The sequence below is a fragment of the Danio rerio genome, chromosome 13 (genome assembly GCF_049306965.1).
Source record: "Danio rerio strain Tuebingen ecotype United States chromosome 13, GRCz12tu, whole genome shotgun sequence".
Classification (NCBI taxonomy): Eukaryota; Metazoa; Chordata; class Actinopteri; order Cypriniformes; family Danionidae; genus Danio; species Danio rerio.
This window is the reverse complement of record NC_133188.1, coordinates 34744959-35033316: the sequence shown is the minus strand read 5'-3', so window position 1 is coordinate 35033316 and position 288358 is coordinate 34744959. Positions and strand designations below refer to the sequence as shown.

The 288358-nt window shown below is 35.8% G+C and overlaps 13 protein-coding genes across 57 annotated transcripts; 7 read left to right on the top strand and 6 right to left on the bottom strand.

Moving 5' to 3' along the window:
• The first annotated feature begins 3605 nt into the window (after positions 1-3605).
• On the top strand, positions 3606-5840 carry six1a (SIX homeobox 1a). Its single transcript, NM_001009904.1, is given in 2 exon segments — positions 3606-4401; positions 5064-5840. Coding segments are annotated over 2 exon segments (852 nt in total). The 5' UTR covers positions 3606-3841; the 3' UTR covers positions 5356-5840.
• A 13646-nt stretch (positions 5841-19486) lies between these two features.
• Positions 19487-42836, bottom strand: six6a (SIX homeobox 6a). 3 transcript variants are annotated; one of them, XM_073919455.1, is made up of 4 exons: positions 29305-30358; positions 29164-29205; positions 21118-21772; positions 19487-20112 (listed from the first exon to the last, which is right to left on the bottom strand). In XM_073919455.1, the coding sequence occupies exons 1-4, from the start codon at positions 29405-29407 to the stop codon at positions 19947-19949; spliced, it is 966 nt and encodes a 321-aa protein (XP_073775556.1). In that variant the 5' UTR covers positions 29408-30358; the 3' UTR covers positions 19487-19946.
• Positions 42837-45775: 2939 nt separating this feature from the next.
• ppm1aa (protein phosphatase, Mg2+/Mn2+ dependent, 1Aa) lies at positions 45776-80169 on the bottom strand. 4 transcript variants are annotated; one of them, NM_131429.1, is given in 6 exon segments: positions 45776-46205; positions 66779-66836; positions 73693-73804; positions 73883-74000; positions 75444-76315; positions 79840-80155. In NM_131429.1, coding segments are annotated over 5 exon segments (1155 nt in total). In that variant the 5' UTR covers positions 76299-76315; positions 79840-80155; the 3' UTR covers positions 45776-46193.
• Positions 80170-81586: 1417 nt separating this feature from the next.
• On the top strand, positions 81587-90478 carry dhrs7 (dehydrogenase/reductase (SDR family) member 7). 3 transcript variants are annotated; one of them, XR_012388693.1, is made up of 8 exons: positions 81587-81846; positions 85314-85466; positions 85665-85771; positions 86164-86403; positions 86514-86636; positions 88749-88964; positions 89044-89278; positions 89442-90478. XR_012388693.1 is itself a non-coding variant. In XM_073919972.1 (7 exons), exons 1-7 carry the CDS (start codon positions 81717-81719, stop codon positions 89466-89468), a joined length of 864 nt encoding a protein of 287 aa, XP_073776073.1. In that variant the 5' UTR covers positions 81587-81716; the 3' UTR covers positions 89469-90478.
• Positions 90447-105396, bottom strand: pcnx4 (pecanex 4). 2 transcript variants are annotated; one of them, NM_001081574.1, is made up of 11 exons: positions 105306-105396; positions 101463-102259; positions 98888-99070; positions 97405-97928; positions 95910-96010; positions 95679-95798; positions 95227-95587; positions 94160-94263; positions 92940-94081; positions 92654-92840; positions 90447-91205 (listed from the first exon to the last, which is right to left on the bottom strand). In NM_001081574.1, the coding sequence occupies exons 2-11, from the start codon at positions 102164-102166 to the stop codon at positions 90954-90956; spliced, it is 3678 nt and encodes a 1225-aa protein (NP_001075043.1). In that variant the 5' UTR covers positions 102167-102259; positions 105306-105396; the 3' UTR covers positions 90447-90953. The 2 variants fall into 2 exon arrangements, with proteins under 2 accessions (NP_001075043.1, XP_073775792.1); XM_073919691.1 differs by having other exon boundaries at positions 90453-91205; positions 104810-105338.
• Positions 105397-108104: 2708 nt separating this feature from the next.
• Positions 108105-179435, bottom strand: lrrc9 (leucine rich repeat containing 9). 19 transcript variants are annotated; one of them, XM_073919145.1, is made up of 35 exons: positions 154574-154652; positions 154436-154498; positions 152696-152758; positions 151917-152135; positions 151604-151744; positions 151462-151525; positions 151272-151342; positions 146267-146449; positions 146039-146194; positions 144751-144908; positions 144543-144674; positions 144274-144453; positions 140274-140391; positions 140039-140165; positions 137972-138121; positions 137747-137871; positions 137456-137659; positions 134456-134575; positions 133161-133352; positions 132372-132497; positions 131668-131808; positions 129207-129384; positions 128890-129110; positions 128641-128763; positions 126258-126388; positions 126045-126153; positions 123723-123859; positions 123063-123196; positions 121645-121862; positions 116544-116612; positions 116308-116433; positions 116030-116162; positions 112704-112860; positions 111865-111930; positions 108105-110064 (listed from the first exon to the last, which is right to left on the bottom strand). In XM_073919145.1, exons 3-34 carry the CDS (start codon positions 152750-152752, stop codon positions 111882-111884), a joined length of 4449 nt encoding a protein of 1482 aa, XP_073775246.1. In that variant the 5' UTR covers positions 152753-152758; positions 154436-154498; positions 154574-154652; the 3' UTR covers positions 108105-110064; positions 111865-111881. The 19 variants fall into 19 exon arrangements, with proteins under 19 accessions (XP_073775246.1, XP_073775245.1, XP_073775254.1 ...); XM_073919144.1 differs by lacking the exon at positions 154436-154498; XM_073919143.1 differs by lacking the exons at positions 108105-110064; positions 154574-154652 and adding an exon at positions 179283-179374 and having other exon boundaries at positions 111726-111930.
• On the top strand, positions 155488-201371 carry rtn1a (reticulon 1a). Of its 3 annotated transcripts, NM_001029967.3 has the most exons (9): positions 155488-155889; positions 169780-170586; positions 173181-174080; positions 196418-196625; positions 196702-196840; positions 198270-198339; positions 198967-199013; positions 200291-200349; positions 200461-201371. In NM_001029967.3, the coding sequence occupies exons 1-9, from the start codon at positions 155703-155705 to the stop codon at positions 200498-200500; spliced, it is 2457 nt and encodes an 818-aa protein (NP_001025138.2). In that variant the 5' UTR covers positions 155488-155702; the 3' UTR covers positions 200501-201371. The 3 variants fall into 3 exon arrangements, with proteins under 3 accessions (NP_001025138.2, NP_955946.1, NP_001306218.1); NM_199652.2 differs by lacking the exons at positions 155488-155889; positions 169780-170586; positions 173181-174080 and adding an exon at positions 184931-185278; NM_001319289.1 differs by lacking the exons at positions 155488-155889; positions 169780-170586; positions 173181-174080 and adding an exon at positions 190820-190914.
• A 1224-nt stretch (positions 201372-202595) lies between these two features.
• On the bottom strand, positions 202596-223960 carry tdrd9 (tudor domain containing 9). Of its 2 annotated transcripts, none has more exons than XM_068212846.2 (35): positions 223698-223960; positions 223152-223243; positions 220876-220949; positions 220524-220745; positions 220152-220274; positions 218367-218447; positions 218108-218278; positions 217909-218012; positions 217523-217648; positions 217161-217245; positions 217010-217067; positions 216819-216923; positions 216630-216727; positions 216415-216546; positions 215067-215226; positions 214908-214971; positions 214739-214802; positions 214599-214643; positions 213304-213357; positions 213101-213217; positions 212429-212536; positions 211876-211976; positions 211465-211638; positions 211286-211397; positions 209208-209423; positions 209000-209089; positions 206856-207113; positions 206233-206400; positions 205875-205945; positions 205682-205791; positions 205258-205354; positions 204583-204721; positions 203351-203469; positions 203202-203274; positions 202596-203106 (listed from the first exon to the last, which is right to left on the bottom strand). In XM_068212846.2, exons 1-35 carry the CDS (start codon positions 223820-223822, stop codon positions 203008-203010), a joined length of 4035 nt encoding a protein of 1344 aa, XP_068068947.1. In that variant the 5' UTR covers positions 223823-223960; the 3' UTR covers positions 202596-203007.
• Positions 223961-228480: 4520 nt separating this feature from the next.
• On the top strand, positions 228481-232892 carry pgam1a (phosphoglycerate mutase 1a). Its single transcript, NM_198804.1, is given in 4 exon segments — positions 228481-228680; positions 229226-229500; positions 231197-231377; positions 232386-232892. Coding segments are annotated over 4 exon segments (765 nt in total). The 5' UTR covers positions 228481-228541; the 3' UTR covers positions 232556-232892.
• Positions 232893-233217: 325 nt separating this feature from the next.
• On the bottom strand, positions 233218-235772 carry mettl18 (methyltransferase 18, RPL3 N3-histidine). Its single transcript, NM_001145617.1, has 2 exons — positions 235598-235772; positions 233218-235336 (listed from the first exon to the last, which is right to left on the bottom strand). The coding sequence occupies exons 1-2, from the start codon at positions 235697-235699 to the stop codon at positions 234473-234475; spliced, it is 966 nt and encodes a 321-aa protein (NP_001139089.1). The 5' UTR covers positions 235700-235772; the 3' UTR covers positions 233218-234472.
• A 646-nt stretch (positions 235773-236418) lies between these two features.
• zdhhc16a (zDHHC palmitoyltransferase 16a) lies at positions 236419-246301 on the top strand. Of its 15 annotated transcripts, XR_011005841.1 has the most exons (12): positions 236453-236572; positions 238019-238255; positions 240612-240806; positions 240894-240982; positions 241098-241126; positions 242107-242240; positions 242516-242629; positions 244072-244148; positions 244242-244365; positions 244459-244529; positions 244615-244839; positions 245983-246301. XR_011005841.1 is itself a non-coding variant. In XM_073919451.1 (11 exons), exons 4-11 carry the CDS (start codon positions 240894-240896, stop codon positions 244715-244717), a joined length of 741 nt encoding a protein of 246 aa, XP_073775552.1. In that variant the 5' UTR covers positions 236419-236469; positions 238019-238255; positions 240757-240806; the 3' UTR covers positions 244718-246301. The 15 variants fall into 15 exon arrangements, 10 of the variants coding, with proteins under 10 accessions (XP_073775552.1, XP_068068920.1, XP_017214210.1 ...); XR_012388518.1 differs by having other exon boundaries at positions 236419-236469; positions 242494-242620; positions 244615-246301; XR_012388517.1 differs by having other exon boundaries at positions 236419-236469; positions 242494-242629; positions 244615-246301.
• A 1122-nt stretch (positions 246302-247423) lies between these two features.
• ubtd1a (ubiquitin domain containing 1a) lies at positions 247424-254801 on the top strand. 2 transcript variants are annotated; one of them, XM_005156860.6, is made up of 3 exons: positions 247424-247699; positions 251855-252082; positions 253180-254801. In XM_005156860.6, exons 1-3 carry the CDS (start codon positions 247618-247620, stop codon positions 253560-253562), a joined length of 693 nt encoding a protein of 230 aa, XP_005156917.1. In that variant the 5' UTR covers positions 247424-247617; the 3' UTR covers positions 253563-254801.
• Positions 254802-256195: 1394 nt separating this feature from the next.
• Positions 256196-283047, top strand: rrp12 (ribosomal RNA processing 12 homolog). Its single transcript, NM_001030276.2, is given in 34 exon segments — positions 256196-256394; positions 258584-258801; positions 258888-258971; positions 259627-259703; positions 259826-259931; positions 260555-260671; positions 261628-261766; positions 265375-265502; positions 265591-265689; positions 265791-265882; positions 265962-266073; positions 268328-268428; positions 268532-268646; positions 270453-270595; positions 270688-270809; positions 270900-270964; positions 271869-272031; positions 272179-272333; positions 273803-273867; positions 274050-274143; positions 274223-274381; positions 274467-274547; positions 274637-274742; positions 274880-274987; positions 276518-276675; positions 277048-277136; positions 277219-277374; positions 279659-279828; positions 279924-280043; positions 281942-281985; positions 282073-282148; positions 282348-282415; positions 282509-282591; positions 282676-283047. Coding segments are annotated over 34 exon segments (3852 nt in total). The 5' UTR covers positions 256196-256255; the 3' UTR covers positions 282776-283047.
• The last annotated feature ends 5311 nt before the right edge of the window (positions 283048-288358 follow it).

The following is a 288358-nucleotide window of genomic DNA, read 5'->3' as shown; positions in this document are numbered from 1 at the left end:
TATTCTTTTTAAATCACACCTGCATTGGTGTAAAATGTGTTAATGACATTAAAGTATATAAAAAACTAAAACTATTTCAGACAAATAAAGAGTTGCATATTGATGTTTCTGTTTCTTACCTTGTTAAAATATTGTTGAGAACTATTGTGAGAAATCATTAACATGATCAGTGTCTTCACAGATAAATATCATTAATCATTAATAATGATAACATATAACTAATAGTAAATTGAGAAAAAATGTTATTTGAGGAGTGTGTATCAAACTGGTAGCCCTTCATAGTGATTACCAAGAAGTAGCCCTCAGTTTCAAAAATGTTGGTGACCCCTGGTCTAGAGTTTAACGTAGGACTACAACCTTTTGTTTCTTTGTTTAATTGAGAAGCTACAAAAAAGCCAATTAAAGTTAAATGTTGTAAATGAATTAGACTTTTAAAATGTAAATACTGCCACTTGACAGATAGAGGACAATATAAATCTAAGACAGGATTGTTTATGTTTTTACTATAAGATCACTAGAAAACGTAAAAAATGATACTGCACTATTAATTAATATGTTCTTAAGCAACATTTTCTAGTTTATTAGGAAATTATTCATGGCAAATATAATGTAACATACGGTTTCATCAACCCATAGCCCTCAATCAAGTTTGGTTTTTGACCCTTTGATAAGAAAAGGTTTGGCCACCCCTATATATAGACAATTTAATTAACAATTCTAAAACAATTCGCACAACAAGTTTGATGAATATATGTCTAGTTATTTTCTTTATAGTATTATACTATTTAGAAGTCAATCAAAACAGTGTGTATCTCGCATGTTCTCTCATATCCAGATTAAAGAACCCATTAAAACAAAAATTATTTTTACACAAAACAAGTAACAAAACTCATGAATGCATTATAAAAATGTTATAATCAATACAGCAATCACTGTCTCTGTTTCAATTAACGAAACCTAATATTTACTCTCTGTTTTCAAAGTTCTGACACTGGACCGTCCAGAATAACATTTAAAGGTCGATAAAGTGCATTTATTATTAGATACTGTAACTGATGCTGGTTTGCATTAAATATGGACTAACCCAACAGTTGGGACCAAAAACTGTTACCAAATTTAATGTACAAAATTAACACAATGTTTGGTTTGTCCATATTTGACCCATTTAACGTTGGGTTGATAACACATCTAAAGCCTTTTTTTTAATTGTAGGTACGTACAAAAATTTAATTAGAAAGTTAAGTTGTGCAATTTTATTGTGTCCGTATAGTGCATGAAAAAAATATTTTAATAAAATCGTATGACTGTATGTCATCTAATCGCATGGCCATTCGGTTTAAACTATAGCTACGCCCTTGCATCTAATTACAGGCCCGAAAAAACAAAACAAAACAAATAAAATATGCTATATCGAAGAATGCTTTGTGTCTTGATTGTTGTTGAAAAAAATCTGTTTAAAATTATTAAAACTTTAAAAAATAATAATCTCGCTGTTTAAAAAAATGGTATTATGTCTACTAATTGTTTTTCCCCTATATATATCCCAAAGCGACTGCAACAGCGCGTGACGTGTAATTAGCGGTGGATTCTCCTGCACTCAGTCTTTCATTTACACCTCACAGAAAACTCATAAACACACACTCAGTCAAAAGAAAACAGTTTACACCTTCACAGTGGTGGAGCACGGACTACTAAACATGAAATATGGTGACATTTATGTTGCACTTATTAGGATGTTTTGTGTGTGCGTGTGTGTGTCCGCACATTGTACCATCACTGTGCTTATTGAAAGAGTCGGGGCCGCGCCGCGTGTATGTGTGTGTGTAAACGCGCGCGCGCTTCTGTTGGACCATAACATCTTGAAATGATCATGATCTGAGAGCGGGCACGTCGCCGTTCGTGCTGGGGGCTGGTAAAGGATCTGCTGTGGGTTAGAGGGGGTGCATTTTGCTGGACGTTCTACCGTAACCCGAGCAGTATCGACCCACGTAGTGTTTAGGACAGTCTAAAAACGGTTTTAGGCAGAAATGTGTACAAACTTGTTAGAAAAGTTACATTGTAATTGTTACAATATGCCCTAATATGTACCCAGTTAGTATATTAGAAAGAATTAGCCCGCATGATAGGCTATGAGTGCAGGTAAGCCTTTTTTTTTTTTTTTTTTTACTAATGACTCATTGATAATTGATTAGTTATTATTGTAGGAGCTATCCAATGCAAACTGTGTTTATAGATGCAGTATGTGTAAATATGCAACATGAAGCTTATTTATAATTTCTGATATTTAATTTCTGATATTTATCTTATTTAGTCTATTATTCTGAATAACATCTGTTTGGTGCGTAAACTATGTCTGTCCAAAGGCATTAATAAACCATTACAAAGAAGAGAGGTGAGCAGAAAAACGCTCCCTGTTTGACTGAACATGACTGATTGTTTTCACAGGTGTTAGAGAGGACTATTAAAGATTACACTGAAACAAATTAGCATTAGGGAATTTTCATTTTATTGCAAATCCTCACACCATTCTAAAATATTCAGGGGAAAAAATATTCAAAATTAAAGAAAAAAAAAAAACTCAAGCGGGCCAGCTGGATTTCCCGGTGTCATGTTACGGATATCTTCAGAGATAAAGAGCTGTGACCGAGAGACTGAGAGCTCGTCAAGCTCACAAGTTATTCGCTAATGGATCGGTTTAGTGTTTCAGGCCCACCTTACAAAAGCACACGGGCCAAACGTTCCAGCGACAGGGATTATTGTGCTTTTTCAACCAAATGAAATAAATAAAAAAGTAAAAATATAGACACTCAAAGATTCTTAGATAGATGCAGCAAAATAATCTAAACAATAGCCATAGCAATAGCTTCTAGAGTTTCTTGAAAAGGTCTTGCTGTTTTATTAAACGTTTTTCAGTTCAAAATTTGGTTTCGGGTCGTTCAAGCAAAAGAATCATTAAATAAATAACTTGTTGCGGTAGGTTATTCTTTTTCCAGGTCAATGACTTCAAGTTCATATTAAAGTCCTCAAAGGTAATCCATACTGTATTTCTGACGCAAAGATCATAAAAATTATTTTGTTTTTGCTTTTAATTGACGCTTTCATTAAGAACTTTTAGCATCTAAACAAACATTTTATGTGTTTTTTAAATGTTCTTCACACAGAGTTTTTGAGAACGTATTTGTTATAAACTCATGTAAAAATATATTATAAAGAATTAATCCGTAAAACGTAGTCACGAATAATTTATTAGATAATGTTCACAATTTATGTGCAACTTGTTTTCCTCAAAATTAAATATTGGTTTTTATAGCATGGGCTAAGTTATAGAATTGTTATTTATTGAAATATAAAATTCTGAAAACAACTAACTGATGTCAAAAAAGAGCACTGGAGGTGCTTGTGGTAATTGAATAATTAATTAGCAGCCTATCAACGGTAGTGTGAGTGGGAATGTGCGTGTTTATGTGTCTATGTGTGTGTGCGTGTATTCAAGGTCTCCAGTTTCAGGCCTTGACGTCCGCCCTCCGGGGAGGAAACGGAACGGATCTGTAGATGCAGTTCTGCTCTGCTGGCCGGTTCCAGAACAGACCAGGGCGAGCTAATCACGGGATGACGCTGTGCCGGCTTTCTCTGTCAAATATCCATACAGAAAAACCACATTCGAATCTCACGTGTGCAAACCGGGAGGGTGACAGGGGGTGCCACACAACCGGTTATCAAAACTGGAGTGCGCCACAGATAAATCCGGCACGGGGACTTTTGTCCTGGGATAAATTTGAGAGGAATACCCAAAGAGCCAGGGATTAGCAGTACATTAAAGGGTGGATTGCATAGGGGAGCCATGTCAATCTTGCCCTCGTTCGGCTTTACGCAAGAGCAAGTCGCGTGCGTCTGCGAGGTGCTGCAGCAGGGTGGGAACCTGGAGAGGCTCGGACGGTTCCTTTGGTCCCTGCCAGCCTGCGACCACCTCCACAAGAACGAATCCGTGCTCAAAGCGAAGGCTGTGGTTGCCTTCCACCGGGGAAACTTCCGTGAGCTCTACAAGATCTTGGAGAGCTACCAGTTCTCCACGCACAACCACCCGAAGATGCAGCAGCTGTGGCTGAAGGCGCACTATGTTGAGGCGGAAAAGTTGCGGGGGCGCCCGCTAGGCGCTGTGGGCAAATATCGTGTGCGCAGGAAATTCCCTTTGCCCCGTACTATCTGGGACGGCGAGGAGACCAGTTATTGCTTTAAGGAAAAGTCTCGGAGCGTGCTGCGTGAATGGTACACGCACAACCCTTATCCATCTCCACGGGAGAAGCGAGAGCTGGCAGAGGCAACAGGACTGACCACTACACAGGTCAGCAACTGGTTTAAAAACAGGAGACAGAGAGACCGGGCAGCCGAGGCAAAAGAGAGGTGAGATCTTCGTTAATCATAGCAAGTAACAGTTCAATTAAAATGTTAAAATATAGCCCACTATTGTTGTTCAGTTTTACCAATTACAGTTTCAAAAATACCCTAGCCCGCAAATATATTAAGAAATCCTATGTTCACCCAAATCAACACTAGGCTACTTTAATACATTACATTTGTTTCGCTGTTTACTTTAATTTCTTGAAATATTGCTCGATTAAAAAAAAATAACTCGAATAAAAAAAGATTTATTTGTAATAAAAGGGCAGACTATTTATTTTATTGCAATGAGAATTTGTTTGTTAGGCCAAAGTAATTAAATATTTTTAAATATTGGATTAAAATAAATAGCCCATTATTTTACTTTGTAATTATATTCTCTAAAACCGTCTCAAGACTGAAAGAGGCCGGAGTTTGCCTGCAGTAAAATCTGTAGTGACATGACAGTTATCTTATGTTAAATACAAAGCACTGGAAATTTGTTCCTGCTAGAAAGATAATCAGATAATCTTTAATTGTGTAATAAAAAATAAGATTATCTATTATTTGGAACAACACTACATACGTTAAAGTTAATTATTCTATAATATGTCACTATATGTGGCCTAATTTAAGGCCTATAGCATTTCACAGACTAATATGTTACACATATTATCATCCAACAGAGAAAACGGCGAGAACAACGGCGTCGGCGGAAAGCAGAGCCAGCGGTCTCCGCTCGACGGAGTGAAGTCGCTGATGTCGAGCTCGGAGGATGAGTTTTCTCCGCCGCAGAGCCCCGAGCACAGCTCCGTGCTTCTTCTGCAAGGCACCATGAACAATCCCGCGGCTCCCGCATACCCAATGCCCGGCCTGGGTGCGCCGCACCCGCTACACGGCATGCAAGGGCATCCGCATCAGATCCAGGATTCACTGTTAGGATCTCTAACATCCAGCCTTGTGGATTTAGGATCGTAGGACGCCTTAAGCACGGTTAGACGAGAAGACTTAATACCCATTACAGCATATACTTCTGACGCAGAGGACGTTTACATCAAGAAAAAAGAAAAACGATTGTTGCAAATCATTAGAAAAGCGAGGAAAATCAAAAGAGCTTGTGGATTTTGGGAACTTTGGGTTTTCTGGACAAGTGCGTAAATTTTGTTAAACCATTAAGGCCACTATTTAAGAAAATTCACAGCATTGAAGTATGCATTTAAAACATTTTAATAATTTATAATGTTTTACACAAATATTAATTTATATAAACTGTTCTGTACTGAACGAGGAGTAGAGATTTTAATGAGAAAATCATTCAAACGTCAACTAAACACCAAAGTGGAATCTAAGGTTCTTTGTTTTTATTCAGTTTACATATATAATATGTTTACATTACGATTGTAGTTTTAAAAAATATCAGATGAAAAGAAAAGGAAAAACATCAATTAAAAGTATCTGTTGCATCATCCGCGTTCTGAGCATTTATCTTTAGCATGGAAGCTTAATCAAAATAATATTTTTTTTAAAATCTACAATAAATAAACACAAAACCTCAAAGATAATAAAATATCTCAATCCACGTGACATGTCCGAACCGGAAAGGGGCATGAGCGCGTGAAAAATGAGAACGCCTAAAACGTCAACAAGAAAAATTGGCCCTTATGCCAAGAGGCGCCAGGCTGAGCGCAGGGCCGAGCTTGGCTTTTGGACCGTTAAAATAGTATGAAAAAGCACCAACCGAGTCACTTTAAGCACTTTAAGTTTGATAAAGATTTAGGCTTTTAGTTCATCACACTGAGCGCCCGAGTTAAAGAGGGAGAAAAGGGGAGTTTTATACTGTTTGTTCTGTCAGTTCTGGGCCCCTGAAAACTGACACGACTTGCTCTAAATCCTCTTAGTCCACCCAAATCACAACAAAACACTATCAAAACAAATGTAAACTTTGTTTCTTTAACTAATCAACAAATGAAAAACTTCCACCGTAAATAATAAAATTCTACTTTGTCGAACGTTTGTTTTAACACAAAATATGAATTGTGACAGCACATTTTCGTCAAAAATAAAGTTTCTAGAACGTTCAGCTCTGTCTGTCTGTCTCCCTCTCACCTCGCTATGGTCTCGTGTCAGTGTAAACGGTTGTGAACAGAGAGCGCAGAGGGTTTCCGGGCCCTAATTAGAAACAGTCTCCGGGTGTAGAAGGGCTTGATTGCAGGAATGAGGGGGACACCCTACCAGCCTCTAGCCACAGGGGGCTGCATAACTCACATTTACCTCAGGATTCAATCAAATCTATCCATATCCATCCGTCCGTCCGTCTGTGTCTGTCTGTCTGTCTGTCTGTCTGGATTTAAGATTTGAATTCTTAGCATATCTTATAATCTTATCTTTTATGTCATTCTTAAAATTCAGTATCACTTTAAAAAACAAAACAAAGCAATTAAAAAAAAGATATATTTACAATTGGTAATAAATATGATCTACCTATAGTGCCTGACCAAAGTTCAGAAGCCCATGTGTTTTTTCAACCAAAAGGCCAGTGTTGGGCATGAACGGCAGCTGTAGTTTTAATCAGCAGTAGTTATATTGTACACATATAAACATTTCTTACTTCTGCTTTCTTTATAATAATACAAAAAAAGAGAGATTCAAGGTTTCTTTTGATTTTTGTGTTGGTAATGTACCAGTTGTGGCAGTGTAAAAGTTTAAACTAAAAGATTTGCTGCATGATGATCAACCAGTAACAGCACTGTCATCATTAAACATTTAAATCTTCACACTGAAGTGTCTTAATCCAATGAAAAAGTCACAGAAAACCAAAAGCAAAATACTGTGTTTATTAGGTGATTCAATTTAGGCAAGCAAGCTAAATTAAGAGTAATGCAGCCTTTATTTTTTAATATGCACATTAGATTAAAAGGCTTGGTTCTAGAGGCAAATGTGGACAGACTCAACAGCTGGGTTAAAAAATGTAAATAAATTAACTTATTATTTAGGTTTGCCCAATCCACTGTAAAAATGCTGGGTTACACACAACCGATTTGTATTGGAGAAACATTAAGGAATTATGTTAACTTATGCGTTTTTACGAATATTTTTAAGTGACTGAACATCAAACAATTAAGTTGTCCCCCAAACAAACCACAGAAATTGTTGTATCAGCTCATTTTAAATTAGTTTGAACAAAAAGCGAACCTCATTTTTTTAGTGCATGACCCAATATATATATATATATATATATATATATATATATATATATATATATATATATATATATATATATATTTTTTTTTTTTTTTTTTATGAGCAAAAAATTAGAAACAATAAGTGACATTTTAACATGATTAACAGAGAATTATGATGTCAAAAAAAGCTTGTCAGCCATGTTTAAAACAAGGTTTGTTTCATCATATATTGAAAGACTTAATTTAAGAATCACAGTGAAGCCCCAGATGCTTATGGTCATTTTAAATCTATACTTTGACACTATTTTTCTTTCATATAATTTGACCTACAGGTAACCTACCTGTACACTGCAAAAAATGCTGGGTTCCATAAAATTCCTTCATATTATCCCAACATAAATCAATTAAGTTAACTTAATAATTTTTTTAATAAAATTTAAGTGGAATAAACATAAAACTATTAAGTTGTTCCTCAAACAACCCTCAAATTGTGTTGTTTTAGATCATTTTAAATGAGTAGTTTGAACAAAGCAAACATCTTTTTTTAGTGTACGACCCATTATAATTTTTTTTTAAATTTTGTTTCTGAGCGAAAATTAAGTAACAATGTGTGACATTTTATCATGATTAACAGAAAAAGATGATTTCAAAAAAAGCTTGTCAGGCATATTTACAAGAATCGATACATACTACTGAAAGACTCTATTTAAGAATCACAACAGAGCCCCAAAATGCTATGGTCACTGTCAAAAAATATTATTAAATTAAATAAACTTTTCTTGTCATCTCAACTTACATTAATCAAACTGACTAAAAATATTAAGTTAAAACTTTGTCTAACTTTCCCGATTCACTTATTAAATGAAGTTAAATCAACATAATAACTTTTTGTCATAATTGTTTTAGAGTGTGAATACTTTCACACTATTTTTTAAACCACTAGTATGTTTTGAAAAGGCTACAAAATTTGTATTATGAGCATTCTTTCATATATTTTAGCCTACAGGTATCGTACACTGTAAAAAATGCTGGGTTCCATAATGAACATAAAACAATTAAGTTGTCCCAAAAAATGAAGTTTTGTGTTGTTTCAGATTATTTTACAGTTATTCTCAGTGGCTTTGGTGCATTTTTCACAACACTATTTACATTTGCACAACAGTTAATGCATTTCTCCAAACAATATGTACAACCTGCAAATTCTAGTTGATAACCTGCAAAAGCGCGTCACTTGCTCAAAATGGATAACTCATTCCTCTAAAGCAAGTAATGATGTCAATGAAAGTGTCAGTGTCATCAAGATGAAAAGTCCTAGCACCATTGTTTATGAACAAGATAGTCAAATGTTTTCATTACGACAGTTTACTCTGTACATTTTTTCAATGCAAAAAAAGTCAGGTTTTGTTGACACTTCCTGAAAATGTTCAAGACAGCACTATATACTATTTGCACAGCCATTTGAAAACTACAGTAAAGTTAGACATCACTGCATTTAGTGAGGAATCTGAGTACAAGACACTGAATATGTATGTTTCACATTTTTACTGCCGTTGCTCTTTGAAATTCTAATTTATTTACAGCATTGTTCAAAATAATAAACACACCCTTATTTACAAAAAACAAAAACTTCCTTTGGGTATAGCTGTGCACAACTGTAAACAATATTGCAGTGCATACACAGGTCTGTAAATCATTCATGAATTTGTTCAATTTAGAAGACATTTTCATGAAATAAAAAATATTTAAAATCTTTTATAAAATTAGCATGACAGATTTTGACAACTACTTCAACATTTTTGTATGTAATGACTCAAGTAATGAAATAAGGAATATTAGTTTTATATGGTATGACTATTCAGCATTCACAAGTTTAGTTAATTTTGAATGACATGACATAAGCAAATGATAATGTTTTAAAACAGCAGAGAGTTGTATAAAAGTAATTGATGCATGTCCAAAAGCATTTGCAATTTTTTGGAAGGAATGAGAATCTGCTATGATGTGCACAGATGATGAAAATAATTGTTTTGAGAAATGCATAACCTGTTGTGCTAATGTAAATAGTGTTGTGAGAAATGCACCAAAGCCACTGAGAAAACCTGTAAAGAAGTTTAAACAAGCAGCTAAAGATATTTTTTAAGCGTGGGTTAAAGCATCTGAAAAAATAATGCTAATACAAATTTTGATGCAAGATAAAATTGGATGGTAAGAATATTTTGATGTCAGGCAAAATATATGTTTAACTTTTAGCTCAATAGATCTCTTACACTGAATAACAATGGAACGTTTTCACACATATTTTGACATTTTATTTTCACAAAACATATACTTAGATTTAATAAGCTTTCTATGTAAAATCACTTTTGTAAATTTAATTTGATGCTGACACTAAAATGAGACATCTTATATTTATTCCAATTACAAAATTATTACCTAAACAACTGCTGGTGGATGAGGAGATTCCCCCCCAAAATTGTGTAAAGCACTTTGAGTGTCCAGAAAAGCGCTATATAAGGAACTAATAATAATCATAATTAATTATTAACAAGAACAAGCATGTTTTGAAATGGCATACCTCAATTTTAAATTATTATTTTTTACTTAAAGAGTGAATGAAGATAAAAAAGCATTCTCAAAATACACAGCTCATATCAAATGTCTGTTCGAGGTAAATATTACATAAAACGAGTTAAAAGTTGCATTTCTATGCTATCCTTGTGATAAATGTAATTGTCACTAGATATTATTATTTTTGATAAATTCAATTATCATTAGCCGGTTCATTCCACTGTGGTGACCCCTGTTGAATAAAGGCACTAAGCCGAAGGTAAATAAATGAATGAATTATCACTACATAATACTTGGTGCCACACTTGAAGCTAAAATATCAATATTTTTATCGATACCAAAATATTGATGTTAAAATTTGTGATAAATTCAATTATCACTACACCCTATTGCACTGTTCGCAGCTCTGGATGTAACTAAAGAGTTGACTTGTGTCATGTTTAAATAATTTATCCAAATGCAAACATTATTAATCAGTATTGATCCGATTATGATGACAGAATAGTTGCATTTTCTCTGGCACAGACAAAACGCCATCTAATACTTCTACTAGCAAACCTGCACCATGTCAAAGTCAATCTCACGCACTAGAGGATCTGTGGTCAGGTATCTTCACCTGTACAGGTAGTCACTCATCCAGAACTCTCTGGAAACTGACCCTTAAATGGGTTTTGGGGGAGGGAGAGGCACTGAAGGAGCTTTTAAAGGGAGTCTCAAGAGAGCCTGAAGAGGGGGATTTTGTTACCAATGATGCATAGAGCTGACAACACTCCAACCAGCCAGACCCCCGACAAAGACTAACATGTGTTTGTGGGAAAGGGATACGGGCGATACATCAGTTTTAAAATCCACTTTTTCTGAAGGTCACTGAAACTGAAGCAGCCGTTTCTCACTTGAAGCACTTTATCAGGGAACACATATTTTGTGGATAAGACAAGCCTCATACTGTATAAATGTATGGAATGAACACTACCGGTCAACACTTTGGGATCAGTAGGCTTTTTAAACGTTTTAAAATTAGCTTATCCTGCTCACCAAAGCTGCATTTATTTATCAAAACTACAGTACAAATTGTAAAATAGTAAAATGTTATTGCACTATAAAATAACTGTTCAAAAATGATTCATAATTTAATTAAATAATTTATACCAAAGATTTTAAGGATTCCTTTTCAGCTTCATTATTCCAGTCTTCAGTCACATGATCTTTCAGAAATCACTTAATATTATTGTTATTATTATTAATGGTAATAGTAATAAAAACCAATAATGACTGGAGTAATAATTGCATTTGAAACTACTTACAATATAGGAAAGCAAATATTGAGCAGAATAATCTTCTTTAAAAAAACAGGAAAAAAATTCAAACAAAACTGACTGGTAGTGTGTGAAGGAATGTATTTTGTTCTGTCTTACAATTTTACTTAACATGTTATTTTCTTCCGATTGCTAGCTAAATAAGTAAATGAACATACAGACATGACATAAAATATTACAAAATGATCACTTAATTTAGCCATTCGTGGAAATAATTCTGATCATTAAAAATAATAAATAAATAATATCAGTTTTTTTTATAGCAGCTTCACATCAAGAATATGCAAAGTTTTTTTTTTTAAATAAATAATATTTATTACAATGTATAACTATGATGGTCAATGATGACTATCATACTCATAACTAGGCCCACAAGGAATCTGCGAGTGCAGAAATCCGCAGATATTTAGCCCATCATTGAGTCTATCTATTAACTTGTGTAAATGTGTGTACATTTATGTTTGTTCAGTTTTAAATTAATTTCACTAATATTATTGTGAAACATTAATAATAATCATCATCATCATCATCATATTAAAATCTTCATATGATTTATTTACAATTCAGTTTGTAAATTAACATTTTCTGTCTATTGGTAGATCTGTTATATTAGAGACTTGAGACTTTACCAAATAAGTGGATCTAATTGGATTTGCATTGTAAACATTAAAGTTTAAAATGTATTTGTTTTTATTTCATAAATTAAGTTTTTAGTTATGATTTTCCTCCAATCACTGCACATAAATCCACAGATTTTCTACAAAATTATTAGCAGATTCTGTCTGGCTCTACTCATAACTAATACATTTAACACATAAATCAAATTAGAAAAGTAATTTAGGAAGGGCATCTGCTGTGTAAAACATACACCAGAATAGTTGCCAGTTCTTTCCTTTGCGGCGACCCCTGATAAATCAGGAACTAAGGAAAATGAATAAATGAGAAAAGTAATTTAAAGCTTAATTTAGATAACTATGGAAATAATTCTCTTTTAAAACTAATGTCTGTTTTATTACATCTTTGTGATTAAGCAAAGCATTGGAACAATTATTAATAATAATAATAATAATAATTAATAATAATAATTAATTAATTAAAATGTAAATGCTTAAATCCAAGCGCGTAGATTTGCATTGGATTTTGGTTGGGACCTACTTTGACACCAACCCCACCCCCCTCTCCTCCATTTTTAAATTTTAAATGTAAAACTTCTGTTTAATGAGGGTTTATTTGTGCATAATCACTTACCACCGTATCTGAACACATTTTTACAAGTATAATATTGCCATTTCTGCACTTTAAGCTAAAACATGACTTCACATGTCCAAATTCTTTTCCTACTCTGATCATGTAAACAGAACAGCACATCTTCTATTTCACACTTCAAAAAACTTTAATAAATAGAAAAGTCAAATACAATCAGTAATAAAATCAACATCAAATTAAGCATGTCTTATGGTGCAAAGGTAAATTTACATGATTTTACTTTGACAAGGAATGAATGCTAATTCTTTTCATTTAAAAGAAAAATCTTTAAAAAATGTCTGTCAAAAGAAAAAAAATATATTAATTTTGGCAGTTCTTTTAGGCTTGGAAGCATTAAGCCAAGTTTCACTCCCCAGAGAGGCAGACAGAGAACAGGATAAAACTCTAGATGGCTCCATTAAAGAAAAAACTCAGGAAATGAAAACAGAAATATGATAGTTTCCTGTTTTTCATTGGGACTTGGAGCATTCTGCTTTTGGGGTGTAATTATTACAATGAGATCAGTGTGATATAGTCCAAAACCTCTCTCTCTCTCTCTCTCTCACACACACACACACACACACACACACACACACACACACACACACACACACACACACACACACACACACACACACACACACACACACACACACACACCTTGTACACACACAGGTTTCTCTGGCTGAGATTACAGTGGCAGTTGCAGTTGCAGTTGTGTCTCTCTGGATCACACTGATCTAGATTCACATTGATTTTGAAATTCCAGTAAAGTCCAGATATCAGCAAGAGAGCTGGACTGACTACAGAAAATGTCCAGGTACGGGAATCATAAAAGAGCTATTTTGATCTTTTTCATCTCTTTAAACTATTTTTCTCCACCTTTGATATTGATCATTTGACAAGTAATTTAACTTTGATTTTTACTATAGTGCATTATATTAAGTATCGATAGCTTTACATACGTTATTTCAATGATCGTTTCAAAGTTGCATATTCTGTATATTTTGTTTTGCTAACACATTGACTTTGTGGTCTTGACTCATTTTCTTAGTAGTGTGTGTCATTAGGATTGCTGACATAAGTAGAATAATTAGTGTGGCTGCGGGTTTACTTACCACAGTGTCTCTTCTGCCCTCTGGTGGCAATGTTGAGCATCACATCAAGCTAAAAACAAAGTATGGATCTAAATCTTTAAACATTTTGCACATGGTATACCTACTAATGAAATCACCATTAAAAGACAATTAAACAACCCAATGTGTATTAATCAATAATAAATCCTGCTTATTTGTTGTCACTGTGGTAACATATGTGATGATTTACTAAATAATTATTTTAATTTGATATAAATTAGCTTTTTAATCTTAATGTACTTTTTAAACATACATTTGATGGGAGTCACAGTGGCGCAGTGGATAGCACATATGCCTCACAACAAGAAGGTTGCTGGTTTGAGTCCCGGCTGGGTCAGTTGGCATTTCTGTGTGGAGTTATTCTCCCCATGTTGCTGTGGGTTTTCTCCGGGTTTCGCCCACAAGTCAAAAGATAGGTGAATTGGCCATAGTGTATGTGTGTAAATGAGAGTGTATGGTTGTATGGGTGTTTGACAGGTTGCAGCTGGAAGGGCATCCGCTGCATAAAACATATGCTGGATAAGTTGGCGGTTCCTTCCGCTGTGGCAACCCCTGATTAATAAATTTAAAAAACTAAGCCAAAAATAAATTAACATACATGACGGTTTCAGTTTGAGTTAAACTTCACCATTTTTTATGCTTTATGAAAATTTACAGACGCCTATTTTTATCAGATATTGAAAACTGTAAAGATAGTAAGAACGATAATAAGAAAAAATACTATTTAAGGCCTTTATGTATAAAATTAATGAAATGCTACCAAAAGAAATGTTAGATGTAAAAATAGGTGATGTCAAAATGTCAAAGGGGTAAAAATGGGACGAGAATAAATGTTCATATATAGCAGGTTGTCTCCTCCTAGCGACTAAAGGGTGTATTGCATTCTAAAAACATTGCACGCACGCATGCACACAGAATAAAATCCATTGGTTTATTCCGCAAATCATCTATTAATAATGATAATATAAGCTATCTATTTGGGCATTTCAATGACTGATCTCATCTCAATGTGGTTATGTTGACTCAAAAAAAAGTTTTCTAGCAGAATCAATGTCAAGAACAGAGTTATCGTCGCCGTTTAAAATAATAATTCAGTGTCTGACCACTGTTTGTGGCAACTGCGCCGTCGACCACATAAGCTACAATCATACAATTTACGTTTTACACTAATCGTATGTAATATAGTCAAAATACATTTTAATTTTACTTTAAAAACATGCTAAAGTTTTTCTTTGCAAGTGAACCCTTAAAAGTGATACAGTGATAGAGCAAATACATCCTTACCGATGTTGTGTGGATCGAGTTGTGCACTACTTCCTGCCGCGTTCACGCGCTCTGAATTCGAGTGGATGCTTGTGGGTATTTTGATGGGCCCACGATCAGACACCAGGTAGTATGTTGGCAGGCTCACGTGAACTGTAAAATGCTGACGGTGATCTTGTCCCGGTAACTCTAGTATTGAGAGGCTGTCACAACTCAAAACGCTAAATGTTAATATTGATCACAATTACTGCACAATATCGCTTTTCAATAACACTCAGGCTAGTTTTTCTATTCTGACAGCTCTTATTTTACTTTTTTGTCTGCTTTATTTTTTCTTCAAGTGACGACAACCATTTGTCAAAATGATACGCACTTATCTCTAATAATTGTCTCGATCGTTTGCTGTTTTTTCTAGTTGAACTCCTTTTCTTTAAGGAGTTTCCGGTCCTTGTTAAAATAATAGTTCACCCAAAAGTGACAGTTCAAGTGTGTCAACCCTGTTGGAGTTTCTTTGTTCAGTTGAACACAAAAGAATATTGTGGAGAAAACTGGAAAGTTGTAGCGACAAATTATTTGTTTTTCCTACTATGGTAGGAAACAGTGGTAACATGTTTTCAGCTTTCTTCAAAATTGTGCTCGACAGAAGTAAGTCATACAGGTTTGGGACCACTTGAGGGAGAGTACAGAGTACATTTTCATTTTGGGTGAACTATCCATTTAAAGCTGACAGTTTTGTATTTTGACAAAATAGCAAACTCTGATTTTTGATTTCTCTGTTCACTCTCAGAAATAAAGGTTAAAGAGCTGTCACTGGGGGTGGTATCTTTTTAAAAGGTACACATTTGTACTTAAAGGGTCTGATAGCTCAAAAGTATATATTAGTACCTAAAACATTTAAGAGGTACAATTTTGTACTTTTGGGTATACTAATATGCATTTACGAGGTGCAATATGGACCTTTTATGTGTACCTTTTAAAAAGGTACCACCCCAGTGACAGCTCTTGTACCTTTATTTAAATATTACACCAACCCATATGAAAAAATTGCTATTATAGTAATTCATAGATAATATAGGTATAATGTTTTATATATATATATATATATATATATATATATATATATATATATATATATATATATATATATATATATATATATATATATATATAATTTAACTAATAGTAGTGCTGCAGTAAATAGTAATAAATAGTATTTTTTTTTAGCTAGGCTAATAAACAAATTACCCAAACCAAGTTTTCTAGAGCTCGCTCAATTCTCAGTGCTATACAATACACCACAGTTACTGTAGTAAAAAGTATAAGCCTAATGCATTACAATTTATCACTTCATTAAATTTAATAACCTAGAGTAGGCCTATGCTGTAAAAAGTTTTGAAAGCGAAATATTTGTTCACAAATGTTCTCAACATTTATTTTATCTTAGACTAGTGGTCCTCCTTTTCCTCCGGGTAACACTAAAATTGTCTAAAAAAAAGTCTCAATGTTTTTTCTTTATTTAGTGAATCTCAATAAGGCTATCTGCTGAAAAATACTGAAGAAATCCTCAAAATTCGCCGAGATAAGATCGTCATGCCAGTTTTTGTGAAAAACTTCCCTTTATGTTTAGTTAAAAACGTCAAGTAGGTTTGAAATATGACAACTTACTCTTTGGTTATAAAGTGATTTAAAAGACAAATAAATCCAATTCAACGCTTTAGATAAGTGTTAATTGCGGAGAGTAAAAGGGGCGATCTGTAGCTGTCCACGGTACTGAACAGAGCCTCTATCACTGAAAACTATTTTGTTACAGACTGAAAATCCGCGCATTTTAATGATTGTGGAATTCATAGACATCTACAATTTGTCTATGTACCTTCACAGCATTTATAGCCTGTGCACATTTTCTATATCTTAACTGGCGAATAATCCTATAAACTGAGCAGCAAAATGTATTAACTACTCCGTCAATTCTTCAACCCAATTTACACACTTGTCCAGGTTACCTTCCTAATAAAATTGGAAACGTTTTACTAAGACACTTTTCTCTTTAAAATTAACTTCATATTTGTATGTAGCTAGTTTTGGATGAAAGGGCCAGGTGAATAAATAATGACCTTTATTTTTTACATTTTTACAGTGCCAGTTTTGTTAATCGTGATTTCCAGGCTTTTTTCAAGGTTGTTGTAGGCAGTGAATCTGTCATGGAGTATACCACGCCGCATTTGACCACCAGAGGTCGCAACTAAAAGCTAGAGAGGCATATTAAGTTGTCAACCCTGATTAATTAACCGCATGTTTGTTTTACACTTTTATATTTATCTACGTATGTATGACCGTATTTATCTGCGCATATATGATGAGAAGTATTGCAGTAATTAAAGACCCGACGTTCAGATTTTATATTAAAAAAAACTAAGTAAAAAGCACACTAAGTTAAAAGCTTTTTTATTTATTATTTAGTAGTAAGCTAAAATGTTCAGCTAAAATTATGCCTGATTTTTTTCTTATTTAGCTTTGGTTATACAAACTGTTGCAGTGACTCTAAATTATATTTTGGACTTGAATAAAGACCTTCTAATTTAGATGTAGCCGTTTATTAGCCTTTGTCAGGATTATTAGAAATAAAATTACAGTTGTGTTGTTTTCCAGTGCACTTTCTCACTGAACAGGCAGCTTTATACTATATAAATACAAGTCGATTTTTAAACTAATTTTTGTACCAAACACATAAACAAACGCTACCCGAAAACAGTTTTGTTTCTTCGCAAAGAAACGTAAATGCTAATTGTTTTACCCCCTATCCGGTTAACTCATTTGTTTTGCTTCAAGCTTTAATGTTGCATCAACAATTATTTTAGGGATTATTATTTTCATTATTATATAAGGTTAACCCTAAACCTAACGTTAGCCTATATGTTATTACGCTTTTAGCATTTTGACCATAGTTCTAGTCAGCAAACGTCTGAAATGAACGTCCCAGAACGTCACACACTCTCTCACACAAATGAAAAAAAGTTAGGATTTCTGTACCTCTGGCAACCCCAGCAGAGAGTTTTCATGCTGAGGCTTTGGGGAGGGGAAGGCGGGGTGCTTCTTTGTTAGCTCGGCCCTCTCCAACTCGTCATTAGTGCTGATTACCGTTGACCAATTTGACAATCTTATTGACTGCTAAAAAGACTTTTTCATCGTCCCACCCTGCACTCCCCAGAGCTCAAAAGAAACGGAAATTTTCCACCATTCTGTATCCAGTGTTTAAATAAAGCCGTGCTCCCTTTCCCTCCCTTGCTTTGGCTCCTATTTTCTCCTTTTTCTCGGAAGGAACACTTGGTTTGGCCCCGCCGTTGTTCGGCTTGAATGAAGATTGAAAATACAGCTTGTGCTTTTTATTGGGAGCGTTAATGAATGGCGCGGGTTAAACCCAGGTGCGCACCGCGGACCCTTCAGGCAGTTTGGAAACAGAGGCTCTGTGTTTTTGCGCCTGCCCCTTCTCTTATTTGCGACATAAAAACCTTAAATAGTTTAGAGCAGTAAGTGTGACCTTGCTTTTAAAATATAATGAAATATTTACAAACATTTATTATTCAACTTAACAAAGAAAATTTCTGAAAGGATAGGACACAAAAATTAAAACGCTGCCCCTTTTTTTCTTTGTGTGTGTGTGTGTGGGTTAAGTTCTGGAATAAATATTTGTGGTTCGGAAAATGTGTCATTAGTCACATCATATATATATATATATATATATATATATATATATATATATATATGCAAATAATTTGACAAGGCGGATTAGATCAACTATTTTATAATAGAAAATGTTAATCTAACCAAAATAAAGATACATATATCTGAACGAGTATAAAATAGACGTATGCATTAAATACCTAAATAAATGTGGGAGTCACCAATTAAATGAATACACACAATCCTGCGGTACAATTAAAAACAGCCAAACATATTTTCAGAAATGCGTATCACAGCCAAAGCACCTTTAAGTTGTTTTTATGAAGCTTTTCATAAAATATGAAGTGTTTAAACAGCAGATCACAGCTCGGTTTGTGTTGACATCCGGGAGAGCGTCTCGGCCTTTCGCTGACCCTGTGCTGTCAGAGCGCATTACACCACGCGAAGCATTTTAGCCAATTACTGCTCGAGTGTGAGAGAGATTGAGCTCGCAGAGAGGCATTAAAACATGCAACATATTTTGATCCCCGTCTGTTCTAAATCTGTTCTGCAGCATATGACATTCACATTTTGAACTGCATATGTTTAATTTCTAGTTGGCACGTGGGCCACGGTAAAATAAACCTAAAATGTTGGATGGCACAGTTTGACTCAATTTGTCTGTGTGGTGAATAAAGTACCGTTGAAAATTTACGATCATTATTTAGTTCAACAGTGATTTTATTATTATTTTTTATTTGTATTAATCATGGTTATCTTCCCTCCCCCCAGAAATTCACGACGCGCAGCATTACGCACAACATAAATGATAATAAAAAGCACACAAATAAAAGGCCTAGGGGCCGGTGATATTATAAATAAGCAAATAAACATCATTTATATATTAAAAAAGACAAACATTAAAACATTATTCAGTCTTTTCGTGATAAAGTATGCACACATACAATAATAAGCTCGACCCTCAGATGCTTTTCCCCCAAATACTCCCTTTTTCTGTCTTCGTGAGAAGCACTGCCCATTTCGATCAAATCAACGAATGGGAAATGAAAGTGTGTAATGGTTTTCGTCCATCTTTCATTTTAGCCTATCTTTGGGCCGGTTGCAGGCACTAAAGTTTTTTTTTTTTTGTGAGATTGTCTCTTACAGTTCTTCGGTTTGCTCTTTTGAAGCCTGTCACGTTAGATGTCACATTCACTGTCGCTGGAGGTGATGGAGATGGCGGAGGTGGCGGCCTTGCTCGAGAGACTGACTTCTGGGCTTGAGGCGGGACCCAGGCGGTCTACTGTGGTGTCATCGTCCCCCAGCGATCGGACCGAGCCACCGGACAGAACTTGCTGCTGTAGCCTACGGGGTTGGAACGAGACAAAATGTCAATGAGCATATATCGCCATTCATAGCTTAAAATGGAGACGGGAAGTGATGATTTTACACTGATACACACATTACACACTGATGCTCTGTTTAAATTAATTAATTTCGGGTTAGGATAGATTTTTGGTAAAACACACACACCTTTTGGGTGTGGGGAAACAATAATTTGGCTTGTTTGACTATAGTATTCTTTTACACCAATAGAAAATATTAGTGGTTGTAAATGCATTTGTATTAAGTAAAATGACTTAAATAAAAAATCTGTTCTTTTAGCATGAATAGTCAACTTAACGTGATAACGAAAAAAGGATTGTGCACAAATAAGTGATAAAAATAGACGTTAAAGCATTGAAAAACAAACCACGAATTACAGATTTTTATTCAGAAATTTTGGAGGATGTGAGTGAAAAACGGGGCATCTAGTATACTGGGATATCAGCATGTATTTTTAGATTTTCTAATCCAGACATTTTTTGTTTATGATATCGATTAAGTAAGAATATGTTAGTGTCATAAATAATTCTGACAAAAAACATCATACATCAGAACAGATATCTAAATACCTTAATTTTTAAAAGGTGAATTCTAGCTTTGCCCACAACAAGCTTACACTTCTACAAATAGCCTAAATGTTCCAAACTACTTTTCGCCTTTTTAAGCCATACGTGGTTTTCAAAATAATGTTTCAGTGAATTATTTAAATAAATGTTTTTTTATACAGCATTTTCATAAATCTGAAGAACCCTTTTCCACTATGAAGAACATTTTTTTCAAATGGACAGGTTTCATGGATTTTAAGGATTCTCAGGCTGATCCACAGAAAATAAACGTCAATTTATGCGTGCAGTCGATTTGCACATTATCTTATGCTAAATTACGCCATGAACGAATTTGACTTTTTTATTATTAAACAGTTAATAAATAGTCTAATTACAAAAAAGACACTGTCTTTTTGCAGTTTGGTAGAGATGTGTGTACCTGTTCTTGGCCGCTGCCGCTCGGTCCCTTTGCCTCCGGTTTTTAAACCAGTTGCCCACTTGCGTGGGTGTGAGTCCAGTCGCCTGCGCCAGTTCTCTTTTTTTGCTGGGATTTGGGTAAGGGTCCTGCAGGTACCACTCTCTCAGCAGATGCCGCGTTCTTTCCTTAAAGCAGTGCGTTTTCTGTTCCCCGTCCCATATCGTCCTGGGCAGTGGAAACTTCTTTCGGACGCGGTACTTGTCCACGGGTCCTAACGGACGCCCACGGAGTTTCTCAGCCTCCTGGTAATGCGCCTCGAGCCAGAGCGCCTGCAGTTTTGCGTGTGAGTCTTTGGTGAATTTGTGGTTCTCTAGTATGTGGTAGAGCTCGCGGAAGTTGCCCGCGTGAAAGGCCACGACCGCGCGCGCGCGCAGGACAGACTCGTTCTTTCCGAGCACATCGCAGGCGGACGGCGCCACCGGGAGTGACCAGAGAAAGCGGCCGAGCCTCTCCACGTCTCCGCTCTCCTCGAGCGTCTCACAGACCCCCGCGACCTGCTGAGGGCTGAAATTCAAAATGGGCAGCTGGAACATGGAGACTGTAATGTCTCTCTCCTTTGGTCCTCCTGTCTGGTGCTGTTCCTCGTCTGTCTCGCCCCTCTTTTTGTTAAGCCTGTCTGTCAGAAAACGGCAAAAGTTAACAGCCGTGTCACAAAACGCGCCGAGGAGCGGTGCCGTGCGGCAGGCTCAAGCAGCCTGAACGGCAAAATCTCTTCTTTGATTTAGTGTGAGCATAAAAACTGGAAAGCAAGGTGTTTTCAGAAGAGCAAAATAAAAGAACATTTAGCCCCTGCTGCCGATATTCTATTGGACTTGTCAGATTGGCTGCCTGGTTGCCATGGACACACGTCAATCACTGTCAGGTTTGCCAATCACGCGTGAAGCTGCACTAGATTTCAGCACCACCCAGCGCGCAACAGCGCCTTTCAGTGAAAACGTCAAAGCGTCATTTTGACCTTTACGTTTGTGCTCAGAGACGCTGAATGCAATGTTGTCATTTGGCGGAAATCTGGAAGCAACCCCCTCCGAGTCGTCGATAAAACGATGGGAAGGAGTGTCTTTTAAAACAGAGTACACACTATAGGTTGAAAGACATAAGTATTTGACAGATAAAAAACTGAGTAGGGAGGAGACATAATTATTAATGACTGACTATTTAAAGTTAGACTTTTCAAAAGTTATTTTAAACTTAATTTGGCTTTAAATTACCCATGAGTATCTTAAAACGAATCGTATATCGACATAAACGAATATCGACATAATATGACTTTGTTTTCTCACCCTTTTTTGTGCGCGCTTGAGGAAATGGATAAAGCCTGAAGGGACCTGATATTATTTTCCCATACGTTCAAAGTTTCTTTTGCATGTTTCACATCAGGGATAAGCAAGGATTTATTCTTGCACTGAGGATGCGTTATAATGCTTCTCGGGCAAGATAATCAGAATTATAAAATTTTAAATACATCCATTAACAAAAATGTACATTATCTACATTCTTCACGGAACATAAAAGCCAATAAAACCTGTGTTTGTATGAGACAGATTAAACTTGTCAGTATATTGTGGTACTTTCTAAATAATTAACCTACATTATACTTTAACATCAGTTAACCTTAAATGTGTTTCGTTTTACTGATAATTTTTGTATTTTTCTTTCTTTCTTTCTTTCTTTCTTTTTTGTTGAACCTACCTTAAATTAATGCACAGAAAGCAATAGCCTTTAGGATGACATGTCAAAAACAGATCACACACAATATCCAGCCTAATAGTTCAGGGCGGAGGATCTTCGTGTGTTTGGCAACATTGATAATCAATTATCCATAGGCCCAAACAGGTTAACTACAAATAACGTGACAGTTGGTCATAAGAATGAGATGTAGACACAATAAGACGATTACAGCCAGGGTCCATTTAATCCTTTCCATTACATTTTAACGCCAACCAGGAAAATAGGGGGGTGAGAAGGATTTGCGAGTTCCATACATGGAGAAAACCAAACTAATAAAGGATACCCCAAATGCTGCAAAATATTCTACAAAGCAAGTTAAACGGTAAACTGGCGTTTTCTCTTAATAACATATGTTATCACCCGACGACAGTGCAGAACAGTTCATTAAAATAACTGTTAGTTCACAATCAGACAGTCAAACTATTTTTACCAGCTAGCAATTCGCCCTATACGCCAACTTCAAGTCTTTATGCACGGTAGTACTTTCGCAAATAAAACCAGGAGAGTCCGCCCTGAACGTTCACTTGTGCTCCTTTGAAAGCTTTAGTGGCGAAATGACAGTCCGCGGCATGCTCATGCGCGAGCACGGTATGGAGCGCGCACGAGCTGAATAATAAGGATTGCACGCATAATGTAATGCCTGACACCGCTATCCCTGGACGACTGGGAGGGAAAATAGAGAGAGTGAGTAAAGATAAGGAGTTACGCTCATAAAAAGAGCTCTGTACTCTGCTTGTTCCCTAATTCAAAACACAAACGCAAAACCGGCATGCTACAACTCCATTAAAAACTTTGTTAAAGCAGCGCATATGACGCATGAATTGCATTCATGTATAAAAAGTGAAACGTGTGTATTTACCAGATAATTTACCCAAGCAAGTAGGTTGCATAAGTTACAGCCAAAATTTAGATGTGTTTTCTGTGAATCAAACCCTGCTGATAACATCTTCTATTATGATTATAGTTATAGGAAAACTGAAAGCTCAAAATATAATAATAGTAGGCTAAATGACATAACAAATAAAATACACGTGTTAATGATACTTTACAGAAATGACAAAAGTGGTGCTGTTCATTAATTTTAAGTGGAGACGCTTATGTCAAAGCTCGCGTCAGAGGTCACAATGAATGGCAGCGAGTGGGGAAGGGGGGTTTGGGGTCTAGTTGAAGCCCAAGGCCTATAACCGCCATATTTGGTCCAAGTATTAGGAATGAAAAAACAGTCTCCAGTATTTAAATTATTGCATGGTTTGTTGCACTACATTTCACGGCGCTGTTATTTTTGAAAGGAAAAATGTTTTTTTTTTTTTTTTTTTTTTTTTTTTTTTTTTTACCGGTCTGCCATGTCATTTTCTGCCACAGTGCTTGTTAATGTCAAGATGATTGAGATTTAAAAAAAAAGGTTTTTGTTTTTTACTTAGCAATTCCGAGTCCAAGGCGGTTTTTTCTAGACAGGCTAATTGCTTAGCTGCTTCTAACAACTGTTTTACGACAGAATGATAATTTTATGCAAACTACTCGACTTTTTCCCTAAAATGTAGTGTTTCTCAAAGTACAAATGACATTCTTTACATGATTCCCGTAATTCCTGAATGTGAAAGCTTCAGTTGTTTCGACATACATAAAAACAGGAGTCAGAATGTTATGTTAACACCCTAATGCAGTAAGCTGCAACACGATTGTACTCGTGTGCTGTTTTGTGTACTTAATTGTATTGTGTTTGACACAAAAAAATGAAAAAATTCTATACAAAAAAACTAAAAACTTTTTTTAAACTAAATTATTAGCTAATATTTATCAACTAATAACATCAACTTAATTCCTTAATGTCCCAACACAAATCGATTGTATGGAACCAAACCTTTTTATATACAGTTTAAAGAATTTCATTAATCATTTGATTTTTTTAAATAGAAAAAAAACGTATATCCAACACAAAAGTTTGACAAATTGCTGTTTTTAGTCCAAAACAGTTAAAATATTTATGAAAAAAACTTTAAAGACTCTGACTGTTTGATCACTAGTGAGACTTTTTAGCTTCTTTTCATTTTTGTTAAGTCATTAGGTCTCCACAAGTTGCAGTATTTTTAATACCATTGCTGTCATGGATATTCATTTATAAACTGAACCAATATCAAGATAATTTTGGGTTTTATAAATGTACCTGAAACAGGAAAGTGTTGTTTCAGTAAAAAGCAAAAACTGTTCCATATAAAAGATGCAAGGGGAACTTCAACACAGCACATTTAAAGACACAGAGTATAATACTTTTCAAAGGTATGGGACAGGCAAGGTTTTATCAAGAGAAATAATTTCATTCAGCCAGGATGCAATAAGTTTAGAAGTGAATTTCAAACATGTGCTTTTACAGCCTTCTTAACACACGATCCTGTAAAATGTCTTGTTAAAATATTATGCAGCACAAAACCAGTATATCAGATTCATTTCTGGACATGACAGAAGACTGAAGTAATATGGAGTGATGCTGAAAATTCAGCTCTGGCATTACAGGAATAAATTACTGAACCAATTAATATAAAACACATTATTTTAAAATGCAAATAATTCACAACAGTAGTGTTCTTGCTGTATTTTGATCTAATAAGTTCAGCCTTTAGTAGGCATAAGAAATGCCTTTAAAAACATAAAAAAATAAGTTTTTGTTTTTAATAATATATACCATTATTGACTCCATGCTGCATGCCAGCAGCCGTTTGAAACCACATTCTTTCTGTCAAACAGTGGTTTCCTTTAGGCAGAGCTCACTCACACACGCACACACACACACAAAGAGGAGAAATGCCATTCGCTTTGTTGTCCTCTCAGCTGGTTGAAGCCGAACGCTGGATGACTCCTATAGGCCGGGGATTTACGTTCTAATTAAGATATCATGTCTGGCAGAGCTGGAGTGGCTTGCTAATACTCCACTGGCCCAGATAATAGCAAAAGAATGAGGGATTCAATTAAATAAAGTCTTTGCTTGCTTTCGTACATACACAAACCAGATGAGTTACAGAACTCTGTGAGCGTGTGGGAGTGTCCTCATGACAGATCGGTGTCCAGCCATGGCATTGTCCCATTCGGATGTAATCTGGGATTTGTGGTAACAGAGAAGACCTCTTATCCTATGACCCTTCTGGCTTATCCTGCTCTCTCTCTCTCTCTCTCTCTCTCTCTCTCTCTCTCTCTCTCTCTCTTTCTCTCTCTCTTTCTCTCTCTCTCTCTCTCTCTCTCTCTCTCTCTCTCTCTCTCTCTCTCTCTCTCTCTCTCTCTCTCTCTCTCTCTCTCTCTCTCTCTCTCTCTCTCTCTCTCTCCCCCCCCCCTCTCTCAGATATATACCAGCAAAATAGGGATAAAAGACATCCATTTCCCAACACAAGAGAATCCATCAGACATTCGGTTTCTGTCTTTAGCATTCAGTTTGTTGAATACTGTCAGATTATTAAAGCCAATACACACCAAGAACACCAAAAACTATAAATTATAAAAACATAAACACAACTTTGGGTAAAAAATGGACAAACCCAGCTGTTGGGTTAAAATGTAATTTAAATTCAAATGTTTTTAACTTTTTTTTAGTGAACAAGGTTATTAACAATGGTAATAGCAGAATTCCTCAACATCGACTTGCTTTAATGGGTATAGCATGGTTGATCACTATATAAAACTTAGTAAAAACATTACTAATGTTATACACTCTAAAAAATGTTAAGTTATATATTTAACCCAATGGCTGAGTGCTTGGGTTATTTTTAACCTTTATTGGGTTATTTATTAATAACTCAACCAGTTGGGTTAAATATTTGGTGCTTTGTTGGGTTATTTTTAACCTTTATTGGGTTATTTATTAATAACTCAACCAGTTGGGTTAAATATTTGGTGCTTTGTTGGGTTATTTTTAACCTTTATTGGGTTATTTATTAATAACTCAACCAGTTGGGTTAAATATTTGGTGCTTTGTTGGGTTATTTTTAATCTTTATTGGGTTATTCATTAATAACTCAACCAGATGGGTTAAAAATTTGGTGCTTTAATGTTTTTTTTTAACCTTTATTGGGTTATTTATTTAATACCTCAACCAGTTGGGCAAAATATTTGGTGCTTTGTTGGGTTATTTTTAACCTTTATTGGGTTATTTATTAATAAAAAAAACAGTTAGATTAAATATTTAGTGCTTTGTTGGGTTGTTTTTAAGCTTTATTGGGTCATTTTTAATAACTCAACCAGTTGGGTTAAAAAATCTGTGCTTTGTTGGGTTACTTTTAACCTTTATTTGGTTATTTATTTAATAACTTAACCAGAAAAGTTATAAGTTTTGAATTTCAACAGTCAACTGATTTAACTGACATAAAACAGCAGTATTATTATGCATAGGTAATGTTGTTTTTGCATTATAAAGTTTATTTAAGCTCTAACGCAATTTTTAAAAATCAAATTATTTCTCTGTGTCGTGCTTTTTATATCCATTTCACCAGCACTCTTAATTATTGATGATTCAAACATGCACTTAGCTGAATGGATAAAAACGCTTCAGTGTCTGGAACTTAATGGGAATAAAGCATTTTCAATATTTTTGAAAACTGTATGATATTTATTTACACAGCCATACTTATAACAGTACTAGTAATAGTAGCAACAGTAATACTAGAATAGGAAAAATGTACATTTAATCAAAATAACCCAATGCAGTTTAATACAATTAAATTAAGTTAGTTAATTTAGTTTAGTTTTTAGCTTAGTTTAGTTATCCTATTGTAGTTTTTGTGTGAATGGGCCTATATGATGTGAGATAAATAATGAAAAAGATGTAAAAATACAACAAAAAGATCTGCATACTGTTCATTTTAATTAGGAAATAAATAAAAAAATAGGAGATTCATTTTTATTAGGAGATAAAACACCAATGTTTTGGTCAGAGACCTTCATCAGACTCTAAGCAATATTTGAAAAACATCTATTGTCTGCATTGTCAGGGCCACAGCACAGTTGCAGCCGATAAGTAGTAAGGAGTGTGTCTATGAATATGTCTGTTTAGGATTATATGGGTGTATTTGTTTTGGTGCATTTAAATTTCAACATAGTTTGGCAGAATTCACTTAAACTTGTTTAAAAGAAAGCCATGGAACAGACCAATCATCAATGAGTTAACAAAATTACAAACTCTGAATGGAAGCAAAAAGCAGTGCTGAGCAGATTACATACAATTTGTTATTTCTGTTATTAATTATTATTTTGTTTTTTTACAAATCACATGACTGTGTTTAGCAATGTACATTAGATTACTCATATTAGATTATGTTTTCTGAAAACTTCAGGATAACTTTTATGTTAATCACCATTTTAATAGGATAATTACTATAAAAATAAACACAATTAATATGAGTTGAATTAATGACTTAATAAACAATAATAATTTAATTAAACAATGAAAATGCAGGAGTAAAAGAAATACACAATAAAACACTTTAGGACACAAATCTTAAATAATGGATTTTTCCTCCATCTCAATGTAACTAATAAATTACATCAGTGAACTGTGAATATAAAAAATGTGCTTTTAAATTATTGAGATAATAACTCGTCTCAGTATTTAAATTTTAAGGTCAATGCGGTTTGACTGACAAAAAAGATTGGGAATCCCTGCATCACACAAGCAACCATAATTGACAGTGAAAACAGTGATGTTAAAGCTCTGCAGGTTTAAAATATTTGTATCTGTTACACGCCATTAGTGTTTAGTAATTTGAGTAAGTACTTTTAATTTATACATGGTCTGACAGAGAATTGTCCCAAAAACTGTACCATTTAGCGTGGGTCTGAAAATTAAAGAAATGTAAAAATGGGGGAAATGTAAAAGGGAGGAATAAAATTCAATATAATTTAGAGTTAAATTAAATCGTAAGCCAAAGGTTGGGTTTGCCTGTTTAGATTTAATGTTGAGCGGAATCAATGCAGCATTTTGAGTGCATATACTGTACACCCAATATGCAGACATGATGACAGACCTCTTTATGTGCACAAATCCCATTGCAAAAAAACTGTCACAAACATCCACCAACGGCACACCAATGGCCAATGTTACCAATTAACACTGGAATCCCCCATTAGCATTTTGATTTGCATTACAGAAATTAAATCAACAAAACAACAACCCTTGGCTTTTAAACCCTGCAATGCAATATCTAGTCCATCACAAACACAAATGAGACAGCCATTTTTGGTCTACATTAACTGTTACCTAGCAACCAAACAAACCAGCACTGGAGAAGCTCCACTTACCCCTGATCTGAAAACCACTGCTCGGTAACAATGCTTGAAGACCTATGGTGACATATGGAGTCTCATATTTATTTTCCTTCTATCTTTAAAAATATAAGGGACTTATAATGAATTTAAACAAGATATGAAGAAATAGCTTACAATGACGCAGAGAAGGCGCCATGGAAAAGGTTGCTGGTTCAAGTCCCGACTGGGCCAGGAGGCATTTCTGTATGGAGTTTGCATGTTTTTCCTGTGTTTGCATGGGTGCACTGGTTTACCCCCACAGTCCAAAAAATGCGCTATAGGTGAATTGAATAAACTAAATTGGCCGTAGTGAATGAGTGTGTGTGAATGAGAGAGTGTGTGTGTGTGTGTGTGTTTCCCAGTGCCAGGCCATGGCTAGAAGGGCATTTGCTGCATAAAATAAATGCAGAGTGACCACCAGAGTAATTGGCGGTTCATTCAGCTGTGGTGATCCCTGATAATTCGGGAACGAAGCCAAACTAAGTCAAAAGTAAGTGAGTGACAAAGAATTGCTTGAAAAAAAAGAAGAACTCTTCTTCTTCTACTACAACATTACAAGAATAACAATAATGACACAATGGGGAAATATCCCTGAAATAATTTCTAGAACTATTTATTTTCAGCTAATAAATTGTAAATAAACTGGCAGCCAATCTGTGATTTCTAGATCATTGTATCTTTCGATGTCACCAGTTCATTCAAGTCACCTAGAAAGGCTGATTTTTGAAGCTGAACATTGAAATAATGAAATGGTCAGTTCAGAGTCCTGGCCTAAACCTAAATGAAAATCTTTGGTCACAAAGCTATGGCAGTGAACTAAGGGAGAGACTGAAGAAGAGCTGAACATTAATACACTGAACATACATAATCTGGGGTCGCTACCGCGGAATAAACCACCAACTTATCCAGTATATGTTTTACGCAGTGGATGCCCTTCCAGCTGTAAGCCATCACTGGGAAACATCCATACACACCCATTCACACACAAACAGTACAGACAATTTAGCTTGCCCAAATAACCTATAGAGCATGTCTTTAGACTTGTGGGGAAACCGGAGCACCCGGAGGAAACCCACGCAAACATGCAAACTCCACACAGAAATGCCAACTGACCCAGCAGAGGCTCGAACCATCCACCTTCCTGGAGTAAGCCGACCGTGCTACCCACTGCCAACGTGCAGTCCAAGACCTGAACAAGAGTGGAAAAATGTGAGACTTAAGTGATTTCTGGTAATGTCCAATGAGACACAAGTGTTGTCCTGTGAGTGTAAGATTAATGTCTTATGAGAGACTTCTGATGTCTTGTGAATGTAAGACTAGCCATATCTTGTGAGAGACTAGTAATGTCCTGTGAGAGACTGGATGTCCTATGAGAGACTGGTGATGTCCTGTGAGAGACTAGTGCTGCCCTGTGAGTTGCACTAGTGATTTCCTGTGAGTTTAAGACTAGTAATGTCCTGTGAGAGACTAGTAATGTCCTGTAAGTGTAAGACTAGTGATGAGAGACTAGTGATGTCCTGTGAGAGACTAGAGATGACCTGTGAGAGACTAGTGCTGTCCTGTGAGAAACTAGAGACGTCCTGTGAATGGAAGACTATAGCTATGTCTTGTGTGAGACTAGTGATGTGCTGTGAGAGACTGGTGATGTCCTGTGAGAGATTAGAGATGTACTGTTAGAGCCTGGTGATGTCAGATGTGCTGCTTCCAGAGGTGAACTGAAGTTATTTAAAGCCAGGTCTCCTACACTTTGAACTTTGTAGTTGGCGTAACCTTCAGAAATGTTAGCTGTAATATTTCTTCATGCTGCACTCATTGCTGTTCTCTAATTTTGCTTACTGTATTTTCTGTATAAAGGCTTTTTTTTTCGTTTGAAGTGGGTTGGTTAGTTTAACACAGTTCTACAAGCATGCTAATGCTACATCTGAAATTCCTTCTAAGTAAACAATGCCAGAACACCAGTTCACCAGCTAACCTTTGAAATGGAAACTATGATAGTAATAATTTCAAATGAGAATCTACCAAGAGTCATTCAGGTAAGCCATTGCACTACATATTCTCTAAAATAAAGAATTTAATTAAACAGGGCAACATACCATTCAGACATATGGACAGTTTTTTATTTTCAGATAAATAAATAATCTCTGCTTCCAAATGGCGTACAATCAGAATTCTCGGCTTTCAGGTAGTGGATAAACAGACTTTACCGCTGCTGAATAAGCTCAGCCACAGAGCTTACAGACAGACAACAACACTATGTGTATGTGTGTGTGTCGATGACAAGGTCAGACACGTGTGTGTGCGTGCATATGTGTGTGTCAGTAGGTTGTTTACGGCTGGGCTTGATCTCTGTTCTCTGGGCGTATGTCAAATGCCAATCTGACACTTTTGATTTTCATGCAATACATCCAGAAACTCTCAGCGTCAAAAGATTTGTTGTCTTGAGGCAGATCGATCAATGGTCACTAGTGACAAGTATGCATCCAAGCTGTGTAGGTTACTGAGCTAAAGATGAAGAAACAATGAGAAACAGGTCATCTCTCCAGGAAAGCATTGTTATTTATGTATTGGGGGGATTGATGCAGTGATTTTGACAGGTAGTGACAGCAGAGACTCGTCTCACTTTGAATCCCAGCAGGCACACACATGCACAGCAGTGAGTAAATGCGCTGTTCTGATGGTCTGCTCTCTGTGCTTGATACTCGTACAGTGAGTGACTCATAAATCTCAGATCAAGCCTTAAGCCTTGCAGCAAGACAACGTTGTACTAGATTTAGCTTTTCTCTGTCTCGCTCTCAGTGTCTTACACAGAAGTGGTCTGTAGTTGACTGAGTTAAATGGGAGACAATCTATCCTGCTAAACATATACTGTACAAGGTAATCCTTTTTAGACAATCCGCTACAAAGACAAAGCCATCTGGTAGGGTTGTTTTAAAGTTCAGCTATCAATATTGCCATTGCCTCCCTTTGGTAAGCATGTTGTTGCCATTTTTTGACATGGCATCAACTTCTCATTGACTTTTGAGAATTGATTTAAAGGGGTAAGGTCTAGATCGGATATGCGGCTGGCCGGAAGTTCGATATGCACATTAATAAAGCAGCATTTTTTTATAACACTGTATAACAATAATTAATATTTTTACAGTTATGTGAGGGTTGGGTTTAGGGTTGGGTTGGGGGTAGGCGTTCAAAAATAAAATGTATTGGGTTATTTAATAGATAACATAACTAATACTCGGTACAACAACTGTTTTTACATTACTGTGACGGTTGGGTTTAGGGTTGGGGTGGGGGTAGACGTTAATAAAATAAAACAAATGAGAAATTTAATAAGTAATAGAAATAATTCTCGTTAACTTCCGGTCGCAAACGTATCCGCTCTAGCAACAACCATTTAAAGGTGCAGTATGTAAGATTGACACCCAGTGGTTGAACTAGGTATTGCACTCCTGGTTCAAAACACGCAAGTGCAGGTTGCCAGATTGAGGACTAACAGAAGCATGTCTGGCAATCGAGCCTAAAGGCTGATTTAAACCATGTTTTAATTAAAAGCACGACACGCAAAAGAAGGAATATTTTCCATATTAAAAGCAATTTTTGTTTTAACCAATACCTAAAATTTATATTTTAAAAACAGCTTCTATTTCTTGCAGCTGAACAACAGTAAACACTGATAACCTCAGTTACACCTCATCTGCTTTATTCAGTGTTAAATGCTAATAATGGGAGTTTGAATGCACATTAACATGCCATTTATTGCCGTAATACTGAAAGCAGCAGCAGACCTCAGATCTTGAAAATATAATAAACCAGCCTGATCTCACGAGAAAACGTAAGTATTTTACGTTTTGCCAGTTTAGTGGCTAATTCGTACGAATTTGTACGAGTTCAGTCGTACGAAATGGTACGATTTTAAAAAGGAGGCGTGGCACCTGACCCCACCCCTAACCCCAACCGTCATTGGGGGATAAGCAAATCGTACTAAATTGTACGAATTAGATCGTACGAATTCATACGAATTAGCCACTAAATGAAAAAGTTACGAATTGCCGTGAGATTGTGTTGAATAAACCGATTGAAATGGAACTTTAGAACTGTGACTCAATGCAAGCCAACACATATCAGTGATTCAGCATCTACGATTAATAATTAAAGAGGCTTTTTATGTATTGATTTGATTGTAAACCTTACCATTTTGTTGGAGTGCAGTGAGTGCACTTTTCTGTGCTTCTGAATGGCTGTATTTAAATTTCTGTTGTGTTTCGTCTGGTGCAAACAGCCATATTGCTTATCACTGCAAATCTCATTAACTTACAATGTAACCTGCTCACCCAAATGTTTTATGTGCATAATATTTACATTATTGGCTAATTAATAACCTCATGTGGAACTCTGAATTGCGGAGTCTGCTACTGTCCACTGAAAATCACATTTCTGTCACGGACGCACACTTTGTGAGCCTTCTTGACTGAATAAATCAAATGGGCTGTTTTCCAACAAGTCAGCCTGTGGTGCTGAAATATAATTGGTTAAATTGGCATTGGGCAGGTTAAAAGAACCAAGATCTAAGATGTTCTTTCACAGAAAGCACAATTTTTTAGTAGCAGAATATCTGACTTCAGCATTGTTTTTCAGATAAACAAGAATGTTCACTTAGCATCATTCTTAAATATCTGCAAACATATTATGGTGTTTTTATGCTTAAGAGTCAAAAATGTACTTAAAGCACCTTTAAATTCAAAGATATAATTGACACAACAGAGAGTTTCATAGTGGGGCAGTAACGCTAAATGATCTACTCCCTATCGGAGGAAAGAGATACCAAAGAATACTGAGAAGACCAGGATTATTCTTTTCGATTTAGTCCCTTTATTAATCTGGGGTCGCCACAGCGGAATGAACTGTCAACTTATCCAGCATATGTTTTACGCAGCGGATGTCCAACCCAAACCTGGGAAACATCCATACCCATTACCCAATTCACCTATAGCACATGTCTTTGGACTTGGGGGGAAAACCGAAGCACTAGGAGCAAACCCACGCAAACACGGGGAGAACATGCAAACTCCACATAGAAATGCCAACTAAATGAAACTATTTAAAAGTGAGCAGGAAACTTGGTTCCCACTTTGTCAAATATATCACTCAGTGAAAAGCTGAATTTCAATGACATCCAATTAACAGAAAAAGGCCACTATTGTGTTTATGTATAATAACATTAGATTAAAATAATGTTTGATATTACGTTTAACATAATATTCAAATGGTTTTAACTAGATTATAATTTTGCAAGACACTGTAATAGTTGCTATAAGAAGAACAATGAATCATTTACCTCATTTTGATAAAAGTCTGAGGTACTTACTGTTTGTGTGGTTATGAAATGTTTTCACTGCCATATTTGAAAGCTTTTTGCAAACTTTTAGCTTGTTCCCTGTCTATTTTAAGACTTAGTCTTTGAAGTGGTCATTTAGAAGCCAAAGCTCTTTTAAATTTTATTAAAATGTTAGCCTTAGTTAACAGATGAAAGATGGAAATAAAAACATGAAACAGCACAATAAAAAATACAGTATAGAAAAATTAAAACTAGATCGCTGGTACCTGATATTCCATTTCTTGGACAAAAAATATCTACGTTTTCATAAATTCCATTGTCTAGAACAGACCTTTTAAATTATTTTCCATAATATTCAAGAAATTCTATGACCAATTCAAACTTAAATTTAAATAAATTTAGAATTTAAAAATCTGTTTTTAAATAACATGAATCCTTTTTCCTACAAATATACAAAAAAATTAAATAGAAATCAATTTAAGAAAAGAAAATATTCTTATTTGTGTCTTGCTGTGTCATAATTATATTTTCAATGAATTTATACCTTTAATTCAGCGAGGGTGCAATAAAGACATTTATGATTTACATGGTTGCAATTTTAATAATGTTCCTATTCTCAAATATTCCACATTTAACATATCAGCATATTAAGTAGCACAACTGTTTTCATTATTTCCGTTGACAGGAAATGTCTCGTAATGTCAACGACTCACATAAGAGACACACATTATGATTATAGCATATGAGAAAAAGAAGGATTTCTGAAAGATCCAGTGACACTGATGTGATGCTGCTAAAAGTTCAGCTTTGCCATCACAGGAATAAATTACAAACTGCAATAATATTTCATGAATAACTTGTTGAGTACTTGCTTTTACTCCAGTCTTGATCAAATAAATGCAACCTTGGTGAACACAAGAGAAAAAAATGTTCAAAAGAAAAATCCACAAAACGTCTGGAGACAGGAAACCATTACATCTGTAGAAATAATCCAAGAAAGCAAGTCTTTTTTTGTACAGCTTATCTTATTAGGGGTCAAAAATATAAATCAAAATGATGTAATTTTTCTTGCTTTTTTTCTTGGAAAAATTGGGAAAAAAATTTTATTGGAAAATTCGAAGAAGATGGTATAACGTAAGGATGCTGACAATGTAGGTGATGATCTGCATGGACTTCTTTAATAATAAGAGTAGTCAGACAGGCAATGGTCACAACAGCAGCAAACAGAAGCATAAAGGTAATTCAAAACATGTGGTCAGATGTCAGAGTACAGGCAACAAGTCAGGCTAGACGGCAAATAATCAAAACGGTTAAACAAAGCAAGGCTTGAAACATGGCAACACAACTAAGGAAGATTGCTTTGTAAAGTTACACGGGGTAACACAAGACTCAGCAATGGGTGTTGCGAAGAGAAGTGTTTTTATACTCCAGTTAATGATTCACTGATGAGCCTCAGCTATGTGTCTGTGTGTCATCATCAGTGATCCGGAACAGGTGTTTGTGAACAGGTAAAATGGGATTTGTAGTTGCTTTGGGGCAGATTTCAGGCCTGTAGCCAGGGAGAGGGTTTGGGTGGTTTGAAAGATCTACCCCTCACTTTCAAAGGTCCAAAATTTGTCTCATGCACAACTTTTACTCTAAATCTTGGAACAAAAAATGACCAATGAAAAGGTGTGAAGCACCAAAAGCGGCTTTCTAATAATGTAATATGATGTTTTTTTATTTTAAAAATGTTTTTATTAATATTTATTTATTCTAAATCTTTAGGAAATGATTTTGGTACACCACCCGCCAAGTTAATACAGCTAAAAGTAGCGCTTAAAATGTCACAAAAAGTATTTAAATCTTATAGTTAAATATAAAATTAGGCGAATAACCCCAAAAAGGTCCACTTTTTGAGAAAAAAAGAACCACTTCTTTCACCAGGCTGGCTACAGGCTTGGATTTGTAGTTCTCCAGCGATCTGTATGGACTAGATCGCTGGTGATTGTGACAGATGGTTATTTTTTCTAAAGTTTTTCTCATTACAAAGAAAAAAAATCCTTTCCAAAGTGTCCAATCAAAGTCAAGCTTTTCAAAAAAATAAAAAATAGATAAAAGTATAGTGGCTCCATGATGACGCAGTAGGCCGCACGATCGTCTCACAGTAAGAAGGTCGCTGGTTCAAGCCTCAGCTGACTCAGTTGGCGTTGGAGGTCAATTCTGTGAGGAGCTTGCATGTTCTCCCCGTGTTGGCGTGGGTTTTCTCCGGGTGCACCGGTTTCCCCCACAAGTCCAAAAGCATGCGTAAAACATATGATGGATAAGTTGGTGGTTCATTCTGCTGTGGCGGCCCCAGACTAATAATGGGACTAAGCTGAAAAGAATATGAATGAATGAATGAATGAATGAATGAATGAATGAATGAATGAAATAAAAGTATGCAGTATAATTTAGTGTCTCCCCAACACAATATTGTAGTTTACTGTTTTCTTGTGAATCTATCGAGTCAGTCAATCATTTCAGGAAGACATGTTGGTTTTAGCTTTAAAATCAGTCCCTGACTTAAGCACTTGTCTATCAGTCACCTAGCAACAAGTCTTCCCCATAAATGCGCCATCCTGCCCAATCTCTCTTTTTCTCTCTCAGCTCTCTGGCCTGCTGAGAACCCTCTCTCTATCTCTCTGTATGTGTGTGTGTGTGGAGTGTATTTGGGGGCTGTCGAGTTCACAGTACTCTACTCCCTATTGACCAGGAAGTCCTTTCTCTGAGCAACGTACAATACCAACAGAGACAAAGCAGCCAGGAAAGAGGACAGTCTCTGAAAAACACTCACACACACACACAGAGTCTCCCACAATCATACGCAAGAGGCATATCCCAAGGAAACACACATACACAGGAACAAACACAACAGACCTCCCCAAAAACATGGGGGCCTCTGCCTTTGTCTGGCAGCCTAATGAAAATGATGTTCTTTTTCTATTTGGAGCTTGTTAAGGCTCACAGACTCTTTCACTTTGCTCCCGCTCTCACTCCCCCCACCTGCCCTCCGTAGACTAAGGTGAAGGCAAATACTGACAAACAGATGAGGACTCTTGCTTACCGTGCGCTTTTTTAAAATACAGCAACAAAATGGACAAATTTACACACTTCCAGATCACAGCAACTTAGACGAGTCTGTCGCATATGATATAAAATATGATACATAAAGATACTCAAACAGTGTTGGAGAGTAATGAAGTATTTTAACTTCATTACTTAAAAACATTTTCCAAGTATCTGCAGTTATCAGAGTATTTTTATTTTGGTAAATTTAGCTTCAGTACATATAAAAGCATAGCATTGTATTTAAATCCAAATATGAAATTAAGCACTTCATAAAAAGACAGCTATTGTTATATCACTCAAAGATGCAGGAGCAATGTCTGATTATTTTCAGCTATCCTGTTAAATCTTTTCACAAATCACAGTGTATGAATCATTTGTAAACTGAACTGATCTGATTGTCAACAACTGACTTAAACATACACTCACTGGCCACTTTATAGGTACATCTGTCTCACTACTCGTTAACGCAAATTTCTAATCAGCCAATCACATGGCAGCAACTCAATGCATTTAGGCATGTAGACATGGTCAATACCATCTGCTCCAGTTCAAACCTGAATGGCCAGACTGGTTCAAACAGATAGAAAGGCAACAGTAACTCAAATAGCCACTCGTTACAACCGAGGTATGCAGAACAGCATCTCTGTACACACAACAAGTCGAACCTGGAGGTGGATGGGCTACAGCAGCAGAAGACCACACCTGGTTACACTTCTGTCAGCTAAGAACCGGAAACTAAAGCTACAATTCCCACAGGCTTATCAAAATTGGATAATAGAAGCTTGGAAAACGCTGCCTGGTCTGATGAGTCTCAATTTCTGCTGTGACATTTGGATGGTAGGGTCAGAACTTGGCATCAGCAACATGAAAGCATGGATCCATTCTGCCTTGTATCAATGGTTCAGCCTGTTGGTGGTGGTGTGATGGTGTGGGGGATATTTTCTTGGCACACTTTGGGCCCATTAGTACCAATTGAGCATCATGTCAACGCCACAGTCTACCTGAGTATTGTTGCTGACCATGTTCATCTCTTTATGACCACAGTGTACCCATCTTCTGATGACCTCCAGCAGGATAATGCTCCATGTCATAAAGCGCGAGTCATCTCAGACTGGTTTCTTGAACATGACAGTGAGTTCACTGTACTCAAATGGCCTCTAGAGTCACCAGATCTCAATCCAATAGAGCACATTTGGGATGTGGTTGAATGTGAGATTCACATCATGGATGTGCAGCAGTCAAATCTGCAGCAACTGTGATTCTATCATGTCAATGTGAACCAAAATCTCTGAGAAATATTACCAGTACCTTGTTCGTTGAGTGTATAATAGTCCATTATTTGGGATACAACAACTAATTCAATTATCAGGTTAGAGGAAGCCTCCATTAAAGATTCACTGATTCAAATGAGCTTTAAAAGTGAGTCTCCAGTTAACAACTTATTGATTCAAATGATCCAGTCAGAGCGAGTCTCCAATAATGACTCACAGATTCAAGTGATCTAGTCAGAGTAGTTAACGATTCATTGATTCAAATGATTCAGTCAAAATGAGTTTCCAGTTAATGTTACAATAACTCGGTATAATCTGATCAGACTGAATGTCCAGGTAATAAACCATTAAATCAGATGATCCAATCTAAGGAATTTAAAGGTACCAACATACTGGTTCTCCATATAGTCTTCAGTCAGATATTTGCAGATTCAAATGGTCTGTTCAGAGTGAATATCAAGAAAAATCATTTGCTGATTCAAACGATCTTGTTGATTCAGGTGATCCAGTCAGAGCGAGTCTCCATTAACGACGCACAGATTCAAGTGATCTGATCACAGAAGTTAATAATTCATTAATTCAAATGATTCAGTCAAAATGAGTTTTCTGTTATTGTGACACCAACCTAAATAGTTTAATCATACTAAATTTTCAGTTAACAACATACTGTTTTTCCATAATCTCCAGTAAGAAATTCACTGATTAAAATGGTCTGTTCAAAGTGAATATCAAGTAAATCATTTGCTGATTCAAGTGATCTGTCTTCATTAATGACTTGCTGATCCAGATGATCAAGTCAGAGGGGGTCTCTATTAATGATTCATTGATTCCAATGATCCAATCAGAGTGAGTCTGACTCCAAATGAGTCAAAAACTAGAAATTATCTCAGCATTTATTAATGTAGCACTTTCATTGGCAATGAAAATCATATTTAGATCACAACAGTCAGCTGTTTGTAAACTAAATATGCCGTGATATAAAATGTTTGAATGTGAACATTGTATGCTTAACATTGGATTGATTTTATTTAAAAACTAAACTAAATACTCTTCTTCCTCACTAATTAGTGTGCGTAGCATTTCTTAAAATGTTAACACATTCAGACCCATCTGTTTTATATGTTTTTAGATTTGAAAAGACATTTTTATAAAGGCAGCTGCTACACAGCAAATTTCTCAGTGTCAAATTCTCTGCGTTAAAGCATTTCAGATTAAATGTTGACATTGTAGAGTTTGATAAATGAACACAATCAGAGTTCTAAACTCATTTGATCCAGTGTGAAATCAAGGAGTTACTTGTTACAACACTTCTAACATCCGGGAATTCGTTTGACCAAATATCTTAATGCAATATAAAGGTAATGCCTTTTTTAATTGTTTAAAGTCTTAAAAAGTGGTTATTTGTAAAAAGTGTAAGTTGTAGTGCAGGCTGTCAAGTGATACAAATTATTAATAGCATAATTGTAATTGTGTTTTTTTCTATCATTCTAGAATTGTCCTATGTAATTTATTTCAACAATCAGTCATGAGTATTACAAAGTTTACTAGGTAAACTAGTGTTAAATCTTTACATTTTCACTCTTTACACTAGAAACAATCAACTCCCAGTAGTTATTATTAACTTAATACAGTGTAAATATAACTCGTTTATAGTGTCGTACAAGTAACTCTCTTAGGACTCTTTTTTTACTTTTAAAAATATTGGGAAAATATGTTTACTCATTTGGAGTAGATTTTAATTCTCATAGAGTTGGAATTACACCGCTATTTTTGCAGTGTTTATATTTTATTTTCACTTAATTGCAGACTTGAATGATCATTAATATCCAAAGTACGATGTTCTGATAATGAAATAAAATGCTTTCTTGCAATTGCACCTTCACCAATAAGCAGTGTTTACTTTCCATATCAAGCACTTTTGTACGTGGACTCTAGTAAAACTGAAAAGAAGTAGCCTACAATTCATTCAGCACTTTTACTCAAGTAGCCTACTTTTCAGCACTGCACTTGAAGTGTCAACAATGCTTTTAGTTTCAGACTTAAAGCTCGGCGTATTCTGAGTAGGCTATATGATTTCAATTCACATTTATCTCATAAAAGTACAACAGCTCTCTTTATTTTCTTGAAGATGCGTCCCCTTCCGTTCTGGTGAAAGTGTAGCTATATTATTAGTGCTCAGAGATGATGCCATCTTTCAGTCAATATCTTTGCATAGGAATGTCAGTGGCCTGCAGCAAAACCGCGTTTCGTGAAAGAAATGTCCATCTGGACTGTTGGAAACAAGTAAACCGAGAAGAATGGCAGACTTTATGTTTCTCCTAACCTCTTTGACTGTCGTATTCACGCCGTTCGCCGCGGCTGCTAACCTTGACTGTTCGCACCAGAAAACGGTTTCATTTTAGATTTGCTGTCATTTTGAGCACTGACCCACGCAGATACATACCAGGGAAATACATAAGAAACTTCATACAGGGCAATGAAAGGAATGTTTCTGAGGTGAAGGCCACTCGGTGTGGAAGAAAAAGCTATAAATGACAGCTTGGTCAGTTATGGGCCTGTAATAACGGATGGCTTTGGATACATAACAAATAGGCCTATTTATTACATATATTTCTAATGTTTCTAAATGCTCACAGAGGAGAACATTTCTTGTGTTTGCCTTTGCGGTGGTATAATAAGATGATTTTTACTCTTTAAATGGGTAGTGAATGGTTACGTTGCTTCTTTAACGGGTATTGCAGAAAGAGATTTAATCCTCTTCAGGAGTCTAGCATTCCCGTCATGTTTATGTTTTCAAAGCTCACTGGCTTTACAACCAAGACGGCTTAATTAGAGATTAGATCTGAACCTTCGACCTGCTTTCACAATGCCAACAACGACAGTGTCACAACCTCGTGTAGAGCATATGCATCGCGTCAGGATCAAGTAAACTTTAATTACCTCAGCTAATTATCTATAATATTCCCTTTTATCTTTTCATTCGTTCCCTTTATTTGGCTTATTGTCCGCTGAACAGCATATACGTCTGTTTGTATGTTTTTGTTAAGCATTTTGAAATTGGAATAATAATTAAGTTATTTAAGGATAAATTTCAGATTATTCTATCCTGAAATTATTTCTAGCTGAATCCCGACTATTAGGACCAAACAGAAGTTGTTTAATTTGACACAATACTCTTTTTTGTTGTAATTTTTGTTGTTGTTGGTATTGTTGGTATTTTAAGTAATATTTAAAAGGAAAATATTGACCCTACCTGTATTAATTGGCTGCTTCAAAATTGTATAAAACGTAGGCCTATGTAAATTGTCTAAAAAATTAAAAACACAAAAAACAAAGTTACCCAGCAGTTATCTTTAAATTATTGATCCACATCAGAGAAAACCACAATAAAACAAAATAAGTAGCCTTAATAAAATAGATTTTTGACAAATAAATAATAACGAGAAAAGGGGTAAATCATCCGATAAGCAAAATAACAAGGGGCAAATATCCTATAAAAATTACTAGCTAACCTACTAATTAAATCATTCTATATAGCCTATTATTAGGACATGATATGAATCATCATCAAACAAAATTTAACAAATTCCTTTGGAATAAACTTAACATTTGTGCGTTTTAGACAGATCGCAATCAAACAAGATTGCTATATCATCATTTTCATAAAAAACCATCATATCATTTTATTTTATCAGCACTTGATTCCAATGTAAAGTCAGGTCAAGTGTGATAGATCTGAAATAAAAGTGTTCAGCAAAGAAACTTATTCATAACTGCAAGTTAATAGGCCTTCAGAATGTTAATCCTCATATTAAATAATAAAAATAGAAACGATTTAATCGACAACTAAAATTAATATGCAACAAAACATGATTTCTTACCGTAATAATAGACTGCTCTTTCACTCCTCATAGGCTACATTAATACAGAAAGTGTTCTGAATGTGCATGGCTGTTTCTCTCAGGATGATAATTGGAGGTGGTTGAACTGCGAGCCGTAAATCAACAACCTTCAAGTAGAAAAACGTCCTCATCGTAATTGGGCCGCGCACTATTGTGGGCCGCGGGGGTCTGCAAGACCACCCAAAAAAACTTCCTCCATTCGGCCTATACAGCGGGACAATAGCGGGCCACTCGAGCCGGCCACGCACCGGGACTCTGGAATGAAGCCTGACAAGAAACAAGTCTCAAGTCCGAGACTTATTGAAATGTCGTGCTGTTAGAGTAGAGCAAGATTTGTAAAGCTCCTGAATATTCCTGAAATGCATGTTTTTGGACAATTTAATGATTGCTTGGATTAAAATTACACTATAGCCTATAAAAGTTTGCTGTTTTTCCAATTTGGTATCTCCAGCTATAGAAAAGTGTTAATTTTTTCCCCCTGAAAGATCAATAAAAGGTCAGAACTTAGGCCAAAGTATTTCACTAATCACAGCAAACTTTGCTTTTTGATGAAGACACACAAGCAGGTAAGCTAAAATGTTGTAATTTAAAATACACCTGTCTTAAATATTACTTATTATTCTTAATGAAAAATCAGTCTGCTTGTTCATGAATAAACCAGAATTATTAAAAACATTCTGAAAAGATGTGAGGTGAATTTTTTCAGTAATCATACCTGACTAAACATTCCCAAATGAAAAGCAGAAGCGTTGCCGTCAATTATTTCCAGCATGCAAATTAAATCACCTTTGACTATGAGAACATTGTCTAAAAATTCGCTTTCAAAGTTGCTGAATTGAAGGTGAAGGTGTGTTCACCTCCTCTTATCTGGCAGTCTATGCTGGATCCATTAAAGTCACAGGCTGTAATAACTGCTGCCCTGTTCTATTCAATTCGAATGTTATAATATTTGCCTGCCAATTACATCAAAACAACAGATCTCCATGTTACGCGAGTGTATGGTTAATCAGGAATCTATGTGAACAATAAAAGGGCAAGGCACGCAGTGTGTCTTTAGGGGACTTTAATGAATGTCTGTCCTTCACCTCCACTGGAAACAGAGGTGAAGCAAAAAGAAAAAAACACTAAGCTTTCCGACTTCATTTCTGCCATGCGAACTGCTTTGAACTGCAATTAGCAATGATTGAAGATTGCATTAACTTGAGAATGAGATTTTACTAACATGTTGGGGACAGCTGGACACTAAACTTTTCTAAAACTGGTAGAGTGAAAACTTGCCGATTGATTTACACTGCAAATAAAACTAGAAGTATTCATTAATTAATTAATTTTATTTTCGGCTTAGTCTCTTTATTAATCAGGGGTCGCCACAGCGGATGCCCTTTCCAGGCGCAACCCATCACTGGGAAACACCCACACTCTCATTCACACGCACAGGCTTATGGACAATTTAGCGTACTAAACTCACCACCTGTATGAATTGTGGGAAAACCAGAACACAGGCGGAAATGCACGCGAACACGGGGAGAACATGAAACTCTACACAGAAATGCCAACTGACCCAGCCGAGGCTCGAACCAACAACCTTCTTGCTGTGAGGCGATTGTGATAACCGCTGCCATAGAAGCAAGATGTATAATATTATTAATTAATAATAAATATATAATTAAATGTAAACAAAATATAGTACTAAACAAAAAGTAATCCTTTTTAAAGTATAGTGGAAAAAAAGATTTGTGATGCACTTATGACATTTTCTGCCCCTTGAGCAAGTCACATTTAAAGATAACATTTTTAAAATTAAAAATGTTTATGTTTTACCAATTTTAGTCAATTTGGTTGATATAAGTTAAGATGAAAATATATTTTTATTCAACTGAAAAATTAAAGCAGCAATAATTGTGAAGCAAATCATACAAGTTATATCTTGAAATTCAAGCATAGGCTAATATGATTGCATTTGACTAGCTCACTTATTTATTTGTTTATTTACTAGTAAAAGGTATTCTCAACTAATACAAATTCTATCTTGAACTCCAAATATAAGTGCACTGTAAAAAATACATGATCAATTAGTAGTAACAGCATATATTTTTAGATCATTGTAATTTATTTAAAAAGTTAATCATGTTTAACTTAATTTTATGATTTAAGCAAGATGTTTTTAGTAGGTTTAGGATATAAGTTCAATGGGCTCATAAGGTTAATTTGATTCAGCTTAAATATTTAAGGCAACCAGAAATTTTTTACAGTGTAAAAATGTAATGACAAAAAGTCAATACAACAAACATGTTGATTCAACTTATTTTATAAATAAATCAGGTTTCAACAATTTGTTTAAGTTATAAAAAGTGTAACCTAATATTTTTAGTCAGCTTGATTGAAGTTCCGATGACTAGATAAGTTAATTTGATTCAACTAAAAGATTTAAAGCATCAATAACTGTAGCAAATCTTACAAGTTATATCTTGAACTCCGAACCTAATAGGATAGCAATTTACTAGCTCACTCACTAATTTGTTTATGTACTATAAGCTTTTTTCTACAGTATTCCCAACTAATACACATTTTACCATGAACTCCAAATATAAGTGCACTGTAAAAAAAATTAATAATATATATATATATATATATATATATATATATATATATATATATATATATATATATATATTTATATATATATATATATATATATATATATATATATATATATATATATATATATATATATACTGTATATACATATGATTAATAGTCTTGACAACATATGTTATTAGTTCATTGTAACTTATTAAACTAAGTTAATCATGTTCTAACTTAATTGTATGATTTAAGCATGCTGTTTTAAGTTAGTATACCATATAAGTTTAACGGACTTAAAAGGTTAATTTGGTTCAGTTTAAAAAAATTAAGGCAACCGGGACTTTATTTACAGTGTGGGATTTTAAATATCACTGCAGAATCATTTGCCTTGTTTAAATATAGCCGCTTTCATTTCATGCGCATAATCAGATACTGATTTTTTATTATAGTTCAACCATTTAATAATATATAATATAAAGCTCGAATTATATATGTGTGATTTTGCCAGCGTGCAAGATCAACAATACAGCAAAGCTCAAATTCAAACGCCAACAGTGTAGCTATTTTTTACCTCCTCGTCCAGTTATTTTCTGAACTCTGTCTTTGTTTGGCTGAAGATTCATGCCAGTCAGAATGTCTTTACAGTGCACCATTTACATATTTACCAACAAGCCCCTCCACTCTCTTGCATAAGGCCAAATCAACAAGGATGATGTGCCAAATAATCTCTTTTTTTCTTTTCCTCTGCCTCGTTCTGTCTTCCAAATGGCAAACGGAAGCAGAAAAACATCCCACAGTGCAGCTGAAAGGCTTAAACTTAAAGCACTATTTGTTGCTGCATGGTCAAAGTAGCACCTGTTCAGCAAAGGGAAAAAAGTGGCAGAGAGAGGGAAGGAAAAAGTGAGTCTCTGCAATGTGTATGTATCAAAAAGTATTAGTGTTTGACAATAAAATCTATTCAAATGAGCTGTGCTTCTGGTTAGGGGAGCGTCCATTCAAAAGAACTGAAACATTTGGATCATTTTGGATAATAAGGTTGTGCTACAAATAATGCCACAGTCATATCAATCTGCAGGCCAAGACCGATACTCACTAAAGCTAAGCAGAGCTGAGCCTAGTCAGTACCTGCATGGGAGACCACATGGGAAAACTATAGGTGCTGTTAGAAGTGGCGTTAGTGAAGCCAGCAAGGGAGCGCTTAACCTGCGGTCTGTGTGAGTCCTAACGCCCCAGTAAAGTGAAGGGGACACTATACTGTCAGTGAGCGCCATCTTTTAGATGAGATGTTAAACTAAGGTCCTGACTCTCTGTGGTCATTAGAAATCCCATGGCACTTCTCGTAAAGAGTAGGGGTGTAACCCCTGTGTCCAGGTCAAATTCCCTTCATCTGCCCTTACCTATCATGGCCTCCCAGTCATCTACATCCACCAAATTGGCTTTATCTCTGTCTCTCCACTCCACCAATAGCTTGTGTGGTGAGCGGACTGGCGCTGTAGTCCTGACTGTCATTGCATCATCCAAGTGGATGCTGCACATTGATGGTGGCACTTCACAATCATGGGTGGTCTGGGATGTATGGCCTTGCAAAATAAATGCGCTATATAACGCATACACATAGTGAAAACAGAGTTAGAGGCAAGGTTTTTTAAATATATTTTTAAATATATATAATTAATATATTAAGTGGCCTTAACTACTCTTTACATGCATCAAAAATAAATACAACATACTGTGTTCATAATACAGAATACTTCTGTTATTCTTTGAGGTGGGATATGGGTAGGGTTAGGGACAGGCTTGGTGGTATGGGTAGGTTTAAGGGTAATTTAAGGTGCATAAGGGATGGTTAAAATTGTAATTGCAAATGTAATTGCAGGTATTTAATCAATCTTAGGTACAATGTAAGAACATGTATTTACACAGAAAGTACACATTGTACTTACAAATGATTCATTTCAGTGTAAGTACATAATCATTGAGACCCAAATGGGATTTCAGTTTAGTTTTAGTTAGCTTCATGATTGATTTGGGTAGTTTTTGTGAACAATTCTATTTAGATTTTATATGTTTTGCTTCAGTTTTAGTAGTTATACACTATTAACAGAACACTTCCAGAGTCTAAAGTTTAGTGTTGGCGCAGATTACATCAACTCTTCTGCAAACCTCTTAGAAAAAAATCAATAAAACAACTGTTTGAACAAAACACTGAATCCAAAATCCCAAATGCAACTAAAATTAGTTAGAATTATGAAGAATTCACACAAACTGCAAGTCCCATTTTTTATGTTTATATGTTTTAGTTTAGTTTAGTTTATTTGTTTACAGGGTCAATGCACATTAATAAACATTACTGTAAAATGTGCCAGAATTAGCCAAGAATGGCTATTTTTCATCCGTAGACCCTTTACAGAATGTTAAAAAGTCACACCTAAAATAGAAGCACAACATTAAACATTAAATACACTTTCATAAGAAATACAGTTAAAAAAGTAAAGAAAAGAAAAAAAAGAAAAGAAAAAAAGAACAGACTGATGGGAGCAGAGGACAAAAAGCCAAAGACAACAGTACAAATGTGTCAAGAATACAGTACTAATGCTGACAATGCTGATTTGTCAATAACCAATTTCTAACGTGAGACTGAAAAGAACGAAAAGTGCATGATCTTCTAATTGTTGGTGGGATGGAGTTCCATTCCCTAGCAGCTCTCACTGAAAATACAGATTGACTGAATTTTGCTAATTTGAATATGTAGTTAAATGTGCTTAGTTGTTTTAGTTGTTTTTTTGTTTTTTTTTTGACAGATGAAGAAAAGATGTTTCTTTTTTATCACAAATTTTGTCAAACAGCCACCAGTCAGATTTTCTGTCGTAAAATGTGTACATGGTGAGAATAGTTATAGTAACTGTTGTTCGTGTCGATCAGTTTTTCATTTATTGGAAATTGTTTGTTTGTTTTTTGACCAATAGTTTGTCTTAGTTTTCATTTGCTAAAATAAGTGAGAATTCCATTTGGCTTTGTGCTTAGTTTTCATCCATGAGCATAATTGTATGCCTGGCATTTAACTGTGATATTAGCATCACAAGCATATCTGTGGCCAAAGCACTTATGAGTTCACCGTGTTTTGTTCCTCACGTTATTTTCCATTTACCAACTATACTGTAGTACTCAATACAACAGTAATACTGCTGTGGAAACACTCCATGTTGATATTCATGGTCTGCTGAAAGAAATATGTTGATTCTAATGAGGAGATTAATGACACCTTACTGTAGCCAGTATTTTTAACACTTCACTGGTTGTTTACAGTGTAACAGAAGTTACTCATAACTCACGCAAAGCATCATGGGGTGTAGGAGAAAGGTTGATACGGGTTGATTTAATAACACAGGGTCTGCTCTTAAGGCACCAGACGTCACTCTGATCTCAAGCTGAGAGCTGATATTGGTGTCTGTGTGTGTTGGACATGAAATGCCACGATAGGGAAACTTCACACCTAAGGGTGTCAGTAACACACAACACTGACCTTTACCGAGTACCACATTCCCCTCTGAGAAAGAGAGTGAGAGAGAGAGAAGAGAACATGCTGCTGTAACCTGAAGCATCTCTTTCTACCTGATAGGACTCGTAGAGAGACTTTTGTTGATGTAATCCAATACAGTCGAGTGTATTTTATCAAAAAATATATAATGAGAGGATGCAGTTTTTTTTAAAAGCTTTATTAAGTTTTTTTGTAGCACCATACAGAGAACAATAATTTGCAGCCCGGTTTGTCATTTTTTTTTGGTTCCCCGACACATTTTCATTGTGGTCTGTCCTATCTCTAATGTGTTTCTGCTTTTGCATGAGTTGTTATCAAATGTTTTTAAAATTAATGATTTTTTTTGTGTTTTATTTGTGCTCTATCTGCACTGTTTGTCCATAATTATAAGTGCTATATGTTTCATTAGGATGCAACATTATTTCATCCATATTTTGACATTTTATTTTCACAAAAGTTATTTGAAACATTAAAACACACACTTCACTTGCATGTAATATGCCTTTTATGTATACCAAATAACTATTGTACATTTCATTTGATGCGGACATCTAAATAGGACATCTTGCCTTTGCATGTTGCTTTTTAAACATTTTAAAAAGTAAAGCATGTTTTCTTACATGTCCTAAACCTTATGGGAATATGTCTTTAATGATCAACTACATTTGTAAATTTAAACAGACAGTTAAAGTCAGAATTATTAGCTCCCCTAAATTATTAGCCCCCATTTATTTTTTTCCCTAATTTCTGTTTAACTGAGAGAAGATTTTGTCAACAAATTTCTAAACATAATAGTTTTAATAACTCTTTTCTAATAATTGATTTATTTTATCTTTGCCATGATGACAATAAATAATATTTTACTAGATATTTTTCAAGACACTTCTATACACTGTAGCTTAAAGTGACATTTAAAGGCTTAATTAGGTTGATTAAGTTAACTAGGCAGGTTAGGGAAATTTGGCCGGTTATTGTATAAGGATGGTTTGTTCTGTAGACTATCGAAAAAATTTATAGCTTAAAGGGGTTAATAATTTTCACCTTAAAATGTTTTAAAACAATTAAAAACTGCCTTTATTCTTGCTGAAATAAAACAAATAAGACTTTCTTTAGTAGAAAGAATATTATCAGACATGCTGTGAACATTTCATTGCTCTGTTAAACATAATTTTGGAAATATTTAAGAAAGAAACAAAAACTCAAAGGGGGGCTAATAATTCTGACATTAACTGTACATTTACAGAAATCATCTGCAAATGTTTACAGAAGTTACCAATAATACTGGTAAATCAACAGTTTTACTTTTGTTATAAGTACTATATTGTTAAAGTAAAATTAAAGTCATTTTTGTTTGTGACGGAATTATTTCATTGTTTATACAGTACTGTACTGTTTAAAATACTTTCATAATGCAGTAAAATTACAAACAATAACTGTATTTAAAATTGTATTTAAGACTGGTATTATATGTATTGTTTGCAGGGATGGGCAGTATTTATTTATCATGTATTTCATGTAGTGCTCAGCATATACAAGTACACCCCTCACAAATCTCTCTTTTAAATTCCTATTTTTAATAGGAAGCTCTACAATATTATATTTGTGCACATACATTAGATTAGTCATTAATGAAGCCAAATCTGGAGCTTATCTAACAAAATAACTTACGATAACGGTCCAAAAACCAGCATACAAAAAATTAAATGTTAAGGAAAAATATTAAATAAAAATTTTAAAAAGAAAAAAAATCAAAAGAAGCAAAAAAAAATTTAGTTGAAATTTTGTAGGTTGTAATTTTTTTTGCAATATTTAGCTTGTATTTAAATATACAATTAAAAATATAATTAAATATGTTTGTCGACTAAAATATTATTTATATATATATATATATATATATATATATATATATATATATATATATATATATATATATATATATATATATATATGTTTAATAAATATATATATATATATATGTTTAATAAATCTGTTTTGTTTAAATGCAACAAAATAATGCAAATGTTAAATGCAACAAAATACATTTTGTAATTTGTATTTGATAGGGTTGATGAAAATGGCTTAATATTTTGTATCAAATTACTTTAGTGTGTTGTACTTTTGTAATTTTAAAATCCTGTAAAATACTTTGCGAGAAGTCTACAGTACATGATGACTTGATCTTAAAAACGATTAAGCACCTCTGATTGGTGTTTTCTCCATTGTTTACCTAAACTTGGGATCAGAATAGAAACTTGATTTATTTTTAAAAAGGTGGTCAATGATGGATGGAAATTAAGCTAAAAGATAGAAACAGACGAAGGATGAGGGTAGATTCAGGAGCAAGTCAACAACTACTTAAAATAGCTACCGAGCAAGACCAGAAGAATAAAATGGCTAAAGGTGTACAATTCAGCATCTTTGCTTAAGGAGATGGAATAAAATATCAGTATAGCCTTCAGAACATCATCAGTCTCAGTGCCGCAGGTGGAAAAGCAGAGGAATTTTAGAAATAAAACACACCTAAAGATGGTGTACTGATGTTTTTTAAGAGGGTAAACCAATAATCTTCCATTTAAAGAACTGAAAGAATATTGGGAGAATGAGTATATTGTAAAAATTATAGAAGGACTGTAATTTGTAACTTAAAGTGAAACACAAGTTGGATTAAAAAGTCCAACTCACTAACCATTAGGACACAACTTCCCCCTATAGGTGAATGAAGTGGCAGTTGTTGCTGCTGTCAAACATTGTGTCAATTTAATGGTGGAGGGGTTGATCCAATAGGTCTATAGATGGAAGATTTGCAAAGAAATTTCATTCTCCATTTTAAAAGTATTTTGCAGTATTTGTAAAACACAAACATACAGTATTTTATTGTGCTTCATGTGTGGCTGCTGTATTTTGTTTTTTTTTTTGATACCCTTAAAATTGATGTTTTTGTTATTTTATTTAAAAAAACATTTCAATGTATTTTTGCCCATCCCTAATTGTATGATTAATGAATTCTTTATTGAATTGATTTATACAGTATTTTTCCTGTTGTCTAAAAGTACACTGTAAGTTATGTAAAATAACATTAATATTTATATTATTATGTTAAGGTTTATAACCATATTAACATATTTTTGTCTTGAAATTTGAAAGTAAATCTTATAAGTTTAACTTTGACATTTAATTTTAAATTTAAACTTTAATCTGGATACCAATTTTGGATACTTTCAAACTTTAAACTACTATCCCTACATTAAACTGCATTTGCAGCTCTGCTCTCCATGGAACAGTGTGAACAAGTGTAACACTTTCAGTTCAGAAAGGAACAAAAAACCCAGAATCAACATGAGGTGCTGTGCACTGCTCTGAAAGAGTTATAGAAGCACACAGCTGGACCCGTCTCAGGCCGATCTGCCTCTCTGTGGAGAAAGCGAATCCTCTGAGGTAATCAGTACATCAGCAGCAGTCAAAGGCTCTCTGTGGACTGCTCTCTTCCCTGATAGAAACTGCACTGTGGTTCACTCTCATTACAACAACAGAGAGCAGACAAAAAAACACCAACCGGCTGCTATCAAACACTGTTCTAAAGCTGGTTCCCTTGTATGATAAATGCAGTTATAGGGCTGTTCCACATTTCATAGTGAAAGCATGTCATTATAAAGAAGATTTCCTTTTGTTTTGATGACACATCATACATCAAATAATGCCTTTAGAGTTTATAGCTAAAATATTTACTACTATATAATTCACTAGTAGACGAAGACCCAGTCACCTTTGGTGGAGAATAATAGATACACTATTGGTCAAATGTTTGTTAGTTTGTTTTTTAGAAAAGTATTAATTGTTTTATTCAGCAAAGATGTATTCAACTGATTAAAAATGAAATAAATAAATAAAAAAAAAAAAAAAAAAAATAATGATAATAATAATAATAATAATTCTAAATAAACACTTGAACATTGAAAAGTGCTGGAACAAGTCTTAGCAGCTTCCACTGAAATTTTAAGCACCCTTTCAACAGTTTTAATAACAGATGATATTTGAGCACCAGATCATCATAATATAATAAAACAACAACAACAATAAATACGTTACTTGAGCACCAAATCATCCTACAAGAATGATTTTTGGAGAGTCATGTGATACTGAAGCCTGGTGTAACTACGCTGACAATTCAGCTTTATTGGCACAGGAATAAACGCTATTTTAATAATAATATTAATGATAATAATAATGATAAACATAATAATAATAATGATAAAAATAAGAATAAATGTTACTTGAGCCCCAAATCAACATAATAAAATAGTACAACAATAAATTTTACTTGAGCACCAGATCGTTAAAATAAAATGATTTCTGAAGGATCATGTGAAATTGAAGACAAATTAAAAGAGTAATAGTTTTTTTTGAAGGGGACCTATATGCCCCTTTTAGCAAAATGTAAGAGTGTGTATGTGAGGTTTTACCACACAAATAGTTTTTTTATAATTGTTTGTAACTGCCTCTTTTAGGCTTTGATGGTGTTTTTGATGTCTGTCGCTTTAAAATCAAATGAGATTGTCTCCTCAGCCCTCTTTTCAAAAGGGAGCGGGGCTATAAACGCTTCTGTGTCAGCATATTAGAGGATGGCTGCTTCTCATTCAGGGTTGTTTATGCTAATGAGGGTGAGATTTTCACTAGTGGGCGGGATTTTTCCCCCTCTGATGTGCCAAGGGGGAGAACATCAATTAAAGTGCTTTTGAAGACTTTTTTTTTTATATAAAAATTGAATGAATGGATTGTTACCATTAGAGGCCGGCTGTTTTCACACACTGTTGCCACACAAAACTGTTTAAAAAGCCTTATAAAAGTTATTTTTGCACAATAGATCCCCTTAATATAGAAATTAGTCTTTAAATATGAACATCTTTAAGTAATATTTGATCAAATATATACAGCCTTGCTGAAAACAAGAGACTTCGTTCAATAACATTTCAATTTTTACCAATCCCAAACATTTGAACAATATTGTACGTATTATTTGTATGCCTTACTAAAAAGATGGTCAGTTTATCGTAATATATTGGTCAGATGAACTACACAGAGAGACTGACTGGGTAAAACCATAAAGCAAAAGAAAAACAATGAGATGCCAGAAGCAACTAGAATGTGCAAATGCTAAACAATACAACACTCACTGGAGATCCTCTAACATTATCATCCCTAAAAAGCCGAAATCTAAAAGGCATAAACAGACAAACTAAACCTGCCACGAGAAAAGGAGAAAGGGGGGCGAATAACAGACTTGTGCAGTGTTTAGCTGAAACCTCTGAAGAAAAGGATGTCTGGATCCTGGAGGAGAAGAATAGAGAGAATTGACTACACAGAAAGAAAGAGATGCGCACAGAATGTTTAAAAGTGTGCTAAGAGTTAAACCATACAAGACCTTGTCAAAGCAAACACACACAGAATCCTATAGAAGAAACAGTGCCGATAGGTTCTGCTGAATATGTTAGCAAACATGCACAAGAGCTTTTAATTAAGAGCTAAATGAAAATAGCTCATTTGGCAACACTGCATCACACAGAAGTGCTCTCATTGGCAGATAGACACACAAACAACCGCATGCTGTTGCAGAAGAGTGATAACTGTTGAAAGAAGTATGGGAGAATATGAGAGAGCAGACACAAAAGTGTAATAGCGCAGTCAATATCATCTGTCTGCTGTCGTCTGGCTGAGCGGCTTTATGACTGTGAATGACTCTTTATAAAACACATGCGTGTCTATAATATTGGCAGCCTGGGTAAATATGAGCAAAAAAGTCTGGATTTTTTTTTTTTTACCTTTTGATCTTTTGCTAAATTGTGAACAAACCAGCCCGATCTCATGAGCAAAAGTAAAAAAAATTAGTATTTTCTGAAGTGGCTAGTTCGTATTGAAACGTGATTTTTAAAAGGAGACATGTCCTTAAACCTAAACCTTATTGGGGAATGAGCAAACCATTCCAAAATGTACACTGTAAAACCCAAAGAGTTAAGGTAACTCAATCTATTTGAGAAAACCAATTGCAACAAGCTATTTAAGTTCAAAAACTATAACTAGGCTATAACTAAAATCCTAATGAGTACTGTGAACTCAATCTATTTGAGTAAATGAAGCAATTTGATTACAGTAAACGCTTGAGGTAAAAATTTAATCTATAGTACTGTGAACTGACTCCATTTAGGTTGAAGTAATAAGGTATTTAGTTAACTCATGACCTTCAACACTGAGTTCAAAACTATTCTCAAATGAGTAGAATTAACTTCAGTAGATTCTGAGTTAACTACACTCATTTCATTTAAAAAGTTGATTGTTTTACAGTGTATAAATACAAATTCATATGAACTAACAATTTAAAGTTGTCTTGAAATCAAAATATACTTTTCATATTGTAATTTGTATATAGTTCTTGTTATAAACAAAGTACCTGTGCACTTTATTAATTTGAAAAAATCATTTTCCCACATAAACTTTAATTAAATACCATAACCTCCCTCCTTCTTTCTTCACTTCCTGGTCACATGGAATTGATGAGGGCGGGGATAGTGTATCGTTTCTGCTCTGAATTTGTCCATTCGTCAATCTTCCTCAAATTTGCTAACAACGCCCGTTTTTCAACAATCCAATTGGTTCTCAAAGCAGTTGAGTCAACTCATAAAAGCTCTGTGTGTGTACATGCTCTTTAATTAAAAAATGCTAAAAAATTGTAAAATAAATAAAATTTTATTATAACCCCCAACCCCCCCCCCCCCCCCCCCCAAGATTTATTATTAATATTTTTTTTTTTTTTAAATCAAAATACCATCTTTTATTCCACAGAAACAGGTTTTAAGTGTCTTGAGTAAATGAATGATGACAGAATTTTCTTTGTTTGGGTGAACTAGGTAAATCTCTTAAGTAATTTAGTGTGTCAGATAATAATTTAATTTTTGCAAATGCAATTGAACACCTGAGCAACATTCATTGTTACTCAAAGTCACCGCTATATGGCAAAGTGTGCACCTGCATATAAAAACCCTTAAGAAATTATATTATTATTATATCTTGATTTTTCTGTATGACATTCAGATTGCTGTTATTTTAACAGTGATCTGTTCTAAACGAACTAACTTTAGTTTTGACAGTGGCATCACTCAAATCTTCTTCATTCTGTCCAACACACACTGCCCCCAACTGGTGACTAAAACACAGACAGTTCAAGGACTGAAACGTTTAACCTTTAATCTCTAAATGATCAGAGAATTGGCATAAAAGATCACCCAGATACATCAGGAACACCATATGTGATAAGAATTTTGCAATTAAAAGTTTGGCTGAAAAGTAAAACTCTGCATACCATCTACACACGCCTGTTTCTTTGTCTCATAAAGATAAAATGATAATCTATAGGACATCTCTCAGGTATCTAAAATCCTTTTACTGTTACTCTGCATTTTAATTGACCACTTCTGTAATGTCCAAAAATATGTTGCACAAAAGATGTACATTTGCTTTTCTATTCAATGCCAAAATGAAACATCAATAATCACTTTACAAATTCATCACCATATGAAAGGTAAATGAAAGAAAATCTGTTAGAGCAGCAATTCAGCTCTAAAATTAAAGTGTTTAATTACTTCTCAAGGACACTGTAGTCAGACTATAACAAATCACTCATAAAATGTTGCTGGTTCTCAAGTATTGAGGTCAAATCTCTAAATGACTCATATTTAGGATTTCTGCTACTTCGTAATAACACCAGACAGTATAATATGAATATGAATGCATAAAAGCACTTTTTACCAACATGTAAATCTCTTACATCAACTATGATGCCAATTATGTTTTTTTAATTGTTTATTAGACCATCCCATAAGAAGCCACACCCCCACTAAAACAAAGACACAAAAGATTTTTTTTAAATATATTTTATTAAACTTAGAGGTCTGAAAGATCTAGTAATAAAGGTCTGAAGTAACCTTAGCTCTTTTTGCAGGTCTTTGAGTTATATTAGTGGGGATATTTGCAAGATCTTTAGGGCATGAGTATCTACATTGAGTTTGGAGAGTTTCAGAAACGCATCTATCTGAATTCAATTCCATTTACTGAAAAGCAATAAAAAGACTTGGTAAAGAGAACTTTCAAGGGCTGACTATGTGTCCACAAAGAGGAGTAACAGATACAGCGAAAAAAGTACTGACACAAAGTACTGAACACGTCATCATTTTTCCAGGGAATAATAATTCTAAAGGAGCTGTTGACATACTTAAACCAGATTTTGATTAAAACCCAAATAATAAATAAACTACAAAAAAATTCTGAAACATTAGTTACGTGTAATAAGAATGGAATGACACATGGAAAGTGTTAAATACTTGATAGAAAAGGATTTTTTAATGATGCCTGCTTAAAGTGCCTCTCATACGGAGAATGATGTCACATGAATTACTCAGGTGATTTTTTCACAGACTTCAACTTGTAAAACTCTTGATGGTTCTTCGGGTCTCAACAGCCAAAATCTGATCTTTAATTTATATTTTATGTTGGATTTAAGTCAGGTGATTGGCTGGGCCATTCTACAGCTTGATTTTCTTTCTCTGAAAGCATTTGACTTTCCTTGGCTGTGTTTTGGATCTTGCTGAAATGTCCACCCTGGGTTCATCTTCATCACCCTGAATGTGAATATTGGACTGAAGCAGCTAATATTAATTTACAATGACGAAGGGAAGAGGGTTGCAGAAGAACGACTGAGAGATTTCACCTCCCTTTCGTGACATTGCATTTTATTATACATAACCTAATTTGTAAACTAATTAATATTGTTTTCTTTGCATATATGGATACATTTGGTTGTTAAAAACATCTGGTAAAAAATTTCAAGTCAGTGGCACCTTTAGAATGTGTATCTTTGAAATATGAAATATGTTTTTTTGTAAAAAATAATGTCAAGTAAATCTAACATTGTGAGAAATGATTTATAAAAATCTGTATCTGACACTCAATGATTTAAGGTAACCAAAGGGTTTGAAATTAAGTTTAAATCAACAATATTGCCAAACATTCAATAATCTTTACAGTGGAAATAATTATTTGTTTCTTGATAATGAATCATTTCTGTAATGGTTGATTTTGCTTTTATATATTTATTGTTAACTTTACAGTTGTAAAGGGATGTGCTTTATTTATTTATGACTTTAAAAAAGTCATAAGTCAAAAGAAAGTTTACACAACAATCTCAGTATTAAAATACTAATAAAAAAGTGTTATACCCATTTCTGTCATTGATCATGAGCTGTAATTTCATATATTTAATCATCAATCTGATATAAAACAAGCCTTTTGTGAAAGAAAAAGAAACTACACAGATGATCTCAAATAAAATAGGTTTATTTCCAGTCTGAAAAGATTAAAACAACAACAAAAAAAAAATGGACAGTGGAACAGTTAGAGGATGACCAGTGGGTCACAGTGGGTTACAGGGAGGAGAGATTATCCTTGATTACTCACTTCATTTTGTGTACATATTTATAAATGAATACAAATATACATATCAATTATTTAACAAAAATAGCTTAGCTTATGAGGACAGCAGATGACTGAAATCAGCAAAAATAATAATCATAATCCTGTTGGGGTGTAGGAGGTGGGATTTCACCAGAGTAAAATACCATATGCGTGCATGTGTGAGGCTGAACCACTAGATTTACACACCGTGCTAGAAAATTAGTTCCCTTTAGCACACAAAAAAACAAACAAACTGCGGTGTGTTTTGTACAGGCTCTGTAGTATCGGAGTAAAGCCCGAGGGGTTTGGGGGGTTGGGTTTTGCAGGAGGCATTAAGGCTGCATTAATCACTTGGTTTTTACATTAAAAGGCAGGTCTGGATAAATCAGCTGAAATGAACTACCAACACTACAAAGCTAGCGACCACGAAAATAGGATTTCAGAGCATAAACCCAAAATACGGGGCATCAAATGGCTTGTGACGCATATTTAGTCAAAAAAAAAAAAATCTAACAAATGCAATGGTTCATGCGTCACTGAAATTCCTTGCGAAATAAACTTGTCAGTTTGGGTGACAAGAAACAACATAGTAAAAACACATTCATAAACATCTCTATCAGCTAGAAGTGGGTTTGAATGTTTCACTTTAAGCCATTACATAACGTTTCCTCACTTAAACCCTTGCTTTTGACCACCATTAAGTTAATTTTGATTTCCCTCTCCATTTAAAAATCAATGAGCAATCTAACAGATCTAAAAATTGCATTCAACAAAATGCAGTCACATAATTCGTCAACGTTCTTTTCAAATACAAACAAATGGAGGGTTATAAGCAAACCACCAGCATCCTATTAAAAGTCATCGTTCCTCATGTCTACATTCCTAAAGTGATTCCACACAGCGTTGCGGACAGAAAAAAGCTTTTTAAAAAGACACATGAAGCATTTCCTGGCCTCTAAGGCCAACCTAAAACGTCCTGTTAATTTTAGATTCATTTTGTAAATCCTCCTATTACACAATATTTCAGCTTCCACCGGGGAAAATGCACAGCTCACCATTCCACACACAAACACAACAATCTCTAAGCCCGTGTTATAACACAAGCCGTAAGCATAGAGAAGACAGGAAGATTTTCTTTTACGTTTACATTAGATATACACTGTTAGATTGTCATTTTGTTACAATATTAGTTTTAAACTTTACCGAATCACCCTGTGAGTAAGACTTATTTTACCTATCCTTTTTTAAAAATGCAAATATACAGGATTAGATAAAAAAAAATGCTAAATTGTATTGATCAGACGCAAAAGGAATTTCTTTTTATATTATCTATTCCGTACATAAAATTCAGTCTGGGGGAGTAAGGACGCAAGGTGTGATTTACCATGTCACATTTCTAAGGACAAATGAACAAGTGACAATCTCTCTGAAAAATACGATTATTAATTCATCGGGAACTATGTTACATACAGCATTTGGGGGAAGGGGGTGAAAAGGTGCAGGAGAATATAAACGAAGAGCATTCAAATGAATGAATAAATGATTCAATCACACACACTTTAGCAGCAACCGGTACTGTTGCGCTCCCTATTGGTCAAAGGAACACATGCAGGATTCGGCTTCTATCAGACCAGCTCACTGCATCACACTGGATTTGTTCTTTGAAGAAAAAAAAAATAAAAATCACCACATCCAAAAAAAACAATAATCCAATAAGGATAATCAGTTACCATACAAGTCAATGCAAGATGAAGCAAATGGTTTAAGCAGAAGAAGAAAAAAGTTTGTGAAGTGTTGATTTGAGAATGCATTCATTCACCAGTCAGTCTCTCAGCAGTGCAGATGGGTGAGCGAGCGCTATAGCTAAAGCCTTATATATTTGTGTCAAAAGCCTAAATATCCCCTTTAAAACCCACACTGTTTTAAGTACAATAAACATGCATCTTGCACATCCATTCATACAATAATCACAGACAAACATACATACATACACACACTTAAGAGGGCCTCAGCTGAGTGCTTCTTAATTCCTTTTTTTTCCAGCAAGCACAAGAGATCCTTTAAGATCCTCCCAGGCCAATACAACTAAAAATCAAGAGCTGCAGTAGTGCAGAACACTGTAGAGTCCTAGTGTTGATGATGATGATAATAAAAGAGAAAATCAGGGTTATCTCAAAACACAAACACACACACACACACACATACATACATACATACATACACATACATGCATACATACATACATACATATAAACTTAAAATAATTTGGTGTTTCAAACATACAGGTACAGCGGAAAAAAATTAAGAGACCACTTGAAATGTTTCTTTGGATGTACAGCCATGTTTTCAAGGAAACATTAATGCCTGTAAAGGTCTAAAAACATTTCTTCCAAACTCATCATTCATTCATTCATTTTAATTTCGGCTTAGTCCCTATATTAATCCAGGGTCGCCACAGCGGAATGAACCGCCAACTTATCCAGCATATGTTTTACGCAGCGGACGCCCTTCCAGCTGCAACCCATCTCTGGGAAACATCCATACACACTCATACAGACAATTTAGCCTACCCAATTCACCTGTACCGCATGTCTTTGGACTGTGGGGGAAACCGGAGCATCCGGAGGAAACCCATGCAAACGCAGGGAGAACATGCAAACTCCACACAGAAATGCCAACTGACCCAGCTGAGGCTCAAACCAGCGACCTTCTTGCTGTGAGGCGACAGCACTACCTACTACGCCACTGCGTCACCCTTCCTCCAAACTTTAAATGAATATTCTGTCAATTAAGAGCATTCTTTGGCAGAAAATGACAGATGATCAAAATACCTAATGTTTAATCAGTTGTGTTCGGTTATTCGCCTGAATTATTGGTATTTTGTGGTCGAAAAAAATATAAGCATGTGTGAAAACATGGCATTGTTTTTTATATTATTATTATTCTGACTAATTGTCATTTAATACAGTACATGACAACATTTTTATTTTTAATTTAGGAAAAATGTATTATTTTTTTGCAGAATATTTTTTTTCCATATTGTAAATACGCCCACACTCGAGTCCAAAATGATTCATATGCCAGGGGTATGATTTATTTTCGGGCTTGGCTGCATTTATGTGTATATGTACATTTGTGTATGTATGTATGTATGTATGTATGTATATATAGTAGTCAACATCTGAAGTGGATCAAAACCTTTTATCAAAATGGTCCCAAAACTAATCAACAACACATTCTTGCCTTTTTGAAAAACCTTGAGCCAATTCAATTGTTGACTACTGTACATTGTGTATACAGACATACATATACACTACTGGTCAAAGATCAGGGTTTTTTTTTTTATTACTCTGTTCATCAAGGTGGCATTTGTTATATGTAAAAAAAAAATTGTTAAATACTTTTTAAATACTTATTAGTTTTTGTATGTATTTTCAAATGACATTATTACAAGTCATTATTACTTTTAATATTACAGTGATTTCTGAAGAATCATGTTACTCTGATGACCGGAGTAATGAAGCTGTTTAAAGTTTATCTTTAAAATCACTGGAATAAATTATTAAATTAAATTATAAACTACTTTTGAACAGTTATTTTATAGTGGAATAACATTTCACAATTTGTACTGTATAAAATAAATGCAGCCTTGGTCAGCAAGATAAGCTTATTTAAAAACCTTTAAAAATCCTACTGACCCCAAACTTTTGACCGGTAGTGCATATATATATATATATATATATATATATATATATATATATATATATATACACACACACACAGTCAATTTACATATGAATTGTAAATCCAATGAAACTAAGAATTTTCACATGATCTCAATTTTTTCTATAGCTGTACACACAAACACACACAACCATTCATTTCTTATCTCTAGTTCTCTCACCCACACAAACATGCACACAATTTCAGCTTAGTTTCAGTAAGTTAAAGCGGTTTCCTCAACAAAAAAGTGACAAAACAAAAAGACCCACCCCACCAGAAAAAAAGCAGTAGTACTGAATGAACATGATTACTGTCATCTGTGCTGTGAGATTTACAAAAAAGCTTACTTTACTGTGCTGTGAGCCCATATCATTTACCCGTTTCACTTAACAAGTAACAATACAAAAAGTTATATTTTGATAAAAAAAAACAAAAAAGAAAAGAAAGGTAAGAAAATGGGGAGGCAGATGAGAGGAAGATGTGTTGGGCTTCAGCGTTTGGAGAGGAAACGAAAAGCAGGCAGGGCATCATTTTTCTTTTTCTTTTTTTTAAACTTAAAACTCAAGCTGCATTTGATACAGGCTTTTCTTTGTACAAGACAATTGCACTTCACAGAAATAAAAGCTGAAATATACAAACACACAAGGAAATGTGAATCAAATTAATTACACCAACAAAAATAAATGTAATGAATTAAAAAAAAATAATGTGTTGGATTTTTTTGTTTGTTTTCGTTTTGTTTTTTTAAGATGGTTGTGTTAAGGATAAAAGGTTTCAGGAAGAGAGTGATGACAAGAGTATGCAGAAAATTTCCAGAAGGTACCATTGCCTTGCATTGAGAGGGAACATTATGTGAACAAAGAGGGAGCCCTCGTTCCCTTCCTCCTCCTCTTCCTCCTCCTCTTTTTTCCAAACAGTCCAGAGCAGCGGAGCCGGGCTGCAGTAGGGGTTCTTGTGCAGGTCCTGTAGTAGTTGAGGGTTTTTGTGCAGGGTTCTGGTGCCGGGTCCTGGAGGAAAGGTTGTTGTGCAGGGTTCTGGAGGGTTGTAAACTCTGTGCAGTGTTTAAAGGTGCAGGGCTACCACATGTCATCCGTGGATGCAGAGTCCTTGAATGGAGAGAGGAGGAGAGCAGCTTGTGAGATGCCACCAAGCTCCAACTGTTAGCCACTCAGGAAAACACATATGTATGCGTGTGTGTCACAGTATGAAACACAGATGAAACAGACAAATCACCAATGATTTTAGGCAATGCTGATGAAAATGATGGAAGAATCCAAATCTTGGGTTTAAACGGCCAAACTGATATGCTGATTGCAACTGACAGAAATTACGGCACTTGATGTTGTTTGTGTGCCAACAGGCTACTTTGGAATTTTAGAAGGTGGGGGTGTCTGAATAAGGTGTATGTCTGAATATTACCATTCAAATATGTTATCAGTAGGGCCAGACAGAATTTGTGGACATTTTTTACTATTTCAGCAAAAATTAAAAAATTAATTTTAAAAATGTAAAAAACATTTGCGGATTGATGTAACATGATTTTTGAATTATTTTAACTAAAGAATATAAAATAAAAATAATACCTTTTAACTGTTAATGTTTACAATGCAAATCCAATACACTTAGATACACTAAATAAATACACTTATCTATTTAAAGCAAGTCTCTAACATAACACATCTAAAAGACAGAAAATATTACTTTACAAACTGTATCGTAAATAAATCATATGAACATTTTCATATTAGTCAACAACATTACTGAAATTAATAAAAAATCTGAAAAAAATAAAAATTTACACAAGTAAAAAAAAAACTATGGGCTAAAAATCTGGGGAAATCTGTGGATTTCTACAAGTGCAGACTATGCGTGGACCTAGCTATCAGTATTTATTAAGAAAAAATAATTTTATTTTGAACAATTACAACTTAACTTTAATTAACCTTCAAAATGCATTCTAGTCATGGCAGTGTAGTGTATTATTTCAGCATCGTTACTCTAGTAGTCAGTATCACTTGACCCTTCAGAAATCAGTCTAGATCAGGGGTGCCCAAACTCAGTCCAGGAGGGATGGTGTCCTGCAAAAGTTTAGTTCCAAGTTCCTTTAACACACCAGCCTAGAAGTTTCCAGTATACCTAGGAAGATCTTCATTAGCTGGTTCAGGTGTTTTTAAATGGGCTTGGAGCTAAAATATGCAGGTCACCAGCCCTTCAGGACCGACAACCCTGGAGGCTACCCTGGTCTAGACTGTGCTCAGGAACATTTTTGATTATTATTAATATTACAAACAGTTATTCTTATGAAACCATGACACAGGACAGGTGTTTGGGACTTACATGAACAAATTCAAAAGGTGGCATTGGCTGATAGACAGATTGATTGAACAAAAGTTTAAGCCAGCTTTGCTGAATAAAAGCACACATTTCATAAATGAAAATCTTACTGGTGACAAACTTTTGAATGGTAGGGTATATGCTGGTAAATAGAGAAGTTTATTACAATTACTTGAACAGACAGAAGATTGAGAGAAAAGCATTAAGACTAAATATTGACAATAGGATGAAATATTCATTAGCTCCAAACATTATTTATTAATTATAATATTTCCAGAAAGAAAAAAAAAATGTAAATAAAATTTAATTGTGGCTCTATTGATAGTTTTCCAAATTTAGATGTGCTAAAGTCTTGGACAAATGACTTCATTTTCCTAATTAAAATCAGTATTTGGAAAACAAGCATTAGAGTCACAGCAATCTCTCTGGGATTGATGGGTAGCTGTTAAAGTGTACCCAACCCCAGCAATCTAAGGCTGCACTTAAAAGCAAAACACCGCCCATAAAGACAAACATACAACCAACAGATAAACACTTTAGCATAATAACATAAAAACCAACCCACCAGAGTTCACACTTAACAGGCTGAACTGGCCCTTATAAATGCGAAAATAACATGAATGTGATTTAAATAAAATATTGAAGGAGTGAAACATGGCAAAACTGAAAGGAATATTTCTATTGTTATTTTAAGAAGGCCTGAACTGGTTTTTGAAACGGTTGTGACACTGACTGGAAGAGCAGCCTGAGGTGTGGCAGGTCAAGGCTGGTAGTCATGAAAAACATCACAATCAAGAGCTGAGTGCTGTAGTAAAGAGCACCAGAGGTACCGGATTTTCAGTCAGTTCTTACACACTATCAGTCAAGTCTATATGAAAAAAAAAACACATTTCAGGATTACTAACTGAACAATGTTAGGATTTATTAAATACAGATTGTGCCTCTAGGGATGCCAAACGTATTATTTAAAAATAAAAAATAAAGTAAAATACCGGTTAACACCAATCTTTTTAGTGTGCTCACTTTTAGAAATGGATGCTTTAAAATGCCAGATCTATAAAAGAGTGATGCAGTAAATTACAATTATGTGTACGCCTATAAATATTCTAAAGCATTTCTTGGTCAAAATGCATTTCTAGTTTTATTTGTTTTATTGCTTAAATTTGTTTTTTAGATTGACTAATTACATTAAAAAGCTGTGAAGACTACATGAATTAGCTTTCATTGTATTAATATTTATATTGCATAATATTTGTTTTGTTACAGGTGCAATGTTGAAACTGACAGTATTGTGGAGCTATACAATTTCACAGATGTTAAGTGTATTCAGTTTGTTAACGTGGTTACTCTAAACATTACATCATAATTTATTGACCTTTTTGTCAGAACTGTGCTGAATTCAAGAGACATAATCCATTAAAACTATTATTGTAATACTCTATATTAGTGCTGCACAATATATCGTTTCAGCATTGATATCGCAGCGTGCGCATCTGCAGTAGTCACACTGCAAGATATGCAATGTTGATTCTGAAATATAGTTAACCAGGAGCCACAGAACACGATTTGTAGTTTCCATGTGAATGAGCGTTTAAAAAGAGTTTAGAACATTTGAGCACAAAAATAATGATGTTTGGAGGTGTAACAAAGATTTATTTTATTAAATTATTTATACAAAATTGATATTTTCTTACTCTGATTTTCTTACTCTGAATTTTTTGTCTTGTTTCTAGTCCAAATATCAACATTCCAAAGCGAAAACAAGATTTTACATACCACATTGGCAGATAATTTTGCTTGTTTAAAGAAAAAAAAACTAAATTTCTTCTGAAGGTAAAAACAAAACAATATTTTCACTTGACCTAAGAATGTGTAGATATTTGGACTAGAAACAGAACAAAGCAAGAAGAAAAGCATTATTTTTTGCATTGTGGTTATTCCATTTTTTACCCAATTACTCCCCAAAAAAACATCAAACAGAGCTATTCAAATTGCAATATTTAAATCGCAGAAAAATAAACTATCGCAATATCCAATTTTTCCAATATCGTGCAGCCCCACTCCATATTGTTTTTATTTAATCAATTTGTTTAAAGATTTTGTATTTGGAGGGCTCCATCATGCACTCAACCAAACCCTTTCCAAAGCACAGCTCGGCCTATCCAGCGCCACCAAAACAGAGCAGATAAATATAATGGAATAGGATGACAACATGCAAAAAAAAAAACAAAGGGCTTAAAACAGGTGACAAAAAACCTAATCGTGCAACGTAACTGAATTGTGCAGCAAAACAAAAACCATGCAAGCAAACGCCACAACAGGCTGATGTACTCACTGTATCCTCGTTCCTGTATGGGTTGAGTTTGTTGTATACTGCTTCAATTACACTCCGCCTAGAGGACAAAGACAGACATGTATTAGATTATGGAAAGAAACATAGACTCTGCTGCAAAACCAAAAATATCTAATCCAAACTGAAATAAATCTTAAAATGTGTGATCTGGTGAAGATCCGAGCTTGTTAACAACAATTCTGCTACAAATTAGTATCATGTCAAATGAATGCAGAATTTTTAAAATTTCCCCCAAAAAATCTGCTGTTTCCACAAAAATCTGCTTAACAGTAATACAGTAAAAATGCTAAAATAGTTCTTCATCAGCAAATCAAAACTACTGTATTAGGATGACATTCACTACAGACATAAATGTTTGAAATGTTTCTTAGGGGTGCACTGATATGAATTTTTTGGCCGATATCGATAACTCTTCAGATTTGGAGGCTGATAGCAGAAATAAATAGGCTGATAAATATAAATATTTCAAAATGATATATTTTCATACAGTGAAAAACTGATTTTACTTTAAAAACTTAATAAAAGATTGAACCGCTCTTATGAACTGAATAGTCTTTACTCAAAGCAATTTTTTTAAATAAATTTGTTTATTTGCTATAATTTCAAAATTGCAAGGTGATTATATAGACCAATATTCATGGTTTCACATAAATCAGCATACAAAAATTTATTATTTATTTTCTTTGCATAGCTAATTAACATGCTACTTGACTGTTGCATAAAAATAATGTTAAATAACAACATGGGATTTTATTAACAAGCAAGTTAATATATTTTAAATAAAATGAAAATGAAAGAGCTAAAACCAGCTCAAATATTCTTGAATATGTGTTTCAGCAATGTACATATGAACAAATATGTCCAAAAAAGCATTTTTAAGGTGTTTTGACAGTTCAGAGCCACGGCTGCCAAGGCCAAGGCTGTCTGATCAGAAATATTTTCCCAGACACATTTAGCTGCTAGAAGTTAGTCAGATAACGATTATATGTTATATGTTATACAACTTAATGCCAACTGTGTAAATAATTATCGATTAGATGCTTATGATAAGCCGTTGTTTGTTTACCTTGAAGCTTTGCGTGTGCCCGTGAAACAGCCCATGAGCGCCAGCACACAGACACATATCATCTACATCTCGACATGCAAAAGTGTTTCTCTATACGTTTTCATCGGAGTTGTTCACAATACTCATCCATCCACAGAGTTTGTAATGTAGTCAAATTTTTAAAAATACAAGCGCAGCCATTTAGAGCTCATTTCTGGTTAATGATGTCAGAATTTACAGGTATTTTGGAATGGATGTGTGAATGGTCTTATCCGGGAAAATTCCGTAACGTCCTTGCCTGTGTGAACAGCGCTTTTTTTAATTTATCGGTAAAGACGTTCTGGAAAATTTCCGGATATTTACCGGTATCACTGTGTGAAAGGGGCTTATGTCTGTACTAGGGGTGTCACGATTCTCCAAATTCTCGATTCGATTACATTTTCGATTCTTAAGTCACGATTCGATTCGATTTTCGATTATGAATAATTAATTAATTAATAACAAATTAATTATTTGTAGCCTACAGTTTAAACTACCTGACCTGTATGGTCTTTGTTTTACCCATAAACAAATCATACATTAAATGAATAAAGGCAAGTTAAACACATAAATACCACCTGTCAATCACTTTTTTCTTGTCAATAGGCAGTGATCTGTGTCGTTATTATGGCGTCGGTAAAAAAAGGTGCACAACCAACAAGAACCAGCCAACAGTATCTGAGGTGTTTGCTAAAATGACTAAGTACTAGTGTGAAAGTAAAAGATTGAAGCAGTCTTAACTAGGTTAATTAGGTTAACCAGGCAGGCTTGGGTAATTAGGCAAGTTATTGTATAACGATGGTTTGTTCTGGAGACAGTCTGAAAAACAATTAGCTTAAGGGGCTAATAAATTTGACCTTAAAATGGTTCATAAAAAATTAAGAACTGCTTTTATTCTAACCAAAATAAAACAAATAAGACTTTGTTCAGAGGAAAAAATATTATCAGACATACTATCAACATTTCCTTGCTCTGTTAAACATCATTTAGGAAATATTTTAAAAAGAAAAAAACAACAAGGGGGGGGCTAATAATTCTGACTTCCACTGTGTGTATATATATATATATATATATATATATATATATATATATATATATATATATATATATATATATATATATATATTTACAGTAATTTTTTAAATGTTTTTAAGAAAACATTTTCATCAAGGCTACATTTATTAAATGTAAAAGATGTTAAATTGTTAAATATTTATCAAAATTTTAAATAACTACTTTGTTATTGTATGTAGTTTAAAAGAAAATTATTGCTCCAGACATTATTGCTTTTGTTACTATTACCATTAATAAATATAATAATAATTAATATTAGTGATTTCTGAAGGATCATGTGACTGGAGTAATAAAGCTGAAATTTCATCTTTATAATCACTGGAATAAATGAATAAATTAAATGATAAACTACTTTTGAACAGTTATTTTATAGTGCAACATTTCATAATTTGTATTTATGATGAAATAATTGCAGCCTTGGTGAGCAGAAGAAGCTTAGTTTAACATATTTAACAATCATACTGACCCCAAACTTTAGAGCACTTGTGTATAGAATATTTTTGAAGCAAAAATGTGCACTTTAATTTTAACAACCCACAAGCATCGTCACCGAATATAAAGCAGAGGTCAGACTTTCTCATATATACAAAGCCTCATTTCAATTTTCAGGTTTTGTAAAAATCGACCTATTGAATTAATCAATCTATTAAAGAACCGTTGGCTAGAGTTCTGCATTATAGGCTTAAATTATAGAGAGACATAGCAGATGAACCGAGACTGCATCAGATCAATGTAACTCTTTCTTTCAAGCTGTTAGTGCGGAAATGAACAAAACAACAGGCCTAATACAATATATTATACAATTAAAATATGGAAAAATTAACAGATTGTAATTTCGGTCAATTTTCCTGACGGATAAACCGAGATCAGGCTGGATAAACAGCTCTCGGTAATATTTCAGCATGCTTTCACTTTCGCATTTACCGGTAAGAATGACATCTCGCCCTGCTCATCATTCTCTCTTCATATAGCCGTATATATGGCTATTACACGATCATAATACACTGTGATATAGCCTGGGTTGTTAGTTTGTTGCATTGTTTTGTTTTCTCACTACAATCGATCCGCTCAGTAGGGCAGAGACCGTCTCATTCAGGTGATCTTGGACTGATTGATTTGGCGCGGATGCGAGCACAACTGCTGGATTTATGCCAAACAAACTAACGGGGGAACGAGACAGATTCCGAAACAAACATCTATGTGTGAAAGCACCGTAAGATTGTATTTGCACTAGAGACGCGCGGATGGGCTATTATTTCATCCGCAACCGCCTGACAAAATTCATCATCCGTCCGCCATCCATCCGCAGTAACATTTTTGACCAATTTTTAAAACCGCACCCGCCCGCCATCTGCTGATTGGGCTCTTTATTTGAATGGCTTATTCCTTTTTATTATTAAATGAATGTTTCTTTATTGATCATTATATAATAATGACTTTAATGTAGACATGCAGTTAATCCAAACGTGCAAGTCATTAATTGACGACGCTTTGAAGTGACGGTAAAGATACAAGGACGTGTCTTTTCACTTGATTCGATTCCTCGGTCCTTGAGTCTTTTCCTTAAGTCTTCCCTCATAACGTTATCCCGGTGGGGTGGAAACACGAGGAAAGAAAGCAAGGAAAGGAAACGAGGATGCACAAATAAGAAATGAGAAGCACCCGAGCTCTCAGAATATCAGCAGTGAACTCCGTCTCCAATCGGCGCACAGGGAAAAAAATAAATAAATAGCCTAAATTAAACGCACTGTACTATACAACTTTTTTTATTGTAGCCTAATAGAAAACGCATTGACACATTTCAACATGCTGCTATTTAGCCAACTACTAAATGCCTATTTCACTTTATTTTTTAGTAAATAGATAGAATAATAAGTCATTTACATTATAGCCTAATAATGTTTACATTTGTAGTTGTCCATAGCAACCCCAAAAACGTACCTGCTTGCCTTGCACATCTAATTAATGGGCACAGTTTTTCGACTATTTTTTATTTTTTATTTTTTGCTGTGGATGTTATTGAGCTTGTAGAAATCGGAAACAACACAGTTCTGTGACACAGATGAACCTTTATTGATATCTCTATCAGATAATACCTATTTTATATGCCAAAAGAAACAACAGGCAGTAAAAAAATATTAACATAAATATCTTAATGTAGGCATAGGCTACAGTCGCATGCTTTGGCAAACAGTTGAAATTTTTTTTAATAAAAACGTCATATCGTGCCTAAGCCTTGTAGGCTCAGTCACCCCCACAATTAGAAATTAAATTAGAAAAATAGATATGCCATCCCTCTTTGAGCGAACATAAAGTCTGACCAGGCTAAAGTGCATGTATGACAAGTGCCCCAATAACCCATGGACTTAGGATCATCCCCATTCCCCTCAAACTTGAAGCATAATGAAATACTACGCCATTAAAGTTGCTACAAAGAAATTCTGGCAAAATAACCTTATAGCCTCGGAACGTAAAAGCGAGGCCAACATGTCTGGAATAGAATAGGCTAAACCAATATGAACGTAAAATTATCAGCTGACAACTCAAAAGTTTATATTGAACATATGTGTAGCCTAAATAACATAGACTAATTGGTTTAATATGCCTGACCTTAGGTCTAGTTTGATTTTTTCTTGGCACAATGCAGGAATAAAATAGCATCTGTGTCAGGATTCAGACGGGAGCGCCTGCATAGCCACTATAATGCGCCCTGCTGCACTGAAGGAGCGCTCGCTCGCAGCACTTGTTGCTGAAATGCATAGAATTCTCTTGGAAAGGTGCTGTAGTCGTGGGAATGACTGGCCTAATTTCTCCAAAAAGGAAAGTAGATTTTCCTCTATACGGAATCAGTCTATACGGAAGTTTGTAGAGGAACACTTCTGTACACTTCATCCAGAATTAGTGTATTCGATTCCTCCTCCCATTCTGTGAAGTCAGTCCTAGGCTTTTTCGTTGGTGCGCCAGCTATGCCTATATAAACAGTTCAACCGCCCGCCACCCGCCCGAATTTAATTAAAATATTATTTTTTCGTAACGGCATCCGCCCGATCCGCGGTTTATCCGCAAAGTCCGCGGCTATAACCGCAAACCGCGCATCTCTAATTTGCACACAATTGACATACAGTCGCAGCACGCAGCTCTGGCTCAATCTGTCAGTCAACAAGGCAGCCATGTACTCTGGCCTGAGCGTCTCGCACGCTGGCTCCGGGCTATCGGGCAGTCCTTATTATTATTATTAAGCTGACGTGACATGGGGGCGTGGCAGCATCGACGATTCTATTTTTTGATTCGATAATCGAAATAGAGCATAAATTTCGATCGATTTTCGATTAAAATTGAAATCGTGACACCCTTAGTCTGTACACAGACAGCTGAAGGATTACATGCAGTTGTTCACTGAATTCTTCTTTAATTTTAGGGTGCTTTCACATCTAGACTTTTGTTTCGGAACCGGTCTCTTTTGCCCAGTTAGCGCGGTTTGTTTGGCATATGTGAATCCAGCAAAAAAAGAGCTATGTATAAGAAAGTCTTACATCTGATTTAAACTTGGTGACGATGTCTGTGGGTGTCACCATTCAAATTTAAAGCTCAGCTTATAATGTCTTCTTGCTCATTGCCATAAGTTAAAATAAGGACGTTGCTTAAGGCTTGCGTTTCCATTACCAAGGGTACCCTTTTGTAGGGCGTGGTGTAGGACAGAAAATTTCAGTCGCATCATTCTCGCTCGAGGAAATTTCTACAATAAAGCTGCACCGGTCGCTCAAATATCATATGAAAAGCACTTCTCACAAAACAGATGCTTTACACACAAATACTTGTGTATTAAAACAAGGCAGTTTGTTCATGTTTGCTGAAGAAATAACGTGCTCCCTTTTTTACCTGCTTTTTTTTCTGCGCTTCACTCTCGCGTTTGTCCTTTTCTTTCTGAATGTGTCAATCTCGCGTTTGTCAGCTTCTCACAGGATTGGGTTTCCAAAGCTTGTCAATAATCAAGCGTACGTTATTATTATCAGCTCAAGAAGTCTGTTATTTCATATTTAGAAGCGCGGCGAGCACAAGCAAGAAAGCGAAACTGCTAGCGCTACAGACTGGCTTGTTAAAAACTACGAGGCACAGGGTAGATTCTGCTCTACTCCATGGCTGTGTGGCTGTTCATCAAGACAACGACAAGGTTTGTTTGAGCCCAAATCGACCATGGCTCGATATTATATGAGAATATAATTCCGATGTAATCTCTCGCTGTGTATTTCAAACATGGTGGGCCCTTTGTTTACATTCTGGCTTGTTGCGTAAGCGAATGACGTATCTCTGTAAACCAATAGCATTTAGCTGCGCGTCTAGCTCCTCCTTTTGGTACCCTTTCGTATTTGGGACCCTTTTGAAAGGGTGCCAAAAAAGTGGTACGGTACGGTTTGATTAGGTACGTGTTTTGACAATGGAAAAGGCCATAAAAGCGTACCGAACCGTACCGTACCGTACCACTCAGTGGAAATGGGCCATTAGTGTTTCTTGGAAACAATAGGTGTGCGTATATGCAAAACTTGCAGAATCAGCAAATTAAAAAAAAAACATGTTTGTAACTGTATGAACATCACATCTCAATACCAAATGTAACCGGAACTTATTGATCTAAAACTTGTGAATTGACATGAGAATCACTCCTGAGAATTACTCACTAATGGTTTGCTAAAGTCTTGCATGGACAGATCGCCGGGGTTTGGGTAAGTATGGTACTCACTTGCTGGCCAGTTCTCCTCCAGGGGGTAGGTTTGGGATGCTCTCAGATGCTAACGTGCGCATCACATGTACCAGGTCGGGCACACCTTCGTCTCCCTGCCTCTTCAGGATCTCTGTTATAACAACAACTTTGATCAAGCATGATCCAGATGAACAGCTGATTAATTAATGACAGTAGATTGAGCTCAAACCTTCTACTCGGCTCTCTAGGTATTTATCAAGCTCAGCTTCCCTTTTAACAGCTTCAGGGGAAACCTTCGGTGCACTGACGAAACACACCAGCACAACACTCATGTTGTCACGACTTCCCTGTTAATACACAGAAGAAGGGAGAGGTTCAATAAAATTTCAATTGAGTCAATAATTTAAACCAATTGGAAACACTGAGGAAAGATAGAAGCTAAAATTTAACTTGAAGACTAAGTTGTTATGAAGATAAGATATTCTTTACTATAGAATTAGGTTTCACTATTCTTGTAATTAGGGATGCACAATATATCTGCGGCCATATAGATATCAGCCAATATATGCTACTGTTATTAGCCCAATATTAAAATTAGGCCGATATCTTTAAGCCAATAGATTACATAATTGTACTGCCTTTGTCATGCAATGCGTGGGTCAAACTTGTTTAGACTTGTCCGGTTCACTATAAGCTTTTCTCACATTGTTTATTCCATCAAAGTCTGTGGTATTGCTGTTCGTTATTAACTCAGTAAGTAACCATATTCCTTATCCTTGTAGATATGTTTGATAGAGAGTCGTTGTGTATTTTAGTTTAAATAGCTTCAGAAAAAATATTACATTTGTATAAATGAAAGATAACTTTGTGTACGCACGAGAAAATCTTGCAGGTGTGTGGTAATAAAAATGTCAAATGACCCAGCGACTAACAATTGTGCATTACTGTACACATTTTTACAAGAACATTTGAGCTGGTTTTAATTCTAAGTTCTTTTATTTTCATTTTCATTTTATTTACAACATATTTATTTTTCTTGTTTGTTAATTAAATCACATTTTGTTATTCAACTTATTATTTTTATGCAACAATTAATTTGCATGTTAATTTGCTATGAACAAAAGAAAATAATTTATTTTTGGCATGCTGATTTATGTGAAATTGTGAATATAGATCTATAGAATCACCATGCCATTTTAAATATTGTTTTTTTTTTTTGCTTTGAGTAGGTTGTTCTAAGATCAGTTCAAACTTTTAGGAAGTTTTAAATGAAATCAGTTTTTCATTGTAAAAAAATATAAAATTTTGAAATATTTATCAGCCTATATATCGGTTATCCGCCTCCAAATCTAAAACGTTATCGGTTATCGATATCTTCCCAAAAATCGGTGCATCCCTACTTGAAAACACTTCAAAATGCTGGCATAGTTCAATAAATGTTTTTTTAAAAAAAACACAAACGCTTGGGTTAATGTGGTTTCAAACAAACAGGAGACATTTATCTGATCAAAAAAATATTAAATAATCAGAAATATGGTCAAAACTGATCACTTTTAATATTAAAAATGTCACAAATAAATTCTGTCCCATGATTGGAAAGACTCAAAAAATGTGTACATTGATTTTAATATGCTTATTGCATGGCCAATTTATTATTATTTTAATTAATGTTGTGGAAAACTTGATTATTTTCATACATTCTTGCTAAAAACCTATTTATTCTATATTTAACCTTGTTTTCTAATAATAATAATAATAATAATAACAATAATAATAAAAAGCGTACTCACCTTGTACAAGCAGGTATCTACAATCTCATTGCAGACCCTCTCCAGATCGTCTGTCACCTCAAGTCGTGAACGAACAAAATCACACAACTCCTCGTTGGCCATCACATCCCAGATCCCATCACAAGCAAGAACAATAAACTCGTCCTCCGCCTCTGACCGCTCGATAGCACAGACCTCGGGCTCTGGTGACACCAGCTGCTCCGTGGGACCCTTACCATGCACACACTTATAGTCAAAGTCCCCCAGAGCCCTGGACACCGCCAGAGACCCATTGACACGTTGGATCATCACAGACCCTCCAGCGTTCTGGATCCTTTCCTTCTCGAGAGGGTTGCTGGGTTTGTGGTCCTGTGTGAAGAAGTGCACCGCCCCTCCGCGACTCAGCAACCCGCGCGAATCTCCGCAGTTGATAAAGTAGATATGGCGAGGTGAAATCATCACTCCGACAGCTGTCGAGCCGCTGCGGTCAGCTCCACCATGCTTCTTTTCCGAAATCTGTCGCATGTGATCGTCGATCTGAAGGAAACCAGTGCGAATTCCCGACTTCACGCTGTCCACACTGGGCTCCACAGCTGGTCCCCCTCCTCCGCCTCCACCCTGGAAGTCAGGGTTGCTGGTGATGTGCTCCAGAAGGTGCTCGCAGCAGTAACGTGCCACCTGTGATCCCGCGTGACCATCATAAACGGCAAAGAACGACCAGAGGTCCAGACTGTTGGGCAGGCCGATGACAGCGGTGTGCGCATCTTCCATCTCAACACGCCAGCCCTGCATGCTGCTCAGGCCGTAGCGAAGACTGTTCCCATCCCCATGAGCGTTATGTTTCTCCATCTTTGGCTTATCCAGAAATGCACCCATGTCTGCTGCTTAAAAATCTAGAACAGAAAAGTTCAAGAAATATGAGTAACAGCAGAACAATGTCAACTCTTTATAGGGCTATGCAGCAGTCTGACATCAATATACACGTTCTTGGTTAAAAATAATGACATAAATAAACTGACATTTTGCTGAATGTGTTTTTGTGCTGATACCAAGGCTGGTTTGGAGAAGTTGTGCATAAATATCACTAAAAACCACCAGTCAGTGGCAATAAGTTCTTGTCTTAATGGATACTTTTAATTATGCATTCAAGTGATTCATTCAAACATGCAGATTTATTCACAATGAAACAAGTTGAGCGTTTTTATCAATGGATGATTGAATCAGTGACTGACTCTCTTGATTTATTTAAGAAACAAAACACCAATGTGATTCATTTAGAAACAAAACACCACTGTTTCTCTGAAATACATAAAAGCTCTGCTCTCGATTTGTTTGGAACCATCTCTATTCCCACAAAAAAAGAGAATGTTTCCAACTGCAATTGTGCTCACTCTGTGATACTTAGCAAAGCTAAACTATTGCTTGTGTGATACTACTTAAGTAGATCATATATTTCTTGTGAATATTAAAAAACTAATACAGAGATTTTTTGCTTTGAGAAATATTCTAACTGCATTCCATTGAGGTCCAGCATGCTGTGAGTGCTTTTAAAAGTCAGTAGCATAACCAGAGTCAGCTTGCACATTGTTAAAACAATAAATACAATATAACTGTAGATAGTAAGCATCACCATTTGTGTACCAAGAGGACAGAATTAAAAGACTGCGTGATTCGCCCAAATAAAAACAACTCTGTGTACAATATCTAGTTGTCCAGTGATAATGCTGGATGGTGCTTATCTTTAAAAATAAAAAATATACCTCTACTAAAATAAACTGATATTTTTACTCATCATAACCTTTCAAGTTACATAATCTTTCATGCAATAACTGTTAAACATCAAACAACCTTGTTATTATTCCAGCAATACAGTTGTACAGAGTAGTTAACTTGCATATAAATGCACATAATAGAACAGGCCAATTTAAATGACAGTTTACTCTGAATTTATTTTATGTACTCACTCTCCGCTTGTTCCAAACCTTTATGATTTTTGTTACTGAATTAATACAAAACACAATATAATTTAGTTTTCTGTGATATGAGCACATCTTTCCCAGACGGCTTTGATAGCTCTGTTTGGAAAGAATATACCATTTTAGATTGATTGGGATAGTTCTGTATGGAATGCATCTCCATAAAATATAATAAACAATCTACAAGTGTACTTGGATGCAATAAAAAATGATACAAATGAAATAAACAGTGTTTTATCATTTTCTGAGGAGTCTAAGAATATTGTGGTGCAGTAATTGAAAAATAAAATGTCAAATAATACAGCACAGTCTTCCAAATGGTACAATTTCTTATGCCTGGATGCTTTAAAAAACCTCATAGTCACAGGCCTCAAAAACAAATGAAAATTTATAATTCAGACTCAACATTGCATCCTGCGATGTGTCTATTGCAAATTATCATATTGCGAAATCCATGCTGAAACAAAGTATGCAGCCCTAATATGTACAATAATATCAACTATAGATTTTGAAGTATACTGGTTTAAAAAAAATCAAGTATATTCTTTACATGCAACCACATGATGGTAAATATTTTTTAAAGTTGTTATAAAATGGAAAAGTAATAGATTTTCTAATATAGAGTGGAAGAGATAAAAATAAAAAATAAACCAGAATGGGAATTTGCTTGTAGATTGGATGGAGGAATCCGATTCTGAATCCAAGCATGCAGTTTATTGGAAGAAAGATGTAGGGTTTTGGTGGACTAAATCAGTGGTTTTCTTATTAAGTGGTTGTCGGGACCTTGGTGACTTTCTAAAAATCTCATATATTTTATTAAACTATTAAAATTATCATATTTTATCAATTATTATATTTTATTTGTGACCCCTAGGGTTATTGTGCTAGATTACCATCAGAGCAATATCGTTAGTTGCAGCAGATTGATTTTGCGGTACAATACTAAACTAACAATTTAATGGCACTCACATACATTACAAATAAAGGCCACGACTGAACAAGGAGGATGATCTCCTAGTGGTTCCAAGTCTCCAAATATAAACTAAGTCTTTTGCTATAAACATTGTGCTCACCATTCGCATTAAATGAGGTTAATATTAAATTAAACAAATGAATAATGATAATAAATATATATATATATATATATATCGTTGTAATACTGTTGCACTTTTTTGTGTTGCCAATATGCTTGTGTTCATATAGTTCCCACTGGTGTGTGCACCATTGTGTGCAATATTTGTATGCGTATAACCACCTCCAAACATAGTGGGGTCGGTGAGTCACTGGAGTTGTTATTTTAGGGGGTCATGGGCTGAAAAGTTTGAGAACCTCTGAACTAAATAGATAGAGAAATCAGACATACATCACTAGACAAAAGTTTATCATTACACAAGAAAGCCGAGTTAGAGCCGAGATTTCTATGTAAAAAGGGCATTTTTGTTTTTTCCTGATTTTAACAACTGGTTACATTAAATTTGAATGTAAATTGTAAATATTTTTTACTTTAAACACACACACGAAAGGTAACACACCCAGCACAATCCCTCTATTTATAATTCATGACGACTGAAACTACAAAAGTCTTGTCATGCCAGTGGCCACTTTAGAAATAAACCATGGCATGCCACCAGGAACAAGAAACAAGTGTAAACACACACACACCATCACAAAGGCAGGCGGACACACATTAAGCGGTTTTCCAGCCATGTATGGCTGTCAGCAAACACACCGCTAAGCACACTACACACTCGCATACTAAAAATAGATAAGTACAGATGCATTCTGACCATTGTTCACCGCTCACATCAATTACGACTTAGTCTAAACACAAAACCAGTGCCATTTACAAAACCCCAGCCTTGAACTATGTACGCGTTTGACTGATACACACTGTAAATATGATCTAGACTCAGATTAGGTTTACTACTAAAGTAAATTCATGGTTTACTGCGAGATATGATCAATCAATGTTCTTTGCCCTTAGCGTTGAACAGCAGTGAACTGAAATTCTGCCCGTGCAGACCTGCTGCACGTTCACGCGCCTGTATTCCGCATTACGTCATGGTGTCGCGAGCCTGTTAGCATGCTAGCTTCACGCTAACGTTGACGTTTGGGACCAATCGATTCGACCGAAATATTTAAACAACATGAAATATGTCAGCGCATGTAATCAGCACATATAATTGGCTATGTGCCCAACAAAAATAATTTTCAATATCTGAGCCAGGACAAAATAGCACGCTAAATGCTAATTGGAGGATCGTGTGAATCCGCGGGCTTGAGTTGCCAAACCTGCGGCCCTCAGCGCACCATGCGCAGGCCACACACGGCAGGTCAGACCGCTGAGCTCACACAACGCCAGCCTACTCCCTTAGCAAACATGCTAACAGGCTAGCTCTGTCATTCACACACAGGTATATTACAAGAGCACAAACACTTACCCCCTAAAAATCAGTCCTGGAGAGTTCGGTGGTGAAGGAGGTAAAAAAACAGATCAGAGAGAAGGACGAAAAGAAAGAGAGAGATATAAAGCGAGCGCGGCGGTGGTGAGAGAGAGACAGGCTGGCGGATTGTTTTGCTCTGCATTCAGTCAGTGAAACAGCGGATCACCCATATCTGTTTAAACCAGGGATGCATCATTCCCATTTATTCTACGTCCTGAATGTTGGTGGAAAATGAAAAGTGTTCGGGTTTGACCGCTGTTTTGGTCCGCTATGGTCGGGACCGAATCTCTGCACACCAGCAACAGCGCAGGACCCGGATGTGGATTCAGCAGGGCTGCGCACTTAAAAGAATGACATCATCATCATCATCCCTCCATCAACCTCATCCCTCCATCTGTACATCATTCTGTCTCGCACCTTCCTTCATGTACATAATTCTTTCACCACTGTCTCTAAATCATCTGTCCTGCGTTTTTTATTTGTCTATCACTGGTCATTTTTGAAAAACCCTAACATGTGTGAGGCTGAAAACAAGCTCTCAGTGCCAGGTAATAACAGAAACACTGTTATAAATGCATGATAATATGTTAGGTGAAAAGATGAACATATATTTCATGTGCTCTTGATAAGGTTTGAGCCCTAAATTAATAGTTTATTGCATTGCTTATATCATGTATCATTTTTCTTTTTTCTGTGGATGTCAATGGCTACTGGTGGTTTCCAACAGGTAACAGGTAAGGTGAGTACCGACATGGAACAACCTATATAAGGATATATGTGCATATATGAAACCTATATGCAGTATATATGCACATATATGATATATACAATGCATGCATATATATGCCACATAAAGGCAAAATTGAGGTACATATATATACACAGGTCATATAGGTCTCATCTATCGCTTCTTTATATCCACATATAAGCCCTGCATATAAAAGACATGTCTTATATAGCTCATATTTCACTTTGGCAACTGTCATACATGATGCCTAGCTCATATTTTCAAGGCATTAACTAAGAACTAACAAAAAATGCAAAAAAAATAATAATAATTATGTAAGTGTGAACACTTGAAATTTATATCACATGTAATTGTCATGTTATGAAATTTAACTATGGCAAATAAGTGAGAGCTCACACAGAAATAACCTATATAAACATATGTTTTAATATAGGTTTTAAATATATGTGACATATAAAATTATCTGTTTCCCTATATATGCACATATAATATAGGAAAATGGCAAATTTTATATATGTCACATATATTAAAAATCTAAATTATAACATATATGTTTATATAGATTATTTGAGGGTAAAAATATTTGTAAAAAATTTAAATGTTTCATTACTGCAATAAAACAACAAAGAATACATTTTTCTTTTTTGATAACATAAATATATTAAAATAAAGACAAAACATAACATGAATAAAACCTACCCATCTGTCTCTGTCTGTCTATCTATCTATCTATCTATCTATCTATCTATCTATCTATCTATCTATCTATCTATCTATCTATCTATCTATCTATCTATCTATCTATCTATCTATCTATCTATCTATCTATCTATAAACTGTCTGTCTGTCTGATAGATAGCCAACCACAGACAATATTATAATTTCTTATGTCTATGTAGCCAACAGAGCAATAATCGATGTTCAGCTGCTCCAGTGAGTACCAGAAACAGGGATGTGACCCGGAAGACTTCGAATCACACACAGACGCTACCGGGTAGTTGTTGTTTCGGAAGAAGCCGTTAAGCATGTCATAAGTTGTAGCGCAGGGATTTGTCAGCGCTCCGGTTGCGCAAGTTTCACCAGTGCTTCCGTCACTCTGTGAAGGCATAACAAGTGAAGTGTCTCGATGGATATATGCTGGCTGTGTGTTGGTCTTGCTGGGACCGCAGTTTATTTACTAGTGCAGTTCATACGCTTCATTTTCGCCGACGCTGATCTGACTTTGTTATGGGCGGCCAGGTTCGGCAAAACACCAGGTAAAACCGCAGATTTCACCTAGAATTGTGTAGTATGAGCACATTTCTTTTTATACTGTAATACGTTTGTAGTTTACAGTGTATAAAAATGTGCTGCTGTATAAATCTATTAACCTCTGGGCTATTTATTATGCAACAAAGTCAAGTGCTGACGCATTTCTGCAAGATGTGGAATTTGCACTCTCTAACACGAACTATCAGTGCCCTAACTAGTGTATATGTATAGAGGTCATTATTGTAATGTGTAAAAAATACAGTTTATGGATATGTAGTAGTTGAATTAAAAGATATTTGTATGTGTGTGGTTTTGTGTGTTATTTACGTACTATATGTAGAAAAATGTCAATAGTGGGATTATCATGCATGTTTTTGGCATGAATAGCCTACACCTACAAAACATGTAATTAAAAATGTAAAAATAGTTTATAGAGCAATCTACAACAAATCTGATTAGGCAAAGTTAGAACAAGAACCACTGACATTAAAATTGATCACAATGCAGCAATTTATTATTTAAGAAATTTGGTGTTACATTGTAAATATTTGTTTATATAAATTGTATGATATAAAATGTAGAATTATATCTTATCCTCTTATGTTTTGGTAAATACAGGACAGAATAAGTTCACTTTTGCATAAATATACAATATATTTTACACCGAAGGACCATGGATTTAAGCCATATTTTGACATTTTATTGTCAACAAAGTTATTAGTCATTAGACATTACTTAATTTTATTTGTATTTTAAAGTCTTTTTTTTGTTTTTGTCCCACAATGTCATTATATCATTATTATATGATAACGATTACGTTATAATAATGTTATATAATTTATTAAATGGCTGTACAATATATCATTTTAGCATCGATATCGTAATGTGATCATTTGCAATAGTCTTATCACAGGATATGCAATGTTTATTTTTTATTATAATTAATTAATCATTTGCATGCGTTTTTGATGCCTTTGATTGTTTAATGATTTTAAAACATTCAGGTATAAGAAATTGTAGCATTTGTGACCTTAAGGGGTAGTCCACTACGATATTATATTTTAAACTTTAGTTGATGTGTAATGTAGCTGTGTGAACATAAACAACATCTCTGAATGTAAGACTCTCAAAGTTTAATGCTAAGGAAGACATTAGCTTTACAGAGTTAGCTTAGCAAAGCCTACAGGGAATGAATTTGAGGACTACAAAAAATACATCTGGGCTCGTGAGATCACAAGGATTTCCAGTTATGTGCATTCACCCCGTGAACATACCTTGTGCAGCGAAGAAGCGTGACCAGAGGCACTTGAATGTTAAAGCAGAGAAAGCTAAAATGCTATCCACACGCTGGTCTTTTCACAGAGCTTCTTCAGTTTCTGTATTTGGGCTTCCAAAGGACACAACACAAAGAGAGAAGTTCTTACAATTTAATTTTAATTATGTTCCAGAAAAATATAAAATATATAGCTAGCATTTGACAAAGGATAGCTTCCAGAATCTCTCCCAGTTCAGTGCTGGATTCAGTTAAAACTCCTTCAACAGATGAGGCTGTGAACTGTGAGCCGTCACGTAAACTAGGATGTAAACAACAGGAAATGCTGTTTGGCACCGCTAACAATTTAGCTACAAATTTATATTTATCTCTCAAACCACTGTAAACACGCATAATCTTCAGCAGCGCTACAGTGTCTCTCTATGCAGCTACTTTCCGTGCATTCTATCTCAAATAACAAATTCACAAATAATATGTGAACATTTCATGTTGTTCATATTACTTACACATACTTATCCAAATATATGTGAAAGACACTTGGCAGATTTAATTTTAGAGAGCAGGCAAGAGCTGTTTGCTCTTCATTTCTGTCTGATTCAGGCAGCTAATGCAGCTCTGACTGACTGTTTACACAACGCAAAAGAGCATGCTTGTAGGGGAGTTGCGTGGAGCCAATCCGCCAATCACAGCACATTATATTAGCTAAACAATCAGAGCCTCTTGAGGGCAGGCCTTTCGGAGAAACTGTATAGCAGTATATAATCAAAGAAAGATATATGAAAAAATAACGTGATTTTCTACAAGTGAAGCATGAACACACATTGCTTTGCATGTTGTGAACACAACCAAGCTTTAAAATACACTGTGGACCATCACTTTAAGTACAGTTAACTTTATTGAACTGTTTTTATTTTTATCATTCAGTTATTTTATTGAAAACTGTTAGACTCGGGGAAATGATAAAACACTTCATTTCAGTTGCATCTTTTTCTTAATTGTATTTATAGACAGTTATGCATGAATATATTAAGAATGTTTTTTTTAGATTTTATGGAGATGCAAATAGTAAACATTAATTCATCAATCTCTGACTAAACCTGTGCATGAAAATACTCACAGCACATGCAAATACAGAAATGCACTGCAAATAGCAGAAGCAGACAGCAACAAAAATGTGTCTGGGACCCCCAACATTTTATAGATTGTTTATTAGATTTTATGGAGATGCACTTCCACTCTACAATCATCCCAATCAATCTAGCATTATAAATTCTTTCCAAATAGAGATAATAAGTCATATAGTAAAACTGTATTCATATTGCAATATATATCACAAAATAAAATACTGCAATGTTAGATTTTCAATATCGTGCAGCCCTAATAATATACAGTACATTTATTAACTTAATAATATATTAATTACGCTTTAGTACAATCCTGCTGTTTTTGCATTTTTTAACCCATTAAAAAAAACACTTTTAAAAACCTATTAAATTCCTACCATTTCCCCTACATGCGACCGATGTAAGTCTGCTGAAGGCTCCCTGACCCACCTCTTTTGGACGTGCCCAAAACTTTATGATTTCTTGTGTGACATATTTAAATGGTTTTTCGATATGTATGGTTTTACCTTGACACCCGAGCCAGAAATTGCTTTATTTGGGTGCTCTAGTTCTTTGCTGGATTATAATGTGTATATACAAAGCACCATCATTTATCAAATGATTATTGCTAAGAGTGTCATCCTAAAACTGTGGAAATCAGATTCTGTTCCTCAATTTAAGACATGGTTAACTTTTCTTACTCAAATATTGCACATGGAAAGAGTCCCATATGGAGTTTTATAATATATGGCAACCATTTCTTGATCACCTGGACCAATATAATGCGGATTCTGAGCAGCAGTGCAATGCTTAATATGCTCATAACCCCTATTGACTGTATTTTTGTATTTTGATAGAAACAGTTTTTTATTTTTTTTTTTAAATATATTTTTTTATTTTATTTTCATCTATTTTTCTTTATTTTAATTATAATTACCATTATTTTCTTTGTATTATCAAGCTTATTCCTTGTAGTTTTTATTATTGTGTTTGGTAATTATTGGAAAACTTAAAACTAATAAAAACACTTGTTAAAAAAAACGTATTAAAAACACATTGTGTGAATTTTTGGTTCTCTTCTTATTTTTTTTCACAGAGTCAACGTTTAGAGGTAAAGTGGTGTGGATTACCGGAGCCTCCAGTGGCATCGGGGAAGAGTTGTCTCTCCAGCTGGCTGCGATCGGCGCTCGCCTGGTTTTGTCTGCCCGCAGGGAGAATGAGCTGGAGAGGGTGAAGCGCCTTTGTTTAGGTATGAACAGTACTGAAAAACATTTCACAGACAAGAGCAAACACACTTAAATCCCCCAGGGGTCAATTAACCGTACTGTAATTCATGTGCCTTTACCAAAGAGCTCAGAATGTGTACACAAGTATCTTTGCTGCAGATTAAAAACCTGCACATTGTGACCTACTGACCCAAAATATACTCTTTCCCTCCTTTTATTAGAGCGCTCCTCTCTAAAGGCTGAGGATATTCTTGTTTTGCCACTGGATTTAATGGACCGCGCATCACATCCAGAAAAAACCACAGCAGCTCTGGAGCACTTTGGTGAAGTAAATGGCCCCTGTATTTCAGGATTCAGTATCTTCAGAAGTGTTTGTTTCTTCTTAAGTACAGTCCAGTTTCTTCTGTTGAACAATGAAGATATTTTGAAGAAAGCTGAAAACAGGAAAAACAAATATTATGGATGTCAATGGTTTTCAGCTTTCCTCAAAATATCTTATTTTGTGTTAAATAGTAGAAAGTAACTTTCATTTTATGCACAAAAAACTGAACATTATTTATTCCAACATTATTTCAAACCCTTGATGAACATTCCCAACTGCATTTATGACATTAAAAGAAATAAACAGTGCTTTTTATATTTGTTTAAATTATGCCTTTACATAGGAGTATTCTTCCTAACAAACCCCTTACTTTTTTGCCTCTGTTTGTGCATTTTCAGATCGATGTGTTGATAAACAATGGTGGCCGGAGCCAGCGTGCTCTGTGCGTTGATGCGGATGTCGATGTGTACCAGGCTCTTATGGAGCTCAACTATCTTGGCACCGTGTCCATTACCAAGCAGGTGTTGCCCCACATGATCCGGCGTGGCACTGGTATCATAGCAACTGTCAGCAGTGTTGCTGGCTTTGTAGGGGCACCCTTGGCAACAGGGTATGCGGCGAGCAAGCATGCACTGCAGGTGAGAAAAAATACCTAAAAGAATGACCTGAATATGCCAGCACTTATAAAAGATAAAGGAAAATTGTCATACACAGCTGAAAATGCTCCTCATTTGTTGTGTTTCTGCAGGGCTTCTTTAATTCTCTGAGAACTGAACTTTCTGATTGTCCAAACATCCTGATCAGTAACATCTGTCCCGGACCTGTAATATCAAGCATCGTTCAAAACGCCTTCACTGAGGAGCTGGGCAAGGTATCGGCATCACTGCTGTTTACAATGAGCTCAAAATTAAATTATATCAGTGCTTCCCACACTTAGACTTTACTTGGACAGGCCGCTCAGGTATATTACCGCCCGCCCAAGTATATTTAGTGACGCATTGTTTTTTTTTTACTATTATTAACATCCTTTTACACTTCTTGTATCTGCCCAATATAACCAAACATCCGCGATCGATTAAGTAGTGGAAAATCTTGTCTCGTTTACCCGTTTCGTTCTGTGCGCGTGAGACGTGTCAACACTCCCACAGACAGTCTCTGCAGACCTACAGAGACGCACCTTTTTGTGACCTAAGTCTAAATCTCCTAAAGCGTCCAAGATTCAACTTTTGCTTTTGCTTTCTAATGCCGTGTCACGGATGTTTTCACACTGCATGACTATCTGGGTGAGCAATCTGTCGATGCTGAGATCACACTGCAAGATAGGTCTGTGCATGACTTAACAATAGGAAGAATCACCGACATCTTTGTAAAAACTACGTCTCACAACCAAACACGAGCAAGAAGTGACATAAAAACAACACAAGGTCACGTAGTATATATTTTGTTATTAACTACATAATGAGAAATAAGCCTTTTGTGGGGTAGAAAATGCACTTATTTTGAAGGGAAGTGCATTTTAGAAAATGCATTTTATTTTGAAGAAAATTAGTGATTTTTCCTCAGATTTTTTCTTTTTCGATCCGGTTGTGTTTTTGCTCAGATGACATGTCAAACAGACACAGGTGCTCCTGCCAAATTTACACTACTTTTTCCTACATTTCTTGGGTCCAAATAAACTGAAAATGAGCGCTTTTAACTTTCCACCAACCTCCCGCAGGCCTGCAGACACCCACAGTTAAATGCTGCTCTCTCATTGGCTGTAGGAAATCGGCGATGTTATTTTCTATCAGAACACATTTCACATGGCATGACTTAAAATGCCGACAGGTAAATATTTAGCATGCCAAATATCTGGTTGGTGTCAGTGACTCAGACGATTCTCTCTGATCACCTCTTTGATAGTTCACTGTGTGATTGTTACTCTCGTGAACAAGCACTGATTTGACTGTGAGTTCAGGCATTTGTCTGCGATTTCTCAAAACTTGTCGGCGAGTCAAAATCGAGCCTAAAATTATGCAGTCTAAACTCGGCATAAAGCTTGTATGAATTACTTTTTCACTTAAGCCTACTTTCGCTCGTGCACAGTCACAAGAGAGAAACATTAAATAATGTATTTTTTTATCTAAACGACTTTAAAACTTCACTGTATACTCAAAAAGGATGAAATGAGTGGAAATTAACTGGCTGCAAAACATATGTACACCATTAGTAATGGTTAATCAATACATTTGCTTAATTTAACTAATCTAAACAATTTAATCTGGTAATTATGATCATTTCAATAGAGATAGTAAGAATGTAAGTAATATCATAGTAACACAGAACTTAAGCAAAAATAAATTATCATTAAAAAAAACATGTAAATAATAAATCCTCAAATAAAAAATGTTAGGATAATTTAAGTTCTCAAAATAATAAGAATAATACAATAAAAATAAATAAAACCCTTTAACCATATAAAACAATGTGAAAAAAAACTAAAGACTTAATTCATTGAAAATTACAAGAATAAAAACATTCATTTATTCATTCATTCATTTTCTTTTCGGCTTGGTCTCTTTGTTAATCAGGGGTCGCCACAGCGGAATGAACCGCCAACTTATTCAGCATGTTTTATGCAGTGGATGCCCTTCCAGCTGCAACCTATCACTGGGAAACACCCATACACCCCCATTCATACACATACACTACAGACAATTTAGCTTACCCAATTCACCTATATCACATGTTTTTGGAATTGTGGGGGAGACCAAAGCAACCGGAGGACACCCACACGAACACGGGGAGAACATGCAAACTCCACACAGAAATGATAGAGTCGAGGCTTGAACCAGCGATCTTCTTGCTCTGAGGCGACAGTGCTACCCACTGCGTTGCCCTAGAATACAAACGATTAAAAATATTGATAACTATAAATACAAAAATGATATTGTTATTATAGGGTTATTGTATTAGGTTTAAGTATCCTTGTTTTTCTCTTAAGCCAGTGGCCACAGCTGGTGATCAGACGCATAAGATGTCTACAGAGCGCTGCGTTCACCTCACTCTAGTGGGTCTGGCCAACCGTGTGAAGGAGATGTGGATCGCTGAGCAGCCCTTTTTGCTCTTCTGCTATGTGTGGCAGTACACTCCAACACTGGCCTGGTACCTGACTAATGTTCTGGGCAAAAAACGTGTGCAGAACTTCAAAGCTGGAGTGGTGAGTTGTGCACACTACTATAGGTTAAATAATGCTATGTCTTTTCTGAATTAATGTCTTTTCTTCTCTGTTTTTCTAGGATGCAGACGCAGCATACTTCAGCAAGCCAAAGGCCAAGACATCTTGAAAATTTCCTCAAGAATCAGCAATGAGGTCGGCACTCATAGCTTCAAGGGCAAATTTCAGATGTTAGTTTTAGCCCGATAGATTTATGGATATCTAAAAGCTTGTGTGCTCCAAAATTCACATTTACAAAATATAAAATTCATATAAACATTCAAAGCTTGCAGTTTGTCACTTCTGCCTAAATCATAGTACTCAAAATTCCTGGATGGCCGCAGCTCTGCACAGTTTTGCTCCAATCCTATCAAACACAGCTGATCCAAATAATTGAGGAGTTATGAACAGCTTCATTAGTTGGATCAGCTGTTTTTGATCGGGGTTGGAGCAAAACTGTGCAGAGCTGCGGCCATCCAGGAACTGAGTTTGAGACCTATGGCCTAAATGGATCATCGATTTTTTTTTTCACAGCACCTCATACATTAGATTCTCATCAAATCTTGAACGATCAAAAATTCTTTAGTAAACACTCGGCTGTTTTTTTTTTAATGGTCTGGAGCTACTCAATGTCCTACCCACTCTTCATTTTTCAGATGAGATTGTCAAACATTGAACTTTACAGGACCTTTAACACAAGGATGCCCAAACTCGGTCCTGGAGGGCTGGTGTCCTGCAGATTTTAGCTCCAACTTGCCTCAACACACCTGCACGGATGTTTCTAGAAAGCCTAGGAAAGCTGAGGTCACACTAGAGTTTGTGCAAGTGAAATTCTGTTGTACGGCGCTGCGAAAAGGGGCGGGATTAAACAAGATGATTAGACATTAAAAATTGAGAGATTGGTCCATGTTTTAAATTTCTGTTTAGAGAGGTCATGTTTTGATTCTTGATTGGTCTTACATAGTCAAGTGATGCGATTTCACAGATCAGAGTTCACCAAGCTATAACTTTGCAATGCAGTGAACTGCGAAACCTGTTGCACAAGCTTGCGTTTCTGGGCCGACGCATTCACCTGTGTATGAATGGAAGTCCATGGGGAGAAAAGTGCAGTGCAACCGCAGCATTTGAGCTTCATAAGCCAGCCCAGGTGCATCTAATTGGGCTGGAACTAAACTTTGGAGGACACCGGACCTCCAGGACTGAGTTTGGACACCCCTGCTTTAACGCGTCCCAAATTTGAGTCTCATCTTGGGCACTTCCCGATTGCGTCCACACTTTCTTTCCAACTTAGCTTTTGCATACTGTCCTATCATAAAAGGCAAAAGAAATCTTAATTAAATTTAAATAAAATCAGCAATGTCTTCAATCCTTTGCAAAATAAACTGGCAGGTCTAACAGTCATTTCATTAACCAAAAATGAAAACACCTCATGATTTGTCGAAGATCAACAGCACTTTCTCAAAAATAAATGTGCATTCTGTGTTCTCAGTATTAAAATGTACTGTTTTTATACGAAACGTCTGTATTTCTTCTGTACAAACAATTACACAACCATACAATGACAAGAGTCCAAATAGGATGAACAAAGGAGGAAGAGCCAGTTGATATTTATAACACAAGGTGGTCACCTAAAACTGTTCATAACCACTAAAAGTAGTAAACAAGGCACGTCCTTGAGATTTGACAAACAGGCTCTTTAAATTGGCAACATATTTCCTGCCTGACACGACGAGGAAATAAAATTTTAAATAAAAATGTGGAAAGGAAGCTCAGTGTGAATTCAAAGTCAGTCAAGATTCATCTAGAGGTCCAATAAATCTGGGATCTGCTGATGTTCAGATATTCATGCATTTCTTTCAGAAGCCAGATGTTGCTACCATTGTAGCCTTTGTAAATGCTTTTTCCTTTAAAAATGTATTTCTGTACCCTAAACACAAAGAGCTAATTGAATGCACAACCATGTGACTGTGTGAAATGGGTTAGCTGGTAGCATCACAAGCAGCGGAGGTGAATTGGAGGGGATGAGTATATGGGATATCCCAGAGGCGGATCTGCTGCTTGAATAGTGAGGTTCCTCAGCATCACTGGATGGGCCTGAATGCTGTAGCGCTCCTCATCGTCATTAGTGGCATACAATAGTTCCCATGACAGGTTGGCCCACTGGCCCCTCACCCCCTCCTCATTTAGAGCTCCCACTTGGACCAGATTCTCCTGCAGGGACAACACACGGCTGGTGTACGTCCCCTATTTAAAAAAAAAACAGATAAAACATGTACCACAAGTGTAAGTTATCATATTGCAATGTTTTAATAGATTTGTAAACTCCAAGAAACATTCACCCAAATCATAAGCTGGATGATGACAACGTGAGTAAAAACCATAAACTGTAAAAGATATGAACATAATATTCATGAAGTCACCCATAGGTTTCTGAAGAACGCAAAAGACGCTACCAGTAGGCGTGGACAAACATAGCCAATTTGTTTGCATGTCATCGCACTGACCGGGGGATACCAAACAAGGGCAAAGAGACAGAGCGTGAGTGAAGCTTCAGATGCCAGCTAGCATTTTGCTTAGACAATCTTTTCTTTGGAAGAAGCGCTTAATACTTTATTACCTGTGACTTGTTTGTTTTCTGACCACATGTGCTTGGTTATATACTATATCAATAAAGTGTTTAGACTTTTAAAAACACTGTTGTAATACATTGAGCCACTAAACATTGTTCTTATAACGTTTTTATACAGGAGAAAAACACAAATTGCTTCCAAACACTTAAAATATAGTCTGTGTTAGTAAATGCAAAGCTATTTATGAAATCCAGGCATAAAACTGCATGACAACTGTTCAGATGACTGTTCTAGAGCTTACAGCTAACCAGTCTGTCAGATTCTGGAGTGCATTAAAGGTCTAAAGAAAATGATAAATTATAAATGAGCTTAAATGAAACAAATACATTTATAGAGACGGTTTAAGTATATAATTTCACTCACCTGGGAAATGGAGGATATGTGAATTGTTTGTGAGCACAATTAGGTGCACACAGTATGCCGAATCATTTGATAATTGTAAGAAATAATTCCAAAAAGCAACTGACTGTGTAAAGCCACATAAAACAAAACAAAATATATGATGTATATGCCGAGCTCAGCGGCTAATCAGCCGGAATCAGCTTAGGTGACGAGACAATGAGCAGCGAGACCTAGCTGTCACTCAAGTGGCCACACCCTAATTATGCAGACTTAATATAACTATATATACGAAAAGGATGAGTTCTAAAAAAAAATTCACCCCCCTCACAGTTGTCAAGAAGGGTAATATTAGCTATATGAACCAAAATGATAATTGACCAGGCTGTAAACGCCTTTTTTCTGTTGTAAAGTTGGTCATTTTAACAATGGGCTTAATAGAAATCTACTCTATTACGGAGCCAGGACTAGCGGAATTTGATGAATTGCAGTTTCAGTTACAGAGTGAGAGGTTGGCGCTTGGTAAAAACGTGTTTTTGCGACAATGGAGATAAAATGTAAGTTATGCAATTGAAATGTCATCAAGGCTGAGAACAACACTTAATCCTGATCCCTACAACTAAATATGTTTCCAAACACACAAAAAATAGGTAGATTCACAAATAGTTATAGGAACTATGAAATAGTTCTTCTGGTGTGAAATCACTCTAATGCTGTGCTTACCATGGTGAGGTCATGTCCAAGAGAGAACAGGAAGGGCTTCTCCTGTACAACACTATCTTGCCAACTGCGATCTGATACCAGGCCGATGAACCAGTTTTTATGGTAATCCTGCAAAGTAGTGTAGAGCTCATCCAGACTCTCTACTGGACCAAGAGATGCCTGGTCTACCAATAGTTTTACGCTGTACCTGCAAACACACACAGAGACAAAGAACAGATGTCATATTTTAGGAAATGTATCTGATATTAGGATTAAAAACGTGAAGAGAATGTTGCTTGTCCATTACCTGAAAGCTCTGAGTGTGAGCTGATGCAGCTCTTTATTGGCTCGGAGCCACTCAAGCCCCTCAGTCCAGGGGCCGTCCCCACAGTACAGCCTGAACAGCAGATTTGGGCTGAAGACCTGAGCATCTGCCCCTAGCGCCACACAGCATGATAGCACCACCTGGGTATAAAGCTCTTGCAAGGCACGGTCCTCCTGTAAACCCTGCGTCACCTGCTCAAAGTCTCCTTCTCCCAAACTCTCTAGCACCAGCTGGGATAAACAGAAGCAGAACCAGGCCTCTGGGAAGCAGGGTCGCAAAACCTGGAGTTTAGAGGAAGCCAAGTTGGCGGTTCGCCAGTCTGCGGGCAGAGAGAAGAGCTCTGAGTGAGGGCTGGTAAAGAGAAGAGGCTGGGAGTTGGTCCGGACAGTTGTCGAAGTAGGTGCAGGGATGTTTTCTTTCCCTTTATCTATAATGGGCAGGCCAAGTCCCAAACCCAGACCCAGAGGTCTAAGGGTCGGTAGAGAAGACAGAGCCATGCTCTCATACAAGCTGTGGATTTCGACAGAACCTGGAAGAGACACACCCAGCCCTAACTCTGTCTGCGCTTCATCTGTCCGCACCATCATTCTCATCGGTCGTCGCACAGGGACTGGACCAAACAGATCATCCTCGTCTGACCAATCAGCAAAGGACGACAGGCTGGAGCTGTCCAGACCCCTCAAGTGAGAGGACGAGGAGGATTCAGGGCGTACTTGAGTCTCCACTTTGATCACAGCTGGACCTGCCTCTGAGGGCACAGGATGCTGGGAGCTTTGTGACTTACGTCCAGAGGTCTGTAAAGTCTGACCTTTAGTTCGCTGAGCACCGCATGTGAATTCCTGTACACAGTAACGCAATAGAATCCAGACAAGTGTTTTGAGGAAGTCAGAGTTTAGCTGACGCAGGTGATCGGGTGAGTCAATAATTCCCGTTAGAACGCTCTGGGCATCAGAGTAAACCCTGACGGGCAACAGAGAGCAGGGGATAAGAGCGTTACCCCAGTTAGGGTTCAATAGTCTGAAACACTGGCCTGGCCGCTCCACGTGATCAAACGCTCCTTCGAAAACCTCGTCCACACGCCGAGCTTCCACTGTGTGGCATGATGTCTCCTGTAGTTCCAGACCCTGTGGTGAAACATGCCAACCAGTGAGATATTTAAAGGATTTTATTTATTTCAGAGCAAAGGTATAAAACAAGTATACCTTAATGTTGACTGTGCAATAGCCATAGCCCTTTTCTAGAATCGAGATCCACAGAAGACGACCCTGAAAGCGGCCTAGGTAATGAGACCCTGGAGTGCAGGATCCTGCAACCAGTTACAAAAACTTTAATCAGTTAATAATAAAGCATAAAAGTGTTGTATGAATATTACCGAAGATTACAGAATACACAAGACATGTTACTCGTTTATTTTTGAATGTGGATAAGTGTAACGGTCAACATGGTGAATAAAGCCCCGTCTACTAGTACAGGAGCCAATCATCGATCGCCATTTGGTAAAAAAATCCTGCCTTCTAGTACTGAAGCCAATCAATAATCGATTGCTATAGATTGACGATACTTCGGAGGAGGGGCTCGGATCAGAATTGAGTTTCTGCAGATTTTGTGTGATTTGCAAGTTTAGAAATAAAACTAAAGACACAGTTGTTTTTTAATTTTATTGTTGATTCCTAATATGAAATTCAATAGTAAGCTTGGCAAGCAGTTTTGGAGAATTTCATGTTTCCCCATTCAGGCAGAATGCCCAAGCATACTGCCCAAAAGGTGTTTCAAGGATGGCCGCAGAGTGAAATGACTTGCCTTAAAGGGACTTTAATATTACCATGGCTATACTTTTATAACAGCAATTTAGTATGAAGATTCTAAACTAAGGTGCTGGCTACACTAGTGCATTTTTGTTTTTAAAAGCATTTTTTTTTTACTTTTTTGTTATGCCTGGCATTTAGACCCCATTTTAGTTCAGAAAAAAATGGTTTCAGTACAGACAAACTGAAATTAACTTTTAAAAATGGAGGCGCAGCTTCTCACAATAGCTCTCTGACGGGTCTTCTGGAATATTGCATATCAATTCCTGATTTATCAAGCCCCTCTCATATGACAATTATACAACCGATAGACTGCAAATATGGATGTCGGAAAAATATAAGCAGGCACAATTAGTCTGAATGGTCACGTGTCATATGTTTAAGGCTGTGTAGTGTGGACGGAATTTTCTTTTAGCAGCAATAAAATGGCAGTTCACATACACTTTTTATTAGGCCTCACTCACCAAATGCACCATTAGCAAGTGCAGGTCTTATAGCTGATGCCAGCCTTTTGCAGAGCTGCTGGTAATACACAGAATCTGGGCAAGGGCAGGCGGTGCCAGGAGTGCCTGGCCATGAGCGCAGCGGCCTGGGAAATCCCACCAGGAACACCGGTAGTGTGAATAGTGGAAGGAGAGGGGCAGAGAGAAGAGCAGATAGAGCCACGACGGCCAGTAGAAGTGGGCACAAAGCAGCATTGAGTGCCAGCAGAGTTCCTGCTGACTGTCGACGCTGTTTACTCTCAGTCCAGGATGTGATCAACACCGTAAGAGCAAAACTCAGCTTACATACAAACTGTGAGACACGATTCACAACCAGAGAGACCTGCCCCAAAAGTGGATTGACAAAAAACACGATTACACAAACATCCCTGCAAAGTATTAAAGTAAATGAATTAGGTTACATTGCCTCTCACCAGTATTAACTGTACTGTAGTGCCCAAGTCATGCCAGTGTGCAACTCTGTGTCCCCCTGCAAGTTTGATGATCACCACCAACACCATCTGCAGTAGAGCCGCCTCAGAGCTCTGCCACACCTGTCGCACAAAGGCCAAGGGTAAAAAAAAAAAAAAAAAAAATCCATAAAATGTTTTTGTGAAACCTGCTAATAATGCTTTAGGATAATCTTAAGACATAAAATCTCATACCATCCTGAATGCCCGAGTGAAGCCAATGGCAAGAGAGGCTGTGTGTATCTTCCCTAAAGATTCATCCACGGACAAGAACGCAATCATCGTCAACGGACTTACTGTGAAATCAAATATGAACGTTCACATTAAATGGCACTTATAAAATCAATATTAACAGTATTTAAATATTAGGTGACTGTAAATGATGTCAAAGTACACATATTACATCAGGACAAAATGTGCATGCATTCAATTACATTTTCGAAATTCAAAACTCATCTCAAAAATAGCATTTTTAAATACACTACCTGACAAAAGTCTTATCGCCTATTTAGTTTTAAGAACAACAAATAGTAACTTGACTTCTGGTTGATCATTTGGTATCAGAAGTGACTTATATGAAAGGCAAAGACCTCTAGATTACGCTTAGTTTACCAAAACAAAATATGATTATGTCTTGGTTTATAATTATTTAATTAGGACAGTAATTAGGACAAAAGTATTGTCACTTATCGCAAATAATGTACAGTATAGAATATAAAGTCATGGTGTAGTGGAAAAATAATTCATATTGTGTTCGACTCCCATGAGCTTGGAGGACTGTATCCATACATCTCTGCAATGACTCAAATAATTTATTAATAAAATCATCTGGAATGCCAAAGAAAGCGTTCTTGCAGGACTCATAGACTTCATCAAAATTCTTTTTATTCATCTTCAATGCCTCCTCCATCTTACCCAAGACATGCTCAATAATGTTTATTCTGGTGACTGGGCTGGCCAATCCTTGAGCACCTTGAACGTCTTTGCTTTCAGGAACTTTGATGTGGTGGCTGAAGTATGACAAGGAGCACTATCCTGCTGAAGAATTTGCCCTCTCCTGTGGTTTGTAATGTAATGTGAAGCACAAATGTCTTGACACCTCCGGCTGTTGATGTTGCCTTCCACTCTGCATCACACACCCTCATACTGAATGTAACCCCAATCTTTGATTTTCCCTTCACCAAACTTGACTGATTTCTGTGAGAATTTTCGGTCCATACTGGTCACAATTGGTCTTCTGTAGTATTTGTGATGATCATAATGCAGTTTAACGGATGATTCATCTGAAAAATCTACCTTCTGCCACTTTTCCAAATGATCAACTAGACGTCAAGGTATTATTTATTGCTCTTACAACTGCGACCAACGACAAGACTTTTGTCAGGTAGTGTACCAATAACCGATAACAAATTTCAATGATTTGAGTAAGGGCAACATGAAGGAATTAAGTTAACTTATTGGTTTTTACAAATTTAAGTGGATTAAAAAATTAACAATTAAGTTGTCCCAAAAAACTCAAGAATTGTGTTGTTTCAGCTAACTTGAACAAAAAGAAAACATACTTTTTTTCAGTGTATGTATTATTCCCTGTCAACATCTTACTCCAACAGAACATACTGACAAGCTGAGCAAATCTCTGACAGACAAAAATGATTGTTTGTTTGGTTGGTACAGTGCCGCGTCTTCTTACCAAGGTTCAATAGGATCCTCCGAATGATTCCTGCAACACGCAGGCCACGGGTTTTCCTCCTGAAAGCCTGTGCAGTTGTGACCCGTTTGGGGTAGAGTGGGTTGAGCATGGCTCCTCCAATAATGCAAGCCCCCTGAAGCTCTCTCAGCAGACGAGTGATGAAAAACAGAGCAATTAGAAGCCAGCCAAGCACCTCCTGTGGGTTTGGAGGAACCACACCGGAAGACTCCCAGTTCTCTACAGAGTTCGTATTCAATGTTAGATTCCCTGAGTTGACAAGGTTCAGCTGATGAAGAAGTCCAGCCTCGGTCAAGGCTCCTATTATGAAGAGCAGGGAAAGAGGAAGCCCCCACCAGCCCAGTCCCAGGGTCGGAGAGACCCCTTTTACCAGCACCAGCAGCTGGGTCAGGTCCTGGCTGAAGAGGAAACCCATGGCCACGGTGAACAGAACCACACCGAGTGAAGTGGGAATGAAGTAGGTGCAGATTGCAACACACACTGATGACAAAAACATCACTAAGAGCCTGATGGAGGAAAAATAAAGCACAGGATCATCACTATAGGGGTCACACTCGAAATTAGAAAAGTATCAATTTGTGCTGTTTTTAAAGAAAATGTCTCTTGTGTGGGATTGCTTTTAACTGGAAGACAGGAAAACTACAGTAAGTATTTGTGGTGAGTGAATATAAGACAAATTAATTGTTACTTAAATCTTCATAATTTTGTTAAGAACATTAATTTGAGTTTGTTTTCTATTTATGCAGTTTCTCTGAAACAACTTGGTTAAATGGACTAAAAGTTTTTATTTGAATTTATTTTAAAATTGTGTAATTAACCCTTTAATTTGCACGCTAAGGAGAAAATATCTCACCGTTTCTCTGGCTAGACTCTGTTCCAGACACACTCTAAGCAAATGTGGAGTTTTTTGTTGTAATGGTAACCTGTGGATATAAGGTCAACCGGGCAGTTACTAAACTATTAATATCACTAATAATAATAATTCCTTACATTTATATAGCGCTTTTTCTAGACACTCATATCGCTTCACACAATGGGGGGAATGTCCTCGTCCACCACCAGTGTGCAGCATCCAACAGCGCCAGGCCCCACACCACACACCAGCAGGTTGGTGGAGAGGAGACAAAGTGATGAAGCCAATTGTCATATGGGGTTGCCGTGGTTAAACCCCTACTCTTTTTCAAAGGACATCCTGGACATACTATTTAAAACAAAGCATTGGCGCATCTCTAATAATTACATATTCATCTAAAAGTTGCTCTAAGCAGCATGGGCAGAATCTGGATTTTCATTATTAGTATATTAATATAATATACTAATATATTATATTAGTTTTTTTAAATATATTATTTTTTTATTTTCCTTTTTACTTATAAGCGTAGATCAACATTCTATGACTGCGGAGTTGACCTAACATCTGATTTTAAAAATCGAATAACCAGTGAGAGAAGTGCTCAAGACCTACCTGATGTTGGTGGACATGGCCGATCCACCCAGACCATACACCAAGATCTGCTCCATGGCCCACAGTAGAAGAGCGTCCAGCGGAGAGAGCATTCCCAAAGCCCAGAGTACTGGCAGAACTACAAACAGCACATGAAGAACCTGAGATGCAACCTGCAGTTCCACCACACCAGAATCTGAAAACCTGAGAGGAGAGAGATTGAGATCCACCGGATGAGAAGACATTTATACTCAGAAATTACATATGTCAATAAGTTTAGGTACAATAACAAAACTCTCAAATTGATGTCACAAGATTTAAATTAATTAAAAACTAAAGCCATTTACTGAAGAACATCACAATCTTTATAATGAAACTTATTAAATATGCACAATGTCAGATTTCAATTGTAAGCTCACTACATTTAGCAAACAAGTCACTTGCTTTGATGCTTTTTTGCCTTGGAAACTATTAATAAAATTAACAATATTATATAACTATAATTACAAATATAATTAATACATATTAAAACATGAATAGATTTCTATGATCAACTGTGACACTCACTGACTGGTATAATGGCTGCTGAAATTTCAGCTTTTCATGCAAGTAATATTAATAATAAATAACACTAATGTAGTAATAGTATAATAGTACTATTTTAACATATTTTAAATCAACCAGTGATTTGAAGGACGAGAGGCTGAAACCAGTTACTTTAAATAGTAGGGCTGGGCGATTCATTGAAAAGTCATCGAAATTGACATTTAGAACTGATAATCTATCTATCTAACTTTCCCTACCGTGTGTGGAGTCCTGTGACCCCGCTCTGTTACTTTATACTTCTTTATACTACGGTTATGGTCTGGCGTAGCCTTCATGCGCATGCCCATGTACCCCTCAGAAAAAAATGTAACTACACGTGGCAAGTTTGCACTTCATTGATAATGATTGGAAGCTGTGCCAGAGATGGCATATTTTCCATTACAATAAAATTATTATTTACATTAAAAATATTTGTTTGCAGAAGATTCCAGAAATGCACTGTTTAAAATATTATTTACAGGAAATACAAGAGTTATTGTATTTAGAAGAGAAACTTATTATTTCAATATTTCACATTAAAAATTTAACATAAAAAATTATTGATTTTCCAAAAATGCAAGTTATTCATTTTCACTTATTTATAAGAAAAAAGTGACTGTTTGTTTTAGGCAACATGTTTTCATTTCAGCTGTTCAACGTTGATGTTCAATAAATAATCATAGATCGTACATAGTGTGTGTTTCCTTCAATTATTTTAAAATCAAGTAATGGACCCTTCATTCAAAAACCAAAAACTTGTAATATGCGAGCATATTTACTTTACAAAACTTGTTAAATAAATCAATAAAATAATCGTTCATTAATCAAAATACAGTTAAAATTTTCAATTAACCAAAATTTTGATTTTAGGCCAAATAGCCCAGGCCTATAAAATAAGATTCATTTACTCATTTTAGTATAAATTTCCAAATGAATGTAGCCTTCGTGAGTAAAAACAATAAACAAAAAAATCTCTAAAATAATCATTTATGTATATGTACTATTTAAGTAAAGTATAAAAAAGTACAATTATTTAAAACAGTAATCTACATTTACAAACATTTTCAACAACAGTTTTACTTTAATTTACTTTAATTTTGTAGGCATGTGACGATAACCGTTTTCAAGGTATTGGAAAAGTCAAGGTTTTAAAACCCCCATTTTTTTCTGTTATACCATTCCTATGGTATATGTAATATTTATTTATTATTATTTTTTATTTAGTTTTTTAGGACAACAGTATCTCCAGGGGAAAGGATATCCAAAGATGTCATTTTGTATTTTTGAAACTAATGAAGACAATTATTCATTTTGATTATTTTATACATGTTTACTGCTCCAAAACATTTTAAATGTTTCTCAAAATAAAATACTCAGTAGGTACTGCATTTGAAATTTATTACTTGAACGACAGAAAAGTACGTTCTATACAGTATGAATGTGAGTAGTATGAATAGAGCTCAGACGTACTATGGGTGCCATTTTGTCATCATCAAGTGACATACCCGCTTCACTCCCATTCATGAATTCTCTTGCGATTGATCTTGGGATAGCATAGCATCCATTGGATGCACACTTCAGAATCTCATTAGAAGTAGAAGGTCATCTGGGTACTTCTTGCATACCGTTTTTCGAATTCGGACATACTACTCAGCTGGCATATTGTCTTGAGCGCACTATACAGTATGTAAGTATGTGATTTGGGATGCAGCCATTGTGTTCAAAGCAAAAAAAGTTCTTGTTTTTTATCCAGAAATTTATAAAGAATATATAGTCGTAATCCTGGTACTGTGATTGTGATGTTTTTATTCAAGGCTATCATACCGTTAGAATCTTATGCCAGCCCATGCCTAACATCCATGTTATTATTTTTTTTTTAATTGTAAAAAATAAATGTATAAAACCACAAATATAAAATACTTGGTTGTTTCATTTTGTTTTATGTGAACCAGCTTATTTATCATTGCCCTTGCCACTATCCTACATCATTGGTGAATTTTGGGATTTGTACCTTAGAGCCAGATCCACGGCGATGAAGGCAAGTATGTACATGGGCCTGTTGAGCGGCGTGATCTCATAAGTGTCCTGTGGCTGAAATGTGGCCGTTTCGGTAGCCGTGTTCACGATGAGAGAATACTCCCCAATACAGACCGTCACCCAGCTCAGAGCAAACAAAGACACAACGGCACCCAATCCTGCACCCGTGTGCCCATACAAACCGCTCAGTCTGTGCGGCAGCAGGTACCATGTTGACAACCCACAGAGAGCTCCAGCGAGACACGTGTGCAAAACTACATTACCCATAAATCTCTTCCCAGGTACCACGAATCGTACTGTCTCAGGGGCCACACAGTGAGTAAACTCCACCTCTTCCTCGTCTGCCAGGATGTTATTGGCAGCAGGCAGTCTTTGTACAACTCCGGTCCTACGTGCCATGCACCGTGCCATTCCCTGAACGATGGCACCAACTCCCAGCATGAGCGCACCGGAAACAATGCCCGCAAATGCTTCGTCCAGCACCCTCAGCTGGTAAAGGAGGGTCCCGATGCCTCCCAATAGCCATGGTGTCAGGAATAACACCAGCTGGTGCACATAGACATATGGCGGGGCACAGTAGCCGAGTTTCAGCCTAGGTCCCCCCAGGACAGTCTGAGGAAAGCGCTTCCAAAAGAACTCCTGTTTGTAGTCATTGAGCAGGGGCACATCAGGCCCCATGATGATGAACGCAGCAGCGCAGGAGGAACAGACTCAGTCATCTCCTCCCAGAGGCTCCACAACACATACACATGCCACGCTGACGCTGCGTCACTGGAAACACACACAAATAAAACACTATATTATAATGTACAAGTGGTCATTTTTTTTACAAATCATTTTTGTCCAATCATGTTTTTTTGCAATAAGAAATAGGATCATTTTAAATAAAAATCTAAAATATATTATGTAATATTAAATAAATATTTTTTGAGATGAGATTTGTTCAGAGCTAATCCCTTCAATCGCAGCAAAAAAAAAGATCTGGGACATACACTCACCGGCCACTTTATTAGGTACAGCAGTCCAACTGCTTGTTAACGCAAATTTCTAATCAGCCAATCACATGGCAGCAACTCAATGCATTTAGGCATGTACACATGATGAAGATGATCTGCTGCAGTTCAAACTGAGCATCAGAATGGGGAAGAAAGGTGATTTAAGTGACTTTGAATGTGACATGGTTGTTGGTGCAAGGGGGCTGGTCTGACTCTGAGTATTTCAGAAACTGCTGATCTACCGGGATTTTCATGCACAACCACATCTAGGGTTTACAGAGAATGGTCCGAAAAGGAACAAAATATCCAGTGATTCTCGATTTCTGCTGCAAGATTCGAATGGTAGCATCAGAATTTGGCATTAACAACTTGAAAGCATGTCCATCCCTTTATGACCACAGTGTACCCGTCTTCTAATGGCTACTTCAAGCAGGATAACGCACTATTTCATAAAGCGTGAATTATCTCAGACTGATTTATTAAACATGACAATGAGTTCACTGTACTCAAATGGACTCCACAGTCACCAGATCCCAATCCAATAGAGCACCTTTGGGATTTGGTGGAATGAGAGATTTGCATCATGGATGTGCAGCTGACAAATCTGCAACAACTGCGTGATGCTATCATGTCAATATGGACCAAAGTCTTTGAGGAATATTTCCAGTACTTTGTTGAATCTATGCCAAGATGGATTAAGGCAGTTCTGAAGGCAAAAGTAGGTCCAACCCAGTGCAAGCAAGGTGTACCTAATAAAGTGGCCGGTTAGTGTAAGTTATTAAATACAGTCGGTTATGTGTATCAGTACACTGGATCCGTGCCATAGGGCTTAAAGTGAGAACAGCCGCAACTTTTTAATATTAATCAAACAATAAAAGACAAAAAATCTCTGCTCTTGAATGAATCACGTTAGTAGCGTTAGTAAAATAAACTGTTGTATTAAAAGAAATAAATGTCTGCTTGTAAGAATGAATGCAACTAAGGTAGAGCTGGGCGATATTGCAAAAATGCAATATCAATAATTATTTTCCATATAGAACAACAACAAAATATTTTTCGATATATGTAGTTAATGCTTCCCGATTTACCCCAACAATTACTGAAGCCACAAAAAAATGGAGGCTCCATAAAATAGCATAATAATTTTCAGTGGCCAATAATATTTGGCGGCCGATAATTCAGTACATCTCTAATATCAACACACTTCTAGATTCCCATTGATGCACATTTCTACTGTGATCAATATAAAGTAAAAAAAGTCCAGAGCTTCTCATTGTTATTGACATACATTTTATCGTGATTCAATACAATATTGTTTATCGGCCCAACCCTAATCTGAGGTAATCGTTCTCTGAGTTATATAATCACAATTCACAAAGAATTTCTTTCAAAAAAATGGGCAGGTTTGGTCACAATATTAACACATTAAAAACTTTAACCCTCCTGTTGTCTCACCAGTCAAAAATGACCTGGGCACTATTTTAACAGCAGAAAAAAACTAAACAATGTTTTTTTTTAATCTTGAAGTTTTGGTGACTTTTTTTTTTTATTACCCCGACATTAGACAGGAAATGAATTCTTTTCTATTTCTATTTTTTTATGAAGGTTTTACACATTTAAGGTACAACAGTTGTCATTTGGTTGAATTTTGACCCACCAAAACTATAAAACCATTTTTACACCACAAAAAACTGGCGCACACACACCCCAAACACAGAAACACACAATAAGAATCTGCTGCTTTCACATTTATGAATCCTGTTTTGCTAAAACATTTTACACTTATGCGGGTTCTTTAAGCATTAGAAAATGTGCCTTTTGCTTAAGTCAAAAGCGAGTGTTACCCTCTGATTAAACATTGATGAAAAACTCCACACAGATGAGAGAAAACTGAACATTCACTTTGTGATGAAGATGAGTTTTTTTCTTTATGAAAAATAGATTTGAGGATTGAAATTAAAAATAACCATGAAGTACCTATACTGACAAGTTAACTATAGAAAATTCATATCTTTACAGTAAATCATTTCCAATACATTTTCACCAAAATATGCATTAGAAATAGATTTTTCCAATATTACTTAGAGCACAACGTTTACAACAAATGGTGAATTTCACAACATCATATAAATAATGTACACATTTGTAAAAAGGCAAAAAATAAATCACACCATGAATGAATAGAAACACTCTATCATCTAGGGAAATAGACTAGCAATATATTAGTTAATAATATAGCATATTCATGTTTAGTGTTGTCTCAACAATAACCTGAAACCATCTGGGTATTTTTACACTTGTTTCATAGTTTAAGTTAGCGTGTTACCTGTTTGTTGACGTTTCCAGAGCAAAATGACAAGCGGAAACACTATTACAGCCAAAATAAACACTAGAGTCAATCAGCACCAAACCAGCGACTTCACGGGTTTATTCTGTGAATTATGTGCTCTTAGCCTTTGATTTCTAGATGTAATCCTCAGATTTATGTTTTAATGCAGGCATGCATGTTGATGATTTGTATCCTCGGATCTGTTCATGCTAACACTGAAGCAGCTATGACAACAAGAGACAAACATGAACATGACAACCGGTTTACAGTTCATTACAGTAACCAAGCACATATCTATTGTATCCTAATTCAATATATCATCGTCTTAGTTTCCTCCTAACACAACAGATCAAGAACAGAGGCAATGAAGAGGCTATAAAGGTTAGCGCGGCTAGCTTTAGCAGCTCGTGTTTGGGTTTAGAAAGCGGGTTATTAATCCACAGGGCAAGACAATGAACTAAAACAGATTCTCTTGTTTTTTAACACCACATACCTCTAAATTAGAAGGTCTGGAAAGGTGCTGTCGGGCGAGTAGAGGGTTTGTGTGGGGATAAAGAGGACCCGTTATCCATCGTCGCTCCTGCTTATGTTGCAGTTGAATAATGCGGCCTGAAGGGCGGCGCTAGACTGCATAACCGGTTACATGTGCACAATCCATTGTTCCTCACAAAAAGATGGCAAAATTGTAAACAGCATTCACTTAGAAAATCAGCAAGATGTTTCTTGTCATGTGGCAGCATTTTTACATTTCTATTGTAACTTAAAGAGGCCTTTTTATGCAATAACCTATAAACAAATTCTTGTCAAGCAAGTTTAGGCTCTGATATATGATTTTATTTAATGTTTTCTGCTGGTCCTAATAGTCGCCTTTCATTTGAAAGTCACTTAGGAAGAAGACCTAAGGATTTTAATCTCCGACACTAATTGGGATCAATGCCTTTTATCTGTTTATGTTCAATAAATTCTAGATAACCCTATTCCGTACAAAGTATAACACAGACTTCACTGTACTAAAACAAAGCTTAGTGGTTTCTATCCCTCTGTTTCATCCACATGCGACTAATGTAAATCTGCTGAGGGTACTTTAGCACATCTTTTTTGGTCCTGTGTATAAATTCAGAGTTTTTGGTTCAAAACATTTAAGTTCTTTGGTAAGGTTTACGATTACAGTTTTTGGTTGGTCAGATTTTCTGGAGACTCTGAACTCTGAAGAAAAATGTTAGGCCCCATTTTTCTGACTGGATCCTTGTTATTGAAAAAATGTGTGATCCAAGCTTTTTTTCTTCCTAACACAAGATTCATTTATTTTATTTTCAGCTTAGTCCATTTATTAGTCAGGGGTCGCCACAGCGGAATGAACCTCCAACTTATCCAGCAAATATTTTTACGCAGCGGATGCCCTTCCAGCCACAACCCAACACTGGCAAGCACCCATACACTCTTCCATTCATACACATACAGAGACAATTTAGCTTATTCACTTCACCTATAGCGCATGTCTTAGGACTGTGGTGGAAACCGGAGCGCCCAGAGGAAACCTATACGCGAATTCGGGGAGAACATGCAAACTTCACACAGAAACACCAACTGTCACAGCCTGGGGTCGAACCAGCGACCTTCTTCCTGTGAGGGGATCGGGCTACCCACCGCACCCCCGTGACACCCCTAACACGTCATAAAGACTAATAATGTTTAATTTCTGAAGATTTGCAATTTATTTTCTTTACAGTCATTGCTGTGTCTTTTTGTAGATCATATATGTCTTGTATGTCACACTTTTCCCTTGTTTCATGCTTTATTTAACATTTTGCACAGATCATTGTTACATGATGGGTTTGTCTGTCTGTTCATTGGCTGCAAAAACTACAATAAAAAAAATACATAAATCTGAAAACTTGTAACCACTGACTTCCATATTTTATATTCCTGCTACTGAAGTCAATGGTTATAGCTTTTCAGCTTTCTTCATTTTGTGTGTGTGTGTGTGTGTGTGTGTGTGTGTGTGTGTGTGTGTGTGTGTGTGTGTGTGTGTGTTCGCGCTTGTTCAACAGAGGAAAGAAATGCCCAAAGGCTTGAAATAATCTGAGGAAGTCAATTTTCATTTAAGGGTAAATCATTTGATGTGCAAAATGGAGACGTTTTTTCCCTGTTCTCTCAAGTATTTACATAATAAAATAAGTTTTAAACATTTATATAAACAAAAAAATAAATGTATTTTTAGGTAGTTTTATGATGTTTTGTGAGCCAAAGTGAAAATTCTGTCATCATTCACCCTTTGTTTAAAACCTTTATGAGTTTCTTTTTTCTGTTAAACACAAAAGAAGATTTTTGAAGAAAGCATTTACACGTCTCCACTGTCGTGTATTTGTTTTTGTTTTAATAATAAAACCTGCTTATTTTGATCAGTTTCTTTTTAAACAAGATTTATTAATGACATTTTGCTTCTCCAGAATCACACACACACACACACACACACACACACACACACACACACACACACACACACACACACACACACACACACACACGTTTTTCCAGTGTGATCAGATTGTATACAGTAAAAGCTATTTCCATATTCTGATGTTTGGGAGCAGAGTTACTCAAACCTTATTGATGTAGTTATGTGTTGTTTCAAGCTCTTAAATGTTGCTAGTACAATTTATTGTCTGCTCCCTAGAAATGTACATTTAGAGAACATATTGAGTTGCTCCATTCAAATTATTAAATTAAATGTTATTTTCTACTTGGTCTTAAAATGTTCTTAAACCATCATAATACCTGCAGAAACCCTGCATTTATACGACGTCAAGAAAATTAAGAACTAAATTAGCAATTACATTCAAACTAAAAACAAAGAAACACTTCTTAATCATTATTTATGTCTAAAAATTCTTCCTATGTTCTTGTCATTGTAAGATAAAAGAAACTAATAATTTCTATCTTTGATATGCAGATTACATCATTTATTTACACATGCAAACATGAAAAAATATTGTATTAATATTCCGCAATATGATTCTAATAATATAGAAACATTATGGAAACATAATCAGACAAAATGTCAAGAAATGAGGTAATCTGAAACCTGATTTTCAAATGAACCATTTTGTAAAACATTTATGGTTATGGTGGTTTGAGAAAGCCGATAAACTGTTACACTACATAAACTTAGTATGCTTCCATCTTCTTTTTAGACTAATTTAAGAACACATCTTCTCCTAGACTGTCCATACTACAACCACTAAACTGACTCCAAACTATACTGAATTTAGTTGCTATTTCTTTTCCAATTGATTCGACTTACGTTTTTTTCCAAAACTGATGCGGAAAATTCTGAAAAGTCCCATTGACTTGACATTGGAACAAACTTTCTGACCTTATAACTTTGCGCCAGACTGTCATACAGACTTAAGGTTGGGCTCATTTAACTCAGACTACCAATCTCTGCCAATCACTGATGACCTTTCAACTTACTAGCCACACCCTAGCAACCACTTACGGCACCCTAGCAACTGTCCAATAAAATACTAGTGTAAAAAAAACATCATTGACTTAACATTGGACATACATCATACCAATCCATACTAACAATAGACTGATCATACTAGAAACATACTAACGACATACTAATCATACTAGCAACATGCTAAATCACACTAAATTCATGCTAACAACATGCTACTTTATACTAGAAACATGCTAGCAACATGCTAATTCAAACTAGAACCGTGCTAATTTATGTTAGCAACTGCCTAGCAACTACTAAGGACACCCAGACAACCCCTAAGCAACCACCTAGCAATGCCTTCGCAAATGCCTAGCAACCACTCAGTACACCCTCGCAACCAGTTAGAATACCTTAGCAATTACCTAGCAATGCCTTAGCAACCACCAAGCAACACCTTAGTAACCACCTAGGGCACCATAGCAATGCCTTAGTAACCGCCTACAACACTCTTGCAACCACTCAGTACATCTTAGCAATCGCCTAATATGCCATACCAACCACCTAGGACACCCTAGCAACCGTATAGCAACACCTTAGTAACCACTCAGAACACCATAGCAACATCCAAGAAACCACTCAGAACACCCTAGCAATGCCTTAGCAACAACTCAGAACACCTTAGCAACTGCCTTAGCAATGCCTTAGCAACCACTCAGAACACCCTAGCACCCGCCAAGCAATACCTTAGCAACCACCTAGAACACCCTAGCAACCACCTAGCAATGCCTTAGCAAACCCTCAAAACAGCCAAGCAACATCCTAGCAACACCATAGCAACCACTCAGAACACCCTAGAAACTACCTAGAAACACCTTAGCAACCGCCTAGCAATGCCTTAGCAACCAATCAGAACAGCCTAGCAACCACATAAAACACCCTAGCAACGCCTTGAAAACTACAATTACCTGGAACACCCTAGCAACACCTTAGAACTGCCTATCAACCAACCAGAACATTTTAACAACCACCCAAAACACCCTAGCAACTACCTAGCAATACCTTAGCAACCACTCAGAACACCCTAGCAAAGCCTTAGCAACCATTCAGAGCACCCTAGCAACACCTTAGCAATTACTCAGAGCCCCCTCTCAACTGCCTTGCACTAAACATGCCAATCCATACTAGAAACATGCTGACATATTTGTAGTGATCTCTCTATGCCGACAGTTTCAAACATCTTAAAAACTACTTCAATAATTTAAACTTTAAAACTACTTCAGGCTTTCAGACTAGGCTGTCTCAAGACACCATAAAGTTTGTCTACGAACTTTACTTTTCTAGTTCTTTTTAATATTATAACAGTTAAACAATCTATAATGTTTAGAATTGTAAAAAATGTTTAATCTTTAATTTCCTTATAATTACTGGCAAATCTGAGAGCATAAAGAAGCATTCCTACTGCGACATGCTCAGGTGTATCTCTGTCCTCCTTCACAATAGACTACGTTCTGTTATTTCCACAGCAGGTCCGACATTAAATTCAACAGCATTCAGTCTGGCCTTCCTTTATCGTTCTCTACACATTTTAATATATCTTCTTTTATTCTGTCGGTTTTGGTTCTCTCTCTCCCCTTTTTTTGTCCCGACCCCCCACCATTACACTGCAGAGGAAAACAGGAAGAGAATTACCTTGAGCTGTGATAACAGGTTTTTACTGAACACATTATGTGTGTGATTGCCTTTGAATTTCTCCAGCCATTGGATTTTCAGCTGCGCCGTTAAACTGCCCTCATAATACAGCCGACTGAAAATAAACACATCAGACTAAAACCTCTGCTCTCTTTTCAGTGTCACAGTCTGACACAAATCACTGTTTACTAGAGCTGTAACGAGAACTATTTCACCCCAGAGTGGGCTTTTATGTCTTAGAGAAAAGCTGATGGCAAAACTCTGAACTGTGTGTATGTGTGTGTGAGATGTGTTTGTCCTAAAAAGAAAAATCCACACAAAAGCTTGAATCCACCAGTAGTTTAGTGTATAAAATATCAGGATGTTTTTATCCTCAGTGCTCATGTACAGTCATGCAGACCGAGTTATTTTATACTATTATATTTTAGATTTATGTAATTAGATTATACAGTATTTGTTTTTTTGTGTAACACTTACAGAATACTAACCAAACCTTAATACAACAACAAAAAAATTTAGTATGTACAGTAATGCAGATTGTATTATACTGTAAAAAACAGTAACCTATTATTATAAGAATAGTAATATTGATAAAAAAAAAAACATGGTGACGCAGTGGCACAGTAGGTAGTGCTGTCGCCTCATAGTAAGAAGGTCGCTGGTTTAAGCCCTGGCTGGGTCAGTTGGCGTTTCTGTGTTGAGTTTGCATGGTGTCCCCGTGTTCGCTTGGGTTTCCTCCGGGTGCTCCGGTTTCCCCCACAGTCCAAAGACATGCGGTACAGGTGAATTGGGTAGGCTAAATTGTCTGTATGAGTGTGTATGAGTGTGTATGGATGTTTCCCAGAGATGAGTTGCAGCTGGAAGGGCATCCGCTGCATAAATCATATGCTGGATAAGTTGGCGGTTCATTCCGCTGTGGCAACCCCAGATTAATAAAGGGACTAAGCCAAAAAGAAAATGAATGAATAAATAAAAAATCATGACTTCTGTCTGTTTATTATTGATTAATTTTCTAGCATACTTAAAACAAGGAACATTAAAAAAAGGCATTTGTGTCCACAGAACTGCCGCTCATGGGATATTTTCTCTTTTTCAGAGCATTTTCTGTAAACCCTAGAGATGGTTGTGCGTGAAAATCCCAGTAGATCACCATCTGGCACCAACAACAACTTGAACTTGTTACATTCAAAGTCACTTAAATCAACTTTCTTCCCCATTCTGATGCTCAGTTTGAACTGCAGCAGATCCTCTTGACCATGTCTACATGCCTAAATGCATTGAGTTGCTGCCATGTGATTGGCTGATTAAAAATTTGCGTTAAGAAGCACTTGGACAGGTGTACCTAATAAAGTGGCCAGTCAGTGTGTGTGTGTGTGTGTGTGTGTGTGTGTGTGTATATATATATATATATATATATATATATATATATATATATATATATATATATATATATATATGTGTGTGTGTGTGTGTGTGTGTGTGTGTGTGTGTGTGTGTGTGTGTRTATATATATATATATATATATATATATATATATATATATATATATATATATAGTATTATAATATTTTAAATTTGCTACAAATTTTCACAGGCTTGTCAGATAAATTTGCATAAATCAGTCCTCTGGCACCTCTTAAGGGCCAAGTTTTGCAACTACAGTTAAATATTTTTTAACAAATGTCTTGTATGAACTCTAATATACAGTATACAGTATATGCCTTATACTGTTCATTAAATCATTGATTTATTAAAAGAATGGTCCCACTCAGAGACTTAAATACAAAATACACATTTAATATATTTTATACTGTCATTTCAAATAAATACATATTAAGATCCAAAGTTTAAGAATGTGAGAATCTCAGTAAACAACAATGCACAAGATCAGAACTGAAACTCATGGCACACATACTTTTAATAGCCCTGATGTTACAGAGGAGGAGGAGGAGGTGGTCTGGGTCCACTGTGACACTGATACCTGTGGAGAACATCGAGAATAATAACCCCATCATGGTCCATTCAATCAAAAATCAATAAATAAATAAATAAATGTATATATATATATATATATATATACATATATATATATATATATATATATATATATATATATATATATATATATATATATATATATATATAATCCATTCAAATGTATGATAATGCACAAATAATTCAGTGTGATAAAACCTGTAAGAACGCAATTATGAAACATTTACTGCAAAAAATATAATTGTATGAGTTTGTTTCATATAAATATTTGGGAGATTTTATAGTAAGTAATATCACACAAACAAAAATGTTACAGTTTTCTTTGTATATCAGCATGTAAACAAACTAAGATTGACATTCATGTTATACCACAAATCAACAGAAAAGTTCATAAAGAGCGATTTACATTTTAGACATAATATGTTCTGTAATACTGTTTCTGAATGAATCTGATTTTGATCAAATCAATTAGCCACCGATCCATTTATGAACACATTTAGCATAAATTGTTTCAACGAATTACTCATTAGTGACTTGTTTCCACCTACTGAGAGTTTTGGTGTGATAATAAACTGGTAAACAGTAATTAAGTCAAGCTACCAACAGAAAAACACACAAAAGTATTTTTTTTGTCCATCTTATATAATACACACATATTTTATTGTTATTGTATACAGTAGTTATCATACTTAGTATGAACCGGGCTTCACACTTCAACTTTACATAAAGGCTTATTTGACTGTGTGCGTGTTTACAGACCTGGTCTCAGGATCAGTGTTAGGGAAAGTGGACAGAACTCTGTATCCGCTTTGCTGCAGTGCTGTCATGTAGTGACTGGAAGATCCTCTAAACTGCCTGAAGTTAATGTCACTGTGAACCCCACGTAATAGAGAGGCAACTGCTCTCTGCTTCTTATCTAAAAACAACAAAATCCATTTGTGTTTAAGGCGAGACACTGCAGGAAAAACACTTTTTTCAGGGACTTCTCAATTTAAGTGTTTGGTGTATTTTGCCTTTTCATAGTTTTTTTTTTATTCAGTGTAATGTAAAATAAATAAATAAATAAATACAGGTTTAGGTATCCTAATTGTATCTTTGTGCCTGTAGATTTCAATTAACATACACAAAATATTACTGTAGGCCATTTATTAATTCATTTTCTTGTCAGCTTAGTGCCTTTATTAATCCGGGGTCACCACAGTGGAATGAACCGCCAACTTATCCAGCAAGTTTTTACGCAGCGGATGCCCTTCCAGCCATAACCCATCTCAGGGAAATACTGTAGGCCAGGGATGCCCAAATATTTTCGTATAAGGGTCAAAAACCAAATATCATTGATAGCCCTGGGTCAAAGATAAATATACCAAACTATTTTACATTAAAACTGCCATGGGTAATTTCCAAATTAATTTCATAATATAAAAAAAAAATAGAAAACATTAATCATATTAACTAACGTGGTATCCCTTTTTTAATGATAACTTATTGCAATAAAAACATAAACAATCACATTTATAACACAGTAGAGTTCAATGCTGAATACACTAGTCAAGCAGAATCTGCCTATGTCTTGATTTGCTCACCAAAGTCTCTGCATTGTCCTCTATCCATCATATGTACATTTTAAACTAAATCTGATTACTTTACAGCAATTACACTGAAACATTTAATTTCAGATAGCTTTTTGTAGCTCAACAATAAAACAAAAAATATATAAGATTACATCGGCATGGCGGGCTAAATCAAAGGTTACCATGGACCAACCTTAGCCAGCGGGCCCTCGTTTTTTAAGGCTATTTTTAAAAGATTTTTTTTCCTCTGCATAAATCTTCACTTCAGCTGCACTTACACATACAGTACAGCAAACTTCACAGTTTAATTCATATCTGTATCCTGAAGTTTTTTTTACAGGGGCATTTGTTAATACCCAATTTGCCTGATTAGTTAAAGCATTTTGTTCAACAAAAAATTTCATTCATTCATTTTCTTTTCAGCTTAGTCCCTTTATTAATCTGGGGTCGCCACAGCGGAATGAACCACCAACTTATCCAGCATATGATTTACACAGCGGATGCCCTTCCAGCTGCAACCCATCTCTGGGAAACATCCATACACACTCATTCACACTCATACACTACGGACAATTTAGCCTACCCAATTTACTTGTACAGCATGTCATTGGACTGTGGGGGAAACCGGAGCATCCGAAGGAAACCCACGCGAACACGGGGAGAACATGCAAACTCCACACAGAAATACCAACTGACCCAGCAGAGGCTCAAACCAGCGACCTTCTTGCTGTGAGGCGACAGCACTACCTACTGCGGCACTGCATCGCCTCAACAAAAAAATATGAAAATTAATTTTTCTTTCTGTCTGTTTGCAGTATTTTCTGAACTGTGGAGTGAGAAAAAAACTGCACCTGACTTCATGCAGTGCCCAAATTTGTGTGTAAGAAATGTGTGCAAATTTACCCTTTGCTAAGCCACACCAGAAAACCACCACACACCAATCGTGGCTTAGCAACCGTAGCTACGCGCAGGAGGTCTGTCAAGCTTTCGAGCGAGGGAAACAAGCCAAAGCGTTGTGCATATGGATTGTGCAAATCTGATACCCGGTATCCTAAAAGTTTGGACGGGGGGTGGAATTTTTTTCCCTTTCCAAACCCTAAAATCCAATGGGAGAAATCCCAGTGTGGATCACTCTGTGTGAGGGGCGCTAAAAGAGCGGAGTTAAGTTTGTTTTGATATTCCTGACACATGCAGTGATAGAGCGACGCCAATAACTCACACACCACTCATCCTAAAAAGATCTAAATTGTGTTTCCTACAAAAATACAAAGCAGGTTATGTTTCCCAGCAGTCTTTTCTTTTTTTCGCTTCATATTATTATTATACTATCATTATCATTATACTATATTATTATATCATTATTATAACACTGCTCTGTTTAAGCCCTCACAATAGTAGTGATACTAATAGCTAGCATATTTTCATCTGTTTTAAGCTACAAATATTTGAAATTTCATATCAACTGAACAAAACAGAGATATGATCACAATCTGAGCACTTGCGATCAATTAATGTACTTCACCCGCAGCTGTTTTTCAGTCATTCGTAAGCCTCATGTCCATGACAGAGCTACAATTCACCAATGTCTTTTGGAGATTTAGTCATTGGTGATTGTGTTATAGCGGGTTAGTTTCTGCTTTTAAATTTGGTGTCTGATTAGTATTTGCTGGTAGGGAAAAATCTATTTGTTCGCTTCAGCTATTTGTACTTTGATTTGCATTGTAATTAATTAATTTTTTCCACTTAACTGCAAATTAGAATAGAAACTATAAAAATCACACAAACATGTTGACAGTTACAGGTACTGTACATTGTTGTGGGTCAATGATGCTAATATTTGGCACAAATCCATCTATTTCCCCTCAATTTCTGACTGTCCTTTCTATTAATGAATTATGTAGAAGCACTGTCCATGCGTGTTTCCTCGTCGGTTAGTAACGCTATGTTTTATTGAACAGCAATTAATCTATCAGGCTTTTTTTGGCTAAAAAAAAGAGAAATCGTGGTTTAATTAGTTATTATTAAATTATTTAAAAATTTCACCTCTTTTGCTGTGCATGAACTAAGCTGTTGAATGGTCAGTGTATGAGGAAGCCAGGCTAACAATTTTGATTAAATTACTTACTAATCGGTTGCGTATTATGTGTTGATTATACCCCTGTAATGCATACTGCAGTCCTTTTTTGTCTGGCTTTCTTAGATATCTCACCTGTTCACCAAAAAATACTTATTATATCCCTGGGAATGTCTGACACCGGCGCATACTGTAATAGATGTGTCAGGCATGAAAGCTTGACAGGTGTAACAACAGTAACTAAGGAGGGCGGGGCTTAGCGAAGGGTCAATTAGCATATATAATTAGCATGTAGAAAACTTGTAATACAAAAAGTTTGCAATTTGTAGTGTAATAAATCAACTGAAGAAGTACAGAGAGAACATTTGTCAATATCTCTTTTTTACCTACAGTATTTTTCACATACTGTGTGTGTCTGTATGAATTGTATGTATACGTACATCTGCTGGTATCGTGTGTGTCATCCTGCTGGTCAGGTACAAGTGTGTGCATTCCTGTACTTCTTAAAGGAGTCGGTCGTGTCACCATCGGTACTAAACCGGGTAACGTCATTTCACCACCTGAACTAGAACTCTTTACACACAAACACACAAACACACACACACACACACACACACACACACACACACACATACACACACACACGGTAAATGTTTCAATTTACTCTGTAAGTTTTATATGATCAGTTCAGTTGATCTGAAGAGTAAGTGTGAGTTACCTGTGCTTCATTATTTAAAAGCTCTGCCCTGGTTCTTTCCTCCAAGCTGACGGTTACTCCATCCAGGACCTGCAGTGTGGACAGATGCAGTATCACTGGCGGCCTGTGCAGAGATCGCCGTGTCACCTGCAACATAGTAGTAATTATGATTGGTTTGTTGTTTGGTCAGGAGCTCAGTGTGAGGTCTCTTCATGTAGAGTGTTGATTGTGTGTGTTTGCGTGTGTGGGGGACTCACTGGGTTGCCCATTACAGAAAGTTCTAGGAGAGAAGGCAGTGTCTCCAGTTTCTCCAGCTCTGAAATATCCTAGAACACAAGATAAATGCACTTTGTATGTATAACTGTGGGAAAAATTAGAGAACACTCAAATTTCTGTTTCTCTGGACTTAGTATTTATGGTTGTGTGTTTGAGTAAAACTTTTTTGTGTGTAAATACTGTTTAAATACTGATAATATTTCTTGCCAATTTAAAATAATATAATGTAAATTATTAAAAAATGTAATTTAGAGCATTTAATTTTTATAATAGAATACATTCATTGATTCATTCATTCATTTTCTTTTCGGCTTAGTCCTTTTATTAATCTGGGGTCGCCACAGCGGAATGAACCGCCAACTTATCCAGCATATGTTTTACTCAGCAGACGCCCTTCCAGCCACAACCCATTAATAGGGAAAATTAAAACAAATGAAAACCAAAATCCTTTCAGTTACTAAAACAGGGATTTAATAGACCAAATAATGACTTTTACAAATTTTTGCAACTACAACATTTTTTTAGTATCATCCCTAAAGGATGTTTTTGACATGGAAAAACAATTGCACTCTTCATTTTCTCTCAAAGGGAAGACATCTTCCTTAATGTTATCCAATGTAAGGTTTTCTTCCCTTACCTATTTGAAAGTTTTGTGGGAGAAAGATTGTGAAACAAATTTTAATCAAGAAATCAGTCTGCTCTGGCATATTTTTATTTATTTATTTTTTTGTTGTTGTTGTTGTTTTAAAAGTTTTTTATTGAGATATTCATTGACGAATTACAGCAAATTTTAAAACATTTCTTTTTTTTTTGCAAAAAAGAATTCAACAAATTAAATATTACACACACACAAAAAATAAAATAAATAAAAAGTATAAGTAATGAGGATAGACCCAGAATACACTTTTCAAAAAAATACAAAACGTCTAACTCCTAACACCCACCCCACCCCTGGGACAAAAACTTACTGAATAATGCAGTACTGTTGGTGTGATCTCCACCATCTGGGTATTCAACCTACGCTTTCAAGATAAAGGAGGAGACCAAATCTCTTTGCCATTAGAAATCTGATCCTTTTCAAATGTGCTAATTCAGTTAATTCTTCCAGCCAAGATCTATCTGGCATTTCAAAAATTTCAAAAGTGCTACAATATCAAACATACACCATATAGCAAAATGTAATTTTTTTACAAAACTTTTTTGAAACCAGTTCATCTCAATTTCCTAATGTTTCCTTATTTTTCTTTAAGTGCAAATTCAATGTTGGTACTGTGATGCATTTATTCAGGGACATGATTAAGACATACTGGAAAGAAATCCACAAATTAGTTCAGAAGATTGTTGGTAAACCTTTTGCTCTATCTCCAGTATTTTATCTTCTGAATTGTAAAACTGGTGTACATCTTAGTCATGGACTAGAATCTGTGCTAGACCTTAATACTTAACTAGCAAGAAAATGCATTCTTTGTTGTGGTCATTTCCAAACAATTTGTGGATGAATCAGACATTTTCTTACCCATAGACGTATGATTTATGACTGATGATTTCTGGCATATCTGGAATCCTCTATGGGAGTTTTTGGAGAATGTACAGTTCAAGTCAGAATTATTAGCCCCCTTACATTTTTTTTCTTCTTTTTAAAATATTTTCCAAATGATGTTTAACAGAGCAAGGAAATTTTCAAAGTATGTCTGATAATATTTTTTCTTCTCGAAGAAGTCTTATTTCTTTTATTTCAGCTAGAATAAAAGTAGTTTTTATTTTTTTAAACACAATTTTAGGGACAAAATTATTAGCCCCTTTATGCAATTTTTTTTTTCGATAGTCTACAGAACAAACCACTGTTTTACAATTACTTGCCTAATTACCCTAACCTGCTAGTTAACCCAGTTAACCTAGTTAAGCCTTTAAATGTCACTTTAAGCTGTATAGAAGTGTCTTGAAAAATATCTAGTAAAATATTGTTTAGTGTCATCATGGCAAAGATAAAATAAATCCAATTTTAGAAATGAGTTACTAAAACTATTATGTTTAGAAATTAGTTGAAATCTGTTAAACAGAAATTGGGGGGAAAATATACAGAGGGGCTAATAATTGAGGGGGGCTAATAATTCTGACTTCAACTGTATATTCGAAAGATTATTTTTATTTATTTTTTGTAAATTTTACCCTTCACAAATGACTTGAATTACTAGCCGATAGATGATTGTATAAAATATGGCTATATTATTGTATGTGACAACATGAGAAACCTAATCCACTGTTATGTTATTGTTATTGCAAATCTTAATTTTTTAAAAAAAAACTAATAAAATAAAACAAATAACATTTTTTTAAAATAAATAAATAAACTTATGTAAATTTAGAATACCCACGGTAAACTTCAGAACATTTTTTAAATTAATGTTCAGTGGAAAAACCCTGATTTGTAATTACAAGTAATAAAACATTTACAACTAATAAATTACAAACTAAAAGAAACTATAACGAATTGTAATTTTCTGAAAAATAAATACATTGGTGCCCTAAACTCTTGAAAATGTTTTTGTTACCAATAAATGCTGTTCACTGAATTTTCTGTTCATCAAAAGCCCCAAATCAGAATATTACAAGTATTTCTGAGGATTCATGTGATGCTGATGACTGGAGTAATGATGTCATCACTGGAATAAATCATATTTTAGGTACACTAAAAAGAAACTAGTTATAGTTATAGTTAGTTTTAAGTAAAATGTTTGCCTTTTGTGTTTATTTTACATATATAACAAATTTGATATATTGCTATTTTACACAAGTAGCAGGTGAATTTTACTAAATGTCAACATCAAGAAACTATCATGATATTTGTAATATTTAAAATAAAACAGAGATTCCCATTTTTAAATTGATGAAACAATTTAAATTCACCCCATTTTGAGTATTATTATCCATTTCTCAGTGAATATGGGTAATATACTTTGGTGCATTAAAAAAAAGATTTATTAAACATTTATATTTATTAAAATAATAATATTTAACTCTATGAACATCTTTAAAAACAGAAAAATTGAATTTTTCTTTTCTTGAATTTTAATCTTTTTAAGAACATTTTTTAAAATATTTTTGCCAAACAGATAAAATTGTTGGGTATATATCAGTGCTTTGCTATGTATTTTACTAGTTCTTGTCATGTTGACTGCTTTGTTTACAGCACTATCCACATATTTCAAATACAAAAGACAGAAGAAGATGGGACAATAACTCTTTCAGTCACTATGCTCCAAAAATTTGGAATTGTCTCCCAAATGAAGTGTAAGAATCCCCCAGCATTTATGTTTTTAAAAAGCATGTTAAGATGCACATTTTTAAAATTGCATATGAATATAACAGTATGTGAAGTGTATGCATTTTATGTATACATGTAAATTGTGTAGGTATGTATGCATGTACTACGGTGTATGCATATGTTAGGACTATTGTGTGTGTGATTGTGTAGATATATGCATACATGCGTGTACATGTATGCTTTTATCTGAGTATATATTTGTTGTTTAGTTTACTTTATTTGTCTATACATTTTTTTTTTTGGTTTATTTTACAATGCATGTTTGTTGTTTGTAAAGCGCTTTGACTTGCATGTAGGAAAAGTGCTATACAAATAAAATATATTATTATTATTATTATTATTATTACAATAAAATACATTTTCAATACTTTAAAAATGTCTAGAATCCAAGAAAGGTCAAATTGAAGATTTTGGTTAACGTGAGATAAAGTAATGGGTAAGTGAAAGAAAGATCACTGAGTGTCAAGAACACACACACACAAACATTCACACACCTCTGACCTTCAATCAATGTAAATACTGCTTAATTGTGCCCTTGGGCTGCTGTGCGGCTGCAGTAATGGCTGTCTGTAATTACTCTATATTCAGAGGCAGGCAAAAGCCAGAGCTCTCACAGAGCCTAACAACACTAATACAAACACACTAAGTGACTGAATTACTGTAATTTAGTAATTACAGTGAAACTGCAGCCACACACACATACGGATAGAGAGGAATGGAGAGGTGAATAATAAAAGCAAACTCACACACACACTCGTATTGGGGTTGAGAATAACATTGTTTCTGTGTATATACTATATATACTAATGAAATCATGTGAAACTGTGACCTACAACACCTTAATATATTCTGCTGTTATAAGAATAAATGATAGCTATGAGAAAATGAACTATATCTGACAGACAATATGTGTATTTTATCTAAAACATGATTCAACATTATTAGTAATAAATGAGAGTGATGGAATAATAACATCATTTTGTCCTTTGTGGATATCTGGCGAGACGCAGACCAAAACACTGTTTTAGCATGCACCAGTTTGAAGACTTAAGGGTGTTTGATTTTTTTATATAGTGTTTTCGTCAGTCTAATGTAATGAAAACATGCAAATACACTTTTAAGGGTTTCCTTTATAGCACAGTATTGATTTGTATTTGTAGATTTCACTTACAATACATTGTAAAGGCCCTTCCCCCCTAAATTAATATTTTAATCATGTCTAATTTTTAAATATAAATATTAAACAAAATATTTTAAAAATATATTTTCGAAATATTTATATTCAGATGGTTTTTACTGGAACATGTTTAATTCCTTTGATTTTTTTTTTTTTTTTTTTTAACTGTGAAAATTTCTTCTGCCTGTTTTTTTTAATAATGGAGTGAAAAAAGCTTTCCTGGAGCTCAAGCAGCAGATCATGGCATTAACAAAGCCAAGGCAGGATTGATTTACAGTTTAAAAAAAAAGAACTGATAAAATGTGCAACATAAATATCTGCTAAATGCATAAATGTCTATGTAAAAATAGAAAGATTCTCAAAATCTCCTCTGTTAAGACCTGTGAATCTAATGTAAAAAAATAACATTTTAAACATGTAATGTTCATATTTTTGTTCTAGAAATTTATGCAAATTAGCACACATTTAATGAAATACTACATCTTTGCATATTTAAGTGTGGTGAGAACTATTAGCTTTCACCTGATTGACTTAATGCTGTAGCCCTGTGTATGTGTTTAGTGTAGGTGTCAAAGTGTACCTGTATTTTGTTCATGTCTAAGAAAAGCCTGCGGAGCCCTGTGAGCGGCTGCAGGTGGTTCAGTTCCCGGATGCGATTCTCTCTCAGGTGTAAATCCAGCAGAACTGCCTGCCCACAGAATGAGTTTTCACTTAAAGATTTAATCCGATTTCGATCCAGAACCAGCTCACGCAGCTTTTGTAAACCATCCAATCCATCCACCTGACTGATGTCATTACCTTAGAGAAAGAGAGAAGACAATACCATACATATAGTTGAAGTCAGAATTATTAGCCCCCTTCGATTTTTTTGTTTTTTAAATATTTCTCAAATGATGATTAACAGAGCAAGGAAAGCTTCACGGTATGTCTGATAATATTTTTTCTTCTAGAGAAAGTCTAATTTGTCTTATTTCGGCAAGAGTAAAAGCAGTTTTTAATTTTTTAAACACCATTTTAAGGTCAATATTATTAGCACCTTTAAGCTATATATTTTTTCGATGGTCTAAAGAACATAACTATCGTTATACAATTACTTGCCTTACTTCTGTAATTTTTTTACTGAAGAAAGTATTTTTTATACTTGTTTTTCTTATGTTTACTGAGACTGCATTTATTTGAATTAATATTGAGTATTATTATTATTTTCATAAATAACTTCTTGTATTATGCTGAATTGCCCGCATTGTTACTCCAGTCCTCAGTGTCACATGATCCCTGTAAAGTTCTAATAAACCGATTTTGTTCGTAATAAATATTCTATATTATTATCAATGTTTATCAATAAAACATATAATGAGTGATAACTTTTGACACTAAATACACTGCAAAAAATGTTCTTCAGAATTTTTTTTTCAAGTCATATAAATTTTTTTTTAAATTCTTAAATTAAGAAGAATTTTGTAGACAAGAAAAAATATTGTTTTGTTTTAAAAAAATAAATTATGCCAGAATTAAGTGAGTTTTTCCTTAAATTAAGCAAAATAATCTCCCAATGTGTTAAGCAAAATAATTTTATGTCAAAATAAAAAAATGTCAACAAAATGTCAACGTTTATTATTAGGTAAGTGCAGTTTATTTTTGTTGAAACTGCAGTGAATGTTTTGCATGACTATTTGCATTTTTATGATTCATATCAATAATTACATTTCATTAAACAAACATTACCTGACCCAAATATATTTATTTTATCAAAACAAACTCAAAGCAGAAATCTTTTGATTCATCCTTTTTTGCTGAATAAAATTATTTAAAAATGATACTGAAAAAAAATACTTAACCCCAATATTACATATTATCATAGCCAATTGACCCTTCGATATATATATATATATATATATATATATATATATATATATATATATATATTATTTATTTATTTCATTGCTCATATTTTTAAAGACACTGATGAATAAGCTGTACAGGAAAAGCTGTGCATACCTTGTAGAAACAGAGCCCTGAGATTTGTCAGTCGGCTGATTTGTAGATTGATTAGATTAGATATGCCATTATGACCTAAATGCAAAACCTCCAAACTGGACATCAGAGGCTCCAGATTATCAGTTAATCCCTCCCTACAAACAATAACAATGAAGCAAGTCAGACAAGGCAAATATGTTAATATGGAAAAGACCAGCCATGTACACAGTGCATCAATATATTGTATACTTTACAAGCAGTCTTTAAATAAATGTGTCTGTCACTTCCAAAACATAGCAGCATAAGAAACTGTGACTTTATACATACATTCTCTGATGTCAGAAAATGTCTGTTATATGCAATTATGATGCTCCCTAGTGGTTAGACAAGAAACTACAGTATATTATCCCAATGGATTACGAAGATGAAATGAAGTTTGTGTATGTATGTTTGTATTACTGGCTTAGGTGGCTTATAAAAACAAAGATTTGACATGGGTATGACCTATGTTGGGGGTGGGTGTTTTTTTTAGGACATGGCTTGTGTTGCTTGTAATTCTAGACAATTTGAGAGTTTGGTTTGGAACATGTTTTTACAGTATAAAATACATTACACCTTTGCAGAGTCCTCATAAATAACTTATTCAGGAGTGTGCGTGCATACATGTGTGTATGTGTGTACCTGCTGGGTCTGCTGTTCTGCTGCCCGTATCCACTGGAACTAACTTTATGATAGAGAATCTGCTTGTTGCTCATGTGACTCTGAACTTTTTGACGTGGGAGAATTGACTCAACGTGGTTATAGTTTAAAGACAAAACCTGCAGAAACAACATAAAACATGTGTAAATATACGCTCATCAGCTACATTATTACGCACACCTGTTCATCTGTTCATTAACACAAGTATCAGCCAATCACATGGCAGCAGCTTAATGCATTTAACAATATCACAATGTCACAAAAACGGCTTTCTTTCATTTCAGAAATATCGGCAAGTTACAAAGTATGCTCTCCATCTCAGATGCAGAAGAGCTAGTCCATGCTTTTATGACTACTAGGCTGGATTACTGTAATGCTCTGCTGGGTGCCCAGCATCCTCTATTAACAAACTTCAGCCAGTACAAAATGCAGCTGCCAGAGTTCTTATCAGGTCTAGAAAATATGATCATATTACACTGGCTGCCAGTTAAGTTTCGTATTGATTACAAAATATTGCTTCTTACCTATAAAGCTTTAAATAATCTAGCTCCTGTTTATCTAACCAACCTCCTGTTTCGCTACAATCCAACCCACTTTTTAAGATCTCAAAACTCAGGGCTTCTGGTACCGAGATTAGCAAAGTGGAGTAACAGAGGTCAAGCCTTCTCATTTATGGCTCTTAACTCTGGAATAGCCTTCCTGATAAGACACACTCTCGCAGTTCAAAATTAGATTACAGACCTATCTTTTTAGTAGGCAAAGCATACACTCAATGCATTACATAGCAGTATGATGCATGAACGTGCTCCACGCATCTCGTTTATATACACTATGAAGAGCAGCTACGCTAATTATTCTATTTATTCTCTATTTCCACCTAGGGATACTCATCCCGAGGCCCTCAAAGATTATGCATGGCCACTTATGCGACCCAAGACCTGTGAAGAGACTCAAAGGTTTCCACAATCCCGGACCAGGCCGTATCCTGAGCAGCTGCTGTGGTGGCCATGGAGGAGTAGAGAGTATGCGTCTAATTCCTGTGAGACTCCAGGGACAGATGAGTCTTCACTGACGTCCAGCGTTCTCCAGCCTCAGGCACCTAGGCTGCAGATCTGCACAAGACGTTTGGCCATGGGAGAAATGGTCGTGCCCAACTTAGCCTGGTTCTATCAAGGCTTTTTATCCTTCACTTTCGCCAATTGATGAAGTTTCTTTCTCACCCCTGTCGCCACTGGCTTGCATAGTTAAAGAGAGCTGCGCATCGCTCTTCAGTGTTTGGACACTCAGCAGTAAATATTAACCTACACTGAACTGAACTGAACTGAACTAATCTAAACTGAACTGAACTTAAACTCTGAAAACTGAACTGACACTGTTTTAATTCACTATAATCTTCTATGTAAAGCTGCTTTGACACAATCTACATTGTAAAAGCGCTATACAAATAAAGATGCATTGAATTGAATTTAGGCATGTAGACGTGGTTAAGATGATCTGCTCAAGGTCAATGCAAGTATCAAAATGGTGACATAAACGGTGATTTAAGAAACTATGAACAGGGTACGGTTGTTGGTGCCAGACAGCCTGGTCTGAGTATTTCAGAAATACAGAATAGCACCAAAGAGAAGATATTCAGAGTGTGGCACTACAGGCTTGACTTGTTGGTGGTGACATGGTGACGCACCATGTCTACTGACTTCTTGAACACAATATTAAGTTCAATACACTCAAATGGCCTCCATACCGACTAGATTTGAATAGAGCACTTTTGGGATATGGTTAAAGTGGAGATTCAAGCCATGGATGTAAAAAAAAAAAAAAAAGTAAAATCTGCAGTAAATAAGTGATGTTGGACCAATTTGGTCAATGTGGAATGTTTTCAGTACCTTTTTGAATTAACACCTTAAAGAATAAGGTATAATACAGTTCCGATGGCAATAGGTGGCCTTAATGTAGTTAGTTATAGGGATGTTTATACCCAAAATGAAAATTTACTCACTATTCACTCAACCTCAAGTAGTTCTTTTTTCTTTTAAACACAAAAGAAGATATTTGGCAAAATGTTGGAAACCGATGATCATTGACATCCGTAGCAGAAAAAACAAATACTATAGAAGTCAATGGTTACAGGTTTACAACATTTTTTTAAATATCTTCTTTTGTGTTCAACAAAAAAAATTTGTAACAAGTGAAGGGTGAGTAAACTTTAAATAATGGGTAAATGATGACAGCAGTTTTTGGTTTTGAGTGATCTAGCACTTTAATTTGTCAGTAGACAGTAAATTAATTACATACTCAACATACCTTAATATTGGGAAGAAAGATGAGACCGCTGAAGGAGGTGAGGTTATTGTGTTCCAGATTAATACTGCGTAAATTACCAAACAAATCAGCAGGAGTGAGATCCACCATCCTAAAAAAGAAAATTAAAAAGTGCAAAGACTGAATTGTCATGTACAGTTTTGTTGTGCTTGTAAAAATTTGGATGGTGGTATTTTAATGAGAGATGAAGTAAACCTGATGGAGCTGGAGTGCAGGTTGAGTTCTGACAGGTCTCTGTAGTTGGTATGGCCCAGTTTCTCAGCCACCATATCTGCATTGAGTCGTCCTCCAAATACATCTTTAGCAGTTTCTGATTCACTCATTTCCTACATACAGTTGAAGTCAGAATTATTAGTCCCTTCTTTTATTTATTTATTTTTTTTAAATATTTCCAAAATTATATTTAACAGAGCAAGGAAATTTTTACAGTATGTCGGATAATATTTTTTCTTCTGGATAAAGTCTTATTTGTTTATTTGGGCTAGAATATAAGCCGTTTTAAATTTTTTGAAAACCATTTTATGGTCAAAATGATTAGCCCTTTTAAGCTATATTTGTTTTCAATAAGCCTTTACATGTCACTTTAAGATGTTTAGAAGTGTATCTAGACAATATCTAGTAAAATATTATTTACTGTCATCATGGCAAAGTTAAAATAAATCAGTTACCAGAAATGACTTATTAAAACTATTATGTTTAGAAATGTGTTGAAGAAATCTTTTCTCTGTTAAACAGAAATGGGGGAAAAAATAAAAAGCGGCTAATAATTCAGGGGGGCTAAAAATTAAGACTTCAACTGTATATATAAAGGCACAGATATGTTTGCACTTGTGAAATGTAGACTATTCATCATATGGCACAATTAATTAACTGTAAAGATATTTATAACAAAACAATAGAAGCTTGAGGCCAAAGGGGTTGGCAAGTGAGCAGAACCTCATGGAACCATCAACAAAAATTTTCATTCATCAGTCCTTACTAGTGGAATAATAACAACAATAACAATAATAATAATAATAGTAATAATAATAATAATAACATAACAATAAAATTATTTATTAAAGGTCAAGTGACACTGAAGACTAAAGACTGCAGAAAATTAATCTTTGACATCCAAGGAAAATGGTCTTAATAATGTAGTTAGTCATAGGGATAGTTAAACCTAAAATGAAAATGTATTCAGTATTTACTCACCCTCAAATAGTTTCAAACTTTTATGAGTTTCTTTTTTTAAGATATTTAGAAAAATGGAAACCGGTGGAAAAAAATCTTTGGAAGTCAATGGTTACAGGTTTTCAACATTGTTTAAAATATCTTCTTTTGGATTCATCAAAAAAAGAAAAAAATAATTTGGGACGAGTGAACGGTGAGTAAATGATAACCCTTTAAATGAGGGGTAAATGATGACATAATTTAAGTGAACTACCCCATAATAAAAAAATCTATTCTTTCATTTTCCTTTGGTTTAGTCACTTTATTCATCAGGGGTTGCCACAGCGGAATGAACTGCCAACTTATCCAGCTGTGTTTTACACAGCGGATGCCCTTCCAGCTGCAACCCAGTCCTCACACATACATACTGTACACCAGTGGTTCTCAAAGTGGGGGTCGGGACCCCCCGAGGGGTCGCGGGGCAATTAAGGGAGGTCGCCTGGTGATTTCCAAAAGTCGATTTATTTTTATTAAACCATAAGAATTAACATATTTTATCCATAACTATACTGAAAATAAAAATAGTCGTTTATAGTTACTTTATACTATATAGTTAATAAAGTAGCTTATAGTTACTAGTTCTATTGGATTGCAACCCCTGGAGTAATTACATTATATTAAAGGCAGTAATAGCGTCATACCTACCACAACATCAGGTTATACTTTCTGGCACATTTAAAGCACTGACACAAATTTAATTGGTGTGTCTGTGTCATTGCATGCAAGGTTTCTGTATTTATAACCACCTCAGAAGATATTGGGGGTCGCGAGTCACTGGCATTGTTATTTGGGGGTCGCGGGCTGAAAAGTTTGGGAACCCTTGCTGTACACTACAGCCAATTTAGTTTATTCAAATCACCTATACCGCATGGCTTTGAACTGTGGGAAAACACCCAGAAGAAATCTACGCGAACACTGGGAAAACATGCAAACTACACACAGAAATGTCAACTGACAAAGACTGGACTTAAACCAGCGAACTTCTTGCTGTGAGGCGACAGTGCTGAGCCACCGAGTCGCCACAAAAAAAAAAAAAAAAACCATTAATAAAAAATTTTTCTTAAGGATTATGTGACACTTAATAGAACAATTAAATATGTAATAATATTTCAAAACATTTTTGTAATAATTATTCTTTTTATTGTATTATCTAAATCCCAGAAGAAAAAGAAAGAAATTGTTCACTCAAAAGGTGAAAATGCCCTTAGCCTCATGTCCTTACTCAAAAAATAAAGCAGCTTAGACATTCTAATGACAGAATACCTGATGACAGAATGCTCATTTTTGGTAAACTTTTCCTTTAGGACACTACATACAGTACATATGAAAACAAACATTGGTATATGAAAACATCAGATATATTTACCACAGCCGCTCCGTCCAGTGCTTTAAGAGATGGCAGGTGGAAAACCATGTAGATCCTGTAGTTCTCCAGTTTGTTCACTAAGGGATTCCCATATAGATCCAGAATAACTAAACTAGACAGTGCCTGAGAGAAAAAAACACATTACATCATGACCACACTTTCAATTCCTACAGAACATTACATTCTTAGCATCATGAATTTTGAACGAATGCTTTATAAGTTGTGCAGAACCATTCAAAATCTCCTGACCTTTAAATGGTAAATGTCTCTTGTCGTGCTGATGTCATTGTTGCCGACGTACAGCTCAAATAAGGAGCGTGACCTCTGAAGTCCATGCAAAGAGGAGATAATGTTGTTTTCGACAGAGAGGAAGTGAAGGTTTGGTAGCTGGTCTAAAATGTCTCCATCTAAACATTGCAGGTGGTTGTTGTTAATGCTCAGACGTGTCAAGCGAGGCATCGAACACAAGCCTGCAACACACCAAACAAATAAGTGCAGTTTTAAACAGACATATTAAAAACTGAACAATACAAGACACCTGTAAAAGGAAAAAGAAAAAGCAGTACCTTCCAGTCTGCTGACACTGTTGTAGTTAAGGGAAAGTTCCTCCAGTAGGTGGCAGTGCTCCAGACCTTCAATTCTGGTTAATTCGTTATGGTCAAAAGAAGCCCAGCGTAGATTGACCAGCCGGTCTAGATTACTGATCCGGGTCAACCGCTGACCATCTAGATTCAGTGCTGTGATCTGATACCACAAGTATATCAGTTAAAGGAACGGTTCAACTTAAAATAAAATAAAATAAAATCTGTCTTAATTTATTCAACTTTTTATCATTCATGAATCCATTTTACATTTACATATAAGCATTTCTTAAATAATTGTAATAAATAGGAAATTGTGTTGTTGAGCTCCAAAAAAATATCAGAAAGCAGAATAAAAATTTGTGATTTCTCAGATTCCATTATAACAATGAACATGTACAACTCTAAAAAAAAATTCTTTGTGTTTTGCAGAGCAAACAAAAAAATCAAACAGATTTGAAACAGTCCCCTGATGATGTGCATTAAAAACAAAGTAAATCTGTAAACAGTTACTTAGTGATCAAAGAAGAGAACACTTGACATAACTGGTTTAACTGGATTTATTACGTATGAATTTAAGTAAAATTTTACTATTTATTTAATTCTATAAAGGTCTACAAATACTACTTCTAGCTTTAAGTTAAAATATTGTCACATTTTGTTTCAGAAATTTCCAATTGGACTGAATAACAAACGCTTTCATTTGGCTGAAAATCACATTTCCCCAAATATTCACTCTTTTTCCTTCGGCTTAGCCCATTTATTTATGAGGGGTCGCCACAGCAGAATGAACTGCCAACTTATCCAGCATATGTTTTACACAGTGGGTGCCTTTCCAGCCGCAACACAGCACTGGGAAACACCCATACACTCTTGCATTCACAAACATACATTACGGACAATTTAGCTTATTCAATTCACCTATACTGCATGCCTTTGGACTGTAGGGGAAACCAGAGCACCCGGAGGAAACCCATGCAAACACGGGGAGAACATGCAAACTCCACACAGAAATGCTAACTGACCCAGCCAGAGCTTGAACCAGCGATATTCTTGCTGTGAGGCGATAGTGCTAACCAGTGAGCCACTACACCACGCCATCCCTCCCCTAAATATTAATTTTGAAATCATTGGTAATGCGTTGTCTAAAATGAATAAATCATGTCTGAAAACAAGTCACATTTTTGTTATTTTATGCAAAATAAAAGCTTTAAATGATACAATTTTTATTGCAAGTTTGAAGAAATATCATTAGCAGTTTCTAAAATAAAACTTCATCTTCATTTTACTCAAACACTTAATTATATATCTTAAACCCGCAGAAAATTGAGAATTGTCGAGTGAGTTCTTTTATTTTTTTTTTCACACCCGTTTATGCTATATAATGTTTATAATATTTATGAACGCAACAAAGAGCTGTGGTATTTGGATAGTATAAACAAACTCTGCATCCAAAACCTGTGCTGCTTTGTATGCTTCACCCTGTTTTACCCTTTGATAAACTAGCATACATCTGGGACAATAAGTATTGAACACAACACCATTTTTCTCAGAAAACATATTTCTGAAGGTGCTGTTGACTTGAAATTTCCCCCAGATGTTGGTAACAACCAAAGAAACCCATATATGCAAAGAAAGCAATATTAATCAGTTTACAAATTAAGTTTAATTTCTTTATTTTCTTTATTTTTAATTTCTTTATTTTTGTTTTATTTTTATGTTTGTAATGTTTGAGTTTTGGCTGCAAAGTGGCGCAATGGGTAGCACGTTCCCCTCACAGCAAGAAGGTTGCTTGTTTGAGCCTTGGCTGGGTCAGTTGCCGTTTCTGTGTGGAGTTTGCATGTTCTCCCCGTGTTCGCGTGGGTTTCCTCCGGGTGCTTCGGTTTCCCTGACAAGTCCAAAGACATGTGGTATAGTTAAATTGGGTAGGCTAAATTGTCCATAGTGTATGTGTGTGTATGGGAGTATATGAATTGTTCCCAGTGATGGGCTGCAGCTGGAAGTGCATTCGCTGTGTAAAACATATGCTGGATAAGTTGGCGGTTCATTCCACTGTGGCAACCCTAGATTAATAAAGGGACTAAGCTGAAAAGAAAATGAATGAATAAATGTTTGTGTTTTTATCTAGTTCAATTCCATCTCAATAGCTCCTTAAGAAATATTATTCCCAGGAAAAAAACATGACGTGTTCAATACTTATTTTCCCCACTGTTTATGAAATCATGATAATGAACACTCATGCTTTCCACGTCCCCTAAATTGAACTGTCATTATGTAAAAATGGTCCTGCCGGCCCAATTCATATGCAGCCTACAGGCATTTCTTGACCCACCCTGGTTTGGACAGACACGAGGGTGAGTAAGTGATGACAGAACTCCTATTTCTGGTTGACTTAACCTTTTAAATTGTGCATATGTGTGGGAGATTGTAATTTTATGTGTCATACTTTGCTGGTCCAGCCTGACTCAAGCTCCTGCGAGTGTTTCCATGGGGATGAGCTGATCTGTGTGAGCAGGTGAGCGGAGGAGAGCAGACTCAGACTGCGGGGACGTTCGCTGTCAGTCCGAGAGTGGCTCATCAGAGATGCCTGCACACACACAAACACGCAGGTTTCAGGACAAATGTGGACAGGATACGTATGTGAATATTAGCTATAATCAGTGATGGGCAATATTTATGATACATGTATCTCAAATACAAAATAGCACTTTGTAATTTGTATGTAATGAATGGATCACTGATGTAGATTGCAAAAAAAAACGACAAACAACATTAAAATAAGTCCTAAACTGATGATACCTACAATTGATTGGTTTCAGTTGGTTTTTACAGTGAGTATAGAAGAGTTTAATTGCAAATTCTGTGAACAAAAAAATGTATTGAACTCTTTATATAGGTCTGTCAGCCTTTAAATGATGGGATGATGGGAATTTGGGTGAAAACTTAATCAACATATAGTACTATGTTCTGACTCATTATCTGCATTAAGTAGTATTTTTAAAATACAAAACTACAGTATTTTATTTTGATACATTTGTGGCTGCTGTATTTTGTAGTTTATTTTGATACACTTAAAATTAATCTATTGGGTATTTTATTTTAAAATCCAGTACATTCCATCCCTGGGTATAATGGCCAGCAGAGTCGTACCTGATTGATTCGAGACCGAGTGGCTACTTGAACCGCAGCAGCTGCTTCCTCCTCCATTACTAAAACATCATCTAAATGAGTGAGAGTCTTTAGCCGACTAAGAACCACCATACGCACACTCTCATTCTGAAACACACAGAATAATACACTTTTGTGTATTTCACTTTTGTACATTTTATGTCTTTAAACAAAATAATAAAAAATACAGAAGGAACGTAAATATTGTGTTTTATTTTTTATGTTTATTTATGTTTAACAGAACAAGGAATTCTTCACAGTATTTCCTATAATATTTTTTCTTCTAAAGAAAGTCTTATTTGTTTTCTTTCGGCTAGTATAAAATCAGGGTTTTTTAAACCATTCTAAGGTCAATATTATTAGCCCCCTTAAGCATTTTTGATATTCTACACAAACCACTGTCATGCAATGACTTGCCTTATTACCCTAACTTGCCTAATTACCATAGTTAAGTCTTTAAATTTCACTTTAAGCTGAATACTAGTATCTTGAAAAATATTTAGTAAAATATTACTTACTGTCATCATGACAAATATAAAATAAATTAGTTATAATAAATGAGTTATTAAAGCTATTATGTTTAGAAAAAATCTTCTTTCCATTAAACAGAAATGTATAATTATACAGGGGGGCTAATAATTCAGGAGGGCTAATAATTCAGATTTCAACTGTATCTTGATGTGAAGGAAGATGTAATCCATCTTCAGTGTCACATGATTTTTTTGAAAGCATTCTAATACACGGATTTGGTGTAAAGTGATAATCGTGTACCCTTTGCCAAGGATTGTGCCGTGTGTCCAGTCGAAGCAGGGCTGGTGTGTGTTTACGCAAAATATTCATGTCATCCCTGACTCGGGTCAACTGATTCCAGCAAAGGTCTAGTTCTATCAGACGACCGAGCCCACGCAGACCCTCCAGAGAGGAAATGTGGTTAAAACTAACATCCAGAGACTCCAGATTGGGCTGAGACATTGAGAGAAAGAAGGAGGATTGTCAGTGAGAGGTACAGTAAATAAATATATTTATAAATCAGCTGTGAAATTGTCTGGTGAATTTTGTCTTTGACTTTATTACAGACTTTAAAAAGGAGGACAGGAGTTCATTTAAAGAGATAGTTCACCTAAAAGTGAAAAATCTCAGCCTTTTCTCATTTCTCATTTATTCACCCTTGACTTGTTCCAAACTAGTTTGAGTTTTCTTTGTTTTGTTGTTGTTTTGTTGAATATAAAACAAGATATAGCCTACAGTAGAAAACCATTGCCTTCCATACTATTTGTATGGAATTCAAATTGAATCAATTAGAATTGGACGAATTGGAATTTACGATGAATATCAATGGTTACCCATTTACAACTGTCACAGACACCAGCGATCTAGCCCATGCAGCTTGCTGGAGAACTCCAAATCTGCTGGTATATGAACTACAAGATCCAGTCATGCAACACACACACACAGACACACACCTGCTCCAAGTCTCCATTGATTACACTCCTACTGCTGATGCTGCTCATAGACTGATTACACCACACATATATACGGCTTACTTTGAGACTCTCATGGCTGAGTCTTGTTATGTTGAACAGTACGATGCGTTTTCCTTGCCTTGCTTTGTTTTGTTTGTTTTACCCTGTCTGCTTCCTGTCTTTTGACAATCTCCCTGTTATATGACTATGACTCTGGAATTGCCTGTATACATCTGTTTGCTCCAGTGTTGACTGTTGCTTGCCTGACCAGCCTGCCAATAAACCCTGCATTTGGATCCGCACCCCTTTTGTCAGCGTCACTTCACATTACAATAACTTTTTTTATGGAACAAGTCAAGGGTAAATAAATGATGATAGGTTTTTTATTTTTGGGTGAACTATCCCTTAAATTGTTTATATCATTAAAATACATTTTTAATATAGGTTGCTTCAAATAAAGAGGCCCTCATGTGCCATTACCGAGCAAATTAAGACCAAGAATTAGTTTTACAACACTAATGTAATTCTCACTGCCTATATAGATTTTTGATGATGCCATACATCATATTTAGAAGAAGCTTATAAATAGGACAATCTCCTCACCATGTGTGAAATATCATCCAGATGAGTTAACTCGTTGAAGCTAAGGGTCAGATTCTTCAGAGCTGTGAGTCGGGAAATCTCAGGCAGTTTATTTAGGCTGTTTCCATGTAGATTCAGCACCTGTATCACAAAAAAATATGCCAATAAAATTACTACATTGCCTGACCTTAGAATGAAGTCCTATTAATCCAGCAAAACAAAAAACACCCGCCGTTTAGGTCTGGTCCATAATTGCATATTTGCCAATCCAATCACATATACACACCACTAAATACAGGAGCTAACTGGGGTCTAAAATCAGTTGAGTTTGTCCAATGTCAAACAGTTTAGTCAAAAACAAATTTGATTTGATTGCTTTTGTAGCTTAAACTCTCCTGTGATTGAATGTGTTTAAACATCTACAAAAGCATTATGAAATTTGTTTGTGAAGACTGAAATATGATATTAATACTTCTTGACCAAATGCAAATTGTAGAAGCCACTGACATCCATTCACTTGCTTTCCCATCAACTTGTAAGTATAACATGGGATTGTTCATTCAACAGTAGGCCTACCCATGCATCGCACTGAGCATTTGTGCAAAAGTAATGTATATAGAGACTAAATTCACAAGTTCACACTTACAAATATTGAATAAATGGAATATGCATATTTGGTGTGCTGTCCGAGGACATGCTTGGTTATTTATAGAGGTTTGGTTTTAAGCTGATTGGATACAAGAATGATTGTCAACAATGAACTAGATATTAAAGTTTAAGGAGAAAATTTATGGTGGCTTGAAAAAGCTAAGTCTGAAAATTTGAAGTCGTTTTAAGGTGTAAATAACTGAAGTAGTTTTTATGAAGTTTGAAACAGTCGGCATAGATAAGTACATATATGTTATCATGTTTCTTGGTAGGAAGTTGCTAGGGTGTTCTGAGTACTTGCTAAGTTGCTGCAAGGTTGTTTCTAAGGTGTTGCTTGGTGGTTGCTAAGGTGTTGCAAGGTGGTTGCTAGGATGTTCTGAGTGGTTGCTAAGGGATTGCTAGGTGGTTGCTAAGGTGTTGCTAGGCGTTGCTATGGTATTCTAGGTCATTGCTAAGGTATTGCTAGGTGGTTGCTAAGGCGTTGCTAGGTCGTTGCCAAAGTTTTGTTAAAGTGTTGATAGGGGGTTGCTAAAGTATTCTGAGTGGTTGCTAGGCAGATGCTAACATTAAGCATAATTCTAGCATAAATTAGCATGATTATAGCATGAATTAGCATGTTACTAGCATGTTTCTAGCATGAATTGGCATACTACTAGCATGATTATAGTATGAATCAGCATGTTACTACCATGTTTCTAACATGGATTAACATGTTACTAGCATGATTCTAGCATGTATTAGCATGTTACTAGCATGAATCTAGCATGAATTAGCATGTTGTTATCATGATTCTAGCATGAATTAGCATGCAACTAGCATGATTCTAGCATGAATTAACATGTTACTAGTATGATTATAGCATGAATTAGGATGTTACTAGCATGTTTCTAACATGATTTAACATGTTACTAGCATGAATTAACATGTTGTTAGCATGATTATAGCATGAATTAGCATGTTGTTAGCATATTTCTAGCATGATTTAACATGTTGTTAGCATGATTCTAGCATGAATTAGCATGTTACTAGCATGTTTCTAACATGAATTAGCATGTTACTAGCATGATTATAGCATGAATTAACATGTTACTGTTATGTTTCTAGCATGAATTAGCATGTTGTTAGCATGATTCCAGCCCAGGGGTGGGCAAACTCGGTCCTGGAGGGCCGGTGTGCTGCATAGTCTAGCTCCAACTCTAATTAAAAACACCTGAACATGCCAATCAGTGTCTTCAAGATCACTAGAAATCTATAAGCATGTGTGTTTGATTAGAGTTGGAGTTAAACTGTGCAGGACACCGGCCCTCCAGGACCAAGTTTGCCCATCCCTGTTCTAGCCTGTTACTATCATGATTCTAGCACGAATGAGCTTGTTTCCAGCATGAATTAGCATGTTGTTAGCATGACTTAGCATGTGCTAGCATTACTAGCATGTCACTAGGGTGTTGCTAGCATGTTTCTAGCACAATTAGCATTCCAGCATGAATTAGCATGTTGTTAGGATGTGCTGGCATGACTAGCATGTCACTAGGGTGTTGCTAGCATGTTTCTAGCCAAATTAGCATGTCAGTAGGATGTTAAGACAATTAGCATGTATTTAGAATAGCTGGTCACAGTCTATTGGACAGTTGCTAGGGTGCTGAAAATGGTTGCTAGGAAGTGGCTAGTAAGTTTAATGGTCATCAGTGATTGGCTGCAGGCTAGACTGAAGCGAATGAGGCCAGACTCTAGTCTGTATGACAGTCTGATGTAGAGTTATGAGCTCACAAAGGTTGATCCAATGTTAAGTCAATGACAGTCTTTTACAATGGAAGTCTATGGACAGTTGCTAGGGTGCTGTAAGTTAAAAAATCATCAGTTATGGGCTGCTGGCTAGACTGAGTTAAATGAGCACAGTTAAAAGTCTGTAGGACAGTCTGATGCAGAGTTATGAACACACAAAGTTGACCCAATGTTAAGTCAATGGGACTTATGGGAATTTTCGGAAAGTCAGATCAGTTAGAAAAGATATTAAACCTGAGTCAGACCAGTTTGAAGGTTTGACGAAAGTTTGAAGTATGTAGCTTAAAAGGCTTAGGAGGAGAGACACTTTACAAATAGTCTAAAAAGACGAAGTAGAAGAAGAAGAAGAAGAGGAAGAAGAAGAAGAAGAAGAAGAAGAAAAAGAAGAAGTTTAAGATAGAACATCTGTGCATGCTTCTCCTGAAATATGTTTATAAAATATCACTATGTTTGACATCATAAGAAATGGTCTTGTGTGATCATTTGTCATCGAACAACCACTTCAGGTCAATACAATGTAGAAACAGAGCCTGACTGACCTACATACTACAAATGCATGAGTTTATGTGTTTGGGGTATTGTAAGTCTCACTGTGATCTGACTGAGAATGTTCGCTCTGGCCGCTGTCAGTATGGCTTTCTCATCTAGGCTGAGCATCTTGGGGTGGGACTTCAGGATGGGCTCCATGTTTAATGCCTCCTCATCCAGTTCCAGCGCAGTATAGGACACAGATGGGGCATCAGCAGGAGACATATGATAACTGGATGGGGAATCTGGAGAAGCCTGGACTGTGTCCTAGAGAGAAATAAACGTAATTTAATTACTGACTAATACATTCTAGTGTGGATGTATAAGTGTAAATATAATAACATATACCAATACCTGGGTTACATATTCAAAGTCCACAAGGTATTCTGGAAGTACCATTTCGTGGTCAAACATATACCACAGTCTCTGCTGCTGTTTACAGTCACAGCTGTTCGGCAGGCTGGAGGAACACAGCATGTCTGATAAACACACACACACACACACACACATATTGCTACTTTGATCGCTATTACCCTGAATACATGTTGTTTTTCTTATGGGTCACGTGCTTAAACTCACCAGGGGTTGTTTGAGCTGTGTGACTTTGTTGTTTAGAGCTGGTACTGAGGTAGACTGAGTTTGCCTTGGGATAATGATCGCAGTCTATGGGAAGACCATCCTTTACTGCAACACTACGACCCAGGAACACTTTAGATATTATTAACTGACCTAAAAATGCAAACAAATGCATGAAAACAAACACAATCAAATGTCAGACCGTCCAGATATTACAGATATTCATATTGTATGCATTCCACAGTTCCAAAGTTTAAAGTCAGTAAGATTTTGTTAGGAAAATGGATCATTTTAATGAGCAAGGATGCATTGAATTGATTAAAAGTGTCAACATTGGCACTTCATAAAACATTTAGAAGGATTTTAATATATTGGTTGCAAATTTGTTACTTTGAGCTTCCTCCTTCATCAAAGATTCCTGAAAACTGCATCATGCTTTTTACAAAAACATATTAGAGAGCACAAACTATTTTAATCACTGATAAAAATAAATGTTTCTTGAGCACAAAAATCAGTGTTTGATTTGTGGAATGTAATGCCAATTAAAATGAAAAGGCCAGCGCAGACATCACAGGAATAAATTACATTTAAAAACAGAAAACAGTTTAAAAACAACTGTAGGAACCTTTGCTCAAAATTCAAATGTGTCATCACAGGAATGAATGTCATTTTAAAAGAGGAAAATAGACCACACTTTAAAAAACAACTGTAATAAGTTCTTCTTAAAATGCAGCTTTGTTATCACGGGAATATGTTATAATTTAAAAAGATATGAAAATAGAAATGTTTTTTTTTAAATATCTCACAATATTTCTGTGACACTTACTCAAAATGGCTTTTTAAAAATATAAAATGTATGTAAATGCTTTAAATTTTCATATTTATTTATAAATAATCCATCAAATTAATAGAAAGGCTCATACATCTAATCTTATATATCAGCTAACATGAAAACATTTGTCATATTTTCTAGTTCCTCTGGAAGGCCCGGCCTCAAGAGGCTGTGATTGGCCAGCTAACATAATGTGCTGTGAAATTGCGGATTGGCTCCATGTCATGCCCCTACAAGCACATGCTGTGTAAACAGTTAGTCAAAGCAGCTGTTAGCAGTGTTAGCTGCCTAAATCTGAACCTCACGCCTGCTCTCTAAAATAAAATCTGACAAGTGTCTTTGACATATATCCGGAAAAAGCATTGTAAGTTATCTGAAAAGTTCACATATCTTTTGCGGCTGCATAGAGACACTGCAGCGGTCCTAAAGATTGTGGGTGTTTACAGCGGTTTGACTGATAAATATGAATTTGTAGCTAAATTGTTAATAGTGTCAAGCAGCATTTCCTGTTGTTTACATCCTTGTTTACATCCTCACTGCAACACACTGTTAACACTAGGTACTGTACGTGTAGTTAATCAATTTTAACAAATTAAACTACTTACAGGTTGTGGCTCACGATCCACAAATTCGTCTGTTGAAGGAAATTTAACTGAATTCAGCACTAAACTGGGAGAGATTCTGGAAGCTGTCCTTTGTCAAATGTTAGCTATATGTTTTTTATAATTCTCTGTAACATAATTAAAATTGAAAGTTAAGCACTTCTCTCTTTGTGTCGTTTCCTTTGGAAGCCCAAATACAAAAACAGAAGAAGCTCTGTGGAAATAGCAGTGTTTGGACGACATTTTAGCTTTCTCTGCTATAACATTACATCACCTCTGGTCACACCCCTTCGCTGCACAGGGTGTGTGCGTAGTGAATACATGTAACCGCAAACCCTTGTGATCTCACTAGCCCAGATGATTTTTTTTTGTAGTCCCAAACGTTGTTCGCTGTAGGCTTTGCTATGCCAACTCCAAAGCCAATGTCTCCTTTGCATTGAACTGAGATATGTTGTTTATGTATGTACATTGTGATGTATAACTGCAATCTTGTGTATCTTTGGTCTTACTGGGTTGCTTTTGCACAAGTTACCTGTTTATTTAAATAAATGGAACTGTTAAAAAGTTTTCTGTTATAGTTTGGTGCCACTAGTAATGTTTATTTTATTTATTTAGGTGTTCTGAGGGAATCCAGACCGTATCTGAAGGGTAGAAGCTCTCGGTTTGATGTTGAGCAGCTCATCCTTTGCATGAAAGTCATTCTCAGTCGATCAGACACACTCATGCTGTTAGAAAAAGGGACGGCTCTCTCTCTGCCTAATGCCTGAAGGCAACACACAAACAAACACACATTTATCTTTAAGATAATGGGTTGATTTTGAAACAACATAAATGCACACTCACTCCTACCTGTGCTTTTTAGCATTTGTACCTTATAAGCATCAGCACTTTTAAAACCATTTTCTGGGATTTGTAGCATCTCATCATTTTCACAGGAATGTTCTGGATCAGGCACATAGAACAGATACTCCATATTGCGTTTATAGTTCCTGTTACACACACACAAAAACACACACACACACACACACACACACACACACACACACACACACACACACACACACACACACACACACACACACACACACACACACACACACATTTGATTAATTCATTTGGAATGACTAATACTAATTAAAGCAAAAGCATTCAAATAATCATAAAGAGCTCATTATGTTTTACAGTGCAAGCAGTAAATATATTCACTAAATTTCTTTTGCGTGACAATATTTAAACACTAAATCAATTCTGTACAAAATAGTAAATAAATGGAATAAGTATAGAGATTGCATCGTCTTCTCCACACATGTAAACTGCCTATTATAACAGACACAGAACAGTATTTAGCAATTTGTTTAGAGTCTGTCTTACTGAGTCTGGCGATTTGTAATCCTCTCACACAGTTTATGAACATTTCCAAGTCTACCGTAGATTAAATCAACTAACTTTATGTTGTAGCCACACCATTCAGAGCATTTACTAACGGTTGATATTTTAGCATGTTTTTCTAAATCGCAAAAATCCATGCATGCGTCAAAACAGCAGCCTGCTTCCATAATCAGAGTGTTTTTCAATACTTCATCCGCTACAACATCAGAAGTGTTTGAAAAATCTCTAATGACTGGACTCAAAGCATGTGCATTACTGTTCACACACACACAATCTCACAATCTCACACACACACACACACACACACACACACACATAATGTTGAAACTACTGATACAGATGTTCAATGTCAATTTGCTTATTGAATAGCATTTCATCCAAATAAATGTATATGAACTATAAACATAGATTATCAGAATGTTGAGATAAGAAAATGATTATCTCTAATGCATGTTCTAATGATGAGACTAATGCATGCTCCATTTGCTGAAAAGTGTTTTGTCAAATCATCAGTGCAGTGGTGTAAAGAAAATTACAAATACTCAAATTACTGTATTTGAATAGTATTTCTCAGAAATTGTACTTTTACCATCACTTGAGTACATTTTTAGTGTGGTATTGGTACTTTTACTCCACTATTTTCCTTCAACCTGCAGTCACTACTTTATTTTTTACTTATATATTTGATTAGCTAAGTAGAATAATCTTGCCATTCAATCAAATTGCATGTAGAAAAATCATATCATACAGAACAACCTTAAGTCACGGGTGCTTTAGAAATGCAGCAAACATGTACAGTGCTGAAGCATTAAAAGTGTCACAAAATCATCACACGCAATGACCGAGAGACTTTAGATGATGATGAAGATGTCTACTGTATGAGGATTAAAATCACCTAATTGCCTTGAACAATCACTAAATGTACTACAGAATGTTACGTTTTCACACACACCTGCACAAATAGCATGTTAACACATCAACCTTTCACAATGTTAATACTCACTACTCTAAAATACTTTTACAAGGGCAAGTTTTTACAAACACGTTGAGTAATATTTACAATGGATAATTTTACTCTAATACTTGCTGTATATTTTTGGCCAAGAAATGGTATATTTACTTGAGTATAATTTGTCAGTACTCATTCCGCAACATAGGCTCATTCCGTATATACGTTTCTAGAGATCGTAAAATATGTAACCAGAAGTACTTATGGCTGCATTTTGTTTTAAAATGAATGATATGGGGCGCCATTCTTTATGAACAGCTGTTACCAGTTTGTCTAGTTAGTTCACCATGTATGTCGATGGACTTGAGATGCAGAGAGGATATGACCACGACAATGGGGTTTGAGTTCGGTGAAGAACAGTTCCAGAAAGCAGGTAAGACAAAAACAGCAGCCATAAAAAAATGCGAGTGAAATGAACAGGGTGAGAATGTGGTAAAAATCAGGTGAGGCCTTTTCTTTTTCTGAATTGCTTTTTTTTAGCAAAGTGGGTGGGCGGGTCAATCTGTACTTTTTAAAATACTATTGGTTGGGTTTAGGAAAGAAGGAGGGTGGGTCAGTCATTCTGTCAGTCCAAAGCAGCCTCTGGTGGATTTACACGAGAACAAAAATTGCAACAAAAAAAAGTAGTTCCTGGGATGTATTTGGCGCTCTCCAGAAATTTATAAAGAGGTACATTTTCAGAATGAGCCTGAGTTGTCTTTCCACCATTTCAAATGATCTAAAAGGCTTAAACACAAACAATAAGTCCAAAAAGCACTAACAAACTGTAAACAAAACCAGGGTAATATTGGAGGTTGTATGTGCATGATTAGTGTATGATGATTAAAGTAAACCAGCATCAAGTTTTGATTAATTAAGTAATTAAGATAAAGAAGATTTTAGTGTCATGCAGGAGTCATACAGTAAGCATGCAAGGGTCTGTTTTATTGATGCACAAACAGACTATCTATGTGCACTCTGACATGCTAATCACACTTTGGACTCTATTTTGACAGCCTAGGTGCAAAATCTGATGAGCAAGGTGCAAAAGCATTAAGGGCGTATTCAAATCCACTTTTGCTATTTTAAGGACGGAAAAATATGCTCTGTGCCACAGTGCATGGTCTAACTGGGTTGAGCTTATTCTCTTAATGGGTTATGGGTATGTTTTGAGAATAAACCAATCACAGTCTCCATTCTCTTTAAGAGTCAGTTGCGTCGCACCATGGCACATTTTCTATTTACATGACATCTTTGTAAGTGGAAAATTGAACACTTCACTGGCAAGAAAACCATTAAACAGAACATCTTCAGAACGAGAATGAGTCTCCTCCAATCGGCCTTTACTTTCACTTTCACTTTCACTGTTGTAGATAGGGAAACGTCTTGGATGCACAGACATCGATTAGCCTACATAAGTAATTTTGTTTGTTAAGCGCAAAGATTTGTTTCAAAACTATTTCTAAATTCAGTTCTAATTTCCAGCAAACGAATTTATGAACAATAATAACGAAGTGTGTTAAAAAAAACTGAGTTATTTCCAAAGACACATGCTATGCAATGCTATGGTCCAAAACCTGACAGGTGGGCAAATCTAAGCTTGTTTTTAATAAAACAAATATAAATATGCATTCAATAAATAATACTAACAATAATAATAACAATATACAAAAGCAAGATGTCATAAATAAACTAAAAAAGGCCCCGAGATGAAGAAGGCTGGAAGGCATTGGTTTTTATATTTATGTAGAAAGCATTTATTTTTAACATATTTTGATCCTTTATTTCTTTTTCATTTGTAAAGATATTTGCGTATTGCTGTACATCCTCTGTGTTTTAAGCAATGTGTAAGGAGGCACACAACTTACGCACTCTGCGTTGAACTTTAGACCTGCTTTCAGCTGGTCTACTGATCAGTCTATTTTAGTTCCTCAAAATAGCAACATTGCGCCTTAACACACCTCTTTTCTAGACCGAACACCCATGAGTCCACAAAGTGGCACAAATGGATTTGCTATTTAAACAACGTGGCAGAAAATGGGGAAAATTAGTTTTGCGTTGGTCTGAAAATAGCAACACGTCATGGAAACACGTCTTGCGCCTTATTGCGTCAGGTGGATGATAGGGCCCTTTGTGTTACACACAAACAATTGGGTGCATTGGCCTTGTTTCAATCAAAACTACAAGCTTTAATCTGACTCTAGCTAGCAGACATGAAACTTCTCTGAATTTACAGAATATCAATCTCCCAGAAACAAAGTCCTACTTAAAATAATCAGTATTTATCTGTAATAATCTGCATTTATAATCTGTGTGTTCTGTTTTAGATCTGCTCATAAACAACAAAATGAAACTGACCATATGGTTTGCATTTAAGCCAGACCGCATCTTCCTACCCAAGCTAAAAGCACTAGGCCACAATTAGATGCAAATTGGACTAAACTTCCTGTCAGTGTAGTAAAACTTCAGTGGAACAAGTGTCTGACAGACTCACTGTGCGAAGGGTGAAGACTCTTGTCTGCAGAGAAGAGTGTGCACTTTGTCCTGGAAGCGTTGCCTCAGGGCTCGATTATGGATCCGGATGATCCGATTGATCTTTAAGCCTGAGATGTGGTACAGTTTATAATCCCATGCGCAGAAACGAGACAGTAAGAGATCATAACAGGATGTGAACCTTAGAGAGGATGCAGAAAAAAGTACATACAGATCATTGATTTTCCATGTGCTTTTGTAAAACAGATTTCACATAAATAAATGTAATACCAAAGGTCGCCTGTGTTTCCCTCCTCAAAGCGAATGTTCCCCACTGTTTCCAGCTCCAATAGCAGGAAATGCACCATCATCTCCTTTCTATTTGAAGCCAAAGTCACATTATGCTGGTGACATGACTCTACCCTGAGATGAAGAAAAACATGGATAACGTGAACCTGATAATAATCACAGGTTTACTTGTATAAATATGCAAACTCACTCATCTAAATGCTGTTTCCAGTACTTGAGTCGGATTTTAAGAGCGTTCAGTTTGTTCTGTAGACTTTTCTCATAGCCATGAGTATGACAAAGGTCAGAGTCTTCAGGCTCTTCTGACTTCGTACCAGCACAATTTACATGGGAAAGCTCACACTCCAGCTGCGCAAAAAGATGAGTGTGCAAAAGTTTGATGTTTGAAAGAATGTAGCCTTGTATAATATATAATTTTATATACTCAAAACGTAAATGTGATATACAGTGCTCAGCATAAATGAGTACACCCTATTTTGAATTTATTAAACAGATATATTTAGTAAAATATTTTAGTCACAGAACATATATAGAAACATCAAAATAACATATTTCAATTCACGTGTAAATCTGCAATTTGCAAACTACAAAATAAAAAAATGATATATTTTTGGTTTCTTTTAATTTTTCCTCTTTTTTAAATTTTTATTCATTATTTTTTCTAACATATAAATTTGAGCAACTACTTTTTGTTAGATTAGCTCCAGAATTGGCTTCAGTACTGACTGATCTACATTTACAAATGTAATATTGTAAAATTTGCTATAGAAAATAATACATTTTAAATATTGTTAAAAAATTATAATACTAAAAGATAAATAAATATTAAACGCTGTCCAAAGGCCCTGGGTGAAGGGCGCTACCGTTGACAGCGTGAGTTTTGGAGGATTGGCTTTGTGAAAGCTGAGGAAGAACCATTCCAACTGCAAAGGACAAGGTCGGGCCTCCTCCAACCAGCCCCTGGCAGTTGAAAGTCAACCTGGGGAAGCAGCTGAAGTTCCCACAGCACATAATTACAACACCACTCTGACCAGACATAATTATCATTTCTGAAGCAACAAGACAGTTGATTATGCTTGAACTCACAGTGCCCTGGGAAGAGCGGAGAGAGGGGTCTGGACGCAGACCTGGTGCAGTGCAACCCTAACCTGCCTAATTAACCTGATTAACCTAGTTAAGCCTTCAAATGTCACTTTAGCTACATAGAAGTATCTTAAAAATATCTAGTAAAGTATTATTTTCTGTCATCATGGCAAAGATTAATTCTAAATCAGTTATTAGAAATAAGTTATTAAAACTATTTTGTTTAGAAATGTGCTGAAAAAATATTTTCTCTGTTAAACAGAAATTGGGGAAAAAATAAACAGGGGGCTAATAATTCAGGGGGGCTAATAATTCTTACTTCAACTGTATAAACATTTACAGTTTTTACATTTAAACTTATACAAGTGACGTACATCGAGGTATTCTATACTCACATGTCTAAGCGTGTGTGTTAGCACTCGTATCTTCTCCTCCGGTAACTGTATCTGCTCTCTTCTCTGCTGCCTGAGCTTGGCTCTGAGTTCATCAAACTGTCTTTGCACACCACGTACCCGCATGGTGTAATACATCATTTTCTTCAACACTGTAGACTGATGCACAATTCTTATCACTTTAACCATACACACAATACACTCAGATGCATAAAATAATTATTCCCCTACCTCTGCCGTGTCTTTGAGCTGTCTGCTTGACATGTCATATGTGTCCAGGAGCTGCAGGTTTGGCATGTGGTACAAGACATGGATGTAGTAATTATAGAGCAGACACACTGGGTTTGGGATGCACTGAGGGTCCTTTAGACTTAGGTATCTCAGTCTAGGAAGCCGAGCCAGATGAGTCAGCTCCTATGTAAACAAAAGTTGCTCAAATTTTACATCCTGTGTGTTTTTCTGTAGGGACTAGGAGTGTTCGTATGATTTCATTTAGCAAAAGCACAAAAATACTGGCATTGTACGTTGGATATTTTTAGAATGGTGGTTTATCATCACTATTACTTTGGTCATTCATACAGTATATTTGTTTAGATGTGAATATATGAACATAAATGATATCTTATGGTGGCTTTGTTACTCATGTTCTGTTTACATACTATTTTACTTACTATTACTACTAAAACTAAAATGTGCATAATTTGATATCCCCAACACTAAATTAACCACCTTTCTCACTAAGTTACATTTTAAAGAGGAAAATAATAATAGTATTCTTTTGTGATCCAACTTGCCTGGTGAATAATAAGTTAAAGTAGATTAAATAAATCCCATGTGTCTTTGCTAAAGAAGAAAGATATGCTGTGTTTAAGGATCAGGATGCTATGTAGTCATTCTTGTTTTTTGACCTGTAAGAAATTAATCAGCAACCATACAGCAGTGCACTAAAAATCTCTCTGAAACAGCACATTGGTCCGCACAACATTTTTTATCTGTATTCTTTCTGAAAGTATTTTTCCCATTGGTTTTCCCAATAGGGATTTTAAGTAGGCTTTGTTGAAGCACAGTAATAAATGAAGCAAACCATCCTGCTACAAGGGCAATTACAACATTACACATATTGCTTTATACCAAAGCAGTAAATGGAAACTTGACAAAAAGGCAAATCTACAAGACTTGTACTTTTCAGTTTATTTGGGGGAAAAAACTACAATAAGCATTACAAATGACGTTATGATAATAGACAATATGATATTATGTGGATGAATATAATAATATGTAAATGTAAAAATGTGTATGTAGTGTGAAAACAACAAATTTCTTCAATTAAGTGCATGTAAAATATATTTTTTAGCAATGCTATGTTCAATACCACTCCCTGTCTGATGGAATTTTCTCTTACAGCACTGTGGGTAATGTAGTTTTTAATAATAATTCCTAACATTTACAGTTGAAGTCAGAATTATTAGCCCCCTTTTGTTTATTTATTAATTATTTTTTAATTTTTTAAATGATGTTTAACAAAGCAAGGACATTTTTACAGTGTGTTTGATAATATTTTTCTACTGGAGAAAGTTTTATTTGTTTTATTTCAGCTAGAATAAAAGCAGCTTAAAAGTCATTTTAAGGTCAAAATTATTAGCCTTTTTAAGCTATTTTTTAAAAATAATCTACAGAACAAACCATCGTTAAACAATAACTTGCCTAATTACCCTAACCTGCCTATTTAACCTAATTAACCTAGTTAAGCCTTTAAATGTCACTTTAAGCTGTATAGAAGTGTCTTGAAAACTATCTAGTAAAATATTATTTACTGTCATCATGGCAAAGATAAAATAAATCAGTTATTAGAAATGAGTTATTAAAACTATTATGTTTAGAAATGTGTAAAAAAAAATTCCCTCCGTTTAACAGAAATCGGGGAAAAAATTATACAGGGGGGGCTAATAATTCAGGGGGGCTGATAATTCTGACATCAACTGTATATAGCGCTTTTTTTGGACAATCAAAGTGCTTTACACACTGCGGGGACTCTACTCATCCACCACTAGTATGCAGCATGCACCTGGATGATGCGACGGCAGCCACAGAGGCCGATCACACCGAATGTGCTCAAAAACGCGAGGCACACCGTACTGCCTTTTTTATTGACATCACTAGGCAATGACTGAATCAGCTGGGTGTTATGCAAGAGTGTTGCTGTTGATATTAATATAATTTTAATATTTAAGAATATAGTTATATTCTAGATTTGTGAAGTCATATAGCTCTAGATAAGTCAAAACAGCAACCACTAGTCTCTCCTCCATCTTCAAAAGTCTTCGTTGTTGTCTTGACAGCACAAACACTGCAGGCATCTCAACGAAAACCCCGCCTCTGCTTTCATTCGATTGGAGAATGAAAAAGACACGAGTGATGTAATGGATTTTTTCCGCTCAGAGTTGACTTTTTTCACCTGCGAGTGCACTGCACACAAGGGCAAAAACGCAAGGCGCAACACTCGCGGACGTTAGTAAATCATTCAAAAAAGGCGCCTCTTTATGCAAAAAGCGTGCTCAGTGTGATCGGCCCCCTTATTGCATCAGACCGCACACCACACACCAGCTGATTGGTAAAGACAGAGTGACTTAGACAATTATTATATGAGGAAAGTTAGGAGGCCATGACGGACAGAGGCCAGTGGGCAAATCTGGCCTTTAAACCCCTACTCTTTTCAAAGGACATCCTGGGAATTTTAACAACCACAGAGAGTCAGGACCTTGATTTAATGTCCGTTTTATGCAACGGATGCCCTTCCAGCTGCAACCCATTACTGAGAAACATTTAACTCTCATTCAAACACATACACTACTGACAATTTAGCCTACCCAATTCACCTAGCGGATGTCTTGGGAGAAACTGGAGCACCCGGAGGAAACCCACGCGAACACTAGGAGAACATGCAAACTCCACACAGAAATGCCAACTGACCCAGCTGAGGCTCGAACCAACGGCCTTCTTGCTGTGAAGTGACAGCGCTACCTATTGTGCCTTTGCACTACCCATTCTAGTATGCTAGTATGTACTTCCACCAATGCAATTTGCTTCATGTTGTGCATTAGTTTCCCGTTAGAGAAAAGAGCCTCACATACAGTATGAGCCTGAAGACCATTCACCTGAACAATGAGCCAGCACCATATAAACACCTGTCAGCTTGCGTTATGTTTCGGTGTGTGTTAGGAAGAGTTGTAAAAAAGGCCCAGACAAAAAAAAAAGAGTGCCGAGGCCAGACGGATGAGCTTTCAATCACTCGACTCACACAAAATAACAAAGGCTCCCATTTAGAGATGCACACCCCATTCAGAGCCCACACCTCTTGAAAATGGAAATATTTATCTGTGTTATTGAAAAAGTGCCTATTTTTCCTCTTGAAAGGAGAGACAGACAATAACTGTTTGGGCACAGATGCCACATTACGATAATGATGTGCACTGAGAATCAAAAATTTCAATCGTGCCGTTCCTGAAATGAGCAGGTCTCTTCAGGGTAGTTGAGAAAATACGTAGCATGCACAGAAATAACAGTAATCAGCTCTATCCTGAGCAGGAGAGGGAGGAATCAATAATGCCCTGTAGATACAGGCCTGTGGTAATAATGGTGTGAAAGCCAGAAGGAAATTATTAGTCAGTAATCTCTGACACAAACAAACAAACAAAATGGGCTTCATACAGAGGGCACTCAACAATCTGATAAGAGAAAATGCATAAAGAATTAGATATTTACAGAAGATGAGAGTGCTACTTTCTTAGGTGAACTGCTAGGGTGCTGTGGGTGTATGATTTTTTAAACTCATTTTGATTACGTACCCCTATATACATTTCTGGAGATCGCCAAATACGTCTCAGGAGTTTTTTTTTTGCAGCTTTTATTTTCATGAATCTGCCAGGGGCTGCTGTGTATGTTTTTTTGGAATCTCAAATTTCTCTCGCGAGTGCCATTCGTGCCTGCTCTTTTCACGTAAATCTACCAGAGGCTGCTGTCTACTGACTGACCGACCGACTGACCCACTCTCCTCCTTCCCTAAACCTAACCAATAGTGTTTTAGAAAGCACCGATTGACCTGCCTACCCACTTTCCTAAACACAACCTACAGTGTTTTCAAAAGCAATCCAGAAAAAGAAGTGCTCGCGGCAGCCTGATTTTTACCACATTTTCAGATTTTACCATATTCTCACCAAGTTATTTAATTGTTTATTTAATTTTTTAGCTTTTGCTGTTACCTTAACTGCTTTCTGGAACTGTTTTTCACCAAACTCGTGTCTCAAATTCTGCCACATACATGGAGAGCCACTGAACAAACTGGTAACAACTGAAAAAGCCGTCTACATGGAGGTAAGCAGTCAGCTGGTAAACGCGAAAAGAAATAGCGTCATACTGCCCCGTAGCGTTTGTTTTAAACACGAAATGTAGTTTTACATACTTCTGGCTACATAATTCGCAATCTACAGAAATGTATATAGAGCTATGTTTTCAGAATGAGCCTGCGTTAGATTTTTTTGGAATGTGTTATAGTACACTAAAATTCATAGTTGGATCAACAATCAGGTTTCAAAAATAAAAACTTGTAATTTTTTGTGAGGGAAATGTATTTTTAAAAATAGCCGATGTTCTTAACACATGCTTTGTTCTACCAACCTTTTTGCAAGAACTCAACTTATTTTAAAAATGTTGATTAGTGCAATTTGTGCAGATAAACTACACTACCCATGCTACTGCTGTAAAGAAAGTCCACCAATTAGAGTCGCACCAAACAAATGGAGGTCCTTAGCTCCACCCATTTCCACAAAGCACCATGATTTTAGATATCAGCAACAACTCCAAATCCATGTTCAAGTTTAATTCTTAATGTGTGGTTCAAGTTCTGCAAACATTTTAAAGGCAAAAAGGTCCACTTTGTAATGGAAATAGCATGGTGATGTGTGAAGCACATTTCACACAGAAGCTTTTTTTTTTTTCAAAAGAAGCAGTTTTCTCTCTGTAACCGCAGCCAATGAATGTGAAAAATCAACAGTAAATATAACCACACCTTTATTTAGGTATATTAAAAATTAAATTATGCATAAGCAATAACAGCAGGGTTGTGTCACTTAACATATGCTATTAATAATATAATAGGAAATGCAAAAGGCTTAATACCTTATTCATGACAATCATTTTGATGAAATTCTTAGAATAGCAAATGTTACATTACTCATACCTTGAAGGAACTGATCTTATTCCCTGAGAGGTTTAGATTTTGGAGATTGCAATTAGGATCCAGACTATGACCTCAGAGATAAACAGGGAAATATTAGAGAATTAATTGACAGATTCTGAATGTGTGTATGTATTCTAATATAATAATACTAAAATTAAACGCAAAAATTGGTGTTTTACACTTTACCTACCAAGAGTTTCGATAGCATTGTCAGCAAGATTCATCTCCTCGAGGTTTACAAGTGAATCCAGTCCCTGTGGAAAAAAGGTGTAAAACACTGGTGTAGATATTGCAGCACATTTACAGTGTCTCAAGAAATAAACATTAGCTACCTGTATGTCAGAAATCTGGTTCTTATTTAGCCACAGAACGCAAAGATTGACTAACATCTCTAGATTTGTGATCTGGTGAATGTTGTTGTCGTACAAAAATAACTTCTCCAAATGCAAACAGTTATGTAGGCCTGAAATCTCCTACAACACACCAAAAAAAAAAAAAAAAAAAAAAAAAAAAACTGGTTAATCCATTAGTCATTATTAATTCAGACATCAGACATGTGAAACTTATAATAAAATATTAGTCATTCTGGGATCACACTGAAATACAGTTCCAGAAATGTTTGTTAAGATCTTTCCTGTAACTTACATTCAACTTGCACTCCACTACCCATAATTCTCTAAGGAGCGGGCAATACTCCAGGCCTTGGATTGAGCTGATGCTTTGGCCTACAATTGTAAGGCTGGACAGTCTGGGGAAAAGAGAAAGACCCACCATGCGCGGGAAACCAGAGAAAAACATCTCCAAAACTATTTCACCACTGCCCTCCTGACACACCTTCTCATAGGAGAGTCCATTAGACACACACTGAGGAAATAAACAGAGCACAAACAAGAGACTAAAAGCACACCACATATTTACACTGTAAATGTGGCATAACTTTGTAAATTAGTGTTTAATCTTGTTCGAGGTGACATGAATACATTTACACAATATATGATTAAAAACCATCTTCACGTAGCTAAGACTGTTAAGACTGATCTGTCTCCTTAATGTTTGTACAATATGCTTTGCTTTGTTTTACATATATATGAAAAAAAAAAGATTCAATGAAAACACGCAATGCCGCTTAAAAGTTGAAAAAGCAAATTATTCCACATCTGAACCTGTACAGTCCTAAAAATTAAAGCCATAATTGTTGTATAAAGCATTCACGGCATTCCAGAAGTGCTTCTGTGCCACCTTTTAAATTATTATTATTATTAATAATATTATTAGACATTTTGAAGAGGCACAGAGGAACCTTAAATCAGCTATGGTTAGTTTAATTCCTGTAGTTGACACTTTTCTAAATTAATAAAAATTAGACAATTTTCTAAATTTCTAATTCAGTATCAAATTATCAGACCAAAAATGACAAAACTTACCAGCTCTTTTATAATGTCTTCATCTCCATTTAGTCTCTGTTTTTCGTTTTGTGTCATGATGTCCTTAAAACAATCATTTTTAAATGCTTACAAACATTCAACAAATGTAAATGAACGAAAATACAGTGCATCCGAAAAGTATTCATAGCGCTTCACTTTTTCCACATTTTTTATGTTATAGCCTTAATCCAAAATGGATTAAATTAATTTATTTCCCCAAAATTCTACACACAATACCCCATAATGACAATGTGAAAAAAAGATTTTTTAAGTTGTTGCAAATCTTTTTAAATTGAAAAAAAAAAAAAAAAAAAAAAAAAAAATCACATGTACATAAGTATTCACAGCCTTTGCAGTGAAGCTCTAAACTGAGCTCAGGTACAATCTGTCAATTGGAGTTCACCTGTGGTAAATTCAGTTGATTGGACATGATTTGAAAAGGCAGACACCTGTCTATATAAGGTCCCAGGGTTGACAGTGCATGTCAGAGCACAAACCAAGCACGAAGACAAAGGAATTGTCTGTAGACCTCCGAGACAGGATTGTCTCAAGGCACACGGCTGGGAAAGGTTACAGAACAATTTCTGCTGCTCTGAAAGTTTCAATGAGCACAGTGATCTCCGTCATCCGTAAGTGGAAGATGTTTGGCACCACCAGGACTCTTCCTAGAGCTGGTCGGCCATCTAAGCTGAGTGATCGGGGAGAAGGGCCTTAGTCAGGGAGGTGATCAATAACCCGATGGTCACTCTGTCTAAGCTCCAGCTTTCTTCTGTGGAGAGAAGAAAACCTTACAGAAGGACAACCATCTGTGCAGTAATCCACCAATCAAGCCTGAATGGTAGAGTGACCAGACAGAAGCCACTACCCGCCTGGAATTTGCCAAAAGGCATCAGAAGGACTCTCAGACCATAAGAAACAAAATTCTCTGATCTGATGAGACTAAAATTGAACTCTTTGAAGTGAATGGCAGGCGTTTCGTTTGGATAAAACCAGGCACGTCTCATCACCAGGCTAATACCATCCTGGCAGCATCATGCTGTAGGGATGTTTTTTGGCAGAAGGAACTGGAAAATTAGTCAGGAGGGAAAAAGGAATGCAGCAATGTACAAAGACATCCTGAACGAAAACCTGCTTCAAAGGAGGCCGTCTCTGGAGAGATCTGAAAATGGCTGTACACCTCACTTCCCATCCAATCTGATAGAGCTTGAGAGGTACTGCAAAGAGGAATGGGCAAAAATTCCCTAAGACATGCGTGCCAAGCTTGTGGCATCATATTCTAAAAGACTTGAGGCTGTAATTGCTGCCAAAGGTGCACCAACAAAGTATTAAGCAAAGGTTGTGAAAACTTATGTCCATGAGATTTTTATTTTTGATATATTAGCAACAATTTCAAATAATCTTTTTTCACATTGTCATTATGGGGTATTGTGTGTAGAATTTTGAGGAAACAAATTAATTTAATCCATTTTGGAATAAGGCTGTAACATATACTTTCCGGATGCGCTGTAAAGTTACTTATTCACTATTAATAATGAATACAGTCGTTGTTGTAGCTAAACATTATAACGTTAGCTAATACAATGTATTCATATTTTTCTCAAAAACGTGCTTAGTTTATACTGAACAGCTACATATTTCTACAATGCTGAAGAAAAAAATAATAGTTAAAATAATAACTTAAGTACACATTTCCTTGATTTTAATTGTATAAATGAATATTGACAGTAGAAAAATCTTCACCTATTTTTGTATTACTGTAACATCCAGATCAAGTCAAATTCCTTCACACGCCATGATTTAGCACTACAAATGACACATCAGTAAACACTTCACCACAATGTTCAACAACTGCATGATGCCTATTAAGTGTAAACATACCTTTAAACAGTAAAACACATCAATTTCCAGTATGGAGCCGTACTTGTAATGAGTTTCCTTTTTATTTGCTCTCTGCAATGTTTACATCAGGCCGTTGCTAAGGAAGCGCTGCTCGCCGGTGTTTGGGTCGGGAAGCCCTGTTTGTATGTGCTGTTGTGCGCCAGAAGATGGTGCTAAAGCATCATCCGAGTTACTCAGCGTAAACGGCATACTCAAGTTAAAATCCAGTAACATACATGGCTTATATAATTTTTTTTTTAAATATATAAGTAATTAATTTGATAACAAATAAAAATAATGATCATCCACGTGTGGCACAAACATGCCAAAAGCGTGGATACGAATGTCGACAGCTAACTTATATAAACCATTACATATTAATTAGTGATAAATAAAAATAGCACTAAACATAGTTTGTCATTTGGGGTTCCTTCACTGTGAATGCATGAATGAACGAATGGTTGAATGAAATTGACAAATATAAAAATAACATTAAGAATAAAAAATAATAAAATAATTAATAATAACGAAATAATAGCTATATATATTAGGCTAAAATAACAAAAGTTTGCCATTCGAAGTGCCTTTTTAAAATGTCCAATTTAAAAATAAATGTCTCGATTATATGCATAAATATTTTTAAAATGCTAATAGAAAATAAAATAATGAAGAATCATTTTCTGTGAAAACTTACGTCAAATAGTAACAAATTCTGTAATTTCAAGCAGAAACAGTCAAAAAAACGCAATGTTATCAATCTTTTATTAATCCTTAGACGTATTTTGCTTATATTGAAACAGACCCGCCCATTTATAAACCACTATATATTGTTTTAAATGTGCACTCTGATGTAGCATGAGCCACGCCCGTGGTGTGGAGGCGCGCGCACACGGACCGTCCTCTAACCGGAATGTCGCTCTCCGTCCTAAATCCGTGCCAACCGCGAGCCGCACAGATACAGTGACGTCAGCTCCGAGACACTGAACCAAACACATCAAGCCCACTGGCTCCGCTGCTGCGAGACGGGAAGCATCGGTCAGGATCGGCCATATTAAGCGTCACGTCTTTCAGATCTCGCTGAATCGTTCTCGCTTCGGAAACAAGCTCTCCGCGTGCGACTACTGCAAGCATGTCCGCCAATTCAAACGAGGGGCCGGGTTTGGATGGGAAATGGTTCGAGGAGGAGGAGGAGAAGAACGGGATGTTTGGGAGCGCAGGGCCCCATTTCGACGAGATGCGGGACGATCTGCGTGCGCCCAAGCAACAATTCCATCCCTTTGAAGGAACCGGCGTTGCCATGGAAACTGCATCTACAGGTAAATTTGGGCTTTTTATAAATGGCCATTGTGTGTTTTAGCGACGACACCCATGATTTGTTGTGCCGGGGACGAAAGAAAAGAAGAGTCTGAAGAACAAGATGATGATGATGTTGAGTTGGAGATGAAGAGAGACAGAGCAGGCCATGGGTGTGACAGCGCCTGCATGTCTGCATACACACACGCGCGCGTAATGTACTGTGCTAGTTCACACAACATGATCTCACAGTAAAACAAACAACAACATTCTGACGCTATTGTGTAACGGTTTTTGGAATTAAGCAGGGGTGTTGACGGAACTCTCGGGGTGATGACGTGTTCATAAAGCAAGCAACAATAATGTAATCATCATTTCTTTGTCTTTGTGCTCATCATGTCTGACTGCACTCTTTCTTTCTTTCTCCTCGACCGGTCTCCCTGTTCTGGCTCAGTGATTGGGTATTGTCCACCCCTCTAATTGACCACTTCATGTAGCACAGCAGCACTATGAAAAACTTTGTGAATATGACAGTTCATACAGTACTGGCAACAATGGCACAATCTTCAAATCAAAGTCAGACCTTAAAGGATCACATAAGAAATAATAAATATTTGGCTAAGATTAAACAAAAAATGCTGGGCGTCATGGTGGTGCAGTGGGTAGCACGATATCCTCACAGCACGAATGTCACTGGTTCGAGCCTCGGCTGGGCCAGTTGGCATTTTTGTGTGGAGTTTGCATGCTCTCCCTGTGTTCGCGTGGGTTTCCTCCGGGTGCTCCGTTTACCCCCACAGTCCAAAGACATGCGATACAGATGAATTGGGTAGGATAAATTGGCCATGTATGAGAGTGTATAGATGTTTCTCAGTGATGGTTTGCAGCTGGAAGGGCACCCACTGAATAAAACATATGCTGGATAAGTTGGCGGTTCATTCCGCTGTGGCGACCACAGATTAATAAAGGGACTAGGCCGAAAAGAAAATGAATGAATGAATGGAAAATTGCTACAAATTAGCATGAGGTGTTGTCAGACCTGCTGCTTTAATCTGCTGTTTAACATGAACATGTCGTATGATGCTGTTTTAATTATTTCATTGCCCATAGGATACATAGTATAATGCTAAAAAAAACATACTGTACATAAAAAATGCACTGCGGCCTTTGTCTTTCTGAAACTCTCTGATTGAGTTGCGATTTCTATGAAGGGCTTTAAGTGCTCTGATTGGCTAACTGACCAAGTGCATTGTGATGCCAACTCTGATGGCGCAGTGGGTAGCACGATCACCTCATCAAGAAGGTGGCTGGTTTAAGTCCCGGCTGAGTCAGTTGGCATTTCTGTGTGGTGTGGAGTTTGCATGTTCTCCCAGTGTTCACATGGGTTTCCTTCGGGTGCTCCGGTTTCCCCCACAGTCTAAAAACATGTGGTACAGGTAAATTGGGTAACCTAAATTGGCCATAGTGTATGTGTGTGAATGCAAGAGTGTATGAGTGTTTCCCAGTTTTGGGTTGCAGCTGGAAGGGCATATGCTGCGTAAAACATATGCTGGATAAGTTGGCGGTTCATTCTGCTGTGGTGACCCCTGATTATTAAAGGGACTAAGCAGAAAAGAATATGAATAAATGAACCTAATCGATTTGTGTTGGGACAACATGAATGAATTGTGTGGAATCCTGCATTTGTTTACAGTGAAGAGAGGATACATCTCTTTTGGTAAAGATACAGCCTCTTTAAATCCTTAATAAGACATTAAAATTCAACTTAGGACTCATCATTAGTATTTTAACTTTTTTCTTCCTGTTTTAAAGGGACACCTGAAAACAAATATAAGCATTTACTCATCCTTAAGAGGTTTAAAACCAAAGAAGACATTATAAATGATGTTGGGTCCTATCCACAGTAGGCATTGGCTGGTATGATAACCTTGGATAAAATTATCACGGTTTGACAGTATTGTGATTGTGATTTTTAAATGTCTGGGTAAAAAAACTAAAACTTTTTCCCCTTTGAACATGATATATTTTATTTTGAGAAATATATAAAGTATTTTGAAGCAGTAAACATGTCAGGCTGAATAATTCAAATGAATCATTGACTTCTGCTGTCATTTTTTCGGCTGGAGAGACTGTTGTTCTAAAAAAAAAAAAAAAGTCTTACACATACCAAAGGAATGGTACAGCAGAAAATTTGAGCAGTTTTAAAACCTTAACTTTTCCAATCCACGGTATACCTTAAAAACGTTTATCGTCCCATGCCTAATCCACAGTAGAAAAAAAGACACATCATGAGATAGTGGCTACAAGTTTTCATCAATTTTCATAATATCTTTTTTTTTTGTTCAAGATTTAACAGATTTAGAACAAATGGAGGGAGTGCAAATGACGGAATTTTCATTTTAGGTTGAACTAACCCTTTAAAATATACACTTAGTGTTTGGCACCATCTATAATGTTTTACAAAGAAAAGAGCAGTTCCTGAAAATGATATTCACTCCAATGACGACTCCAGTAACATCAGAAGCCTAATCTATTTTACATGGAGCACCACCTCAGGGGTGAGATCACATCAGATCACATGACCAGCCAAATAGGGCCCATTTTGTCTTGGTAAACCCCTGCCGTTGGACACTTTCACTGAGTAAATGCATTATGGCTGTGCTTGAACTGAACATGTTCAAAAACATTGGAAACAAAAGCATTGCTGCAAATCCAGCATGTGAGATGAAAAGTGAATAAAATTGTATTACTCTCAAAAAAATGACATTTGCTGTTTGTTTAAACTGTTAATTTAAAATGAGCTAAACAAAACAATTCATGATTTTCTTTAGAATAATTTGGGACAAATTAATTGTTTGTGCTTAATACTACACTCTCAGAAATAAAGGTACGCGGGATGTCACTGGGGTGGTACCTTTTCAAAAGTTACAAGTTTGTACTTAAATATTGGAACCTAAAAAGTATTTATTAGTACCTAAAAAATTGTACTTGGCGACGCAGTGGCGCAGCAAGTAGTGCTGTCGCCTCACATCTAGAAGGTTGCTTTGAAGCTCGTTCAAGCCTTGGCTCAGTTGGCGTTTTTTTGTGGAGTTTGCATGTTCTCCCTGCGTTAGCATCGGTTTCCTCTGGGTGTTCCGGTTTCCCCCACAGTCCAAAGACATGCGGTACAGGTGAATTGGGTAGGCTAAATTGTCCGTAGTGTGTTTGTGAATGAGTGTGAGCCAATCACATAGCAGTAATATGCAACAACAGGAATCTGTAGTTGTGTTAATATTAGATATTCACTAAATGTTTGGTCGCAGAAAATTATCGACTGAAAATAGGTCATGCTGCATCATCCAGTATTGTTTGTTTAGCACGCTTGTTTCACACTTACTCTTTTAAAAGTCGAAGCATTAACAGCATATATCGAAATATGTATCATTACCGTTCAATAAAGAAAATAATTATCAAGACAGCATTTTTGCCATATCACCCAGCCCTGCTCAATCCATTTAAAATTGTAAAAACTTAATTGTTCATGTTGTCCCAACACAAATCGCTTGTCTGGAACCCAGCATTGCTTACAATGTAAGACGTTTGTTGTTATTATTAACCCCCCCCACCCCAGTTTGAAAAGTGGGTGGGTCCAACTCTATTTAGGTGGGAGTGTCGGGGGAGGAAAAGGGTTTGCACAAAAATGGAGAACGCACTGATTTTCACAGAGGCAAAACAACACTCAAGACGCAGGGGAGAAAAACAGTGACAATGTTTACATCAGTAATCGAATTATTTGCCAAATTATTTGCCAAATTCGTTGATTTTAGCTGCAGTAAAGCACTTTCACTTTCATTCAGGAACATTTCATGTTTCCACTGAAATATATGTGTCCTATAAGTGTTTTTAGCAGCGTGAGACACATGTATGACTGTCAACATCTCAAAAAATGTGTTTTGGTGTTTTGTGACCCTTTAAAGCAAAATGAAAGAAAGGCATGCTAGACCCAGATTAGTTTAGAGGACACCATGTTGTGTGTATTTTGTCTCACCTTTAAAAATGATGATAATGTAGCTATAAACAACATCTGACTGTGCAGCTTGATCTCATGAGGAAACGCAAGTATTTTACGTTTTGTCAGTTTAGTGGCTATTCATACGAATTCGTACGAGTTCAGTCGTACAAAAATGTACGATTTTAAAAAGGAGGCGTGGCACCTAACCCCACCCCAACCCCAACCGTCATTGAGTGATGAGCAAATCGGACTAAATTTTACGAATTAGATTGTACAAATTCATACGAATTAGCCACTAACTCAAAAAGTTACGGATTGCCGTGAGATTGTGTTGAACTGTGACATTAGCCTGCATGCTAAATCTCCATTGTTTATTTTCTGAACTCTTTCTGAGTATTTCTAAGCTGCTAAAACTAAATCCTCCCTGACCAGTAATAACAGTGAGTTTATTAAGATAAGACAGTCTGGCATCTTGCAGGCTGACTCCTAAACCTCAGACTCTGCTGTGGATGTAATACTGGACAACAATAAAGCACAGAACCACCTTATCCAGAAGGAAGTGTACATGGTTGGAGTTCCAGAAAGGCAGACATCCAGGCACTCATCGTAGTGCTTTAATTGTACCCTATGCTACAGCGTTTAATGTGCTTTTAGTGTTTCATGGATCGATCTGGCAGATAAAGTAGCGACGTATCTATAGAAACCCTCAGCAAAGACACTGTTATGTGTGCACCCTATTACATACGTAGCATGTAAAAGACACATGCACTAAGCTTTTTTTTAAAAACTAAATCAATCACAGCTTGTTTTCAAAGCTTTATCACATTAGTTGTCAGTTTCTGCTTCTGCAGGTGCTTCTCAGTCCATTAAGAGTCTGATTGAGACGCCATTATGGCTCAGAGTACTATTATTAGCAATGGGGAAACTGGCCATGCACAAAACGCACATGCATACGCCCATGCACAGCCTTTCTCACATGCTCAAATATTCATGAGCTGGGGCCTAGAATCCCTCAGCTCCCCCGTGCACTGGCTAGCGTTAACGCGCACTCGTGTGCACACAAAACACACACAAAGTCTTTCCTCATCTCATGGACGCAAGCCCAAATACGCATATTCTTTTAAACACATTCAAATGCACTCACACAAAGACTCTTTCTCTCTCTCTCTCTTTCCCGCTTTCACACTCTGGCTTTGGTGAGGCTCTTGTTTCTTCCCTCCCTCTCCCTCTCCCCCTCTCTCTCTCTCTCTCTTCCTGTCTTTCATAGCATGTCGGTTTGGGCTGTAGTTGGCTGAGACTTTAGCATTCTCTCTTTTTAAATAAACAGAGGGAGGTCTATTTATAGGCTGAGTGAGAGCAAGACATCTCACAGTCTTTTTTACAGTAGCCAAGCAAGTGAGCTCACGGCTGTTTATAGACAACATATGATGCATTCTAATGTTTTCCTGTAAGGTGTAATGTATCCACTAGTGCATGTATACTAGCTGCCAAGTCACAAAGGTCTAACAGAGAGCAGTGCACATAAGTTGCATCAATATTCATCAACAGAAGTCCAGATATTACTTCTGCAAATGTGTACTGTACATCACAGTTTGAAATATTAGTATAATGTCACCCAAAGCATTCGTAATTGGAAAAGTGAGGCTTTAGTTTCTGTGTTGTGGAGATGCTGCTTGATTTCTGTGCATTCTGTAATCATTGTGAAATATTTTTCTGCAAGTCATGCTTGTGAAGATTGTTCAGATTGACCTGCTTGATTTTAACCGTTAACTGCCCCACCAACACAAAATGTTTGAATTGCATTTCTTAACTGTACATTTTTAACTAATGTTGCTAGTTAACACACTCAATGCATTTTTTTTCAACACATCCCATCATTTCAAAAATACTAACCTCTATGAGAGGTTACATGATATATGTGATAGATATGTTTGTTTGTGGTAAAAGTACCGTAAATAATACACTGTAAAAAAAAAAAGTAAAATAGAGGCCGTTAAATTACAGAAATATACAGTAAAATATCGGATACTAAATTACAGAAATTTCCATAAATTGAAATTTCTTGTAAATTTCTGTAATTGGTCGGCGCAATAGCCTAGTGGTTAGCGCGCCGACATATGGTGCAATAGCATGTCAGGGCGTCGCGAGTTCGTATCCCGGCTCGACGACATTTCCTTACCCTACCCTACCCCCCCTCTCTCTCTCCCACTTTGCTTCCTGTCTCAATACTGTCCTATCTAATAAAAAAGGCCAAAAAGAAATCTTACAAAAAATATCAAAAATTCTGTAATTGAATATCAGTTATTTTACAGCAAATGTTTGTTATTTAACTTTTTTAAGTAAAATTACGAATTTACAGTGTAGATATATGAAAAATCTGAAAAAGTGTAAGACCAATTTATTTAAAAAATAATCAAAATAAAACATTTTTGAACACTAAATCCTCTTTATTTTTTGAAGTATGCCATAAAAATATTTCAGATTCTCACTCATCATGTTTTCTCGTTTTTGGTTTAATAAAACCTAAATCAAGTGTAGTAGTGCAACAGGATTATGTTTGTTTGATTTTTTTAGTAAATTAACAATGCTGTGTAGTGTAAACAAGTATTCTTTTAAACAAGTCGTTCTTTAAAAGACTTTAACAGTCATTGTTTAAAACAGTCAAAATATGGCCAACAATTTGGCAGAACAGGCAGTTAAAGGCATAGTTCACCCAAAAATGTAAATTTACTTACTATTTACTCACTCTCAAGTGATTCCAAACCTATTTTTCTGATATAAGGAAGATATTTTGAACCACTGAAAATTGACTTCCATAGGAAAAACCATCCATTTAATGCATTGAGTGGCCTAAAAAAAGCTAAAGAGCTAAAAGCAAAACTTTGCATTGATTTTGTTATTACACGTTTTTGTAAGCTATAGCCAATCAGAGAACTCTGGGCATTTTGGAAGGAGCCACTTTGTATAAACTAATGGCACACTTAAGTCAGGATTTGAAAGACATCATGATACTAAACAGCTGACAATATGATGCTAGATATTTTTAACCAAAATAAAGAAGTTTTTATTGTTATTACTTTTGAAACATATAACTTAAAAATTACAAAAGGCTACATTTGGTACTATCAACTTGAAGATGGTCATGTTCCCCAGTGCACATGGTAATAATGGATGGACCAGAATACAAATATTCATGATTCTGATTCTGAATTATTAATTATGTTAGATGCATACGCTTGAACTGCTTGCATATGCTTGTCACTGACTACGACAGTCATTTTTTACTGGTTTAATCTGACTTTTGCCATTATTAGATTTCCCTTTTATTATCACACATTATGTGCATTCTTTTATATACTGTGGTAATCTATAATAGTACATTAATAATCAAATGCATCACAGAAAAGTCTGCCAATATGACTTTTCCCAAACTTTTAAAGGTTGATACATCTAAAAATGTAAATTTAGTTTCCATTTACTCACTTTCATGTTCTCATATGCCTCTGAACATCCATTACTACTACTGTTTACTCCAGTATGTGTGTATACAGAAAGCCAGAAAATAATATTGAGAAGATTAGACAGCTCTGATTATATTTCCCTTGATACTTTTGTGTATCTACATGACATGTTTGGGGGATATTTTAAGCCTTAGGTGAGGATGGTTTAGATTTTTGGTTGAAGTATACCTTAAAAATTCAGTAAGCTGACACTTGAAAACTCAATATCACAAATCCATAGTCCTTTGACTTCCATAGTAGGAGAAACTATCCATTTAATGCAATGAGAGGACTGGCTCAAAAAAAGCTTAAGAGCTAAAAGCAAAACTTTACATTGATTTTATATTTAAAGGTTCGTGGAAGCTAGCCAATCAGAGCACTCTGGGCATTTTAGAATGATACACTTTACATAAACTAAGCGTATAATGGTATACTTAAGTTTTTAAAGACGTCATGATACTGAACAGCTGATGATATGATGCTAGATATTTTTAATTAAAATGAAGAAGATCTAAGCTTTACATAACTGAGTATTTGGTTTACATTTTTGGTTGAAGTATACCTTACAGTAATAAATACAGTAAGCTGACACTTGAAAACCCAATATCACAAATCACATCCGTCATACATTTTGTTTTAAATTGTGATAGCTTAATACAGTATGTCTTCACACTCCTACAAACTCAGTGAAATTCAGCCAGAGCATTTCAGACAAACCGGGAACAGAGATCTTCCAATAATGTACAGTACTGTATTTCAGTTTTTTTCCTTTCTAACTTATTCTAGTGCAGCAAAATAATGCCCCTTTAAAACAGCATCACATGGCCTCTTTAAAGAGTTTGAAAAAGATCTGTTAGCAGCTCAACACAGCAGAAATCCTTTCGACCCATCAGTAACATCACTCACACATCAATATGTCCAGCATAATCCACTTCTTACTGTCTCTCTCCCCCTAGTTGTCTCTCTCTTTCTCTGTCTGCCTGTCTAATACACTGAGGGGAAAGGCCTAGACGAGGAGGAAATGCTAGTGCGGACTGTCTGTCTGCATTCACAAAGTCACCCGGGCATGAGAGAGAGAGGCAGAGCGAGATCAACAAACAGTGCTGGGCGAATGTGAAAAGAGCATTCTTTCTGTCGCTTGCAGCCAAAGGCGCTCGGCATACAAGGACCACTCGGACACAACACAACACCAAGGGTCTCCATAGAGAAATTGATTGCATTGATCGTTCAAGACAGACCTACCTAGATTTAAACGATTTTTAAATGGAGGCGCATGAGTCAAAGTTATTAAAAAAGCTAATAGTGTATTCAAACGCTGCATGACTTTTTATTCTGAAGAACAAAATGATATTGTACCCTAGTCACTTTTAATGAGGTAAATGATGAATTGTGGGTTAGGAAATACTATAAGGAAATATAACCCACAATAATCCTAGACCAATCAGAGCAGTTGCTGTTACCATGGAAATGTAAATCGTGCCAAAAGAGCTCAGCGGTGACCGCCTACTCCCAGCACCGCAAATGACATAATACAGTCTCAGGCTGAATTCAGAATAGCATGCTTTTTACTATATAAAGATATGGCTGAAATAGTCCATTTAGTATGCTGTACTCAATTTAGGTACACCTATGAAACAACTTAGACAAAAAAGATTCTTTTTTAGTTTTGCACATTTTGGTCTGTAAATGCAGGAATGGGCAAAAATACACTGAAATGTATTTTAAACTAAAATACCAAATACATCAATTTCAAGTGTATCAAAATAAACTACGAAATACAGCAGCCAGAAATGTAGCAAAATAAAAAACTGTATTTTGTATTTTAAAAGTACTGCAAAATAATTTAAAAGGGAGCATGACAATTCTTTGCAAACCTTCAAAAGGCCTATTAGATCTATCCCCTCACCATTAAACAGACTGCTTGATAGCAGCAGCATTTCTCTGAGCAAGTTTTAAATCAGATTCTCTGCAAACTCATTCATCTCTACGCCTGTACATAAGTAGGTATTCATAGACATTTCTTTCTCTTTCATTTTAGTATACATTTTGTACAAATTTCATACAGAAAGTGCTTTCTCTATAATCACTGTCAAAACCATGTAATGCAGATAATGAGTTGGAGTATACAGTAGTACTGTATCTCTTCATTGTGATTCCTTTCCATCCATTGTCTGGTCAGTAAAATTGAAACCATCTCTTAACACGCTTATATTTTAAAAGGGTGATATATGAAGAGGTTATATACATTTTTGTTCACATATTTTTTTGCAATTGAAATTTTAAATACTTAATTACCATTATTTGTGTAGTTTACTCACTCTCTCAAGATTTTTTTCAGTTCTTCTTTAACTTCTAGAGTCTCACTTTACCCCCTTAGTGAACAGCATCTTTAGGTGATTTATATCTTTCTATCTAAAGTTCCTCTACATTTCCACTTGCAGCCCTGAGACTGAGAGTGATTATGTGCTGAAGGCTCCTCATCCTGTTCTTAAGGACCGATATTATATTCCATATAATTTCTTAAACAGAGACTGAAGCTGAATTGTACAATACTGCCATTATAAATTGATCAGGTATTGGCATTGTGTAGTTTACTATTTGCAATGATTGTTGACTTGATCCTAAATATACCCATGCCATTTGTCAGTGTTTTCCTTTATGTGTGTTGCCTTCCATATTTCAAGCATTTGATTAACTTCAATATTAATAAATTTTCTAGTCTGATCTCAAGCCTTGGCAAGCATTTTTATGATGTCATCATGTAGACTTTTTATTACAAAGTCTTTTACAGTATTTTTTAAATGCAAAATACAGAACACTGAAATATTTTGATACAAAATATTGATCAATTTTCATAAACCCCATAAAATACAAATTACAAAATGCTGTTTTGTATTTAAAATATGCATTTAAAATACATGTATCGTAAATACTGCCCATCCTTTTATAAACGAATAAAGGTTCAAATGTGCATCAGTCCTGCAGTCTGTTAAAGGGCACCTGTGTTGAAAATCAACTTTTGTAAGCTGTTTGTACAGAACTGTGTGCATGTTTAGTGTCCGCTGTCATATTGGAGTCATATAAACAAAAGTCTCTTTTTAAAAAATTCCTTAAAGTTACCTTAAAGTTATACCCAAATCCCAGTAATTTTGAGGCCCACCGCAATGTGACGTAGGAGTGCGGTTTTTAAAACAGAGTGTGTTTGTAATAAAGTAAGTAAAATTGCTATGTAATTCTTAACTGCTATAATCACCACGGCCGCATGGTGTCAATAAATGCTAATATGTGTATGTGTGTGTGAGAGTGTGTACTGCAAACAGCATTTGTATGAGACTCATCATTTCAGAAAAGCTTGAATAGAAACCATCACAATACATGAAATAAACGTACTTGGTATTTCTGACTAATGAGCTATATTTCAGCTTCATCCGAGTCTGTCTCTGACACTGCTGTTTATCTGACGTAACGCATGATAAGAAGCAGACAGGCACGCGGGAACGGTGGGCAGGGAGAAGCAGCTCGTTTGGATTTAAAGCCACATGCTACAAAAACAGCTACAAACATATTATAGACTAAAATGGGAAGATTGTGGAGGCTATAATAAATAATCTTATGGGTGTTTTGATCTGAAACTTTACAGACACATTCTGGAGACACCAAAGGCTTATTTTACATCTTGTAAAAAATAGGTGCCCTTTAAAACAGAGAAGGAGGGGTCCTATATTTATCTCTCATATTTCTGATTTACTTCTGTTTAGTGTTGCTAATACACAACACATTGGAAATGTATCTGGTATTTACACATTTAGCACACAAATAAAAATGAAGGAATTCCTAAAGTACTCGTAAAGTACTTTCAACAACTGTACTTACATTTAATTCACTACCAAAAAAGGTGGTTTCTAACTGTACATGCTACTATTTTATATCCCAGTGTTGATTAAGTATTCCTGATACAGTATTCATATTACTTCATTTTGAGTGTTAGAAATTCAGCTAGTTGCCAATAACATTTCTATCTTTTATTTCATTCATTCATTCATTTTCTTTTCGGCTTAGTCTCTTTATTAACCTGGGGTTGCCACAGCGCACTGAACCATCAGCTTATGCAGCATATGTTTTATGCAACGGACCCCCTTCCAGCCACAACCCATCACTGGGAAACATTCATACACTCTCATTCACACACAAACACACACACACACACAGACACACTACGGACAATTTTTAGCGTACCCAATTCACCTGTACCACATGCCTACGACTGTGGGGAAAACCTGAGCACCCGGAGGAAACCCAGGGAGAACATGCAAACTCAACACAGAAATGCCAACTGACCCAGCCGAGGCTCAAATCAGCGACCTTCTTGCTGTGAGGCGACAGCACTACCTACTGCGCCATCGCGTGGCCTATCTTTTATTTCATCTAATATTTTTCTTTTTTTTCTAGCTTTATTTCATTTACCAAACATACATTTCTGTTATTTAGATAAAAATTACATAATTTCATATTTTACCTCATACTTTGTTTTTTTGTTTGTGTGTGTGTGTGTGTGTGTGTGTGTGTGTGTGTGTGTGTGTGTGTGTGTGTGTGTGTGTGTGTGTGTGTGTGTGTGTGTGTGTGTGTGCGTGCGTGCGTGTGTGTGTGTGTGTTTGTGTGTGTGTGTGTGTGTGTGTGTTGTCTAACAACAAAACACAAGTATGCTGCTTTAAAAGATAGCTATCTGTATAGACTGCAAGGGAGTTTGGTCTTGAAGCTTTGGAATCAGAACCTTGCCATTGGACCATTATGATCTTATTACCCACTGTAATTTTAGCACCAGCTGATGGGAATTAAACCTAAGTGTGCGCTTGTTATTGGAGATGTAACAGTCACAGGGTTCGTTGTCCAGCTATCATTAATCCTCTTAAGACTTGAATGATTTTACAGAGATGAGCAGATGTTTCCAGCTGTCTCTGAGGGCTCTGCCTTTTCCATCTGCTCTTCCTCTCAGTCCAGTGGGAATCACATTTACAGTACTTCACAAAAAAGAATCAATGTTGTTTCTCTGTGTAGATTCTTTCTACTCTCTGTCCTTTTGTCTATTATCTCTTTGTAAAACTGCCTTTGTCTCTTGCCTTTGTCTTCACTTCATATATTGTACTGCATATGCACTCAATGTAGTAAATCTGACCTCTGCACAGTCTCTGCAGGGTTTCTGCTGTTTTTAAATAATAATAATAATAATAATTCCTTACATTTAGATTTAGTGCATTTCTGGACTCTCAAAGTGTCTTACACATTTTTGGGGGAAATCTCCTTATCCACCACCAGTGTACAGCATCCACCTGGATGACTCAACAGCAGCCATATTGCACCAGACCGCAGAGTGAAGCCAATTTTGAAGCCAATTATGATATGGGGATGGTTAGGAGGCCATGATGGACAAAAACCAGTGGGCAAATTTGGAATTTTTAACGACCACAGAAAGTCGGTACCTCGATTTAACGTTTCATCCAAAAGACGACACTCACTGAGCAGTGGAATGTCTGCTTCACTATACTGGGGCGTTAGGACCCACATAGACTGCAGGTTGAGCGCCCCCTGCTGGCCTTACTAACACCACTTCTGGCAGCAACCTGGTTTTCCCATGTGGTCTCCGATCCAGGTATTGACCGGGCGCAGCCCTGCTTAGCTTAAGTGGGTGACCATGTGACGCCCCATGTCAACGCATCCCATTCACTTTGAATTGGTGACGTCAAGTGTTGCCGAACTGAACTGTGTGTCCATCGACGCTGCAGAAGTAGGGGATTTCGCAACTTTTTAAGCGCCAACGGAAGCATCAGCCAACCAGATTCTTTATGCAAATAACCCAGCTTAAACAGTAGCCGATTGCGCACTAATTTCAATGGCTGACGCTGCTATGATGATCATATCAGCCCCAGCACACCCTCGGTCAAGTGTTGACGCTGAAGCCCAGTGTGAATGCACGGTGAGAGTTGCAGAGAGCTAGCTGCTGGTCGTAATTAGAGGCCTTATAGATGTCTATGTGCTTTAACTACTTTTTACAAGTGTTCTTCTGTCATATTTGATGTTGAATAGCCATTAGCCAATTCTATTTGCTATTCTTTTAGAATGAAAAAATCATGAAAACACTGAAAGTTAAATCTTTGCACATATATGCTCTAATACATCATACCTACATTCAATTGTTTCTTAAATGCACTTGTCTCAAGTTATGAATTTCGAATTCAAGTGTATATGTTTTCAGAAGTAATGTATTGTCTTGACTATTGTCTTTTTGTTAGTTTAAAGAAAGGGTAACTTCAAGTTGAATCCAGGCAGATTCGGTTTCGGTTAACTCATGCTTTTAAGGCAGGATGTGAACTTATTGATTTGATTTCAGTTACTAATGACACCGTCTCTCCTTCTCTCTGTCTCTCTAGGTGACTCTCTATCTGACATGTTTATGAAGTCATCTCCTGTAGAGGGTGATCTGTACACCTCTCTCCTTTCCTCAAAGTCCTCTTCCAACCCTTTCAATGACGGAGCCTCTCTCTTCTCCTCCGAGGGCAACCGTTCTCCACCTGCACCCACCGGAACCGACTCCGGCATCGGCATGACCCCAGGGGACCCCTCAGACCATCAGACGACCCTACAGGGCTCGCACAAAAGTGACCATTACAGCTACATGGACATGGGGGGTGACCTCTGTGATTTCGGGAGCATGGGAAATGCTAAGAACAAGCAGCAACCTCCCATGTCTGGATATGGAGATGAGGAAGATGAAGAAGATGATGATGAGGATGAAGATGACATCCAGGATTTCAAGCCTAAGATTGAAGAAAGGGGAAGTAAAGAATCCAGCCATGATCCCTTTGATCTGGGTCGCTATTTGGAGAAGAGTCCGCTCGGATCTGAAGACACGGAGGTGAAGACAAGTACGGGATCAGCCGGTGGGCAGCACGCATTTCCATATGTGGAGGATCCTTCGGATGAAGAAATGGCAGATTTTCGGTCATATCGCAGGATGGAAACGCCGCAGAGTGCCAGTCCTGTGAAGATCACAGTAACAACAGAGTCCCACAGCACTGCGAGTGAGCCAGTGAGAGTGTCTCCACAAGGTGGCATGTCTGAGAGAGACAGCGTGCTCAGTTTTGGACAGCAGGGTCTTCCCACGGTAACACTGTCAGAACCAGAGGATGACAGCGCAGCATCGTCAGCTAACCACTCCCCTAACCACTCCCCTACAGGTAGATCCTGCCCACCTGTGATGCACCTGCTTGCGCACCATCATGAATTGAAATGAGAATGCCTTTTCATAATCCACATTCTATTTAACATCTGAATTCAGTTCAATTAAAGTAGCAAACCTCTAATTTAAAGGTGAAGTCGATAGTTTCCAGCTTGTAGAAGTACACAAATAAACCAGGCAGTGTAGATAAGTTATGGTCTTGCATCTAATTCATTCTAATCATTTATTATTTTGGCATTTTTGTCAGCAAACTGTAGTACTGTAGTAAGTTAGTACTGTGACTAATTTTGTAACATATAATTGATTCTAAAGTGTTAGTTTACCTTAAAATTAAAGCTCTGTAATTAATTACACACTCTCATGTTGTTCAAAACCCCTGAGACTATTCTTTACTTTTAGAACACAAGGTATAATATTTTAGGTGAAACTTGAAAGCTACCTTATCCTCCATATAACAAGGTAATCCAGATAATTCCAGAAAAGGCCATATGCCTTCAGTGTTTTATTCAGAATATTATTTACCTATCAGAGTAGTTTTGTGTTCTCATGAAACAGAAATTACAACTTTATACTAGGGCTGCAGAAAATATTGCTTCAGCATCATTATCACAACGTGTACTCGATAATCACATCGCAGGACATACAGTTTTGAGTCTTAGGTATAGTTGACCAGGAACCACCAAACATGTGATTTGTAGAAAGACTGCAAAGTTTAACCACAAAAGAGTGAAAGTTTATCATCTGTTTTTGAGGCCTGTGACTGTGCATTGCCGAAATGCTTTTCTTTTTTAGATATTTGGACTAGGAACAAGACGAAGAAGCATTATCTAGACAAGCAAAAAATATTGTCTTGTTTTTAGAAAAAAAAATCCAAAATTAAGTGGAGATTTTCCTTAACAAGCAAAATAATCTGCGCAGAAATTTCTTTTTTTCTATTGTGAATATTTTATTTATATATATATATATATATATATATATATATATATATATATATATATATATATATATATATATATATATATATATATATATATATATTTATTTATTTATTTATTTAATTATTTCTGTTTACTCCGAATACTGTTAGACTCGCCAGAAAAATGTCTGAGCTTCCTAGTCAAACCATCTGGTTAAATTGTATTTATATCTTTTTCTTTCCATTTATAACTGTTTCTTCTCATCAGTGTCAGTATAGGGTGCACATATATATGTCATGCTTGGCCGTGCCTCTGACATATCACCTCTGATGTACCTCTGTGCTTTGTTTTAAACAGAGGAAATCACATGCAGGCATTTGAAGGCACTTGAAGTTACATCAGTGCACAGCGCTCACATACGCACAATATACTGACACTGAGGAGAAGAAACTGTTGTAAAAAATTTTTATTTTTGTTTCAAAAGTTCACACTTAGCTGATGATTGATTATAAAGCTTGTTTGACATGCTGTCCCGGGAGAAAGCCCTGAGCTCATAAGATCCTCAAGCCAGGGTCTCTCTCCTGTTTACAAGACGAGAGGGGAGTTTGAGCTCAGGTAGATCTCGAGAGCCCAGGGAAACCCACGTTTGCTGGGGGAGAACGTGTAAACTCCACACAGAAACGTAGGTTGGCTAGGAAAGGACTAGAACCAGTGACGTTCTTGCAGTGAGGCAACAGTGCTAACCACTGGGCAACCTTGCCACCCATCTAGGAAAGGTAGAGGAGTAGGGGTGGAAAGGGGGATTCTTCAAAAAGTAGATGGTTGTCATATGAAACTTAGGGTATTTATAGTGGCTTAGGAATTGTCTGATGGGTGAATCATAAATAAAATAATGTGGGACCAGCTGCAAGCAATCATAAGCATGTGATACTCTCGAAATTACTTTATAAATAAACTTTACTTTATGTGCGAACAATAGCCCCTTTCACACAGTGATACCTGTAAATATCCTGAAAATTACCGGAATTAATTTACCGGTTAATTAAAAAAAGCGCCGTTTTTCCAGAAAAGATCATTCACACATCCATTCCAAAATACCGGTAAATTTTGACATCATTTACCAGAGATGAGCTCAAAATGGCTGCGCTTGTATATGTAAACGTAATAGGGATCCAGCTTGATGATTTCACTTCTATTTAAAGCTTTAGCATTCATGCAGCTTATCCCAGAGACATCCATTCTGGCAAATTATCGGTAAAGTTACGACTTCTCTTTCCAGAAAATTGCCGGAACAAATTTACTGTTTTTTTCAAAAAGGTCCTGTTCACACATGCAGATCTTTCTGGAAAATTGCCGGTAATTTTCTGGAAAGATCTGTATATGTGAAAGAGGCTAATATCTTGATAGTATTCAGTTTAACATCTGAAGGCATATGGTCTGTTTTGAAGATGTTTTTTGGAACCTATCTAGACTTTAAATGAGACGGGAAACTTGCTGTCTATGAATGATGAGGGAGCTCTCAGAATTGACCTGAAATATCTTAATTTGTCAACTTAATACTAGCAAATGTGCTTTGGAACAACATGAGGACGTGTATAATTAATTAAAAAAATGAAATTGTTGATCCTTTTAAATATTTACAGTTTATACATTTCTCAAACTCCTTTTTTTCCAGGTCGAGAGTCTCCATCTGATGTGCTGTTCCACCCTGCAGGAATGAAATCTATGAGCTCCACCCAAGATTCAAGCAGTATCAGCTCTCATCCCAACCCTCCTCCAATCCACGATATCAAGACCTCAGCCAAGCCCTCGTCCCCATGGGCTCAAGACCTTCAAGGCAGTGGAGATGAGTCTGGAGATTCAGAAATTGAACAAGTGGCTGAAGAATTAGATTCACCATTACATGACCTGACATCTAAGACCCCGCCTGCAAAGGGTGGATTCAGTCCAACAAGCAACCCGTTTGAGCCGCCCAGTTACACATCTGCCACTGATAAAGCTAGTAACCCATTTGACAAGCCACAAACCAACAAGGTCAGTGCTAGTAACCCATTTGATCTCTCTGCGGGTTCCAAGATGGGCTTCGGTCAGTCCAGTAACCCACCACTTTACAGTCTGCTAAGAGAGGAAAGAGAGGCAGAGCTCGATAGCGACCTGCTAATTGAATCAGCTTCGGAGGAAAGTCCCAAGAGGGAGCAGGAATATTCTGCTCCAAAACCACCAGAACCATCTTCCCCCCTGATCACAGACAACATGTCTTCAAAGCCCATCACGACCTCTAGCGTCTCTTCCTCTCCATTCACTGAGCCCAGAGTCGTCAGCGCTCAGAAAGAACCGGAGAAAGAAAAGGAGAAGGAAAAGGAGAAAGCAGCACCAATTGAGAAGCCCAAGCCACAACCAGAGGACAGCTGGTCCACCAAACCCAGGCCCGCAGTAATGGGAACGTCTACAGTGACTCCGGAGAAGCAGCCCAGTCAGGAGACGGAGAGTAAAAGCAAAAGCAGTATTGTTAGTTCGAGCACAGAGAAAGAGGCTGATCTGTCCTTGCTTCTCCATGGCTTCAGCAGACAGAAAGGTAAGAGACTCTGCAGTTGTTTTTCTTCTCCTATCAGTTTTGTTATTCTTAGTGTGAAAATAAAAACAATTCAAATTCAGCTTATTTATTTTTAAAAAAAAAAGCTGGTAGTAAACTTTTTATGCATTTTGGCCCTTCACTTACACAACAACCCTGTTTTGCTGGCCTGAAAACTTTTACAAATGGGTTAAACGTGCAAAACTATGCTGTGTAAATCATTAATACTCGTGCCATTATTGTACATTTAAAACATAAATAATGTTTTAGATCAGTAAGAATGATTCTTATGATTAAAGTCAAACCACCTACCAAAAAAGAAAACATCTGTCAGGGTGTGTGATTTAAAATAAACTATTCTTTATAGGATGCCTAAGGTTTTTATTTTGTCAATAAATATATGTCTTTTCTATTCATAATCAGCCACCAAAAAGCAATCCAAGCAACTTTTATAATATTACTCATTCAATCATTCATTCTTCTTCGGCTTAGTTTCTTTATTCACCAGGGGTCACCACAGCAGAATGAACCGACAACTTATCCATGCGAGAACATGCAAACTCCACACAGAAATGCCAAATGGTCCAGCCGGGACTCGAACCAATGACCTTCTTGCTGTGAGGTGATTGTGCTACCCACTGCGCCACCGTGTCGCCTCATCTGATCATAGTAATAATAATTTGCATAACCTCTGCAATTGACCAGCATCATGTTGACAGATGAGGTAAATAAAATTATGCCGTTATGATAGTTTAATTATAAAGTTTATTTATAAACTACTGACTCGATAAGTCATCGAACTGGCAATAAAATAGTATAACGCATTGATTTAAACTTTCATTAATCTTTATATACAGCACGTATAGCTCGGGGGTCAGGAAGTTCTCTGAAGATAACATTATTCTACAATTATTTTTTATGTGTTTTTAAAGGTAAATGAAGGTTATACAATGTGTGTTGTTCATTTCAGAGCTCCTCTTTAAAAAACAAAATGACAAAAAAAAACCTGCAAGTTCTGAAAAAGCCTCAGACAGGTCAGAAAAAGTAACTCAAAAGTAACTCAAAAGTATCGTAACACATTACTTATCATAAAAAGAAACTAAGTAACCAGTGCTTAATTTAATTCACAAATTAAGTGCTTAACAGATCGGGGTAACAGATTCAACATACTTCCCGAGGATGGGGAGGTGTCGCGCACGAAAATGAAGAGCCGGGGCGGGTGTTGGTTGTCGCGGACGAAAGTAAAGAGCGTTGGGGAGTCGCGAAAACAAAGTGAAAGTGAACAGCAGACTGAGGAGGAGGGCGGTTGAGGAGGGGGATCTGTAAAATGAGGTGCCAGATTAGATTGTAGAGGTGCCGGATCCGGCATGTTCCTGCACAAACTAAGCCCTGCAAGTAACCCAACTAGTCACTTTTTTAGGGATTAACTCAATATTGTAATCCAATACTTTCTAAAGTAACTTTCCCCAACACTGGTCCCCTTACTTTTATATATAACCGCAGAAAAAACCTTCACATCTCAGTCGATACAGGATAGTTTGAATGTTGTGATTGGCAATGAGGGGCCTTGTCAAAACATTAAGAGTCTGGAGTACTGCAGGTTTGGAGAGCAGCTAACATGAGTGACAGGGAGCATCTTGACAGCTGTGGTGAGAGGTGGAGAGTGTCATGAACTGATGAAGTGATGATGCAACAGCTCTAGCTCATCTCCTGTTTATCACCACATGGCATCTCTGACATATTTTGTACAAAGAAGAAGTACATTTATTTTCCTTTCAATTTATCCAACATATGTTTTTACGCAGCGGATGCGCTTACAGCTACAACCCAACACTGGGAAATACCCAAAAACTCTTGCATTTACACGCATACACTATGGCCAATTTAGCTTACTCAGTTCACCTTTAGCGCATGTTTTTGGACTGTGGGGGAAACCGGAGCACCCGGAGGAAACCCACAAAACACAGGGAGAACATGCAAACTCCACACAGAAATGCCAACTGACCCAGCCAGGGCTCAAACTAGTGACCTTTTTGCTGTGAGGTGACAGTGCTAAACCACTGAGCCACTGTGCTGCCCATCCAAATATTCCAGTTTAGATTTTCCATTATGCAAAGTTGTCATGCCAGCCAAAAGGCCCAATATGCTTCAAATGCAACCATTTAGAGCAGTGGTTCTCAAACTGTGGCACGTGTACAACTAGTGGTACGCAAACTTCCTTTTAGTGGTACGTGGAGGAATCGCTGTATAATTAAACTAAAAAATTGAACACACTTTTAACGCATACAATAACACAGATGTGATCAGTAAATTGATTTTAATAGGCGAAACCTTTTATTTTATTTTCAATTTTTTAATGTTTGTTATGTATTCTGTCTTAGCCTAAAGGCAAAGCTCTCGATTTACCGGTCAATCTACGTTCCTACTCTCACCTATGGTCATGAGCTTTGGATCATGACCGAAAGGACAAGATCTCGGATACAAGTGGCCGAAATGAGTTTCCTTCGACGGGTGGCAGGGCGCACTCTTATAGATAGGGTGAGGAGCTCTGACACCCGGGAGGAGCTCGGAGTAGAGCCGCTGCTCCTCCACATCGAGAGAAGTCAGCTGAGGTGGCTCAGGCATCTGTTTTGGATGCCTCCTGGACGCCTACCTAGGGAGGTGTTCCAGGCATGTCGCTCCGGGAGGCGGCCTCGGGGAAGACCCAAGACATGCTGGAGGGACTATGTCTCTCGGCTGGCCTGGGAACGCCTCGGGATCCCCCCGGAGGAGCTGGGTGAAGTGTCTGGGTATAGGAAAGTCTGGGGTTCTCTCCTAAGACTGCTGCCCCCGCGACCCAGCCCCGGAAAAGCGGCAGAAGATGAATGAATGAATGAATTATTTAATGTATTCTATCATTTGTAGCTAATTTCCTTCCCATATTTGTAATGGTTGTTGGGGGCGTATCCCATATTTTTTTATCCCAATATTGACAGCTAAGTTTCATCCCTTTTCTGACACACAAAGCCTACTCTAACGCGCACTATGCAGATCTAATTTCTAATTTAAATATGTAAATACAAATCATTAATTTAAAATACAAGTTAATGTTTAGATTTTAAAGATATACAAATAAGTCATATATAACATGTACCATATATTTCAAAATTTATCAAAAAGAGTTTATATGTGAATATGATAAAATTTATGAGGTCCAAGGAACATTTCCAGGTTTTGATGAGTAGGCTAACATATGTCAATACTTTACATTTAAGCACAGCAGTTTTCTGTTTACTTTAAGAACAATGCCATTTTTAATTAACTTTCAAAAGCACACGTTGATGATTTATTTATTTTTAATGTTTTAGTTAATGTTCAAACTATTAATAATGTTAAAAGTGGCTGACAATAATAAATATTCATAACAATAGCAATTAATATAATCTGTATGTTTTTTGAACTGTGCAGAGCTGTAGCTGCTTAATTAAGCCTAATACGATACTTTGTATTTCAATACTGGTTATTATGGTGGTACTTGGAGAGACAATTTTTTTCTGAGGTGGTACTTGGTGAAAAGTTTGAGAACCACTGGTTAAGAGAATGTGAGTTTTTTTCAATGTTTAATAAATGTGATGCAGACAAAAAAAAAAACATAGCAAAATTTCTCTGGGCCAAATCTGGCCCACACAATCAGCTTTTGCTTGGCCTACATGCCGCAGTGAACTGCAGTACATGATTGGACAGAGCCTGGCTTCCATAGAAGGGCCAAACATGGGCCATATCTCGGCCAAGTCTCAGCCAAGTTACTAACTAAAATCTGGGTCTAAACTGAGCCAGATATGTTAATGTGTCATTCAACTGCAATGAATTTGACTTACCCACAAAGTAATTTGTTTTATGGTCGCACTTTTTCTCAAAGTGACCTGATTGGTAGAATTTCTTTCTTTTTAAATTTTTTTTAATGTATTTTAAAAGTAGGTCAAGATAGGCCAAACATACGAGGCCCACATATAAATTTTTAACATCTGGCCCAAATACTACACTTGATCTGGCCCAAGTCTTGTGTGCTGCCTTAAAGACGGTGCCACCTCTGCCAAACCTGGGCCATTTTGGCCCACAAGCTGTATGCCAGTGCTAGGCAAATGCCTGTTTTGCCAGCTTTATTCCAAATCTGGAACTCTTTGCTACCTGGGAAGTTTAACTGCAAAAGCGGTTGTTTTTCTGTGTACCCAGATTAAAAGACTAAGGACTGCTATTTAAATCAAACACAGCCAGTAAATGACTGATGCCCCAAATTTTCTTTTCTTGAGCAATTTACGATACGAATGAATTTGAAATGCTTTTCAGACACTTTTCTGACACTGTCCTGGATTTGACTGGTAATTAAGCTCATTGATCATCTGACTTATTAGCGACTCTTTAAATGTGTAGTCACGCAGTTCTACAAAGCTCAGAGGATGCAGTGTTGAAAAGATTATTGTCACAGCTGGTGATTTATGAAAGCCTGCTTATATTATACTAGTTTAAATCAATGGTGGATAGCACGAAAGACAATTGCTGTGTCCAGAAATACAAAACCACAGCCTTTACGTAAGGGAGTAAAGAACGTCCAGCATTTGTGTAACAACATGTCAACTAGGATGCCTTAATCTATTCTGAAAGCAGCATATGTTTGTGGTTTAGTGCGAACTCCAGATTTCTTAAGTACAGTGGTCAAAATATAATTTGAATCTAAGCTATGAATCATTTAAAAAAGTGAGGACAATATTATTTTGTGCATTTTCATTTTTCAATTACTGTGCACCTCATTTATTAACATAAAATGTATAAGTATAATAAAAAATCTACAGATACAAATAGATCAAAATTATGGCTTCACAAAATACAACAAAATAATAAATAAATAAATAAATAAATACTTTTACAAATATTTTTGACATTTTTAACTGGATTTAACATAAACATAATTACAATTTGTTTCAATGTTATTTTATTTTCATCCATTTTGAAATGAATCTTTGCTGTTCCTAATCTTGCATATGATTTATTTTAAAGCAAAAGTTATTGATTCTTTCATTTATGATCAGTGCGGTTCATCTAGCTTTAGCTCATTGTGGAACATTCCAGAAACCGAGTGTAAACAATCCCACACTCTGTTCAAACCTTTTATATAACACATAAAAACAGTACTTACTTTAATTCAACATGCATAGAAAAATTACCAACCTTAAAAACGATAACGGGGTCAGTTTCTATAATTGAAGGTAAAAGTGCTCCTCACTCTTGTACAGGTTACCTTGCGACCGAGTAATCTGTGTAGCTCACAGCGCCCACTATTGGTTAAATCTACTACCATGCGATTGTTCTGGTGATCTGCAGGATGTGTGGGTTAGGTTTTTTTTTTTTGTTGTGTCTTTGCCAGTGTTAGGGGAAGATATTACTCAGAAAAATATAGCTTGATAAGTATAACAATATACAATATACAAAAAAACAACACTTCTAAAAAAGTTGCTACATGAAAGCAGCTAGTTACATTGAAGCTACTTTTGTCTTTATTACAAAGGCGTGTATAATACAAAAATGTGAATAAATATAAGTAAAATATTTGGTTCTTAAACAAATTAAACAGTGTAATACACTTTAATGTTCAAAGCTTAATGTTTTATTACAGACAAATTTTTAATTTCTCAAGCAATAACAAAATAATTAACTTAGATTAAGCACACAGTCGCAGTTTCTCAATAACAAAAACTGATTTATAGACCATTGCAGGTTCACAAAATGAAATATTGCTGACAAAGAGCACGTGTTTGTGTGCATGGAACTGTATTATCCTTCTCCCTACCTGTTAAATTTGATCTAACTTTAATCCATGTCCTGAAACACACCACCTCTCCTGCTTTCATTTTTCACTTCGTACATTATTAAAAGTATATAATGCAAGCTGACAGTAATACAAGTTTCTGGCACCGCAGCATATTGTTGTCATATTTTATTTACATTGTTTGCTTATTTTTATTTAACAAATTAGCATAAGCCTGGAATTTAGTGCAAGTTGGTGCTACTTTGCCTTATGGTCAGGGCAGTAAGTGACTGTATTGCTGTCAAAAACTTTACTTGTTTAGCACAAAAGTTCGTTACATACAAAAATATATGTGATGTGCTTTGTTTTCTTTGTTTGCTCATTCCGACACCGTGACACAGTGCTAAAGTCCAGCACCTTCACATTAGCTTTTGTCCTGACTAGTGCGGTTGAATGACATTTGTCCTGGGAGCACTGTACAAATGTGGCAGGGATGGGCAAACTCGGTCCTGGAGGGCCGGTGTCCTGCACAGTTTAACTCCAACTCTAATCAAACACACCTGCTTATAGATTTTCTAGTGATCTTGAAGACACATGTTCAGGTGTTTTTGATTAGAGTTGGAGCTAAACTATGCAGGACACCGGCCCTCCAGGACCGAGTTTGCCCAACCCTGGGGTAGACACATGCTCAGGGTCCGTATGCGATATCTAGTGTATATATCTATGGTGAGGTACTGTAGCTAGCTACTCCCAACTAAATATTTGCAGACAGTTTTAACGATGCCTTGAAAAGGGCCGGAGTCATCAGAAATAGGAACGTATGGTTAATCAAATTTGATAAATGTTTAATTTTCTAGCCATAAATATGCATTGTAGGAATTTAAAAAAAGACTAAACAAATATAAAATCTCAGCTAGATATGTATGGTCATTTTGAAGCTGACATGGAATGATTTCCATTGTAATGTGCCTTCATACTATCAAGCTTATTGTGAGGTCACAGACAGATCCACTCTGTTCTGAGGTCAGCTGAGGCTGAATTAAAGACTTAATCTCCCTCTAGTGGTGCATTTCAACAACTGCATTGTGTCTGATTTACATAAATTCTTGTTAAAAACTCAATCAATTGTGACTAACACAAAAGAGATCACAGCTACTTTAAATTTTAGTATACAGTTGGCCATATTTTTAAAAACTGAGGTTTTAAATCATGGCTGTACATTTAAAGTGAGATGTACTTCTTTTGTTCACATACGCTAAACAATCCCCATTAATTAGATAGCAACCCTTTATTTGCACATTCATGACATATAATCATGACCTCGTGACAGCAGTGGGAGAAATGAACAATTGAACATATTTTGAATCAAATAGTTGTTTCTAGAAAAAAAAACTTGTATGTAATCCTCTTGTAAAATAGGACAGTTTGTGCACATGTGATGCTACTAGCAAGTTTCTCTTTGTTTGTCTGAAGGAACATCAGTCGAGATTGTATTTTCATGTGGTATTCATTTATGTCTTATATTACGACCCTTCGGGCAGCTATAGAGTTACAGAGTTTTTTTAACAGACTTATATTCGCTTGTGTGTGTTGGGGATTGTATTTATTACATTTCACCATCCATTGTTGAATGAAGGTTCTGGAATGTTAGAAAAAAAGAGGTCAACGTCTTTTCATCAGCTTACCTCCAGAGGGCGATAGAGACCGCAGATTTACGTAACAAAGCTTTACATTTTTATCATATTGCCATTTTGCATCAGAACACACATATTTATCCAGTGTTGAAATATATCTTCATTGTATGTTTGAATATCGTGATTTTAAAGTATTTTGAGTTCTGCTTTCATTACTCTGCAATTCTGAGACAATCTGGATCAGCGCAGACCGGCCTGTTGCCATAGTAACAAGGGAGTCAGGGAGTTTAAGCTGTTGCCGTGGTGAGCCCTTTGAGGGAAGAGGATGTTGGAAACAGAAGATGATGATGAAAATGAATAAGCCAAGACAGAAATTGCTGAATACAGTAATATACATACCAACTGATGCATAAAAACACGAAAGTGCTTTTAATATGTTGCTTCTTGATGATGTACAGACTGTGTGATGAGGTTTTCAATTTTTTTTAGATGACCTGAACTCCTATGATCATCCTAGTTAAAGGGACCACATACTACAGGTTCATAGTCAGCTTGGTGAAAGCTGTGGTTATTTTTTTTCTAAAAAAAATGACCTTTTGGCAGTTATACACCTCATTTTTTTATTTAATTATGAGACTTAAATACATTTTAATACTAATTTAAGCTGAATGAGCTTGCCGGATGGTCATCATAACCACACCTTTGGATGTACCAAAAAATATTTCTTAGATTTAAAATAAAGAAATATGAAAAACATACTTATTTTTAAATACAACTGTATTACTTCATATATCATTTAAAAAAATAATAATTTTAAATTAAAAAACTAATAGCTAATAATTACATTTCTTTTAAGAATTTCTTAATGACAAGGGGCTGAGTAAATGAACAAGAAATTTTAATTCTGAACTAATCCTTCAAGAGATTGACTGAAGGAGACGTTGTGTACGTTTTTGTGTGTCATGTCATGAACTCTTGACTGCTAAGTAAATCTACCTTTTGGTACAGAGTAACCTAGCCTTAAAAAAACATTAAAATAACTGTAGAAGATGTCTGAATTTTACAGTAAACTACCGTATTTTATTCATTTATAGTGTTAATAAACCAATATTTTGTAGTAAACATTGTATCTTTGTTACACAGATAAAAACACACCACAAAAAGGTAAATTTAATGTACAAAACTGATGGGGAAAAAAACTAAATAAAGCGTAATAATGTCAACAAATTTACATATGTACAGTTAAATGTACAGTTATTCACCATAAATATTAAGGAAACTTACTGTTAACCAGGTTACAGAAGCATTTTAATTTTTGTTAAGTGTCGCTTAATGGAAATGACCCACAAGAACCGTTCGAAGCTCCACCATAGAGGTCCACTATATGGAGAAAAATCCTGCCTGATTTTCATCTAAAGAATGCATGAAAATCATCTTTGATGATAAGGGGCTGAGTAAATGATGAAGAAATGTTTCATTCTGAACTAATCCTTCTGACGGAGATGTTGTGTACACTTTTGTCTGTCATTATGTCATCATGAACGAGGACTCTTGACTGCAAAACAAATCTACCTTTTAGTATAAAGTAACATAACCTCATCTTACCATTAAAAATAGCTTAAAACGGTACAAATAAGTCTGAATTTTACAGTAAACTACTGTATTTCATAAATTCATAGATAAGCCAATGTTTTGAAGTAGTAATATCAGCACATTGTACCTTTGTTACACAGCCAAAAACTCAACTAAAATGTACATCTAATGTATAAAAGTGATAAGAAAAAATTAAATAAACCATAATAATGTCAACAAAATCTAAATGTACAGTCATTTATTTATTAGTTTTTTAAGGTAAGGTAAAACTTTATTGTCCCAGTTAGGGAAATGGGCTCTCGCCTTCAGCTGCAGTCATCACATACATAGACAAAAAGTTATATACACACCTCCATATATATACATAAACAGTCAAAAAATCAATCTAAGCCATCACCATTTAATAGCTTAATGCTTACAAATAAAAAGAGTTTTTGTATCTATTTAATCTACAGCAAGGTACTCTAAACCAGCGATGCCCAAAAACTAGGGCCCGCTGGCCAAAGTTGGCCCAGAATAACCTTTGATTTGGCCACCCCATCTGAGAAGAGAACGAGAATGATAGGGAAGGTTGAAGCAAACCAGAGATTGTCAAAACAATTTTACTTTTTGTTTGTTTGTTTAATTGTTAAGCTACAAAAAAGCAAACTGAAATTGAATGTTTCAGATAAATGTTCTGAATGAATCAGATTTTTAATGTTAAACTGTAAATACTGTTACTTGATGGAAGACAGTGTTCTAAATGGGATTTATATATTTTTATTGTAAAAAAATTATTTAATTTTAAGTATGAATAAATTAGGAATTTACCATTTGAAACTTTATTGTAATACACTTTAGTATATTAACCTTTAGCCCGCCAACCTAAATCAAATTTGGTTTTTGGCTCTTCATAAGAAAAAATGTGGGCATCCCTGCTCTAAACCTTCTCACTCAGTATGCAGAACATGTGATAAGTCACATACAATTTGTTGAGCATGTCTTAATATGGCCTGTTCATAAATTTGCTGCAGTGACATCTGCTCTGATACACCAATAATAAATAAACATACATTTCAATGGGGCTGGTTTCATGGTGATGACATGAAAGAGTCCTATTTTGTATACTTAAAGAATCCTTCAGTAAAAATTCTTTTCCAATAATAGATTTTTTTTCACAGTGCGAAGACTTCATAATAGGACAATTTTCAGCAGTAAAGAACCTTTTGTGGGATAAAATAATTCCTAGTTGTTCTTGATATATCAATTATAATGTCTTATGGAACCACTGAGGTCAGAAAGAATTTTTTATTTTATAATATTGTTCTCCAAATATTTCACTGACCCACAACAAGCACTTCTCCAGCCTCTCTTGGATCCCAGCTTAAAAGGTGCCAAATTGATTTATTGTCAATTATGTTTCAATATGACCTTTAGAGAATGTGTGAAGGAATTGTGAAGTTTCCAAAAAGTTTTATTAAATTGAGTTCTCTGGGGCCTTTAGAAAATTCTGATTAGTTTAACAGTTATTAATTTATGGGATTAGTTCATGTTACATTACACTAATTATTCGTTTTAAACAAATCATTTTGTTTCAATTAAATAATACCCTTTTTAATTTCGTTGTTATAATGCTGATTACTGTTTTTATGATGTTTATGATATTTATAACCAAGTAAAATCTTGCATTTTCACAAAAGTTCGTCTGCAATGTTGTTAAAGTCAGTGTTTGTGAATAGAAACAAAATAAATCAGACTCCACCCTTTTTGCTCCGACAACAATGCCACTGAGGTCACATGACCATGCTCATGTTTATGTATGAGCTTTGTTTGGTAGGGTGTGGCCTCTTTGATCTGACTCCATCATCATCACCACCACCCCCGTCGGGCTCTGCATATGGTACGGTCCGCTCTCTGGCTCTGCGGTGGAGGCTGCAGTGTTTACCGTTTCATCCAACAGAGCGGCTCCTCTCCTCTCCTTTCTCTTTCCGTCTTATCTGCCCTTTTCCTCGTTAAGCAGCAGCATCCTCTCTCTCTCTCTGCTCTCTCATCTAATTTCTGGCCATTCATGCGGTTCGGACGTGTGAGATAGTGGGTCTCTGAAAGACATACGACCAGCGAAAGGGAAAGGAAAAAGACGACAGCAGTGAGAGAAGCGACAGACATGGATAAAGGGAAGAAAGAGTGCACCTGGAGCAGCTGGAGAGGGCAGGGTACATATTTTTTGTTTTTCTTTGTAAAATACGACAACACTGTGCTTGTTTTGGGCGTTTTATGCGGTGTATTTTGAGCGTGTTTTGCGTTTAACGCGACGCCGTAGCATCCCATCGGTCTCTGCGCTGCTGGGACAAAGAGAATAGAGGAGAGGCAGCTGTTTTGGGATGAGGGCCGGCAGGTGGTCTGTCTGGTTTATACTAAAGCTGAAATCTATGTAACCTCGCCGGATTCGATAGATTAGGCTCCGGCTGCCATTGTACAGACTTCAGCCTGTTTTTATGATCAATCGCGGTTACAGCAGCGCTGGATGAGGCTGTTTCTATAGCAACCAGGTCACACCCATTGTGATTACATCATTCTCCTCAACAGGCATCCATGATACCTGGAGAGGAAAACACGGAGAGGGTGGAGGAGGAAGGAAAGGCTATTTTAAAAAGAAAACAGGGGGAAAAAATGCATATTTTATATAAACGTTGACACAGATAAAGTGAGTTCAGAGGGACTCCAGTTGTAGATACTGCATTGTGCAAGTGTTGGCAATCAGTGTTTGTATAGCGATAGTGTATAGTTGTTTAAAGCTGAAACAAAAACAATTGGCATGTCAACATTTTGTGGATTGTTGCTAGGGTATTCTAAGTGATTGCTGTGTCATTTCATGTTAATTGTTAAGTGATTGGTTCCACACACCAATGAAAAAATAGAAAACATCCTGCTTTTCTATAATACTTTAGTGCCTAAAAAATATTTTTCACTAATATATAGGTCAAAAACAAGATGTTCATTTTTGGAGTGCGCATAAAAAAAATACATAAGTGATGTTATAATAAGAACTATTTAAATGAATGCAGTGCTTTATGTCTGGTCTGAGACCCACTTTATATCTAATATCAGTCCGGCAAGAAAAATGACTGATTTTCAAAGAAATCAGACCTTAAACATGGCAATTTTGTAATGGAAAGACAGTTCACCAAAAGCGCTGAGGCTGGCTTGCTGAAATTAAAAGTCTGTGTGCATATACCCCATTAAAATGTAAGACAGTTATAAATTTTGCTCAGGAAAAAATATATTTAAAAGGACATCATCTAATGCATTAAAAAACTAAAGCTGTATTAAAACCATTTTCATCTTTCATGCAGGAAACTTATTATTTATTAGGTATTCCTTACCATTATATCCTTAAAAAGTCATGATACACTTTTACCTTTTCCCTCTTATGCAATTTTTCTGTCTATTTATGCTCTCTGAATGACATCACAGTTCCCCTAAGGATAATATGACATCAAGTCATTTCTTGTTTCTTGATGATTCATATCAAAGTCTCTAGAGTATAGGCCCCTAACTGCATTCTCATGCTCAGTGACATGCGAAAAGCAACACATAAATATATAAACATTCAGTGATTTATTTTTAAATCCACTCACAGGCCTGAAGCCAATGATATATTAACTCATCTATTTGCATTTATCTGTCAATTAATTTAAGTAATGAAACAAAATAATTGTTTATATAAATTCTACTGAAACTTCTATACTTCCTAATCCCAAGACAAAGTAGTTTTCCTGATTACACTTTACAAAACCAAGCACAGTAAATGTGACATATGATGTGTTTAATTTTCTAGGGATACATGTGATTTGTAATGCTAGAGTCTACTTTACTAGATTTTAAAACATAAACGTGAGCACAATGCATTAGTGGAGTATTATTATTTACTTGTGTTTCTATACTGTATATAAAGAGGCATTTATAAAGAGACTTTCCAGCAGGGAATCAGATAAATAGCTGTGTTTTTCTGCCAAGATTGGCTTGACACACCCTTCCCTGTCACACAGTATGCGCAACCATGAAATCAATAATTAGGAACATATATTCCCTTTAGATCTTAATATATTTGTGTTGTTTGGCAGGGCTGCGCATCCTGTGCACTTTCATTGCTCTTGAGTTCAGGAATTTCCAGGGTTGTGTGTGTGCAGCACTTTTGGTTTTTATTATACTTTTGGCACTCAGAAAATTGGTCTTTTGTGCATTGTTGTTCTAATAAAATTGATTTGTTGTACAGTGATGGAGATTAGGAGCAAAATGTACTGTATGAGTACCAGGATTGTGATCACAGATACTTTGCTGCCTGGGTCACCTATTTTTACGATTTTTGTGTCAGCAGCCCAGATCGTTAACCAATAAGCTACCACCAACCCTAATTAAAACTTAAACAGGCACAGAAATGTGATAAAACGGCATCCTTGGAGTGAATTGGTGAACACTGGCCAATGCTTAATTGTTTTTAAGGGATTGTTCAAGCAAAAATGGCATGTTTGGTCATTGTTTACACACCTAATGTTTTTTAAACATGTTTTAGATTATGTTGTTTATACACGAAAGTCAAAGGTAACAAAAATGATAATTAGCAACATTCTACAAAATATCTTTTGTGTTCTGCAAGATAGGAGTGAGTAAAGGATGACAGATGTTTTTGTTTTATTTGATAGTTGGTTGCACAAAGACAGACAAAGTGAGTGTATCCTTAGGCCAAATGAAATGCGCATATAATATTAAAAAGGTGGTGGAGACAATGCGTCTCGCGGGAGTATAGTGTGCAGTGTCTCACACGTGCTCTTTTTCTGGTCCAGGTTTCAGAGCTTAGCAAGCATAGCACTGACTGATCAGAAAAATCTCATTTGATTTAATAAAACAAGAATTCCTATTATTTAGCCATCTGACTGAACTTGTAGTGCAAAAACATCAGCTACTTTTTCAGGAGATCTGGTTGTGGAAGCATTTTTCACATTCATATTTAGGAAAATTCAGCATTACAAACTTTGATATAAACCCTTGCGTACTGTTTAAATGGACTACCCTTTCATTATTTTCCATTGACTTGCATCACGCAGTCTTGATTGTTGAGGTTTTCTTCTGTTGGGAAAAGGTAAAACTTTTAATTTTTACTCTCAATTATCAACTGATGATTAACTTTAATAATTACAAATTTACCTCTTTCCAACAGGGAAAAACCAGCAACAATAAAGAATGCAGGATTGTATGCTGTCATGGCTTTGCAATTAAAAAATGTCATTATAATTGAAGTCAATGGGACAAAAACAGTCACGAACATAACAAAAGAATAGTAAATTTACCCAGAGTTGAATTTTTGAAAAATTTCAAAGCATTTTCTAAAAATATGTCACCAAAAGTCATTTCACTTGCTGAAACACGGAGAAAGTTCTAGCCAAACTAAAGCTCAAAATCACCCCAGAGTGAATGAAAACATCCCCAACAGCACATAAGGGTTAAAATATATTTGATAATGGTACAAAATACTCTGTATAATGGAAAGTACTACAATGCCATAAAGCATTGCAAATGACTAAAACAATAATTGCAATAGAGAAATACAAAAGTATTATGTAAATGAAGTATCTAATGATACAGTAAGTGTTAGGGCTGTGCGATTAATCGAAACGCAATCATAAATTAGCTAATCCCAAGAGGCTGCAATATGAAATATATATGTATTATATAAATTTCCCCACCCAGAGCAAATGCGTGACTGCTATCTGTGTATGACTGTCTTACTAGCCAGTTAAGTGACCACACTTTCGTTCTGCCCAATCAGAAGTGCAACCGAACTATGTGGAACGCTCACAATAAAACACACAGGAAAGCGTGGACAAGTGGGATGATGGTGTCTGCTGCTTCAGACGGCATTAATAGATAAATTCATATTAAAGAATAACAGGACATCGATAATATGGGAATATTTTGATTTCAAAGACACTGAACAACAACTGGTCATTTTTAAAGGCTGATTTATACTTCTGCGTCAAGCGCAGCCTACGCGTGGATGCATAGTTCTCGCCGTGGCTGCCGGCAGTGCTGACGCGCACCTCTCAAAAAATGTAACTACACGTCGCAATGACACGTAGTGCAAGCTCTGTGATTGGTCGGCTTGTTAGTGCTGATGAGTGTAGGCGGAGGTGAGAGCCACGCAAGCCTGATGCAGCGTGTTTACAAGTGTGGAGTCTCGTGAAGGAGCTCCGGATGGAGTTTTGTCTTCACTTATGATTAAAGTTGTTGCACTTGAACATTCAGGTAGCATTCAGGAAAAAACAAAACACCAGCGAAGAAACTCGACACAGAGGAACATAAACACTTACTGCTAGCAAGCATTTCAGAAGTGTTATTGCAGAGCAACAGAAACAGCTCGCAGAAGTATAAATGCACAGCAACGTGCAAGGCATGCACCGTGGGTCATGCTGATCACTTGACGCAGAAGTATAAACCAGGCTTAAGAGCTGTCGCAGAATTGTTGCCATAGCACAAGGAAATCCAACAACCAGCATCTATAAAAGCACTGCAGGCGGCTAAATGAAAAGCGTCTTGCTAAAAAGTAAACTAAAAGTATTGCCAGTGACACTCAATCTAGTAGCAAGCAACAGTAAAGTACAATTTCAGAGTTGTTTGCAGCCGTTACACCATATGAAGAAACATCACGAAGGCAACTAACGCCATAACTCACTACTGAATGCTCCAGAGAAAAATGAGTGTTTAATTCAGAATATTTATAAACAAATTTGAATAAAAGTTGGAGTTAGTTAATATCTTTTCAGTTCCCTTTTTTTAATTAACACTAAGAAAAAATAAAGATTATTAAGCTGAGGATTGACTACAAAATTATATCCCAAATCAAGATATGTTAAAATAAATAAATAAATAAAATAAAATAGCAATTAGTTATTTTCCCCAAATCATACAGCCATAGTAAATGTTACATTTATTGCAAATTTGTGTGAATACAATTATTATGTAGTCAGGGAGACGGTTTTGATTACATGGAGCAGAACTTTAAAGAAACAGGTGGACATTAAAGGTTTTTTTGCTTGTTTTTTTTTTCTCCCCGAATTTTGAGTAATGCAGTTTTTCACTAGGGTTTCTGCTGTTTAACACAATTACTTAAAAATGAGGTCAATCAATTGACGTCTCAGTTCATGAAAGGTTTGTCATTTTTTAATATGACTCAAATTAATGGCATTTTTACTTCTAAAACTTCAACCGTTGGTTTCTACCTATATTGCCTTTACTAATGACTTTCACTCAGGAAGTGACTGGTTGGGTGTCATTTTGCCCTAGCTGCCAAGCTGGATGAGCATTTCTGATGCTATAATTACCCTCCGACATTTAAACACCACACCAGCACACAATTACCCCCCCCCCCCCCACCACCACCACCACCACCTTCTTATTTTAAGCTGGCCCCCGGCCCCTAAGCAATGTGTGTAAGGAAAACTGGAGCACAGTATCTATAGCAACTGCTGCTGTCCCCTTTCTTTCTCATCTTTCTCTTCACACTTGTCACATCAGACGCATTGAACAAGCTGGATTAATTAGGTTCTGTTTATGGGTCACACATGATTTTGGTTTGATTGTGTGTTTTTGTTTTAGTCTGGGCTATTTGTCACCCGGTGTGCAGTGTATGTGGGTGTGAGTGTGTGTGTTGGTCCATTATTAGCCAATGGTAGTATGAGCCGGTCCCCCTCCCTCTCATTCTCTGCCTTTCTCTCTCTCCTTTTGTGTGCGTTCACACTCTCTGTCTCTCTCTCTCTTTCTTTCTTGCTGTCCGCAATCATGGGTGGTTCAGGTCAGTATCTTTCTCTCTCTTCTGGTAGCTTTGGTGTTTTAGAACCAAAATTCTGGAATAGGGAAATCAGAAGTGTGTCTATAATGATGCTGTTAACACTGACATTGATGGATAATTGATTTTTGGTGGTTGTCATTGTGTGTATTTGATTTTAGAACCAGTGTTAAGTCACCTATCTATTGTATATCCTTAAACTAGTGTTATTGTTAATAGTAGTAGTAGTTATTATTATAGTGGTGTACATTAAGTCAACAATTAAAGCTGTATGGAAGGAGAAAGACTGCAAATGTTGCTGTTTTTAAGTCTTGTTCTGTTTAAAGAGGCAGGGATTTATCACAGTGTAAAGAGTTATTATTTATATTTATACATCGCTAAGCTTTTTTTTGTTAACACTATGATTGATGTGAATTGAGTTACTGATAGAGTATGCAACTCTCTATGAAAGAGTGTGCGCTTCATCGTGGACTTGGATTCAAGCAAAAATCTTGAGATAAAAATGGCCGATATTTCTGCCCTCCTCTAAGCTCTGCCGGTCTAAATTTAGCCCAGCGGGACCGATGGGAGAATCACACAGGGGACTACAGATGTCATGCACACGCTAGAGTGTGACGAACCAGCTCCTGTTAGTGTGTGTAACAGTTTCACCCCAAGCTGCAACCAGAGGTGTAAAAATACAGGTGTAAAAATAAAAGGGGAACACACATCTGCTACAGGAGGCTCATGTTGCTACAGAGACTGAAGAGATGACTCAGAGATCTCAATCTGCTGGTTCTCATGGCAACAAGTTAACAATTATATTTCATCTTTGTGATATTTAAAGAAAGATGGAAAGGTGAATATGTTTTATCCAGAGAAGAAAGCCTAGTCCTGAGATGTCCACCAGCACACATGGGTGTTAGACCTGCCTGGTTATGACACCTCGTTATTAGAACGAACTTGCATAGACTTGTGTTTATTCATTTATTTTCTTTTCGGCTTAGTCCCTTTATTAATCTGGGGTCGCTACAGCGGAATGAACCGCCAACTTATCCAGCATATGTTTTACGCAGCGGATGCTTCCAGCTGCAACCCATCACTAGGAAACATCAATACACTATAGACAATTTAGCTTACCCAATTTACCTAAAGCACATGTCTTTGGACTGTGGAAAAAATTGAAGCACCCACACGAACACAGGGAGAAAATGCAAACTCCACAAATGCCAACTTACCCAGCCGGGGCTTGAACCAGCAAACTTCTTGCGGTGAGGCAATTTTGCTACCCACTGTGCTGCTGCATAGACTAGTCTAAGTATTGTAATTCAATTAAATTTAAGCTTATTTGTGTAGCGCTTTTCACAATAGTGCTTGTTTTAAAGTAGCTTTACTAAAGGTGTTCGTTAGATCAGAATTTTTGCAGCTGATATCGAGTACCGATATCAGCTGCAAAATATCGGTATATATAGTATACAAAAATATCGTATACTATACGGATATATAGTACCGAAACTATATGTTTTATTTATGTAATATTTCCAGCCGTTTTTTAGTGAACTTGCAGTAATAGTCAAAAACACAGAAGTTCTTTTAGTTCTTATATGTAAAAAGGCATAAATACATGCGCGGTCATTCAAATATTTTGCTCATCATCTCCAGCTAACACAAACTCTTGTGATCAGTTCATGAGATCAGCCTCATCGGTGAGTACTGATCGAGTCATTAAATGTGATTATCAGCCGATACCAATCTTCCGCAGATTGATCGGATCATCTCTAGTGTGTGTTTATTACATTACAATCAAAATTATGTGTGCGTGGGGTGGACAGTACTGCTGTAAAGTTGAAAATAAACTTAAAGTACCTTATATTGTAGAACTGCAAATTACTTTAAGTCATATCCATTCTATTTCTTACATTTTATTGTCATTTTTTTGTTATCTCGTTTAGTCTTTGTAAAATGGAGTGTTTATAAGAAAGTGTCTGGTGCATATGGAGAGGAAATAGTGTTTCCCACTGCTGGTTTGTTTGATAGTAGTGCAAGATTTCTTTGACCAAAATAAAGTCACAAAAATCTAATTTAGATTTAATTATAATTATAATAATTTAGTATATTGTGATTTTTCTAAAAGGTGATATCTATTCTGTTTTATTTATAAATTAATATTATTATTTGTTATCTTATTGAGTCTTTGTAAAATGGAGTGTTTAGAAGAAAGTGTCTGATGCATATGGGGGGGAAATGGTGTTTCCTATTGGTTCAAGTTTTCAGAACCGATAATTATAAATTATTCCTGAACTTTTAATCAAACAAAAGGCTTTTTTTACACAACAATGGTTTATGTTATAATGGAAAAGTAATTCCTGTTGATAACATTAAAAAAATCCAATTACAAAAATCAGTTAAAGAAATCCGTAACTATATATCGAAACTAAAATACTGGCATATGCATGGCAGGCCGGTAGTGTGGAGCGTCACCACATTTCTAATGTCATGTAAATGAAAGGCGAAAGCATATTTTTAAAATTTGTCTAAATTTGTTTTGTAATGTACCTTTAATAATAATAATAATTTTTTACATTTATGTATATAGCGCTTTACACATTTTTGGGGGGAAATCTCCTCATCCACCACCAGTAAGATTACCACTACTGGTTTAGGATGACATCCACCAATGTAAGCACTCCGTATGGCTACATGCAAATGCAGAGTGGTAGTACAAAATATAAATGCAAGCCATTTAGATGCATGTTGACAGCAATTATATGCTCTGGCTTTCTGTGGAATGTGATTTATAGCAGTAACAGTAAGCTCTGACCCATAATAACAAGTTATATTTAGTTTTTGAGAGTGGTTCATTTTAATCTGTTAATTGTATATACACTGACTGCCCAACACTTTCCCAGTGATGTTGTACTGGTTAGTTGACAGGAAAACAGTGGTGCTGATTTGGTTTAAACGCTAGTTGTACAGCTTGTGTCTGGATAATTATTGGATGCATGTCAGAGCTGGTTACTAAAAGGTTTGAACCCTGCAAGGGGTGATCCTCAAGCAAGACACTTAACATTAAACTGATCCAGTGGGAATTACCCTGTAACTTAAGATGGCACATGGCTATAAGGGTGTGCAGAAACAAATTCAATCCCCCAGAGTAGAGGGAGGATAGGTTATGTGTGAACTAGGTTTTGCCTATAATCTGTTCTAATTTTCATTTATATGTTTGATCAGTTACTAAAACTAAGCCTGCACTTTAAAGCTCTTTCACCCTTTCCATTTCACTGCTATTTGTAAGTGCTGGTTGGTTTGGTGAAGGTTTTTACTATAGCTTACTCTGAGTGCTCATTACATTTCAGCACTTCTGATAATGGAACTATTTGTACTGTCTTACCCAGCAGCAATAATTAACCCAGTAGAGTGTGCGCACACAGATGGTTAGGGTTAGATAAGTTGATAACCGGTGCTGTGAGAGGTAGACAGGTGTGACCTGATAGTCTCAAGGTTACACTTTTTCTCTTGATGGAAAATGCTGGATTCCTACAGTCAAGGAACATTTGATGAGAATTTAAACCTGACTTGTAGATTTTTTTTTTAAGTCACATTTGTATGGGAAAATGTTGAGATTTCTATGGTGAACATACTTTTTTTAAAGCCTTGCAGTAAAATCTACTACACTAATCTACTAACTCCATGTTGTGAAGATGTGCCTGAGGTTAGTCATTTTCATAAATGCATGTGCAGCATGATCCTCAAACAATCCAAATTATGTCATCCTTAAAACTAGTTCAAAGACAATAAATATCTTGTGTCGAGCTGTGGATGAGCATATTTCAGTTTTTATGGAAAGCTTAAGCTATCTCACTGCCAATTCTCTACCGTTCAGAGTGTATGGTTTTTGTGTGTGCGGTAATCAGTTGTTCCTTAATATATTAGTAAAAGTAGGTCAATTTTTGTATGCAGGTTATAGATGAATAGTGATTGTGAAAACTATTGTGTGTTGATTTTATTCACTTTAATGCAAGAATTATAAATAAATGATGTTTTAAATGTTACTATGGAACACAACACAATGTTTTAGAATTATATTCACCAGATAAAAAAAAGTGAAAACACAAAATTTTAGAATCTATCTTGCTATAAGAAAACTAAATATCTTTCAAAGTCTTGATTCCATTGCCCTCCTAAAACTTCGTAAGTACGGTTATAAATGTGCAGTAACAGTGAACTGAACATTTAGGCCAAATACCAATCCTGTTTTTGTACCCTTTTCACTTTGCCCTTAAAACAGAGTGTGAAGGGGAAGGGCTTCAAAATGTACCCCTAAGAGTGTGACAGCAGTACAACACCTGCACACGTCATCATACTGTATGTCATCACTATCTCTTGCTTCATATGAGATCAGTCGATTGTGACTGTTGTAGTTATTCCAGTTGCATTATTCTTTGGTATTTACCATTAGGAAATCACTGAAGGCATATATTATGTTATCATAACAATGTGGCAATAAGATCATGACTATACTGTGCATTTACACTGTGGCCATATTCATCTATGTAAACACACAAAAAACAACATTAACATTATAGCAGACACTGTAAAACAAACTCTAGACTTTACTGACAGGGTATTCGAGTGTCATTGAGTGACAGAATGTTGCGGGACTACTATACAGAAGTAATTATTATGGATTATAGAGAGTGAAATTTAGCGATTTTTATTTTAATTATTATTATTTTTTTAAAGCATGACAGTAAAACATGAACGCGGTTATGAATGTATTAAAACATGTGCTTGTTGTAAAGATTCGTAGTAATGACAAAAAAAAAAACTAACTTGTGGATCTCCTTACTTCTGGGTGCAGCCATGCTGCCACTGTGGCTGGTGTATTCTGGGAATTTTTCTTACCCTCTTGGTTTTGAGTGTAGTCCTCCATTTGAAGGGGTACTGTATATAGCCCTTCCCCGTAGCCCTACGCCTTTAAGCTAAAGAGAATTGAGAAGGACTAAGGGGTACTATTGGGATAGGGCCCTAGTCAAAAATGGGTCATTATACAGTATTAAACATTTGAAGTGGTTCATACCTTCCATCAAAGTTGTCCTAAAACTATTCAGCAACACCCATTCTTGTATTTGGACAACTGTGAAAAACTTTTTCGACCCACTTAAAATGTTGACTACTGTATATAGTCTGTAGTGTAGTCATGTAAGAACTTTTAATTGACTCGTTTTCCATTTTGTTTGTAAACAAGAAGGCCAAGCAAAATGTATATTGTAGAAGTCTTTTCATCCGCACATCTAGTAGGTTCCTGTTAGAACTGTAAACGTGACCATGTACAATGTAAATACTAAGCAGCTGGTAATATAAGATATCTACATAATGATTTACAGAGCAAGTCCAAGTTCTTGAATCTCTTTGTAATATTTCAGCACAAGGATGAGAACTGATGGCTGGATTGAACTCTAGTTTTAATGAAGCATGTTCTAATTATGTTCATGTTCTTCTCTCTCTTTCTGTCTGTCTTTCTCCTCAGTGGTAGATCTAGTACACTGGCGGGATCTGAAGCAGTCTGGACTGGTGTTTGGCAGTGTGCTGCTGCTGCTCTTCTCTTTAACCCAGTTCAGTGTGGTGAGTGTTATAGCGTATCTGGCTCTGGCTGTCCTCTCTGCTACCATCAGCTTCCGAGTCTACAAATCAGTCCTGCAGGCAGTGCAGAAAACTGATGAGGGCCATCCATTCAAGTTAGTCCAGCGTCTTTTCTATTTGTAGATTCCAGATTTTGTAGATCCTTCCACTCTCATGGCTTTCTCTTATCAGGTCCTATCTGGAGGTGGAAATCTCTCTTTCTGCTGATCAGATTAGTAAGTATGTGGACAAGACTCAACTGTACATCAATACCACCATGAAGGAGCTCCGCAGGCTGTTCCTGGTTCAAGATCTGGTCGACTCCATTAAGGTGAAAAATGGCTATGAACATTTCACTCATGAATATTTTGTTTCTATTTTTGTCAAACTCATGACTACTGTTGCATTAAAAAAGGACACTACACTACTATTGACCTGATTCTTGACGTATGAGCAGGCACAGCCATTGGAATCTTTATGGCTTGAGACTTCCGCTCTCATTCACTTCCTCTTTAAAAACAGCTCGTTTTGTGCTTGTTGTTGCAAACTGATATATTAATAATAATTCCTCCCAACTGAATCGAAAGTACTATAAAATATAATGTAAAAAAAGAGCACACTTGCACATTGTAGATCAAGGTCAATACAGTAAATACTTATTCAAAATGAGAATATGCCATTTTGTATGCAGATGATCTTTAGTATCATTAGCTATGTTTCCATCCAAAAATAATCTTTATGCGCGAAACTGGAATAGTCACGATTCCATCGAAGGAGTCAAAGAGAATAAAATCGGCACTTGCTGATTAACTGGTGCCAATTATTGACAGTAAAAACGAAATTTACTGCAATTGAAGAAGCTGCAGGAGAATCTTTGCTTCATTTAATAAATGACATGCACCTCAGAAGACAGTAATGGGGCTTTGTTATCCAAGTATTTAAAATTAGCACATACATCACTCACGTTTCACGACTTCCTTGGGCTAAGCTCCTTTCGACACCCCTGGCGCATACTGCTATTTGTTCAGTAAAAAAAGGGTTTCCATCATAGCTTATGCGCATCGTTTCTTATCAAATACAAAGTTTATCCTACTTAGTTATGCGCATAGATTTTTTATGCACATTTTAAAAAATTTATGCGCCTCTTGGCGTTTCAATCTACCGATTTCTTTTTAAGGGGCATATAGAAAATGCGCATAAAAAAAGGTGGATGGAAACTTAGCTATTGTTGACCTTACTCTTCAGTATGGAAGCACATTAACATGTTGAATGACTAGAAATAATAACCTGTAGTTCTTTAGTTATTAGTTTGAACTGTAATACAGTCAAATTACTTTATAAGTAGTCAAACTACAAACTACTTCTCTACAAGCAATTATTACAGTACATAAAAATATAAATAATATAATATGAAAAAAATATTTGCAACATCAAGCAGCATAACAAGCGTTTTTTTACAGCTACAAATCAATGGAAGCTAATGAGACCAGAAGTCTCAAGCCAATGATGTTCCAACAACTATACGTAAAAGATTAAGGTCAATAAGTGCACTCTTCCCTGGTTGATAGAGAAGTGGTCTTGAGCTTCATCGTTCTGCAAAGACAGACGAATATCATTTTAAAGATATTTTACTATTACTAATATTGTTTAGACAGTGGAAATGTTTGCTTCTTTGAAAGTTTTCAAAGCGAATTGGCAACAAAAAGATAATTTGGCAACTAAAGCATCTGTTTCCTGACACCATATGTCTGTGTGTTTAGTTTGCAGTGTTGATGTGGTTGTTGACCTATGTTGGAGCTCTGTTTAATGGCCTGACCTTGTTAATTCTGGGTAAGAATACAAAACAAACATTCACTTCTATTGAAAAGACTGGGGTTGTTGTTTGGTTTAAGAGTTTATGCTTCACAGAGGCTGCATTTATTTGATCAAATATATAAGAAATTAATATGGTAAATAGTAATACAGTTAAATAAAATGACGTGTTTTAACACATAGAACATGTAGTTTATTACAAAATATGAGACATCCTAAAATGTGGAAAGTCACCTTGCAGTTAAATCACATTCTGACAAAATCCAAATAAAATACTTTCTTAACTTCTATTATTTTTGATCCGATTACTTGTCAATTGACTATAATGATCAAAACTAGTGGTTGCAGACAGTTACTAAACATCTTGGAATTTTAAATAAAATTCAATAACCTCTCTCCTTTATCAGGGCTATTTCTCAGTAAACAAATGATGGTTTATGTAATGTTCAGCAGTTTCTATTGTTTAGTTGTTTGCTGTCTGATATCCATCCATATCTTAAGTACACACTCAAAATTCCAGGTCAGGAAGGTCTGTGATCTGACTGCTGTAGGTCAGGGTATTCTAACCTCAAACAGCTGTCATCAAATGACATCATGCAGATTGTTTGTCCTGACTCTGTCTCTCCTCTGTCTTTTTTTTTTTAGCTGTGATTTCCATGTTTAGTGTGCCAGTGGTTTACGAGAAGTACCAGGTAATGTTTCCCCCTAACCAATCAGTTTATTTAAGACTCGTGTTGCCCTACGATATCTCTGAGTATGCAAGTGTTGAGGAAGAGCTGCAGTTCAGGGAGTTATTCCACAAAACAAGATTAGAAAACAAGTCAGGCTTATTAATGGCAGATTCTGTTTCATAAATCAAATTTATGATAGTTCAAACTCTGGCAACTTATGCTGGGAAACTAGCATAAGTCCAGGGCAGGTTATTTCTCAGGTTAAGTCTTAAGTTCAAGCTTAGTCAAAGTAATGTTAACATTCACCTGCCATATTTTGATGTCATTTTAATTCACTTAACCCCTTAATAATCATTAAAACTTTATAGTCGCTTAATAGTAAATATAAATATACACACACACCAAACATTTTTAAGAATAGAACGATAATAATACATTTAAATTCAAACAAGTTATTGCAAATAAAAAAAATACCAATTTCTACATAATCAATGAATCTATGCTCTACCTTCAGGGTTCACGACAGTAACGTGGACGAGCAGTTATCTAGATTTAAACTTAACTCAGATTGGTTAGATCAAATGATTTTCAACTTGCTATTATGGAACCAATTTAAGCGGGAATGTCAAGTTTTTAATCCTCGCTTTTCTAAACGACTTTTATGAAACAGCCCCCTAATGTGCTAATATGCGTTTCCGATACACCAATCACAATGGACTGAGCTGTTTGACCAATCAGTGGAGTAGACTTTTGGAAAGGAGGAGCTTAACAAGACCAGATAATTTTATCATCTTTTTTCCAATTTAGACTTGGTCTGATCCATGTATCAGATGTTTTTTTTTTGGTTTGTATCATAATTAGTCTTCCTGACCAGTTTTGTTTATTTGTTCTAGTTTTAGTAAGTTAAATCTTATTTTGATCGTTTTAATTTAATCATGGTTGCCAGATTGTAAAGATTAAATAAAACTCTGGGTATCTTATTTTTAACAGAGAAGCTCTAACTGGGGGACTTAAGTTCTAGACATCTGGGAACTGAAACACAAGAGCCTGTTTTGCAGTCTATGCTATGATTTAACAAAAATAAAGAGTTTAGCAAAGTTGTTTTTCTAACAACATCTGTATCATCTTTTTTTGGCCAATGATATTGCGTGGTGAAATATACACTTTATGTTTTGATCCCCCAAACTAATTAGTACACAGGTAATAAAAACTACTCGCAGCGAATACATCTTTAATATTGATACTATTGACATCTGTGCTGTTTATCCTCACACACTTGTTTTTTCTCTCTCTTTCAGACACAGATTGATCAATACTTAGGACTGGTGCGCACCCAGGTTAACTCAGTAATGGGAAAGTAAGTTTTGTATTACTGCTTGTAAACAAATGACCTGGGCCTAAATCAAAGTGATTCAAATTCAGTTTTTAACAAAAGATTAACCAACCCGTCTGTCTGTTTATTTTACAGGATTAGAGAAAAGGTTCCTGGGGCCAAAAAGAAGGAATAAACTCTTCACTTCTGTACAAGTAAACACTATAGCCAGTAAAAACTACAACTTTTGCCAGCACTGAAGGAACCCAACTACATAGGTGGCCAATACAGCACCTCAAAAAAAAAAAGTTAAAAAAAATTTAAAAAAAGCAACAACAACAACAAAAAAAGATTGTCATGTTAGTACAACGGCACAGATAAGACCCCCACCATCCGTTGCCAGTCACAGGTGAAGTCCTGCATAAATAGCTAACACAGATTCACATAAACGACACCTTGTGGGCGATTTGTAGAGCTATAGATATAACAGAGGGACGCACACACACAGTGTTTCTCTCTTCCATTGCTTCTGATTTAAGTGCATGAAGTCCAGTCTTGAGTAAATATTTGTTATCTCTGCAGTGCTCTTCCTCTGCTTTATTTTGCAGTGCATATTTCCTGCTGTAAAACGTGACACGAAAAATGAAAAATCATGCCTGTCATATAATCTCCTGCTGCCATGTCGATTAATCGCTTAATTCACCGTCACCAGTAGAGTGGCTCTGTGTACAGACATACTTATTAATATCAAGTTGAATTGTGGAATTTCTTTCTTTCTTTTGGTTCCTTTCTGTGTATTCCAGCACAATGATAATTTGGAGATGTTATTACTAAATGTGTAACTGTAATTTTTGCAGAAACTGTAGGGACACGTGTAGGTGTTTAAAGACAAGCTTTGTGGTCCTTCTTTAGGGCATCTGATGGTCAGACTGCAGAGCTCCAGCTGTACTAAAACTCTGTCCAACTTTGTACGATGTTCAGTGTTCGGTTATTTTAAAGTCTTTAACTATTTGCACTCTGTATTTAATTGACGAATGAGAAAAATAAATGTTCCTTAATGTAAGAGGGTTGGTCGTCTGGACGTTGTCTTTATTTGCCGGCTCTGTTGCAAGTGATGCTGGTTTGAGTTTGATGTTTAATTATAAAGAATATCTATACTGTTTGCTTTAAAGTAGGGGTCTCAAACTGCCAGCCCATGGGCCATTTATGGCCCGCCTTCCTCCTCCCTGCAGCCTGCAACTGACATCAAAAATCTAAACAGATTCGGCCCGCCAAAACATATATATTTCAATCTTTGTTGTGCAGTAGCGTCTAGCCCAGGTTCCTGGAGAGCCACCTTCCTGCTGGTTTCAGTTGCTACCTATATCAAATACACCTGAACCAATTAATTAGGACCTCAACACCACCTAATAATTACAGGCAGGTGTGTTTGATATGGATTGCAACTGAAATCTGCAGGAAGGTGGCTCTCCAGGAACGGGGTTGGCCCCCCCTGGTCTAGCCACTTGTGGTTTTGACCCACCACCTAGATGACATTTAAAGTACTGCAATCAGATTAGTTTTACTTTATTTTCTCTCAGGGTACGGTTGAGAGTAACACACATGCATTATCTGTAATATTTTCATAGCATTTTAAACTCACCCTTTAATATTTACAATAGGTTTTGACTGCATATACTCTGTGGAAGAATGACTGAGTATGTGTCTAATGCTCAGTCATACGCACAACAACACACATTTTTCAACAGCTGATGTGAGACACTGATTTGCATCATCACTGGTGACAGGTAATGCTTAAAATAAAGGTCATGTCTGTTGTCCTAAGATACATCAATTATATCAGGTTTCCACTTTTGTACTTGAATGAAAAAACGGCTCTCCTATGAATTGTCAGTCACTGAAATGCTCCCCGCCAATTTCAGTTAGAGACCCCTGCTTTAAAGAGTCAAATAAAAAAATTGCTATAACTCAAAGATATTTGCAATGACAGATTTTTCTAAATTCTGACATAAATCTGAGTGATTGAAAATATTATTTTTCCTTTTTTAGGTATAGTTCTGCCAAAAATGTTTAATTCTGTAATTTACTCCCTCTTCACTTCACACAAACCTGTTTGAGTTTCATTTTTCTGTTGTGCACAAAAGAAGATATTTTGAAAAATGCTGGAAACTGGTAGTCATTGATTTTCCTACTATGCATGTCAATGGTTACAGGTTTACAACATTCTTTAAAATATTTTATTGTGTTTAACAGAAAAAAAGATTTGAAAGCATGATGAGTAAATTTAAATCTTTATGCATGAAATGTCTATTTAATATTTGACATTATATTAATATAAATGATCATCATATATGCATTTCAGCCAGGTTTGAGACAATAAAGCTGCATTAGAAATAAAAGTCAAGTAATCAGAACACAAAGGATTTACTGTAACCATCACACTACAGCAAGGACAGCTCAACTAAAATAAAACACTAAAGTAACATCAAAATGTGCATTTCTTAAAATGAAAAAAAAAAAATGCAGCTAGATTTTTTTTACAGACAACCACTGCATCAACTTAAATTCTCTTATCCAAGTAACACAAAAATTATTGATAAAAGTAAAATGCCGCACATTTACAAAACATTCAAACATCTGCGTCATCTGCTGATAATACTGAAAACTAACAAAACCTGCAATGCTGCATCTGTCAGACGCTCCTCACATGTTCAGTAAGGTGATGGGATGCAGCTGGAACAGCACACCTTTGGATTTGCCATCATCCTTCTCCTGTATCTCCATCTGCTGAGAGCGATCCACCTGATGACGCACACGGTGAAGAACCCAATGAACTCAGGCTAGAAAAGTCAACCATGATCGCTGCTTCACTGAAAGAAGAATTCAGGATGTCTTACCAGGTTCCACTTCTTGAATTTGTCATGGTACACTGGCGTGCACTCTGGTCTGGAAGGGGTTTTGATGAACAGTCTGAAGATAAAAGATCCACAAACATTTTATACATGTTCGAGTGTCACAGAGAGTCTCAAAATGAAGAACGGAGTACCTGATGAGTCGCTCTCTGGCCTCCTCCTGAAGGCTGCTGATCTTTTCTTGACTCAGGTTCAGCAGGCCGTTGGGTCCGTCACACACAAGCCTGTTCACTGTGCCTCTCAGTGCATTTATCTACAAATACATCAACATCACAAATACATTCATCTCTCATGACTGCATAGATTAAATTGAACGCAATATTTTGCCGTCATTTACGAGAATAAGAGTTTAAATTAAGAGCCGTTTTTTTTTGTTCAGGCATGTGCAAGATGCAGGCACACACCCATCATACAGATATAACCACATCTAGATTTTTTAAAATATCAACAGAGCTACATACTTGTTTTAAATTCATATATTCATGAAGGCTGAGGGTTCTCAATCTCAGTCCTGGAGGTCCGGAGTCCTGCAGGTTTTAGTTTTAGCTTGCCATAACACACCTGCAATGATGTTTCTAGAAAGCCTAGTGTAGCTGTGATCACACTACAGTTTGAGTTTGGGAATTCTGTCGTACGGCGCTGTGAAAAGGGGAGGGGATTGGTCCATACAGAGGTCATGTTTTGATCCTCGAATGGTCTCACGCAGTCAAGTGATGCGATTTTGCAGGTCAGAGTTCACCAAGCTTGAACTTTTAAATGCAGTAATCTGCGAAACTTGATGCATGAACTTGCGTTTCTGGTCTGACGCATTCACGTGCGTATGAATGGAGGTCTATGGGGAGAAAAGTTCAGTGTGACCGCAGCATAAGAGCTTGATTAGCTAGCCCAGGTGTGTCTGATTGGGGTTGAAGCTTAAATCTGCAGGACACCAGACCTTCAGGACCGAGATTGAGAACCCCTGGCTTACAATTAGTAATTTGAAGTGAACTTCTCTACCTAAATGGCTACATTCTACAAGGAAATTTACCTGGTTTCTTAATGTACAGTGTTTCTGAATATATGGGGAGTTTTTTGCATTAACCGTTGTGTGGTGTACTTGGAGTAGAGCTTTATTTAACTGAATGGTTTCTTTGTTTAGAATGGAGTTACTTGAGTGATGCTGTACTGACATTTTTTTAAAGTTAAAAAGTCAAAGTCAAATGTTCTGGAAAAAACATTTAAATATTTTTGATTTACTTGAGTTGTGCTTTCTGGCCATATACAGTGTCAAATATTATTGTCTTTCCAGAATGTTTATTTCATTGCCACACTAATAATCTCCTCAGCCTACACACAGAAATACGCACACTCGTATATCAAAACATACCTCTGTGATGTCTTCAATTTCAAACTTGACGTCAAATGCAATCTCAATGTCATGTTCAGGAAGCACTGCCTCTTGGGAAACAGAGTTCCAGCCCAGTCCACACAGAGCTCCAGTAAAGCAGGTCCTGTCCTCATTAGTACTGCAAAGGAAGTGTGCATGCATTAAATGCTGATTTTTACATTCAAATGAAGTATAAGTGTGGCCTGCAATTTCATGACTAACCATGTAAGGTGAGTTTTTTGTACACAAGATTTAACACCTTGTGGTTGTGAAAATGTGGTACAGTTGGCATGAACTGATTATTGTGACTCATGAGACTAAATGAACATCATTATTCAAAGACCATGTTTCATTCAAAAATGCACAAAATGGGGAGTAAAGGTGAGTATGCCATTTCTCAAGCACAAGTTATAAAGCTTAAAAAAACATACTTGATGGGAGAGCGTGCACACCTTGTAAATTCTAAGTAAACATATTAACTTAATTTAAAGTGGTTCAATTAAGTCAACTTTTATCATATGATTTGACATATCAAACTAGCCATAATCATTAATAAAGAAATTGACATTTATTCTGGTGTATGTTCACATTTAGGAAGGTTTCTAAGCAAATGTTATAAACCAGTCTACAGGTTATTTTGTTCTTAAAAAACTGATGTAAAATCTTGCATGTTACCGCAGTTCCATGACAGGGGTAAAGAGCATCGTCACGAGGGAGGGAAGGCCATGGATGTGAGGCATCAGAGAGGTTTCCTTCAGCAAGATTCGAGAACCTGCACATGTATAAAAACAACATAAAATTTAGGGCTACCATACTACAACTAACCTTACCAGCTGTGTTAAATTGACATCACTGTCATATTATAATAAATTCATTCAATTATATGAAATCTTTGTTTTGTTTAGTTTAAGTTTTTTTTTTTTATTAAGTGGTTTTATTTTGTTTAGGTTTCTTATGCTATAACTATTAATAAAGTAAAAATTTTATATTTTGAAACATTATTAAAACCCAATTATTTAATAATTATCAGTTTATGAAGTACAGAATATTTCCATTGACACAGCTAAACAATTATTATCTTGTGTGATGGCGTGCTCACCTGAGGCACTGAGAGACACACTTGCAGCCACCAGCATCCTCTCATGCCAGTCCTGTGGATTCTCATTCACCATTACACAGTTAATACTGTCTCTCTCAATGTTGACAGACCTGCAGACCAGACCAAACCAAACCTATACAATTCTGAAAGGAAACCTGTCTGATCTGATCTTTGAGCCAGCAAATGCTTTTACCTGAAGTTGCTGACTTTGCTCATGCTGTGAAAGTTCACCTTGTGTGGGCTGCTGGGACCATGAACTACAGCCTGCAGGGAAAAAGAGGACTTTTTTGTCAGGGTAACATTATTTCTTTTAGAAATCTGTTACTTATTTAATGGTCCAATACACCTCTCACTGTGTTACGAATACCTTTGTCTGTTTGATCAATTGCTTTTGTTCCTTTCTTTAAAAATGCTTTGGATTAAACGTATAAAAGCAAAACAATTTGCCCCAGAGAGACTACATAAAGAAAATTTTGATCCCAGTATTACTCATAAAAAATAAACCAAATAAGCTGCCAGTAATCAGAAAACAACTGCTGCTATGCCAATACCTTGCACTTGGGGGCGCTGCTGCCGGATGAACAAAAGTGCAGAAGGAGCTGGTTGATGAGCTGCTTGTCTTCCTCCATCCTGCTGTTCAGGGAACCACTAGCAAAACTGGGGGTGAATCTGCCACTGGCCATATCCTCATACAGAGATATCAGAACCTCATGAGACTGCTGCAGATGCACAAAGAGACAAACCATGTTTATAAAATGTGAATGTTAAATTTAGCTTCTAGGTTGATGAAAAAACTGGACCCTTTATAGCATATCATTCCAAAGACTCGCTGACTATGTCTCTCTCTCTCTCTCTCTCTCTCTCTCTCTCTCTCTCTCTCTCACACACACACACACACACACACACACACACACACACACACACACAGAGAGAGACACAGAGAGAGAGAGAGAGAGAGAGGGAGGAAGGGAGAGAGAGAGAGAGAAAGAGAGAAAGAGAGAGAGAAAGAGAGAGAGAGAGAGAGAGAGAGCTCCTTGGATGGAGTATGAAAGCTTTTGCCATGAGGCTATAACTGTGTTGCAAGGCAGCAGCAACCCTTCCATAAAAGGGCAAAACAGAATAAAAAACAATGATGTCACTAAAGCTTGTCAAACTATGGTGTTTCTATGGTTACCTGGCTCTCAAAGCTCTCAGGTGTGTGGCAGGCATGACCCTCCTGCACCAGCAGATCAGCCACGCTCACATCGCCCGTCTCTGTGGAAATGTGCAAGTCAACACGCATGACGCCATGCAGGATAGAGAAAAGTGAGACGATGGCGGAGCGACCGCTCGTGAGGGTCTTAAAGCGGTTACGAGCACGACTGCTCCAGCGATCACCCAGAATCAGGGACTGGGCAGACGGAGCCATCCGTGCGATGCAGAACTCCTGCGCCTGCAATGAAACACACATATACAGGTCATATCCATTATCGATGAGTTTGAAGATATATTATATTCATAATATCTGCTACAACTTGAAACAAATCAGCTCCTAATGAGTCCAACTACTTTTTTTTGGACATAAATTTGCCTTAAGGGGACTGCCAAGAAATTCATCCATGAGTATATGAAAGTCAAATCTGTTCACAGCGAGGGTGATTGTTATACATTTAAATAGTTGCCTTTAACACATGAGAATAATGAAGCCCATGCCACAACATTCATTCATTCAACTGACCCAGCCGGGGCATGAACCAGCGACCTTCTTGCTGTGAGGTGATCGTGCTCATGCCACAACAATTTTTCCCAAATAATAGATGATAAAGAAATCTATGACAGTAGGGATGATTCACTGAACTCCGTTTGATTTAATTCATGATTTTAATCTCACACAATTATATTTTTAAATGATTTTTTAAAATGTTTTTTACAAAATGACAATTTTGTAAAAAAATTATTATCTGGAAGATATTTAACGGTTATTGATGCAAGTTTCTTTGTAAAATTGAGATATGCTGTAACAAAAATAATTAGACATTTAAAAATCCAACCTCAAATCAAATAAGGCTGCATTTACACTGCATGGTTTAAGTGACCTAATTCAGATTTTTTTTCTGTCATGTGGCACAGATCGGATATGGCCTATGTACGTGTAAGCAGGAAAAAAAAAAAAAAAAAAAAAAAAAAAAAAAATTCACATGGGCTGCGTCCGAAATGGCCTGCTACTTTACTACTGAATTTAAACGTACTACTCTGCTGTTAGAAAAGTACATTCTATACAGTATGAATGGAATTCGGACGTACTACATCCGCCATTTTGTCATGGTCACGTGATCTACCTGCTTCAGTAGCGTATCTTTACTCCCGTTCATGAATTCTCTCGCGGGGCATTATGGGATAGCGCAGCATGCATAGGATGCGCACTTAAGAATCTCGCTGAAATTAGTAAGTCATCTGGGTACTTCTCGGATACTGATTTTAAAATACTAGATACTTCAATCACATGCATAAATCATGCCATGGAAATGACATTAAGATGCCTACTGTTTAAAAAGGCCTAGATTAAGAGAAGATGGCCAATGAGAACTTTTCCGCCATAAGCTGTAGTAAAACAACTTGTCAAAAGAAATTTTTTTTTTTTGCTCATACACTGCTCAAGATCTGCAGTGTAAATGCAGGCCTAAGTTACTCAAATTAAAGTAATTTCTTCAGTCTTCACATAATTAATGTCAGGATTTGCCTGTGCTCTTTCCATTTAAAATTTGTGGCGATCACTGCATTTAAATCAAGAACCAAACAAAGATGCAACATGTACAGTTTAATCCAAATTAGACTGATTTTTACTTAATTTCAAAATAATTCAAACAATCTGATTTATTTTAATCAGCCTACAACATAAGATATGTGAAGGAAAGAGCAGACAAGCTAAAAAATATATATATATATATATATATATATATATATATATATATATATATATATATATATATATATATATATATATATATATATATATATATCTATTTATTTTAAATCACAAATAAAATCTAAAGACATTTAGTTCACCTTCCAGTCGTATTGCATTTTATTTGACATTTAAACCAATCTGAATCGTCACATATTTTAACAAATTTTCAACCGGTTTGTGGTTCATCTTATGAGCCTAACAATAAGAATCCAAACAACTTTAACAAACTCAAGCCCTGAAAAAGTAAATGTGATTCAGTTCAGGGGGACCACCAGAGGGAGCAAATGATGACGATTTTTCATCTGTGTAAAATCCCTCTTTACAAAAACATAAATAAAATAAAAACTCAAATCAGGAAGAGATGTACATACTTGAAAGGCTGGGGTCATGAGGTCAGATGGGAGCTCTCTCAGACTGCTGCTCGGGACCACAGTGGTGTTACCAAAATCCACAAAAAAGACCTTTATGCAAGCGAACACATATGTTATATGCACATAAACATGTATATTTGAATGTTATGTAGATTTATGTGGCTGTTTTGTTCTACACGAGGGGAGTTTGAGTGGAAACTGAGTTTACCTCTACATTGCTGCCAAGTATATGCAGTACTTTGGCTCTGTAGTATTTAGCCATTTGCTGTCCATCTTTGAAAGGTGCCACACACAGCAGGTTTGGATACAGAGAAACTGATAAGGGTCTGAGATCTCTCATGTTTAGGGCTGCTGTTAATTGACACTGTTTCTCAACACTGTTCTCATCTGTCTGAAAGCCCCAAAAATGACCCACATCGATCACCTACAAACAAATAAACATTTAAGTGATGTGCATGCTTCTCAAAAAGATCCTTTATATTTACCAAAAAGGGATGTAGATATTTCTGAGTGTGTTCTTGTGCTCTTTCAGGACCGGAGTGGGACTCCTTTTCAGCTCTGGAGTTTCAAGCCTTAGACCGGCCCACCTCAGTTCACGACTGACTAGATTACAGTAACGTCATTTCCAATTCAGTTTCTACTGACGCTATCACGTACGTCTTTTTCAAGGAAACGGCTGCTTTTGAACTTCAAATGTTTTTCATAAATATGAGAACATTAAAGGGTAGTTAATCTCCAAAACTATTCTTTAAAACATCACACTGTCTTTTCCTCCAATATCTGAATATATTTTCTGTGCAAAATTCTTTATAGATATCCAGTCCTTTGTAACGGTGGTCACACAAAAAAAATCTAAATAAAATACCCTACATAAGTAAACCAAACAGTATTATATGTCTTAACACTAAAAATGAAAAAAATAAATAAAAATAATAATCTACTGAGGTGAGTTTCGAACTTGGGTCAGCAGCGTTGTAACGCAATGTGCTGACCACTGGACCACAAAGATTCTTTTAACCACAGTATTACTTTCTAGTAATGGCTTAATCTTTTTCTTCCCTTTTTATATTTCTGATCAAGTTATGTCAGATGTATTTAAGTAGTAAATCATCAGATTTTTAATAAGCAGGTGTAATTCATTAACATTAATTATTCAAATTCTTTTATTCACTAAGGTTTCGCTGTTTGGCATTGAACGACTATTAACTGTGGGCTGTGTTTTCCTCACGAGAGAGTCTGCGAGAAAATAAATAAAAAGAGTGGAGCAGCGGCAAAATAATGAATAAAAAGAGTGAGGCTATGGTCAAATGAATAAATAAATGAAAAAAGTGCGACTGCTGAGAGTGCAAGCAGCTAGAGCTAGAGACACTGGCCCTTCAGGCCAAAAAAATGGACCGGCCCACCGGGAATTCTCCCGGTCCTCCCAATTAGCCAATCCAGGCCTGTGCTCTTTTGTAATATTTCTTAACCATTCCATATCTTGAACGGATACAAAGATTTTTTTTATTAGTGTCATTTTAATTACATTACAATATGTTTCACCACACAGTGCATGCTTTGGGCCCAAAACATGATTTTTTGTTTTTGCAACAATGTAGGCAAAATATCCTCTACATAAGTAGGCCACATTTCTCAAAAAGCCTTTGAAACTCTGTAAAACAAACATTTACATCTGCATAAACCAAAAGCTGCTGTGGATTTATATTTCAGTATGATGACATATTTCTGTCACGTTTGCCAATGCCTGGAAAGATCACTGGTGAACTACAAATCAATGACAAACTACAAATCCCTACATACCACTATACACACACTGGTGTCCACTTTCGACTAATCACACACATGCAGCTGACACCTTTCATCAAGGGTTGTTTGGACTATATATGCACCCTGCACACATTAGTTCAGTTATAAGACTTTAATTTGTGTCATGTGTTGTGTACCATAGCCTTGCCTCTGGTTATATTTTTGTTTGTTTATTTAATACTTTGCATTTGGATGCCCGATTTGAGTTGACCTTGTGTCTGTATGAATATTTTAAATGTTCCTTATTTTACCACCTGTTTATCTGCACGACAATCCAACCATTAAATGCATTTGGATCTTGTCCTTTTGTCTTCACCTCTTAAGCAGTCCTACGTGACAATTTCCAAATAAAATGAAATATTAAGTATGGGGGGGGGTATTTTTGCGCTCCTCCTCTCATCTTTCACTTACAGCAGACTAACAGTTGGAGGGCATGTGGTTAAGCCTATTTGAGAGGACTTTCATGTGTAGTATTTTCACCTCAGTAATGTTGATGACGAAATCTCGGCTGGTTGGAAGTTTCTCGGGATTCACACTGCTGCTCAGAACTCCAACAGGTGACACAGTGTGGCTCTGAACATCCACGTTAACCCTGAGAGAGAGACTTCTGTTAAATAACTACACATCTCTGGTTCAGATCTGTGTGAGCTTGTGGGTACCTTGTGTAACGCAGGTGGGCAATGGGCTTTCCTTTAGCATGGAACTCCACCTCGTCTGCATGGTGCACCTGCAGGTGGAGTGCAGGGGTGTGTCGTGATCTCAGCAATGCCAATAACACCTCATGTAACACACCGGACTCCCTCACACACGAGCGGTGAAACTCCACATAAGCTCTGCAATAAAATCAAACAGTAACTTTGACTTCTTATGTCACAATTTTGACTACTCATTGCATAAGTGAAAGTGACCATTGTACTTCTGACTTAAACTCTGACATCTGCTATTTTTGAGATTACCAATATTGTGAATTTCAAACACAAAATTCCAACTTTTTTACATTTTTAGATATAATGTTGCAGTTGTGTTTATTTTTCCATACAAAATACATTGTGTTTCTGTATTCAAGTTACCTCGATCCATCAAAGGCGATTGACTTGACCTGTCCACATTGACGAAACAGTGACTGCAGCTGCTTATAGCACAGGAATGCAAACGGAGGCAAATTCCGAATCTGAGAGAGAAAGGAGTTAGAGCCGAGACCAACTCTATACAAGCTCATAAATATGTAATAAATTAACTTTAAAAAAAAAAAAAGTAAATTAACTTAAAAAAAAAAAAAAGGTCTAAGTTAATTTTTATATTTCTTAAGTTCAATACTTGTTAACTGCCTATGCCATTGAAAGATGCAGGAAGTGATCTATAAACTCATTTATAAAATCTAAACAATGCTCAGCAATGTTTATATAAAAATGTTGTTTCACAATAACAGTAATTATTCACCTTTTAATAAATACAGAAAAATATGTTAACTATTGCTTTGTATTATTTTAATAGAACAGTGAAGACAGGAAAGTACAAATAAGATTTGTACAGTTGTACTCAAATTAAAGCTCTTAGCATTGTGTATATAGTCCACTGCACCACACCCATCTACATCTAACTATTGTTAGTAGACAATGGTACCAGAATTGTGGTCTTTGGATCGTTTCCAGAAAGTTCCTTGGATGCCAGCTGCTCATCAATTTCTCCCTGGGAGAAATAGTTTGGGAATAATGCACCTGCAATGACCACCTAATCCAGAAAGACAAAGAGATTTGAAATTTTTATTTTACTTTTTATCGATTTGATTCTTCCTTATTTAACACATAGAATGATTTTTTACGCTATTTTTAAGAAATCTTCAATGATGAAATACATGAATGCAAAATTTATTAAACTGAAAAAAAAAAAAAATAAAATAAAATAAAATAATAATAATAATAATAATAATAATAATATATATATATATATATATATATATATATATATATATATATATATATATATATATGAAAAAATCTATTTAGATGTATTTTAAATTCAACTTGTTATGAATGTCATTTTATTTTTATTTTGATAAATTCCATGATGTAAAAGACAAGCAAACAATGTTAAATATTTGGTAATATATGAATGGTTAATAGACTTCTATTCAACTGAAGAATAAGAAAAAAAAAATTAACACAAAATGCAAATACAATTTATGTGCTTTTTTAAATCAACTTGCAATGAATGTTATATTACTGCCATAAAACACATACAAATACTGAAAATATTTGCAAGATACTTAATCTTACTGAACAGTTGTGGCTATACCTGCAGGATGAATCTCTGTTTGTGCAGACTGGTATAGTCTGTGGGGTTTGACGAGCTGCTGATGTGCATGTTAAATCTGGACACTCTCTTTTTCAGGTCCTCAAAAAGCTCTGCCACCTGTAACACACATGCACATATAACACTGGGCTTGTAAAATTTTTGAAGGAAATGAGTGCTTGAGTATGTGAGAGCAGCACCCTTACCTCTCTAATTCGCTTGATCTGAATGCAGTTTTCTTTGCCCCATTCCAGTTCATCCTAATAATAAAAAAACGGAACAAGTGGTTTAGTGTGAGCAAGACACATTTTGCCTATGTTTTATTCAATGGTTGCTAAATTAATTCTGGTTTTGTATGTGAGCATCTCAGACTTTAAGATAGTGTGTTTGTGTAATATTAACTTTAAGGTTTCGCACTCAGATAATGCTTAATAATATTGGCAGGTCTGGGATGCTCTCCTAGTGGTTCTCGTGATCTCCCCCTGGTAAAGAGGGAAATGGGGTGAATGGGAGGATTCTCCAAAATTAAAATAACGGAGTAATGCTAGATGGGATATTTATTGTGAATTTGGATTAATCCGATTGACTGTCTAATGAATATGAATGGGAGACCAGCCACAATCAATTATATCTTGTGCTTCTCTTGAAATTAGCATAATGTCTTGAATATGCCCCAATCTTGCCGTTTCTGAATACAAGGACATTGTACAGTACCTGTATGTAATCCCTTGTAAGAAAATAGAGGTTTTATTTCCCATCTTAAAATTAACCAAAGTAACTGTTCCGATGGCAAGGCAGTGGCGCAGCAGGTAGTGCTGTCGCCTCACAGCAAGAAGGTCGCTGGGTCGAACCTCGGCTCAGTTGGCGTTTCTGTGTGGAGTTTGCATGTTCTCCCTGCCTTCGCGTGGGTTTCCTCCGTGTGCTCCGGTTTGCCCCACAGCCTTAAAACAGGTGAAATTGGAAAATTGTCCGTAGTGTACGAGTGTGTGTGTGTGTGTGTGTATATGTGTGTGTGTGTGTGGATGTTTTGCGGCTGGAAGAGCATCCGCTGCGTAAAAACTTGCTGGATAAGTTGGCGGTTCATTCCGCTGTGGCGACCCCAGATTAATAAAGGGACTAAGCCGACAAGAAAATGAATGAATGAATGAATAACTTTTCCAATGACTACTGTTAGATTTAAAATACCGGGGTGTCTGCCCAGATCTGTCAATCACTTTCAGTGTTTAATGTATGGCTACTATATCAGGAAATACAGATATTGCTCAATCTTGACTGACTGTTTACATATCAGTTGTGCCACACACTAGATCTTTATTTTGAAGTTACATGTGAAGTAATAAAATACAAAATTAAATTAATCTTAAAGAGTACAAAAACGATAATAAACATTTGTGAAGACTGAACATGCTTTTAAAACATGCTTATGTTTCCAATTGCACTAGGTGAAATTAGACATGCAGTAATTCACTTCTTTATATATGCTAAATATAAATACTCTCACTTTTGGGTGTCTGAGTTCTCCTTTAGCTCTCGATGTGTACCATGCCTGAAATAAAAAAGTGCAGTAACCAATATTTTACTAATAAAGATATGAATTAACATCTAGTGATCATGTTCATTTTTTATTCAGGTATCTCATACCTTGAAGGCATTGACGTAAGCAATGAAGTCACTTGGAACATTTTGTGCAAAGCTCAACTTACTCCTGTGGGGTCAAACAGAGATAACAGCACAGAAGTACCTTGAGACCTAAGTGGAAACTTGATTTAAAAAATCTATGACGTACATGACAAGCCAGAGGTCATCCTACCTGTACCCAGCCAGCTGCTGCAGTGACGGCATGGCAAAGAAACTCTTCAGGGAGAGAGATGCAGCTGAGAGAAATAATATATTTTTTGATCAATTTAATGGCAGCAAGCTCTCATTCAGATGATGTACAAACATTTTTACAAACACTAAAGTGTTATACCAATGATAAGACACTCCTCTAGACAACCAAACACATGTCCAAGAACAATCAGCTTCCCCAACTGCAAGTCCACAGGCAGCTGTGCCAACACACGACCCAGAAACGTCAAATCGCCATCAAACTGCCTCTGACTGTTGCTCTGCACAGAAAGAGCTCCAATCTGCACAGAAAAAAAGAGGACATGAAACAAAATTAAGTATATATTTAACTAAAACCAAATTAAAAAAATCTAAAATACAATTGTTACGACTGAAGTTTATTTAGTTATTTATTATTGCGAATTGCATGTCTTTTTCTTTGTCCCGCCTTCTTGTTGTTTTTCTGTTATCCCATAAGCTCGTGATCCTGTGTTCTGATTGGCTGCTAGTCTCTGAGGCCTGTATAAAAGGAGCTTCCGGCAGGGTTTGGGGAGCTCATTTGCGTTGCGACTGTTGCTGGGAGTGGAGCTACTGGATTTCCCTTACCCCACTGGCCGACAACAAACAATCAATTTTTTACCATTGTTCATACGTTAACCTATTTTGAGAGTTTGAGTTTGTAGGGGTGGCCTGCCTTTTTATTTGATTACTTTTGACTATGTTTATATTTAGGGAGAAAGGTAAGCTTCCTGTATTTTTCTTTAAATATTAATAGGTAATTTAGTGCATTTACTTTATAGATTCTTTTGTTTGTTATTTGGCCTGTGGCCACCCTGAAGAGATGCTCATTTATATTTATTGCATTTTTCTATAATAAATAAATTCATATACTCTCAACTGAGTGTCCGAGTTTGGTTGTCGACTGAAGGGAATCTTTTGCATTGCAAGTTTTTTTTTTTTTTTTTTTGGAAAATCCACCACCCTAACACATTTGTTTTATTTGTTTATTATGCCCATGTTGTTTTCCCCTAGACTTGGGGTGTTATAACAATATAAAAATTACATAAATTAAAAATTAAGTCCACTGAAAAAGATTTACGCTGAAACTATTACTATTACTGGGTAGAAGTGTAACAAAGTTTTATATAAACAAAATAAATCTAAGCATAAAAATCTATATAAACAAACAAGAAACTGATATGATAAAAAGAAAATTCAACAAATTACTAAAATATATAGCAATATAATTAAATTATACTAAAATACTGCCAAAATAAAAATCTTCAGAATCACTTTCAATGCATTTAGACAAGATCCTGCTAAAATTATCAAACTACTAAATGCTCAAAAATGTGATACAAAATTTTTCTCCGTTTGCCGTTATGAATGATGCAAATTTTAAAGTGAGGTTAGAACTTCAACGTTGTAACTTTATTCAACAATGTCAAAGCTGGTTCAATAAAAAAAATAAATAAATCAACTGTACTGACCTGTTTGAGCTGCAGGACGGTCCTTTCGATGTCACCGAGGATGGGTGGTGTGAGGGCTGTGGAGAGAACCGAGCGAGGATCCCCCATATCCAACAACTTTACCTTCAACAAGGTACTGGCCAACGGTGACCGCTGCAATTCAAATCACACACACACACACTTATGTAAATCTGCTCAAGTGTTGCTATTATGGATAGACGTGGTCATCCCCATACCAGCATCTCTGGAATTGAGAAATTTGGAATCTCATTCTCCCAGAAATGTCTCGTCACCAACCGGTAACAGAAGCCTTTAGAGACTCGTCCGGCACGTCCTTGGAAAACACACAAGAACAGATACAAAATCAAAATAAGACAACAAAAAAAATAAGAATCAGTGGCCTTTAAAAAGAAATGAAGTGATACCCCGACGCTGGTTGCAACTGGTCTTGGATGCCCATGTGATACGGAGACATCTGTAATTGGTTTCCTTATCACATGCCAACTGACGCACAAGGCAGAAGTCAATCACTGCACAACACACACAAAACAAGGCATAATTTATACTTCTTACAATAAGATGACCTTAAAGAATGATAAATAAAAGCAACACCCACCGTATTTAACATCAGGCACTGTGACAGAACTCTCTGCAATGTTTGTGGACAGAATAATCTGTAAGTGTATACAGATGCAGACATACATGTGTAATTACAGAAAACACCTCAAACACAAAGAAATAACTTATTGTGAAAAAACATATTGTGCCTTTCTGTATCCAGGTACAGGAACCAAGAACACTCCATTCTGCTCTTCTAAGGTGACGGTAGAGTGAAGCGGATACACCTGCAACCTGAGAGCAAATAAACAGATTAACACGTTTATATACAGACATGGTTGTAGAGCACAGGTGTCAAACTCAGTTCCAAAAGGGCCGCAGCTCTGCACAGTTTAGTTCCAACCCTAATTAAATACACCTGATCAAACTAATTGAGTCCTTCAGGCTTGTTTGAAACCTACAGGTAAGTGTGTTAGAGCAGGGTTGGAACTAAACCTGGAGGGCTTCGGCCCTCCAGGAATTGAGTTTGACACCCCTGTTGTAGAGAAACACACATTACACACGGACACACCTCTTGCGCACAAGTTTTGAGAGGGCCTCCTTCATGTACTGGATTTCAGCAAGGCCAGGCAGGAAGACCAGCACACTGCCTCTCTCAGGATGAGTAGTACTTCCTGTCTGCTCCGACCTCCTGCTCCTTACAAACAAACCTCATTAAACATTTAATGACTTAATTGGAACTTTTATTCCTTACAGGCATCATGAGACTAATATTGTATTTGTTCCTCAAGGCTAACTTGTAATTTAAAGTTGCTGTTTTTTTGTTTTTTAAACAAGTACTACATGAACAAACTATTTAAAGGTGAGGCCTTCAAGTCAAGAAACAGAGGAAATAAACAAATAAAACTACAAACTTTTAAACAATAATGAGAAATGCATCTCATACTGATCTCTAACCTGTGATCTTTAGCCTCCATCTCATCAAAGCTCTGGATGAGAGATACAGCAACATTATACATCTCCTCTGTGATGTAAGGGTCTTGTGGGAGAGTTAAGTCCAACTGTGACATAAAAAAAAAAAACCACGTTAATATTATATATTGGAGTAGAATATGTGCTGTAGGTCAAAATAGAGCAATGTTGTTGCTTCCCATACATTGACTCCAACAGGCAGCATGGTTTTGAGCTCATCCAGGTAGTACTCTTCAACGGCGTATGGGGCTCCTTCCACCTCAAACACGTATGCTGGATTCATCTGATTACGGATCGGAGACCCGAAATACTCCGCAAACTCAATACAGTTTATGGTCGCGGACATCAAAATAACCTGCAATAGAAATAAGAGAAATGAGAAAATGTAAGAATTACAGTGTAAAATCTGATTGTGTATATGCCAGGATTTGTTTTGCACAAACCTTAACATATCTGGAATTGGATCGTAGCAGTTTTCGGACAACCAGCAACAAGAAATCAAGCTCTTCGGATCTTTCATGGACCTTAATTGGGTTATAATGCAAACAAATTAAGAATATGCTGCACTGTTTTCATTTAAAGAGATAGTTAACCCAAAAAAATTACACTTCTGTTATCGTTTACTCATCCTCAACTCAAACGAGTTTCTTTCTTCTTTTGAACACAAAAGACAACGTTCAGAAGAATGATGGATAAAAACGGCATTGGCTTTCATTGTATTTGTTGTTGTTCATAATATGAATGTCAATGGCTGCTTTTTCCAACATTCATAAGAATATCTTGTTTTGTGTTCGACAGAATATAAAAAATTTCATAAAAGTTTCTAACCACTTGAGTGTGAGAAAATGTTGAGGAAAATTAATGCATAAGTCTCAAACTCGTTTCCTGGAGGGCCGCAGCTCTGCACAGTTTTGATCCAACTCTAATCAAACACAGCTGATCCAACTAATCATGGTGTTCATGACTAATAAGCAGGTGTGAGTTGGAGGTGGTTGGAGCTAAACTATGCAGAGCTTTGACCCTCCAGGAATTGAATTTGAGACCATTGCTTTAATGCAGGGGTCTCAAACTGCCGACCCGCGGGCCATTTGCGGCCCTCCTCCTCCTCCCTCCAGCCTGCAACTGATGTAAAAAATATAACGATATTCAGCCCACCAAAACATATATTTTTGAATTACTATTATTGTTGTGCAGTCACATATAGCCACTTAGGGTATCAGACCCCACACCTACTAGACATTTGAAGTACTGTACTATATATTCGAGCTACTTTCAGTTTCTCTCAGCGTGCGGTACTGAGTGCAAGAGTAACGCACTGCAGATTATTTCTGGGGCTGATTTAAATGTTGAAATGTATGTTTGTCGGTGCTCCATTTTTACTAAAGCTATATTTTTTTAAATATTCAAGAGTCATTTGATTATAATCAGCTAAACATTGAAATGTTTGTAGGTGCTCTGTTTTTACTAAAGCTATATATTTTTAAATATTCAATAAAAATATTCAAGTTTTATATTGCCTGTATTTTGTTGTATAAACACCTCTTCATGGCTTTTAAGTTGTGCTCTTTAAATTTTCTCATTAATAGAATATATATATATATATATATATATATATATATATATATATATATATATATATATATATATATATATATATACACACACACACACACACACACACATACACACACACGCATACACACACACACTTTTCCCCTCTTTGTTTTAAAAAGTTTTAAAAAAGAAAGATATTGAGAAGAACAATTGTCAGTAAAAGTCAACAAAGTTACACAAACTCTTTTCTGCTGTCTTGAGCTGTTAGACTTTTGGTTAAGCAACAATTGATTGGGACATAATCATGATTATGCCTATTATTAAATTGGAATGTATATTTATAGCAATTTAAACTACTCCTTTAATATGTACAACAATAAACAAAAAGGAGCTCTGGGGAAGAATGTCTCAGTGCATCAATTACATCAGGTTTCCACTTTTTTTCTTGTGCTTGAATGTTAAATCGGCCCTCTTATGAATTGTCAGTCACTGATATTAAGAATAAACATTCTACAAATGTACATTGTAACAGAAACGTTATATCTCAATAGTATTCTCAATATTACAGTTTCACAGTATTTGTGATTAAACATGCAGCTTTGGTAAGACTTTTCAAAACATGCAGACTCCAGACATTTTACCATTACTGTATATCTTGCAGATTATTTGTGTACCTCATCTATGAAGATGTGCGAGTATTCGGTGAGTGTTTTGGATGACACTAATTTCTGCAGTAAGACTCCTGTGGTCACATAAATCAGCTTGGTGTGTTCTGTGGCCATCTTCTCCAAACCCACCTAGAGAGAGAGAAAGATTTATACAACGCTTAATGCTTATTGCATTAAGTCAGTCTAATAGCTAACACTCTTAATTTTAAAAGTTGACATTTTTATACTGCAGGATTCAAGATATATACTGTAGGAATGAGGAATTTATAAACAATACACTAGTTTAAATTCTTATGCAAATTAATTCCCATTCCATTTAATATCTATATTATTTTCATACTGTTATGGAAAAGAGATTGTATGCCATGCATCTCACACCTGATACCCCACCAAGCTTCCCAGAGTACATTTGCGCTCACGTGCCACCCAACGGGCGATGCTTGTGGCTCCAATTTTGCGAGGCTGAGTGACCACCAGATTACAGGGTATGTTTCTCTCTGCATAGTGATCCAGAATGAACTGTGGCAGCTGGGTGGTTTTCCCACTGCCGGTCGCTCCACGAATGATGACCACAGAGTTATTCTCAATCAGAGACACCAACTACATACACAAACAGAGGGACTTTTATAAACACATAAAAGGGAAATACACCCAACATAATCAGACATGAGATATAGTGAAATCTTCTGAATAGCGAATATATTTGTGTGTATGCATGCATGTACAGTACCTCTTGTCTGTTCTTAGTAATTGGTAGAATTGGATACTCATAACTGGCCAGTGAAGGAGGGCTTGTTCCTGGACCTATAAATCAAAGGTTGTATTACAACAGATTAAACTTAAATATAAGCTATGCAATAGATTCCAGTAAATGTAGCACAATATTTGATTATTGACCGCAATTTTAGTGAATTATACAATTGCTCATAAACAGCATTTTTGTAATGTTTTTCTAATGTCCACTTTAAATATCAGCATCAGAAAAACATCTTAGGAAGTAGTGATGGTTCGTTCTTGAATGATTCGTGCATTTTGAACGAATCTTTTGTATGACTCGAAAAAGATGAGTCCTCTCAGGGAGGGATTCATTCATTTGCGAAGATTAGTTCCTTTTTTCCAAGTCTTCTATCAGGATTGAGTTGTTCGTTCATCACGTGAAAGACAGAAGTTAAACATCTGCATTAAGAGCCGGAAATAGATTTGATCTGTTCATTTCTAGAGTCCTCGGTTTTAGTCATCTCTTTACATGCGGTCACCTGATGAAAGAACAACTCAAATACCAGAAGACATGAAACTCAGGCTCATACTGTGCATTGGTTAAGCTTATATGGGACTGTCACTGCGACGAGAACGAACCACTCGAATTTGAAGAACTGTCAGAGGAGGTGTGCTGACATTATCATAGACAAAAGACTAGGTAAACAATAAAGCATTATTTTCTCTTTCTCATAGCATTCTCATATGACTTGTTTGTAGTGTGATCAAGATTTGGGCTAGTTGCAGATGTGTTTGGAAGCAACTCGTAACATTTAAATAATATTTTGAAAATTTAAAAAAATGACTTGAAAAAAAGATTCGTTCACTTCGGGGAACGAGACTCAAAGATCCGAACCAGTAAAATGATCCAAACTTCCCATCACTAATAGGAAGAAACTGGAAATATTCTCAATCTTTTTTGAGCCTGCCATTTTGAAAGGGGGCTCATTTAAGACCTGTAAGTAAACACTCGCTGCTTTAAATGGGTATCAGTTTTGCAAATGAATATGATTAATGCTGCTTTGACATTCACTGAAAACACTACAGGTCTTTTTATTTAAACCCAAATAAACACAAAGTACTTATCTATAAAACTCTAATAAGCAAAACGATGACAAAGTGGTAAAAACAAAACAATGTTGTAATACACAAGTGTGTAATATTATCGCTTGTTAAGTGTGACGTAACGCCATGAGGCTTCAGGGTTTCGGCAGGTTTCACAAAGTTAAATAAGACATTTTTAAGACCATTATGAACAATTTTATACAGACTTATACAGGGCAAAAGGCTAAGATTGTTTTTAGAATGTCACAGTTAGAAAAGATATTCACTTGCCCAATCAATTTTTTATTTATTTCATACATTTAATATTACATTAACAACAATTTTGTTTTGTTTTTTCAATAATATTTGTTTGGTTATTAATTTTCTGATATATCCGTTCACAAACCCTTAAATCCTTACCAAGACTAGAACAAAACACAGCTGCTAATTACTCCAGTCTACAATAATAATAATCATATTAAGAAAAAAATGTACGGCAAAATAAGACTTGTTCAAAAAAGATTTAAGCCCTACAACACAACATTTCAGTAGATTTAGGACCTAAAATTTAGCTTTTTAAATTTAAGATATTTTACCATTTTTCAGACCCCGCGGACACCCTGAAACAAGCACTCTATCAAACTGTATGGGGAGACTCAACAAATGGTGATAATAAAAGTTTACACAGCATTGTATTACTTTTGAAAATCACGACTGCAATATATATCCATGCCTAATAACCGATGGCCAGAAAGTAATACATTTTTTTATAATTTGTGATACAGCAAGTCCAAAAACTGTAGTGTAAACTATGATTTCACATAAAATTCACTTTAATGTCTTATATGACTACAAAGGGGTCATATATGGATACTTTCTTCATTCAAATGGGTAGCGGCTTGGACCACATTATTCCATAGATCACAACTTAACAAGCAGATTAAAAGATTCAGTGTTCAGTGTAGTCAGCACTGCATCATTCATCTATTATATTTAGTCTGCAATACAGCGTCTCTTGCTTAATTTACAACAAAACAAAGGGAGGGGAGAATGAATCCTCTTTAAAGTTCTTGCTTTTTGAAGTGAAACAAGATAACCCAAAATTAGATTTACCTGGAGTTTAATGTAACCCTGAGTTAACCACTTCAAGAATGAAAAGTTTTTATGTGTGACTAGTTATATAACGTTAGAACTGTATGCAATTACCGGTTGGAAGTTGTGCCCTCTTCCTCCTCTGGTTACCATCATCTGATTTCTCCTTCTCTGGAGAGGACAGCTCTGAAAATGCCTTATCAGATCTGCAGCAAATACACACACATGGGAAAAGAAAAAAGTGAATTGGTTTCCAAATTGAAAGGTGTGTAATGTATTAGGTAATGTTAGTTCTTGGGTCGTCCACCAATCAACTGCCCAGTTAATTATTAGCTGTCAATCAAATTCAATTACCTGACTTAAAAAAAGTCAAAACGTCGTGAACTTAAATTCCTTTACAAACATGAAAATGTGCAGGTGTTAAACCGCATAAGTACTACGTTAACTGGCAAACACATATTTCAAACGCACGTGTCTCCTGGTTTCGTGTGTCAATTAACGTTGTCGATAACCGCATATGCTCCAAATACACGTTTAATCGATATTAACTGCCCAAAACATATACGAAATTCCCTTAAAGTATGTGTTAATGCTAGAATGATGGTTTTTACAAATAAAAAATAGGACAAAACACATTTCTTTGCGGCTTTATGACTTTACCTGACTTCTGTAGCGTTATCTTCGGCCTCTGCCTTTTTCGCTTCATTGGTGATCCTGATGTTCGCAAACTGTGCTCCGACTGTAAACCAGTGCGCTATCTGAGCTGACGTGATGGCCTGATGCATCCTGAACGATACAGGGTGGCAAATAAATCAAATAAAATATTAGAATAACATCCATACACCGAGAAAAAGAAACGTGCTTCCACTCTCGACCTCTCTCTAGCAACTCTCTCCGCCCGCCAGCAGGTGGGGCCGGGGCATGAACCAGGATCGCTCACCTTTTTTAATAAATATAATTTTTTATTAATACGAAAAATATATATATATTTAATTTTCTGCTGTATGTGATTTGGTGAAAGAAGTTACATTTGTTTGTGATATGTTAATGTAAAAATAATTAGTGTATTTTTACACCATTTAATGTTTGATGTGAATATTAAGAATCGGAACGTATGTGTGACCATTTTTCCCGCCAAATCTTTCACTCATGAAAGCACCACATACTACAGGCTATACTATTAAATTATTATAAATAAAACATACATTGTTACATTAAATATAAAGAATATTTTGCAAAACTCAAATGTTGTTTTGATGTTTCTTAATTACAATTTATTTTATATAAAACTAATTGAGAAGCAGCTGATAAAATTAGGTGGAATTATAGGGATTGTTTACCCAAAACAGAAAAAATCTGTCGTCATTCCTCACCCCTCTTAACAAACTTAACAAACATCTTACTTTCATCTGTTTCGTCTTTTCATTTTTCTTTTCATCTTTCAAATAAGATATTTTAAAGGAAGCTTGAAAACTGTTACCAATGACGTCCACAGCATTTGTTATATGAAAGTCAAGAGTTAGCAATTCAGGGTGTTTATGAGTAGCCTAAATCAGTGGTTCTCAAAGTGGGGGTTGCGGGACAATGAGAGGGGGTCACTTGGTTATTTCCAAAAATCTAATAAATTTGAATAAACGTTTTAAATTACCATTGTTTATCTGTAACTTACAGAAGATTAAAACAATTACTTAAAACTGCAACATCCAAACAAAAAGCCATCAGCCTTTCATTTTTTCCCCATTGGATTGCAACCCCAGGGGTTTTTACATAAGATTTACGACAGAGCAATAGCATCACTTGCAGCAGATTGATTTTACGGCACTAGATAAACTTTCTGACACCTTTATGCAACTTATGTACATTTAAAATAAATACAGACACAACTGAATTAGTCTCCAAAATTAAACCAAGAAAAGACTTGTGATGTAACTTAAATATTGTGCCCACCTGTCTCATTAGGTAAGGTTAATATTAAATTATATATATATATATATATATATATATATATATATATATATATATATATATATATATATATATATATATATATATATATATAAATATATATATATATATATATATATATATATATATATATATATATATATATATATATATATATATATATATATAGTTGTTAGACTGTTGCACTTTTTGTGTTGTCAATATGCTTGTGTTTATAGGCCCATTGGTTTGTGTGAGCAGTTGCGTACAACATTTGTATGATTATAACCACTCTCGAAAATAGTGGGGGTCGGCAGTCATTGGCATTGTTATTTTGGGGGTCTCAGGTTGAAAAGTTTGAGAACCCCTGGCCTAAATAATGTGTAAATTTTCTTTTTTGGAGAACTCCCTTTAAGACCATAAAAGATGAAACAGAGGAAAACCTTTAAAGTCAGCATGAAATCAAAATTTACTCAAGATTCTCATTTTTATATACATGTAGTAGTGCTTTTAAACAATCTGTCTGTGATCTTTATTATTTTCTACAAAAAATAAAATAAAAATCACCATAAAACAACCCTTGAAAAAACTTTTCTTCACCTCTGGTCACATGGAATGCCTTTTGGGCAGGGATCAGTGGCAAAGCCCATTTTCCAATGATACAATCAGTTATCAAAGGATGAAATCATGCACCACACAACTTTTTTTTTCTCATTTCAGGACTATTTCAACCAGATGTGGGAATAAATGACAATCTTAACCCTCATTTTATACTGACTTTAAAACACTACAACTATTAAATCAACAACATTTTTATTATGATCAGCTCTGATTTAGATTATTTTTCAACCCTGCTGCTCATACGTGTGTACTCAGAGTTCGAGTGATGAGCAACAAAAATCTCCAGTATGTAGACTAAAGAATGCAAAGCAAGATCCTCCTTCAGTGTATTGCAGGCTCTGCTGTGACAAGACTGATTTTGTCCCTGATTATTAACCATGTAAATGGTCAACGGTTTTTAGACATTTCTTTTAGGTTATGAATCTTTTCAAAAACTGACTTTTCAAAATCATACAACTATTACATCTTTTTCAGCATCAAGTCTTAAGAGCTTTGTTCTTTATAAATATTAATTAATCTTTAGATCAGTAACCTTTCCCCTATAGGTGTTTTTATACATGTACTGCCCTAGCTCTTTATGAATTTTGACTTTGACCTGGCTGTCATTGTATTTCAATACTATTCAAAACATTTAATAAAATGAGTCTTAAAGTCACTATACAATGAATTAATAGTTATTCTAAAAATTTTAAGTGAGCATGCTTTTTTATTATTAACAACAACAAAAAATACAGATATAAACAGTAATATACAAACATACATATACCGGAGTGTACATAAAAAAACATACATCATTAAAAATCTTATATATAGAAACATTTTTATACACTGTAAAACTTTATCAATTGAAATCCGTAGTCAACTCAAAATTCTCATTTGAAAAGAGTTTTGAACTCAGTGTTAATATTAAATACCTCATTACTTTAACTTAAATGGAGTAAGTTCACAGTACTCATATAGATTAGTTTTTAAACTCAAATGGTTTGTAGCAATCGGTTTCCTCAAACGGTTTGAGTTGCCATCATTTATTGTGTTTTACAGTACTCTGTTGGTTTAAGTTCTCTTCATTTATTGGTTTTACTGTGCTCAAATTGCTTCTTTTATTCAAATGAATTAAGTTCACAGTACTCATTATGATTAGTTTTTGAGCTTAAATGGTTTGTTGCAATTGGTTACCCCAAATGATTTGAGTTGCCTTAACTTTTTGGGTTTTACATTGTACAAAAATGTCAAGGGAGGACCATATATTCATTCATTTTCTTGTCGGCTTAGTCCCTTTATTAATCTGCGGTCGCCAGAGCGGAATGAACTGCTAACTTATCCAGCATGTTTTTATGCAGCGGATGCCTTTCCAGCCGCAACCCATCACTAGGAAACCCATACACACTCATTCGCACACATCCATACACTATATGGACATTTTAGCTTACCCAATTCACCTGTACCGCATGTCTTTGGACTGTAGGGAAAACTGGAGCACCCGGAGGAAACGCACGCAAACGCAGGGAGAACATGCAAACTCCACACAGAAACGCCAACTGAGACTAATTTTGAACCAGAGACCCAGTGACCTTCTTGCTGTGAGGCGACAGCACTACCTACTGCGCCACTGCGTTGCCAGGACCATATATTAGCTGTTTTAATTGCTTTTCTACTTTTAGATTTAGAAATCACTTTTATATCAATTTGAATCTCTTTTTCTTGCACCATGAAGAGAGGTTTGCTTTTTGCAAACTTACATTTGTGTATGGGAAATGTACTTAATAATAAAATAAAACAATATTTATGATAAAACCCAGCATCTTTTAAAGAGAGATCTTAAAAATGATAACCCCAAAACACTTATTTAAAAGATAAGGAAAATGTTTTTAAAATATTATGAGCAATAAATGCTTCAACATTCATCCAAAAATTATTTATATTGGCAAGACCAAAATAAATGATAGTTTCATTAAAACTTTCACAAAAAACAGAATTCTAACTCAATATCTATTTTAAATTTTCGAATAAATATTTTTGAAGGATAATCTCAATTAAGTAATTTAAACAATATTTCCTCAGCCTTATTTGTAATGAAACAATTTTGAGGTAATGACTATTTGACTATTAAAAATATTGTTCCAGTAAAAAACAGCATAAGGTATAGACATGTTTTCTTTTACGAATAAAGATCAACTTTTTTGATTATTAGGCTTAAATCCAGAAAAAACAGATAAAGCCGACTGAGGTCTGTTCAGGTCTAAGACAAATTGAACGCGCTTATGTAGGCTACATAAACTGCTTTTGTACAGCATATGTACACCAGCAAATATTGATCCCCATTAATTTAGTAATTTCGCAGGTGTAATTTCCCATTAATATAGCAAATTCCAAAAAATTTATAGGAATTTTGTATCTTGCGATAAACTTAAGTAAGCATCCTACAAACATGCTCACTTCATGCGCGAATCGGCTTCCGCTCTAAACCCCGCCCACACCAACATAAGTCACTTTTGATTGGCTCTGATGTATCTGATCTACATCCAACGAAATGACAGAAAGGAAGTCCAGACACGCACCGGGTCGTTTTAGTTCAATCATTTTTTTATTCTGCTCATGTCTGGTGGTGTCGATGACACTGTGATGAAATATTTTGTACTCTGCTTCTTTTTTATTTAAACCAAGAAAATGCTGAAAGAAGTTCACTGTAAATAGGCAGGGGTTTAACTGGAAGGTCACGGTTTTTTCCATTTCGTGTTTGCAGTTTCACGTGGTTGCTCATCGTCCCGGGGCGCTGATTGGCTGAGCGCAGAGATGGGGAGGTCGGAAACGTCTTCATTAGACTCTCGGATGAGAGGAGGGTCTTTTTGACAGTAGTCTTGACAGAGTCTAACAACCTGTTCGCTCGCCGTCCTTTCTTCAGCTACTACCGTTAGTATTTGTCTGTATTCATTTCCCAAATGGCTGCATACAAGCTGGTTCTCATTCGCCATGGCGAGAGCTGCTGGAACCAAGAGAATCGATTCTGTGGCTGGTTTGACGCGGACCTGAGCGAGACAGGGGCTCAGGAGGCGAAGAGAGGAGGTCAAGCTTTAAAGGGTCTGTAATAATATATATTTTTTTTTACATCGTAAATAAGAGTTGCAAATCTGCCGTGCTAGTGTTGTGGAGTAGTTTTAAACGCTTAATATGCTTATTTTGTGTCAGTTTGACGGCTTTGTCTTATTAATGTTTTCATTAAGAATTTTCGTTTTAAATAAGTAAAAACAAATCGGAAAATAAAAAGGACTTTCATCGGAAGTCTGTGCATCACCGGCACAAGTCCGCCTCCTGCGTGACGGGCGTACGCTCTGAACCAATGATCATGGAGTGTGTTCGTTACTGGCGGATTAGAGGCGGGGCTAACGTGGGGCGAACGTGCAGTACAGGACGTGATTTTATTCACGTGCTGAATTTCTCAATCAGGATCCATAAAATGAATTTCTAACTAATTTTCAGCTAATGTTATGAAATTTAATACAAATATTGTACTAAAAATTGAAAACACATTAAATATAATGTGTTATATATTAATAAAATATAACACCCCGCTCTTCCTCAAATGTCATAATGGGTCTATAATGTAAAAAATGTGTGTTTTGCAGATGCAGGGTTTGAGTTTGACATTTGTTACACCTCTGTGCTGAAGAGGGCCATCCGGACACTGTGGATTGTTCTGGACAGTATTGATCAGATGTGGCTGCCTGTGCACAGGACCTGGCGGCTGAATGAACGCCATTACGGTGGTCTCACTGGGTTAAACAAGGCCGAAACTGCAGCCAAGCATGGTGAAGCCCAGGTTAAAATTTGGAGGCGCTCCTATGACATTCCACCACCCAGTATGGATGAAGATCATGACTTTTACAGCATCATCAGCAAGGTGAGGTCTCTTGCCTTCATGGTGTTCAACATTTAATTCTTTATATTACCTATTCAATACATTCAAATGTTAATTTGTTATATATTTTTTTCATCATGATTTATCACCCCCAATGGTTTCTGATACCTTCTATTATATAGAGCAGGGTAGAGCCAAAAACCAAATATCATTGATAGTCATGGGCCGAAGATAAATATACCAAACCATTTTACAAAAAGTTGCTATCATAGGAAATTTCCTAATTCATCTCATCATTAAAAAATAAATAGAAAACATTCATTTGAATTGTATTAACTAACGCAGTATCACTTTTAAAATTATTAAAATAAAGACAAAAATAATCACATCTTAAAGACAGAGGAGTTTAATGCTAAATACAATAGTCAAGCAGAATCTGCCTTTAACATGATTCGCTCACCAAAGTCTTTGCATTGTCCTCTATGCATCATATGTACACTGTAAACTAAATCTGACTCATTTACACCATTTAAATTGGAACGTTCAATTTCAGATTGCTTTTTTTGTGGCTGAACAATAAAACAAACAAATAAAAAGTTACATCAAATTTGAAATCACAATCTCTAAACCATTCTCAGATGGGATGGCAAATTCAAAGGTTACCATGGGCCAAGTGCAGGCCTTAGTTTTGGCATCTCTGAAATTGAGGGTGTGTTTTATTTATTTTTTTGCTTTCTGATTGTTTGATACTGACTAATGATGGTGTGCGTATCAATTTTGATCATTTACATTTTTTTTATTCAGTAGAATAATGATCATAAAGTTCATAAATCTTAACATGCAAGTTTTTTACTGATAAATGTTGCAGCATGTTGTTGATACACGTTGAAACCTTTGTGCTACTACTGTAGTTAATAAGTGCAAAGACAACGAAAACAAAGGTCAAACGTTATTTGCATAGGAAACCCCTTACAAAAAAAGTTGATCCTGTTTAAGCACTTTGGTTTTTCTCTGAGCTGCCCACACAAACATTATATTTAGCACTATTACATACTCATGTGTTTATGGAACATTTATTAAAGGGGTGTTGCGCACACACACAAAAATTCTCATTCTCCTCACTCAATCTCAACATGTTTGGATACGTTTTTGTTCTGTTGAAGACAAAAGAAGATATTTTGAAGAATGTTGTAAAGCAGCAGTCATTGACTTAAATAGTATTTTCTGTTCCTACTATGGATGTCAATGGCTGCTGGATTCCAACATTCTTCAGAATATCTTTTTCTTTTCAACTTAAAGAAGCTCTTACCATGAAACATATTTTGTTGGAATGTGGAAGTTTGAATACCATTAGACAAAACCTTTACAAGGAGAGTACTTTGAACATTTTTAAAAAGGTACCACCAGGAAGAACTCTAAATAATTTATCAAAAACTTAACAGAAAATTCATATTTAAAAGAATATATTTTTGTGTGAATTTTAATTATTATTTCTGTTTATATATTTGTCTAAGTAACTTTTTATTGTAGTACAAATTTTGTTTTTATCATGTAATATTTTTATGTATATCCATTTTGCCATGAAATAGCTAAAAAATACTGATGTGCCAATAAATAAATCAACTTAAAGAAATTCATAACATTTTACAACATTTAAAGGCAAGGAAATTGAGGAAATTATAATTTTTGGGAGAACTGTCATTAATGCACCAATTTTTATGTTCTGTCTTTTATATAGGACCGACGTTATGGTGATCTGACTGAGGACCAGCTGCCTTCTTGTGAGAGTCTGAAGGACACTATTGCACGTGCTCTGCCTTTCTGGAATGATGAAATTGTGCCTCAAATCAAGGAGGGAAAGCGGGTGTTGATTGCCGCTCATGGAAACAGTTTGAGAGGCATTGTGAAGCACTTAGAAGGTAATTGCAGTATCTTCTCAATCACTACCTATATCACTGAAATCTAGAAATTAGTAAAATCTTTTATTCACAGCTGAAGCCTGTGCACGTTTTTTTGCTCTAGAACAGATAAAAAAAAAAGAACAGCAAAGCCAGTTTTTAATTTGCACAAATTCTATGTCCTGCTTACAAGCACTTGAATCTATGAAAACTGATCACCCTATGATTTTACCATAATAGAATAAGAGGACGATGTAGAATCAAACTCAACACACACTCATATTTATTGAAAGGGGAAGAAAAAACTATTTGTGACTTGTGTAAGCATATTTTGTTGATAAAACATATTTTAATAGAATGTGTATTTTAAAATTATATTAGAGAACGTTTTTATTCTGAAAATATTTTAAGTGAAATGTTTGAAAAGGTGCCTTCCAGAGCAATTTTAGAATATATATATATATATATATATATATATATATATATATATATATATATATATATATATATATATATATTTTTTTTTTACAATGCATGTTTATGAAACTGATATGATTATATATTGTACATTTTTCAAACCATATCAAGGAGATTTTATTATAAATTGTTTTTTAAAATGCATTAGAAACTATCAATTCCAGCAAATCACTTTGAAATGTTATGGGGATGATGGGACATTGTTTTTTTGTTTGTTTTTTTTTAAACCAAACACATGGTTATTTTTGTTAGCTAACACAACAACAAAAACACATTCACTTTCCAGTTAAAGTCAACATTTTGCATTTTTTTTAAATGTAATCTGCCATCTTTGTTTTGCTAGTAAAACACGCATGCGTGCCTGTAGACTGAAAACATAATATGTGAATGACTTTCACAAAACCAGTTTGTTATATATTTAACATTTTTTGGGCTTCTGGAAATGCATAACTTAATCTGGTTTTAGTATTACGCCTAAAACAGTGTTTACCCTTCTTACCCTTGGATTTAAATTTTTCGATAGCCTTAAAGTTTGTTTCCTTACACTCACAGGAATGTCTGAGGAGGCCATCATGGAGCTGAATCTGCCCACAGGGATCCCTATTCTTTACGAGCTGGACAAGAACCTGAAGCCCATCAAGCCCATGCAGTTCCTCGGGGATGAGGAAACCGTTCGCAAAGCCATGGAGGCTGTGGCAGCTCAGGGCAAAGCCAAGAAATAGAGTATTTACATGAACAACTTTTAAATTATACATCAGCACTGAATTACTTTAAACAAGGCTCCTATATTTACCATCAAGACGGTGCTCTATAGGAGAAGGATGTACAAGTTAAAATAAATATAGGACCTATAAAGTATGTAACCAGCTTGTAATTCTTTGGAATGTTGTGAAATATTTATTAGTTAAACAGTTTACAAGGACCACATTTTTGTTTGGATTTGTCTCTGTGTGATTCATTCCATAATTTACGTCGTCTACACTTTATTTTGAAGAATGTGTTTGGTCGTGTTTTCTCAAGCACACAGATTTTCACATTAAACCATTGTCAAAACTAAAACAAATGTTCTAATTGGTCTTTGCTGCTGCTGTGTGTGTGTTTGATGTATTGTAGATGTAATTCACAAACTAATGTCAATAAGGCATAGGACGATAACTGTTTTAAGGTGTACCATGGTTTGGAAAAGGTTTTACAACCGCCAAAATTTCTATACCATTCCTACAATGTATGTAAGATTTTTTTTTTTTTTTTTTTTAGGACAACAACAGTATCTCCAACAGAAGATATCCCAAGATGCCATTTTAAATTATAAAGAAATCAGTGTTTTTGAAACTAATGAAGACAGCAGAAGTCAATTATTCACATGAATTATTTAGCCGGACATGTTTACTGCTCCAAAATACTTTTTTAATGTTTCTCAAAATAAATTAAATTGTGTATATATTGTGTTCAAAATGGAAAAAGTTTTTGTTTTTTACCGAGGCGTTTGAAAAGACGCAGTAATCGTTAATGAGTAATAGTAATAGTTAATGAGCAGTAATCACAATACCATGACTTGAGTGATGTTTATGCAAGTGTAAAGTTGGGCGATTTGACCTTAAATCAAAATCTTGATTAATTGAACATTTTAACTTCATTAAAATTAATAAATGATTATTTATTTTATTTTTGTTGCCCTCACAGTCCACTGACAGATTTTTTACAGTAAATATGCTTGCATATTACATTTGAGATTTTTAAATGAAGGGTGCATTGATTTTAAAATAACTGAAGTTTACACAGTGTCTACCACCTATGATTATTTATTGAACATCAGTGCTGAACTGAAATTGAACCACATTACCTAAAACAGTCACTTTTTTTCTTGTAAAAAAGTGAAAATGACTTGCACTTTAAGAAGGAAATTTAATTATTTTCAATGTTTTTTAAAAGTATAAAATAAGCCAGATCTCTCCTAAATAAAAAAAAAATCCTGTATGTAATATTTTAAATGGTGCATTTCTTGCATCTTCAGTTAACAAATATTTTATATGTAAAGAATGATTTTATTATAATAGATAACATGACATCTCAAGGCATCTCCGGCGCAGTTTTCAATCATCATCGATGTAGAGCAAACGTGCGATATATAGTAACATTTTTCAAGAGGTTTGTGGGTATACAACCACACGAAGGCTGTGCCGGATCATACACGTGCAGTCGACGCAGAAGCATGAATCAGTCTTAAGAGAGTGGGGTCATGTGACTACACTAAGGAAAATAATCGAAAAATTTGACTTGGAAAAAATTTGATAAATTTTAAGTTCTGAATGTCGCTTTCGATTAATCACCCAGCCCTAACCAAGGGTATCATACTGTCGGAATCTTTTACCGGTCCATGCCTAATGTCAATCCTTGTTTGATATTGGTTTACATGAGAATTAACATGTAAAACATACTATTTATTGCAGATTTAATATTTGTTTTAAGTAACATTTTTCAGAATGTTTCATCCAAATAATTCCAGTTTTTCGCTCTATCAATTGTTCTTGTAGCAAATCACAACATGGGTTCCTATAGCCAATGCATTTGACCTAAAAGGATGGATGTCCAATTTCTTGTTTACTCACACCATAATAGCAGACACATTAACACGTCTGTCACTTTTTGAATGACAGCGATACAACATGTCTCTTCAGGCCTTCCTCCACATCCTTCAAATACTTGATCTGAAATGCATTCTTCTCCTCCACAAAGTTCTCGAACATATGAAGGCCACCTCCTACTCCAAAATAATGAGACTTTGTTGCTAAATAAACATTTCCATTCCTGTCAAGCAGATCAGTAAACACGCTATGAAGAGAAGCGTAATAGTCTGTGTTGTATATGGTTTCTGAGGTGAAGATAATGTCATACTTTGGCACTGAGGCTTTCTTTTGCATAAGTGCAAGAAAAGAGTTCCAGTCACCTGAGAAGAAACCACAATGATCTAGTAATTCCTGTGACGAATTTAAAGATTTCCTCTTAAGCGGTGGGCTGCTATCATCATCATCATCCTCATCATCTTCTTCACAGTTGAGGAACACATTTGGTATTGTTAACTGCTCTATCACAGTGCTGTTGTAATCTTGGAAGTCGACTCTGATGGCTCCTCTCTTCAATGCAAGTATGCCAAGTAAACCTGCACCACAGCCCAAGTCTAACACCCTTTTTCCTGAGAAAACCTCTCCTTCATTATCAATGTACTCAAGGAGATCATAAGTACATTCCCATATCTTCAGTCCACCTTCATAGACTCCAGAGATGAGGTCGGAGTTTTGTGTCAATGTTTTGGCCAGAATCTCCTCACTGTCCTCTTTTTCACAGGACGTCTTCTCAAACACTGATTCATTCAGACAAAGTAGAGGAGGCAGAGACCCTATGGTGATGGTTTCAGGTACCCAGTTTTCAATTTTGGAGAGAGGATTCAAGGAAGGTTTGTGTTCGAGAGCATCCTTCAACTTTAGGACAGTTGTACTGGTTTTCTGAAAAAAACAACAACAAATATATATATATATATATATATATATATATATATATATATATATATATATATATATATATATATATAGTATGACCTTTTGACGTGTATTGTGACCCACGGTTTGCTTATTCATTCTTGCATCGTACTATTAATCATTTGGTTTAATGGAGAAAATACTTTTGAAGCATAGTTTTATATTAAAGTAAGCTCTTTGCAGCATTAGCAGAGATGGCTAAGCTAAGTTAATGATAAATAATCTCACCGAGCACTTTAGATCCACATCTTTTGCTTTGTCGCTTTTATTTTCTTTATCATCCGTTTCTTCTGTCACTAATGGAATATCGAAGTTAAAACTGAATGCCATGTTTCTGTTTTTGCTCCCGTGGTAAATTAGCACGTGTAAGCTACTGTCGTTCGATTCTTCAACGAATGGTTCTTTTGAGTCGGATCTTTACAATGGAATCGATCCGAGGTATTTGAACAGCATTTTTACAAATATATTTTAATAGAGAGATATACATATGGTTTAGTATTGTATATTTGTTTAATTAACAACCTGTTTTAAGTTATTTATAAAACTAATATAAAATGCCTTTATAATAAAATAATTTAAAACATGATCGCAACCATCTTGGAAAAATGTATTACTACTAGGCACATTCAAGAAACAGGCAATAAACGACAATATAACTATTATTGATAGTTGTTTGAACATTACAATAGCTTCAGTTTACTCAAACATACAAACGGAATTTTTTTAAAGAACAAACTCGCACTAGGAAACATGATTGCTGAATTGTTTTGTGAGCCGTTTGTTTGGTTTAAACAAGTTATTCAAAAGAACCGATTCGCCACTATGATTTGTTCATTAATCAAACTACAATTCCCATGATTCTTTTCTCTAACTGTGCAAATATTGGGAAAATAATATCTGATCTACCGTTAATTAATTGCGTATCTTATTCTATAATATAATTTTTGATTACTAATAATATAAAAATAGACATTATGAAAAACATTAAAAGTTATTTTTGCTAATCGCACCGTAAACTCCAATACCCAGAATTCCCAGCGTGACAGCTCACTCACATCGCAGCGCGTCAGACAGACAGACAGCAGATGAAATCAAAGGGGGTAAAAACAACTGCTTCCATTTATTTTCTCCATCTGTCTCCCGAAATAATCAGCGGTATCATGAGTTGAGTTTATCCCAATTTTAGGACAAGATCGAGGGAAGGTAAGATTACCTATGTAACGTACACACATAGCTTATACATTTCTGAAACGGAAAGCTTTGTGATGTTAGCTCTTGCATTTTGATTCTGTCAGGTCTAGGGTTTAAATATTACTGATTTTGTTTTCAACATCAAAGATTCTAAAATGTTTTAATGTCATAAATGTTTTGTTGTTGCTGTTGTTCTACAAAGATCGTTTAATGATCTGTTCTTAAAAATATTATTGTAAACATCTGAAGAATCCCTTTCCTCTGAAAAGAATCATTGTGGAATTAAAAGGTTCAATGAACGATAAAGGTTCTTCATTGAACCATCAATTCCAATAAATAATGTGATATTTCTTCTCATCATTGATGTAGATAGATAGATAGATAGATAGATAGACAGACATACAGATAGATAGATAGATAGATAGATAGATAGATAGATAGATAGATAGATAGATAGATATTGTATATTCTCCCTCAAATTTAACACATCTAATAACTAAAAATGTATCACCATATAATATATTTTTGTTGTCATTTTAAAGGCACATACACACAGTCTGTCACTGAGATTATAGTCTGTTCATGTCATTGGGGGAGGTGTATGATGTTGGCTATTTGTCCAATAATCTCACAGTGTCTATTGCCCACTTTAACTGTCACATTTCTTTTTGCTTGTGTATGTATTTGCCTCATTAACATTGTTACATCATTTGGGTGGTGTTTCCTCCCCATTTACTCTTTTGAACGGAATGTAGACAATCCAGATTTGTTGTTGATTGTTGTGAATGGTAGATCTTTGTGAATTGTACTATGTCTAGGCATGCAGTAAAACAGTTATGAACATTGTTGAATTCTATCTGTGAAAACACCCCCATCATTCACAAATTCAGTGATTTAAACTTCACTTTTAAAATACATTTAAACAATTTTTATTCGTCCCTGGTCCTGGCTACATCTTTGAATGGAACTGAGATGTTTATATTATCTCAAGTTCCCAATCTGTGACTCTTAATGGGATGGTTTGAAACCTTCTAGTAAGATTAAAGGTCTGATTATCACCAGTCCAAGGGAAGGCGTATTAGTCACTGGCCTAACTATGCCTGTTTTATTGTAGACTTAAGTAAACTTATAATGGGCAGCAGGTCTGCATTGTTAACCAACAATGACGTAAAGCATGCTGCCTTCTACAAACTGTAGACAATAAAGCTAATCCATCTTTTAAATCTTTGTGATATGTCAGATAATCCTCAGGTATCAGGAAACTAAACCATGCTTGGATTATTGGTTTGGATCAGTCCACAGCAACTGCTTAGGTGGATACTTTGTTAATCTAATTGGCTTACAAGTTCAACTCCTGGGGAATTGTCCATGAGAAAATTGCAGGCTGTAGGAACCTGCTTGTGCCGATTTTCAGGAATTTGGAACAGGTTATGAAAGGATTTCATCTGGTCTTTGCAGGGGCTGAACATGCATCCCTGCTCTTCTGTCCTGCACCTGCTGCTGAGATGCATGCGCGGGTGTTGCAGACACACTCGAAGTCGCGTGCCCAGAAGACTGAGGAGACATGTCAGCTATATCAGACTCATCTTCAAGTCCCTTTATTTTAACTCGCTCACTAACTCTGATGTGGTGACGGACTCCATTCTTGAACCAGTGTTTTGGATGGTGGAGGTTGTCACACGCTGGTTTGGAATGGTAAATCTTTCTTTACTCATATAGTATCATTAATTGTTTTTTTATGTTTGCAAATATAAAAGCTATTTAATAGCACCACTTTTATGCTTTTTCAGATGTTGCTAATTTTGTTTTTGATGCCTCCTATAATAGGGTTACATTAATCCAATAGGGTTACATTAATCCAAGTTTTCTTATAATATACATTTCACATCATATCATTTCTTTAGGACTCTAAAACATTTCCTACTTTCTCAACCTTTTTCATAAGCCTAATTCATGATTCTCATAAGTCTAATCTAAAGTTTTCACAAGCCTTCTCTGCACTGATTGGTCTGATGGCCCAGGCTGCTGTTATTGGTCTTATATACTGTCCTGTAGGGCTGCACTATATTGGAAAAAACTGACATTGCGGTATTTAGTTTTTCTGCAATATATATTGCGATATGATTTTACTAGATGACCTTACTTTGGAAAGATCCATAACTCACATGTTTTGAACTGTGTGATTCTGGTTTATTATAATCATAACTTCAGATTGTAAATTCTTTAATGTGACTTTCAGATATCAATGCTGAAACAATATATTGTGCAGCCCTACTATCTTGTTATAGTAAAGAAAAAAAGTGGCAGAAATAAATCTTGATGGACTAAATGTTCATTAATTTGTCTGAATTTTAAATCGGGACGATTCCTCCATCCTTACTGATTGAACAGCAATTTTTGCTAATGATTTTATTGTATCAGTTCAAACTAGGACTGTACGATATGAAAAAAATCTAACATTGCAATATTGATTTATTCTGCAATATGTATTGCGATAGAAATACAATTTCAATAAATGACATGAATAACTATTTGGAATGTATTTATAATTAAATAGATTGATTGGGATGATTCTGTATAGGAGTGCACAAAATATAATAAACAATCTACAAGCATAGATATATCCGATAAAGAAAAAGATCAAATTAATAAAACATGGTTTTATTGTTTTCCGAGGATTCAAACTGTATTAAGGTATATAGTAAATTAAAAATAAAATCTAAAATAATACCACATGTCTGTTTTATAAACAATTCAATAAAATTAACTGTTAATAATTTGTCAAAGTTACCAATGGTACAATTTCTTATGCCTGAATGCTTTTTAAAACCCTCACACAGTCACAGGCCGCAAAAACACTTGCAAAATAATCATTTATAATCCAGACTCAACCTTGCATATATCCTGCGATGTGGCTGTTGCGAATGATCACATTGTGATGTCAATGCTGAAACTATATATTGTGCAGCCCTAATTCAAACCCGAGTCTGATGATCTGTCATTGGAAGATTTTAGTTTAAAACCAAATGAATTTTTTTGGGGCTGTTCAAAGTAGTTGTTGTTTGCAGGCAGGCAATGAAGGCTATAGACTGGCATTATCCAAACTATTTTACATTACTTTAACAAATGTACAAAGATCCATTTTAAAAGTGGAACTAGGATTGCTGATTCTTGAAGCTTTTTTTTTTTTTTACTTTAGGAGACCATAGTGAACATCTTTAAAACTTTGCACACCTTTTACATTTACAAACTGCTACATTGCACCATGTATTAAAATGATTATCTAAAAAGAGCATAATAGAGATATTATGTCCATGTTTTAAGTAATCAAAATATGGAAACAATGCATTAAGGGTGCATGTACACCAATGTGTTTTTGCAATGCTAAAAATGCCAGCTCTTTTCTATAAACGCTCAGCTGCAACTGCAAGAGCTTTAAAGAAATGCTAAGTGCTGACACTTTGCGTAAGCACCTTCCTATGCTAGTGCTGTTTAAAAAACGTGGCACTTCCATTAAGTGTGCGAATTATACATTGAGGATCAGGGGGGTCAACTTTTTCGGTAATGTTAGCTTGTGTAATACATGCTTCAGCGAATCAAATCTATGTATGTATTGAAATTGCATCTAATTTATTAATAAAATATACTTAAGTGTTCAGTGTTTTGTGGAAGAGGCAATGAGTAAGAGGAAAATAGTTAATTCTGACCTGATTAACTATTTTCAGCTTACTTTAGGTCAAACTATACAAACTTCACATCCAATTTGACTTTACTTTTAGTCTTTATGTAGAAACATACACCTAATTTATGAGAAATCAATATTATGAACTCTTACGGTGCTCTAAATCTGCTGGTTTTAGACTGTTCAATGACTTTTTTCTCACATAGACTGATTGGTATGATTATGCATTCACAATGGTATGGTCAAAGGGTGGTAAAATGCATATCTACTATTTTAATTATTAACATTATTATTTAAAATACAGATCAGAGCGAACTTTTTCTCAGACTCAAAGGGCTGACAAGCACCACTTTTTTCTTTTCTCTTCAGGTTTTTGTGTTTTTAGTAGTAGCTCTTACCAGTTCTGTGGTTTTCATCGCTTACTTCTGTCTTCTACCGTTGGTCCTGCACACATATTCTCCTGGATGGATGATATGGCACATCTGTTACGGGCACTGGAATTTGGTCATGATAGTCTTCCATTACTACAAGGCCACAAAAACTCCCCCTGGATACCCTCCAAAGGTTCAGATGATCTATTACACATGCCAAACTAGCAAAACGGATGTGTGTGTTCAGTGTCATTCATGCTTTTTTCACAATATTTTTTAGATGAAAACTGACGTCCCATTTGTGTCTGTCTGTAAAAAGTGCATCATTCCTAAACCAGCACGAAGTCATCACTGTGGTATCTGTAAAACGTAAGTGTAACACTGTCTTCTGTGTGACTTATAAAATGAAATTAGTGGCTCAGTGTCTTTGCATTTTTGTTCTAGCATATACTAACATCCCTCTGTTTTTGTTCTCTTTCTCCAGATGTATACTAAAAATGGATCATCATTGCCGTATCCTTTGTAAATCACCATACGACTTAAGAACAAGCGTCGACTTAACTTGCTATGTAATATACACAGTTAAATAGTTAGATGGTTCACCCAGTGTGGTGTTTATTCAGTCATCATTTATTCATACTTGTGTTGTTCTAAAACCTGCATATGCAAGTTAAATGGACAGCTTTTATGATTGTTTAATAAGGCTTTTGCATTATTTATTATAATGACATGGAAAAGAAGTATCAGCACAGTTTTAGTATAGTTCAGCAGTGGGGAAGTATACATATTAGTGGCGTAATGTATCACAAATCTTACGGTTTGGATCACTTTATTGTTTTTTAGTCACGTATTGGCCCATTTTTCGGATCAGCCAAAAAGTGAAGCAGACAACTGGAATGTAACTTCCATTTAACTAGGTTAATTAGGTTAACTAGGCGGGTTAGGGTAATTAGGCAAGTCATTGTAAAACAATGTTTTTTTTCTGTAGACTATTGGAAAAAAATTGCCTAAAGAGGCTAATAATTTTGTCCTTAAAATGGTGTTTAAAAAAATATTATCAGACATTAAGTGAAAATTTCTTTGCTCTGTCAAACATCATTTGGGAAATATTTAAAAAAAGAAATAAAAATGTAAAGGGGGGCTAATAATTCTGACTTCAACGGTAGATAGATAGATAGATAGATAGGTAGGTAGGTAGGTAGGTAGGTAGGTAGGTAGGTAGATAGATAGATAGATAGATAGATAGATAGATAGATAGATAGATAGATAGATAGATAGATAGATAGATAGATAGATAGATAGATAGTAATATACACAAAATAGAGGTGGTTAAGAATGGAAAAAATGTGAGTAAGTGGCAATGTAACTTAAATTCGAATTGAACGAATATTCAAAGTAAATTAAATTGATTAAATTGGGTGAGATTTTTTTTAACAACAGATACTATTGATTGTTTTTCCTTTGTAGTTTTTTCCTTAATTACATCGTTTCAGCTTGGCTTAACAACTGTGTTGGTCATTTCAATCATCGTTACTTCTTCTCCTTTTGTCTCTTTTTGACTTTGGGCTGCATGTACTGTAGCGTCAGCGGTCGGCATCTCTTTATCGATGCATACAATACTATAGATGTAAGGCTGTGTTCTTTTTTAATGCATTTGATGCTTTGATTTTGTGCTTTTCCATTTTGCTCATTTAGATTTTTATTGTCATAGAAGTTTAAATCTTTCCCTTTCTTTTGCTTAAACTTGTAAAACACCTCTGTAGGCTTTATTTTGAATCTCTATTTATTCATATGAAATGGTGTTTAACTTTTATCCTTTTGAATAGTTGTGTCTCTTCTTTTCTCTAAATCATGGGATGTGGGTTTGTCTTAACTTCCAGCTGTCTCTCTGCTATTCCATAGCAATTGAAGCATTTGGAAGCAGAGAAACAGGGTGTTCCAGTGACGGGGATTGGGTTGCTCATTGGCATTGTCCCGTCAGCAGGTGTGGCTGGGAAGGCAGTACAGGTGGCTCAGGTTATTGTTTCTACTTCTGTCTTGGCTTTGGATCTGCCTTTCTTTATCACATTATGTGATGCTCTTAAAACAAACAAGATTCTATAAACGCCAACAAATTATTTCTGACCTTCCTTATCCCGCTTCTAACAGCACACAGTTAAATTAGTATTACTTACTGACACTGCTTTTGTCACAATTGGATGAGGGTGGATTTACTAATGAACTTTAGACTCTTTAAGCTCTAATAGGTAAGAACTTATATTTCCATTTGGAACAATGAATCGAGAAAGTGTTTAATTACGGTCTTATTTTTTATTCTTGAATAATGTGTTCATGTCCATAAACATGTTTTACAAATAAATAAATAAATAGTTTTATCTGAAATGTATATATTTACATATATCAAAAGTGTTTTAAAATTCTAACAAACTTCTTCATTGTAACGTATGTAATTTCCAACTTTTATTTTGTTAGCCAGCCCTCTTTTACTGAAAAATATATATAAACATACTCACCGGCCACTTTATTAGGTACACCTACTAATACCTTGTCGGACCCATTTTTGCCTTTTGAACTGCCCTAATCCTTCAGCATAGCTTCAACAAGCTGTTCATGTTGTTGACGCCAAATTCTGACCCTACCATCCGAATGTTGCCGTAGCAATCGAGACTCATCAGACCAGGCAGAGTTTTTCCAATCTTCTATGGTCCAATTTTGGTAGGCCAGTGCAAATTGTAGCCTCTGTTTTCCATCCTTAGCTGACAAGAATGGCACCCTGTGTGGTCTTATGCTGCTGTAGCCCATCCGGCTCAAGGTTGGATGTGTTGTGCGTTCAGAGATTCTCTTCTGTATAACTTGGTTGTAACGAGTGGCTATTTGAGTTACTGTTGCCTTTCTATCAGCTCGAACCAGTCTGGCCATTCTCCTCTGACCTCTGGCATCAACAAGGCATTTGCACCCACAGAACTGCCGCTCACTGGATATTTTCTTTTTTTCCAGACCATTTTCTGTAAACCCTAGAGATGGTTGTGCATGTAAAATCCCAGTAGATCAGCAGTTTCTGAAATACTCACACCAGCCCGTCTGGCACCAACAATCATGCCAGGTTCAAAGTCACTTAAATCAGCTTTCTTCCCCATTCTGATGCCCGGTTTGAACTGCAGCAGATCGTCTTGATCATGTCTACATGCCTAAATGCATTCAGTTGCTGCCATGTGATTGGCTGATTAGGAATTAGCATTAACAAGCAGTTGGGCAGGTGTACCTAATAAAGTGGCCGTTGAGTGTAATACAAAGTAGTCCTAATACATTACGTAAAAAGAGTAACCTGGATTACATTTAATAACTAATCATTCTAGTGTGTTATTTGTAAAAAGAATATATTTATAATATGTATTATTATGCTATATATTTGAAATAACAGAGAATCTTTTTGTCCTCTCATTCTGTGCTGGACACAGGAGGTTTCGCAACCTCCGTACACCTACAAGGACAGAATGTTTCACAAGAGTGTTATCTACATGTGGGTCCTTACAAGGTACGCAATTTACAGAGGCTGTTCTTTCATAAGTCTTTTTTATTATTTCTGTAGACTTGCATGTTTTGTAATGTTTGCTGTGTTTTCCATCAGCACTGTGTCTGTCGCTCTTGGAGCTCTCACTCTGTGGCACGCTCTACTCATCACCCGTGGAGAAACCAGCATTGAGCGCCATATAAACGGCAAAGAGGCCAAACGTTTGGCTAAACGTGGAAGGGTGAGAATGCATTGAGAGTCATTCAAAATTGCCCTTTTGACTGTTTGACCTGTTATTCTGTTTATTTTAATCTACAACTACAATTGCTTAAAGGTCTACCGGAATCCTTTCAGTTATGGCAAACTAAACAACTGGAAAGTGTTCTTTGGTGTAGAGAAGAGAAGGTGAATTGACCTATATTGCATCCTCTTCATGTAATTCTGCAGTCTGTAAGCTGTGGTTTCATTTCAGTTATGCTTTTCTCCACAGTCATTGGCTGACACGTGTTCTCTTACCCTCTGGACATGCTCCTTACGGTGATGGACTGACATGGGACATTTACCCTCTTAAAAAAGACATGATGCCAGTTTGAGATTTGAAAAGACTTGACAGTGTGAGTTAATGATGCCAGTCTCACCCGCTGTGCCAAGGCTGAATGCAGAACCAGAACCCGGAGAACACAGGAGTCTGAAGAGCCCAGATTTACCCAGTGATCTCAGGCCCCGTTTACACTAGTGCGTTTTAGTTTTAAAACGGCGTTTTAGAATGAAAACGATCCGCGTCCACACTCGCGTTTTACCCAGCGTTTCTGAACTGCTCTCCGTCCACACCAAAACGCTGAAAACGCACATCACGTGACCACACACACACACTTTGGCAATCGCTGGAGCCCATCTACCCAGATGAGAGCTCTGCTAGTCGGACTTCTCATCAAGCATCTCCCGCTGGATCTAATCTCACTATATTTATTAAACGTGATATTTCATTCATCTTGTTGTCTTTATCTAACGACATATTCCCTGACTTTCGTCACTGGAATCTATTACTTGTTCTCAGGTAACGTGTTTTGGCTGAGCGCAAAGATAAGTTAATGATTAATGTAACCACGTAGCCTACATTCTGTATATTGACTGATCGCTTGCCTTTATTTCCTATAATGTATACACTTATTGTATGTTATACTTTTATAATGGCCATTATCGATTATTAAAACTGATATTCAGCAAAAGAGAGGGTGTGTTTCGTATTTTCACTGAAATTGAAAGGAGGCAGTTGTTATCGGCTCCGTTTTGTTATAAATATGCACACAGTGAAGATGACGCTCGTGCAGCACGGCGTCTCAACATTTCTGCTGTCTGTTTAGTTGTTAAAAATAAAAATAGGCAGTTCCTTATATCAAGTTTACATTTTAGTGTTGAGAAAGTGAAACAACGTAGCCAAGGTGATGTGAATGAAGTTATAAAGTACACTGTTCCCTGTGAAGATTGACGCGTGTCCTCGGTATGTTTTCCATATCAAACTGAGAAGAAGAGATGCAGCCTTGTTCAAACTAGCGAAGTCTGAACTTACACGGAGAAGATTCAGGACTGAACTGTGTGTTAGGCTACTTAATATTGAGGAAAAGCCCCAATCAGAGAGGCGAATGTCTGCAGCCCCGCCTCCGTTTTCAGATGTCTCCGTCTTTCCCCATCCACACTGAGACGGAGCAGCAGCGTTTTAGAATGAAAACGGCCTCTCCAGCGTTTTCGAAACGCTCCGTTTTCGGCGCTCGAGAACTCCGGCGTAGTGTGGACGGATGGCGTAACCGTAGCAAAACTTATGCGTTTTCAAACTAAAACGCATTAGTGTAAACGGGGCCTCACTCAATGACTTTTGCTCTTTCTGGCCAAATGAAAGGGCTGTCCTCAAAAAATACCCTACATTTTTTGGATGTTTTCTATCATTTTTTTAAATAATGAAATCCATGGCAGTTGTCTGTGCTATCAGTGGAAGATAATGTGCTTAAAGCAGGGTTAGTAACCTTGTAGGGCTTATGTAAATAGTATTTTTAAATCTTTATTTATGACATGTACAATATCGCTATTTAAATGCACTGAAATCCATTTCCAAAGTCAACCATGTCTGAAAACTTCCCTAGGATTTTATTACATTTAAAATAAATGTTTTTTTCACAGCACTTCTTGGTAAAATGTTTTACAGTTTTTTGTAATTTAAGTGTCTTGTATTTAGCTTTTTTATATACACTCCATTTATTTTGCATTGCTTTACAATAAATATTACTGCCTTTAGATGGCAGTGTATAATCATTTTATAATATCAGGTTTTGTCACGATATTCCACTAAAAGGATATTTAATATGTAACAGATATAACACTAACTGTAGATGTTTTGTGCTTTGGAAAAAATATATAAATTTATTTACATTAATGTTTAATCTATTTTTTATCTAATTTTATCTACCTAATATTTTATTATTAATGAATTACTATAATTTTATTTTGCTTAATTTAATTATTATTAAAGTTGACCAAATCTGTAAAAGATGACCTTAATGTCAGCTTAAAATTAATTAGTGGCTAAATAATTCATATGGTTTGTTTTTAAGCTTTAGTAACACTTACTGTAATCAGAATAATGGTTTTTATAGTTCAGTGAATCTACATTCTGACTTTTTTTTGTATCAGACAGCTTGAATAATATGTTTCTTTATTTAACCAGATAAAAACCCATTGAGCTCAAGATAAGTATAAGTATTTATAAGTATTTAGAACCAAGTGTACATCAAAGACCCGCGAAGAAATGAAAGGTATATTATTGAAAATGATTTAGTACAATACTGAAATCAAAAGCAGACAAAACGTCAATGAAGACGCGGCAGATCATCCAAAATGCTACAAAAAAAAGCAATGAATAATTTGTGAACATTATAGGCGAGATTATTTTTCAAAAAGCACATTATTCCAAAACTGCTTTACAGAACCTAAATAAAGAAAACAATCATTTATATTTATCAAAATCGCTTACGGTAATGTACACGAGCGCCCTCTAGCCACGGTTTTACCACCTCACCGATTTCATCACTTCATGTCTTCATGTTTATTTTTCAGGTATTTGAATGTCTGCGTTTACAAGGATATGGGATATATCTTTTGTGTTACGAGACTTAAATATCAAGTTCCAAATATCAAGGACTTACTAATAATAGCCTAGCAGTCGGTTGATAGCATTAGTCTGATAACTTTGTCTTTGTGGAGGGTTTGCTGATCAGCTTAAGTCACATGTCGACTCAGCGGAAAACAACGAGCTTGTGTCTCTCCTCAGACACCAGTACATCTGACAACAGAAAATAGGAGTATATTAGTTAGACACAATCTTTCTTCTGGAACGGCCAAATATCACTTGCTGACGTCACTGCCTTTTGGTTTGGATAGAAATGCATGTATTCGGTGGCTGTCAGGCGTGGGGGGCTTGGTCCTGATGGTAGTTTGAGGGATGGGAAGTTGTTTTGGAGTGATCCGTCAAAGGTCTCGCCTGTCCTCCAGAAATGCACCCAGCAACGGCAACAAACGAGGAGGTAAGATTTAATCTGCTTGCAATTCAGAATCGGACGACCTTGAGCGATTATGTTTGCAAATAGTGTAAAATTTTCTGATGAGAAACTTTGTCATACTCCCAAGTCACAGCCTTGTCCAGCTTGTTGGAAAATGTATAACTATGAAAGACGTCACGCCATAAAACTGGGTATTTTTAGTCTTCTAGATGCCACAGAGCTTGAAATATCACTCAATCAATATGAAACTCCCTGTAAAGACTCGGTTATACTCAGTTATATAAAAATATATATTTGCTGTTTGTTCAAACTACTTATTTAGAGTTGAAACAACACAATTATTGAGGTTTATGGGACAACTTGATTGTTGTATGTTCAATGCACTTAAATTTGTACAAACTAATAAATTATATTAATTCTTTTTTGTTGTCACAACACAAATCAATTGTGTGTAAATCAGCATATTTTACAGTGCACAGAGAAATGTTTATATTATTTAAAAAAACATTTTTGACGTTAATTACCTTATAAGTTAAATAAATAATTTTTATTTCATGATTAAATCATTTATTTTGTTTAGTTTGCTATTAAATATATTGATTTTACTGCTATTAATAGTTACGTATATTATTTTACTTTTATTTTCTTTTTATTTAATTGATGTTATTGTTGTATCATTTTATTCTTTAAAATCATATATTTTTATTATCTAAAATTTTTTTTGTTGGGCGTCCAAATCTCATAGACAACCTTTAGATAATCTTTTAAATGGCAGTTAGAGAAATTCTGAATTATTTCACAATTGCATAACTCACAAGATTAAACCCATGGGTAAAATAAAATATAATTCTGAGGCGTGTGAAAGATGTTTTGACTCAGTGAACATGTTTTCTGAATGAATTTTGATGACATGTTGGACATTATATAAACTTTAGAAGGAATTTTGGATTACTTGCTTATTTTGATATTAAAATGTTCTTCCTTTACCTAGAAATCCTTTATTATCGAGCCATCTGAGATTAGACGTATTTGAACTGGCTGGGTGCACCTGCTTGGGGCAATCCTGGGATTTACAGTTTATTTATGACCGTCCCTCCTGGTCCGAAATAGAGCTGTCTGTTGTGAAAAGTCACTCACAGACATAAACCCAAGCCAGAGATTGCAAACACAGGAGCTATTTCCTGCATACAAGCTATTTAGGACACTCGCTTTTGATTTATATTCGTGTAGCAGTTATTTTTAGTTTTAGAAAAAAAGGTGATGGTCATGTGCAGTTTGCAAGAAACTGTACTAAGCTGCTAGTGAGTGTTAGACACCGTGTAGTACACGTGTAATTGATTATTCCTCAACCTCCGCATGAAGTCATAGGAGCGACAGTGCGGCAGTCCTTTAACTTTTTACTGATTGAAGGAATAAGGGACCGTTCTGATCATGGGAGTTGCAAACTCAAGAGACTATCGACCAACCATAACAGTAGTGCTGAAAAGTAAGTAACTTTAGCAGTGTGCAAGATAAGATTGTTTATAAGATATCTTTTGATTATTAGCCTAAATTTAAAGAAATTATTGGTTATTTTTTAATTACCTTTTTGGTCATGCTAGCTTATCTTTTTTTGTTTGTTTGTTTGTTTGTTTTAAATAGTTTTGTCTTCTTTCTGTCATACCAATGTTCCTTGACCTGAGACATTCGTACTTTTGCTGCTTGTTCAAACTACTTATTTAACATAAATTGAAACAATATAATTCTTAAGATTTTTGGGGGACAACTTAATTGCTTTATGTTCAATCCACTTAAATTTGTAAAAACGATTAAGTTTACTTAATCGATTTGTTTTGAAACAACATGATGGAATTGGTTGGAACCCAGCATTTTTACAGTGTGTTAGCAAATTAAATGAACATTTAATCTCCTGTATTTAGTAATTGAAAAGGATTTGCACAACAGCAAGATGTCAGATGGACTAGCTGATTTGTAGCCCAGTAATACTTTAAATGTGTGTTGTACATGCTAGTCTATTACAGATTGCCTTACACAATGGGCTTCAATACTGTATAAATCACAATATAGTTTTTTATTGTTGTTTTAATAATGGTATGTTAACTTAAAGTCTAACCTATTTTATTTGAATGTATTTTTTCCATTCAGTGTTCAACTCTAAATTGTGAATATGCTGGTGTGTTTGTTTTGTGACATTCTGCTCATGTAAACTGTCATCCTGGAGTGATGCATGATGGGAAAGAAGCCACCAAATCCTGTTTTGCATCACCCGATTAAAGCTTTAATCTCAGACACTATAAATAATTTGTTTTTCTCCGGTGTATCACATTGAGCGCTTTGACTCCATAGCAGGTTTGGTTGTGATTGATTCAATGTAGCTACGGTATCCTATATTGCATGTTATGCAATTGTCACGTTTTGTTTGTGTACACATGATTCAGCCACTGAGCCAATAGACTTCTTCCAAAAGGGATTTCCCTTTGGCCCACATGTGCTCTTCTGTTTAGTTGGCATTAAGCTGTTGGACTGTTGGGATTTAGCTTGTGGTTTTGATGCAGATTTGCACTGCATTACTACATTTAATCCACAAGGGTTCATAGTTCATTTAAAGCACAAGTAGTCATTAAAGTAACATTTAAAGGGACAGTTCACCTAAATATGAATTTGATTCACTATTTGCATGCCCTTAAATGGTTCTCATCTATTATGAGTTTATTTATTCTGTCGCTGGAAACCTGTTTTATATGAGTAAATGTACATGAGTAATTCTCCTATTAGTTTGCAATATTAATTGTATTATATTTATTTATTTATAATGTATTTATTTTAGTTAGTTAGTTAGTTAGTCACTTTGTTAGTTAGTTTGTTAGTTAGTTAGTCAGTCAGTCAGTCAATCAGTCAGTCAGTCAGTTAGTTAGTTAGTTTGTTTGTTTGTTTGTTTGTTAGTTAGTTAGTTTACTTATTGTTTTAATTATTTTTTCATTATTGTTTTTATCAATGTGGTTTATGTTAATGTGATGTAATCCTATACTTTATCCCCTGGTTTCACAAACAAGGTTTAAGGCTAGTCAGGATTAAATTTCTTGTTCAAGCTGTCTCAACTCAAAATAACTTGCGGTGAGATATCTTTAAATAGATCAGTGTCGTTTTTTTGTCTCCAGGTGCACACCAGTTATAAATTTTTCTAAGGCCATTATTATAAATGTGGCTTAAATAGCCTAATTTATCTAAGGCCTAGTTTTGACTTAATCTAAACCCTGTTTGTGAAACTGGGCCTATTTGTTGTAATATATGTGTATGTGAATGTGTGTGTATTCCTTTTGAATGTGCAGTATATACAGAACATCTCACACAATCAAAAGGAATACACACATTTCAGAAAAGAATGCTGGAAACTGGTAGCCATTACCATCCATAGTAGTATATTGATAAAAATTAGCTGAAAATACTGTGTAAATCAATGTCTATCAGTTTTATTCAATATTTATTTATGTAATATCTCTTAAATGCACAGCTTTATGATTGATGAAGCGTTAGATGAGCTCAGATGGGAAATCGGTCTAATATCAGAACTGAGTCTCATTAGGACCAATCCTGTGCTGTCATATACAATGTAGTGTATGCACACAGACTTTTAATTTCAGTCAACCAGCTCCAAGGCTTCAAGTGAATTGTCATCCCTTACAAAATCGCTGCGTTTAAGATCTGATTTCTTTAACAAAGAGCAATCATCACTGCCTGGCTGATATACAATATAAAGTGGGTATCAAACCAAACAACAAGCACTGCATTAAATAATATTTTTCCGCACAATGTCTCTGAAATATAGAAGAGTTTTTGTGCTTGCATGCTGATAATAATGGCGTCTGTGTCTTTTGTCTCTTTTTACAAATGGATATTTAAGTCTATTTAATTGATTATATTGTAATCACAACATAGATGCTGTAAAAGGAACATTATTCAATTGAAAATAGCCACATTAACCGTTCATTGGAAGTTCAACATTGGCTGAAAAACACTAGATGTGCATATAACATAGCCCATTGGTTAGATGGAAGTGATGTTGTTCTAGGTTAGAACCTTTTTGTGAAATATTAAGTGATCCAGATATAAAACTTCAAACTCTTAGTGGATCTGGATGTAACATTTCTACCTTCGCCTGTTTTTTTTCTTCTTCTCTAGGACGCAACGAGCCCCTGAAGAAAGATAAGCCCAAGTGGAAAAGTGACTATCCTATGACGGAGGGCCAGCTGCGCAGTAAAAGGGATGAATTCTGGGATACAGCCCCAGCTTTTGACGGCCGTAAAGAGATCTGGGACGCGCTCAAAGCTGCAGCTGTGGCGATTGAATGTAACGACCACCAACTAGCACAGGCTATTGTAGATGGAGCCAGCATCACACTGCCTCATGGTAAATACTTAACATTTTATAATAGGAGAGAGTTTAAATTATTATTATTTTTTTATCTAAACCAGGAGTTTAAAACTTTTTAGCCCTCGACCCTTAAAATACCAATGCCAGTGACTCGCGACCCCCTATCTTCTCTGAGGGGGTTATAAATATACAAACCTAGCATGCAACAGTGCACACACACCAATAGGCCCAAGTCTATTCTACGTTAATTTTGGAGAACGCCACTCAGAGATCATCAGAAAGTTTGATCTGGTGCCTTGAAATCAATCTGCTGCATCTGACCCCATCGCTGTGTGTTTAATCTAACGTAATGACCCAAGGGGTCACAATCCAATGAAAAAAAAATTGCATGTTGTTTTTTCAATGTAACTACTAACTACTGTTTTATCTTCTATAGGTTATGGATAAAAAAGGGTAATTCAAATAGTTTAATCAAATGAATTTAATTTTAGGAAATCACCAAGCAATCTCTACTTTGGGAACCACTGATCTAGACATTTGATGAATAAATTCAACTTCCAGACACTAGGTCCATTAGCACTGAAAAAGACAGCTATGCCAATACTTCCTCAAAGGTGACACGTCAAAACACATGTCAGTAAACAACATTAAAATGCTATTAAAAGAGTTCTCCAGTCGACAAATAAACTTTTATACATTCAATTTCTCATTAAAGCAGGAAAAACACATTTAAAAGGGTGCCATGGTCCTTCAGTAAGCAAAATAAGTACAACATTTTTTATTAATAGTGTTCAATTAAAGGATCGTCATTCAATTAATCATCTTAGTTTCTTTTCATTTATTTTGATTTTTCAACAAAAAAGAAATTTAGGGTCTGACTGATTGTTCAAAATACATTTCAATAAATTGAAGGAAACTTAGAAGATTAAATGAATGCAGATCCTTTACTTGAATATAACACTGTAAAAAACAAAATGCACAATTCCTTCATGTTGTCCCAACACAAAGCAAGCTAATTGATTTTACTTATTTAAGTGGATTAAACATAAAACAATTAAGTTGTCCCATCAAAAAAAACTCAAGAACTGTGTTGATTCAGCTTATTTAAATAAGTAGTTTGCTTTGCCCTTCAGGATCCCTCATGGAGTGTTATGATGAACTGGGGAACCGCTATCAGCTTCCTGCATACTGCTTGTCTCCACCTGTCAACCTGGTCTCTGAGTGCAACGATCATAATGCGTCTGAAAACGCTGAGCCACAGGAGAAAAAAGAGAAGGAGTTTCAGTTGAAGGTTCGTCTGTCCACTGGGAAAGACCTTCGCCTCAGTGTCACCATGGCCGATTCCATTCGTCAGCTCAAGAAACAGCTCCAAATTCAGGAAGACATTGATACCGCTCACCAGCGCTGGTTTTTCTCTGGAAAGCTTCTTACAGATAAAACCCGCTTACAGGACACCAAGATCCAGAAAGACTTTGTAATACAGGTCATTGTTAGTCAACCTATTGTTACCAGCTAAACACTGTGGACCAGTATTCAGTGAACTAATGTCAATTGTGAAACGCAACCTTTTCTTTTAGGAACATTTATTTATTTTCAAACTTGAGAGGAACTAAAAGGTTAATTGTACATGTTAATATGTGTAAAAGTTGCATGTTGTTTTACAATAATTGGGAGTGTACAGTCACATTCTCAGGTTGTTGTTTACTATAAGTTTAACTGTCCATATCTGTGTACATTATATACTTTGCCTTCTTGGTTATAATATCCTTACATATGTTGTGTGGATATCAATTTCCAGGCTTTGTGGTATCAATTGCCTTGATCCATTCTACCAGGGATGTCCAAACTCAGTCCTGGAGGGCCGGTGTCCTGGAGAGTTTAGCTCCAACACTAATCAAACACACCTTAACCAGCTAATCAAGCTTTTACTAGATATACTAGAGCAGTGTTTCTCAACCACATTCCTGGAGGACCACCAACACTGCATGTTTTGGATGTCTCCTTTGTCTGTCACACCCTTTACACCTCTTTTAGTCTCTGCTAATAAGCTCACGTGGTTGAGAGACACTGTACTAGAGAGTAACTGGCAGATGTGTTCAGCAGGACTCCAGGAGTTCGGACACCCCTGCATTATACAGTTTACTGTCTATTTACAGAGCTTAAGGATCTTTTTTTTAGACAGCATTATGTTATTGCATATTTATAGAACTTTGACTCGTTGAATGGTTGAACAATGGCTGTTGAACAACAACATTCAAACCTTGGTACTGTGTTGGATTATGCATTGAGAGATGTATTTCTTTTTCATTTGTGAAGTACTGACGGGTATTTTTTTTTTTAATCAAAAACTAAATCTAAGCTGAAACTGCTTATTGTTATATTTTAGATAAAAGAATACGAATGGGAGCTAATTGGGAATCTGAAAGAAAAACACTTGTCAAATCTCACTGTCAACATTTCACATGTTTATATTAAATGTGACTTATTTCTGTACAGTGACAAATGTTTAATTTTCACTTTTCTACTGGTTGTATGGAAGGCGTTGACTTCATTGACAAACTGGGTCAAAGGAATAGCTGAAATTAAACTCACATTTGCACAATACCAAGCACCACAGAGATTATTTCATTCCTTTTTTTTTTTTTTTTACCTGAAAATGATGTGATGAAATGGTGTTAAATAGCACTTTCAAAACATGTGGATGTAATGTAAATATGTATAGATAAACAACTTATAAAAATTGTTTCTAAAAGAGCTCAGGTTTCTTGTTCATTCATTAATTTTCCTTCGGCTCAGTCCTTTTTTTTCATCATGGTTTGCCACAGCGGAATAAATCGCCAAATCATGCACATACACATACACTAAGGCCATTTAGTTTATTCAGTTTTTTTGGACTGTGGGGGAAACCTGAGAAAACCCACACAAACACAGAGAACATGCAAACTGCACACAGAGATGCCAACTGACCCAGCTGGTACTCAAACCAGTGACCTTCTTGCTGTGGCACCCAGACTGCAACTCTGCACAGGACGTTTGGCCAGAGGAGAAATTGCCGTGCCCAACGGAGCCTGGTTTCCCTGCTGAAAAATCCAGCTTAAACCAGCCTAGGCTGGTTTTAGCTGGTCGACCAGGCTGGTTTTAGAGGGGTTTTGGCCACTTCCAGGCTGGTTTCCAGCCATTTCCAGCCTGGTCTTAGCTGGTTAGGCTGGGAGATGACCAGCTAAAACCAGCTATGTCCAGCTTAAACCAGGCTGTTCAAGCTGGTTTTAGCTGGATTTAGCTGGTCATTTTCCAGCCCGACCAGCTAAGACCAGGCTGGAAACCAGCCTGGAAGTGGCCAAAACCCCTCTAAAACCAGCCTGGTCGACCAGCTAAAACCAGCCAACCAGCCTAGGCTGGTTTAAGCTTGATTTTTTAGCAGGGTTGTCTTGAGGTTTTTTCTTTCACTTTCGTCAAATTGGTGAAGTTTTTTTTCTTGCCACAGTCTCCACTGGCTTGCTTGGTTTGGCACTTGTGGAGCTGCACCGGTAGATTTGCTCTTTAGTGTTTTGACTTCCAGCAGTGAAATTTAAACCTGAACTGAATTAAACTGAACTTCAGCTCTGAAAACTGGACTGACAATACATTGTAAAAGCGATATTGAATTAAACATGAATTGAACTTAATTGTGAGGCGACTGCTGAGCTACCGTGTTGCTCTTGGTTTATTGTTCTTTGTTCTAATCTCAAATTGCCACGTGTGACTTTTATGTCTATTTTATTGTGATTTTTACAAACCACGTTTAATGAAAAATTAATAACCATTTGTTGTTACACTAGGAAACTAGACTGTTGATCAATAAAATTAAAAGAATATATATATATATATATATATATATATGAAGGGACCGAAAATAATATATATCTTTGGCAGCTCATTGATAAGTTTGATAATTTATTGATACCAACTGATACGTTCTTTATTTAGCTTTTATATTTATCTTCCGCGATTTCAATTATAAAACAACTGAAAGTTTCTTCTAGTAGTACTTATACTTTTAGGCGTGAAATTGTATTTCATTTAAATTTAATGATATTCTAAGTACAAGTCATTCACCTCAAAATAATACGCAGACTAGGACGCGCACAATGATGACGCAGTGGTAGGCGCGACACGCAGACTGGAGAGACCAGCGTGACTGCAGCACAGTTAAGATTTCCACCGGCTAAAATGGTGAAGTCCGGAAAACTTCGATCCGGAGCAGCTCAGAAAGTAAGGCGGTGGAAAAAGGGGCACAGCAGTGACAGCAACCCGGAGACAAATCGCTATCGAAAGGCCGCGAGGAGCAGATATTTCAGCCGTCCATCAGGTGAGACCCAGGCCTGCGTGATAACACGTGGGTAGAGGATCAGACTTGTAAACAAGTTTAAAAATCATGCTTTGGTGCTTTAAAAGGCTTTGACCAGTTTATTTTCGCCTGTGTAAAGTACTTTATTCATTATTGGTCATTTTTGACAGTCATTGAAGTTTCTGTAACGTTGGTTTTGACATACAGTGCCTATTGACAGTCATCATACCCTGAGAAAATTTATACCTTTAAGTTACTCACATTGCACTCTGCTTTCAAAAGACCTTCAGGATAAAGTTAAGGCTTGAAATGTTGTTTGGAATGGGATTTGATTTCAGACTGTATGACAAATAAAGCAATTATTTCCTTTTAGGTAAAGTTAGTTTTTTGTTGGCACATTCAAGCTTTCTCCTAATAATATAATTTCTGAAAAGTATTATTTGCTAATTCTATATAGGCAAATTATATTAGCAGCCAATGACGATCAAAGTACAACATTGTTTACAGTCATTTAAATAGTGCCAATGGTTTATTTTTTTAAGTCCTATTTCAAGACACTTTCAGACCCAATATTTAAATTAGCATGGTAAACAATATAGGGACTGTGTCACAAGTTAAAAATGAACAAATGTGTGAATATAAATCCAACTATACCTTAATATTTTTTCAAAGGGTCATATATTTTTTATTTTTGGTGTCACAAAATAGAGAAGTAAAGTTGGTTTTATATTCGGATTTTCAGACATTCCCCCTAATTATTTCAGAAAAGTATTTATTGCAAATTTTAAATAGGGATATCATATTAGCAGCCAATGACTATCAAAGTACAACATTGTTTACAGTCAAATAAACAGTGTTAATGTTGTTTTCAAGTCACACTTGCATGCTAATTTCGATCAAATATTCAAAGTAACATAGTAAACAATATATAGACTGCTAAATGAACGAATGTGTAAATATATAACCAACTTTACCTCTATTCACAAAATACATTGTTTACTGTAATACTTTTTCATAATTTAACTTCCATGAGTGCATGGAGCATGCAGACACAAACCTGAATGACAACATAGTGAGAAGGTTGCAATCTTGAAAGTACAATGTTTACATTTACCATTTTATTTAACAATATTTTAACAAATTCTATATTTGTCTGTTTGTCCTGCAATCATTAGTAGGGCTGCACAATTTTTATAAAAAATATCACAATCTCGATTCGACCCTACACGCGATCCTAATTCTGCTTTTATACGATTCACATAATTATATTATCATTATTAAGAGAGAAGCAAAAAGGTGGTTGCACAAGTCTTCACATTGTTTTACATATGTTGCTCAGCAACATGGACACCTCCAAATGGTATTAAAAGTGTCACATACTGTGTTTATGAGGTATAACTTTACTGGGTCAGTATAAATACTCTAGCCTGTATAATGCAAGATGGAATCAGATAATGACAAATGTCTCATTTTACCAATCATAAAAAAATGGTCTAATAATTTTGTCAATGACATATGTCTAAGTATATATTTAATAAGCATATGTCTCAAACATAATAATTCAACTTCAGCATGATATATAGTTGTATTCTTATGTCATATTTAAAGTGTCTTCAAATCCACAGTTCCATGGCTATACAAAATTTAACATTTTAACCTAACAGTAGACCTACACAGGCCTAATATTATTGTTGTTTTACTATATGTTTGAGAGTAACAATAATAATAGCCTACTCAAATTAACCTTTATTTTACATTTACAGGATCGTAAGAAAATCGTAATCTTGATTTTAAGCAAAAATCATTTTTAGAAATCCTATTATATATCATGATGTGAAGTGCCCGCAGAAAATCGTCATACCCTGTGAAAATCTACTTTTACTCTCATTAAACCCTGCTTTTAGAAGACCTTCAATAAAGTTGTAGATAGGCGTGGGTTAAGAGGCTACAAAAACATGTCAAAGGCTGGAACAGTTATTTGGAATCTGATTTAATTTTAGGCTCATTTGATTTAGGGACAAATAAAGTAACTATTTCAAAGGGGCATGATGGATTTCTATAGGCACTGTATATAATTATCAGGAGGATATATAATGACTTATCGTGATGTGAGGTTTTTTTCTCAAATCGCCTGGCCCTACTGTGATGTCAACTTTGTGTTGGATGGTCTGATTGGAGTAAAATGTGAGATTTTTCACTTGTTCAAACAGAAAAGAGTGATCTGACAGTAGATGCCTTGAAACTGCACAATGATCTTCAGTCAGGATCACTGCAGCAAAGCAGTGATGTGGCAGGAGATTCTATGGAGGATGAAGCTCTCACAGAGAAGACCTCTGGGACTTTCCTTAGTGGACTATCAGACTGCTCCAACCTCACTTTTAGGAAAGTGCAGCGTTACTGGGAGTCCAATTCTGCGACACATAAGGAGGTTTGTTTTGTAGTGGTTTGATGGTCAGAGAGATTTGTTGTAATATTTTTTGATATGTGCTGGATTAATGTCTCCTTGTTCTATAGATCTGTGCTGTTTTGGCGGCCGTAACTGAAGTGATTCGCTCTCAGGGAGGAAAAGAAACAGAGACGGAGTACTTTGCAGCCTTGGTAAATTATTCACTAATAATTAATATAATATTATTAATTAATTAATTATAATGAAATAATTAATTAATAATTAAATCACTGTTAAAATAGATATTTTTATTTTAGGTTTAGAATCTGTATGATATTTTGCATGTCTGTTCTCTTAAGAAGGATCATATTGCTTTATAAAATATTCATAACTTTGAATGTGCTGCATTTAGACTTTTTCAATAATTAAAAAGTTGACATTTCAGATAGCACTTAAAAACAGCAAAAAAATGTGTAATTTTTTAACTCTGCGAAACTGATGAATTTTTTTTTTAACATTTTTATCTAATATATTTTAACAAAATATCTGAAAATTACCAGTATTAATTGCAAACAATTTCTGACACTAAGGAAAGTTAATGGATCATTTTCCAAAAAAAAGTTTTCAATAGCTTTTAAAACTGCTATATTGCTAAAGCACAATTGTAATTTATTTATTATTTTTTTATGTTTTGTTCCATGTCTAAAATCTATGTATTGGTTTGTTCAGTAATTTATTTATTTTAAGAAACAAAACGACAAGAATGTTTTGTTAGATTTAAGCACATTTGCCTTTGTCAATTTTCTTTTGACATTTTCTGTAAATAAACCTATTCACATTTTCCATCTTGCATTTTTAAATCAACAGATGACAACTCTGGAGGCTGTAGATAGCAGTGAATCACTGGCAGCTGTTGCTTACCTGCTCAACCTGGTCATGAAAAGGTAAGAGCTTTTCATTAGGTAAATCAATGTCTCAATAGAAAGATATGAATTTCTGTTAAACCTAATTAGACCGACTTAATCTGAATATGTCTATGGTCTTCCCTCCTCCCTTTTCCCTTAAGGATGCCACCTGCAGTGCTGAAGAAAAAGTTCTCGGACACTGCTAAGGCCTTCATGGATGCCATTTCAAATCAATCCAATTCTTACTCCATTTTATACCTGCGATGGGTTTGTACAGTTTCTTCACAAATATGATACTCTATTACATGATATGGAACTCAAGTTTGTTATTACAAATGCAACAATAGATTGTAACCTTTTATGCCATTTTATCTAGACTACTATATTTTGTGGGAATATTTTTTATACTTTTTGCATTTTTAAGGTAGTTCATAATACTAACTAGATAGTATCAGGTTCTAAAATATGAACCCTTTTATTTTATGTAAAATAGTACAAATATTTGATAAAAAAATAAATAAATTTGTAAATGTTGAAGTTGTAAAGAGAGCATGTAATAGGATAAATGAGACATCAATATGTAGCTGATTTGAACATGATATGCTAAAGTTTCTATGATGGTTATTTTTGACAGTTAAAATCACAAGTGTGACTATTTAGCAATTTCTAGTCAAGTCCGTTTTTTACTAATTAATATTTAGAAAGTATTCAAAATTGTATAATTTTTCATAAAATTTAAAAAAAAATCATAAAATATGTCACAATTTATTTTTATTATTAATTTTTTTTTACATTTTATCACGTTAGGGTAACAATGTTGTGATGTGAGGATAAAGTCTGCTATGTATTATTTCATATCAAAAGTTGGCTTGTTGTATGTTCTTTTGCAGATCTTGTCCTGTCTAGCAACTTTGCTGCGTAAACAGGATCTGTCAGTGTGGAGTTACCCATCAACCCTACAAGTGTATCACGGCCTCCTTAGCTTCACAGTGCACTCCAAACCAAAGGTCTGTCTGTTTGGACCATGTCTTGTTGCCCAATTCTGATTTGTTTTCTATATTTAATTTTTTGCCTGTCCGTTTACAAGTAGTTTTAATTGTGGCCCATATCCAATTCATGTGTTTACGCTTGCCATACATTTTACGACGTTGTGCATACATAAAGGTGGGTTCTAGCATCTGCGCCACACTATCCACAATGGCAGAAATTGTCTTGCTTTTAGCTCTGCGAAATATGCAAATTTTGCCCAACTTTAAAATGATTTTAAGGCAGAGGAGGAGGGAAAGGGCCATCATCACAGCTTGCCTCTATGGTTTATATATGGTGTCCTAAACCATTCAGAGGAAGTTGTGGGTACGAGGGATCTCTGGTCTGGTGGGAGAAAATTGTGGCAACTAACCGTTTTCCTCCTCTATGTCTCCTCTGTTGTTGTTTATCGTGTCGGCATCTACACACACGCACCTAATGTTACGTCTTTAAACTGTGGAGAAGTACCACATTGTCGTTAGTTAATTGATCTACAAAACTGTTTTCTACAATTGAAGGAGGCCTGAAACCAATGTCTGAATATCCGAATGCATGCGTTTTTTGATCAGAACAGATCTGATCTGTGTCACAAATGAGCAAAAAATCTGAATTGGGTCACATTTACCCGGCAGTGTAAATAGGGCCTTTCATTACTATTCGTTTAGAATTTTATCATTCATTATAATGTTCTTTTTATGAACATTTTTATGAACATTATAATGTGTGTGTGTGTGTATATATATATATATATATATATATATATATATATATATATATATATACATACACACACACACACACACACACACACACACACACACACACACATCACTAGTAAGTGATACACAAATGATACAGTGAAATTTCTGCTCTGCCACATAAAGTTTCTTGATGTGAATATTTGTGTTTTCTGAATGATACTGTCTGTGTTGTACAGGTACGAAAGGCAGCACAGCAGGGCATTTGCTCCGTCCTTCGGTACAGTGACTTCATGTTCTCAGATAATGCCCCGAACCACCATCCCGCAGCCGTCAGCACTGCCAAATTCTGCTGCAAAGAACTGGAGCAGTCCGGAGGTTAGTCAATCCTTTACTTTTACTGTTAAAATGCTCAAGACAAACAATGTGTTTTGTTGTTAAAAGGTCTGGTTATCTCTTGTTTTTTTTTTGCAAGATGTGATTAAAGTCCCTAAAATGTGTATTGTGTTATCTACAGATACCATAAACAATGATTTATTTTTGGCAACAAAACACTACTACCCTTAAAGCATGACTTTAGCTGGAATTATTTAATTCAGGAAATTATTATTGTTCATTCTTGGAGGAAAACACGAGACTAAAACTAAATTCAGAGATATAATATTTTCACTAAATCTACCTTGAGTATATTAGAGGTATACTGCTTGCAATAAATATGCAGTCTAAGTTTTGTAGACTTGTAATTGGCACTATATTTTAAAATTTAATACAAGTATAATATGAGTAAATATAAGTAAATAAGATACCTTTCATTATGTTGCTATGGTTCTAATTTCATGTTGTCATTTTTATGGAGTCTGATTATGTATGTGTCTATCACCAGTGTCTTTGTGCATATTTAATTGTAAGTGGTTTTAAACCATATTTTTTTCTTTCCAAATCATGTAGCCATGTTTTGGAATAAGAACATTTCTCAAGTCTTTGAATCTTTTTCAAGAGGGCAGTTTTGTGCAGAAAATGACCACTTAGCACCACCTAGTGTCCAACCAGCGTTTAATATCAGCATAATCTCTTTAAAGGGCCATGAAACCCCCTCGTTTCAGCAGGGTGTTTTCACACCTCTTCTTTGGAAAAAGTCAGAAAAGTGGGGGTGTCCAGCTCTGTTTAGGGGGGAGTGTCGGAGAAACTAAAGTGGGAGGGTGTGGGAGTGTCTATTTGGGCACGCGCGAGTTTCAGTCAAAATACACAGGAGAAAGGGATGGTGTTTAACCTACATGGACATCTGTAGTCGAATTATTTGCCAAATTATTAAATGTCGGACTTTAAATGCAGTTCGGCTCTTTCATTCAGGGAATTCATTCATGCCCCTCGCGACAAATGAGATATTTGATTCGAGGATCTGCTCTAAGCGTGTATTTTTCATGCAATGTTTGATACCGCACGGCGAATGACGGAAAAAAACTCCGCATTTCCCGGAAACTTAGATGCACACGGCAGGTAGCGTCCGAAAGCCGCGTGTGTTATTCCGGTCACAAAATGCGGTGCTAACATGTTTGCACTCAATGCAATAGTTAACTTATTTGATACGAACAAACTGAATATACAAAGAGAACTGGTCGCTCACTTACCAAATCTGTAGAGACAGGACAATCACCAGCAACTAGAGCCGCGTCTTTATGAAGAGAAGACTACATCCGGAATCCGGATTTCAGCGTTTGCAGATGAGAACAGCTCTCAGGTAAACAATAATCCCCCTTAGACACGTAAATTATTGTTGTCGAGCGTCGCGTACACTGTAATCCACACGTGATCCAGATAAGCTCTCACAGAGAGAAAATGAAAACGAAACTTAATGGCAGCAAACTGTAAAAGCAACACTTCACGCTTGTTTTGCCAACACAACGTGGCGTCTCTGTGGTGTAAAGACGGTGACACTAATGAATATTAATGAAGTTGCACAATAGAGCGCGCTGATTGGTTTGAACCAAGCCTAACTCATGCATTAATGCATCACACTGTAAGACGTAATAAGGCACACTCTGGCACAGACGCCCAGTCTGCACGCTGGAATACAACGCTATTATGTCATGACCGTGACGCAGCTTCAAAAATTCGTTTCAAACAGGAAGTACGAATTTGCTTGAAATAACGCAAAAACAACCAATTTACACTTTTTAGTGAAATATAGGTGTCCTAATAGTGTTTTTAGAAGTGTGGGACACATATACCACTGTCAACAGCTCAAAAAATGTGTTTTGGTGTTTCGTGACCCTTTAAGGTACACATGAAATCAAAACCAACCATATTGATCTTGTTTGCTCGCATTGTTAGTTTTGTGGTGAACAGTTCATCTGAGCATGTTGTTGAGAAAAAAAAAACAGTTTGCTCTTGTAAACTATTAATTGAAATCTGAAAATGCACTTTCTGTTTGTTTTCAGTTAAATTTTCAATTATATCTGTCTGAGATACTAGCCATGGTTAAAGGCCGGCTCACACTGTGAGATTTTTTATAATCCTGAACAATTGTAGCATGTCAGACTGCATAAACGTGGCTCTCATGTCACACTGTATGATCTCACCTGTCATAAAGTCAGACTGACAGCAATGAAGACGCTCCAAAAACGGAAGAATACTCTCTTGGAGTTAGACGTCATGTACCCATGACACTTCTGCTATCCCGCGTTCTGAAATGATTCCTCACAGCAAACATAAACAATCTGTAGCGGCAATTTTGAACACGGCGTAACTCCATAATAAAGCCAGGAAGAAAAAAAAACTGTTTTGACATTTCCCTGCGGCCATTTGAATACTTAACCACAGTCCTCCAACCATCAGTTTTGGCAGCGCTATGAAAACAAACAGAAATGGTGAGGAGGAGGTGTCTGTTAAGCCTGGTTTATACTTCTGCGTCAACTGATCGACGTGACCCACGATGCATGCCTTGCACGTTGCCATGGATTTATTTTGTGTTCTGTTTGTGTTGTTCTGCAATACACTTCCAAAACACAAGCTGGCAGTGAGGTTTTTATATTCCTCTGTGTCGAGTTTCTTCACTGGTGTTTAGATTTTTTTCTGAACGCTACCTTAATATTCATTTTGAGGCGGGAACCTGCAGACGTGCAACAACTTTTATCAGAAGGTAAACACAAAACAAAACTTTCCATTTGAAGCTCCTTTACCTGACTACACTTGTAAACACTCTCTCCAACGGATTTGTGCGCTCTCTTTCCCACCCACACTTGTCAGCTCTACCAAGTCGTCCAATCATAGAGCTTGCGCTACGCATCGATGCGACGTGTAGTTAAATTTTCTTTTTTTAGAATTGTGCTACGGCTATGCGAGCACTCGAAGGCTGCACCAGTGCATACGCTTGCGCTTGATACAGAAGTATAAATCAGCTTTTAGGTTGTAATAACTCACCTGAAATGAATGAATTGAATGACATGCCTACTTTAAACAAATCATTTGAGTGGATGCCCCTTGGGCGACGTCTAAGGACAATAAGATGTTCCACAAATGGTTATAAATTTACTTTTGTGCCTTAAGCAATTCAGTTGCATAATAAATGTAGTTAATTAGTTAGTTGGATTTTTAAAAATGTATTTTATTATTATTATTTAATTTATTTAATTTTTTCTGTTTTTTGTTTGTGTACTTGATGTTTAGTGTTGGTGTTTATTGTGTTACCACCATGTCAGAATAAATTAATAAAGCTTTAAATTTAAACTTACCACATCCAATCAGCTTGCAGTAGAAGAAACAAACCACACCCACTGTTTTCTCAATTAATGTTTTTTTTCTCTATGAACTGCATCACAATATGTAAAAATCTGGTTGATGTGGACTTTAAACAAGAATGCGAAAATTGAGCTGCTATAAGATAACTGGGCACAAAAGATTTTTATGGTATTTTAAGATACTAATTGTCTAACACAACTAAATATTTATGTAACCTTTTATTAAGCATTTTTTTCCTTTGATTTAAGGCAGCAAAGAAGACACCACCACTCTCCACATACTTGGTCTTCTGAAGGACTTGCTGTCTGCGTTTCCTCTGAGCTCCGTCAAGTCTTGCTGTGAGACTCTTCTTCGTGTCATGACCCTGAGCCACGTGGTAAGAGAGCGGTTTAACGCCAACAATTAAATTTTCATGCATGTATTTTTGTTTTTGTTAGTTAACACTTGGCTCTCTTTCTCTGAAGCTGGTGACTGCACATGCAATGCAGGCCTTCCATAAGCTCTTCATTAGCAAACCCAGTACTTCCAGCATGTCTGCAGAGCTCAATGCCCAGATCATCACAGTGAGTGTCATAAATGATGATAATTGAAGATATTGATCTTGTCAGTTCATTCTCTTGGAATCCATAGTTTGATTTATCGTCTGTCAACACCTTTCTTTCAGGCTTTATATGACTATGTTCCCAGTGAGAATGATCTGCAGCCTTTACTGGCATGGCTTGCGGTAATGGAAAAAGCTCATGTTCATCTCTCCAGGTAGGTTTTTTTCAGCACAGAGCCTGTGTTTTCTACTTTTCTGAGTTGTTTTTCTCATTCCATTATCCTGAACGTCTAGTTTACAGAGCTCTCTGTGTCTTGGTCATCTTCCTCGCCTCTTCTCAGTCACCATGTCATGTCTTCTGTCTCCACACACACAAGTCGTCTCTGCTGCAGCTTCAACTATGAAGGTTTGAAATTAGTCATTTTAATGCAACGTGTATTGTGATATGAATACAATTTAACCAGATGACTCAAATGGCCCTACTTGGAAAGAATTCTGAGTTTTAGGTTGATTTAAGATGATTTCGTTGGGTAGTGTATCAGCATAAAATATGATAAACAGGTTACCAGCATAGACAAATACAGCAGAACAAATGAAATAAACCATTTTTTTCTGGGGAGTCTAACAGTATTCAGGTACATAAATAGAATAATCTGGTGTGAAATAATACTGTATAGCAGGACTCTTCAAATAGTTTGGGACCAGTTCATGAAAATCATTCCAAACGAGGGGCCGGAGAGATATGATTTGCAATATAAGTGATGACACAACAGCATATAAGAGTTCATATGCTTTATTTGTGCTCATGAAAACACCCACGTTGACTTTTCTACATTATAATAATATTAATATATTGTATTTTAAAACTACATAAATCACTGCATTTTATATTGTGACTTTTTTTTTTTTTTAAGCATATTCAAATGTTGTATTTCGATGCACAAAATCAATGTCTTGCTTAAGTAGGCTTCTTCTACATTCAGACACATTAATATGTTATGTTTTAAACTGCATAACAATTAGGGATGCAACAATTATAGCTTTTGGTTGTATGATTATAGTCTGAAGAATAATCATGGTTTCACAATTATCACCATTATTATGCATTTTTTATATTTAAAACACTACTAGTTTAGAAAAAAAAAACAAGAAAACAGCTTATATTTTAAAGTGTTGTTTATTGCTCCTCAGTAACCAAATACAGCACAATATATTTAGAAAAAAACAAAAAAAAATCTCTCTTTGGACTTAAAAATAAATGTAAGTTTTTGATTTAAAAATGAGTAATAATTTTACAATAAAACAAATGATGGAACAATGAATAAATAAATAAAAATAAGAATAAATAAATAAAAATATTTGTCTAATGTTAATTTAGGCTATATAATAGCTAAAAACTTAAAGGAACTGTTGTTATTATCTGCGTTCATACAGACATAATCATTTTAACAATTTGTAATTATTCGTACTAAATTATTCACACTAAAAGCGCTCGCACTGTACCCAATATGCGCACGTCTCCATTGGAAATAATGTACTTGCATGCGGAAAAGATGCAATATGTCAACAGCATGCTGCTATAGTTAGTCCAATATGTGTACGTATTGGCATAACTTTTAGTTGCAGCAGCTTTTTTTTCCCGTGCAACAGAAATACGGCATTGAGAAGCCTTAAATGAGTAAAACCGGGGTTAATTAAGAAATTGGCTAATCATTGCATCCCGATTAACGATATCAGTGCAATGTACAAAAAGCCTTTTCTACAAACATATCCAAATGTTTTCGGCTGCTCGTGCCACTCGCTTAATGTCAGCTGACTCACTCTCTATGCAGCCTTTAACTGATCATGCTGTATTGAACAGACGCACGTCACTTCATAACTATAGCCAACATTTTTTGACTGAACTAAATTTATTTTTGTTGTCTTGGTCACTATTTGGAGGGCCGGAACAAATTGCCTCGGGGGGGCCGGGCTTGGCCCGTGGGCCACCAATTGAATAGCCCTGCTATATAGTCCTCATTGAACTAATAATGAAATGTTATTAATCTACTTGATCTTTTTTTATGCCCGAATGGTTTAATCTCACAGTAAACTTACACAGTCACAGGCCATAAAAGGATAGTCCACCCAAAACTGAATTCTGTCATCATTTACTCACCTTTCACTTGTTCCAAGTCTTATCGTCTTATATTCTTCTGTTGAACACAAAATAAGTTATTTTAAAGAAAAATGAAAATGTGTTACCATTAAATTCCATAATATTTTTTCACTATGGAAGTCAATAGTTACAGGTTTTCAGCTTTCCTTAAAATAACTTATTTTGTGTTCACCAAAATAAAGACACTCATAAAGGTTTGGAACCACTTAAGAATGAGTAAATGGTGAATAAATTTTCATCTTTATAAACACATGCAATATATATATATATATATATATATATATATATATATATATATATATATATATATATATATATATATATATATAAATATATTGACTCTTATCATGGGATGAATGTGCGATGGCTCCAAACGGACATGTTATCTTAGCTGGGGTGCTTGTTTGACTGTAACCCTAGACATTGTTGATGCTGAAGCGATATTGTGCAGCCCGAGTTCATTTCTGTACATTCTAAGAAAGATTTTTTTTCTTCTCTCTAGACTCTGATAAATGACTGTGTGGCTTCTCATATGGCAGAGATTGGACCGGTTCAACCAAACACGTCATCTGGAAATGGGGCTTGCGTTCTGAAAATGTTTCAGTAAGCTACCTGTGACCCTATACCCCCCTACCCCACTTCCTCACTTGTCATAATGTGTCATCTTCTTTTCTAGAAGCTAAAGTCTGGTCTCTGTCTCTTTCAGTATCGTGGAGGAGGGTTTGTCTTATCGTTTCCATGCCTCATGGCCGTTTGTGCTGAAGATTCTGGGTTGTTTCTACAGAGCTGCAGGAAAACAGGCTCATCCTATTATGATAAAGGTAGATTGATATTTGGAATTTTATATTAGAGATCCACCAATAGAAAATTACGGCGATCATACGTGTATATTATTGTTTATAGTTTTTCCCCAAACTAAAAATGTCAGTGTGTCAAGTATGTGAAGTATGTACAGGAAATGTAATTGACTTTAACAGTGCATTCCACATTTCAGTGCACTGTATTTTGTTTTTAGATTCCAATTTGACTTATTTAATGAAGTTAACATCAACTAGCATGCGCAAAGCACAACATTTAAATCCTTGTCATATAAAAACTGCTTGTAGGGAATCAGATTTGTTTAGGGCTTTTTCCCCACAGCAACACCAGAACTGCTGCTAATTAGTTTCATTTTAAACAAATTAGTTTGGACTTGACATTTATAATGGGGAATGCCAGTATGCCACTATAACTTGTTTATAATGTGCCACTATAATAGTTCAATCATTTATTATATACTTTTACATTTTCAAAGATGTTGCAGTGAGCCAGTGAATTAAAGAATACTTATTTATAATGTTTAATGTTCATTTCACTAGGTAGTATTATTGACCTGATTTGCCAAGTATTACATTGCAGATTACATAAACAATAAAATTGTAAAGTGATTATATAATACATGTGTACATAAAAAAAAACACAATTAGAATTGTGATACACAAATAAGAAAGAGAAAAAGACTAATATGACGATCAATATTATTAAAATATAACAAAATGAAATACTATGTATGTATGTATGTATGTATGTATGTATCTATGCTATCTTATTTACCATATTAGGTGGCTTACTATGTTACGTGTGTAATCTGACACAATAACACACATCATAAAATGAAAGCTTCTTTATTTTGCTCAACAATTTCTTCTTATTTTACTTAACAAGACAAGATCCAATTTAAAGCAGGGTTGTATTACTCTAATTTTTATGCACAAACTTTTTTCTCTCTTAGATTTCACTCACCTAAGAATCTGACATGTACCTCACTCAGTATATGCGTTAAGGCTTCCCCTACTGTAATACACCTAAACCTAAAGTTTAACTGCCGTAAAACTCATCGCAGGGAAGTGTTTTCTTTTGTCAACTGCAGGAAAAGTTCAACGAAATCATTTATCACTTTCACGATGAACAGCATAATACCAGCCATACATGTAAAGCACAAATAATGTCTTTCTATTCGGTCACCTCAAGCAGCCGTCATCCTTGAACCAATCTCTCCATCATTGTAAGCTGTTTGCTTTTCTCTGTTTTCTATTACTCACACTTTTGCTGTCTGAAGCGCATCACAAAACTGCGCCACAGGATGTCTAATCGCATCTTTGCTTTCCCTTCACATGTAAATCAATCCCGCTTCATCTGCGTTTGCTTACTGCGCAGGCTGCAAAACAATCTCCCCCACCACCCCCTTCATGTAATGATTGTGAGAGTGCAAGACATCTTTTTTCAAGAGACACTCAAATACATCACATGCTCTGCGTATCCAACGTCTATAAGTCATGTAAAACAATTAATTGCAAAATGAAATAAATATAATTTGATCATATGATTTAGAATTTGATGTTTTATGAGATTATATATTTTTTGTGATTATTTTGCTCTTAATTAAGAACTTTGCAGGATCGCCAAAATTTGCGACTTTTTGGTTATTTTGCGTTGGATTCAGCTTTCGCGAAATCTCAAAAAACTAGCAGGTCTGCATGAGGTGTCAGCATCAAACAAAATATTCAATCATTCTGAGGAAACGTGATTTACATGAATTTTGAGTTGATTGATATTTAGCTCAGAGATTGTTTGTTTGTGTTTATCAGAGTCTCCAGTCTCTCAGTGACCTGAGGGCCACCCCTCAGTTCCCCTTCACTGGTGAGCTGGATCTGGCTGTTGGTGGTGCGGTGGAAAGCATGGGTCCAGAGGTGGTGCTCAACGCTGTACCCCTCCTCATCACTGGAACAGAGTGTGTTTCTTTTTCAATGCTTTTCAATGTAAAAACCAATTAGTGCTTTAAATGAAAAGGTACAAATATGTTTTGTGTGTGTGTGGTTGCAGTGATGACCTTGAGTTTCCACGCAGTTGGTTGATTCCGGTCATTAGAGATCATGTAAAGAACTCTCAGCTGGCTTACTTCAATTCACACTTTTTCCCGCTGGCAAACAAACTTAAACAGACAGGTCTGTATAAGTCTCGCACTCACACGGTCCCAATGTTCTCTGGCGACAGTGTTGCTGTTATATAAACTCTTAATCTTTGGTTTATTTCAGCCGATGAACTGGAGCAGTCAGGGCAGAAGCTCATGGCAAAGGTTTATCAGACGTTACAGATGCAGGTATGATGTGTATTTTAAGACTGTAAACACATTGTTTAGACCATAATTGTAAATTTTGTCAAGAAAATGAAATGATCTGATCTAAATAATGACATTATGATATACAGTTTAGTTTATTTATAAAGCACAATAAAACAACAGTTGTTGACTATTGTGCTGGACAAACCTAAAAGCTAGAGGCTGGGATGCACAAGAAAAGAAACCAAAGAGCCACTCTGGTGACATCCTTTTTTATTTACAATCTCTTCACTGCTGCCATACAGTTCTCTTTTTCGCATGTTTTGTTATTCTGACCTGAAGTGACAAGCACGAGCACATGCTTTGTGTCTGAGGTAATTAGTCTGCCGTTATTACTGAAATGTGTATTGCCCATACAAAGTGTAAAGCAGATTGGTTAGTTCTTGCTCCTGGGGCATTCTGAGAGTTCAGATGTTTTTCAACTAGGTGTACCTGGAAAATGTGTGTTTGTTATGTGCACGTCGCTTACGCACACCATGTACATGTTGCTCCCATGTACATCTCATACATGTCACGTGTGCGCCTCCATTGGACAAACTGACACCCTAAGCTTAATGGCACTATAAAACTATAGTGCTTCATACTGAAACTACATACTGAACTTTTATTATCGATATTGACAATGGCGTTAGGTCAATAAATACCGATATTGATTTTGCCCAGATCTCAAGGTGTTAATATTTGACTCCAAATATCATTAGATTAAAATAAAATTACTTGCATTGTAACATAAGATTTTGACTTGCATGTAAATCCTTGAAACTTTCAACTTAAACAATAACACTTACAATACTTTTCCTCCCAACTAATTTCGTTGGCGAGTACATTGACAAAAAAACAAATAAAACTCAAGAATTTGTCCAATTGACTTTTTTTTTTTTTTCAGATCTGGACCATGTTGCCTGGATTCTGCACCAAGCCCACCGATCTGTTGGTATCATTTAAGGGCATTGCTCGTTCTCTGGGTATGGCTCTAAATGATCGGCCTGACCTACGTATGTGTATCTGCCAGGCCTTGCGAACTCTCATCAACAAGAGCTGTGAAACAGGTCAGCTGGATTAAGATGTGATCTCTAATTAAATCTGAACAACTGTTGCTATGGCTGCATTTTCATTAATGCCCGCACATTGAGAGTTGATTAAATAATGATATATATAATGAATACTTTTTTGTTGTTGCTCTTGGTCGTCTGCAGAGGAAGAGAAAGCGGAGATGAATCGCTTTTCCAAAAACTTCCTTCCCATCCTGTTCAACGTCTACAGCCAGCAGCCTAAACCCGGAGAGATGACATCTGCTCGGATGGCTGTCCTGGACACCATCAGAGTTTACCTGACCATCACAGACCAGACGGTAACTCATCTGCTGTAATAAAAAGTGAATTACTTCAATCCAAGAATTAATATATTGAATCTGATTCTAAGTTTCAAAATAGTGTTTCTGAAAAGAAAAAAACAAACACATTTAATTTTTGTGCAAGTCACATTTTATAATTGCATTTAGAAATATTTTAGGGGGGCGACGTGGTGGCGCAGTAGAAAGTGCTGTCCCCTCACAGCAAGAACCCTAACCCTAACACAATTCATTAATATTGCTTAGTAGTGAAATGAATAGGTACACTGTAAGTGTAACCTAATTTATAATAAGATTTCTTTCTGTATAACAAAAAAAAAAAACACTTTTACAAACATTATAGAATTTTATTTCTCTCTCTCTCCCAACAATATACAAAAAAGAGGAAGTAGCCTAAAAAATACAAACATTAAGTTAAAACTAAAGGAGTTTGCTTTTCACACCTACTGTGTACAGTGCGCAGCTCATCAGCAGCTGCAGCACAGATCAATCAATCTCTGTCTATTCTATCTAGTTACCCATCTATCTATAAATATACTTTTTTTTTTTTTTTTTAATTTTCATCAGCACCAAAGCCTGCGTCAACTTCCTCCTATGCTGTTTCCTTAGCCTGAAAGAAAATTATATAGATCCTAAAGAGCTGTCTGCTGTCTGAAGTGTCATTCATGTCTTTTCAGGTGCTCTCTGTCAGAAGACAATCGCCTGTGATATCATGTCATATTGTTTTTGATTGTCAGCATAATGTAGGCCAATATAGTCATAATCATATTTATACATGATCAAACTAATGTGCAAGTTAAGCTAAACTAATACTAAAATTGTTTTAAATTGTTTTTTTGTAGTTCGGGCCCAAATAAATGTTGGTTGCCGTTTTTAATCGTTTAAGTTCATTTGATTTAATATATAAAAATCTGTGGATATTATATATGTATTTATTGGGTAAAATTGCTATTTTTTACTGTCATTCAGTGTGCATTTGATCATTATCAATACACTGTCACTTAAATTGCGCGTGAGCAGTGAGGCAAAAATAGACCCAGCACTGAAACTATTGCGGCACTGCTGCTTCTGCAACGCTTGTTTTTTGCGCTGACGCGATGCTTCTGCGTATGATATGAAAGCTCTTATCTGGTAACATGGACGCCAAAAAATATGCTGCTCACACTCTGCTCGCGCTTGTGGTGTAAAATAGGCTTAAGTATCTGCAAGTAAAAAGTTATGTAGTTGCATATTTTTTGCTCGCTTTATGTTAATTACATTTATATACTGCTTATATTGCAAAAAAAAATACTGCATGTTCTTGCCTTCCTGTAGCTCAAACAGAAAAGCCACTAATTGGTTTAATTTCACATGAAAACTTTAAAAACAGTGCAAGTATTTCTTGATTAAAATAATAAATGTCCTGCGGTTTGTGCCGTTGGCTCTTTTCACAATGTCAATACCAAATAGGTTTGTTCCTGTTGTTTCAGATGGTGTGCACATTTCTTCAAAAAGCATTGGAGAGACTCAATGCTGACAACACTGAGTTTACCAGGTAATACAGCTTCATACCTTTACAAGGCATTATAGAATACGTTATAGTGTGAACAGAAACCTGATGCATGCATAAAGTGACAAGATAATTTAATGGCCGTGCTGCCTAAAAGATGTGCTTTGTTTTGTTTAAAATTAAATTTTGAGTCTAGCATTTTAATATTAGTGTTTGTTATTTCATAGGCTTGCAGTCATTGACCTGGTTGTAGCCATGGCTCCGTTTGTGGATGAAGCGTCTATGAGCCAGATACTTGAATTCATAAAACCTTTTGTGGAGGTGAGAATCTTCCTAATAAATCTTTTGTTTTCATTTGTTTTGTCATGAGTGCACTTTACATTTGTTTGTGTGTTTATAGAGCAAGGATACTGGCATCCAGAAGAAAGCCTACAGAGTCCTGGAAGAGATCTGTGGAGGAGAGAGAGCGTCCTGTAAGGCTTTTGTTCTGGCAAACCTGGAGCAGCTGAAGAAGATGCTGATGGAAAGCCTGAAGACTGCCGCTTCTCCTGCTAAACGGGTGAGAGGATAGAAAATACACTAGCGATTCATTATTAATGCACAGAGAAATGGAGCGTAATGGTGCTTTTTTATTTTTAATACAGCCTAGACTCAAGTGTTTGATCCACATAGTAAAGCAGCTGAATGAAGAACACCGGGATTTTATTACTGCTCTGCTTCCTGAGGTATATCTCGCAAAAATGTATGGGTGTTCTCAGGTGTTGCTTTTTGTACATTTTTTTTAATGTTGTATTTTTCTTAAATGTGTGTTTAGGTCATTCTTTGCACAAAGGAAATGTCCATTGGTGCCCGCAAAAATGCCTATACGCTTTTGGTTGAGATTGGCAATGCTTTTGAACGCTTTTGTGGGAACACAAAAGGTGAAGATGACTCCAGATGTTTTATTTTTTAACAATCTGGTTACTTTTATATACATTTAAAATTCAGTCACATTTTTCTTTTTAATATTAAACATCTTAGTGAGTCATAATAGTAAATTTTGTATTATTTTCCCCAGATGCCATCAATGAGTATTTAGGCTATGTGTACATTGGCCTAACTGGCTCTGTAACACTGATCACCTGCACAGTTCTGGCTTTAACTAGACTGATATTTCATTACAAAGGTGAGTGTGACTGATCCTACTTTCAGCTGTTATTTAAAGCTTATTCTGTATTTTTGGAAAATTTTCTACGGAAAAATTTAAATGTTTTGATATTAAAGGGATGGTTCACACAACTGAATAAGTTCTGCTATCTTTTTTAAACACCATCTTTATTTATTTAAAAAAAACTTTTAACATGTACTAAAGAAAAGAAAACAAAACATGCTAAATTATTTAAAAATAAGAATAATAAAAAACTAATAAAAATTACAAATAAAAATATAAATAAATAAATAAATAAATGCATGCATGTACATATACATACTATATAAAGGTATCAAAACAATAGTAAATTAATAGCAGGTGATACAAGATTCAGGGATTCCAGATTTTAAAAACCTTTTTGGGTTTTCACTTTACTTCATTTGTTAATTTTCTTAATGCCAAATAATGAGACAATTCTTGCTACCAAAGGAAAGTGTTCTGTGTTTTTCCAATGACGAGCTATTATAAGTTTAGCATGTAATAAACAGAAGATTTCTTATCTGAGCTAGTAAAAGAGCTTCTAACTGGAATTCTGTTATCATTTACTCAACTACGTTCTTTTTTTGAAAAATGTTGGAACCAAGTAACCATTTTCAATAGTGAACGCACTGAGGAAGTCATTGACCCAAAGAATTTGTGGTTATATCTAGACCTCTGCATGGGCCTTAAATCTAAGCCCGGCCCTGGCCAGAGACATACCGGCTGTAGCCCTGCCCTTGTCCAACAGGTTACCAAAATTTTTGGCCCAAGTCTGACCGGAAGCTCGTCTTCTTTCCGCCAAACAGCTTATACTGTTCAGCCATTAAAATAGACCAGATTTGTATTTAATAGAAAGTTTATATATATATGTTTATATATTTATGTTATATATATTTTTTTTATTATCAGGATAATGTAGAGAAATGTTTGGATTTTTATTTTTATTTTTTTAAGTGACATCGATATCCAAGCAGTATGTGGTCCACAGTGAGTTTACTCAACTTTCAAGATGTGCATTGTGCATAACCAGTTGGCTCATCGTTTAAAGTTGTCATCGTGAAGAAGTTTGCCTTTCTTCTACTGTTTTTCAGTTTTAAATTTGCCATTTGACAGTTTTTCTCTGTATGTTCACATGGCTGGAAATCTTTATGCACAAGCTTTTTCTAAAGCTGGCCTGAAACCCGATATGCGTGCTAGCTATGATGTGAAAATTGGTCTGAAGCCTGGCCCTAGGGGGAAAGTGTCAGGCCCCGATGGGCTTGTGCTCAAATGCAGGGCTCTAGTTATATCTCCAGATGAAAGTTAAATAAATAATATTACTAATTACTCAGTGAGTGAGGCTCATGATCTTTTGAGTTACTCTTTAACCATTGACATTCATAGGATTTGTTTTTTCCTATTGTAGAATTAAAAGGTGTGGACTATCCCTTTAATAATCATTAAGTGATTTTAATATTTTGTTAATTGTTTAACAACAATAAATGTGGAAATTGTGTGTGTGTGTTTGTGTGTGTTTTTTTTTTTTAGATTCCATAGACCTTTCCTCATTAGAGCTGCTTCTGCAAAATGTCTGTCTTCTGCTTACGAGCAGAACTCGAGACATCGTCAAAGCATCTCTTGGCTTCCTGAAAGTTATCATCTTTTCTCTGGATGTCAAGGTTTTAGCCGGCCATGTTAACGTTATTGTAAGTGACAAAGAAAATATTTTATGTTTAAGCATTTAAAAGGCGTCAGAGGACTGGTTTATACCTGGCATTAACAAGTTTTTAGTCAAATGATCTTGTATTTAAGGTCCACTCTCTTCACAACAAATCCTTTTAATCTAACAGCATTCAGATACAGATTAATAATAAAATAACTAAAACAATATTACATACAACAACCAAATATGATGAACTCATTTTACATTTTAGACTATTTCCATATGGAATAATTGGCGTCATCTACTTGTGATGAAAGTAATGAAATTTCATCTTAATACTTGATTTAAATGAGGCGCAAGAAGTGTCTATTAAGTTACCATTTAATAATACAATAATTTCTGTGTTTTCTTGCAGATGGAAGGGATCAGCAATATGAATGATATGCGACGGCATTTCAGAGTGAAACTTAAGAATATTTACACCAAACTGATTAGGAAATTTGGGTAAGTTTAGCAGCTAATCAGATGTAACTCATTGGTCAGTTGATTTCTGTCTGTAATCTTTATCTGGTTCTAATGTGTTCAGATTTGAGCTTGTCAAAAGCATGCTGCCGGCTGAGCAACACAAGGTTCTGGGGAACATCCGGAAATCAGAAGCCAGAAATAAGAAACGCAAACTGACCAAGACAGAGGAGGATGAATCAGACACTGAAGACGAAAAGCCTAAAGTGAAAGGAGAGAGGTACGGGTCTTTCAGATGAAAACTTGTGCTTTATGATTGTGTGTGTGTGTGTGTGTGTGTGTGTGTGTGTGGTGCATGGATGATGTAAAAAAAAAAAAAAAATTCATTGGTTCCCTCAAAATTTTTAGTATATAAGAAAAGTAATGTATGTGGCCAACATAACTTGATAGTACGCTCAAAACAAAAAGACTTTTGCTGCTTGCTCAAACTGCTCATTTAAAATGAGCTGAAACAACACAATCCTTAAGTTTTGTAGGTGGCCAGCTTAACTGTTTTATGTTAAATTTATATATGTATACTACATTTGTAAAAACGATTGAGCTAACTGAATAGATTAGTGTTGGGACAACATGAGTTGTGTGGAATCCAGCATTTTTTACAGTGTACTTCTAGCGTATTTTGCGCTATTGCTGCAATTATACACAACCATATGAAAAATGTACATTTTTAAGCTCTTTTGTGGACCTGAAATTTTTTTATCTAAGAAAGTTTGAGGTGTGAGTTTCAAAACAAAACATCCAGGTACCATTTGGTTATGTTCACTACAGACCTTGTTTTTCTCATTAATTAAAACTCATTTATTAAAAATCTATTATAAAACCCTATCGGAAAACATCAAGGGAGCTGTAGTGGATGCCTTCATTTAATAACCTAATTAAATAAAGAAACCAGAATCCTCTCTTAGCTATATTTTATTAACTAGAGTTAGGTAAGGACCATCTTTTGTAATGTTTGTTCAAGGAATAATTAGATTCATACCTTACCACACAAGCGATCATGATGGGTTCTTAAAATAAATTAATAAAAAAAACTTTTTATTATTAAAATGAATCCAGTGAAAAATAAATACAATAATAAAACAAACCCCTTTACTTTATTCTCCATTGATGATAATGGGCCTAGGACATTTATTATACCGAAGTCAGTTAAGTACACTACTGGTTTGTATGCTCCAGCCTTTTATACAGTATTCATGTATAGGTGTTACTGCTGATATACTTGGCTATTGCTATATCAGTAAAGCTTGTCGAATAACTTTATTTAGGTAGCTTGTAGTATATCTCTAAACATGACTTTGCTGGACAACCCTGATGAACTGCCCAAATGTTGATTTACATATATTTTTAGCTGACCAATGATCCCCTCTTTTGGAGGTAAAATTCCCATACCTCATCCAGGTTGTGAATTTAGCTATTGGTTAGAACTGTTATCTGGACTTTAGCGCCAGCAGATGGCTAACCCACTTGAGTACATTGTCTTTAAACTCTGTCGGATGCACCTCTCTCGCTTCTTATGGCTAGTTTTATTGCTAACAGCTGATTTAGTAAGCATAGGAACATCACAATATGTAAATGAAGTTTTGTGTTTTTTACAATTAAAGTCATTAAATCAATCAGACACCACAGTGATATACAATAATAGATGAATGAATTTTGAGTGTGCACAGCTGAGTGGGAATTACAAACCACCTGTAGCACGCTCTCCCCTCTCCATATGATCAGAAAGAAAAACAATCTTAAATATAACTTAAAAAAGAAAAGAAAAATGAAGTTACTTCCACTTGTTATAGCATGGCCCACTTCCATTGAGTTGTACGGTATGGTTTGGTACGCTTTTATGGCTGTTTCCACTGTCAATGGGTACCAAGAAGAAAACCGTACCGCACCACTTTTTGGGTATTCTTTCAAAAGGGTACCTAACACAACAAAAGGGTATCAAAGGGCAGCTCCATTTTTAAATATCCAGCCGAGACATGACATCGTAATACTGTATACATATAATGATAAGCCATGGTCGACCCGGGCTCAAACAAAACTTGTCAAATCTTGTTCATAGAAAGGTTAGTAATGAACATTTATACACCAGGATTTCTGTTTTGTGAGAAGTGCTTCTCATATGTTATGTTGACGACCTGTACAGCTTTACTTTGACATTTCCTCCAGCTAGAATGATGTGGACTGAAACTTTTTGTCATACACCACATCCGCCATTGGTAGCCTTTAGGCAGTGGCAAAACAAGCTGATAAAGATGACCCGTACCGTACCACTTAGTGGAAACAGGCCATTATACTGCTGCTCTCTGGTTGTGTGAAATCTTTTATCCTCACTTGTAAGTAATTTAGGATAAAAGCGTCTGCTAAATGAAGAAATGCTAAATTCCTTTCAGGTTCTGGCATCATTTTTTCATCATTCTATCGCAACCATTAACCGTTACATCTGTAATATTTTCGAGCTGAGCTGATGGTGGAGTAGATGTTTGACATTTTTGTTTGTCTCTCTGCAGTATTGAAGACATTCTGGCCGAGACAGACTCTGATGACTCTGATGAAGACGAGAAACGCAAGAAGGGTCAGAAGAAGCCAATGAAAAAGAAGGGCCAGGCCTGGTTGAAGGAAGGTGTTTCAGACGAACCACTCAACTTCCTTGATCCGAAGGCAGCGCAGAGAGTTCTGGGTAAGAGAGCTCTCTTGATCAGCTTAAATGAATATCTAACATTGTTCGGTAATATTTTTAAAATTCATTTCTCACTTGCATAATGATTGATCTAGCCACCAACCCTAACCTGAAGAAGGCCACCAAAGCAGACCATGGATTCAAGGTGACGTCTGATGGACGACTGATCATCAAGGAAGAAGATGACGATGATTATGAAGAGGAAAAAACTAAAGGTAAGACCGCTTTCTTGAGGTAGATATTAGAGGATGACACTGGGGTGGATGTTCACTCCTGTCCCGTCCTACTCCCACAGAAAGAAATCTTGTCCTGTCCCACTCCCTGACCAAAGTTAAAAAATAATCCTGTCCCCATCCCACTCCTTGTAAAATGACTCCCACTCCTGATTAAAATGACTCCTGCTCCTGTACCGCTCCCATAAAAAAAATAAATAAATAAAAAAAATAAATAAATATATATATATATAATTTTTTTTTCTACTTTTAGTCTTTAAGTAATATATTTAATTTATCTGCTCCCTATCCTGTTTTAGATCAGCTTCTGAGTCTCCGTTTCTCAGTTTTTTGGAAGTCAATTACAATAAATAAAAGAAAAACAGTTCATCGTTCACACCAAGCTGCATTTGACTCGTATATTAAAAAGTTTTTTATATAAAATTTTAACTATTTTCATTCAATGTGCTCTTGCATAATGAGGGAGAGAAATGCAACGTGCACAATTTTAACATATTGATTAAACATTAACATGTTTTGAAAATAAATATCAAATAAGCAGAGGCAAAATTTGTATGTTAAATAAATAAATAAATAAATATATATATATATATATATATATATATATATATATATATATATATATATATATATATATATATATATATATATATATATATATATATATATAAACACAGTTGAAGTCAGAATTATTAGCCGCTCTGTTTATTTTTTCCCCAATTACTGTTTAACGGAGAGAAGATTTTTTCAACACATTTCTAAAAACATTTCTAAATAGTTTTAATAACTCATTTCTAATAACTGATTTATTTAATCTTTGCTATGATGACAGTACATATTATTTGACTAGTTTTGTTTTCAACACACTTCTATACAGCTTAAAGGGACATTTAAAGCCTTAACTAGGTTAATTAGGTTAACTAGACAGATTGGGGTAATTAGGCAAGTTATTGTATAAGGATGGTTTGTTCTGTAGACTATCGAAAAAATATTGCTTAAAGGAGCTAATAATTTTGACCTTAAAATGTTTTAAAAAAATTTTAAAACTGCTTTTATTCTACCTGAAATAAAACAAATAAGACTTTCTCCAGAAGAAAAAATATTATGAGACATACTGTAAAAATTTCCTTACTCTGTTAAACATTCAAATTCAGTTAATAATTCTGACTTCAACTATATATATATATATATATATATATATATATATATATATATATATATATATATATATATATATGCACACACACACAACTTTTGTATCTGCATATAAACGTGGCTGTATGCATTATATGCCTTATCAGACCACTCGTCCCTGAATCACTTGTGTACTTGACTAAGATGAAGCATGTTTTACAATCAGCATATGGCGTGCTTTCACCGGCAAAGTTTACTCTCATGAACTTCGTTAATATTTCTGACTTCCTGATTAGTTCTGTTAATTTAATGGACATGTCAATAACTCTGAATTTGTGCGGCAAATATTTTTTTCACCACATCAATTTCTTCGTGGGTGTTAGCTCCCCCCCAACACTGATGGCTTTCTGTAGTTACACTGTATTCGTATTAAAAGGCACCTACAAAATGGCATTGCATTTTTTTTCATCTTCCTATTGGTTGAATCCCGCTCCCATCTGCTCCCATTAACTATCTTATCCTGTACCGTCTTAATGCCATGATTAAAAGCAAAGATGACTCCCATCCTGCAGGAATGCCCACAGGAATCCCGTGACCCGTGGGATTCCCCAAAAAATATCCTCCTCTAGTAGGGATGTAATGTTTTTGTGCATGATAATATTCTGCAGGGTTCTAATGATATTTATGTTCGTGCACTATTGTTTTTGTAATAAATTCATTACAGTCTTACCTTTATCTTTCTCCAGATGCTGAAATGGATGATGTACTTGAAGAGGCAGGAGTCAAAACTGTGAGTGTCCGGGTTTTATTTTATTCATGATCAGAATTAAGAAGATTTTGATTGTGTTGTTTATTTGTTTATTTTCTTGCTGAACAGAAGAAAAATCCAAAGAGGAAAATTGCAGCTGATCTGGATGATGACATGGATGTTGAGCCTGCACTGAAATATAAAGGTCAGAGAACTTTAACCTAACTTAAAAAGCACTGTACTTTCTGGAAAACATGGTACAGGGTTTTGAAAATATGGTAATGTGATGCATCAAAGACTTCAGATATCACAAACAAATAGCGGCACTACTTGAGCCTTAAATATTTTTGTATAAATCTAAATGAGAAGTTTTTGATGGTTTTATGTGTTGTTGAACTCCTCAGCTGGTGGCATTGGAATCCACAGGCCACTGGGTGGAAGACCGGAGATCGGGACAGAGTATAAATCTAAGGTGAGGAGTGTTTTTTTCCTACTTTTAGTAGTAATCAACATCTATCCTATGAAAATATTAAGGATCTTTTTTTTTTTTAAAATTCTTTTTCAGAAAGGAAAAGGTGACATTAAGAAGGCAGGCAAGTGTGATCCGTATGCCTATATTCCTCTCAAAAAATCCCAGCTCAACCGCAGGTAAATATCAGTCTCTCTTTTTTTTCCCTTCAATACATCATTCTTAAAAATATGAGTGATATAAATGTTTGATTTTGGTAACAGGAAAAAGGCCAAACTGCAGGGCCAGTTTAAAGGAATGGTTAGAGGAGCAAAGAAAGGAGCGCTTTCTGGATCCCGAATACTGAAGAAGAGGAAAGCCTAAAACTTGTGGGTGTCTAGATATGGAACTTTTTCTAGATTTGCCCTTATTTCTCATGACATGATCAATAAAAAAAGCTAGAGACATCTTGTTTTTTGTCCAAATATTATGTGAGAACTTCCCGTGAAAACTTCTCTTCAAAGAGAGTTTCAAGAAGTCCTTGTCGATGTTTGCTGTGGTGGGATTATAAGAAAATAGCAGTACGACAGTAGCGTTGTAACAAATGTATTTATGTTCTTGCTATATTGGACACCAAATAAAGTGGCCCGAAAATATTTCAGAGTAAGTCCTTTTCATTACAGAGTGGTAGTTTTTGTTTTCCATCATTGCATTTTGATATAAAATGTTCTAAACTCCAATGAAAAACCAACAAAAAAAGCGAATCGCATATTCAATGGCACTTTCTGCCCTCATATTAATAATGGATGAAACCCTCAGGAACATTGATTTCCAAGGAACCTGTTTCCTTTGTAGATTGACAGTGCTGTTTTAACGCATTTCTGCAGTCAGTTTGATAAAGTAATAAAAGCATAATTCCCACATGCCCTTTAAAAAGGTGTTTTGTAGAGACCGTTCTAGTGCAATACAGTTTTTCAGCAGTGGATTACGGTGGTGTTAATGCAGAGTTTAACTGTGTGTGTCTGTGTGTGTGTTCGAGACTGAGGTCTGCTGGAGGTCAGATGGGTCCTCTTACTCTAGTAAGCTTAGCTGGATTTTTCCCTGATGGTCCCAGTGAGAGAAAAGTGATACAGACTCGAGACGTTTATGGTGGCGTTTGCTGGCTTCAGACAACAGCTTTCATTGACAGTGTATGACAGGACTATTATTAAGGCGTTTTTCAAGGAAGACCAGACCAAAATGATGGCAGCCCATTTCTGCTATATATGGATGAGAAAACGGATAGACAGAGCATGTACATCCTGAAGATCTCTATTTGATGTTGACTGGCTGTCTGTACCGGCGAATACAACGTGATGTCTTTGAGCTTTCAGCATCCATGAGAGAGACTTGGTTAGAACCAATTAGCGCGCTCTATTGTAAATGAGGTGCAACTTTATTAATATGCATGACAGCTTCGAAGACTGTTTTTGTTTCCTCGCTATGAGAGCGCAGCTGTACTCGTGTGTGTGGATTACAGTGCTCTGCTAACACGCAACAAAATTATGTTTGTAAGGAACCTTTTTTTTACCTGAAAGCTTTTCGCTTCTGGAAATGTTGAAATCTGGATATGCCACTTGTCTCCTTTTAAAAAAAGATGCGGTTGCAGTTTGTGTTGATTGTCCTGTCTCTGCAGATTTGGTAAGTGTGAGATCAATGTGCTCTGTTTGTTTATTCAGATAGCAAAGTTAGTTTGTATTGTCAGCAGTACTCTTTCAGTTTTTAAAGTCATACCTTAGTCAAAATGATTTAGTTACTAATACAGTACGTTAATATCAATGCAATGTGAAACACCCTGCTGAGACGGGGGTTTCATGGCCCTCTAAGAAGTTCTTTTTTTGTACAAGTGTGATTTTTATATACAGCATCTTTTGTATACAACAACTGTGCTATATCTGGGTTGATAAATGTCGTAATTTGCTGTTTTTAATGCCAATTATTTTGTTAGAATTTGACAATCTTGACTTAGTAAGTCATGTCCCAGCTAAATAATAATAATTTAATAAATAATAATAATAATTGTTATGATGATAATTTAATGTAATGGTTAGTACCTAATAAATGTCCGAAAGCACACTTAAATCGGAACTTTAATGGTCAATGTTTGCTGTTTTTTTATTATCATGGTTCATTATCATTGGTATAAAGCTAATCAATTGACTGTTTTTAATGTATACTGGAAATGGGGATCAATAAAATAATATACAGTGGTTTAGAGCAGTTTCCCAACCACGTTCCTGGAGGTCATTGTTTTGGATGTCTCCTTATCTGTCACACCCATAGCAGGTCTTTCGGTCTCAGCTAAAGAGCTGCTGATCTGAATCAGCTGTGTTTGGTTAAGGAGACGTGGATGTGCAGAGCTGGGTGGTTGAGAAACTGGTTTAGAGTACAATAGTAATTCACTATTAGTTGTTGAGGGTTTCCAAAGTCTCCTGAGTAATTTCTATATGGCTTTTTTGAAAATTTAGCATTGAAGATGTTCTTGCGATATCACAGGAAGTTAATTTCGGGTGTTTTAATTAACTAATTTGTGTTTGCATATTTTCACTTCATTTCACTCGTTGAAGTACATTAGTCTGCTATGTTTATCATGATGTTCACGAGACGCTTTTGGTGAACTTTTAGCTACAAACAATCCTACAAAGATTATAGAATGAATCTTTGTTGTTGAGGTTAATTTTATTAAAATGCCAGACGCAGGCCCGGATTAAGAACTCAGGGGCCCCTGGGCACACTATCTTGTAAGGCCCCCTACCTGGCCGCACCCCTGTAGTTGAATTTAAAAAATAAGAATAATATAATAATTTTTAAATAAAATGAATCTATAATTTGTTGCCCACATATTTAAATAAATGATATATAGTACATATGTATTTATAGTCTGCAAAGATTTAAATTATTTTTCAAAGCATTAAATAAAAATACTAATAAAACTACACACACACACACACACACACACACACACACATATATATATAATTTATTTTTTTAAGGGTATTTTAGTGTATTGCTTTTACAAACTTATAAAGCATATTATTGCCATGGCATATAACGCACAATGCTTCTCCAATCCAGTTCTATGAATCTGAGTCTTTCATAATACAAACACTGATTTACTGTCTCTCTCCTCCTCTCCCTGTATTTTCTCTACTCTTCTCGTGATGAAGGCTTGATTATAAACCTAAAAGTATCCGAAATCACACACACTATACCTCTTCTCTCCCGTCTCTCTCCTCTTCTGGGCCTTTCTCTCTCTCTCTCTCTCTCTCCCTCTCTCTCTCCTTTTCTGTCTGTCTCTCACATGATGGATCCAGTCCGCGCTGCGCTGCCGTTAGCATCCTCCGCCTGGTTAATGCTAGCTACTCGTCATTTAAAGTTAACGTCTTCTTCTGTACCCTCATTCTCCTGATCACAGGTCTGTTTAAAGAAGGTGTGTATGGAAAATGCCTCAATAAAGATGCCTCCTCTCCTCTTTCTCTCGCGTTTGCTAAATCCACTTGTCCACTCATTTTTGATCTATGACAGATATAACGTTACACTGAAGTCCGCTCAGTTTAGTGCGGGTTATTACAAAACTGACGTTTCCGCACTTGACCAATTACAGCATTCTGTTTAGTTAAAGAAAGAAAGGCAATTTAAATATAATACTAATATTAATATTTGATCGCGATTTTTTTGCTCAGAGGAAATACAGTTGTCTGAGCAATATAGTTTTTGAAGAGAGGGAGGCGCGGCAGGCGCCTATAATAAGGCTAAACATTATTAAATACCCACGAGACACTTGTGACTTTATATCACATTTGCATTATTTTAAAAAAATGTTTCTTTCCTGTTAAAAATAAATATATTTCCAATCTGATATGTAATGGGGAGAAATAAAAGTAGCACGAGTTCAGCTGATGGTGGATTCGAACCGATGTTATGATTAATCGCGTCAAAAGATGAAGCCGTGTGCCTTACAAGGTGCGCCACTGCGGCTGTGTTAGTTCACAGCTCTTTACTCATCTTGTCTCTATCAATGAGGCATCGATGGGCGTAAACCCCGAATAGCTTAGTCCAACTAGATGCGCTATTTGCAATTAGCCTAAAAAGACACTCCGAAATTGTCTTTTTTTCTCCCCCCTCGCAGGGGCCCCTAGTGCGCACGGGCCCCTGGGCCTGTGCCCATAAGGCCCATTGGTTAATCCGGCCCTGGCCAGACGTATTTCAACCAATTATTTCAAATTTGTCTAGTGTACAACGGTAGTTTTGGCCAACAGATGGCACTGTTTCTCTTCACAGGAGATTGAAAGGTCAAATTGAAACGTACATTCCTTTCAAAACGTTACTAATGGTTGTAACTTGTAACTGCAAAATAATTACGTTTTTATACGTCCTAGTTTTGAATCTGACATGACAAAGAGACTTGTATTTCGATTATTGTTGTAAATGGACATGAACGAGCCTCCTCTGAATCTGAGGCAGTGGATGTTAGTCATAGTGTGTAGCTGTTATTGTGAAGATCTCCAGTGAGGCCTGCAGGTTTGTGGCTCCTGTCAACACTCTGATGTTTCTCATGAGTGTTCAGCGCATCCAGCCAAAGGAGCTGCAGTCATCAGACCATATGAATCATGTCAAGTTACATGATGGGAATCAAGCTCCTGCTGAGTATTAATTCCTTTCAGAGCAGAACGAGGTTGACTGTCAGCCATATGTGAAAATAAAGGGAAATACAGCTAAACAAGAAGATTTATTGTTATCTGTAGAATTTGGACAGAATGAATGCTGTGTTTTTAATGTAACTTAGACGTAATGGCAGTAAATGTTTGATTTTTGAAAGCATGTCAAACAATTTACAGACAAATCATCACCAAGGACCATGATTCAGCTAAAAAAAATTTATATTTTACTAGAAAATTGTCACATATTTTTGCTGGCTTGTGGAATATCCTTTTAAAGCTATTGCTTTTTTCACTGCCAGATCTTGAGCTCAAGATCAAACAATTCTAAAACTGAATACTTTATCATTCCTTTTCTACATATACACTCAATGGCTATAATATTGATCTTATTTTCCTATAATTAAAGGGAAGACATGGGATTATTTAAAAATTTTCTTGAAAGCAAAAGACACATTCACACAAGCACCAAGAGTCCAACCCATGAACATAAAATTTTTCACTTTAATATTTTCTTACTCTTCAGAACTACTGTGTATTACCATATTCCACAAAGGAAAAGACAAATATATATTATATCAAATGTCATGCCTGAGCATCCTGTACCAGTGGTGGACACCCTGTCATTTTATATTCAAGTGCCTACCAGGAACCCAAGGCTAAATAAATTAGAGGACTGTAGTGCTGCCCTGCAGTCACAACAAGTCAGATTTTCATTTTTAAAGATGCGGCCAATTTATATCATCCACAAATTAAAACTGAGCATAATGTATACCACAATTACTCTATTAAGCTTGTTCTAATCTTGCACATGCAGTCATCTACTAAAATATTTAATACTTGATTAATAAATACCCAAAATTAACATTCAAAGTTCTTTAAGTGCCTTAAAAATTAATTAATTTTGCATGTAGAATAATCATGCATTGATGCAGTCCCACTTTTAGTGCCTCTTTTTATATCATAGTTCTTTTCACTCGCTTACAAGCGTTTGTCCAACCTGTTTCAAAACTCTACACACAATTAGCACAGCGTCTTTTGTGGCCGTACCATTCACACTTTAATGTCGTTTTCACCCAATATGCAGTCAGTGAACATATTTCCCCAGTGCTTACATTTTCTGAACAGACAAACTATAGCTCCCAACAAAATGATGGATTGTTTTTGATGTATTTACGAATGTTGATCCCACACTCTGCTTCTGCAATTATATAATTTCAAAAATAATATCAATATCATAAATATATCTCAGCTGATAATAAACAAACAA

Bases quoted from the DNA above. Each gene is read 5' to 3' on its own strand.
- dhrs7 (XM_073919972.1), top strand. From the start codon at position 81,717: ATGGATATATGCTGGCTGTGTGTTGGTCTTGCTGGGACCGCAGTTTAT. The intron at 85,467-85,664 runs GTATGAACAGTA...TCCTTTTATTAG, and splicing joins GGTGAAGCGCCTTTGTTTAG to AGCGCTCCTCTCTAAAGGCT. The intron at 86,637-88,748 runs GTATCGGCATCA...TTTTCTCTTAAG, and splicing joins TCACTGAGGAGCTGGGCAAG to CCAGTGGCCACAGCTGGTGA.
- lrrc9 (XM_073919142.1), bottom strand. From the start codon at position 152,752: ATGACACAAAACGAAAAACAGAGACTAAATGGAGATGAAGACATTATA. The intron at 128,764-128,889 runs GTCAGGAGATTT...TTTTTCTCTCAG, and splicing joins GAGACATTTACCATTTAAAG to GCACTGTCTAGTTTAGTTAT. The intron at 123,197-123,722 runs GTACACACATAC...TATTGTTTGTAG, and splicing joins CAGAACAGCAGACCCAGCAG to GGAGGGATTAACTGATAATC.
- zdhhc16a (XM_017358721.4), top strand. The intron at 241,127-242,106 runs GTATCCTTTGTA...ACATCGTTTCAG, and splicing joins AAAAATGGATCATCATTGCC to CTTGGCTTAACAACTGTGTT. The intron at 242,630-244,071 runs GTTATTGTTTCT...TGCTGGACACAG, and splicing joins AGGCAGTACAGGTGGCTCAG to GAGGTTTCGCAACCTCCGTA.
- ubtd1a (XM_005156860.6), top strand. From the start codon at position 247,618: ATGGGAAGTTGTTTTGGAGTGATCCGTCAAAGGTCTCGCCTGTCCTCC. The intron at 247,700-251,854 runs GTAAGATTTAAT...CTTCTTCTCTAG, and splicing joins CAACGGCAACAAACGAGGAG to GACGCAACGAGCCCCTGAAG. The intron at 252,083-253,179 runs GTAAATACTTAA...TTTGCCCTTCAG, and splicing joins CAGCATCACACTGCCTCATG to GATCCCTCATGGAGTGTTAT.
- ppm1aa (XM_021480518.3), bottom strand. From the start codon at position 76,298: ATGGGTGCATTTCTGGATAAGCCAAAGATGGAGAAACATAACGCTCAT. The intron at 74,001-75,443 runs GTGAGTACGCTT...GTGTATTAACAG, and splicing joins TAGATACCTGCTTGTACAAG to GGAAGTCGTGACAACATGAG. The intron at 66,837-73,692 runs GTGAGTACCATA...TTTGTCCTCTAG, and splicing joins GGAGGAGAACTGGCCAGCAA to GCGGAGTGTAATTGAAGCAG.
- rtn1a (NM_001029967.3), top strand. From the start codon at position 155,703: ATGTCCGCCAATTCAAACGAGGGGCCGGGTTTGGATGGGAAATGGTTC. The intron at 196,841-198,269 runs GTGAAAAATGGC...CTGTGTGTTTAG, and splicing joins ATCTGGTCGACTCCATTAAG to TTTGCAGTGTTGATGTGGTT. The intron at 200,350-200,460 runs GTAAGTTTTGTA...TTTATTTTACAG, and splicing joins GTTAACTCAGTAATGGGAAA to GATTAGAGAAAAGGTTCCTG.
- mettl18 (NM_001145617.1), bottom strand. From the start codon at position 235,699: ATGGCATTCAGTTTTAACTTCGATATTCCATTAGTGACAGAAGAAACG. The intron at 235,337-235,597 runs GTGAGATTATTT...TGTTTTTTTCAG, and splicing joins ATGTGGATCTAAAGTGCTCG to AAAACCAGTACAACTGTCCT.
- six6a (XM_073919455.1), bottom strand. From the start codon at position 29,407: ATGCAAACACAGGAAAAACATGCAAACTCCATACAGAAATGCCTCCTG. The intron at 21,773-29,163 runs GTAAGTGGAGCT...GTTTTCTGACAG, and splicing joins CAGTGGTTTTCAGATCAGGG to ACAGGCTTAACAAAAAGAGG. The intron at 20,113-21,117 runs GTACACACATCT...CCAACCCCGTAG, and splicing joins GCGGCAGCGGCCAAGAACAG to GCTACAGCAGCAAGTTCTGT.
- tdrd9 (XM_068212846.2), bottom strand. From the start codon at position 223,822: ATGCATCAGGCCATCACGTCAGCTCAGATAGCGCACTGGTTTACAGTC. The intron at 211,639-211,875 runs GTAACTTGAATA...ATTTTATTGCAG, and splicing joins ATCGCCTTTGATGGATCGAG to AGCTTATGTGGAGTTTCACC. The intron at 205,946-206,232 runs GTATTGGCATAG...TTTTCCCTGCAG, and splicing joins GCAGCGCCCCCAAGTGCAAG to GCTGTAGTTCATGGTCCCAG.
- pcnx4 (NM_001081574.1), bottom strand. From the start codon at position 102,166: ATGGGGCCTGATGTGCCCCTGCTCAATGACTACAAACAGGAGTTCTTT. The intron at 99,071-101,462 runs GTACAAATCCCA...CTCTCCTCTCAG, and splicing joins GCCGTGGATCTGGCTCTAAG to GTTTTCAGATTCTGGTGTGG. The intron at 97,929-98,887 runs GTAGGTCTTGAG...TTCCTCCATCAG, and splicing joins GCCATGTCCACCAACATCAG to GCTCTTAGTGATGTTTTTGT.